Source organism: Delphinus delphis, chromosome 4 (genome assembly GCF_949987515.2).
Source record: "Delphinus delphis chromosome 4, mDelDel1.2, whole genome shotgun sequence".
NCBI lineage: Eukaryota > Metazoa > Chordata > Mammalia > Artiodactyla > Delphinidae > Delphinus > Delphinus delphis.
Genome location: NC_082686.1, coordinates 84,085,404 through 84,373,761, shown reverse-complemented (window position 1 = coordinate 84,373,761; position 288,358 = coordinate 84,085,404). Strand labels below are relative to the sequence as shown.

The following is a 288,358-nucleotide window of genomic DNA, read 5'->3' as shown; positions in this document are numbered from 1 at the left end:
TGGGCAGAAGACCTAAATAGACATTTCTCCAAAGAAGACATACAGATGGCCAAGAAGCACATGAAAAGCTGCTCAACACCACTAATTATTAGAGAAATGCAAATCAAAACTACAATGAGGGGGCTCCCCTGGTGGCGAGTGGTTGAAAGTCTGCCTGCCAGTGCAGGGAACATGGGTTCATGCCCCGGACCGGGAGGGTCCCACATGCCGTGGAGCGGCTAGGCCCATGAGCCATGACCACTGAGCCTGCGTGTCTGGAGCCTGTGCTCCACAACGGGAGAGGCCACAACAGTGAGAGGCCCATGTACCGTGCCAAAAAAAAAAAAAAAAAAACCTAAAAATAGAATTACCATATGACCCAGCAATCCCAGTACTGGGCATATACCCAGAGAAAACCATAATTCTAAAAGACGCATGCACCCCGATGTTCATTGCCAGGTCATGGAAGCACCCTAAATGCCCATCAACAGACTAATAGATAAAGAAGATGTGCTACGTATATTTAATGGAATATTACTCAGCCATAAAAAGGAATGAAATTCGGTCATTTGTAGAGACATGGGTGGATCTAGAGACTGTCATACAGAGTGAAGTAAGTCAGAAAGAGAAAAACGTATATCGTATATTAATGCATATATGTGGAACCTAGAAAAATGGTAAAGATGAACACGTTTTCAGGGCAGAGATAGAGACACAGATGTAGAGAACAAACGTATTGACACCAAGAGGGGAAAGCAGGGAAGGGGGTGGTGGGATGAATTGGGAGATTTGGATTGACATATATACACTAATATGTATAAAATAGGTAACTAATAAGAACCTGTGGTATAAAAAATAAATAAAGTTCAAAAATTCAGAAAACAAAGAAATATATGTCAATGGAACAGGATAGAAAGCCCAGAGACATACCCATGCACTTATGTTCACCTTATCTTTGATAAAGGAGGCAAGAATATACAATGGAGAAAAAATAGCCTCCTCAATAAGTGGTGCTGGGAAAACAGGACAGCTACATGTAAAAGAATAAAATAAGAACACTCCCTAACACCATACAGAAAAATAAACTCAAACCTGATTAAAGACCTAAATGTGAGGCCAGACACTGTAAAACTCTTAGAGGAAAACATTGGCAGAACACTCTATGGCATAAATTACAGCAAGATCCTTTTTGACCCACCTCCTAGAGAAATGGAAATAAAAACAAAAATAAACAAATGGGACCTAATGAAGCTTAAAAGCTTTTGCACAGCAAAGGAAACCATAAACAAGATGAAAAGACAACCCTCAGAATGGGAGAAAATATTTGCAAACGAAGCAACTAACAAAGGATTAATCTGCAAAATTTACAAGCAGCTCATGCAGCTCAATACCAAAAAAACAAACCAATTCAAAAATGGGCAGAGGACCTAAATAGACATTTCTCCAAAGAAGATATAGATTGCCAACAAACACAGGAAAGGATGCTCAACATCACTAATCATTAGAAAAATGCAAATCAAAACTACAATGAGGTATCACCTCACACCAGTCAGAATGGCCATCATCAAAAAATCCACAAACAATAAATGCTGGAGAAGGTGTGGAGAAAAGGGAACCCTCTTGCACTGTTGGTGGGAATGTAAATTGATTACAGCCACTGTGGAGAACAGTATAGAGGTTCCTTAAAAAACTACAAATAGAACTACCATACGACCCAGCAATCCCACTACTGGGCATATACCCTGAGAAAACCATAATTCAAAAAGAGTCATGTACCGCAATGTTCATTGCAGCACTATTTACAATAGCCAGGACATGGAAGCAACCTAAGTGTCCATCGACAAATGAATGGATAAAGAAGATGTAGCATATATATACAATGGAATATTACTCAGCCATAAAAAGAAATGAAATTGAATTTTTTGTAGTGAGGTGGATGGATCTAGAGACTGTCATACAGAGTGAAGTAAGTCAGAAAGAGAAAAACAAATACCATATGCTAACACATATATATGGAATCTAAAAAAAAAAAAAATGGTTCTGAAGAACCGTAGGGGCAGGTCAGGAATAAAGACACAGACATAGAGAATGGACTTGAGGACACTGGGATGGGGAAGTGTAAGCTGGGACGAAGTGAGAGAGTGGCATGGACGTATATACACTACCAAATGTAAAATAGATAGCTAGTGGGAAGCATCCACATAGCACAGGGAGATCAGCTTGGTGCTTTGTGTCCACCTAGAGGCATGGTATAGGGAGGGGGGGAGGGAGGGAGATGCTAGAGGGAGGAGATATGGAGATATATGTATATGTATAGCTGATTCAGTTTGTTATAAAGCAGAAACTAACCATCGTAAAGCAATTATACTCCAATAAAGATGTTAAAAATATGCATAAATGTCAAAACATTATGTTGTACAACTAAAATTAAAATAATGTTGAATGTCAATTATACCTTAGTTAAAAAATAAAATAGAGGGCTTCCCTGGTGGTGCAGTGGTTGAGAGTCCGCCTGCTGATGCAGGGGACATGGGTTCGTGCCCTGGTCCGGGAAGGTCCCACATGCCGCGGAGCGGCTGGGCCCGTGAGCCGTGGCCGCTGAGCCTGCGCATCTGGAGCCTGTGCTCTGCAACGGGAGGGGCCACAACAGTGAGAGGCCCACATACCGCAAAGAAAACAAAACAAATAAAATAGAAAAAAAGACAAACAGTAGTTTCACAAACACTAAATTAATAAAATAAAAGCAGGCAGAAAGAAAAGGCATTCTCTGCAAAGGAGCAACAGTAAGATGAACAACCATCTTCTTAACAGAAACTATAAAAGTCAGAAGATAATGTGCTAAAAGAGAATAACAATAACTTAGAGTTTTATATTCACCAAAAATATCCTTCAGAGATGAAAGCAAAATAAATTTAGATTCAGACATACCAAAATTGGGTGAATTCATCCCTAGCCGACCTGCATTAAAGGAAATGTCAATGGCAGTTCTTCAGGCAGAAAAGCAAATAGTCCCAGATGGATGCTTAAAGATGAGGGAAAAAAAATGAAGAACAACAGAGAGGATAATGTGTGGATAAATATAAATGAATATTTTCTATGTAAGCAAGAAGAACATTGCCTTATGGGTGTTAAATTGATACATTGCAGAAATAGTGCAGAAGTCGAGAAAAACAGAGTCAAAGTGTTCTAAAACCTTTGTATCTAAGACAGTGGTTCTCAAAGTGTACCTCTTAGGTCAGCATCATTAACATCTTAGTAAATTGTTAGAAATGCAGATTCTCAGGCCTCACCCCAGACCTGCTAAATCGGAAACCCAGGACCTAGCAATCTGTGTTTTAATAAATGCTCAAGGCAATTCTGAATCCATACTCTCAAGTTTGAATGCATGCATAAGTTTGAGAACTACTAAGTTACATAGAAATTTAATGTTTCAAGTAACTGTTATCTCTTGAGTAACCACCTAAGGTTGGTATTTATGCCACTTTTTCACACCATACATTGTTAATTTGTGTCTTCTCTCTGCTTTTCTCTGTCTAACTGGAGGTTTATCAATTTTACTGATCTCCTCAAATAACCAGTTTTGATTTAATTGATTTTTCTCTATTGTTTTCTGTTTCCTATTTCACTGATTTCTGCTATGTTTATTTTTTCCCCCTTATTCTCCTTACTTTGGGCTTGATTTTTGCCTCTTTTTCTGGTTTCTTAAGGAAGGAGCTGATAAAGGACATCCACAAAAAAACTTACATTTAATATCATCCATAGTGATAAAGGACTGAATGCTTTCCCCCAAGATCAGAAACGAGACAAGGATGTCCACTATCATTTCGCTATTCTACATCATAATGGAAATCCAATGGAATAAAGCAAGAAAAAGAAATAAAAGGCATACATATTGGAAATAAGCCTTCCCTTATTTGCAGAAGACATAATTTTCTGTGTAGTAAATTCTAAAGAATATACCAAAAAAAAAAAAAAGATGGAACTAGTGGGTTTTGTAAGATTGAAAGATATAAAATCAATCTAAAAAATGTCAATTGTAACTCTATATACTAGTAGAAAACAATTGGAAATTTAAATTTAAATGCAGAATTATTTACAATAGCATCAAAAACTTGAAATGTTTAGGAATAAATCTAGCAAAATAGTGCAAAAGCCGTAAACTCTGAAAAGTATAAAACAGTGCTAAGAAAAATTAAAGAAATGTACTGAGCTCACAGGCCAGAATATTCAGTATTATTATGATATCAATTCTTGCCAAATGGATCTATAGATTCAACACATTCCCAATCAATATCCCAGCAGGCTTTTTTGTAGAAATAGATTAGCTGATTCCAAATTTATATGGAAAAGAAAAGACCTAGAATAACCTATTTCCTCACCAGCCACCAGCAGAGTCCCTATATCCAAATTTCATACTATTTCATGGTTTAGAACTTTCCCCCAACTAAATCTATTTGTCCTATTTGTACTCATTGTTTAATCTATTGTACATTGAATGATTATACATTCTTTAAACCATATGCAGTCACAGTATATTAAGAGCAATGGTTAACATAAATACATTTTATTAAAATAACTTTCCCTTCTCAATTAGCTTGTTGGGAAGAATGAAGAAATTCATATACCAATATGTGAATTTACTGTATAATCATTTGTTAAGAAAATAAAAGTGTGAATCTGTATTTTCTCATTCATAAGCAGTGGAAGTAATGAGTCTATTCTTTTCCATATTTTTCACAGCAGCTTCTGTTACTAACATCTGCTGCTCTTTATATGATGTTCACATGAAAATATACACCAGTTATTATAAGCTTCATCAGGAAGATAGGTAGAACATGTTGAACAAAAACCTTAAAATATGACTAGCAAGACCTTTTTTTTTCTTTTCCATTATGGTTTTTACAGGATACTGAGTATATTTCTCTGAGCTATATAGTAGGACCTTGTTGTTTATGTATTTTATATGTAGTAGTTTGTATCTGCTAAACCCAATCTCCTAATTTATCCCTCCCCCTTCCCCTTTGGCAACCATAAGTTTGTTTTCTATGTCTGTGAGTCTGTTTCTGTTTTGTAAATAAGTTCATTTGTGTCATAGTTTAGATTCCACATATAAGTGATATCATATGGTATTTGTCTTTTTCTGACTTCACTTAGTATGATAATTTCTAGGTCCATCCATGTTGCTGTAAATGACGTTATTTATTTTTTTAGGGCTAATATTCCATTGTATATATGTACCACATCTTTTTTTTTGGCTGCATTGAGTCTTCATTGCTGTGTGCAGGCTTTCTCTAGTTGCAACAAGTGGGGGCTACTCTCCGTTACTGTGTGTGGGCTTCTCATTTGTGTTGGCTTCTCTTGTGAAGGACAGGCTCTAGGCGCACAGGCTTCAGTAGTTGCAGCATGTGGGCTCAGCAGTTGCAGCACGCGGGCCTTGTAGTTGTGGCTCATGGGCTGTACAGCATAGGCTCAGTAGTTGTGGCTCATGGGCTTAGTTGCTCTGCAGCATGTGGGATCTTCCTGGACCAGGGATGGAACCCATGTCCCCTGCATTGACAGGAGGATTCTTAACCACTGCGCCACCAGGGAAGTCCCTACCACAGTTTCTTTATCCATTCACCTGTCAGTGGACATTTAGGTTGCTTCCATGTGTTGACTATTGTAAATAGTGCTGCTATGAACATTGGGGTGCATGTATGTTTTTGAATTAGAGTTTTCTTTGTATATATGCCCAGGAGTGGGATTGCTAGATCATATGGCAACTCTATTTTTAGTTTTCTGAGGAGCCTCCATACTTTTTTCCATAGTAGCTGCACTAATTTACATTCCCACCAACGGGGTAGGCGGGTTCCATTTTTCTCTGTACCCTCTCCAGCATTTGTTGTTTGTAGACTTTTTAATGATTGTCATTCTGACCGGTGTGAGGTGATACCTCGTTGTAGTTTTGATTTGCATTTCTCTAATAATTAGCAATGTTGAGCATCTTTTCATATGCTTATTGGCCATGTGTATGGCAAGAGCTTATTTTTAAAGCACTACTTATGTCATTTTCTGTGATAACCAAATTGTGTTCTCCCAAAATTCATATGTTGAAACCCTCCCTGTGACTGTATTTGGAGATAGGTTCTTTAAAAAGGTAATTAAGGTTAAATGAGATAATAAGGGTGGGGCGCAAAGCCAATATGACCAGTGTCCTCATTAGAAGAGGAAGAGACACCAAGGGGTCTGGTGAGAAAAGTCCATGTGAGGACACAGCCAGAAGGCATCTGTCTGCAAGCCAGGGAGAGAGGTCTCAGGAGAAACCAAATCTGCTGATACCTTGATCTTGGACTTCCAGCCTCCAGAACTGTGACAAAATAAATTCCTGTTGTTTAAGCCGCCCAGTCTGTGCTATTTTGTTACGGCAGCTCTAGCAGACTAAGACTTAGTCCATCAAGCATTACCCTCTAATTTTTGCTTTACCTATTTCTGTGGATGTTTCTGTAAAAATGATTAACCAAAATTCATGCCTCACCCCATACATTCTGCCACCATTTGTTTGACCCAGTCATTTCTTCACCTCCCATGTATGGCGTGACTCCAAAGCCTCCCAGAAATTCAGGATTGGTTTCTGCTGCACCTATTTGATTAGCTCATTTTGCAAGTTTCAGGGTCGATGCAGACCATCACAAAGCCTGCTTGGCCAAGGGACAGAAATCAATAAGGAGGGAGACAGCAGGAGCAACAGAGGTTGGGTTCAGGAACCTTGCCACACAGTGTGCTAGCCTTGTTGAGCTTCATGGCATGGGCCCATGTTCTGTAAACTTTTCATCTGCACACAAATTGCATTTCACAGCATACTAAAAGGGTGGGTTACTGATGCTGCATGTGGGAGGTATGTGCACAAATCCTGTTATCAGTTAATAGGATTACTGTGCATACCTCCTGAGCATGCTTTGAAAGTTTATTCTAAACCTACGTATACAGCCACAGGCCAACCATTTTTTTGCACAACAAATAAAATTGCTGCCAAATCGTTTTTAAAACCACTATTATTTTCCTCATTATTTCTGTCATCGTTTCTGAGTTGAGCTGCAGCAATAGCCATATCCAGGTGAGCGTTTTCTTCTTCCCTCTCACATCCACAGCGTCACACCCACCCACCCACCCACCCAAGCGGCGCCAAATTGTTTCTTACTATTTGTTCTGAAGCCCCCAGGATATTATAGGCCTTGGGGAAACTAAGGAGAAAAATCAGTAAAAGAGAAAATGAAAAGAAAATGCCAGTTATTTTAGCAACATTGATGAGGTATCTTCTTCAAAACTTATAACCAAAAAGTTCTTTTAAATAGTTGTTTACCGGGAATTCCTTGGCGGTCCAGTGGTTAGGACTTGGCGCTTTCACTGCCGTGGCCCAGGTTCAATCCCTGGTCGGGGAAGTAAGATCCCGTAAGCCTTGTGGCCAAACTAAAGTCGTTTTCCATACATGTCGCCCTTGGCTTTGATTTAACCCTTTCATTAAGTCTCAGGTTGTGGACAGCACAGGTGCAGGTTCAAAAATTTCAAAAATTTCATGTGCATGACTTGTGCGCTCTTGTGGCTAGGAAGAGGTCATACAGGGCTCCGGTTTCACTGAAGCTGAGGAAATTGTTCCGCCTGAAGAGACCAAAGCCACGACCCTCAGGGCTGTGGTGATGGTTGATCAAAGTCCCTGAACCAACAATCAGAATGCCATGATCTGTCAAAGAGTTTTCTCTCAAGTGTGAATTTATTTACATGGAAATTATTCCAGGGATACAAATAAATGTCATTTATATGTACATTTAATGACTGTAAATTGTATGAAGAGAAATACAAAATAACTATACAATTCAGTGAGTGATATATCTGTTTCAGGTAACACATGAACACTTGGAATCCACGGTATCCTAAAATATCTAGGTTGTATGATTACTTCCTATGTAAGATGAGTCTGAGGAGAAATTATGAGATGCATAATGTTTTATCCAGTGCCATGGCTACACCATGGCTCCCTTTTTTGTGTCCCTTCGAGACCCTTATGTCATCCTTTGACTGGACAGAGCCTCTCCTTCAGCTGCCCTTTGCCTCCCAAGAGAGATCCTTTTCTGTTCCAGATTATTTCCACTCATCCTTCTTTCCCTACCTGCCCTGAATCTCATTGCCTCAGCGTTTTACTTTATGTTGCAAAAGAGAATTACATTCCATAACCCTTAGAGTTGTCACACTGTTGTAATCATCAATGTAGGTGTGGATGCAAATAAACTTTGTAGCTAGCTACCTTCTTGACCCTGGCCAAATCCGAGGAATGCCCTGACCCCATCACTTACCCCTTCCTTAACAACTCTCTTGAATTTTATAGTAATTATCCCCCTGCTTTACTTTATAGTTTTTCAATTTGGAGCTATTTCAATTAATCCTGCTCTAAATATTCTTGTACACGTATCCTTGTGAACATAGGCACACACTTTTTAGGGTTTATTACTTAGGAGAGGAATTTCTGTGTCAAGGGACATGTAAATCTATAACTTTATTGGATAAAGTCAGTTTTATGAAATGGTTGAAACAGTTTACCACCTGCTACCCGACTAACAGTATATGAAATTTCCTATTGTTCCACATCTTTGCCATCACTTCTTATGGTTAGAATTTAGATTTTACCCAATGTGATAGGTAGTTGTACCTCACTGTGGGTTTTTTTTTTTTTTTTTTTTTTTTTTTGTGGTACGCAGGCCTCTCACTGTTGTGGCCTCTCCCGTTGCGGAGCACAGGCTCCGGACGCGCAGGCTCAGTGGCCATGGCTCACGGGCCCAACCGCTCCGCGGCATGTGGGATCTTCCCGGACTGGGGCACAAACCCGAGTCCCCTGCATTGGCAGGCGGACTCTCAACCACTGCGCCACCAGGGAAGCCCTCTCACTGTGGTTTTAATTTGCGTGATCTTGATTGCCAATGAGTCTGGATGTCTTTAGATATGTTTATTGGCCATTTAGGCATCCTCTTTTGTGAATTGTCAATTCAAGTCTTTTCCATTTTTCTATTGAGCTATCTGGTTATTTGTCTTTTTCTTATTGAATTGTAGAATCTTTTTATATTTGCATGTGAGCCTCTTGTTAGATGTACTGCAAGTGTTTTTTCTCCTCTCCGTGACTTTCCTTTTCCTTCTCTTAATGTGTCTTAATGTGTCGTCTGACACATGTAGCAAAATTTAGCAATCATTATTTCCTATAGTTTATTTTAAAATATCTTTCTCTAGCCCATGAGCATAAGGATATTCTCCCAGATTATCTTCAAAAATCTTTATAGTTTTGTGTTTGACATTGAGATCTATTTTCTACCTAAAATTGACTTGTCATGTTGTTGATTATGGGTCCAATTTCTCTCCTTTTTTTCTTTCTTTTCCTTTCCTCCTCCTTTTTCTTTTTGTTGCTGTTGGGTCATCAGATCCATAAACATGGTACATTTAAGTTGCCTTTATTTCCTTTTTTTTTTTAATTATTTATTTATTTATTTGGCTGCACGGGGTCTTAGTTGCTGCACTCGAGATCTTCGTTGCAGCATGAGAACTCTTAGTTGCGGCATGTGGGATCTAGTTCCCTAACCAGGGGTGCAACCTGGGCCCCCTGCACTGGGTGTGCAGAGTCTTAGGCACTGGACCACCAGAGAAGTCCCTAAGTTGCCTTTATTTTCTTCCATTAAGTTTTACAGTTTTCTTCACAAAAGTCTTAACACATTTTTTTTTAATACCTTGGGACATGACTTTTTAAGCTACTTTGAATGGTTATCTTTTATTTCCTTTTCTAACTATTGGCTGCTGATATATAGAAATACAATTAATTTTTATATTGATTTTGTATCCACTGCTCCATTTGGTTATAAACTAATACTGTATTCACAGGTGATTTTGGATTTTGTCATAATCATGTCATCTTTAAACAGTGACAGTTTTGTGTCTTCCTTTCCAATCCTTATAATTCTTATTTCTTTTTCTTATCTAATGGCTCTGACTGGGTCTCAGCTAAAATTCTGAGTGAAAATAGTGATAATGGACATCCTTGTATTTTTCCTGATTGTCTGATTTGCAACTGTGGGATTTTAACTTATGGAGGTGACTAAGTGATGACACAAAGGTTAATGCCATTGAAATAAGAATTTATTGCTTACATCTCCTAGAGAAGAGGCCACATCACATCATACAGACCACATGAGGAGCAGCAAGTGTGGTCAGGGGGCAGAACAGGAGGGAGGGAAAAGCCTAAACCCAGAGCCCTTATTAGAGTTTCTGTGGGAAAGGCAGGGCAGAGTAAACAGTTTAGGATTAGCTAATTTGAATAACAAATGGTGGGCTTTGGGCTATGGAGTCCTCTCTAGCTACCTGGTTCTGGCCCTGGGATGACTTAGCCAGGGGAAATATTGACTTAGTATGTAAGCATTAGATAAAGGAGGTGATTGGCTTGCATGTGAGAGACATGCTCTCAAGTAAAGTATTTACTAATTTTAGGAATTGGTTAGCCCTGGGAAGCCAGCCTCTGCTCGACCATTAAGATTTTTAAGAGGTCAAAACATCATAAGATACAGAAAACATAAAACATGATTAATACACTGATCTCAAAGAGAAAGCTTCGAATGTTCCATTAGTTCCCTGTTTTGTTTTGTTTTTGTAGATGTCCTTTATCCTTAAAAATATCATCAATCCCTAGTTTGCCAACAGTACTTTTTCCTAGTTATAAACAGATGTTGAATTTTATCAGATGTTTTTCCTGAATCAATTGAGATGATTATATGACTTTCCTCATATAATCTGTCAATATGAATATTTACATTTATTGAACTTTTGATGTTAAGCTATATTTTTACTTCCCAGAATAAACCCAATTTGGTCATGATGTGTTCTTTTTTATGTATTATTGGATTTGGTTTATTAACATTTTGTTAGAATTTTTGCAACTATATTCGTAAATGAAATTTGTATTTTTCCTTGTGTGTGTGCAGTATCTATTATATTAGTACAAGATTATGCTAGCCTTCTGAAATTAACCGAAGAAAAAAAAGACCATAAAATTGTTGGCATTTCCCCCCTTGTTTTGTAGAACTCTCCAGTTGAGCCAATCAGACCATAAATTGTCTTTTCAGGATGCTTTTTTTTTTTTTTTTTAACTTATTTGGCTGTGCCAGTCTTAGTGGCAGCACGCGGGATCTTCGTCGTGGCACGTGGGCTGTTAGTTGCAGCCTGCGGGATCTAGCTCCCTGACCAGGGATCGAACCTGGGCCCTCTGCAATGGGAGCTCGGAGTCTTAACCACAGGACCACCAGGGAAGTCCCAAGATGCTCTTTAATAAGGGTCTTTATTTCCTTAATAGTTATAGAGTATTTAGGTTTTCTGTGTTTTCTTATGTCAGTTTTGGTAAGTTTGCTCTTTTTCTAGGAATCTAAATATTTCATCTAAATCTTCAGTTTGGGTACCTAAGGTTGTTCATATTATTCTCTTATAATCTTTTCATGTATTGATTATTTATTATTTGTTCCTTCTCTCTTTTTTTGATACGTTCACCAGAAGTTAATCAATTTCATTAGTCTTTTCAAATAACTGCATTTTGGTTTTTGTTAATCTTTTCTATTGAATGTTTGATTTCTATTTCATTAGTTCATGTTATCATTTGTTTTATTTCCTGCCTTCTAATTTATGTGGATTTACTTTTCTGTTTTTTCTAATTTTTTGGGGGGGTGCACCCCGTGGCTTGTGAGATCTTAGCTCTCCAACCAGGGATTGAACCCAGGCTGCCACAGTGAAAGCACAGAGTCCTAACCACTGGACCACCAGGGAAGTCCCTATTTCTTTTTCATTTATTTCTGATCTGATCTTTATGCTTTCTTTCCTTCTGCTAGCTTTGGGTTTTTTTGTTCTTCTTTCTCTAATTGCTTTGGGTATAAAATTAGGTTGTTTATTGGAGATTTTTCTTGTTTCTTGAGGTAGGATTGTATTGTTATAAACGTCCCTCTTAGAACTGCTTTTGCTGAATCCCATAGGTTTTGGGTCGTCGTGTTTTCATTGTCATTTGTTTCTATGTATTTTTTGATTTCCTCTGTGATTTCTTCAGTGATCTCTTGATTATTTAGTAGTGTATTGTTTAGTCTCCATTTGTTTGTGTCTTTTACAGATTTTTTCCTGTAATTGATATCTAGTCTCATAGCACTGTGGTTGGAAAAGGTACTTGATATGATTTCAGTTTTCTTAAATTTACCGAGGCTTGATTTGTGACCCAAGATACGATCTATTCTGGAGAATGTTCCATGAGCACTTGAGAAGAAAGTGTATTTTCTTGTTTTGGGATGGAGTGTCCTATAAATATCAATTAAATCCATCTTGTTTAATGTATCATTTACAGCTTGTGTTTCCTTATTTGTTTTCGTTTTGGATGATGTGTCCATTGGTGAAAGTGGGGTGTTAAAGTCCCCTACTATGATTGTGTTACTGTCGATTTCCCCTTTTATGGCTGTTAGCATTTGTCGTATGTATTGAGGTGCTCCTATGTTGGGTGCCTAAATATTTACAATTTTTATATCTTCTTCTTGGATTGATCCCTTGAGCATTGTAACCCTCTCTTAAGAGATGTAATTTGTAGCATTTTCACTGTTATACAGATAAAAATATTTTCTAATTTCCATTGTGATTTTTTTCTTAAACTTATGTGTTGTTTAGATGCATACTGATTAAATTGTAAACATATGGGGATTCTTTATTTATCTCTGTATTGCTTCCTAGCATAAATACACTCTGTTAGAGAACATAGTCTATATGATTTCTGTTCTTTAAACTTGTTAAGACTTTCTTTACAGCTCAGTATAGTGTATCATGTCTTCCCTATGTTGGTGAATTTGTTTTTCCTGTAGTTCTGCCTGAGTTTGCTCTATATGTGTTGCTGTTCTCATATTAAAAGCATGCAAATATAGAATTTCCGTATCTTCCTGGTGAGTTTAACCTTTCATCATTATGAAGTAAAGCCCTTTAACTCTAATAATGCTTCTTTCCTAAATTCTGTTTTATCTGATATTAACGTATCTGCTCCAATGTTAAAACAAATTGGACAGGAGGTTAATATTTTCCTTACTGTCTTTCTATATCTTTATCATCTTTCTCATTTAGGTATATTGCTTGAAAATAAATTTTTTAAAAAAAATAATATACATAGGGAATTCCCTGGCAGTCCGGTGGTTAGGACTCTGTGCTTCCATTGCCTAGGGCCTGGGGTTAAATCCCTGGTCAGGGAACTAAGATCCCCCAAGCCGCCTGGTGCAGCGAGATAGATAGATAGATAGATCTCCCATTATACATTATACACATACAGCTTTTTAACTGGGGCATTTAGTCCATTTCTGGTTAACGTAATACTGTTGTTTGGGGATTATATTTACCATCTTACCACATGCTTTCTATTTGTCTACCAACTCTTTCATTTTTCTCTCCTCTCTTGCCCTCTGTGTAGTGATTCTTGTTTGCATGTGCCATTTCCCTATTAGCTTGAAAGATATACACTCTTTTTAGGTGTTTATTTTGTTTGTTTGTTTGTTTGTTTTAGTGATTACCCTACAGTTTACAAAATGGATTAGACATAAAAATATGTGTAGAAATAATTGAAAACCAACTGTAGGACTTTAATCTTCCAGATGTCATTTTTATTTGCTTCATTCAGGCACCTGGAGGCAGTAGCAATCAGGATCACCTTGTTTGCGATTAGGCAGGCTTTCCATACAACTGGGAAGGTGTAGACTGTACAAGATCTGATTTACTTCCAGTTCCTTTTTATTGCCATGTTCCCAGTCCAAGGAGTAGGGGGTCGTGGAGGCTGGAGTCTATTCCCTACAAACAGGAAATGGGGGACAGAAAGAACTTGAGGTTTCAAGGGTTTGGCTTGTGGTAGTACATTTATCGGGATGAACACCCTTTGCATGCCTGGATTCCAATTCTGACACCCCCTAACTCAGTGAGAGCTCAGCTCAGCCTCATGGCTGCCTTCACTGAATCAGCAACAAAAGTGATCAAGTAATACTGAAACTGAGTCCCACTAAAACCAAGTTCCCTTACCAAGTTTATGATTAATCTCTCTATCCAAAACTTTATTCCCTTTCTTGTCCCCTGTGACCTCAATCCTGTGCTAATTGAGCACTACTCAACCAGAGTCAGATGACTACAATTGCTATTGTATATATCATCACCAACGTACAAACTCAGGTTGTTTCCCCAGGGCAAGACAGACTAACAGACCCCTGAGCCATGGACCACCAGGCCAGAGAATCATAAACCAGAGACATCCTGACGCCCAAAACTATGATTAAGAAATGTCACAAGATTAATTCCAGCCTCTTTGTTCTTCCCCTTAAAAAAAAAGTCCTAACTCAAAGACCAAGTTGGAATGACTCTGAGCCTTGTCTTCCTCTCTCTTGCTTAGCACCCAGCAATAAACACTGTACTTTCTTTCACTACAGGTCAGTGTCAGTAGATCAGCTTTGCTGATATATTTGGTCCTCGTGCCCATTTCTGGCGCAGAGCTCCTAAAACTCTTGGAATTTCCTAAGTGATGAGAGCAACAAAGGTGTCTTTTGTTAGGTTAATGAGGTGACTTTTGGAAAGAATGTAACCAACCAAGTGATTAGAGGGTCAGAACTTTCAGTCCCACCCTTGACCTCCCGGGAGGGGGCTGGAGGTTGAATCATTTGCCAACTGCCAACGATTAATTCAATCATGCCTATGGAATGAAGCCTCACAAAAACCCCAAAGGACGTGGCTCAGAGAGCTTCTGGGTTGGTGAGCATATGGAGGTGCTGTGAAAGTGGCCTTGGAGAGGGCATGGAAGCTCTGTACCCTAACCTTGCCATATGCATACCTTGCCCTATGCCTTTCTTGCCCTGTGCATCTCTTCCATCTGGCTCTTCCTGAGTTATATCCTTTTATAATAAGCCAATGATGCTGAAAACTCGGCCTCTGTACACCAGTGCCAAATCAAATCTCAGAGACAGAGTTTGTGGTTAAGTAGAAAAAAATAGCTTTATTGCTTTGCCAGGTAAAGGGGGACACAGCAGGCTCATGCCTTCAAAACTGTGTGTCCGTACCAGGGGGGATTTGGTGAGGATTTTTATAGCAATGGTTCAAGGGTGGGGTTACTGATAAGGATCAGGGAGTGTGCAGGGCCTGCATTCATTTAATCTGGCCTCAGGTGGTCTCCTGATGAGCTTCTGTGGTTCTCAAGGTTATCAAACTGTGACCTTCTCTCTGGAATGAAGAATGCTTCATCAAATCATTAACATCTTCCATTTGTTGGGGGTTTTAGTTCTCCAGAAGAGGTCAAAGATACTGTTCTGTGTATCCCTTGAGGAGGAAGGCTGCACTATTGTTTCCTGGCTGCTTCTCCCTTTTCTCTGCATGCCCTCCGTTCCCTGATTATCAACTGTTCAAATCTGCCCTTTGGGACTCAGGGAAGGTCGTGGAGACTGGAGTCTATTCCCTACAAACAGGAAATGGGGGACAGAAAGGCTTCTGTGCCCTGGAGCCCCACAGGGTCCTGCTCAGTTTCAGTAGTTGCTGAAAAGGTGGGAGCTGTAACTTCTAGCATCTTAATGTTGGAGACAATGTTCCCTAATGACTATGGACTCTGCAGCCAAAATGCATAAGTTCAGAGTTCAAATCTCGGCTTGGCTACTTACTTAACTGTGTGACCTTTGAGTAAGTTACTAAATTTCTGTGTGCCCCCATTTCTTGGTCTTTAAAATGGAGAGATAGTGATTGGACCTACCTCGTAGGGTTGTTGGGAAGGTTAAGTGAGTTAATACATAAAAAGTGCTTAGATCAGGGCCTGGCACCAAAAGCACCATATGCATGTTGACTGTCATTGTTGTTAATGACCGATCTTGCCATAATTATAAAGCACTTTCCTCCTTCAATTTAGCCATGACTCCTAGCTCTGTCCTCCCCTGGCAATCGTATCATATATGAAGTGACCTCAGGTACATCATCCCAAGCCAGTCTTAGGACATCTTTGTGACACAAGCAGAAGGAGAACCTGATACAAACATGTATAAATTCCACACAGATATTTGTCCAAACAGATGTTTAACTGAATCGTGAATCCTAGTATCAAGCAATTCAAGTATCACATCACATAAGAGTAAATTTGGAAAAAGGAAAGAAATTAACAGTGTATAGTTGCAAAAATAAGTTCCTTATCTCTCTAAGTTCCTTATCTCTCCAATTCATGGAGAGTCTAGCTACTGAAACTATACAGTGAAACCGGTCTAAATAGGTGCAATTCGTTCAATTTAGCATAAGGTGGCGCCAAAGGATGTTTTAATTTGTGGTTTTATGCACTGGACAAAATGCTCCAATCTAATCAGAAAGTCTGAGAATACAGCAAGAACTTCCAATTTAACTTGGGCATCCCAAGGAGCCCCAGCTATCAGCAGCTTCCTTCAACCTTCTATGCCCAGACTTCTGAAATTGTTTCATCTTGGGTAAGACCAGGAAAGTTCCCCTACAAAAGTATGCCTAAAAGTAGCCTTCCAATATACTGATATCAAACTGGGGCATACATGTTTGACACCTGCCAGGAAACTGTGCTGTTTTTCCTTTGTTTCTTTTGTTTCATTCGTGAAAAAAAAAAAGTAACAGCAACAACAAAAAGTAACACATGCACAGTGTAGGAAAACCATCAAATTTCAGATACTAAGAAGAAAATAATCATGTATAATACCACAACCCAGAGATAACCATTAACTCCTCCCCCAAATTTCAGCCTCCCAAATTTCCTATTTCTATCAAGTACCAATATTTTCCAGCTGGCTACCTTCACAATATTTGAGGTATTTTATCCTTCCCTAACAAAAACAATAATATCCACCTAGAATTTTATTGTTTTAGAAGTGTTTTAACTATTGATATGTTGCACAACAATGTGAATATACTTAGCACTACTGAACTATACACTTAAAAATAGCTAAGATGGTAAATTTTATGTTATGAGTTTTTTACTACAATTAAATTGTTTTTAATTTTTAAAAAGAAAAAATACAAACAAAAATATTTAACCATCAACATTTTGATGCATTTACTTCAAATTAATTTAAGAAGTCCTGTCTATAGTATAGAGAGGCAGTAGGAAATGGACCAATAATCAAGCTCATGCTAAGGAAATAAATTAGAAATGTGTGACTTTGGGACTCACTGAGCATGTGCTCCAAGGGACACAACATGCCTAGTGCTGTGAATAACAAGAGGGCAAGATAGATGGAGAAGGTAAGAGTAGAACTTTAACCTCAATCTCAACTTCTGCGACGACTTGGCCGCAGGGTCCAAACAGCCCTGAGCACTTCCTTAGGAAGTCAGATGGTGAGCAAAAAGTGGAAAATCCTAGGTCAGCCTTTGGCACCCACAAGAATTACTGGATGTCTAAGATGTGGGGAAAAAAAGTGAACTAGTTGCTTTTTGCCAGCTGGATTTCAGGCTGGGGTGGAGACGGAGTTTTTGTATGATGGGCTTTAACAGCTAGAAGTCATCCCAAAGTGAGATTATGGAATCTGCGAAGCTCCAGAGGTCGACTGCCTGGTTTCAAACCCTGACTCCAGCACTCACTGGGTGTGTGGCTAGCTTTGCAAATTACTTCATCTTTATGTACCCCCACTATCCCCCTTTGTAAAGTGAGAATGGTAATATAATAGTAGTGCTTACCCCACTGAATTGGTAACTAAATTAAATGAATTAGTATGTGTGAAGCTTTTAGTATGGTACTTGACATACAGGAAGCACCAGATAATGGTAGCTGTTAGATTTTGGAAGGCTTTGAAAATCAGTCTAAGTTTGAGTGGTAAGTAACAAGGAGATATACTTAGGAAGGTAGGACAAAGGCAAAAGCACAATAGAAGTTCAATGTGTTGGGGACTTCCCTGGTGGCTCAGTGGTTAACACCCCGAGCTCCCAATGCAGGGGGCCCAGGAACTAGATCCCACATGCATGCTGCAACTAAGAGTTCACATGCCACAACTAAGGAGCCTGCCGCCACAACTAAGGAGCCAGCGAGCCGCAACTAAGACCTGGCACAACCACATTAATTAATTAATTAATTAATTAATTTTAAAAAAAGAAGTTCAATGTGTTGATGTAGAGTGGGGGAAGGGGGACAGAATAAAGACTGTCAGTAAACTGAACTTGAGGTTTCAAGGGTTTGGCTTGTGGTAGTACAGTAGGGAATAATGTGTGTGAGATATTAATTCGTTATCATGAGAAATGAATGTCAGCAGGTTTAGAATTGGAAAGAGCACCTTAAAGAGCGGGGTGACTTGGGACTGGCTGTGACTCTGAAACCGTGCACCTCAAATTGGGACTTGAACCCATGCTGCTGGGACTCGAACCTGGCCAAAACCTGCAGTCTTCCAACTGAGATCACTTAGGACTTAATGAAGCTCAGGTTCTTGACGTCTCATTGCAGAAAGAATTCAGTGAGAGACAAAGTGATAGGTAAGAAGTGGATTTATTTAGAGAGAAACACACTCCACAGACAGAGTGTGGGCCATCTCAGAGGGTGAGAAAGGCAGCAGGGTATGGGGTTGTCAGTTTTTATAGGGGTATGTAATTTCATAGGCTAATAGTGGGAGGAATATTCCAGCTATTTCAGGAAGGAGCGGGGATTCCCAGAAATTGGGCTACCACCCAGTTTTTGATCCTTATGGTCGGTCTTGGAACTGTCATGGTGCCTGTGGGTGTGTCATTTAGCTTCTGATGTGTTACAGTGAGCACATACTGAGGCTCAAGGTCTAGTAGAAGTCAACTTGTCCGCCATCTTGGACCCATTTGGTTCTAATCAGTTTATGTCATGTCCTCGGGCTCTGTCATTCTTTCAAAGGTTGTGCCCTGCCCCCTTCCCTCCTGTTTCAACTCCACTAGCTGTGGGGACTTAGATGAGTCACTAAGTCACCCCTCCCAACCCCTGGTTATTCCTCTGTTGTCAATTTGGAAACTATCTTCACTGCCTCCCTTACAGGTTATTGGGAGAAGAAAATTGTATGGTATGCATGAAGATATTTTTAAAACAATAAATTTCCAGATGGATATTATTACTGTTTTTGTTAGGAAGGATCAAATGCCTCAAAGTTGAATTTAGCCAACTGGAAAATACTGACAAGCCCCCCAGGGAGGGCTTAAAGATAATTAACTCAAATTCGGGGTTATGGAATAAAAGCATTTAGAAGACTAAAGCTAAAGAACTGGATTTAAAACATTTGATAGTCATCTATTAAACAGAGCAGGATCCTGTGGGGCCCTCCCAGGTACAAATCCTTTCCATGTCCCTCATTTCTTGTTTGTAGGAAATGGACTTCATTCAACCTCCTTGACCTTCCATGAGTTCCAAAAGGCAGATTCAAACAGTTGCTAATCAGGGAAGGGAGGGAATGAAAAAACAGGGGAGGAATAGTCAAGAAACAATAGTACAGCCATGGGACAGGGTCCTGGTTCCTCCTCAAGGAATATACATAACAATATCTTCGAGTCTTCTGTAGGAACTAAAGCCCCCACCCAGGTGGAGGATGGTAACTTCAGGCAGAGCACAAGATTCCTGGAGCACTGCCTTGTTACCTCACCACCAGCCAACTAGAAGAAAGTCACACACTCTGCAGCCCTCACCCCAAATTTTGCCTAAAAAACTTCTCCCTGGAAACCATTGGACAGTTTGGGATTTTTTGAGCATGAGCCACCTGTTCTCCTTGCTTGACCTTGCAATAAACCTTTCTCTGCTCCAAACTTGGACGTTTCAGTTTGTTGGCCTCACTGTGCATTGGACACATGAATTTGTGTTCGGTAACATCTACATGGAATTAAGTGAAGACTTTAAAATGTGCTGTAGAAATGGCATAACCAAAAGGATTCAGTAGAAAACAATGTATAAATGTACCAATGAAAACATTAAAAGAACTAAACTGTTACTGAGTCCAAGCTCTAAACTGTTACTGAGTCCAAGCTCACTCTGCTCACTGTACAACAGGCCAATAAATTGGAAGAAAAGGTAACGAGGCGAGGAATAGCAACTTTATTTGGAAAGCTGGGCATCCGAGAAGATGGTGGACTAGTGTCCTAGAGTACCATCTTATCAGGGTCTGAATGCTAGTTTCTTTTACAGAACAGAAAGGGGGAGGAGATGAGGAAGTAAAGTAAAAAGGCCATAAGTCTTGCAAAATATCTCCTGGTTTTGGCCAGCCTCAGGAATGGGATGTGTTATTTTCTTCTTTCCTGCAGCCATTCACAGGTGGGCAGGGTCAGGATGTTTCCCTGTGAGCTGAATAAAGGCACTTTAGTTTAACATTCAGGCAGAGGGGCAGGGTTCCCCAAGGCAGGCCATTATGTATGCCTATAGCTATAGACAGAATAAAAGCAATGGAAAGCAAAGTCAAAGTAAAAGAAACAGATCCAACATGGAGTCAGATTTTGTTCTTCCCTGTTACAAAACTTGCCTTTTAAAATTAAAAGGATCACAGAAAGGATTTTTTTTTTTTTGGAAAAGATTTTTTAATTCCATCATTTGTTGCCCTGAAGAGACATGACTGAAAACAAATTGAACCACTCAATGTAAAGGCTGATTTCTAGTTAAACAAATAGACTGATCACATATCCTTTCCAATTCAAGTCCTCACCAAAACGTCCGTGAGAAAAAGGTATAATTCTATTATAACAAAGAGAATAGAAGAAGAGATATCAGTAAATGTAACAAAATTTTATGACACAAAAAGTAGATTGTCTTATTGTTACCAAACCAAACTTGGGTCTGCTTGCCTGAGACAGGAAGGGGGCAGGGCACAACCTTTAAAAGAATGACATAAACTGATTAGAACCAACTAGGTCCAAGATGGCGAAGAGTCAACTTCCACTAGAACTTGAGCCTCAGTATATGCTCATTGTAACACATCAGCAAGCTAAATGACACGTCTACAGGTGTCATGACAGTTCCAAGGCCAACCATAAAGGTCAAAAAGTGGGCGGTGGCCCAATTCCTGGAAATCCCCACCTCTTCCCCAAAATCACTGGAATATTCCTCCCATTCATTAGCCTGTGAAATTACCCACTCCTATAAAAACTGACAACCCCGTACCCTGGTGCTTCTCTTGCCTTCTGAGATGGCCCACACTCTGTCTATGGAGTGTGTATCTCCCTGAATAAACCTTCTTTCACTTTAGTATGGCTCACTCTTGCTTTCCTGCACAAAGCCAAGAACCCACACTTGGTGGCTGTCCCAAGGACTCACCTGAGACCTGGGACATGACCATCCTTTTGCACCCCACTTTCTTTCCTGCAACATACCCACCACACAGAAAAGCCAATTTACTGATACCAGTTGTGGTGAAGGAAAGTACAGCGCTTATTGCAGTGTCCAGCAAAGAGTGTGGGCGGCTCATGCTCAAAAGGCCTAAACTCCTTGATGGTTTTCAGGGAAGTGGCTTTAAAGACAACATTTGGGGCTTCACTGGTGGCACAGTGGTTGAGATTCTGCCTGCCGATGCAGGGGACACAGGGTCGTGCCCCGGTCTGGGAAGATCCCACGTGCCGCGGAGCGGCTGGGCCCGTGAGCCATGGCCACTAAGCCTGCACGTCCGGAGCCTGTGCTCCACAACGGGAGAGGCCACAACAGTGAGAGGCACGCGTACCACAAAAAAAGAAAAAAAGACAACATTTGGGTGCAGGGGCTGGAGGATTCATAACTTTTTTCTTCTGATGGGTCAGTGGTGAGGTAACGGTGATGTTTCAGGAATCTCAATCATTAACCTTCTGGTTCCATCCAGTATGGGTCTAGTGCTTATGTTCAGCAGTAGTCACCATCCTCTGCCTGAGTGAGGGTTTTATTTCCTGAAGAACAACTTCAAAGATATACATCAGATTGTTATGTGTATCCCTTGAGGAGGAACTAGGACTCTGCTTTATCACTGAAGTATTGTCGTTACTTTTGTTGTTTAACTGCTTTTTCTTTGTTTCTGAAGGAGTTTTCTTCACTTCCCTAATTAGTAACTGCCTGGGCCTGCTCTTTGGAACTTAGGGATGCCTAAAAGACTAAAGCCTTTTTCTACAAACAAGAAATGGGGGACACAGAGAGGCTTTTTTTTTTTTTTTTTTTTGCTTTACGCGGGCCTCTCACTGCTGAGGCATCTCCCATTGCGGAGCACAGGCTCCGGACGCGCAGGCTCAGCAGCCATGACTCACGGGCCCAGCCGCTCCGAGGCATGTGGGATCCTCCCAGACCGGGGCACGAACCCGTGTCCCCTGCATCGGCAGGCGGACTCTCAACCACTGCGCCACCAGGGAAGCGCTCAGAGAGGCTATTTTACCCTGGAGGGCCCCGGAGGGTCCTGCTTAGTTTCAATCCCCCATTTTCTTTGATACTCCTCAATCCTGAAGGGAACAGGTGCAGGACAAGAAAGGAAATAAAGTTTTGGATAGAGAGGTTGATCAGAAACTTGGCAGGGGAAGTCGGTTCTAGGGGATCTCGGTTTCATTAGAAAAGGGGAGAGAGCTATGAAAATTGTCCGTAGAAGGGGCTCCCGTGGAGAGCAAACCAGTGTGCCCTGCAGAACCATTGGGCAGCTAAGGATTTGGTGGTATCAGGAGCCACAGAAGGTGGGAGATGCTACGGAAGTCTGAAAACAGAATTGGTTGAAAGTCCACACATGGAGCATTGGACCCCTCCCCCGCCAATATTGTGGTGATTCAGAGTGTCTGTTGATGGCAGGGAGGAGGGGGAGGCAGGGCTACCTACCTGGGCCAGAAGCATTTATGTTCGTGTTGTTCCTAAAATACTCAGAAGGACCTCTGCATTGAGGGAGTGGATCAGGATTGAATGTCGACATTGCCAATCATGTCTTCCCAAAGGGAAGTGAGAGAGGAGGAAGAGCTCCCTTCTCCAAAACAGCTTCTTAGAGAGTACCCAGCCCTCTCTCCACTCAGACCCCAAAATTGAGGATTAAAACTTCTCAAACATTCAGAAGAAGGAGGAGGAGAAAAAAAAAAAAACAAGGTCTCACAAGCAGGGGCTTTAAAACACAATATCATACCATTGTTGGGCATTGGTTTAAATGGACCCTCGAGTGGCAAATAACCCTTGGCCTGATTCACTCTGTGCTCTGAAGTTTCCACCTAATGCTTACAAACTATCAGCAGCCCAGAGAAAGGAGTCACCCCTGATTTTGGTCTGTGACTCAAACACGAAAACTGAAACTTGGAGACAGAAAAAACTTGGAATCCACCACCCCACAACAACCTACAAGACTGAGGTGACTGATTTTCGGAAATAGAACAATTCGAGGAAAGGAAATTAGTTCCCATGTTCTCTCCTTACTCTCCTTACTCTGCATATGTTGGTTAAGACACTAGAAAATAATCAGTGACTTAACTTCTACCTGTAGCCCTGTTATTTGCTTATGTCATCAGGCAACTGCTAACTTCTTTGTTTCTCAACCCTAAAATACATAACAATATGCAAAAGTGCACGGTCGTTAACAGGACAGAATCTCTAACATGAGAAGAACTGGGTTCAAATCCCAATGCCCCCCTAATTATTAGCTCGATGAGCTTGGGCCATTCATTACTTAACCTCTCTGAACCTCAATTTCCCCATCTACAGAACTATGGCTATAAGCCATAGAATCATTGTAAGGATCCAATGAGATTATGTGTACAGAAAAGCTTCCAAAAAAACCCAAAACTTCATTGCATATAAGGTTCTGTATTAGTTTCCTTTGGCTGCTGTAACAAATTGCTACAAACTTTGAGGCTGCATTCCATTTCATGGCCCCTTCTTTCGTCCTCAAAGCCTACAGGTTGGCGTTTTGATTCAGTGTCCACTTGCCTTCTTCTTCTATGTCAGATCTCTCTCTGCCTCTTTTTCTTTTTTTTTTTTTTTAGATTTTATTGAAGTATAGTTGATTTACAATGTTGCGTTAATTTCTTCTGTCTAGCAAAGTGACTCATTTATTCTTTTTCATATTCTTTCCCATTATGGTTTGTTACAGGATATTGAATATAGTTCCCTGTGCTATACAGTAGTACCTTGTTGTTTCCTTTGCCTCTTTCTTAAAAAGACACCTATGAACCTTTAAAAATTGTAACTCACTATATTGTACACCTGTAACTTATATAATGTACATCAACTGTACTTCAATTTTAAAAACAGAGAGAGAGAGAGAGAGAGACACCTGTGATTGCATTCAGGGCTCACCTGGATAATCTCCTATCTCAAGATCTTTTATTCACACCTGCAAAGTCTTTCTTACCATATAAAATAACATTTGCACAGTCCAGAGATTAGGCTGTCTTTGGCACCATTGTTCAGTTTACCACAGGTTTTATCTACAAATTATGCTTTGGAGACGGAGGAGAGTCCAGTGACTTTTTTTTTTTTTTTAACATCTTTATTGGGGTATAATTGCTTTACAATGGTGTGTTAGTTTCTGCTTTATAACAAAGTGAATCAGTTATACATATACATATGTTCCCATATCTCTTCCCTCTTGCGTCTCCCTCCCTCCCACCCTCCAGTGACTTTTAAAATCATCAAGTCTATTGAAAATAAATTGTCCCTGACACCCAGGCTCTCCCATAGCCTATTTCACCCTGGGTTACAACCAACAGAATAGGAAGATAACCCTATCCTGGCTACTACAAGCCAAGAAGGGAAGCTTCGCCTGCCACCCTGCCATAGCTGTGGTCTTCATGAAGCCTGGGAAAGGCTGCTGATCCATCAGAATCTCTGCAAGTGTTGCTCTGTCACCTGTGCCTTGCCTGCCCAGGTGGGGCTCTTTGCAAATGCCAAGTGTGCAGGCAGGCAGTAGAACTCCAGCAGAGGCATGCGAGGTGTTTCTTTCCTCTGGAGTACAGACCTGGAGGCCCGCCAAGGCTAGCACCAAAGGTTGGGACTACACACTCTCTTCTCCCTTGGCTAGGGGTGGGATACCAGGCCTTCTGTGTAGATAAGGAGCTCCTGTTTAGATAGTACCATCTGGCATGGTGCCCTGTCATTAGTATTGGCAGGGTGGATTTTTTTCTTTAGTTTGGCAAGTCTATGTCATGTAATTCCCAGGCCATGTTGTTCACGTATTTCACTTGGCCCTACTTTATAGACTTGGCAATTCTCTCAGTATATGTGATTTGGTCTACAAGCAAGAGATTCGAGAAGCATGGGAACCAACATTTGTTGAGTGCTTATTATGTGCCAGGCACTCTGCTAGCTTATGTCATTTCATTTTGTTTTTATAACAAACACATCATGCAAGTGAGGAAATTGGGGCTCAACTAGTTTAAAGGTTAATTTACTTTCTCAAAATCATAAAGTTAATAAGAGGCAATGTTTAGAGTCATACTAGTCAGACAGGGGTGTGTTTGACGCCCAAACCATTGTTTTCCCACTGTACTCCTCCACCTAAGGGAAGGAGAGGAGGGGTACAGTGGGAAAACAATGGGAAACAGTACAGTGAGAAGCAGAGACTGACCATAGCCACGACTCAGTGGTTTGTTCTGGAGTTCCTTAATTACCAGCAGCAGATTATTCCCTAGTTACAATCCTAGCTACCAAATCAGTGGCTAAATGACAAGTAAGTAGCACACAACTGAGAAATTGCTCAGCAAACTAAAATCAAATATTATTCTGCTTTGTACACCTAACCGGTTGCCTGTGGGACAGTGATCTCCAATTTTTTTAACTCTTTTTTTTTTTTCTTTTTTTTTTGTGGTATGCGGGCCTCTCACTGTTGTGGCCTCTCCTGTTGCGGAGCACAGGCTCCGGATGCGCAGACTCAGCGGCCATGGCTCACGGGCCCAGCCGCTCTGCGGCATGTGGGATCCTCCCAGACCGGGGCACGAACCCGTGTCCCCTGCATCGGCAGGCGGACTCTCAACCACTGCGCCACCAGGGAAGCCCTCCAATTTTTTTGATTATGCATCCTAGTCAATAAAAAGTTATTGAGCACACACCTTCAATAAATGTATATTTATTTTTATAAACTGTATACAGGAACTATTCATAGAAAAAGCCCACAGGGAATTCCCCTGGTGGTCCAGTGGTTAGGACTCTGAGCTTTCACTACCGAGAGCCTAGGTTCAATCCCTGGTCGGAAAACTAAGACCCTACAAGCTGCGCAGGCGCGGAAGAACACACACACACACACACACACACACACACACACACACGTAAACATTTATAATGCAATATTTTACAGTTAGAAGCTCTAATATTTTCTTTCCATATTTGAATGAGTCAGCTTGCATCATTCCTGTATGAACAGTCCACCTGGAAGACCACTGTCATGTGCAGTTACTGTTACGATACAGACCCACTGGTGTATACCCAGACTCATTTATCAACATCTAAGAAAACGCCAGCAATGATTAGAATGGCCTATAATGAAAGATTACTGCGTCTGTAGACAAAATATTCAGGGGACTCTACAGCCTCTTCCACATGGCCAAACAGAATCCCACGTCCCTTCCTGCCCAGGTGGCACTCTGATCCCCGGGGAACATTTGCCTAGCTCTTCCCTAAATGTTCTGATTCCCATAGCTAGTGTGTTTAAAAGTGGTCCTGGGGCTTCCCTGGTGGCGCAGTGGTTGAGAGTCCGCCTGCCGATGCAGGGGACATGGGTTCGTGCCCCAGTCCGGGAAGATCCCACATGCCGCGGAGCAGCTGGGCCCGTGAGCCATGGCCGCTGAGCCTGCGCATCCGGAGCCTGTGCTCTGCAACGGGAGGGGTCACAACAGTGAGAGGCCCGCATACTGCAAAAAAAAAAAAAGTGCTGAATTGAAGAATATACCATAGGAACTCAGACTTTCGCTTAAACTTTAGCTTTAAAGAACTTGCGCTGAATTTGGGGAAGGGTGCCCTGAATTTATAGGAAATCATTCAGTCACAAAGTGCATCCAACCCTCTGCCTCATTAAGTCTAATTTATGTTTTCTTTCAGGAACAAGTACCTTTAGCTTTGTCTGTCCTGTAGAATGTCTAAAGCCTACCTCCCTGAGTGAGATGGCTCTCTATAATGTCTGTAAATTTCCCATTCTCTGTGGCTTGTCTGAGCCAAGGAGAGAGGCTGTCCTGGTAGCATGACCCCACTAACAGGGATTTCTTTCTCCTGGACCACAGATGGGTCAGAATGAACCCAACATACTGGGCAAAGCAGCCGGTGCTGTGTGTGTGGCCTTGAGGGTACGAGAATGGGGGGAGGAAAAGGGTGATTATCTAGAGAGGACTGTTCAAGGAGGTAATCAAACAAAGAAGAGGGTCTGCAGTAAATATCACAAGTCACAGTTCAAATCCAAGCTTAAAGAGCCTGTGAATTCCAGCAAAGCTGTAACTACCACCTGGGCAAATACCTGAGAGAGGAGGGCTGTTCCCTTCAGCTAGCTTTTACATGCTCACTGAGACATGGGGGCAAGAAGACCAACTCCAAGGTGAAATGCCCGGGCTGGCAAACTTTACTGGACCCAGGATCACATGGGAACCTTGTTAAAAATGAGAATCTAATTCAGTAGACTTTGGGGGAAAACAAGGGACAGAGACTATGAATCTGCATTTTAAACAAACACCCTAAAGGATTCTGATGCAGGTGGTCCATGGACCACATTTTAAGAAGCACTGAAATACGTTATAGCAGTGCTCAGGCTACTAGGCTACTACTGGAAACATAGTTTTCTGAGATTTAAATGATGTATATGTGCATAAATGATTTAAATGATCATATTAGTTAATGTATGCTATGTATTTTTCCCACTGAAAGAGTTATCTAAAAATCATCCCATGTTGAATTAAGTACTACCAATAAAAAGTTCAAAACTAGGAGGCAAGGAATATAACGGATGACCAAGCAATAGCAATTATGATTCTCTCCTATTGGTGGGGTGCAGCACCCTTTAGGAGTTACCTTAAAAAAGTATGTCATAGGTCCCCAAATTGATGGGTGTAGAGTTTATATTATTCCTGTAATAATTTCTATTTCACATTATACTTTTCTCTTTTTAAAAATAATTCATGACTCAAAAGCAATACAAACTTTTCTCTAACATTAGAGTCAGGCTTAATGTTTTAAGACTTAGAGAGAAAAGACCATAATAGTGTTGCCAGGTGCTATTCAGATCTTGCGACAACCAAGAAAATTACAAAAACTTGAAAACAAGGAGAGAAGCATTGGGTTGATAGTAAACACACTGTTACAGAGCAACAGATAATGGTGAAATCAGTCTAAAAATGTGGATTTACTGATTTGTTGAAGGACGTTGGCTTTACTTTTAGTGTAGTGACACCTAATGATGAAAAGACCCATCAGGATGCAGCAGTGGCAGAGGGTTTGGGTTTGATGTTTGGTGGGAATTAAAGGAGAAGGCTTCGTAGGTTCTGAAGATAAAAAGTAAACCTCTATGATGCCTTTTTGTCTTGTTTCTGCTCATTGTTAATGGGGATATCACATGATTTCTGTTGGAATTCAGTTTGTTTCTTTGTTGCTTTCTGTTTACTAATTTTCTGTGAATTACTTGATTTAACTGCCCACATAACTGTGATATTGACATACCTTCCAGTGCGATAATCTGCTCCTGTATTTTGTGCTAGTGTTTAGTGGAATGTTTGTTTAGCTACATGTGCTGCGACTCCCTGTATAGAAATTCATTCAGATTTATGTTGCTGCTTGCTTTGTGCCCATTTTTACTGATATATTTACTCTGTCCATATAGACTATGCAGAAATTTATTCTAATGTATTTCATGTTGTAACTCACTTATTGGTACCAACATTTAATAAAATACAGTCTCATTATTTGCTTTTACAGTATGATGTGTAGGGTAGGGGGCTTAATGTACCAGTCAGTTTGTGATGTTTTATTTTCTTCTAGTCACCAATATTCAGTGATAATCAATATATTTCTTTAGAACGATGTATTTTATATTTTTCCAAGGTTAGTGGGAAATTATCATATATTGTATATTGCATCATATGAACAAAACTATATTTTCCCCCGTCAACAAGCACTTTTTTTTAAATATATATATTTATTTATTTGGCTGCATCGGGTCTGGCACATGGGATCTGTCGTTGCAGCACGTAGGCTGTTCTCTAGTTGTGGCGTGTGGACTCCAGAGCACGCGGGCGCCGTAGTTGAGGCGTGCGGGCTTTCTAGTTGTGGTGCACGGGCTCTAGAGCACGTGGGCTCAGTAGGTGCGGCACGCGGGCTTAGTTGCCCCATGACATGTGGGATCCTAGTTCCCCGACCAAGGATTGAACCCACGTCCCCAGCATTGGAAGGTGGATTCCTGACCACTGGACCACCAGGGAAGTCCCCACAACAGGCACTTTTAAATCACTTTTAATACAAGTTTAGAAATAGATCTATTATTGTTTCCTGTGTTGCAGGCAGTTTTACATGGGTTGTTTTATTTAATTTTTATGGCAATCCTAAGAGGTACTATTATCATCCCTATTTTGTAGAGGATGGAACTAAGACTCAGTGAAAGGACGTGACTGCCCAAGTCACACAGCCAGTAATTGGGCTTTGGAGAAAGCACCAAGACTCCTCAGCCCCTGCCCCTATCTGTATGATCCTATCTGCCCTAAGGGGACCCTCCTGGCTTCAGTTGTGTACGTTGGCCAAGGAAGGGAACAGATGGAGATGTCCATGCCTTGTGCTATCAACAGTGAGTAGAGAGAGTCACAAACAGGAGTCAGTTCATTCAGGTTCCTCTTCCATCTCCAATTCCATTGCTAGTGGCCTAGGGCACCCAGGCCGGTCATCACCTTCTGACCCTGAGTTTCTTCAGAGTGCAAAATTATGGATGATTTTGGATCATCCAATGATTATCCACAGCTTGTCAGTTCTAAGTGCTAGAAATTAACTTCCCTTCTGTGTCTGTAGGTGGAAGAGAGTGGTGTTGGAAAGCTAAATTTCTGGTAAGCCTATTCAATCCCATCTTTATAACACTCTGACACCGTATTCTTTATTCTTTATCCTGCACTTACCATACACCAAACATCAGATATTCTCTCATTTAATAATCCCCCAGAGAACTTTAAAAGGTCAATGGTGTTATTCTCATTTTACAAGAAAGGAGATTGAGTCTCAGAAAAAGATAACTAACTTATGTAAAGACACAGCCAGTAAGTAGTAGAATTAAAAGTGGAACCCAGGTCTATCTCCCTCCGAGCCCCTGCAATGAACCACCACATTCTCCTGCTCATCCAGCTGTGCTATGCATGGGTTCACTAGAGAGATGGAGGAGGTAGGACCCCATCTCCTTCTCTATCTGTGGCTGCAATTTTATGAATAAGAATGTGTATGTAATATGACTTGTAATCTCTTCAAGTGCCCCACTTCCTTCCTCTTCCATCCTCTAAGATGGCTAAGATTAACTGCTTCTGAGCCATCAAATAGAGTACAGCATAGAGGACTTAGAAGACAAAATCACTTATGTGATTTTGGCAATACAGTTACTCTGTAAAATATGTTGGTAAAATAGGACTGAGAATGTTTTCTCTGTCTCGCAGGACCGTTACGAAAATCAAATTCATTCTTTCACCTATTCATTCATTGAACAAATATTTGTTTTTATTTTTTATTTAGGAGAGTGAGAGGCTAGCCTAGTTAGTTGGAGGGAGGTTTAAGCTTGCAGTTTTTCATGTTTGTCTTTTAACTTTTTATTTTATATTGGAGTATAGTTGATTAACAATGTTGTGATAGTTTCAGGCATACAGCAAAGTGATTCAGTATACACCTACATGTATCTCTTCTTTTTCAAATTCTTTTCCCATTTAGGTTGTCATTGAACAAATATTTGTTGTGTGCCTATTCTGTGAAAGGTGTTGTTCTGGATGCTGGTAATAAAATGGTGAACAAGGGGCTTCCCTGGTGGCGCAGTGGTTGAGAGTCCGCCTGCTGATGCAGGGGACACGGGTTCATGCCCCGGTCCGGGAAGATCCCACATGCCGCGGAGCGGCTGGGCCCGTGAGCCATGGCCGCTGAGCCTGCGCGTCCAGAGCCTGTGCTCCGCAACGGGAGAGGCCACAACAGTGAGAGGCCCACGTACCACAAAAAAAAAAAAAAAATGGTGAACAAAATAGGCAAAACCTTGTCCTCATGGAGCTTATATCCTAATAGAGGAAAACAAACAAACAATGAAAGTGTGAACAAATAAATGATTGATGATGATTTCAGATTGAGATAAATATTATAATTGCAGGAGGGAGGCAACTTTAGATGAGGATGGAGATGAGGGTAGGGGTCGGGGAGGACCAAGAAGGAATCTGGAAAAGGTGACATCTTTAGCTACTTGTAAAGCATAAGAAACAGCTAGCCATCTAAAGAGCATTCCAGGAAGAGGGAACAAGTGCAAAGTTCCCAAGGTGGCAACAAGCTGAGCACATTTGAGGAAGGTGAGGAAGGGAAGAAAGGCCAGTGTGGCTAGAGCACAGTGAGCAAGGGGCCAGAGGTTGAAACAAGGAAGGAAAGAGGCGTGTAAGAAGGTTGCTTTCAGTTTTAGCGCAAAGGAGGGTATTAACTTGTTTGAAGCTAAGGAGTGACATGATCTGAATAATGTTTAAAAGAGATCTTTATGGCTGGTGTGTGGGGAATGAATTGGGGGTGGAGGGAGGGGCTAGCAGGGATGCAGGAGACTGGGTTGAAGGCTACTGCTGGAATCCTGGGCAAGGCTGGATTGGGGCGGAGAGATGGGACAGACGAGGGAAAGGGGGGGAATCAAGGATGACACATGAGACAACATATGTGAAAAGGATTGCTCAGCTGTAGCAAGCTAAGGGATTATCATTAGATTATGGCTTCCTGGAGGGATGACAGAGAGGATTCCTGCTGAGAAAGAGAGAGAGGAACAAAAAGGTTGATGATCAGGGACCCTAAATACGAAGTTCTCCATGATTTCCCTAGGTCTGTCCCTCCTATGTGGAAATTCTGTTCCAAAGGTTTAAAATGAGGAGTCTGTCCAGTTCTCAAGCCATTTATATCTTTTTTAAATTTTATTATTTTGCTGATTATTCTAATGGAAAAAAAACACATAACATTAAATTTACCATCTTAACCTTTTTTTAAAATTGAAGTATAGCTGAATTACAATGTTGTGTTAGTTTCAAGTGTACAGAAAAGTGATATAGTTTTATATATACATATAATATATACATCTATATTATATATATATTCCTTTTTTTAAATTAATTAATTTATTTTTTGGCTGTGTTGAGTCTTCGTTTCTGTGCGAGGGTTTTCTCTAGTTGCGGCAAGCGGGGGCCACTCTTCATCACGGTGCGCGGGCCTCTCACTATCGCGGCCTCTCGTTGCGGAGCACAGGCTCCAGATGCGCAGGCTCGGTAGTTGTGGCTCATGGGCCTAGTTGCTCCGTGGCATGTGGGATCTTCCCAGACCAGGGCTTGAACCCGTGTCCCCTGCATTGGCAGGCAGATTCTCAACCACTGCGCCACCAAGGAAGACCTATATATTCCTTTTTAGGTTATTTTCCATTATAGTTTATTATAAGATATCGAATATAGTTCCCTGTTTCTTTTATATATAGTCGTGTGTGGCTATTAATCCCAAATTCCTAGTTCATCCCTCCCCCTCCGCTTTCCCCTTTAGTAACCATAGTTTGTTTTCTATGACTCTGGGTACCATCTTAACCGTTTCTAAGTGTACAGTGCTGCAGTGTTAAGTATATTCACATTGTTGTGCCAACAGATCTCTGGTTTATCATCTTGCAAAACTGACACTAACCATTAAACACTAATTCCCCATCTCCCTCTCCCATTTATACTGTATCTTGAACATAGATCCAAACAACTTTATTCATTCTCCACAAACTTAGGCTTCATCCCTTGGTATTTATCCTTTATATTTGAAAATGGCAGTGAAATTAATCAATGTCCAAAACATTCAACTTAATTGGATTTTGTTTTCAAAGAATTTGATTCATTAAATCAAAAGCTATACAGTCTAGTTCCACCAGGGAGCATTCTCTGGTACCTGTAACTTGGTGTTTTTCATCAGGGTGATGTCAGCATGTTCGGTGGGGCCATTCTTCCCTGTGCTGCGCTCTCTGGGCAGTCAGTGCAGGATGGTAAGCATCACTGTACCCCACCCCCACTAAACACCAGTCTCATCCTAATCATTGTGACAACCAGAAACACCCCCTCACATTTCCAAACACCCCTTGGGGAGCATTGACCCACCCTAGCAGAGATCCACGAATTGTGCGTTTATTAGGGCCCCTTGACTCAAGGGAATCTTGTCTATTACAGTCATATGGCCTAATGCAACTATGTCATCACAAGTCCATGATACTGACATGGTTCTAGCTACTTATTCTGCAAGAAATAATTATGTTTTCCCACACTCTTTTCCCCTACAAGCAACTGCTTGGACTTTTTGGCCAAGTCCCTTAGGCCCACACTTCTCTGAAGTAATTGTCATTAAGTAAGAAGGTCTTAATGAGAGAGTCCTGCCCTGTTTCGCTCACCTGCCCGCCCAGTTCTGCCACCACTTGTGCTTTTTATTTCCTTATATAGACCCAAGGAGGGGTGTGCCCAGGAGCACAGAGGGTGCCAGGAAGAGGCTGGGTTAGAGTGGCTTGCATGCCACAGGACTGGTTCAAAAAAGGAAGATCTGAGTAAGGGCCATCATCACCATCACACCATTGGCACACACTACCTTTTCAGGGCAAAAGCCATTGCCTTGAAGAATAGTCCAGTTTTGTCAGAGAGAGAGAGACGGACAGACAGAATGCAGCAAACTTTATCCAACAAGACACGATGACTCGCTCCTCCCCTGCAGGTTTCTCAGGTTCTTCTGGCACTGGGTACTTTGATCTGATAGTAAGAACCAAAGATAGACTACCTCATGGCTCTGCCTCTGATTCAGAGCAAGTTTTTCTTCTTCTTTTGATGAGTTTATTACTCACCACAATAAGTCACAGCCACCAAACTTGTTATTTGGCTTGTCTGGGATCCTCTCAGAGAAAGGAGTATATATTCCACAGCACAGTTATAAAATTTATGTCACCTCCAATTACATCTGTACTTTTACCTCGTATAACTGATGACAAGTTGTCTGTATTGTGTCATGATGAGGTTGCATTATCTACTTCTTGTCATGACAAGACAGACAATTACCCCATTTTCACTGGAAGCTACAAAGCTAAGATACAGACTCTGTATCCCTTTTTGTTTTTTTCCTAGCTCACACATCAGTTTACAGTAATATAATCTTCTGTGAAGTCTCCTGGGGAGAAAAGCAATTTGGACGTCCCCACTGTAACTTGATTCACAGACTCTGTTGAATGCAGCAGACACCTCATGTTACTGTCTTATCGATCCTGGACACACATGATAGATGCCTCGTCTTCTCTCCATTCTTCCTCCAAGCATCTCTCTTTACACTCTTTCTCTCAGCCTCCCCACCAGTCTCAGATGGGGGATGTATTGCTTCCTTTCCCATCTGCTCTTTCCACCACTGTCTGTCTTACCTCCTTCCCTGTTCAGTTGAATCCTCTCTCTCTATCTTCTTCACCCCCTACTAATCCACTGGCCCTTTCTTCTGTCTACCCTCTGAAACAAGCCTCCTCTGTCCTAGATATAAAACAAAGCAAACAAAAAGCCTTGGCTAAGCCACTTCATTAGTAAGCTACCCTGCCCCTCTCCTTCCTTTCTCTGCCAAACTCCTGGTCTCCACCCACCGTTTCCACTTTTATATTAACCACTCACTTTAATCTAGTTCCACCTCTAGAGCCCAGCGAATCTACAATCTCCTGTGATCTTCACCTCATCTCTCCACAGCTGACTATCCATTTTTTGAGAGGTTCTCTTTCTTTGAATTCCAAGAGAGTTTTCTAATCATCCTCCCATCTCTGTTTCTTTTGCTCTTCATCACTCTCTTCTCCACAACCACTCCTCCAGAAATCTCACCCACACTCACTCAATTCTCGCCTTGCAAGGCACTTTGAAGCAGCTGTGCCTACCCGAGTGGCATGTCCTCATTTTCACAGACTTTGCTCCCTGAATTGCAGCAGGTGGAGACTAGATGTCTGGCAGGGGAAAAGGGCCTGATTCATTCCTAGCCTTGTGTTTCTTGACATTCCTGTCCATCAACCCGTTTCTCAATCTACTATTACAGACTTCCCTCTCCCCTCAGATCATCACATTGTTCCATCTTGCCAACACATATACTTATTATATCTTGGATCCTGAGTTTTCTCCTGAGGTTTAATTCTACATTTTAACCAAGTGCTAAATATTTCCACTTGATTTCCCTGTCATCACCTCAAACTGAAAGCCGAAGGATAAATGTACTTACTCCTGAGGGTGTAGGGGGGAACATGGTTCCATCATTTCACTTAGTCTCCAAATTCCAGTCATTTTTGCTTCCTCTTCCTGTTCTAGTCAACAAGCCCTCTGAATTCTTCCTCTGTACTTTTCTCTCCTTCCTATTTCCACTACCAGCATCTTGATTTCTCTACCTTGTTTGCCATTCGATTAATCTTCATAAAACCCTGCTCACAAACTTCTATTGCCTGTAGTAATCAGAAGTCTTCCTGTTGCAGATAAAAGAACCCAGTTCCTACTGACAAATTAAAAAAGAAATGTATTGGTTCACACCTTACTGAAAAGGCCAAGGGTATCTGCCTTCAAGCATGGCTGCCCAGGTGTCTAGGTATCTAGACATCACTAGTGTCTAGACGTCACTGAGAGTCTCTCTCCCTTCATCTTGGCTATAGGTTGGCTTCACTCTCAGGCACACTCTTCCTAAGGATGACAAAACAGCTACCACTACCTGCAGACTTATACTGAAGAAATGTAGCATCATTAGCAGAAAGAGAGGACTCTTTCTCAATAGTCCAGCAGAAGTCCTAACACAGACTCTGATATGCAAGACCTGGGTCCTGGACCCATCCCTAGAGCCTGGGGTGATGTCAACCCATCCAACCTACATAGAGTAAGAGTGGGAAAAGCGTGGTTCCTTAGAAAATAAAGGTGCTATTCCATGATGAGGGGATAAGCTTATCTGTAAGCAGAGGCAACAGATGTCCAATACACTGTCCCTTGACTGTACAGTACAATTAAATTCCCTTAGTCTGACATTCTAGATCCTTCTACCTTAATGTAGCCTAAAACTTCCTTCCTTTTTGCTCACCCCTTATTCAACACAAGCCTTTCAGTTGAGCCAATCTTTTTTCCCCCAGCTTTACTGAGATATAATTGACAAATAACACTGCGTAGGTTTAAAATGCACAACATAGTGATTTTATATAAGCACGTATTGCAAAATGATTACCACAATAAGGTTAGTTAACATCTCCATCACCTCACAGAGTTACAAGTTTTTTGAGCTTAATCCTAACTATTTGTTATTCTCTGATCTTTCCATGGTCTTCCTATCTTTACATCTTTGCTAATGCCACTACCCCGCTCAACTCTTCAAATTCTATCCATCCTCCAAACCCAAGATTAGTCCACTCTCTTTCGGGTCCACCTAACCCTCCAGATTGCAATGATCTATGCTTTTATTCACTAGATTAACATTTATTGACTATGATCTGGGCCAAACAGAGTATCACTCAAAAATCGGAAGCAGGACACAGTATCTGTTGTCAGATTGTGGACATGTAACCAAAAGATCAGTAAAGACAGAAAAAGCTGGTATGGAAATAAATATTTATTTGGAATGAAAAAATAAATTACAAGCAATTACAAATTTTGAAAAGTTGATATGTCACAAAATCACAAGATCCAAAAAGCAACAGTATTTTTGTTGATTAACTGCCTGGCACCCCTCTATAATATTTACTTGTTTAGAACATTTTTGGCTGTATAGTCTTTCATCACATCTTCATTTGACAATTATTTTGTAAGATTTCCTATAAAGAAAATAAAAAGATAATTCAGTATTAGAAGCTTTTTGCTCTTACTATTGATATATTGCAAAACTTTTTTTTTTAACGTTTATTTATTTATTTGGCTGCACCGTGTCTCAGTTGCGGCATGCAGGATCTTCCTGGCCGCGTGCGAGATCTTCGTTGCGGCCTGTGGGATCTAGTTCCCTGACCAGGGATCGAAGCTGGGCCCCCTGCATTGGGAGTCTTGACCACTGGACCACCAGCGAAATCCCTGCAGAACTTATTTTAGCTTCACAACTCATATTTGATAATGTCATGTCAATATTTAGGATGTTGTCAAATTTGAGAAAAGCTCTATTATCAGATTTTTTTCTATTTATGATTTATCAGATTCAGAAAATTTTTTCATAGACTAGCTTCTGGCTCCTAATATTTTAAACCTTGTTTTTCCTCCACGACATGCTGCCACTGGTACTGGTCTCTGTGGAACATACACATCTCATGATAAGAATGTGATCACTTTTTTTTTTGTGGGCATGAGTTTGTAAGCTATTTAATATTCTGGAAACTCTGTCTTTTGGCGATGTCCCTCTTAAAGCCCTCAGTCCTTCTGATGTGTAATGACCCAGTTGGCCCTGCACTATTGGGTGGAGAATGACATGTGAGTCAGCACGGAGGTTGGTAGGAATGTTCTTTGAAGCCATTCCATTTCCTGCACTGGAATGGCTAGCAGCAACATTACCCATGGAAGTGACAGTGAACCATGTAAATATATTTTACTAAAACCTACACGGAATATATTTTCAGCTCTGCTTCTGGCCTTGACATTTTGTGAATAGGAGTGGCCTTGTGTGCTTTGGAAGGCAGCTTAACCCTCTCTGAGTCAGGCTGAAGTTATACATGGAAAAATAGAAAAGAAGGAGTTGGGGAGCTGATACAGTCATCTTCAGGGCAAGAACAGCTCCCAGTACCTCTTGAGATAGGGTGTAGCACACAGAAATAAAATCCCAGATCTCCTTCCCGCAGGCTTCTTCTCACGTTCCCTAATCGGACCGAGCACTCTATACGCCAGAGCACTTCCTTCCCCAAAGGGGGAGCATCCCAGATCAGCAGGCACAGCTGTCCCACTGCTGAGGCTTCTCTAACCACCTAGACTAGTTCCACAAGTCCTTCCCAGTTCAAAGAAGTGTGAGCCCAAGAGAACTGGCCAAAAATCCCAGCTGATGTGGAGGTCAGAAAGCAATGCTGAGCTAAAGTGCAGTACCCAACATGGCCAGTGGTAGAATTCTAATGCCCGTTCCCTAAGTGGTGTTCCCCAAACAGCACATGCCAACCGGTACCTGTTCCCGGGCTGGAGTGGCAGCTGACCCAGCCACCCCACCCCTGATCGCCACGGCCGTCTGCTCTTTCTCCTTCCCTGTAACTGAGCTGCGAAAAATGGCAGGGTTTTTTTCAAGATGAATTTTAATACATGGAAAGCACGCCAGAGCGATGTTTTTAGTTTTCTCCTGTTAGAGCTGAAACTCCACTTTCAGGTGCCATTCCCCCTGTGCAGGATAGTGTTTCTTCCACAGAAGAAACAGACCTCAGAGAACTGTGCAAGGAAGGCCTGGCCCAGAATAAACTGAAGTTTTTCAAAACTGCAGGCCTCCATCCTTGATCTTTTATCATTCTTTTGAGTGACTTTAAGGACCAAAATAAGTGGTTTAATACAAAGCCAGGAGAAATAGTAAACTAATAAAAGGAGCCAAAAGTTTTCCTCGGGTTAATTCTATCACGTTGAAATTTAAAAAAAAAAAAAAAAAAGGATAAATGTAGAATACCGTGATGGAGTTAAAAATTCTCCAGATGCTTGCAGAAGTACAAGAAGATATAAAAACAGTTAATTGAATGTTACTGTGTGTCAACCACTATTATAAGAGCTTTACTTGTGTTTACCATATCTTAGATGAGTTGATGGTAAAGGCTGTGTGAGTACTGGCTATCATTAATTCATCTAGCAAGGTTGTAAGGATTAGAAATGGTGTAGGTATCCTGCCTGGCACATAGTAGGTGCTCAATAAACATTGGCTAATACTAGTTTCTAAAGAAAGCTTGAAGGATCCTATACCCTTTAATATAGAGTGATTCTTCAATCTTAGTTGGAAGGATGTGAATAAAGATAATAATTGCCTCCAGTTAGTTGTAGGACAATAAGTCCGAGGACGGAGTGGATTTATTTTGTGTGGCCCTGTAGGAAGGATAAAAAACAATGAGTGGAAAGCGCTGGTGAAAAGGAAGAAAGGGAGGGAGGGAGAGGGAAAGGGAGAAGAGAAGAACAGAGGAAGGATTTAGGGACTGTCTTGAGTTCCCACATGTCTGTGGGGCTACTCTAGAAAGGGTAGGAACAGACCTCTGACAAGGACAATTATAATGAGAATGCAAACAGCATACAAGCTTGCAGATAAGGGATATTTTTACCGCTAATCTAATACCAAACCGCACTTCAAACTTTACCCAGATGACTTGAGATATGAAAGTAAGTGCCTTGGAGACTTTTCATCAGAGCTCAAGCTTCACAGGACAAAGTTTTCCACCAAATGGAGTTCTAATGAGTGAAGCAAAGGATAAGGTTGATTCCTGTATTAACTAATAGGTAACTTCCACATCACTATTTTTAAAAGCGTCTTCAAATTAACAAGAGAGTAAACGTTCCCCTATCAGACCAGCATTCCCGAGGCCAGTAACTCAGTGACTTTTTTTTTTTTTTTGCTGCTGCTGCTGCCAGAGAACAGTGGATAATATTTATAAAGCTTTAAGGAGTTCATTAGTCAAGTAAATGTGATAATGTAATTCTCAGAAAATGCTGGATCTTTTTTGCAAAGTAAAGAATTGCTCCTCCTGTAATAGCGAATTCAACACCTATAAACATTTAAAAAATAAAACATTAGACAAATGTAAGGTACCATTTTTATTATTTTCACAGTCTCAGTCAACATATTTGTTGTCAAAGTGAGCTTCATTATACCTGTTTTTTTTTCTTTAAAAAAGGGCTTTTTAAAAATTCACTTTAAAGAACCAACTTAGAGCTTAAAAAAACAAAATCTATGTTAACTGGATAAGGTATACTTCTATATAAAATATTTTACAAAAATGTTATAGGGGCTTCCCTTGTGGCGCAGTGGTTAAGAATCCGCCTGCCAATGCAGGGGACTTGGCTTCGAGCCCTGGTCCGGGAAGATCCCACATGCCGCGGAGCAACTAAGCCCATGCACCACAACTACTGAGCCTGCGCTCTAGAGCCCGTGAGCCACAACTACTGAAGCCCGTGTGCCTAGAGCCCATGCTCCGCAACAAGAGAAGCCACCGCAGTGAGAAGCTCACTGCAACGAAGAGTAGCCCTCACTCGCCACAACTAGAGAAAGCCCGCACGCAGCAATGAAGACCCAACGCAGCCAAAAATAAAAATAAAATAAGTAAATTTATTTTTTAAATGTTATAAAGTTCACTTTAACATAGTCTCAGAGTCACACTTCTAATTTTCACTTGATTTAAAATCAACCAATGGTGAATGCAAACCCCTGTCAGGCATTTTGTAGAACATTATACATTTAACACACTAATATATAACTTAGTGTATAGTATGGTACAATGGTTAAACTGAGTTGATGCTAGAGATTACTGGTCCAAATCTAGGCTCCACCATGCACTAGCTATTAACTTAGTCAAGCAATTCAAACTTCTGTGCCTTACCTATAAAATGGAAATAATGAGTATCCAGCTCATCAGGCTGTTCCAAGTTAATACAAAGAAAGCACAGGCATGTAGTAATTGGTCAATGAATGTTAGGTACCATTGTCATTAGTACAAATATTAAAGGAGGAAGAAAATATATCACATTTCAGAAAAACTGACTGATGCTGAGTTAAAATACAGTATCCTAAGTAACCAATTGTAAAAGTGTTAATACCTATCTATTAAATGATGTTCCCACAAACAATAAATACCTATATTGGCATGAAAAGTTAACAATTTATTTCAGAGACACACATTTCTTGTTTGTTCTTGCATGCAAACATTGAGGCAAGCAGTACCTTTTGCATGTATGTCACTGTGTAGGTGTTGTAAGGGGTGCATGTGTATCAGAGAGTCTCAGAGTCCCATGTGATTCCACGGTAACGTTTTTTCACTCTGATGATTGAGATCATACTCAGTAATTGTTCGAGACAATCACATTTGATAACACACAGTGAATTTTCTGAAGTTTCATTATTATAAGAAGCAAATATGTCATAGACATCATATGCAATACTTTTTAACAAAAGAATAAGTAACATCCATAAATAACTGGTGGGATGGATTACATACCATGATAGTTTACAGTGGTGCCTCATTCTACTGTTAAAATAGAAATAGTAGCTAGCATTTACTAAATATGTGTCAGGCATCGTTCTAAGTGATTTACATGTATTTTTTTCATTCTGTCCCTGCAACAACCCTGTGAAGTAGATATTATTATCCTCATTTTATGGAGAGTCTGAGAGGTTAAGTAATTTGTTCAACATCACACAAAAGTTGTGAAGGCAGGATTCAAAACCATAGAGTCCAATTTCTGAGCCTCTGTTATTCACCACCTCATCATGCTGAAAAGAGATAAATTATCGATCAGCTCTCCACTTTCAAAAAGGGTTTCCTAGAAGAATTTTATCAACATATCTTAATACTTTAAAAATATGACATAATTTATAAAATTGTGCATCACACATCTCAGGAGCACATCATTTGCATAAACTGGTTTTTATTAGTGAAGTAATAAGTTCACTCTGGGAAAACAGCATATTATTCTCCTTTTAAAATGATTTTCACCTTCAAGTTATCTAGTTAAATGCCTTAAAATCAATCTATACATGGATCTTTATTTAATATACCTGAAATACAAACTTAAGATACACAAACCTAAAAATATGATTATCTATTTGGAAATACATATATATATATAAAACATATATATATATGTGCTAGAGAATCCTGCAGGGCACAAATAAATTGCAAAAAACTATGATTAGTACCTTCAAAGAAAACAGATAAAATGTTAAATTCATGAATCAAAAACAGAATGATAATATTTATATTATCATACATGATGCATATGTAGAACAGGAGGAATGTTTAATGATATTACAGGGAAAATGGTTTGAGAATTTGTGTTCCCCTTAGACAGCTAGTAGAGAATGTCTCTTTCTAAAGTATGAAGTTTGAAATGCCCCCGTGAACCAAAGTAGGAGAGGAAATGCCACAAAGGAACACAGATCAGACCTAAACCTGGGCTACAAGTTCTTCCCAGTTCCAGGAGGCAGGCACTGGAAATTTATATAAGAATCATATATTTATCTTTAGTGTAGTTTATAGTAAAGCGTATAGAGTTTTCATCCCAAAGTAGATTTTTTTTTTTTTTTTTTTTTTTTTGGCTGCGCTGGGTCTTCGTTGCTGGGTGCAGTCTTTCTCTAGTTGCTGCGAGTGGGGGCTACTCTTCATTGCAGCGTGCGAGCTTCTCATTGCGGTGGCTTCTCTTGTTGTGGAGCACCGGCTCTAGGTGTGCGGGCTCAGTAGTTGTGGGACGCGGACTCTAGAGCGCAGGCTCAGTAGTTGTGGTGCACATGCTTAGTTGCCCTGAGGCATGTGGGGTCTTCCTGGACCAGGGACTGAACACATGTCCCCTGCATTAGCAGGCGGATTCTTAACCACGGGGTCACCAGGGAAGTCGCCAAAGTAGATTTTAATCAAACATAAATGCCTTTATTGTCTTCACAAATATCCCAAGATAAAAACGTCTTTGAGGGACTGGTATAGACCTGTGTCAGGATAATTTTTTTTAATTCTAATTTACCCAGTCTTCCTGTTTTTTCTCTTCTTTCAGTCTCAAGCAAGAAGGAAGGTCCTTTGTAATTTCTCACCTTAGGAATTTTGACAGAACTGAAAGCATGTACATATGAAATCAGAGGTTCTTCTGATCTTTTGAGAAACCTAAGTCCATAAATGACATAATCATGGGTGTCCAAGAGGGGAAGAGGAGAGAGGAAAGCATTTTTAAAATCAGAAAAGAGAGAGAGCCGAGATTCTGGGAGACTGGACAGGGGACAGAAGTCAGCGGATTCTCTGGAGCACCAGGGACCAGCTGCATCACTTAACAGCAGAGCCACAGGATGAGGCAGGGCCTCCGAGAGGAAGGCCTATAGTGCTCCTAAGGACAGACCCTGGCTCTCCCAGGATTCTCCTTTCCCAGGCATGGTCCAGAAGCAGCTAAGCCCTCAGGCCATGCTGATGAGACACAGGCCTGGCAGCAGAAGCCAGGGTGAGCCATTGATCAGTGACCAGAGTGGTCCGTATCTCCCCAGAATCTCAGCACAGTTCTGTGGCAAGAGCCAGTCCAGACAGTGAGTGAATTCTCTGCCTGTTCTGCAGGATGGGGGCTCAGAGTCAGATTTCAGTTGACTTAGGGAAAATGGAGAAATGTGATATTTCCTGCACAGCTGTTTGTGAACCGAAATTCATTCCCACAACAGATAGGTATCTGGAATGGATGACTACCACCACCTGACTCCCAAGTTTGGTGTCCGTAGGGGATGAATTCAGATAATCATCCCCTCTTACATAATGGTGTCTTAACAAGTTTACATGAGTAAGTGGGGTGGAGAGGTTTTAAATAATTACTTATTGGGAGCAGTTATCATCCCATTTCTGGCAGGTTATGGAATGTTGTCTAGTGAATTAAGCTTCAAAATATGGAAAAATAGGGCTTCCCTGGTGGCGCAGTGGTAGAGAGTCCGCCTGCCGATGCAGGGGACACGGGTTCGTGCCCCGGTCCGGGAGGATCCCACGTGCCGTGGAGCGGCTGGGCCCGTGAGCCATGGCCGCTGAGCCTGTGCGTCCAGAGCCTGTGCTCCGCAACGGGAGAGGCCACAACAGTGAGAGGCCCGCGTACCACAAAAAAAAAAAAAAAGTATGGAAAAATAGGTAACAAACAAGAAATTGGTAAATTGGAACAGTTTATTAACTTTGATAGTTACAATCGTAGAATCTAGTCAAGAGAAAAAATACCTCTGAAAAAAACTCATGAAGGAAGCAACACAATCACATGCTGGGTTGGGTGCCAAATCAGCTGATACTTCATTTCACTGAACAGGCTGAAAACTAAACAATCACTTCATGTTTGTGGAATATTTTATCACCGTTTACTAACTTCCAAAATGTATGTCAATATCAAATAAAGGTCAAGGAACCTGGAAAAGAATTGAGGACAGCTGGAATCAGGCATCAAGAAAGTGGTTCTTATATACAAAACAGAAACAGACTCACAGACTTAGAGAATGAGATTATGGTTACAAGAGGGGAAGGGGTTGGGGGGAGAGGGATAGATTGGTAGTTTGGGATTGACATGTACACACTGCTATATTTATTTATTTTTATTTATTTATTTTGGCTGCGTGTGTCTTCCTTGCGGTGTGCGGGCTTCTCTAGTTGTGGCCTGAATGCTCCAGAGCGCAGGCACCCAGGCTTATTTGCCCAATGGCATGTGGGATCTTAGTTCCCCAACCAGGGATCGAACCCACATCCCCTGCATTGGAAGGCGGATTCTTAACCACTGGACCACCAGGGAAGTCCCCCACACTGCTATGTTTAAAATAGGTAACCAACAAGGACCTACTGTATAGCACAGGAAACTCTGTTCAATATTCTGTAATAACCTTAATGGGAAAAGAATTTGAAAAAGAATTGATACATATATATGTATAACTGGATCACTTTGCTATACACCTGAAACTAACACAACATTGTTAATCAACTATACTCCAATATAAAATAAAAATTATATATATAATTTTTTTAAATAAGAGAAATATTGTATATATGGTAGGAAGGCCACATTTTCTTGAGAGATAAGTTTCTAAATCCTAAAATTCCTATAAGCTTCCAGCCTCCAACATGAGAACAAAATGCTCTAGATAGTATTTTCCTGGTAGCTTCAAGGCAGCCTCACCCCCTGTAAACTGGGGTCCAGAATAAGATATATGAAGTACAGTTGCCCTAGTTGATCTTCACACCTATAACCAGAATCAGAAGTATCCAGGGACACCACAGACAAGTGAGTTAATGCTTTATGCCACTGTTTTTTTTTTATAACGTTTGCTTTTTATTTATTTTTAAAATTTATTTATTTATTTATTATTTTTGGCTGCATTGGGTCTTTGTTGCTGTGTGTGGGCTTTCTCTAGTTGCGTTGAGCGGGGGCTACTCTTCGTTGCGGTGCGCGGGCTTCTCATTGTGGTGGCTTCTCGCTGTGGAGCACAGGCTCTAGGCATGCGGGCTTCAGTAGTTGTGGCACACAGGCCCTAGAGCGCAAACTCAGTAGTTGTGGCGCGGGGGCTTACTTGCTCCGCGGCATGTAGGATATTCCCAAAACAGGGCACGAACCCGTGTCCCCTGCATTGGCAGGCGGATTCTTAACTACTGCGCCACCAGGGAAGCCCCTATGCCACTAAGTTTATGAGTGATTTGTTATGTAGCATTATTGTAGCAATAGCTGTATTCAATTAATATAGAAGTTGAAGCTTAAAGTCTGAATGTAGGGTTTTATTATAAGACAACATAGAGAGGTCGTCAGATTTGAAGTCACAGAAGCTTCTGGCTGAACAGCAAAATGCAGCAAAAGTTTGAACAACAGGCAAGAAGTGGAGATGTTGTGAGGAAAGTAGATTGGAGTTGAGATGTGCTGTTACATACATTAAATTATTTAAACCTCACTGCCAATGGAAGAGAGGTCCTTTCAGTCTACCATAAGGTATACAAGATGAATTCATGGAAAATTTCTCCAACTGTAGTTGGAAAAATCTGTACCAAATCCATGACAGAATTCTGGACATTTCTTCTCAGTGGTTATCTCCTGAGCACAGAGAGCAATTAGGAAAAACAAACAATACTAACAAAATCACCATTGCCATTTCTATCCATACATTTATGTGATATGCAGACAGGGAAAAGAAGGAACCTGGCTGTAGGTAGCTTCAGCTCAACCCAGGTTTCCAGTTCTGAAGAGATAATGCAGTAGCAACTCACCCATAAGACAATAAGGTGGTTCATCTTGTATATGGAATGATTTAAGATGCAATGTTTTTGATTCATTATAATTAGGATAAAAATTTTACATGAATTACTAAGAAAATATGTAAAATTTTATTGGAAATTAATGCTTGCTGTATAACAGTGATTTTCAAATTTTTTCTCTTTCCCGTTCTGATAAATTTTTAAAAAACACAAAAATTGTGCATCTCTCTAACTTAAAATTGATATTAAAAATGTTTCTTATAAGTCTAAAAAAAAAAAAGTGGTTCTTTATTGATTTCATAGAAACTCAAGGTTAGTGCTTCCATGTCTCTCTTTTTGTCTTGTTCTGTTTTCGTTTTCTTTTTTTTCCCCCACTTTTGTCTCCTTCTCCAGCAGTAAAAGCCAGTAGACCCATGTAGTTTGGAAGTAGTGTAAAGTGTTCAGGCAAAAAGACTTGAGTTTGAGTTTCTACTGGCTCTTGGGCTGGGGCGTTAACTCCTTCATCTTCATTTCTTCACAGGTAAAGGGAAAGAGTGCCAACCTCACAGAGTGAGGAGGAGGGGAATGGCAGCAAAGAAACCAGCACCTGACACAGAGCAGGCACATAATCAGTGATGTTCATTATTCTTTCCCCTTTAGAAAAAGGATGGTGAGAGAAGGAGTCTCTGTCTTGCAGCAGTGCTTCTCAAGCTTTAACATGCATTTGAAGCGCCTGGAGATGTTGTTAAAATGCATACTGTCCAGGCTGGGTCTGAGATGTTGCTGGTCCTCAAACCACACTTTGAGTAGTAAAGTTTTAGAGGTATAAAGAACATGGAAATGGTCAAAGGAGAAAGATTAATATGTAGGGAAATATACCAACATTTATAGGATGCATACTGCATGCCTAGAAATGTATACATAAATACATCTTTTTTTAATCCTCAAAATAATTGTGAGAAGTAGGTTTTATTACCATTTCACAGAGCAGGAAATTGAGCATCAGGTGCACTAGCTCAGAGATCTTTGTCATTCCAAAGTTCACATTCACCCTATACCTTGAGAGAGGACACAGGGTCTGACAGATCAGTAGAAGGAGATAAGGACAAATGAGTCTAAGTGGGAGAGAAGGACCAAGTAGGTGTGGGCATCAGTGACCTGTAGAGGGAAAAATGAAGGGTCTCAGGGGATATGGGGGTGCATTTAACTGAGAGATAAGAGTTCAGGGACAGTAAGCCCTTCGCCCTCCCTCTTTCTCCCACACTCCTTCAAAAGCCAGAGTAGCTACTGCTAAAGGTCCAACCCTTCACCTTTTCTGTCAAATCGTCATTGGCAAAGCACTAGTGCAGCTGTCACCTTCCATGCAGTGAAGGCGTGGCTCTCTGCCAACTTCACCTCTCCAAGTTATTTCTATGGTTACCAAGATAAGAAAGAAAATGCACAGAGAAGGTCAAAAGGAGGACAGTCAGATACTGCACTTCTGAAGGGACTTTTTCAACCACTGAGTTTAGCAGAGAGTTCATATCTAATCTAAGTTTAATATTGCCTTAGGAAACAAGAGCTGGACCCAAAGGTATGAGTCCACGATTACAATGAGGTCTAACAGGTGACAATCATATGACAAGAAAAACATGGTGCCGTAAATGTCTTACTGTAAAGGCAGCAAATATTTCAGTGCTTAGGCTCCATAAACTGGACTTCATTTCAGGCAGACACCAAAAAATAACCTATTTTTAATACTAAACTCTAGCCTTCATTTTGTTTCAAGATGACACACTTAACTGTTTTTAAGGCATCCTTCAGGAGGATACCAGTTTGGACTCGAATCAGTAATTTCTTCAAAAGTTTTCATGAAACCTACAATGAATGGTTCAATGCTAATAATTCATTGAATGTGTTTTATTACTACCAACTCCCTTCCTTGAGGTAAGAGAAGAATTGCATTGTATGAGTCCCCTTCCTTGTCTTCATGGATAAGATCTAGTTAATATGATCTCCCAGGGTAATCTTGATCAAGAAGTCAAAATACTACCAGGAAAGTGGTCAAGGGAAAAGCAGAACCAGCTTTATGGCAAGGGAAACCAACATGTATTTAGTACTGTTTACATACGTTAACTTTATTTAATCTTCACAAACCTGTGGACTAGGTTCTGATATGCCCATTTTACAGATACTAGGACTGAGATTCAGATGAATTAATTAACTTGCTCTTGGTCATACTGTTGGCAAGTGGCACAGTCAGGATTTCTTTTTTTTAAGCCAGTGCTCTTACAGAGGATGTGAGGAATGTGGTAGAAAGTGGTAATTGCCTGCCTGTATCAATTCCCCTCTTCTTCCTTAGCAGAATCCCAGTTTTTATCTGAGCACACTGGCACCTGGCATAAAAGACTATATTCCCCAACCTTTCTTACAGCCAGTTGTGACCATGTGCCTAAATTCTAGACAATGAGATATATGTAAAGATGTTAATGGTACTTCAGGAAAAAATTTTTTTTAATTGTAATATAGTTGATTTACAATGTTGTGGGGTTTTGGGTTTTTTTTAAGATTTAATTTTATTTATTTTTGGCTCGTTGGGTCTTCGTTGCTGCGCGCAGGCTTTCTCTAGTTGTGGCGAGCGGGGGCTACTCTTCGTTGCGGCGCACGGGCTTCTCACCGTGGTGGCTTCTCTTGTTGCGGAGCACGGGCTCTAGGCACATGGGCTTCAGTAGTTGTGGCTTGCGGGCTCTAGAGCACAGGCTCAGTAGTTGTGACACAAGGGCTTAGTTGCTCCGCGGCATGTGGGATCTTCCCGGACCAGAGATTGAACCTGTGTCCCCTGCATTGGCAGGTGGACTCTCAACCACTGCGCCACCAGGGGAGTCCCTACAATGTTGTGTTAATTTCTGCTGTACAGCAAAGTGATTCAGTTATATGTATATATTCTTTTTAAATATTATTTTCCATTATGGTTTATCACAGGATATTGAATATAGGTCCCTGTGCTATACAGTAGGACCTTGTTGTTTATCCATTCTTTTTTTTTTTAATAGCTCGTATTTTGTGGGGTGATAGGGATTTAATGTATTTACTATTTGAAGTGCTTAACATAAATGAGGGTAATTATTATTTTTTTATAAATGTATTTATTTTTATTTATTTATTTTTTGCTGTACTGGGTCTTCGTTGCAGTGTGCAGACTTCTTATTGCAGTGGCTTCTCTTGCTGTGAAGCACGGGCTCTAGGCACTTCACTTGTTGTGGCTTCAGTTGTTGTGGCTTCAGCTGTGTGGCTCATGGGCTCTAGAGCACAGGCTCAGCAGTTGTGGTGCATGGGCTTAGTTGCTCTGTGGCACATGGGATCTTCCCGGATCAGGACTCAAACCCATGTCCCTTGCATTGGCAGGCAGATTCTTAACCACTGTGCCACGAGGGAAGCCCTATCCATTCTATATATAATGTTTGCATTTGCTAACCCCAAACTCCCACTCCAACCCTCCCCCACTCCCCCTCCCCCTTGATGACCACAAGTCTGTTCTCTATATCTGTGAGTCTGTTCCTGTTTTGTTGATAAGTTCATTTGTGTCATATTTTAGATTCCACATATAAGTGATACCATATGGTATTTGTCTTTCTCTTTCTGACTTACTTCACTTAGTATGATAATCTCTAGTTCCATCCATGTTGCTGCAAATGACATTATTTCATTCTTTTTTATGGCTGAGTAGTATTCCATTGTATGTACATACCACATCTTTATCCATTCATCTGTCAATGGGTACTTAGCTTTTCTCCATGTCTTGGCTATTGTGAATAGTGCTGCTATGAACATAGGGGTGTGGGAAGTATTAATAACTATCTCTCCTGTGTGTGGTCAGCCTGCGTCATTGGCCCCCCCTTCTGAGTCCCTGGTTCTAAGTTCTCAGGCCACTCCCAATAGGACCAGACTTCAAATGTGAACTCCATCATAACTGAAATTAAAATTTTACCCTTCCCAAGTCCCAGCTCCATTCCTACCTCCTCCTCCTCTGGAGAATGATGCTCGTCTGTTACTCTGAGCTCCCCATGATGAAAAGTGAATCCCAGATGCCACATGAGCACCAAGAGCCACTATTCCTTTCTAGCTTCACTAAGACTGACCAGGGTTCATAGCTGGTCCTTTGTGCCTGGTTGTGCCTCCCTCCTGAACCTCTGTGAGATTGGAGCTCAGCGCTGAACCCCAGCAAGCTGGCCCATGGTATGCCTCACCACATCATAAACACACCTCTTGCTCTACAATTTTAGGCCCCAGAACATCCAGAGCTAGTGCTACCTGCTCTGCCCCTTCAAATCAGATCCCTGTGGCCACTGACACCCGCATGAAACAAACTGAACTTTATCACATGCCACTCCACCACCCTCAACAAGATATTAGCAAGCTGTTACGCCTTCCAGTGAACAAAAAGCCACTGTACATCCCAGTCAGTAAATCCCTGGACAGCGAGCCACAAGTCTGCCTCTGCTCAAAATGTTTCCTCCTTTCTTAGTGTAATCGTTCAAAATGCCATTTTGTAAAGGAAGGAGGGAGTGCAAGGGGCAGAAACCCTTTGATAATAATGAAAGATACCTAACCTCTCTTGATGTAAAATATATATAAAATTAGGTCAGTTTTTTTGAGGGACACTCAGGTTACTTTCTGTTTTATTTTGTTCTGCTAATTTGTTTTAACCGCAGAAAAATATTTTTTTTTTAAATTAAGTTATTGGTAAGGATTAGGGTTTAGGGTATGGGTTAGGGTAGGGTTAGGGTTAGGGTAGAGGTTAGGATTAGGGTTCAGGTTAGGGTTAGCGTTAGGGTAAGGGTTAGGGTATGGCAACGGGTTGGGGTTAGGGTGTGGGTTAGGGTACAGGTTAGGGTTACGGTACGGCTTAGGGTTAGGGTACGGTTTAGGGCACGGATTTGGGTTAGGGTACGGGTTTAGGCCAGTTTTAAATCACAGAAGTATGCCTAAAATCTGACCATTATTTTCTACTCACTAGTCAACAGATGTGAAAATCTATTCTAATGTCAAGATTCTATTTAGATCAAGAAAGTTACTAGGAGACACAAGTTGACAAAGGGTCTAATTTGAGAGCATTGTCTAAGTCACAGCATGCAATGTAGTGATTAAATTTGGTTTTGATTGAGCAAATAGGCATAAAGGGGCTGCTTATAAGGTAACATTAGTCTCGTTAATGTCAAGGAAGATCAAGCTCTTAAAAATGAGTTCCCAGGGGCTTCCCTGGTGGCGCAGTGGTTGAGAGTCCGCGTGCCGATGTGGGGGACATGGGTTCGTGCCCCGGTCCAGGAGGATCCTGCATGCCACGGAGCGGCTGGGCCCGTGAGCCAGGGCCGCTGAGTCTGCACGTCTGGAGCCTGTGCTCCACAACGGGAGAGGCCACAACAGTGAGAGGCCCGCGTATCACCAAAAAAAAAAAAGAGTTCCCAGGGATGGTTCATAAGGAAAAATAATCTAAGGAAGGGAGAAAAGTAGGAGAGCTTATTGTTAATTATTTTAAACAATTTCAAATTCCTTAATTGCATTTGCGTGTGGAAAACCCATAGGGAAATGAATCATTCTCCATCTGTAGGTCTGGAGTCAGAGGCTGACATTGTTGATCTGGAGTTTATAAGAGATAAAGGGAAGTGACTGCATTTTGGACATGCGTAATTTCACTCAGCATAATGTTGCTCTGAAACCCATCTTCCAGGACTCTGTAAAAGACAGAAAGAAAAATGGAATTGCCTAGGAAAACATGAGTTCCTCCCAGGTATTAAGGTAGCTTTCCTAAGTATGGAAGGTCAATCAACAAGAAAAAAAAAATAGGACCAGGATTCCTTTTGTGTTGATGTAATGTGGAGCTTGCCTTAAGTGAAGGTCTGAAAGGAAAATCAGTCTGTGATGACCTACCACAATACATTTTTTAACTATTAAAACTATTATTCTGCACTCCCATTTACCATTGCAACAAAAAGAATAAAATACCTGGGAATAAACCTACCTAAGGAGACAAAAGACCTGTATGCAGAAAACTATAAGACATTGATGAAAGAAATTAAAGATGATACAGATGGAGAGATATACCATGTTCTTGGATTGGAAGAATCAATGTTGTGAAAATGACTATACTACCCAAAGCAATCTACAGATTCAATGCAATCCCTATCAAACTACCAATGCCATTTTTCATAGAACTAGAACCAAAAATTTCACAATTTGTATGCAAATACAAAAGACCCCGAATAGGCAAAGCAATCTTGAGAAAGAAAAACGGAGCTGGAAGAATCAGGCTCCCTGACTTCAGATTATACTACAAAGCTACAGTAATCAAGACAGTATGGTACTGGCACAAAAACAGAAAGATAGATAATGGAACAGGATAGAAAGCCCAGAGATAAACCCACGCACATATGGTCACCTTATCTTTCATAAAGGAGGCAAGAGTATACAATGGAGAAAAGACAGCCTCTTCAATAAGTGGTGCTGGGAAAACTAGATAGCTACATATAAAAGAATGAAATTAGAACACTCCCTAACACCATACACAAAAATAAACTCAAAATGGATTAGAGACCTAAATGTAAGACTGGACACTATAAAACTCTTAGAGGAAAACATAGGAAGAACACTCTTTGACATAAATCACAGCAAGATCCTTTTTGACCCACCTCCTAGAGGAATGGAAATAAAACAAAAATAAACAACTGGGACCTAATGAAGCTTAAAAGCAAAGGAAACCATAAACAAGACGAAAAGACAACCCTCAGAACGGGAGAAAATATTTGCAAATGAAGCGACTGACAAAGGATTAACCTCTAAAATTTACAAGAGCTCATGCAACTCAATATCAAAAAAACAAACAACCAAATCCAAAAATGGGCAGAAGACCTAATTAGACATTTCTCCAAAGATGATATACAGATTGCCAACAAACACATGAAAGAATGCTTAACATCACTAATCATTAGAGAAATGCAAATCAAAACTACAATGAGGTATCACCTCACACCAGTCAAAATGGCCATCATCAAAAAATCCACAAACAATAAATGCTGGAGAGGGTGTGGAGAAAAGAGAACCCTCTTGCACTGTTGATGGGAATGTAAATTGATACAGCCACTATGGAGAACAGTATGGAGGTTCCTTAAAATACTAAAAGTAGAACTACCATACAACCCAGCAATCCCACTACTGGGCATATACCCTGAGAAAACCGTAATTCAAAAAGAGTCCTGTACCACAATGTTCATTGCAGCTCTATTTACAATAACCAGGACGATGGACAACCTAAGTGTCCATCAACAGATGAATGGATGAAGAAGATGTGGCACATATATACAGTGGAATATTAGTCAGCCATAAAAAGAAAGGAAATTAAGTTATTTTTAGTGAGGTGGGTGGACCTAGAGTCTGTCATACAGAGTGAAGTAAGTCAGAAAGAGGAAAACAAACAATGTATGCTAACACATATATATGGAATCTAAAAAAAAAAAAAGTTTCTGAAGAACCTAGGGGCAGGACAGGAATAAAGACTCAGACGTAGAGAATGGACTTGAGGACACGGGGAGGGGGAAGGGTAAGCTGTGACAAAGTGAGAGAGTGGCATGGACATATATACACTACCAAATGTAAAATAGATGGCTAGTGGGAAGCAGCTGCATAGCACATGGAGATCAGCTCGGTTTTTTGCGACCACTTAGAGGGGTGGGATAAGGAGGGTGGGAGGGAGACATGAGCGTGGGGATATGGGGATATACATATGCATAGAGCTATTTCACTTTGTTATACAGCAGAAACTAACACAACATTGTAAAGCAATTATACTCCAATAAAGATGTAAAAAAAAAAAAAAAACTGTTATTCTGTATGTCTTCCTGACTCTCCTGGAGATTAGACACTACTTCTTTGTACCGATTGCAGTTGGGTCATGCCTCCAATACAGCAGGTATCATGATATTACAATGGCTTTAGCTTATCTGGCTGAAACTAAGATTGTCAGCTACTTAGAGTCAGGGACTATTTTTTCTGTGGTTTTTCAGTGCCTAGCATGGGGCCTGCCAATATGTATTGAATTCATTAATAATTTTATTCCATAAAGTAGTAGTATAATACCAATATAAGGTCAACATTTCTATCAGTAGAATGATTTAGAAATAGATTTAGTGATGACAACTAAAACTTGTTTCCTTTGGTCTTTTCTCTAAGATGGGATCAAATACAGCAGGTAGGATCATCTGTTTATGACTTTTAGAAGCACATTTTTTCAGGAATATGATTCATGGGAAAGAAAGGCCACTTTCATATAAAATTACTGTGTCACTGTGCAAAATTTAGTGGTAATTTAAACACTGCTTCTTTGAAATACATTTGCATTAGTGAGGCTTCTCCAGAGAAACAGAACTAAATATATACATAGAGAGAAAGAAAGATTTATTATAAGGAATTGGCTCATGTGATTATGGATACTGGCACGTCCAAGTCTACAGTGTGGGCCTACAGGCAGAGACCCAGGAGAGCTGACTGTGCAGATAAAATCCAAAGGCAGTCTGCTAGAGAAATACCTCTGATCTGGAGGAAGGTCAGTCTTTTTGCTCCATTCAGGCCTTCAACTGGTTGGATGAGGCCCACTCACATTATGGAGGGCAATCCGATTACCAATGAAAATGTTAATCTCATCCAAAAACACCTTTGCAAAAACACCCAGAACAATATTTGACCAGATATCTGGTCACCCTATGACCTAATCAAGTTAATATATAAAATTAACTATCATAACATTCATGTGGCAGATGGCAGTGTCTATATAGGCCTGTTCACTGTATATCTCTCTGCACAATGAAAGTTTGGAGTAAATCTCGATTCAGTAGACTACAGCTAGTTTTGTGTGACTGTGCTTGGTGTGGGCTTTTTTTTTTTTTGCGGTACGCGGGCCTGTCACTGCTGTGGCCTCTCCCGTTGCGGAGCACAGGCTCCGGACGCACAGGCTCAGCGGCCATGGCCCATGGGCCCAGCCGCTCCGCGGCATGTGAGATCTTCCCGGACCGGGGCACGAACCCGTGTCCCCTGCATCGGCAGGCGGACTCTCAACCACTGCGCCACCAGAGAAGCCCTTGGTGTGGGCTTTTGCTTCACAGAGACCTGGGTTCCAGGCCCTTCTACTACCCATATGATACTGAGCAAGTTATATAAAGTTTGCACATTTCAGTTTTTTAATTTGTATTTTAGGAATAATAATAATATCTACTTCATGGAGTCATTGTGAGGGTTAAAATTAAATGCATGTAAAGCACTTAGCTAGTACTGGGCACACAGTAAGAAGTCAATAAATGTTAATGATTGTTATAATTATTTCCACATGATTTTCTCCCCATTTAGCTGGTCAATTTCTCAAGACAAAGAATTTATTTTTAACCTGTCTCAATCACCCTCTATGCATAATCCATCATGTGCCTCTGATAAGTACTTGTGGGTTTAATTGGTCTCAGATTCTATGACTTTCCTTTTATGATGAGAATGCCAGGGGCAAGAATACATTTTAATAGCAGAATTTGGGGATTTCTCTGGTGGTCCAGTGGTTAAGAATCCATCTTGCAATGCAGGGACGCCGGTTCGATCCCTGGTTAGGGGAACTAAGATCCCGCATGCCACGGCGCAACTAAGCCCACGTGCCACAACTAGAGAGCCTGCGTGCCACAACTACAGAGCCCATGTGCTCTGGAGCCCATGCACCACAACTAGAGAGAAGCCTGCACACCACAATGAAAGATCCCACGTGCTGCAACTAAGACCCAACGCAGCCTAAAAAAAAAACTTAATAGCAGAATTTCTGTTTGTGTTTTTTTAAAGAACAAATGTGGCAAATAGTTCCTATGGTATTGAAGTAGTGGGAGAAGCTAGACAAAATCCGTGAAGCAGAAATAAGCTCTAAATAGGCTCTGGTGAAAAAAGATAAGTTCCTTCAAAGGAATAAATAAATTTGTAAATGGAAAGGTCTGGAGCACATGTGCAACATTCTGTGGGCTTCAGTTGCATAACAAAATTGATGTGAATTCTATCTGAAGAAACTCCAGATTGTTCTGAAGCAAATTCAAGATATCATATCATTCATTCTATATATAGTTCAATATTGCATCATTTTTTTAAGGACTTCCCTTTTTAAAAAGCTACAATACTATCCTCTCCAAAGTCAGGAAAAATTCCTTAATACTACTAATACCCAGTGTTCACATTTTCCTTACTGTAATTGTAAAAACTTTTTCTTAAAACAGTTTGTTCAAATCTAGGTACAAACAAGGTCCATATGTTGTTATTGATTGATATATATTTTGAGGGCTTTTTTCTTTAATCTATAAGTTTCCCCTGGATCTCTCTCTTTTTAAAAAGCTTGGAATTTTATTGTTGAAGAAAAAGGTTGTAGTCCTGCAGAAGTCCTCACTGTCTAGATTTTGCTGATTGAATATCCATGGACTCATTAAACATATTCTTCCAGCGGTGTATCTGAGACTTGATCATATTTAGCTTTTTTGTTTTTTGGTGGAGGACAAAACCACCTCATAGATGTTTATAAACTTCCATCAGAAGGTACATGTCTGGTTGTCTTCTTGGGATGCAAGTAGCCTTTGTTGAGCAATACCTATATAGTGATACTCTATGATTTCTTCCTAATTTATTGGCTATAATAGTATAAAAGAGAAACTTCCCTCATAACTATTAGGTTATTCTGAGGTACAGGTCATAATAGTATCCTTGACTACTGAAATTGTGCTTTCATTAAGATTTTAGTACTTATATTTTATGTTTGACATTATATTGCAGAATCAATCCTTTCTCACCACTGTCCGCTGCTGGACTGTGTCCGTAGTCTCTGTACTACACTTTTATATCATAAAATAGATGCTCATTTTTCAGTTATGATTGATGAAGGAATGTCGTACCTAGTTTGCAAAAATGATCAACCAAAATTTTAATTTATACCCCAATGTTGATTTTTTTACTCTGTACCAATGTCCTATTATTATGGATAAAGAGGTAATGAATGTATTCATGTACATACCTTTTTATTTCTTTTGAATTATTTGTGATAAATTCCTCATGGAACAAAGGACTCGATTATATTTACGTCTATTGTTCTTTGTTGCCATATTCCTTTCCAAAAGGATAGTATTAATTTACAGTGCCATCAAGAATGAGTACATAATTTCACTTCAACACTGACAATTGTTATAATAAAAAGATATACTTTGCTATTTCAGTAGATGTAAACTGTTACTTTAAAGTTGCTTTCACTTGCATTCTTTGGATGGATTACTATCAAGGATGAACATTTTTTTGCCCATGAATTTGTATACTAACTATGTTCCTTGGGTAGAAGAGAGATTTTTCTTGAACTATTAAAAGGCATGTCTGGACAACATAACTACATAATGGGAGCACAGAATTTCAGAATCTGGTGAAGTCTCAGTCTTCATAAATTGGCTTACTAGGAGTGGATATAAATGTTTCTGTTTTTAATTTCCTTTTCTGTGATTGGAGCAGAGGGTACTGTCTAGGAAGGAAGATTCCCAGAGGGTTTGAATATATGATAACATTTCCTCCCATTTTTTTTCTGTTGGAAAACCCAGTGGATTTAACAACCAGTCCTTTGGCCATCCAGTTACAAGTCAATGTACTGACTGCTCCGCTGGGAAGATGACTTTCCAAGCCAAACAGTGGCTCTGGCCTCATCCACAGAAGCAAGCAAGAAGAGGCCGCGGCGCAGGAGAAAGCATTTACAGAGTAGCTACCTAGACCTAGCTGTAGGCTAGACCAGGTGTACTAGTCAGGGTTCTCAGCGTCAAGCCACCAAATTGACTTGAGCTGATTTAAAACTGACAAGGATTTTTGCTTATCCATTTTGAACAGTGTACTGGCTTTGGCAATTTTCTTAACCCATAGAGACACAGACACAATGAGAGAATGCCCAGTTGACAATGATGTTGTATCTCCCATGGATTTTACTTCTAGGAAATTTTTTTAAATGTTTTTAACTGATTTTACTTCTACTTAATCTCCAAACAGTAGAATACACAATGACTTCTAGGAAATTTAATCAATTGTTTTCCTTAGTATACAATAGAGTTTTCTTTCTTTAATCGGCACCTTAGTGCCCAATTAAATAATAAGCCTGCTAATTAAAAAAGTAATAATAACATGGAATTAGCTTTCAAAAACTAGTGAACTTATCAAAAGATTAGGCATTAGGAAACCCTAACTTTAAACCTAGCTTGTGAATGATGCACTCTCCATGCTATTTCTTCCATTTCTGAAACTAACGTAAAACTGGAAATGAAGTCAAAATAATTAATAGCTAAAAGTTTAGTAATCACTCACAAGTAGTAGTACATGCCATAAGGAGAGACTCTTGAAGAATGAGAAATAAGATTGCCCTCTGGGTTTTAAAACAAAGATCAACACTGAGATGCACCTTAAAGAAACAAAATAGCCTGCTACCTAATTAATAGAGTAAAGGTAAGAATGGTAGTGAGACTTGGTTTGCCCCCAAAATATAGGAAAATGAGATTCACAGTGTAAACATTGACAGAGTCCAGTCAATTTGTGTCTTGAGGAAAGAAAACCCAGCCAGCTTCTACTTAGTATCTGGTCTGCCTGGTAGGTATTTTCTTAGAGCAGAAATGCATGCATTGGGCTGTCTGAACATAATGCCATTAAATATGTCTCTCATAAATACCTACTCTTCAAGGTATATTCTGATTGTTTGGTTTCTTATGGGGTTTCCATTCAGAGAATGAGAGGAAGAAAACTTAAACAATGGTCTCCCCAATCCCTGAAGGTTTTACTTCTCATTGTAAATTAATAAAGTACCTTTCTGATCTCATATATCAGTCTTTTGGGAGGTTTGCTAAATTGAACATCCCCAGTCTGATCAACTTCAAAATATTGATGAAATGTTTTCTAATCTGGAACTTTTGGAGAAGACTCTAGGAAACAGTTAAATTCTCCAAGTCTTCCCCAGATAATCTCCTCTGCATTTATAAATGTCAAACAAACCTTTTCTATTCTAAATTGTCTACACCCTTACTAGTGAGCACAGTGCACTCCAGGTCAGTTACAGAATATAAAGAGAATGGTGGATGCACAGGGATGACATCCAGAAGTTAACTTCCTTTTCTGTCTTCAGGTGAAACAGGCCTCACTTGCCCCACCTCCCTTGATCTGTGTGGTAGCAAATACAGCTCCTAGCACATAGTAGGCCCTCACTTAATATATGTTGAAATGATGGCTGCTCTTGTGCATGTTTGATGGTCTCTCACAAAGGACAAGGAGGCAACTCGCCATCTGGGAGTATTTTCGTGACTGTGTATGACTGGACAATTTAGTCTTAAGAGTATGGCCCTAAAGACAGCAGAACTTCCCACAACTTGGGTGACTTCTTTTTTTTTTTTTTTTTTAATAGATACTTCTCAGGTTCCCAGGGGGAAAAAACAATGCAAAGAAATGAGGATCATACAATCATCACCAGTTCTGGGCCTCTCTGGGGTACTTGCTAGTGATTCAGTCCTCCGCTTCCAAGTCCCTTCTGCCTTCCACCAGGGTCCCAGGGGATTCCCAGCCCACTTGCTCCAGGCCTCAGCAACCACAATAGCTCCTAATTTGGCTGCCCCCCCCACTAATTCTGATCTCCCTGCATGGAATGGTGAGGAAAGCTCCAGCTTCAGGTGTGTTCCTACTACTCTCTGAGCTCAGATCCTTGCCTGCAGCCACCTTGAACCTGTGAAAAGGTGACCATGGGGCAGGCTGCATCCCTTCCTAAATGCTAATGTAAGACCCAGGATTAATTATCACCAGAGAGCTGTGTGGCCACACACAGCCTTAGGGCCACAGGTGTTGCTCAGAACCCCGGAGAGAGAACAGGCAGGTATCTCTTCCCTGCTGCTGCTTTGGGATGAGGTTGCTTAGTGCTGCTGCAGGCTGACACCTCCACTGGTCCCACGGGGTTCAGATAGAGCCAAAAGTCCCACTGCAAACTTGAATGGACCAGGAAGCAGAAATGCATGCACATTTCTGCTGTCCCCAAAAAAGAGCCAGACTAGGACCTCAGCTAAGAAAATTTCCTGGCCCTGACCCAGATGCCACACATATATATCTTCCAAAGGTCTTCCTAATGCTACATATGGATAACATGTACTGCTTCTCTCACCACATCCAGGGAATTTCTGCTTTTCGCCTAATCAAATTTTCCTGCTTTGGCACAGGGGTGAGGGATATCCAATCCTGGGAGGCCTACTGCATTTTGTTAAATAAAAGTGAACTTTGTAGTTGGCAGATTTGTTGATTTACATGTGGGTGCTAAGCAACAGCCTTTAAAAGATACATAGCACTGTAATCATAGCATTTGCATTTCCTTTACTATTAAGGATGGTGTTGGGTAATGACCTAGACATTTAGGTTGCTAAATTGGAGGCTAGCTTTTTATCAGAAGTGGAGAGAAAGAAATAGTAGATGAGGCGCAAAAGTAGAGAAGCAAAATACAATGCCAAAAGTTTTCAACATTTGGTATTTGGATTTTGGGCATTAAAATTATATAAAAGTAAACACAGTTTAAAAGTATATAAAATGTTACTTTTGTAACTTAAGATTCTTGGTTGGGCTGAATACCAGAGTGTGTGAATTAAATTGGATGCAGTGGATTAAAAAATCAATCAGGGCCAAGCAAACAGTGTATAATCACAGCTTTTCTAGCTCCTAAATGATTACTGTACTCATGTTGTAGATTGTGGGAAATAACATGAAAACTAATGAACGATTTTAAGAAAAACAAAGAATAAATCCAAAGAAATATTTTATAATCTGGGAATACACCTAGTTTGTCAAATAGTGCAAAAGAAAATTAAATTTATAAATATAATTGTATCTGACAAATTCCTGACTGTAAATCCAGAGAAGGCACAATATTAAGGAAGTGATAAAATAATCGAATCAATTCTAGCATCCTTGAAGCAACCTGAATATTGATTAACTGTTATTGATAATTTAAAATCCAATGGTGTATTTTTTCATATCTGGGAGTTTATATTAAAGATAAATCATATTTTTGGATGAATTAGCAAGGAGGTAATGATCTTTCCTTAATGAAATACATCAGCTCACATCTTGAGTCTTCTGAAAGCTTTCTTAGACTACACAGTTTAACATTTCCTCAGACTGTGGTCATACAAAATGAAATAGCTATCTTAAAATCATCTGCTTATTTTTCCTGAAGTAGACATTCAAAACAGGATAATTTAGTGGATTCGAGGTTTGTGGGCTTTGAGCCTCAGCTGTGTCTTGGCATTCAACCTTAAACCAGTTAATTACCAAACTGTCATCTAATTTTACAACGACCTTAAAGTCTCCAGTGAACAGTTAGTGCTCTAGTGGTTTGGAATGTAGGTGAGATGAAGTGAAATTCTATTGAACTTACCTACATGTAAAATCAACATTATTTTCCTCTTAGCTTTGTTTCAGGTACAATAGTAAAAGTCAGCAGATTATTTTCTTTACCCCGTAAGGTAGCGGTCCTCACCATTGCTATGAGGGAAGTGTGTCCAAGGGCATCAACCACCTAAGGAAGCCCAGGGCCAGAACTGAGGGTCTTACTTTCAGTTTTGATTCACTTTTTCCCCCACATTTTGATGGTAAGTTCAAAGCTAATTTGCATTACCGCTGAATCAGTATTATACCATGAGTTCTGTTTTAGCCTTAAAGGGGTTTTTCCACTCAAGTAATCCTGAGAGAACAAAGGTTGCTATCACGTAAAATTCTTTTAAAATAGAAAACCGTTGAAAACTGTACTCACAGTAATCAGATTGTACACCATTATTAAATATACAGTGTGATACATGATTTTCTGGCTTCTGTTGATTCACTGGCTTTCAAAGACCTCACTCTCTGAATAAGGAAATAAAGGTAATTGCTTGCAGAGAGGGAAACTGAAACTAATTGGGGTTACAGAGAAGAAAGATAGGTGAGAGCAAGATGTTGAAGATCTTCTCTTATCCACAGAGATGATATTGTTGGAGAAAAAATATATACAAAGGAGTAACAGACTTTGAGCCCCTCGGCACTGTATATTCACAAAAGATGTCTTTTACTCCACAATTATTTTCTCTAAGCACCGTATTGAGGAGATGTCCCCATTTATTAATAATTAAATTTGTTATAAGAAAGCTTCTCTATTAGTTACAAGAATGTATAGTGTTAAATAGTGTGCTTATTGCATCACAGTTAAACTGCATCTTTCTATAAGTAGCCACATTTAATCTAATTAAGCATATTTAGAAATTCGAGACAGGTGAATAAAGAGGAATTAAAGAGCAGGCTGTATTTGCTCACTTCTCGTAATTATTATTAATTATCGATAATATTAAATAAATAGTAAACTATTTAAATAAATAGTAAAATTAATAAGCATCAAAGTTATATTAAAACTGGTGATCAATAGCAGCAAGTGCCCCACTTTGAAGAACACAAGTACTTTCTGTCATTCTCCCAAGTTGGATTCAGTGATGCATCTTTTTGGACTCTGACCCAAGGGGCAGGGAGAGGCCCAAAACTGGGATTCTGGGAAAGGGCAGACAGGGCAAGAGGAAGAAGGGAAATCCAGGAAAAAGAGACTCCTGTTAGACCTGCGCGGTCTCCTAGGAGTTTCGACTCGCCCAGGAAACAACAAGAGTCGGAAGTCGATGCAAAACGCAAGAGGTTTATTGAAGGCCGGTGCACCGAGGTTCCTTGGTCCTCACGCAGGAGGTCGAAGAAGGAACCCTTTTGGGCGCGAATATGTCAGTTTTATAGGTTCCCACTTCCCCGTATGTAAATTATAGATTTGGTTGTGTTCTCCTGCTGATTGGTCCCGGCTTAGGCTCGGACCAGAGAGGGAACTTGTCCCCAGCTGCCTGATTGGTCTTTGACAGACACCTTTTTTACATTTTGTTATCTCCCTCCTTCTCCCCAGCTTCCTGATTGGTCTTTGACAGACACCTTTTTTACATTTTGTTATCTCCCTCCTTCTTGGAAGGGGGCCGGACATCCTGGAAATTCACCCATTGTCTAAGAAGCCCCTATTGTCTGGAGAGTTCTTAATCATTAGCTGGAACAATGTCCCTCGAGTCCCACACTCCCAGGTTCCAACCGGAGACAAATGCCACCTGTATGTTCTACAAAGAGCCGCTATGAGAACTATTAAGACTCTGAGACATTCATGTGTCCATGATCCAGCCTCAAAGAAGAAGAGGTTCTTTCTGGTACTGGACCAGCACACCCACCCTGATGCTGAGGAACATGAGAGCATGTTTAGGGGTCAGTAGTGGAGTTTTCATTTTAGGGAAGATAATGGGGACAATATCGAAACTACAAATGAAGTACTGTATCAGAGTTTAAATAGCAACTTGATAAAACGCAACAGATGGAGCTAAAACCGATGGATGCAACCTAAAAACTGGTATCTCTCCCAATATACTATTTAATTAATTAACACAGGAGAAAAGTTGCATTTTCTTGTCTGGCATATCAAAACAATTCAGTAAAGTAAAAACAAGATGCCATTCAGAATTCTAATGCAACTTTGTGGAGCACTTATATTCTTTAAAGCTGTCATTAATTACTGAGTTGGACTAAGGCCTATTCATAAGAATTCACATGCAGTATTATATTATTCAAGGTTAAATTAGATTTACATCTTTCTGTAAAGATACATTAATAAAAACAACATATAATAATACAGAGGAAAACATACACATATGTGCGTGTTTGAAAAGTTGTTTACTTTCCTATTGAGATTGTGAGGGGATTTTTTTCCTCTTTTTTTCCACAGGACAGTGGAAAGCCACAGAGTGATGCATCTAACAGTAATCTCCCCTTTGTTTACAATGATAATATTGATCTGCCATTATATGACTGAATTGAATTTCTGGTCATGCTGGTGAATTCACTGAACTACCTGTTCTCTCCTGTCCTGTTTTGGGGCTGGAAATGCAAGCTATGGTCATGGGATAAAGTTTTCTTCTGTGTAAAGCTAACAACCACCTCTGAAGGTTGAGGCTATGACTTTACACTCATCAATAACTGGATAAAAATCGAATGAGCTAAGTAATAAAACATGTACCCATCACCTCCCCATCTCCTCCCCTCTTGGCACATAGATACACACATACATGCATAAATACACATACACACTGACAAACCTTATCAGCCCTGCCTTGTGTAGATGAGGTGCAGTCTCCTTTTCTGCAGACAGGATGTTTCTTCATGCAAGGTCACTGAATATGTATACGATGATTGGCAAGAAGCATTGCTCCATCTAAAAAAGTTACCACGTCCCAGTTGAAACTTTGAGGATCTGGTCAGTGAACAAGCAGGTCTGAAGTTGGAGGTGACAGAACTACGAAATTTTTAAATTTTATCTTCTTACAGACCTTCTTTACTCTATGTACCAGTAATTTCTGAATACTTTCACATATAATACTTTTATTATATTTAAGATGACAGACATAAAATTGTGTTACTTTAATAACTTCATTCTAAGATGGTGCCCAGGCCTTAAACTATGAACTCCCTGAGTGCAAGGTGTGTGGGAATGTTAGCCCAGGCACCTAGCACAATGACTAGCATTTGCTTAATGTTCAAAAAACATTTGTTAAATAACTGAATGGTGGCAGAAGAGGTGAGGGTGGAAGGAAAGAGGTAGAATGTAGCATCTGGGCCAGAATAGGAAAGTCCTTAGTAAGATTTTATGAATGGGTCTTATAAAACTATCAATGATATATTGACTGTAATGACAGATTTATGATGTATTTGACTAGGAATTATCTAGAGGAAATGAATTACCAGAATAGTAACATTAGTCTATAAAGTCTTTGAGGAAATCACTACTGTAGAAGACAATACCTCTTATTTCATTTGTCTTTCTCACCTAGTAAGTCATCATCTTCTTTTATCCCTTTTTGACTCATAAAAGTCCAATTCACCACTCTAGAAGATTCCCTGATTTCTTCATTAGTCACTTAAAAGTTGTTTACATTTTACAAAATAGCTGGTCAAACAAATACTTGAGCTCTTGAGCTACACAAACTGAGACCCTGACCTACAGAAGAATACAGTGTCATAGGGAAGACAGACATTAAAGAGATTTCTGCAAGCAATTACATGACTACCAGTGTGTACAGTACTTGGAGAGGTATGGGACACTGGGAATGCTTAATGGGGAGAGTGCAAAATTACCTGGACGGCTGACTCAGCACTTGTTTGGGGCACCAGCAGAGGCTCAAGAAAAAAAAAAAGAGAGAGAGAATAGGGCAGCATGTATGAGACAGAGACAGAGGGGGATAATTTGAATCAGAAGAAAATCTAAAAAGAAGTTATTCAGGATATGTATACATTTTGCTGTATGTTATTTCAAAAAAAATGGTAAATGTTTCACACTTTTTTGTGTGTGTTTGAATTCATATTTAGTTGGGGGCTGGCAGCCACTGAGATCTTTTAAGTGCGTAGGATTTATAAATGTCTTAACACAGCTCTACAAGGGGACCTGACCTTCTCTGAAGGGTAACTTTTAAGCTGAGACTTAAATGATGAAGAAGAATTGTAACAGGGAAGAGCCAAACCTGACTACATGTTGGATCTGTTTCTTTTACCTTAACCTTTGCTTTCCGCTGCTTTTGTTCACTAAAAGGATACTGTCTATACATAATGGCCTGCCTCGGGGAACCCTGCCCCTCTGCCTGAATGTTAAACCAAAGTGCCTTTGTTCAGTCAAACATCCGGACCCTCTCCAACTGTGGATGGCTACAAGAAAGAAGAAATGAACACATCCCCTCCCCGAGGCTGGCCATTCCAGGTGATATGTGCAAAACTTATGGCCTTTTTACTTTACTTCCTCATCTCCTCCCATTCTCTGTGCTATAAAAGAAACTGGCATCCAAACTCCGATAAGATGGTTATTTTGAGACTTTAGTCTGCCATCTTCTCGGTCTGCGGGCTTTCTGAATAAAGTCGTATTCCTTGCCTCAGCACCTCGTCTCTGATTCACTGGCAGCTTGGACTCGGTAACAGAATTAGTCAAGTAAGACGGTAGAGGATATCAGAAGAGATTTCCAAACAGAGGTACATGCTGCATGTGAAATGACCCACAAGCGGCTGAGACCACAGCCTCATTCACCTCTTTCCTCTCCTCTGTAGGGAGTCACTTCCGAAGGCCAACTCATCCAGATCTTGTCATATATGTACAACAAATGGCTGTCTTGCTGTGAGAGCCATGTCAGGATATTAACCACAGGCAAGTGGGCAATCACAGTAACATAGATACAGAGTTCATTTTGGTACAGCTTTATTTATGTAAGAGAAGAATTTCTGGGGCTTCCCTGGTGGTGCAGTGGTTAAGAATCCGCCTGCCAATGCAGGAGACACGGGTTTGAGCCCTGGTCCGGGAAGATCCCATGCCGCGGAGCAACTAAGCCCGTGCACCAAAACTACTGAGCCTGTGTTCTAGAGCCCGCGAGCCACAGCTACTGAGCCTGCATGCCACAACTACTGAAGCCCATGCGCCTAGAGCCCATGCTCTGCAACAGGAGAAGCCACCACAATGAGAAGCCCACACACCGCAACAAAGAGTAGCTCCCACTTGCTGCAACTGGAGAAAGCCCGCGCGCCGCAACGAAGACCCAATGCAGCCCCAAAATTTCTGAACACATACTGTGTGCCAGGCCCTAGGCTACCCAATGATTTCCTACTCTGGGTTCTTGTAGGGCCACTGCCAGATCTCAGATGTCTTCAGTTGAGATCTTTCTCTCACCTGACTCCCGGAGAAGTGTGGCTTCTCCTCCTGGCTGCATTCTGTTTCTGCCCCAGCATCCTATCTCCCCTGATCCCAAACCAACCCAGCCACTGTCTTCAGTCCATCCCAGAGAACTTCTTCTCAGCCTTCCTGAGCACTAAGCAGCAACAGGCTTTATACCTGTTATCCAGGATTATCCAGGATTCTGCCCCACTGCACCCTCACCTGCTCTCTGATATCCCCTGGCTGTTATTACTGTGAATCTCCCAGACTCTTCCTTAGTGGAAAGCTATTACCAAAAACCCCTCAAACAAGCAGCCACTTTCTTCCTGTTTCCCATACAGAAATCTCTTTGAATTAGTATTTCTCAATATTCAACTTCCAACCCATTCTACTTCTTGCAACCTTAACAAACAGCTCTCTCTTTGACTCAGCGTGTTTTCTTGCTCACAGTTTTTTTCCTCCTTTCACATACTGCCTAACCTGGCTTCAGCCTTTACTCGTTGTTTTGTTTCCTTCCAGTTTAATCTCGTACTCATACAAATTAACATCTATACTCATTGTAAAGTAGTGAAAAACATATGTCATTGTGGTAGTGGTAAAGAAATCACATAATCTTCCGATTAGATTATCTGGAGCTCATCGTTATTTTAAAACTAATCTTTATGACTTATAAAATGAATGATTGTCTTATGTTTTCCTTTATTCCTTCTATTCAGAAAAGATTGAAGGTGGCTTAAAAATATATACAAAGTATAATATATAAAGGAGGTGGAGTAACCAGCCAAAGGGAAACTAAAAGTAGACAAAATGAGAAGTCAGGGTAAGAGTAATTCACAAAGTGTACACTGTAGAGTCTGGGCATTTGCCATAAAAAAGGCTCTGAATTTTTTAAGTACCAACACAAGGACAGAAGGAAGCACATTCAATTACATAATGCTCACAAGCTTATGAAACAAACTAGTTGCTCAAGAGAAGCAGAGTCATTTGTGGTAATGAATTTCTGCAGGCTCTCGTCAAGAGAACACAGTGTGATGAGTGAGCGGTGTTCCCAGTTGCACCTCCACAGCAAAAGCAGTCGCGGGGTTCCTGAGGCTGCCTCTCCTACCGTCTCTAGACTTATGCTGTTCATATGATCCTAAACTGCAGTTCAGTAAAAGTAACCACAGCAGGAGCCAAAACAAGACTATCTAAAGACAGATTCCTGATCATTTTTCTTTAATCTAAAAATAAAATTGACATCACCAGAAGACAGTACACAGTCCTCAGGAAATCCTCCATTAATATTTCTCCTCCCAGTTGAGAATTTCTGATAAATCTGCAAATCAGAAAGGCGTGTTGGCAAGTTAGGGCATACTCACATCCATTAGGACTCAGCAGAAATGGGGATGGAGTTAACGTGGTTTCATAAAAGTTAAGGAAACAGATGGGAGCTAAGGAAATATTTGTGGGCTAAGTCAAGATTTTCCTCAGAAAAGAATTTTGGATCTATTCTAATATAGATAAAAGGGCAAATGCCAAGATTTTGCCATTGAACACAACTGTGATGGTTTAGCCTAGAAAAATCTATGAAGTAGCTGTTAACAAACGCCTCCCCATGCAGTCTTTCTTTCCCATTTTTTTTTTGTTGTGGTAAAATACACATATAAAATTTATCATCTTAACCATTTTTAGTGTACAGTTCAGAACATATAGATGCTTTACATACTTTGACTTTTTCAAGAAAAAGATCATTTTTATGGATCCTAACTCTCACGGTGGCTTTGAGTTTCGGTTCTGTATAAGCATAAGTAGCCAGAAATTAAAACTGTGTTCATATAACTTAGTCCACAACTGACATCTGTTTGAGAAATTTTCAAGAAAAGTTGGAAATATGTAATATGACATTGTTCCTGATGAATTTCTTTACGAGGTGATAAAATATATAATCCTGGTCAGCACTGGAAAAAGCTTGCCTGAAGTCTGTTTTTTCTTTGCCTAAAGTCTGGTCTGGAAATTCTGGAATGATAGTTAACCAGAAGGAAACTGCTTTTTAAGCATAATAATTTACAATATACTAGATTTATGATTTTGAGAAAGTAGAAAGCTGCCCTTTTAACAATGAGAGCAGATTCTAGGACCCACCTGATGGCTCCATCAGTGTAGAAATAATTAAGGCAACAGATTGGCAAGGCTTGCTGTCCTCCAATCAGACTGAACCTTGAAGAGTTCTGAGAGGCACACAACAGAGAGTGTCCTGAGTCTAAAGGATGGTGACCAGTGGTCTTATTGCATAGCTTAGGATCTACTGAAATCATTCAGTATACTTTGCTTTATATCACTTTGATATTCCAGAACTAAATATTTTTTCCCTAACTACTCAGTTATTGGAATTAATTTATTAATTCATTTAACAAACATCTGTTGAGTACCTTTTAGACATTGTGGGTTCCAAAATGAATGAGCCAGGAATCGTGACCTTAACAAGCTCACAGTCTGTGCTTCCTATTGATGGTCCAAGATGTTCTGATCAAGAAAAATATCCCTCTTTGTCTTTGTTATACCTAAGAATCTCTATTACAGCAAACCAGGAGATTTTTTACCCCCTGGGAACAAACACATCTCACAGGTATATTTAGCACAGAATTATATTAACAAGTTTACTCAAGAGAAAGAACCATACTTACCATTAAATCAGTGGCTGTTGTGTGATGCTGTTATTCTCTTGGAAGGTCTGTCACCTCACCTGAAATGGCTTAAGTTTCAGGTTTCCTTATGTGTCGCCAGAGCACAACTTCCTACAACGTGCTTTACTTCTGGCTCTTTGCCAGTCCAGCACTTTTGAGCTGGATGGTTCACTCTAGCAATAATTTCCTATCTGAGCTTTCTTCTCTCTTCACCCTATCACGTATAATGTCTATGGACTAAGACTCTGATTTCAACCTGTCATTTCATTGTTCAGAACATTCCAGTGATTGCCCAATTTCTGGTAAACTCCCGTGACTAACTGGAAACTCTCCTGATACTACGCCTCCCCTTATTCACCCAACCCCACCTCTTACTACTCCAAATTAGTTGTACCTCAAACATCTTTAGCTTTCTGCACTTCTTCCTGCTGGAAAGCCTTTCCCTCCCACCTTCATCCTCCCATTTCAAGTTCAGCTCAAATTCACCTCCTTTCTTCTGAACGCTCCTCAACTGCTATTGCCCACATCAGTTTTCTGAAATTAATGACTATTATTGGTATAGTTTAGAACTTAATCTCATACTGCCTTGGACTGTTATTTAACTGACTCCTCTCTGCAACTTCTCTTTCCAACAAGATTGTAAACTCTCCCCAGAGAGAAGGGCTCACCTTAAAAGTTGCACTTGTGTCTCCTCCTAATTTTAGGCAGTTGTTATGCATACATTTGGTGTTCAATACATTGAAGAAATAGCTGTGGAATGAATGAACTACCATTGACTGCAAATATATTTTCTTTCTTTCCTTTACAGCTGGTGCTTGCCTTAAGTCCTGATTTCAATGTTTTCAAACTTCTCCAACCACAACCAATAGGAAGACATTCTTTTTATATTGTGATCTGATGTGTGTGTGTGCACGCACACACACACACACATACACACCTGAAACAAGTTTCACAAAACAGTACATATTATTTACACTAAGCAATATATTCCGATGTTTTATGTTCTGTTTTTTAAAGATACTGATCATGACAGCTCATGACATACTAAATTGATTTAATCACCACTAAAGAGTTATAATCTACAGTATAAAAATACTCTATTTTATGCTTCTTAGATTAATATGAGGTGTAGAATATTGCTCCTGGAAAATGCTTAGACCAAAACACTGCCATGAGTACTCATTCTGTTACTGACGGTTTGAGCTACGATTATTATCTTTAAACAGCTATCTTGAGATAACGTCTTACCATATTCCACCATGGCGTTTAGAATCAACTCCTCCCACTTCCACCTTTTGAAAACTGGGACACAGTTAAATGACAATGCACAAAGTGTCCTCTAGATTTCTATTGCTTATCTTGTCTTGACAAACTTTAGTGGCATATAAATAAAACTTTGCTGGCCTAATTTTATTCAGACCACTTGCAGACGAATAAAAATAGGTATGTTCATATTTTTCTTTACAATAGCTTATTGTATTTCTTTACAATAGCTTATTTTTCTTTACAATAGCTTAAGGTTACTTAACCTGAGCACGTTACTTAACCTGCGCCTCCATGTCTGCATCCGCACAATGGGAATAATATTGTATCAACTTCAGTAGTATCAACTTCAAAGGATTGATGGGGTTAAATTAGACCATGCAAGTAAAGAGTTTATTACAGGGCCTGGGACACACAAGTGCTCCATGAATGGTAGTAATGTTTTATCCCTATTACAGATAAGTAAATGTATCTCAAACTTCCTTTTAGGGTCATAAAGCAAGGTTCAGTTAGAAGAACAAAAGTGAGATTACTTTTTCTCTTTCGATATCTAGTTAATTTTTATAGTTGGATTTATATATAATGTAAAATTCCACTTCTGGTTTTACAGACCATAAATACTCCTAAGGAAAGGCTCTATTTGTGGTGCTGGATAATCATTATATAATAAGGAATGTCTATTGAAACTAAAAGACTGTGTGTTTATATATGCAAAAAACCGTGCCTAGTTTTGCTAATCTCATTTAGATTTGTTTTCGCTTAATAAAAAAAATTCTTTAACTCTTGTGTGTCGAATGGTGAAATGTGCTTTAATTCAGCAAAATACTGCACACAATACACATACATAACACTCAAGATGTATACGGGCTTGCTTTTGAATAAACCGAGACCCGGCACTTCATTTCAGCCTTCCAAGTCGAAGTTTTATTCCAGTTGTTTTTATATTCCTTCTTACCTCTATTTTTCCACACCCTTCTCTTATCTACGTCTTGTTACTGATGAGGTGTTTTTGATTGCAGGAGTTCGGCAGTTAACAGTAAACAACTACCTTCCCACAGAAAGTATTTTTCCCCCAACCTGTTCAATTTAGCACTGCAAGACAGCGTATCTTTCTATTCTCCCGGAAACGCTAGTCCGCACCGGACCAGGCCCAGGGGAGTTGCATCCCCTTTCAAAATTACTGAAGTGATCAAGATTTCCCTAGCCCCAGCTCAGTCCCTTGCTAAAGAGAGCTGCGTTAAGTGTTGAGACAAAGGCTTTGGCAATTTCACTGAACCGAAACTGGAGACCTCCGGGAATTAACTTTCAATCACTACACTCCTGATCTTGCGTATGCGTGTCGGGCTGCTGGGGGAACCAAAGAAGGCAGAGAACCAGAAGCAGACCCGCAACAGGAGGTAGGAATAGAGGAGTCGGCCAGGAGCTGCAGACTCGGTAGACAGACACACCCACGCGACTAAATCCTACCCCAGATATGAGGGGAGGGGCAGAGCCCAGACGCCGCGTTCGGAAGCCCGGCCCCCTTCCACGCTCGCCGCCTACTCCACCCACGCGGCTGAGCCTGGGCCCTCGGTCCGCGCAGCCAATTTCGTCACGTCCGGAGGCGGGCCGGGGCGCCGGGGGCTGGCCCGGGTGGGGCCGGGGGTGGGGTTGTGGCGGTACTGCGGGTGACAACGGTCAATAATGAAGGTGGCTGCGGCGCGGCAGCGGACTCAGCTGCGCCGGGCGGGGGCGGCGCCGGGACCGCGCCTGTAGGACCTCGGGGCCGGCGCGGCGAGATGGGGCCCCGGCGCGGGGAGTGAGGCGAGCGCGACGGCGAGCGGAACTTCAGCCGGAGGGGCTCTCCTGCTTCCCCCTCTGGCTCTTCGGCCTCCACCTGCAGCCCCTCGGCCCCCGCGTCCCGCGGGACCGGGACGGCAACGGCGGGGGCATGTGGCGCTGGGTCCGGCAGCAGCTGGTAGGTGCCTCTGCCCCTCACCTCCCGGACGCTTGCTCCTGCGCGGTCTCTCGGGCCCAGGTGGTGAGGAAGGGCCGGCGGCGCGGAGCCGCGAGGCCGGGGCGCGGGCTCCGGGCTAGGCCGCAGCGGAGGCGGGCTAGGGCCCGGGAGCCGGCAGAGCCCCGAGCAGCTCCGGCACGCGTCTCGCCGCCGAGCCCGGGCCGCCGAGGTCGGTGGCCGCTTCCTGCCCGCGCTTCTCGGTTACTCCCTCCTCCTCGGCGCACCTGGGCGGCTGCGATCAGAAGCGAGTCCGGAGCGGGGTCGGCGTCCCTCCTGAGGAACTCGGGCGAGGGCACGGAAAGAGAGTAGGTCTTGGGGAGAGAAAAGAGGCTTGTGTTTCCTGCCTCTTAACAATTTGGGACTCGTTTGAGCGAAGGGGAGGGTGAGGACTTGTCTCCAGCTCCCTCTCCTCGCTGTTTTCGCGGTTGCGTTATCAAGGAGGAGGGTCACTTACCTAGTCTAACCGCTCTCAACGAAAGAAATTTTACCCAAGGCCTGGGTGAGGGAAAGAAAGAATATTCCAACACCCCGTCTAGTTTCGAAGGTAAGTACGGTAGTTATGGCGGACTTTTCCTTCTTACCTTGTCCTCGCCCTAACCCAAAGTGAAACTTTTCGAACGCGAACCTCCCTTTCTTTCCGCTCTCCCGAGGCAGTTTGAACGAGACCGGTTTGGAATCAATGGTTAACTTTTCAGTTTTACTGGAACACCTGGAGAAAAAAAAGGATCTTAGAAAAGGGTGATTTAAGGCATATAAAAAGCGCCACCTTTCTCAGAATTAATTCACAGAGAAAACTTTCTTGCCTGCTGGCAGCTGCAGCCCGCAAAATACACCACTAAGGCAACGTGACAGTTAGGACTGAAATTGCTCCTGGCTGAAGAAGCCTAACCTTACCTCCATGATGAGGTCTGTTACTGTTTGCGGCTTAATTTCTAAATCGCATTAGTAATTAAATGCTGTTACAACTTCGGTGTTTTCACTTACGAATTCAAAAGGCCGTGAAGCAAAAATCGTTTTTGTGGAACTGTAAAGATTTTGTGGGACCAAAACATTGATACCTCTTTTTCCCTGCTCTGGAAGAACATTTTTTTGTTGTTGTTATGACTAAGAAGTATGCTGTTTCAGAGCTAGCCTTCTGTTAATTCATTTGGCAGTGGGCATCATTCTCAAAAAAAAAAAAAAAATCTTATAAATAAAACTAGAACTGCCTGCCACTGCCTCAGACAAATGTTAGCTCTCTATTTTTAGGTAATTGGGCATTCATATAGCCCAGATATATGCCTTATTAGGAAACCAAGCTAATGATGTCATCATAATACCAGATTGTTGTAATACTTTGGCTTCGTTGCAGTAAGTGGCAGCTCGGTAACTTTAGAAGTTGATTATTTCAGGTCTGATCTCATGCCTTTGATTTGCCCATCTTCATGTATAGAAGTCTTGTTTACCTGATGGTGTTTTTGTGTGCTAGTGGTTCTCTTAAAGTTTTTTCTAGTAGATTTAAGACACCACTTCTCAGTGTTAGGTATTTTTGTTAACCTGAATAAAATCCTGATTGTATAACCATTCTCATCTTCAAGATAGGCAGTCTGGTGATGTTTATTTTAAATGGTTTCAGCTGAATGCAACTAAAAGGAAGGGCAGGGAGTTGTGTGGTTAATTTACAAGACAGCTGCCTTACAGGGTGGTTAACAAGTTGAACAAGTTCGCTGTACACAAAAAATGCTCTCTCTGACATTGGTTGCTCACTTCACTGGTTTTACTTTTAAGTTATCAGTATGGAAGTACGGAAGTATGTAATCAGACCTGTGCCCATGTAGGACTTTGTTTCTCTGATTACCTTTGTACAGTCACTTAAATTATACATTAAGGATAGTGGATTCACAGAGTAATGAAAGTGTATTTTACTATCCCAGTCATAAACAGCCATTCTGGTTACTACACCAAGAATTATTCAATTCAAAGTCTAGTTTAAATTATACTTCCAGTTGCTCAATGAATTGAGTCTTTTAGCAATAGGTTGGTTCACGTAAGAAAATTCAGATAACTAGGACAGATTTGGAGAAATTAATAAGCAGATCACAAAGACAGGTTTTTTTGAGCTATAAAAACACTTAATTCATTATATGCATCCCGATTTTCAACAAGTTAAATTGTCTTGCCAAAAAAAAAGTTCATTGTCATTTTGTACTGAAACAACTCATATGTTCTATTAATTCTCCTCTAATTTAAAAAAGTTTGACTCCTTATCTCTGCAGACTATTTTCACTTCTTGACACAATGAGAAAAATTAGGAGGTTGTCAGAAAGTTGATGTTTTCCTTTGGGGAAGTAGACTGAAAAGATTGGACTATCCTTTATTTTTTCTTTCTCTTTTGTTCTTTCTTTTTGGGCTCATAATGCTAAAGTTATTTTACACTAAGAAAATTTTCTTATGTCTTTCTGGTACAGTTGGTATTATTCTAGCATCACATGTGTGTTAACTCATTAGAGATGACAGCACCAAGATTATAATAGTGGAAATGCCATTAGCTACTCACTGTATTCTCATATTTAGATTTTTGTGGTAGCCATTAACCACCTTGGCTATTAAAATTCTAATTAATTAAAAATTCATGTGGCTATTAGCTACTATATTGGACAGTTCAGAGTAGGACATATTTATTAGCACAGAAAATCATTGTACAGCGCTACTTTAGACAAATGAAAGTCTTTGTCAGTTCATATTTTAGTTGACATGTAATATTTCTTTACAGGGCAATGTAGTGCTGTGTTTTTAAAGCACTTACTGTGTGCAGACATAATAAGCTAAATACTGGGGACACAAATGTAGGTCACTGAGGGCCTTATTCATCTCTGTATGCTCATTGTCTCACACAGTACTTGACATGAGTAGACACTGGGTACATGTTTGCTGAATAAATGAATAGGTGAGAAAATAAAGAATGAATCCATAGTATTGCTTCTGTGTTTAGAGATCAAGTGACAAAATTCAAAGATTGACCAGTCCATAAGAAAGCTAGAAAATTACTATAATTTTTAAAAACACAACTTAATGTTGTCATACTAGGATACAGTTTATTAAATTGTTCCATAAATGTAGTCCCTTCAGGTTTGTAGCCGCAGTGGTGGAAGGAGGCTAGTAAGATTGTCTTCTGATTCACTGAGAAAAATGGGAAGCTCTTAACCTAAACTCTCAACCCATTCGCATTCACCAGACTTGTTTATATCTTAATTCTAACCTTTCCACTTGTCACAGAGGAAGGTGCGACGGTCCTCTTTTCCAAACTAACCAGTTCACTCGTGCTCTTTCATCCTGCTCTCCGCACTCCATATCAATTTTCTATAGTATGTTTACTCTTTTTCTTTAAGCTGTGAACATGTTCAAGCCTCCCTCTACTAATTTACTTTGCCCTGTACCTGTGTCAAATTCTTTTCAGTTTTCTAAAAAATAGGTCTATTCTGCATAATTATGCTGTTCAAGACCCTTGAAATGTGGCTAGTTCAAGTTGAAATATGCTTAAGTATAAAATACACCTAGGATTTAAAAAATGGTATAAAAAAGAATGTAAAAATCTCAATTTTTATATTGTTACATGTTGAAATAATATTCTGGATTTATTCAGTAAAGTCAAATATTGCAATTAATTTTGCTTGTTTCTTTTTACCTTTTTAAAAATGGTTACTAGAAATTTTTAAATCACATATGTGGCTTGTATTTGTGGCTCATGTTATATTTCTGTTAGTGCTGCTGTATAACATTAAAAGTGAGCTTGTGTTTCTTTATGGCACATTATGTAAGTCTAGGTAGCTCACACACTAGACTGTAAATATCTTAGGATGGGCCATATTTTGTTCATCTTTATAGCCCTTGCACTCAAGACAGCAGCTGGCCCATATTGTAGGTACTCGCCCACCAAATGTTGGTTGACTAAGTGAATGAGTATCAGATTTATTTCAGCATCAATTTGGAAGTACCTGTGTTCTTTGCCTTTCTCTCAAGGAATGAATGAGGAGGAGTAGGTCAGGGAAGCACAGGCCTACGGTGGTATTTTTTTGGTGTGAACAAGTAAATTTTAACCTCAAAAATGTTTAAGATCCGAGAGCTTAGAGTATTTGCTTATTTTATCTCTATGTTCAGACTTATATTCTCAGATACCCAATTTTTCATTTGGTTAGAGAGGTCAAGCATTAGTGGAATCCCAATTATCCTAACAGCACTGAAGTAGGGACCTTGTCCAGATACCCCAAAGAACCTTGTGATTGCCACTATCATCATTAAATATCCCTTCTATCCCTGCAGTCTGTTTTCAACATAGCAGCCAGAGTGATCTTATTAAAACACAGGTTAGGTCATGTAATTCCTGTGTTTAAAACCTTCCTGAGGACTTGCCTTCTTGCTCAGAGTAAAAGCCAAAGTCTCTGCTAGATCTGTATCCACCCCGCTCCCCAAACCACTTCTCATCTCTCGTCATTCTTTTTTTTTTTTAATTTTTATATATTTATTTATTTATTTTTGGCTGCGTTGGGTCTTCGTTGCTGCACATGGGCTTCTCATTGCGGCAGCTTCTTGTTACAGAGCACGGGCTCTAGGCATGAGGGCTTCAGTAGTTGTGCCGTGCGGGCTCAGTAGTTGTGGCGCGCACATAGGCTTAGTTGGCTCCTTGGCATGTGGGATGGATCTTCCCCGGACCAGAGATTGAACTTGTGTTCCCTCTGTTGGCAGGCGGATTCTTAACCACTGCACCACCAGGGAAGTCCTCCCATCATTCTGCACTCACTTTTCTTTATCCACACAGATCTTGCTATTCATCAGAAGTGCCGGGCGTACTTCAGTCTTAGGATTTTTGCCTTGGCCGTTACCTCTGCCTGCAATGTTCTTCCCCTACGTATCTGCTGGCTCCTTCACTCCCTTCAAATCTTTATTCAGATGTTACCGTATCAGTGAGGCCTTTTCTGGCCATTCAGTATAAAATTGTAAATCCCCACCCCCATACTTCCCTATCCCCTTCACTGCTTTTTTAATTTCTCTTAGCACTTATCACTATTTAACATGCTCTGTACTCTACTTATTTGTCTCATTTATATCATGAAAGCAAGGATTTTTGTCTATTTTGTTTTAGTTCTCCATGTAATAAAAGCTGTTTCTCAACTCTGCATCTACTTATAGGTAACACTATTTCTTTCTCATTTATTTATTCATTCACCCAAAGATTTTCTGAACATATACCTGTGATAGCATATTGCTAGGCTCTGGAACTACCAAAATGCAGCAACCCCAGCCCTAGCCAGTCTTCGAGGACTAATGGATATTTGAATTGATGTCAGTTTTTTTCCTATTAAAAAAAAAGTTGCGGTGATCATTTTTGTTTATGTGTGTTTTTTTTAAATTGGAATACCTAGAAGTGGAATTGCTGGGTCATGGGGTGTGCACGTTATGACTGTTACTAGATATTGCCAGATTATTTTCTAAAACATGAGAGTTCCCCTTTTCCTACATCTTGGTCAACACTTTGTACTGTCAGACTTGAAAAACTTACCAATCTGATGAGTGTGAGAGGTATAGCATTTTGCCCTAATTTGCATTTTGCTGATTGCTAGTGAGATTCAGGTGTCCTGTGTTTCACTCATATGAATAGATTACCCACTTTTCTTTTTATTTTATTGGAGTATGATTGCTTTACAACGTTGTGTTAGCCTCCACTGATTACCCATTTTCCTCTTGGGTGGTGTGTCTTTCCCTTATTAGTTTCTTCTGTAGTCTGGATGCCAATTCTTTGTTGTATATGTTGTAAATATCTTCTTTTAGCCTGCCCCTTGTATTTAACTTTGTTGATGGTGTCTTTTTTGATGTTGTAAATTGATTTGTAGGTAAATTTATTAGGTGAATGATTTCTACTTTTTATTGCTTGTTTAGGAATTCCTTTTCTACACCAGGGTCATAAAGCTGTTTTTCTAGTGTTTTCTTCAAGTTGTCTAAAAATTTAGTTTTACAACATTTAGGTCTTTAATATACCTGGAATTTATTTTTGTGTATGGAATAAAGTAGGGAATTTGTTTTCTCCCACATAAGAAGTTATTTGTCTCAGTGCCGTTCATTGAATGAGCCATCTTTTCCCCACTAGCCAGTGTTGTTTGCCTTCTCTGTCATATACCATCATTCTCTTTGTTTTGTGTTCTGTTTCTAGGTTCTCTATTGTGTTTCGTTCATGTATTGATCTGTTGGTGCACCAGTAAGGCACTATCTTAGTTATAGTGTTTTATGAGAAGTCTTGATATCTGGCCAGACAGAACCCCCAATTCCTTTTTTTCCCCCAGAATTGCTTGGGATCTTTACTCTTCCATATGCTATTTTTTATAATCAGTTTGTCTAATTCTGTGGAAATCTTTCTAGGATTTTGATTTGCTTTGCATTGAATTCGTTAAGTTTCTATTCATACTTTTTCCCTTTGATCATGTAGAAGCTATGGATTGTATTTTTATCCTTTTTTTTCCCTAGCTGTGCCTATATATTGAGCATCTCTATCCACCTACAAATAATATAGGGATTTAGAAGATGTTGACCTCAGTATTCCCTCTCACCTTCCACATTACTGTTACATAATAGTTTAGCTCTATTTTTTTCTTTTACCAGCTTTCTTGAGATATAACTCACATACCGTACTGCGTAGAGTTGTGCAGCCACCTCCACACTGTGATGTTTGGACATTTTCATACGCCCTGAAGGAGACTCCCTGCCCACTAACTCTCATTCTCCATTCCCCCAAGCCGCTAGCCCCCAGCCGTAATCAATCACTAATCTACTTTCTGTGTCTGTAGACTTGCCTCCTCTAGACATTTCAGGTAAATGGCATCATACACTATGCGGTATTTTGTCACAGTCTTCTTTTCACCTAGTATAATGTTTTCAAGGTTCATTTGTGTTGTTGCATATATCAGTACTTCATTTCTTCTTAATATCAAATATTCCATTGTATAGATGTACCACATTTTGTGTATTCATTCATCAATTAATGGACATTTAGTTTGTTTCCACCTTTTGGCTATCAGAAATAATGATTCTTTGACCATTCATGTGCAGTTTGTGGATGTATATTTTCATTTCTCTTGGGTAAATGCCTAAGGAGTGGAAATTACTGGGTCATATGGTACCTCTCTTTTTTGAGGAATTGCCAAACTGTTTTCCAAAGTAACTGCACCGTTTTACATTTCCACCAGCAATTTATGAGGGTTCCAGTGTCTTCATATCCGTGCCAACACTTGTTTTTGCCTTTCTGATTGCAGTCATGGTTGTGAGTATAAATGGTAACTCATGGTTGTGATTTATATTTCCCTGATGACTTCAAACATCTTTTCATGTCCCTGTTAACCAGTTTTTTTGTTTGTATTTTATGGGTTTGTTTGTTTGTTTTTTGGTGAAATGCTTACTCAGATCTTTTTGCCCGTATTTAAGTTGTCTTTTTTTTTTTTTTGAATTGTAAGAGTTCTTTATGTGTTCTGGATACAAGACCCTTATCAGGTATGTGATTTGCAAATATTTTCTTCCATAATGTGTGTTGTAGTTCTACTTCTTTTTAAACTCAAAACGTTCTCGTAACTTTTTTTTTTTTTGCGGTACGCGGGCTTCTCACTGTTGTGGCCTCTCCCGTTGTGGAGCACAGGCTCCGGACGCGCAGGCTCAGCGGCCATGGCTCATGGGCCCAGCCGCTCCGCGGCATGTGGGATCTTCCTGGACCGGGGCACGAACCCGTGTCCCCTGCATCGGCAGGTGGACTCTCAACCACTGCGCCACCAGGGAAGCCCTCTCTTAACTTTTTAACTGTAACTCATTTTGATTGATTACAGTGATTTTTTTTAACTCACCATTATTTCTTGAATACCATCTCTTCCCTCTATTTACTTTTATTCTTGCTGAAATATACATCCTTTAGTTATTTTTAAGCAGGACTTCATGTGTGGTAAACTTTCTTAGTTTTTATGTCTTAAAATGTCTATTTCATAATTATTATTGAATACTAATTTAAGTAGATTCAGAATTCTAGATTAACAGTTACTTTCACTCAACATACTGAAGATACTACTTATTCTGTTGCTTTTGGACATTTATTGCTGGTGTAAAATATGCTTTTAATCTAATTGTCATTACTTTGCTGATACTCTCTTAAATGTTGTTTTTAAGATTGTCTCTTTGTCCTCGATATTTTGCAGTTTTTACTCTGCTGTATTCATCATGTTGTTTCATATGATTTTTGTTTTTCCTGCTCTACACTTGTGTGTATTTTAAATCTGAAAGCTGTCATTTCTACAGTTCAGAAAAATTTAGTCTTTTTTTCCCTTTAAATATTGCTTCTCAGGCTTTAATTTTCTCATTCTCAAACTCTTGCTTGATATGAATCTGTGCTCTGGCTCTTAACTTCTTGTTCATATTTCTCATCTATTTTCTCTGTGCTGCTTTCAGTGTGAATTCCTTAGTTCTAGCTTCTAGTCATCAGTTCTTTCCATATCTAATCTAGAGTTCATCCTTGTCTTCTGAATTTTTAATTTAAATGACTTTTTTTTCCAGAATTTATTATTGGACCTCTTGCGTTTCTGTCTGTTCTTGATGCATATTGGCCGATTTGTCTTGTAATATTTTGTTCTTTTTTTAAAAAAATATATTATTCTGTTACCTCTTTGGAGGTTTTAAACATGTTTAAAAGTACACAGCTTTTTTCACCCTCCTTTCAGTTGACCTGACTCTAGGACCCTGGTACAAAAGGGGATTGAACTTCAGGCTGCCTATTTCCAGACCCAGAGTCCCAAAGGCTCAGCCCCTGATTACCGAAATGATTATCTTGCTTTAAGCCTAGCTAAGTCGTCTTAATTAAAGAAAAAAACATTTTTTGTCTGTCTTTGCTTTTGTGAAGTAAAAGGAGGAGTTCAAAGTATGTACTTTTCCAAGGTCAGTAACTAATTAGTGCCAGAGGCAGGACTTAACCCAGAGAGTTTTTCCAGAGAATTTAGCAGTGTGGAAGAGAATTAGCAGTAGCAGCAGTTTTCCCTATATATCTCTTTCCTAATCCTGCCATTTTAAATCTATCCAAGAGTGAGGCAAGAAGAATGAGTTAGGGAAAGAAATTTAGGCAGCAGTGGTACTCTGGAGATGGGGGTGACAGGTTTGTAGAGGAAAAGGAGAGAAGTGATCAAGGGTTCCTGTAGTTAGTCAGCTATGGCCATTTTCAAGTTGACATAATATTTTAGGTACCAGAAGAAGCTAGGCCTTGCTTGTACCTTAATATATATCTCCTCCTGAATATGTTATCTAATATCAAATGCAATACATTTAAATTGATTTTGAACAGCATGGCAAATTTTTTGAAAGATTTTCCGTTTTAAATTTCTTTTTTCATCTTAAACTTTAGGAACCACAAACTATTTTGAAGTTTGAGAAGTTTGTGATGTTGAAATAGAAATTGGAAATGCTGAAGAGTTAAGATAGTTGTCTTTTTTTTTAATTTAATTTTTTTTTTAATTTTTTAATTTAAAGCAGGGGCTTTCTCTAGTTGCAGCGAGCAGGGGCTACTCTTTGTTGTGGTGCGCGGGCTTCTCATTGTGGTGGCTTCTCTCATTGCGGAGCACAGGCTCTAGGCGTGCAGGCTTCAGTAGTTGTGGCACGCGGACATTAGGGCACACAGGCTTCAGTAGTTGTGGTGTGCGGGCTGAGTAGTTGTGGCTCGCGGGCTCTAGAGCGCAGGCTCAGTAGTTGTGGTGCACGGGTTTAGCTGCTCTTGGACCAGGGCTCGAACCCGTGTCCCCTGCATTGGTGGGCAGATTCTCAACCACTGAGCCACCAGGGCAGTTCCTAGTTGTCCATTTTTATTAATAACTTTTATTACATCTGTAATGAAATTATGCCATACTTTATTTTTTATATTTAAAAATCGTTATTTAACTCTATTCAGAAGAATGTACTTGATAATTTTCTATAGAAAAAAAGTGAGTCATCTAATGACTTACTGCTATTTCAGTCAAAATTTTACTCATTTTACTTGATATTTGTTTCACTTTTTGTGCTTATTAAAAGGCTTTTTTTTTTAATGAAGTTTTATTCAGGCCCTTACTTCTCATTTTGGTATTTCCACAGTACCAAGCATATTACCTAGCACGTAGTCAATGTTCACAGTATTTGTAATGATTTTTAAAATCATACAAATCATAAATTGTAGGGTAATTTAACAATAGGGTAATTTAATAAATGAAATAGTAAGTGGCTTGATATTTCATAATGGTCGAATATTTTTACTTAAATTGGTGCAGTGCCTAGCATAGTATCAAGCACATGTTCCTCAGTAAATACTTGTGTTACATATTGGTCTTTTAAGATTTTGCTTTGAAGAGTCTTTTGCAATGAGTGCAATTGATAGATAAAGCTTGAGTAGTATATAAGTCAGTTCAAGTCTTAATCACATTTTACCTAGGAAATTGTTTCTTCACTACTGCATTTCATGAACTACAAAACGAATATAGATATCCTTCCTTACCTCACTTCTCCACTATGCTCTTTAATATATTAGTTCAGAAAACTAACAAAGATGTGAGGATGGGCTTGATTTTTTTTTTTTTTTTTTTTTTTTTTTTTTACTACTGAAAGGCAAGGAAGTAGTTCTTAACCTTGTCTTTTCCTATTGAAAGTTTCTTTTAATTTATTTTATTATTTATTTTTGGCTGTGTTGGGTCTTTGTTGCTGCACACAGGCTTTCTCTAGTTGCGGCGAGCGGGGGACACTCTTCGTTGAGGTGTGCAGGCTTCTCATTGAGGTGGCCTCTCGTTGCAGAGCACAGGCTCTAGGAGCATGGACTTCAGTAGTTGTGGCTCACAGGCTCAGTCTTTGTGGCTCGCGGGCTCTAGAGCTCAGGCTCAGTAGTTGTGGTGCACGGGCTTAGCTGCTCTGCTGCATGTGGTATCTTCCCGGACCAGGGCTGGAACCCCTGTCCCTTGCATTGGCAGGCAGACTCTCAATCACTGCGCCTCCAGGGAAGTCCCTCCTATTGAAATTTAAATACTGTGGAGGAACTGGCGTCTAACTTAGATGTGCAGACCTTCAGACTTTGTGTGTCCAACTCCTATGCAACATTAAAGGGAATTGATGCAGTGCTTACCTGTGAGTGTTGATCAACCTTTTTTCCATCGTATATTTGCAGAATTTTAAAAAAAGAAAGAAACTTAGGAATTTATTATGAGACAGGAAAAGTCAAAATTCTTAAATAATCAGAGATGCTTTTATCAATCTTTATATAGTCTCTTAGACCATGAGTTCCCTAATAAATGATGTTTCCTGTAGATGGAGATAAAGTTTTCAGTGGTCTATGGCAAAATGAAAAAAGCAAGGTCAGTGTAACACACACGTCTCTGTGTGTGTGTGTGTGTGTGTGTGTGTCTTTGTCTTTGCTTAAACTTATATATGTCCTTGTTTTTGAGGACTGTCATTTTAACTTTTAAAAAATTAACTTTTTATTTTAAAATAGTTTTAGATTTTCAGAAAGTTTGCAAAAATAATAGAGAATTCCTATACATTCTTCTCACCCACTTTCTCTTATTGTTAACATATTACTGTGCTACATTTGTTACACTAATAAACCAATATTAATACATTATTATTAAACCCTGTACTTTATTTCATATTTGTATATATTGCAAAATGATCACCACAGTAAGTCTTGTTAATATCCATCACCACCCAGTGTTACAGAATTTGTTTCCCTGTGATGAGAACTTTTTAAGATCTATACTCTTAGCAATTTTCACATATACAATACAGTATTATTAACTATAATTACCAGGCTGTACATTATATCCTATAACTTATTTATTTTATAACTAGAAGTTTGTACCTTTTGACTCCCTTCACCCAGTTCACCCACTCCCCAACCCCACCTCTGGCACCAGTCTGTTCTCCATTATTTCTGTATCTATGAGCTTGGAGTTTTTTTTAGATTCCACATATAAGTGAGATCATACAGTATTTGTCTTTTCTCTTTCTGACTTATTTCACTTAGCATAACGCCCTCAAAGCCCATCCATGCTGCAGCAGATGGCAAGATTTCATTCTTTTTGATGGATGAATAATATTTTATAATTTTATATATATATATATACACACACACCACATTTTCTTTATCCACTCATTTGTTGATAGACATTCAGTTTTTTCCCGTACCTTGGCTATTGTAAATAATGCCACAGTGAACATGGAGTGCATATATCTTTCAGATTAGTGTTTTTCATTTTCTTCAGATAAATACCCAGAAGTGGAATTACTGGATCATATGGTAGTTCTATTTTTAATTTTTTGAGGAACCTCTGTACTGTTTTCCATAGTGGTTGTACCAGTTTACATCCTCACCAACACTTGTTATTTCTTGTCTTTTTGATAATAGCCATTCTAACGGGTGTGAGGTAATATCTCATTGTGGTTTTCACTAGTATTCTTTTTCTGGTTCAAAATCTCATCTGGGATGGGGCTTCCCTGGTGGCGCAGTGGTTGAGAGTCCGCCTGCCGAGGCAGGGGACACGGGTTCGTGCCCCGGTCCGGGAAGATCCCACATGCCACGGAGCGGCTGGGCTCGTGAGCCATGGCCGCTGAGCTTGCGCGTCCGGAGCCTGTGCTCCACAACGGGAGAGGCCACAACAGTGAGAGGCCCGCATATTGCAAAAAAAAAAATCTCATCTGGGATAACACGTTACATTTAGTCTTCATGTGTTCTTAGGCTCCACTGGGCTGTGATAGTTTCTCAGACTTATGAGAAGAACTAAGTCTTAGGTTGTTTTCCTTACTTTCTTTTTTATTAATATTCTTGCTTAGAAGAATTAGAAGTTGGCAAATTTATGTTAGTTTTCCAGTTAAAATTTTTTTTACTGTTCTGTGAAATCCAAAACTCTGTGAACCGTTGCCTTTGGTTATCAGAAATCAGTGTGATGACCATTAATAATTAGTGTCTCCAAGTTTCCTAATTATGTTTTTTTGTTATAAAAGAAATATCTATTAGTAATTTTTTAAAAAAGCGAATGTGAAGTTTAGAGTTAATTGAATCTTATAGGGAAGAATTGGTGATCTGATTTGTGGCGGCAGTCAGTTTCCATTAGATGTGAGTGTAGACAAAAAGCCATAGGAAGATAGGAAGTCTGTAAACACTGAGTAACTGAACTTAGTTACTCAGTTGATGACTGTATCAACTCATCATAAAGGTATTTCTTAAAATTACCAAAATAGAAAATTTAATAGTATATGATTTCAGCTTTCTTCATTTTTCATGTTCAAATTTTTAAATTCCATTTCGAATTAGAGATCCTGTCCATTTCCACAGTTAATGCTTTATACCTTGGCTCTTGATTGTTTTCTCTTCTTTTTCCTTGATCCTTCAGTGATTTTTCCTTCCCATAACTTTTTCTTCCTCTTTACCAGATTCTTCATTTCAAACATAAAAATAAGCTTATGATTTGCTTTTACTAAAAATGTTTCGCTTGATCCAGCTTTTCAGTTGTTAACCGCTATCCCCACTTCCCCACCCTCCTCTCCATCCCCAGTCATTAATCCACTGTAGCCCTTTTAACTGTACTCAAACTGTGTTGGCAGAAGCCACTGATGATTTACGAATTGTTAAATTCAGTTGTCTTTTTTTCAGTTCTTATCTTCCTTTGCAGCATATGAAATAATTCCTTTTTGCAACTTCTTCCCAGGTTTCTGCCATACTACTCTTCTTGTTTTTCTTCTGCTCTGATGATCTTTTTTCCTTTTTGCTTATTCCTTTTCTGCCACATGTATCTTAAATGATAGCCCTCAGAATTCCATCTCCTACCCTTATTCTCTTCCTCTGTATTCTCTTAACAGGCAGTCTCATACATATCTTTGACGTTAACCACCATCATTATGCTTGCTGGCTTCCAATCTCAAGTCCGACCCTCTCCTAAACTCTACATAAAGTTGCTTAGTAGATATCCATGCTGGGTGTACCATATTCAAACCAGAAAATAATTCTAGTTTGATCTTAAATATGTGAGAGGAAATAGGAAATTAGGTGATATCTAAGAAATAAATTGTAGGGCCTAAAATACTAAGGTTTCATCAGCTCCAAGTGGGCAAGGACTAAGTCACGTATTCCTTTATATCATCAGTGGTCCTTAGTGCATTGAAAAGCACCTAGTTAAGTACTCAGTAAATACTCTTTGATTGGTTGTTAAATTTTTTTCATTACATGCCGGAAAATACCAAAGGGCAAGAATTTGCAGATCAGCAGTAGAATTTTAATAGTCATTATACAGGATAAATGAATTGTTTGCCAAAAGAACTGAAAATATACGAACATATTCTTTTGTGTTTTTTTAAAAATACATTTTCAGAATTATGTCAGTTTGACCCAGTGTTGCTGAATAATCATTTCCATGCTTAAAATTTATCAAATTTTCATAGCAATAGTTTAGGATTTGCTAAGTTCTTTTTTTTTTAATCTTATATAGACATGTTTTACTTTCTTCTGAAGCATGTTTCTCAGGTTCCCAGCATATAAAATTAGTAAAACAATTGTGTATCTTCCTTCCACCTTACTTTTTTCTACCTTTTGTTTTGGTTCTTTTCTTAACTAAATAGGATTCACTCATTGTCTCTATTCTCTGACTTCAATATATTTTTATGTTGTTATTGTTTAGAATTTTTCTCCGTAACACCTAAGCCTGTTTAAATAGGTACTTGGAAATATTTGTTGTAGTTTCCTAGTTTGAATACTGATATTCTGCTCATGGTATAAGCAGCAGCTTCTAACTTGAGGGGATTCTATTATAAACCCAAGATAGTACTTGTAATATTGGTTAGATTTTGGCCATAAAAGTACATAGTTTTCAATCCTGTTGGGCCCAGTGCCCCCTATTTCTAACAGATATTTCATAAATGTTCTTTCCATTTTTATCTTGAAATAAAATTTAAATATATAACCTGCTACATATATAACTTGATTTTTTAAAAAAAAATCAACATTATAACCCTAGTTATGGAGGAAACTAGTATGAAGGAAAATTAAATACATTTATATTAAATAATATCTGTTTCAGTATGTAAGTACTCAATCGTAACTACACTAAAGGTAGTGAATAATAAAATGCTGTAATCAGTGTGACTTCATGGCTACTAGTGCAGACTGCTGAAAGTGTAGTGTATTGGTGACTCATATACAAGTGACATTTCCATTGGTGATGCAGTTTTCTGAAACAGTGAACACTCTGGGAAGTTCTGACAAAATGTTATCTTCCTTCATTTTACATGGTAGTTGCATTGCTGAAAAATTCACAAATCCGTGCAAAGCATTTTGTGTTTGTTTTTAAAGAGGAGGTTCGCATTTTTCTAAAGAGATTTTTACGAATGTGAATATCAGGCAGGGCATTTGAAAGTTGTCTGGTTCACAGGACATTTCCTTGTTGTCAGGACTCTGATGTTCATTGAAGAATGTCTAATATCTCTGCCCCACCCATTCACCCGCCTACTAAATGCCACTAGACATCCCCACCCCTCAAATCATTGTGAAAATCAGTCCCAACCTCATTTCTGAAAATGGTTTCTAGAAGTCTTCCTTCCTTTCCTTAGGCTCATTCCCCAAAAGGAGTTTTAACTTTGAGGCGTGTAATCTCTTAGCTCTAATTGAGAACCATTACATATAATTTCTCTCAATGAGAATAGGGAAACACAATTAAGCAACTGATCAGAAAACATAGGTGAGTAGAAAAGCCTGTAAAGCAAACTATATGGTCATTCAGAAATAGTATTTCAGTGATAGTGTTATTTTGGTTGATTTGCTAAATATTAATGCTTGGTATTCAATTGTAGCTATCTGGTAACAGGAACAGCATACAATTTCATTCAACATAAGAACAAGAGTGTTACCAATTTTGAGAAACATTTAAAATGTTTATAATTATGGCAGGATGAAAGGTAGGATGTCTAGGTTGTGGGAAGTGAGACTGGTAGTAGGTACAAGATTGTTGGGTTTTGTTATTGCCGCTGCTGCTATTTATTTGGTTCCAGTTTGTTGGTTCAGGCATTCCTGAAAACAAGTTTCCTATATATAAAATTAACAGGACAATTGTGTATCTTCCTTCCACCCTACTTCTTTCTAACTTTTGTGTCAATTTTTGTCTCTATTCTTTGTCTTCAATATACTTTTCGCCAATTTATTAGTTTTTAAATTTTTATTTATTTTTAATTGAAGTATAGTTGATTTCAATATACTTTTTAATGTTATTGTTTAGAATTTTGTGGGTGTGTCTTTGTGATTGATATATATTTTAAAATATTACACTTTGAAGATATTTTGTAAGGGATGTGTTTTCTGTGTAAAGGATATTTGTCTCTGGCCTCAGAACTGTAACCCCATTGCTTCTGATATACTGAGGAGGACGTAGGAAGCCATCTTCGTTGCCGTTGTTGTTTATGATTGTGAGTGGAGAGGGAGAAGGCTTAAAAATGTTTGGGAAACCTTACTAGAAATTCCATTTTACTCTTCTGTCTCCAATCTGGATACCACAGGTAGAAGAGTTACTAGTTTCATTCCTTATCCAGCCGGTGTTCAACTGGCTAGGTAAACCAAAAAAATCAATTTAGGGTTCTTGGTTACAGAAACCTTAAATTCTCCCTTAGTGAAATCTGTGATTTTAAATTTGATCTAAACTAAGACTACCTCACACATTTATTTTTATCATAAATGTCTCTGTGATTTCAAATCACCAGTCTAGCAAATAAGAGACATTTACTGTCACAGTTGAATTATGGCCAGATAGGATTCTCGTAATCCAGAAAATCCATGGTAAAGTCCCAAATGGGTGAAATTGACATATTTTTAATTCTAGTAAGATATACTTAACATAAAATTTGCCATTTTAACCATTTCTAAATATACAGTTCAGTGGCATTAAGTACAGTCACACTGTTATGCAGCCATCAATCACCACCATGTGTCTCCTGAACTGTTTGATCTTTCCAGACTGAAACTTTATACCCATTAAACACTAATGCCCTGTTCCTCTCCCCTCCCCAGCCCCCCTTGAATAAATGCCTGGCAAAGTACGAATTTGTCAACTCTTACTCCTTATATAAGAGGAATAAATTTAAAATTTCGTCCTTTTGTCACAGGCTTAATTTCACTTAGCATAATGTCTTTAGTGTTCATCCATGTTATAGCATGTGTCAAAATCTCCTTCCTTTTTAAGGCTGAATAATATCCCATTGTACACACCGCATTTTGTTTATCCATTCATCTGTCAATGGACACTTGGGTTGCTTCCACCTTTTGGCTATTGTGAATAATGCTGCCATGCACATGGGTTTACAAATATCTGTTCAAGTCTCTGCTTTCATTTCTTTTGAGTTTATACACAGAAGTGGAATTGTTGGATCATACAGTTATTCTGTGTTTACTTTTTTGAGGGGTCACCATATTATTTCCACAGGGGCTGCTAGAGGTGTATGTTGGAGTGGGAAATCAAGTTTGGGAGGTAATATAAGAGATGAGCTTCCTATAAGAGATGAACTTCCTGTAGTAAAGTATTTGCAGATGATTTAAGATGTTTGGAGTCAAAGATCACTCTAAATTTTGAACCCTGTAACTAGAAAGCCAGTTCCTACCCACCTCTGCAGTAAGCCAGAGTTCTTGGAAGCCCAGACTGGTCTGATAGATGGCAAACTACCTTAAATCCTAAAATGAAAATTATGTAACATGATACAAAAAGTTAAAATTAAATTGTGTTTAGATCATGGACATTTTAAGTTATTCCCTCTCACCTTGCTTTGGTCTCTTAACAGTGTAAAATTATCTTGTTCTTATAATACCTTCGTATAGATGTATTTTATTCAAAGTCTATATCCAGGAAACAGTAATTCACAATTAAGTTTGTAGATTTGGTAAAATACGTGAAATCATTCTTCCCCAGAAGTACTGTGTACATTGGAACACGTAGCCAACAAAAATCACTTTGTGTCATAGAAAGTGTGTGACCGAAATAAAGCTTCTGTTCATTTATTTTAATAACAGTGCCATTGCAGTTTTGAATGCTTCTTTTTATGTTGTTTTTCATGGTTTTTGGTTTGTAGCTTCTTTCTTTCTATTATGGAGGAAGTAGATCACATAGGAATGATTAAATGTACAAATTTAATCACTGAACTCTAAAAATGTTTTCTTAGTTATGTTAAAGAAGTGTGGCAATATTTAATTATAGGACTGTAGTTTTAGTTTCTTCTTAGCTCTTATTTGTAATGCTCGTATTTTTCATAAAATCTTTGGGATTTTAAGAATAGTACAGAGGCTGATATATTTGGTATGAAAATACAAAATGTTATGAGTCATTTCTAAGTACTGCTTTGTGCCAGAGACCAACATCTAAAAATTATAAGCTGTTTTCTGGTTTGGCTTCCCTAGGTTTCATCAGTTTACTGTTACAAAAGGAGTCTTTTTCAAATCAGTCCCATGTGTTTTCAGTTCTTTCCTTGAATGCCATCATGGGAATTTTTTTCCACCTTAAATGCTCATCCACTTTTTTTTAAAAATTTCTTTTATTTATTTATTTTTGGCTGCATTGGGTCTTTGTTCCTGCGCTTGGGCTTTCTCTAGTTGCAGTGAGTGGGGGACCAATTCCCCACCATGGCGCGCAGTCCTCTCATTGCGGTGACTTCTCTTGCTGCGGGGCATGAGCTCCAGGCACGCGGGCTTCAGTAGTTGTGGCTCCTGGGCTCCAGAGCACACGCCCAGCAGCTGTCCTGCATGGGCCTAGTTGCTCCGCGGCATGTGAGATCCTCCCAGACCAGGGCGAACCCGTGTCCCCCGCATTGGCCAGCAGATTCCCAACCACTGCGCCACCAGGGAAGCCCAGATCCACTTTTTTTAAAAGTACCTGTGGTTTTTACATATGCTCATAAATCCAGACAGAAAAGAGGTTTTTAATTTCATACTTTTTTAGAGTTAATGAGAGTTGTTATTTTTAAATAGTTTAAATTTATGTGCTTCCAAAAGCCTATACAGTTGACCCTTGAACAACATGGGTTTGAACTGTGCAGGTCCCCCTATATGTGGATTTCTCAGTAGTAAATACAACAGTACTATAGGGCTGAATCTGAGGATGCAGAGGGCCAACTCTGAAGTTATACTCAGATTTTTGACTGTGTGGAGGGTCGACTCCTCTAACCCTGGAGTTGTTCAAGGGTCAGCTGTACTTTTTAGCAGGCATTAAAATAAAATCAGGATGGGGACTTCCCTGGTGGTCCAGTGGCTAAGACTCTGTGCTCCCAATGCAGGGGGTCCAGGTTTAATCTCAGTCAGAGAACTAGATCCCACATGCCGCAGCTAAGAGTTCGCATGCCGCAACTAAAGATCCTTGTGTGCTGTAGCTAAGACCTGGTACAGCCAAATAAATAAATGTTAAAAAATAAAAATAAAACCAGGGTGGCTAGAATAGCGTTAATGTATCTCAGTTCCTTTATCCAGGACAAGATGAAACCATAGAAGAAAGGAGCAAGCCATCCAGGGGTTCAGGGTGTGAATGGGTAGTCTGGGCTGAAAGTGTAATACATACCAGAGGTTTCTGAACCCTGATGTGTAGCCGTAGCCTAGTGATTAGGGAGTTCGGATTGTACAGTAGCATAGAATTGCTGATAATGCTTGTTAGAAATAGCATGAAACTATACTTGAACTTCACATTTATGGTATAATTATACAATTAATTTTGATAAACTCTGTTTGTTTTGATTCCTGTTAAACAAAGTAGAGGTGTTATTGAAGCAACAATTCTCTGTGTCATTTTTTTAAGTTCCTTTTTTTTTTTTTTCCAATTTAATTTTATTTTATTTTTTGGCCACACCACACGGCTTGTGGGATCTTAGTTCCCTAGCCAGGGATTGAACCCAGGCCCTTGGCAGTGAAAGCGCAGAGTCCTAACCACTGGACTGCCAGGGAATTCCCCTCTGTGTCATTTTTAAAATATGGAATATTGAGGTGGGGAACTGATTATAAAAGCAAGACCTTAGATAAGTGGTTCTAACTTTCTTTATGTCATCAGAATCTGAGGAAAACTATTCTGTCATCAGCAAAATGCATGTATGGGAGTTCCCTGGTGATCTAGTGGTTAGGATTTGGCCCTTTCACTGCTGTGACCCAGGTCCGGTCCCTGGTCAGGGAACTGAGATCCCACAAGCCGTGTGGCATGGCCAAAATTTTAAAAAAAAATTTTTAATGCACAGATATGCAAACTTGCATACAATTTCAGAGATTCACAGACCTGCCCTAAGTCACTTTTCTCATTTTTGGACAGTTTTGTTCTTTTTAGTTCATGGCTACTTGAATTTGTGGCAAAGAAGTTGATGCTAATGAATTGAAGTTATAGCTTTAATTTCCATGAGAGACGCTTAGCTGTACTTATACCGCAGTCACAAATATAAAATTTAACTATTTTGTGTGTGTAAAAAAATACCCACAGCCACATGTATATACATGCCATTGATTATAACATGATTGGATAAGGTCATTTTAATTAATCACTGGAAAAACAACTCAAAATACTTAAGTGGATGTTATAGCATCTTTGGGAATAAGGAAAAACATACTATCATTATTCTCCTTTTGGTATTGTCATCTTATTTTAAATTATGATTTCTTGGAATATGGCGATGCTGAATTTAAAATTCAATTTAATTTAAAACTGATTTTATTCTTGGAACATCTCAAAATATCTCCTTGAAATAATTGTAGAAATCTCAGGAGTTCCAAAACTTTAGTATGTGGTCACTGGTTCATCCAGGAGAGAGGGATGGAGAATGATGAGCATTTGCTTCCTGTAAAGTGCACGCATTTATGTATATAGTATATTAATTCTAGTAATGAATGAGAGGTTATAATGTAAACATCAGTATATTTTGGGAGAGGGCATTTGTTTTGTTTCTTTTTTTTTAGAGATTTATTATTTTATTTATTTTTGGCTGCGTTGGATCTTTCATTGTGGTGCACGGGCTCTTCGTTGCAGCGCGGGCTTCTCTTTAGTTGTGCCATGCAGGGTTTTTTCTTCTCTGGTTGTGGCGCACAGGCTCCAAGGTATGTGGGCTCTGTAGTTGTGGCATGCGGGTTCCAGCGCGCGTGGGCTCTGTAGTTTGCGGCACACAGGCTCTCTAGTTGAGGCACGCAAGCTCAGTAGTTGTGGCACATGGGCTTAGCTTCCCTGCGACATGAGGGATGTTAGTTCCCTGACCAGGGAGTGAACCCATGTCCCCTGGATTGTAAGGTGGATTCTTTACCTCTGGACTACCAGGGAAGTCCCTGTTTTTTGTTTCTTAACTTTAGATGTACATAGTAATAATCTTGGTGGGATTTAGCAAAAAATAAAATAAAATTTTATATCAGTGGTTCTCAGTCTCAGTTGTCTTGACATCTTCTTAAAGATTTGTATACTCTTTCAAACCCTCAAGTTTACTTTATTTTTCTTTGTCTCAGAAGTTTACATGCATGGGGTATGACTTAGTGTTATGTTAACATGGTTACAGAGTGGATACAGAATAAATATGCTTCATGGAGTCTAATGCTTCCGTTACCTGTGTGTCCCTTTTGTTATTTTATGAACATTACAGGCAAACTTCTGTGGACCATCTTTGAAAAACACATCCATAGACTACAGCAGTAGCATTCAAACTGTTTGTTCATTGATTTATTTATTGAGTTGGAGCATGTTATGATATGCTCGAGTATGTAACAAATCACATAATCCTTCATGGCTTAATATAGTGCTTAAACTCAGTAAATAGTTATTGATTGAATAAATGGTATATATCTTTTAAATGATGATGATATTCCAGATAGAGCAGTGAGTTCTGACTCTGATTTTGGAACCTGCCCTCTTTCTCCCATGAGTTGTGACAGGGCACAGTTGTGAAATGTTTAAGAGAAAATTTATGAGGAAAATAAACATGTGTGCCACATTTTATCCTTAAACTGATTTTGAAATCGGATACATAATAGCACATCAACAAAATGTGGTCATCACTTTAAGTAGCATAAACAAATAAAATAAAACTTCATTTTTTAATGGAGTATACAAATATATTTAATTTGCACAGTTCTGTACTAGCTGTTTCTAAGATCACAAAATAAATTGTTTAAAACCATGAATAACAGCAGTTGAAACCCATATATAGCACTTCTAATATTCTGATGTGCTAAACAAAACATCCCTCTAGGTAATATGGGAATTTCCACTATTTGTGTCTGTGCTTAGTGGAAATTTTACAGGGGTGCCGGTATCTATCAAAAGAGTCTTAAAGATTCACTTGCCCCTCTGGAAAAGAGTACAATGCTGTAGGAATAAAGTATCAGTATTCTTGTCACCGGGGCAAACTTTTCCACTAGAGATCATTCCTAAATGTACCTTAATTGAGGGTCTTCTAAATTTGAGGCCAGAATTATAGCATATATCCATATTTCAGGAAGTAGATTGATAATGTAACTAGCGCAAAGAAATGCTTGTATGGAATGGGCTATCCAATACATTTTATCTGGGCTATCCAATACATTTTATGTCCTCTGGGAACAAAGCCCTTTGAAACCGAGTTGATCTGGGTGTAAAATAAAATGTAAGCCTTTGTCCTTAGATATCCTTAGATGTCCTTAGGTGCTGACTAGGCCTTAGCTACACAGGACTTCCATATCACTGGCTAGGAATCTATCCTAAGAGAAAAGCAAGGAACCCCAGGAATGAAAGGGAAGGAAAGAAGCCTTGTCTTCAAGTGCTTCTGTAGGTCTTCTTGTGGTAGCATTTCTGACAGTATGGACTATTTTTCATTACCAGAGGTTATTACCTAGTTAGTTTATATCTGAAGAAAATGTACCTGTTTACTTTGAAAGAAAAAAATATATGGCTTAACTCTTCTGATAATTAAATAGATTGAGCCTATATGCAGGTCAAGGCCAGTAATAATATGTGTAATATGATCAGTTAAATAGAACCAGCAGTAAAGAATCATAACAACTAACCTTGTTGTCCATTATTTTTCTTTTGCTTGGCCTTAGGGTTTTGACCCACCACATCAAAGTGACACAAGAACTATTTACATAGCCAACAGGTTTCCTCAGTATGGCCTTTACACACCTCAGAAATTTATAGATAACCGAATCATTTCATCTAAGGTAAGAATTAACACTTTTATTACTAAAACTGTGGGTTATGTACTATTTTGTTTTAAAAGGTGATTTGTTTGTATTTATATCCTTAAAAATTCAAGGAAATGGTGGTTGGTAGATTTATCTTAACAAAAATTGTGAACTGTAAAATAAAAAGTTTCTGGTTGCTAATATCAGGTGGCCAGTACGCCCAAAATTACCCTTAGTTGCAATTAAACTAAGGAACTAATATTTATACCATGTGCCAGACACTGTATTAGGTACTTCTCATATTATTTAATTCTTAAAACAACTTTAAGATAGCTTTAACAAAGTGTTGTTATACTCATTTTATATCAGTTTTTTCAATTGAAGTGCAGGGAAGTAATTTACCCAGGGATGAGATCGGAGTTTGAACTCAGTTCTGTGTGACTTTAAAGCCTCACTTCCTCCAGTTTTATCATTCTTCTATAAACATTTTATAGTACCAAGGAACCACTTCACTTTTACATATTTTTCCTTGGTTCAGTTTTTCCTATGGCATTTTTAAGATGTCTTAGCATTATTCTATAATCTTCAATTTCAAAATAGACTATCTGACAGACTCTTCTCTCATGATGGAAATGTTTTCCATGCTGTCTAATATGATAGCCATTAGCCACATAGGGCTGTTTAGGCCTTGAAATGTGGTAATGTAACTGAGGGACTTAACTTTTAATTTAATTTTAATTTTTTTTTAATTGTCAGTAGCCACATGTGACTAGTGGCTACCTTATTGGACAGTGCAGTTATAGAGGATGTGAGTCAGAAACTGAGGGTAAGGTTCTCTCTGAGCATAGCTATTGCTTAATAGACCACCTTAAGAAGCATCTTTGTATTGCTCCTTCCCTCTCTTCCAGGGCGACTAATATTTTCTCTCTAATCCTGATCTCATTTTTCTTGAAGATGTTGTTTTAGGCCAATGGTTCCTTTTCCCTGTTCCTTTTTTCCAGGCTTTACATTATTTACATATGCAACACACACATTACTGACATCTCATTTTGGACAGTGGTTCTAAAGCAGAGGGCAGGAAGGGGAAATATCAGAATCTAGGGTAATATAGGAGCTTTAGATTAATGATACAGTTCTTAGTAAGTGATGCAAGAAATAAAAGTCCTTCTTGAAAAAAGTTTTTAAAACACTGGGTATAATTTATATACAATAAAATTCACTAATTTTAAGTGTATAATTTGATAAGTTTTGACAAATGTGTAACATGTGACCGCTGTCATCAAGATACAGAATATATTTGTCACTCCAGAAAGTTAGTAACCAGTCCCCCTCCTCCTCACCTTTAGCACTAGCAGCTGATCTGCTTTCTTTAACTATAGTTTTGTCTTTTCCAGAATGTCATATGAATACAATCATACAGTAGGAGTCTTTTGTGTCTGACTTCTTTTCACTTAACACAGTACTCTTGAGATTCATCCTTGTTGTTGCAAGTACCAGTTTCATTAGTTCATTTCCTTTTTAGTGCATAGTTTAGCTGTCAGCCTAGGTTTGGATAGTTTATGTCCTGAATTTGGGTAATTTTCCTTGCATGGTTTCGCGATCAGTATTTTCCCATCAATTTCCAGCCACTTTTCTAGCCCTGAACTCTAAATCTCTGTGATATTTTGTTGATAAGGGGGTAGTTTTCCCCCACTGTTTGGCTGCTCTAGCTGTGAGAGTTGGATATTATCTCCAGACTAAGAAGCCATAGTTTATCATTCATATTCCTTCCATTTGTAATTTTTTTGAAATTAAACTCTCTTCCAGTTTCTGTCTATATTTTGGACATGTTCCAGAATTTTAAATAGTTTGTTTTAATCTAGTTTTCATAATTCTTATCTGCTAGGAGTTCACAGTCTGCCAATACTGGAAGCTGAGTGTCCTGGAGAACTTCTGAGATTAACTATCTTTATGACTTTTCATATGCAGCAGTATGAAGTTTAATGTTTTTGACCACAGTTTCAAAAATGTAGATATTTAAATAAACATTGCCCTTTTTTCACACATTTGGAGACTTTCTCATTATTCCCTTATTACTTCCTTATTATTCCATTACCACTTTTTTAAACTTCCAAGCCAGATTACCTGCTATTCCATGAATTCATGTTGAACTTCCCTACCACTGTGCCTTTGCTATGATTTTGTATTGATAACTGCAGTTTTTTAAAAGTAGGTTATATGTTTTTGCAGAGAATGTATATTTCATGTTTTTGACCACAATTTCAAGAATGTAGATATTTATATAGACAGTGTCTTTTTTTTTTCCTGACTACAAATGAGGCTGGCTTCTCACTGTTCCCTTTTTACTACCTTTCTACTCCCCTATTATTTCCCTAAACTCCTTTCAGACTGTATATCTTCTATACCACAAAGCCACGATCAACTTCCCTCCTCGCTGCCTTTGTTCATTCTGTCTTTCCTTCCTGAAATGTTCTCCCTCTGTTTGCCCCCTATTTTCAGCCTGCTGAGTGTTCCTCTCTTAAAGCCTGTGTCAAATGTGACCTCCTTCATTAAATTTTTCTTTCTAATTGACTTCTTGAATTACCTTCCCATTGAATTCTTTGTCTATTCCTTCTTTTACTTTATCTTTGAATATAGCTATTGATATATTGTTCTTAATCTACTCTATTTAAATTAAACTTCTTCTCTTTGTTCCTCTTATAGTGTGTCTTACACATTGTAGATGCATGATATGTCTTTAATTTAATTTGCTATAGTAACTTCCTTATCTTAAATTTAAATTTCCTTGCAATATACCCTGAGAAAACCATAATTCAAAGAGTCTTGTACCACAGTGTTCATTGCAGCTCTGTTTACACTAGCCAGGACATGGAAGCAACCTAAGTGTCCACTGACAGATGAATGGGTAAAGAAGATGTGGCACATATATACAGTGGAATATTACTCAGCCATAAAAAGAAACGAAATTGAGTTATTTGTAGTGAGGTGGATGGACCTAGAGTCTGTCATACAGAGTGAAGTAAGTCAGAGAAAAACAAATACCGTATGCTAACACATATATACGGAATCTAAAAAAAAAATGTGGTTCTGAAGAACCTAGGGACAGGACAGGAATAAAGACGCAGACGTAGAGAATGGACTTGTGGACACGGGGAGGGGGAAGGGTAAGCTGGGACGAAGTGAGAGAGTGGCATGGACATATATACTCTACCAAATGTAAAATAGATAGCTAATGGGAAGGAGCCACATAGCACATGGAGATCAGCTCTATGCTTTGTGTCCATCTAGAGGGGTGGGATAGGGAGGGTGGGAGGGAGACACAAGAGGGAGGGGATATGGGGATACATGTATATGTATAGCTCATTCACTTTGTTATACAGCAGAAACTAACACACTATTGTAAAGCAATTATACTCCAGTAAAGACGTTAAAAAAAAATTTCCTTGCAGAAGGTTTAATTTTATAACCATGTTTTTGTTTTCTTACTAATGTCAGACCTTAGGAGGAAAAAAAGTCAATGATAAAGTTGTATACATAGCTATAGAGAAGGTATACTTCTAGTTCATTTTTCTTGACTTATTACATAATAATTAAAATAATTTTAAAGCATAATGAATTATTTTTCTTAGAAGTTTTTTCATGTGTCTTAATATTATTCTACTAGAGTGCCTCCTCTATGTGTGACAGGACAAATGCAGAATTTAGACTTATTCAATCTATTAATGTTTGTATTTCAGAAAACCCGAAAACAATAATTCCTAACATTTGTAAGCTAGCTTTCTTAAGAAATTTTTATGTATTCTCACTTTTTCCATTGTATTATTGAGCTAGCCAAAGAGAGCATCCTGAAACCAATTAATTTACTTTACTACCAACTTATATAGTTGCTCTTTTCAAGATTCTGAAAGATAAAATATATTGTCACTATTATATAGATTGATGTAAACATAGAACATCGTCAAGTTAATTCCTATAAAGTTTTATACATTTGATCTGGTGCTGAGGAAGTTGCATGGAAATACTATGACCCCTGTAGGGACAACTGCCTTTTTACCCCAGTGAAGATCAACTGGCAATGGTTTGACCCAGAATTACCACCTCATATGCACACATTGAGCACTGACTTCTTCTGGTTCCAGGAAGTCTCTACCTCTCTTCTCTCTAGAGCCTTGAACATAGTTCCCAATCCCAGATTCTAGAGCCACTGGTGCTACCACTACCACAGGTAAGTATGTTTCAGGTATCCCAGATTAGAACTGAAAATATAATTTCACCTAAGAAAGGAAGGTGTTAGGCATTGTACTATTCTTTATATACCCTTGGGTCAAATAGGCTTTTGTGGGCTCTTCTGGGAACCTAACCGTATTTATAAAATTGTTCATATGTGAAAGGATGTTTGAGGTCTTAAAAAACTGATTAAGGGAATTTCCTGGCGGTCCAGTAGTTAGGATTCCTCTCTTACTGCCAAGGGCGCAGGTTCAATCCTAGTCAGGGAACTAAGATCCTGCAAGCCACACAGCGCAGCCCAAAAAAAAAAAAAAAAAAAAACTGATTAAGAAGCAAATTTCTGACGTACCAAAATTCAGAAATTAGAACTGTCTTTCATTGCACCAGAGAAAATCTTGAATTGGTCAGTGGTTGAATTGACCAATGGTTATTGGTCAATAGTTGAATTGACCAATGGTAATTGGTCAATAGTTGAATTGACCAATAGTTATTGGTCAGTAGTTGAATTGACCAATGGTTATTGCCTGACATCAGGAGAATTATCTGGAAAAAAAATTCTTTTTCCAAGCATATTTATTTACTTATCTATTCTGCTAAAGTTTTGATCTCTAGCTGTGTGCTCTAGTGTAACTGCAATAGAGCAGTAAATAAAACAATGTCTCTAGGGATCTTAGATTCTACTGAGAGAATGGACATAGGGTAAAGTAACAGTGCTGTGAAGTGTTTCCCTGTTTCATGCATAAAGTTGTGTTGTGAATAGTGAGTGGCACAAGTAAAATTTGTACGATATTACCCTGCCCCCATAATATAGCATTATAGGCTTATAAACTGATGAATAAGACAACAACAGACACACAGCAGTTAATATGAGCCAGGGTCTGTTGTAAGTGCTTCATAAATATATTAGCTCATTTAATTTTTATAACAACCCTATACAGTATGATTGTTATTATTGTCCTCATTTTATAGAGGCACAAAGTGAAGTACAAAGAGATTAGGTCCAAGGTCACTAAATGACCTTGGATTAGGATTTAGGCCACAGCAGTTTAACCCTTTACCATCTATGTTCGTAACCATTATACTCTGCTGTCTTTAAAAATTGACACTGTGACAGACTTTCATATCCTTTATGAGATTTTCTTGATGGTTATACCAGTGATCACTTACCTAAAGTAATTTTTAATCTTTTTCACATTCTAGTTTATTTTTCCATATCCCATGCTTAATGGAATAACTGAATAATTATACCATTGCCTCTGTTTCTGAATAAATAAAATATAAAATAAATATAATATAAATTTAATAAAATTTAAAATAAATTGAATCCAGTGTTAGCATTTCTATCAACTCTTAATTCATCTTCAGCATTAGGTTCAGTCTTGTGTAACCAAAAACCAAAATCAGTTATTAAAATATTATTTTAGATCTGCCATCTCCAACTTCTAAAAAACTAAGAATTTAATAGCAAAATTGATGGGTTCCAGTTTATCTCATTTTTAAAAATTATACTAAAATTGCCAATAAATAGTAAAAGACAGAAAAAAAATAGAATAAAAGCCCTGAAACTCTAAAAACCAGATAGTTTTTGTAGCATTGAGAGTTACATGAATTTGTCTAAGGGCTTAGTAAATCTGATACTACTTTTCTTGTTATTATATGTGTATAGTATATATTATTTTAAAATATTAACTTATTGATCTTTTTTTTTCTTTTTTTTTTTCCTTTGTTTTTTTTTAGTATACTGTGTGGAATTTTGTTCCAAAAAATTTATTTGAACAATTCAGAAGAGTGGCAAACTTTTATTTTCTTATTATATTTTTGGTTCAGGTAAGCTTTATCACTTCATAAATTGTTAAGTTTGTAGACATGGGTTCTAAAAATATATCTTCAGGGAAAAGTTATATTGCATTCTAAATCATTTGACTGTGGGACCATTTTTTTTTTTTGCAGAGCTTCCCCATTGTATTCACTGAATACAATGATTTAAACCACATCAAGATGTCTGAAAAATAGCCAGTGAATTTTAAGATTAATTGTATTTTGTTTTATCACTGATTGCTATGGTGCTGATAATCATAATCAAAGCCAAGAAAATAACATCATCCTTTCAGATGTTCTGCCTCGGACATAAATATTTTGGCTTTTAATATATAGCACATGTTTTTGGCACATTTCTGCCTATGGAACCATCTTTGTACAAAGTAAATCTTTCTTTGGCTTTTCTTTTTTTTAATTTAAATTTTACTTTTATTTAAAAATTTTTTTAATTATAATTTTTAAGAATCCCCATGAATATTGATTTTTCTCCAGGAGACTGTTTTCTTAACCTAAATCTATGTTCATTATAAGCTATTTGACAGTTTCTTGATTTTCACATTGTGCTTTTTTTCCTAATGTCAAAATATCAAGAGAACAGCTTATGAAACTTGAGTATAAATCAGGATTTAAAATAAGTGTCATTTTCTTTTAAAGAGGTTATTCTTTTCTGATAATACCTTGGCAGTGTATTCCAGTGTGGCATTGAATTTTTGTATAAACTCTGAACTTTTCTCTCCATAGAACCTGGGCTTTCAAAAGAAAAAAACTTGTGAAGTAGTCACTGTAAAGCTTGAGGAAACTTTTTTTTTTAATTGCTTTGCTTCATGAACAGAAAAGGAACTTCTGATTTTTTTTCATCAATAGAACTTCAGCTTGGTTTAGTTGGAAAAATGAGAAATTTATACTTACTATGTCCATGTAACATGCATTTGTGAAATTACTAGCTAAGATAAGGAATTCAGCTTGTGTGTGGAGTAGAACAAATTTAATTGGCCTACCCAGAGTAAAGGAATATTAATAAATCGTTAGACCCATGTTCTAAATAACCAGATATAATTACTACAAATATTTCTTTTCCAGCAGTTTATTGACACCTCAGTTGTATGATTTAGATAATTGCAGCAGCATTTTCCAAGTTGTACCCTTCTGGCTCCGCTAGGTGTAACAAAATCACTTGTAGAAAGAAACCCTTTCCCTAGTCCCATTTCTTGTTTTCTCTCCCTAAGTGGTGAGTTTATGCTGGATCCCAGGGTAAAAACTGACAGACTTTACAGCGTTTCTCAGGATGGGCAAAGAAATGTGAACTGAGATTCTGAGCAGCTATAGCTCCCCTCCAAGGCAAATACCGAGGAAGACCTTAAGTACTCTGTGTTAAGAAAGCAGAGACTGAGTCCACCCTAGCAGTATTTGTGGGTATGCAATAGATTTAGGTATTCTGCTAACCCCATATAAAAGCCATCAAAGTGAACTTGTGAAACTGTGAACTAAACTACACTCACTGCGTAGTCTCTCTCTCATGTTATTTTTTCATCTGGACCATGATACATGTTTTGTATAATGTTTTCAGATTTCCCAATAATTATGAGGTTCTAGATGTTATTACAGTATACACAATATGTGTACAACATAAAATATACTCTGCCTTCTCTGTTTTTTAATCCAGCTTATGATTGATACACCTACCAGTCCAATTACCAGTGGACTCCCGTTATTCTTTGTGATAACAGTAACAGCCATAAAGCAGGTATGAAATACTTCATATTGTTATTTTTCTCCCAAGTCATTCAGAAGTTGCTTAATATTTCCACTCCAAAGTAAGATTTATTGTTGTGAAAATAATTTTCATAACAAGAAATTTATTTGATTCTGCCTATGGTAAAATTAAACTGAATTAAGCCATCGTTATCAGGTACGTGGTGACTGATGGGATGATTACAATTGTTAAAATATGTCATTCCTTTGATACACCTAGGGAGCATCCAAAAACAAGCATTTTATATGTACAAACTAATTCATATATGAAACAGATTAATTATTATAATCATCTTTGCAGAGTTTGGTCGTATTTAAAGGAAATACAGTTCAAAGGGGATATGTTTATAAGGAGCAGAACATGTACTTCTGGCACGAACATTTCTGAATAAGAATTGTACAGTGCTTTCCTACTTTTTACAACTTCCTCTGGTGAGGTCGATTTTTATGTAAAATAGTATTCTAGGGGAAATAGCTTCAACCAGATCTTGAATTGATATTAAAATGTAGGTATATTGGGCTTCCCTGGTGGCGCAGTGGTTGGGAGTCTGCCTGCCGATGCAGGGAACGCGGGTTCGTGCCCCGGTCTGGGAAGATCCCACGTGCCACGGAGCGGCTGGGCCTGTGAGCCATGGCCGCTAAGCCTGCGCGTCCGGAGCCTGTGCTCCGCAACGGGAGAGGGCACAACAGTGAGAGGCCCGCGTACCGCTAAAAAAAAAAAAAAAAAAGTAGGTATAGAAGAACAGTATTATTGGATAAACATGACAAGTAAGAAGTTTAAAAATTCCTAGAAATGACATGTTTATATACTACCACTTCTCAAAATATCTTTGAGAAGATACTGGGCCAGAGGCTCAATTATACAGAACTGAACCCTTCCTCCTGAAAGGGAGTTAATTTGAATTTTCTTGTGTCAGTATGATAAATACTCATTATATAAGATTTAGGGATAAGGTGGAAATTGACATGGAAACAAAATTGGAAAACATTTTATAATTCTGAGATGTAGTATATTTATTACTTACATGATATGGGTATGGGGAGTCTGTAGATTAACAGTTGCATTATTTATCTAGTGTGTCAGAATATCATGCTACCGTTCTAAGTTTGATTTCCCTATATTCAGTGTTCTGTTGGAGATGAGAATTCGTGTAAGTCAGTAAGCATCCATATCACTTAATGCATATTTACTTGGCTTTGTAGATGTCATTTATTTTATCAAAGTAACACACATTTGTCCCTTGGACCTCTTTTCTATATATAGTTTCCTTTTTGGTGATTTCTTCCAATCTAGTGGCTTAAGGTACCATTTATATGTTGATGGGTCTCAAATTTACATGTATCCTGAAACTATGCTCTGAACTCCAGACACACATATACAACTCTTTGTGCTTGGAAATACAACTGTTTCCACTTGGATATCTTAGGCTTTTCCTGACCTCTGTGTCACTCTCTTCTTTCCTGCTCTGGTCTTTTTGCTTCATATCATTTTTGCCTACCTATGGTTCTATTGAATAAATGCTTGTTTATTAGTTTGTCTGTCATCTTCATTTGAATGTTTCGTTCTATGAGGGCAGAGACTTTGTTTTATATTACTAGTTTATTACCAGTGACCAGAACAAGGCTGTGCACATATTTGGCCTTCAATAAATATTTGTTTGATAGGTGAATAAATGAATGAATGAATCTCTTGAATATTTTTAAGGCAATGTTAAATGTTGTAATACTTCTTGCCCTGGTTTATACTTTAATATGAATGAAGTTGTTAGATTTTTTTTTTTTAACTTCTTCCAGCTATATTTGCAAATTGTGTTCTCTTTAGTTGTGTAATGCAAGATATAGTGCTCTGGTAAATATCATAATCTTTGTCCTGTATGAGCTTAAAACGTATGAAGTAGAGAAGGTAAGACCAAATACAAAAATAATTATAGTTTAATAAGATCATAGAAAGAGCCAGTGAGCTGTAGGTATTTAGAGAAAGGGTGGAACACTTCATCTGGATAATCAAGGAAGGCTTCATGGAAGAAATATTAGAGATGAGACTTTGGAATATGGATAAAATGATAGTTGGTAAAGAAGGTGAGATAGAAACAAACAACTTGAGCAAAGGCTTAAATGGAAGAAAAGGCAAGACTTATTTTAGGGAATGACATATCTGACTAATGTTTGACCCTGTGTAGGAATGTACTAAAAGATAACATACTGGAAATGGATGTTGGTACTAAATTAAAGAGGCTGGAAGACTCTTTGAGAGTTGTCAGGAGGGGTTTGAACAGGATAGTGAATTAAAACGGTGTTTTGGAAAGCTTAATCTGGCAGTGACATGTAGGATGAATTATAGTTTGTGAACTTGTGTTTAAAAAGATTTTAACTGTATGCCTCCCCAACTGTTTAGAGTTGTTGCTGATATATATTTGGATTTTGGGAGAAAAGTGTATCTACACAAAAGAATAATAGTAAGCAAGATATGAAAGGTAATTAGGAATGTAAGAACAACAGAGTCTGAAGAATCAAGGGAAACAACATTTTCCAGGGTAGGAAACATCAAGAAATGGTCTCTAGAGTTTTCAATTGAAAAATCAGAAATTATGTTAGCACTTGAAATCCCTGCACTATAAAATCGCTGTGTAACTGCTAAAAACAAAGCAAAACAAAACAGATTTTTAAAAAATCAAAATAAAACCCTAAGTAAATCTGCTTATGACTGCTCTTGTGAAAAAGCAGTCTATTTTGTATCATAGATTGTATGTAATGATACTTTTTCATTTGTACTTGTAAGCCAAAGATTTCTAATACATTTTTGTTTTAGTTTAAATTTGTCAATGGAAGTAAATGGAATGATAACTTCAGAAAAAGATAATTTTAAAATTATTGCTTTATTGATGTCATCTGACTATAAAAGTATGCTTTTTGTTTCAGGAAAGGTATTTTGACTCTCAATTAAATTCCTCTAAAATTGACATACCGCATCTTAAATTGAGCCAGCATAATTTGTGTCTTAAAAATGCTTTCCCAAAAGGATTCTCCCTGAAAAACATAGACCTTCAGAGCAATCTTTAGTATTTGTTTTATATTTTATAATGTTGTAATAGTTTTAGGTAATAGATGCACATATTTTTTAAAAATGGAAACAGTATAAAATAACATATAGGGACTTCCCTGGTGGTCCAGCAGTTTAGACTGTGTGCACCCAATGCAGGGGGCCTGGGTTCAGTCCCTGGTCAGGGGACTAGATCCCACATGCCACAACTAAAGATCCTGCATGCTGCAACGAAGATCCCACATGCCGCAATTAAGACCCAGCACAGCCAAATAATTTTTTTTTTAACATCTGTATTGGAGTATAATTGCTTTACAATGGTGTGTTAGTTTCTGGTTTATAATGAAGTGAATCAGCTATACATATACATATATCCCCATATCTCCTCCTCCTTGTGTCTCCCTCCCTCCCACCCTCCCTATCCCACCCCTCTACTCTAGGTGGTCACAAAGCACCGAGCTGCTTTTTACTTTTGGTAGTGTATATATGTCCATGCCACTCTCTCACTTCATCCCAGCTTACCCTTCCCCCTCCCTGTGTCCTCAAGTCCATTCTCTATGTCTGCGTCTTTATTCCTGTCCTCCCCTTAGGTTCTTCAGAACCTTTTTTTTTTAATTTCTTTTTTTAGATTCCACATGTATGTAGCATACGGTATTTCTTTTTTTCTTCCTGACTTACTTCACTCTGTATGGCAGACTCTAGGTCCATCCACCTCACTACCAATAACTCAATTTCGTTTTTTTATGGTTGAGTACTATTCCATTGTATATATGTGCCACATCTTCTTTATCCATTCATCCGTCAATGGACAGTTAGGTTGCTTCCATGTCCTGGCTATTGTAAACCAAATAAATAAATTAATTAATTAAATAACATATAGTAAAAGTCTCTTATGCTCCTATCCCTTAGTCTCCTAGTTCTCCTCCCCTGAGGGAGCCATTATTTGTACATTAGTCCAGGTATCTATACAAAGTGTTCACATTAGTAAGCATATATTTTTCACAAATGATAGCATAGACTACAACACATTCTGTACCTTACTTTTATCACTTAATGTTACTTCTTAGATATCATTCCATTATCTATACTTGTGCTATACCTCTGAGTGCTTGAATTTTCTCTAAAATAGCATAAGTCTTTTCCAGTGGATAAGGCTCCACGCTCCCAATGCAGGGGCCCTGGTTTTGATCCCTGGTCAGGGAACTAGATACCACATGCATGCCACAACTAAGGAGCTAGTGAGCCACAACTAAGGAGCCCACAAGCCACAACTAAGGAGCCCTCCTGCCACACCTAAGACTCAGTGCAAGCAAATAAAAAATAAATATTTTTTAAAAATTACCACTCTTTAACATTTAATCAAAGGATTCTTTGTGAAATGCTTATGTTTCCCCTTTTTTATATATATTTATTTATTTATTTTTAGCTGCATTGGGTCTTTGTTGCTGTGCGCAGGCTTTCTCTAGTTGCGGTGAGCGGGGGCTACTCTTCGTTGCAGAGCGTGGGCTTCTCATTGAGGTGACTTCTCTTGTTGCAGAGCACAGGCTCTAGGTGCACAGGCTTCAGCAATTGTGGCTCGTGGGCTTAGTAGTTGTGGCTCGCGGGCTCTAGAGCGCAGGCTCAGTAGTTGTGGCACACGAGGTTAGTTGCTCCACGGCATGTGGGATCTTCCCAGACCAGGGCTTGAACCCGTGTCCCCTGCATTGGCAGGCAGATTCTTAACCACTGCACCACCAGGGAAGTCCCTAAATTTCAGAACTTTTTGAAGACACAGGGATAGAAGAAATCTGGTAATGAGAAAGTGAACGGTGCAAAAAAAGCCCATTAAGGTGACATAGAAGGAGCCTCCTGTAAGGAAACTGAGGAGTAATTAGAGAGATAGTATGAAAACCAGGAACATGTATGTGATGAAAACCAAGAGAAAAGAGTGTTTCTAGTAGTGATGAATGTCAAATACCTGAGTCAGGTAGCCTAACATAATTCTAATGAATGAAATGTTTGGGGGAAATTTTTATGTTTCTTTTTCTCATTTGATAAAAAGTATCTTCTAATACTAAGAAGGGCATTTTTTATTCTTTTGATGTTTACAGGGATATGAAGATTGGTTAAGACATAACTCAGATAATGAAGTAAATGGAGCTCCTGTTTATGTTGTTCGAAGTGGTGGCCTTGTAAAAACTAGATCAAAAAACATTCGGGTATGCACTTAGTAAATAATAGAAATCAATAATATTTTGAAATCACAAATTCTCTGATTGTTTTAGTTAAAAGTCTGCTTTCCTACATTAAAATATTATGATAGACCACTTGTTTAGAACTCAATAAAATTTAGTCTTTGCCTTTTAAAATCTGTATATCCACTTTTCCCCAAAATTCTTCATAGGTGGGTGATATTGTTCGAGTAGCCAAAGATGAAATTTTCCCTGCAGATTTGGTGCTTCTGTCCTCAGATCGACTTGATGGTTCTTGTCACGTTACAACTGCTAGCTTGGATGGAGAAACTAACCTGAAGGTTTGTACATGCTTATGTTTGAGTGTCGCTCTTGGTGAACAAAATGTCTTTGGATTATAGTAATACTTTCCTTTGGTTAAGGTAATAAAGTTTGACCTGATAAAGGAGAAATGTTTTAAATTACTGAAACTTTTTAAAAGTTAAGTTTTTTTTAAAGAAATAATGTTATTATACATTTACTTCAAGGGGAGCCTCACATAATTTAGTCAAGTTTAAGAAAAGCGAAAAGTGTTTTTAGGAAAAAAATAATCTTCTAATACATTGGTGCTTTTTTAGATACGGGACACATTTACATTTTTCTCAGTTTTCAAAGTATTAATACAATCAAGGATTTTATTTGATACACTTTTTTCCCCCTATTAAATTTTTTATAATAAACTTAGAGCAGTAATGATTGTTAACACAGACTTAAATTTCCTGGTATGCAAATGTCCTCTGTAGACAGGTAATCACAGTAGCTCCTTTTACTACTTGTTATTTTACATTCTTCTTTCTCTTCTGCCATCTAGCTAAGTGATCTCAGCTACAGAATGCTGTGATTTCATATGTAAAAGAGGTTTGAAATAAATGTTATCTAAAGTTCCATGTAGATCTCAAAACTGTGATTTAATTTTTCTTTTTTTCAGACCCATGTGGCAGTTCCAGAAACAGCAGTATTACAGACAGTTGCCAATTTGGACACTCTTATAGCTGTGATAGAATGTCAGCAACCAGAAGCAGACTTGTACAGGTATGGTGTGATAATCACCATGCTCATTTTAAGTTCTGTTTACAGATTTCATTTTTACAATGATAAACGTGCACTGAGATAGCTAATTGACATTATTGGGGGGAGCAAGGTGGGAGATCAGTTAAAGGGGAAAAAAGCTAAAAGCAGAATTTGCCAGAATTCTAAGCCAAAGTATTAATTCAAAAGCCATGCTTTTAGTCACATGTTCTTTCCTATTACCTTCTACTTTGGTATGAATTGGCTTTATAACAATAGCAATAAACTTTATAACTATAATAGTAGTTACAACAGAAATAAGATTATTTCCTTAGAAGAAAATAATCTAATGGTGTGCGTGTGTGAGTGCGTGTGTATATATGTGCTCCATGAAGGCAAGGGCCATGTCTTTATGTTCAATAGGAACTAACTACTTTTAACATTACAATTTACTAAATATTAATACAGTGTAAGTCATCTTTCAGTGAGTGCTGTGCTAATTATTGTGGTCTATGGAATGGAAACAACTTTTTATTATTAAAGACTTCCATGAGAAACTACTCATTTTTACTCAATAACTGGTGATAGAATATAAATTATAACCACATTGTAAAAATTACCCTCAGCTTCTTGTCATATTCTCCATCTCCATTTGTTGGTTGAAATGTTTTAAAATCTTATCACTAGTCATTGGATTTTTCAGATGTCTTACATATCTTTATTCTGGATCCATATATTTATAATGGAGTTTTCTCTATGTGATATTATAAAAATCTTGCATTTTCATCAAAGTCAAGTATGGATACAATATGGAGTTTTCCAATTAACTGTAAAAATTTGGACTTCTATGCTTTAAGAGCATTTAAATTATAAGATAGATTTAACTGTGAAGAATTTAGTACTTTAAGAGTTCTCTATTGCTGTTATTTCCAAGTCTCAGACAAGGGTGAATTATTAAAAGATTAGTATTAAAAACTAGAAAATGATGCAGCATTAAGAAAGCATAAGATTAATATGAGATCAAATGTAACTAATGCTTTCGTGGGTGGTTTTATGTTGTTTGGAAAATGGGGAGAAAGTTTAAAAATATTTTTGTTAAATAAGAAATAATTCACTGTTGAATATAAGGTATTCCTCTTTATTTTCTCTTTTCCTCTTCCTTACTGAAAGTATATGGGTTTTTTTAAAATACAAATGTAATTACTACAGAAGACTTTTGTAATAGAAAAATAACTCATAATTAATTATGCCACTACTTTAAAATTTTTATTGCTGTTTTTATTCATTCATTCAACAAATTATTGTTGAGCACCTTTGTGCTCATTATGATAAGTGATAAATAAGATTAATAAGCACAGTTTCCATCCTTGAGGAACTCACAGCTGTAAAGATATTTTATATATCTCTAACTGTATTTTTTCAGTTTACTGTACCATACTATATGCTATTTATAAGGGAAATATTGATGTTTAAAATTTTTAATGTCCAAGTAGGAGGAATGGTTAAATGGCTTTATGGTATAGATGTAAGATGAATTAGGTAGGTAATAAAAATGATGCTTTCAAAGAATTTAATGACATAGCAACATACTGAAATACAATGTTGAATAAAATGTTATAGAGCTGTAGTCTCATATCCCAATTATATAAAAAGAAATATGTATGTATGTGTATTTGATAGGTAGTTAGGTAGTTAGATAGAAAAAATAAATAGGTATAGAGAGAAAGAAAAACCTAGAGGAATTACATGTCAGAATGTTAGTACTTATTTCTTGGTGGTACGATTTCAGCTGCTTTTTAATCACCTTTTTTGTTCTCCATATTTTCTAATATTTCTTGAAAGAATATGGATTGCCGTTGTGGTTTTTTTAAAGTATTTTCCATCTTACTACACAGTATTCTTAATGATCTTTTTTAATGGCTGCATAATAGTCTAAGTAAACGCACTAGAACCTAACGGTTCCCCAGTCTTTCCATACTTAACTCTTCCATTGTTTTGCTATTAGAAGTATTGCATGACACCTTATTACATATAAGTTCACCAATTCAGAATCCAGTAGTTAGATAGTTCATCATTCCCTCCTCTTTGATACAACTTGTTCACTTGGCTTCCAAGACATCTCCCTCTCTTGATTTTCCTCTTACTTCAGTAGTCCCTCCTTCTCAATCTCTTTGGCTGATTTCTCCTCTTCTCTATGACTTCTTGATGTTAGAGTGCCCCAGGACTATCCTCAGTCCTCTTCCCTCCTCTACCTATACCTTTCATTATCTGAACTCACTCTTTGTGATCTCATCCTGGCTGATGGCTTTCAAAACCATCTATATGCTGATGACTCCAAATTTATATCTCAATCCCAGATTTCTTCCCTAGTCTTCAGATTCTTATATCCAACTTCCTGTTCCGCAATTCCACTTGGATATTTAGTAAAAAATATCAAATTAATCACGTTGAAAACTGAATTCCTGATCTTTCCTCCAGAAGTTTTTATGCTAACGGCCATTCCCATTTCAGCTGATGACAGTCCATCTTTTCAGTTGTTCCGGCCAGAAATCTTGGAGTCAGCCATGACTCCTTCATCCCCTCTCTGCTCACCTCTTCTCACCTTCTCTGCCACATCTCATCCCAATCCATCAGAATATCATATTGGTTTACTTTCAAAATACATCCAAAACCTGACCATCTTTCACCCCCTTCTCTGCTACTCAATTGATCCAAACCAGCATTATCTTCTGCTTGGATTACTGCTATCAAAGGCTTCCTTACTGGTTTTTCTGCTTTTACTCTTCTTTCCCTTGCAGTCTGTCTGTTCTCACAAAAGCAGCCAGAGTCATCCTTTTAAAATGTAAGTCAGATCATAGCATTCCTCTGCCCAAACCTTACAATGGCTTTTCTGTCTCACTCATATCTTTATAATGATCTAACTGATTGCCTCCATCCCCAACTGATCTCTGATCTAATTTTTGACCCTTCTCCCTCGTGCCTCACCCTCGAGCTACACTGGCCTCCTTATTTTCCCTTGAAAATGCCATATCCACTTCTACCTTTTCACTAGCTGTTCTTTATCTAACTCCTTTACCACCTTCTAGTCTTCGCTTAAAATCACCTCTTCAGTGAGGCCTACTTTGACTATTTAATACTGTGACTTAATCCTTCTTACCCTCTCCTGCTTTTTTTTAATAGCACATAATACCTTCTAGTATGCTATGTAATGTACTTATTTATTATGTTTGTTGCTTATTATCTCCTTCTCCAACTAAATTGTAAACTCAAGGACAGACATCTTTGTGTGTTTTGTTCACTGATGTATCCCAAGCACCTAGAACAGATCTGGCATATAGGAGGCCTTACTACATGTTTGTTGACAGTTGAAAAGAATAAATATCTTTATGGACTTAATTTTATGCACTTAAGTTTTTCCTTTTATTGAATTCTGTGATATATGCAACTAAGATTTGTGTGTGTTACAATTCACTTAACTATTGAATTGAAATACCTAGAACAGAATAGACACTCAATAAATATCTGTTGAATGAGTAAATGAATGATAAGAGTTCCACAGTATTACTTAATCAAAGGATTTGAGAACATTTTTATTGCCCATTTATTCATCATATATTGAGTGCCTCCAATAACTGAGGCATAGTGCTAGATACTGGGAATGCAGCAGTAAGGAAACAGTGATAGCTCCTGACTCCTAGAGTTAATAATCTAATACTAGATTATTCCCTAAGAACAGACAGAGCTGCAAAAGTGGAATTATTAGATTAAAACCCTAATCGAATTTGGCCTTTATTAAACCTACTGACACATTACTTTCCAAAAACATTGGATTAATTTTTATTGCTATGAGCTAAGTATAAGTTTATGAGGCTTATTATTGTTTCAAAATGTTACAAGTATTAAGTTTTGTTTTTCGTGCTTTTTAAAATTTATTTATTTATTTTTGGCTGTGTTGGGGCTTCGTTGCTGTGCGCGGGCTTTCTCTAGTTGCAGTGAGTGCGGGCTGCTCTTCGTTGCAGTGTGTGGGCTTCTCATTACGATGGCTTCTCTTGTTGCGAAGCACAGGCCCTAGGTGCACAGGCTTCAGTAGTTGTGGCGCACAGGCTTAGTTGCTCTGCAGCATGTGGGATCTTCCTGGACCAGGGCTCAAACCCGTGTCCCCTGCATTGGCAGGCAGATTCTTAACCACTGTGCCACCAGGGAAGTCCCTAGTATTAAGTATTATAGTTTTAAAATTTTTGCTGATTTTGTAGATAATAGTTTTATAGTTTTAAAACTAGTTTTAATTTATTGTTTTACTAAAAAGGCTGAGCAGGGAGTTCCCCGGCAGTCCAGCGGTTAGGACTCGGCGCTTTCACTCCCGGGGTCTGAGTTCAGTCGCTGGTTGGGGAACTAAGATCCTGCAAGCCATGCAGCACGGCCAAGAAAAAAAAGGAAGGAAAGAAAAAAAAGAAAAGCTGAACATTTTTCTGTGTTTATTAACTTTTCTCCTTTGGATATTGTCAGTTCCTTCCTAGTTACCTATTAGTTAACAGTGGTTACATTATTTCCCTTTTTATTTTTCTTTAAATAAATTTATTTACTTACTTAATTTTGGCTGTATTGGGTCTTTGTTGCTGCATACGGGCTTTTCTCTAGTTGCGGCGAGCGAGGGCTATTCTTCGTTGTGGTGCACGGGCTTCTCATTGTGGTGGCTTCTCTTGTTGCAGAGCACGGGCTCTAGGTGTACGGGCTTCAGTAGTTGTGGCTGGCGGGCTCTAGAGCACAGGCTCAGTAGTTGTGGCCCACAGGCTCTAGAGCGTAGGCTCAGTAGTTGTGGTGCACGGGCTAAGTTGCTCTGCCGCATGTGGAATCTTCCCGGACCAGGGCTCAAACCCTTGTCCCCTGCATTGGCAAGTAGATTCTTAACCACTGCGCCACCAGGGAAGTCCACATTATTTCCTTTTAGAAAACTTTAACAGCTTATTGAGGAGAGGCTAGAGTACGGTTAAGAAATTATCTCTGCCCAACCACTGGAAGAAATAAAAACTAGGAGAGTCTTCTGTTTAGGTACAGCCTCTAGCAGGTGCCTATTTCACAGTATTCTCCATAGTCTCTTTCCTTGGCTCCTTTGCTCTTTTTGTTCTTTTTTTTTTTAGTTCTTTCTATTCTCTTTATTTTTTGTAGACTCCAACTCATCAGTTCTACTTCTGGGAATTTTTCCTAACAAAATAATGATATTCTGCTTTTAGAAATATATCTTGGGCTTCCCTGGTTGCGCAATGGTTGAGAGTCTGCCTGCTGATGCAGGGAACACGGGTTCGTGCCCCAGTCTGGGAAGATCCCACATGCCGCGGAGCGGCTAGGCCCTTGAGCCATGGCCGCTGAGCCTGCATGTCCAGATCCTGTGCTCCGTAACGGGAGAGGCCACAACAGTGAGAGGCCCACATACTGCAAAAAAAAAAAAAAAAAAAAAAAAAAGATATCTTAATGCAAATGTGAAAAGATATGTACACTGGCTTGTTTGGGGCTGTATTGTTTAGACTATCCATAAGTTGGGAAAAAACCTAAGCGTCTGTCAGTAGTGAATTACTTAAATAAATTATGCAGTGACCCCAAAATACAATGCTATGTGTGGCCATTAAAAGTAATGATGTGGATCTGTTTTTTTGTGTTTTTTTTTTGTTTTTTTTTTTTGCGGTACACGGGCCTCTCACTGTTGTGGCCTCTCCCGTTGCGGAGCGCAGGCTCAGCGGCCATGGCTCACGGGCCTAACCGCTCCGCGGCATGTGGGGTCTTCCCGGACCGGGGCACGAACCCATGTCCCCTGCATCAGCAGGCGGACTCTCAACCACTGCGCCACCAGGGAAGCCCTGGATCTGTATTTTTCACAGGACATGTTAAGTGGGGAGAAAATATTACCAACAGTATTTATGATATGATCCCATTTTTGTTTTTAAGATACATACATATTTATATGTGCATGGAAAAAAAGCCTGGAAAACATACCTCAAAATATTAATAATGTTTTATTTGAGTAGTGGGGTTACTGATGATTGTTGTTTCCTTTTTGTCGTCTTTTTACATCGTCTGAATCATTTTATAAAGTATGTGTATTTGAGTGTATTCAGTCTTTATAATCAGTAAAGAATAATAAAGCTCTTTTCCATTTTGAAACAAATCATAGTGTGGCTTTGGAGAAAGGACTATGGAAAGTGCAGAATGAGTTAATCCAGCATGGTACTGGCATGAACAAATACAAGAAGTGCTTTTGAATCAAGGATAATGGGACAGATAAAATGAAGGAGAACAGGTCTCTTGTTGCCATTTGGCTCAGGAAAATCGAAAGACTGACCACGCATTATCTCTGAACAGGATCTAGGAATCACCAGCTGAATTGGCTCTTTGAATCTAAATCCAAAGTTTGAGGCTCAAACCAGAGCTACATAAAATTCCGTTAAGTAGAGATAATTAAAAATCAGTACTTCCCTGGCGGTCCAGTGGTTAAGACTCCATGCTTTCACTGCAGGGGGCATGGGTTCGATCCCTGGTTGGGGAACTAAGATCCCGCATGCCACGCAGCACAGCAAAAAAAAAAAGCAGGGCTTCCCTGGTGGCACAGTGCCAACGCAGGGGACACAGGTTCGTGCCCCGGTCTGGGAAGATCCCACATGCTGCGGAGCGGCTAGGTCCGTGAGCCATGGCCGCTGAGCCTGCGTGTCCGGAGCCTGTGCTCCGCAACGGGAGAGACCACAACAGTGAGAGGCCTGCGTACCGCAAAAAAAAAAAAAAAAAAAAAAAAAAAAAAGCAGTGCTTCTCCCTGATACAGGAGGCTGAAGGAAGAAGAAGTAAGAGATTAGCAAGAAATAATGAATCCAAAGTCTACAAGGGGTGAAGCATCTGTAACCTGGAAACAGGAGGGATAACAGGGGACATTTGGAAAGTCATGCTTAATACTTCTTTGCATAGTTAAATGATTAACGTGAGGCTCTGCCCAGAATTTGCTTCAACTCAGAATTTACCTCTCACTATTATAGAAAGTAATTTTTCACTTGAGTTGACTTTGTGCTATGGAGCTGTTTTGGTAGTGGAAATTGGAACTAAAAGGCCAGGCTATGAAAATTCATTATAACAACAGGCCACTCACTCTAAATTTCAGGAAACCAAAAGTTAAAGAAGCTCTGGAGGTCACTAATAGTTTTTTTACTTACTACTCTACCCTCCACACGTAATTCACACATAGTAGTTTGCTCAGTGAATATTTGTTGGATAAATGAGTGCATGAATAAGTATGTGAATGAGTGAATGAATGATTCTGGTTACCGGAGTCTTTATTTAGTAAACTGTGATAAAAATGTATGAGCATTCATTGTTGGCTAAATAATATATGCATCTCTGTGTAGCAATTATAAAGTCTCATCATGACCAAACTGATAATCATAATAATATATTACATTTGCATTGCCATTTTGAAAACATTTTTTCATTCATTAGTTTGCTTATAGCTGGAGTAGAGATGGCAAGAATTTTTTTTTTTTTTTTTAAAGACAATACTTTCTTGTCACCATTTGGAACACCTGGCGCCCCCAGCCTGCTCTTAATCATCAGAATACTTAATTTATAGTCAAATGTCAAGTCATCTTTGAGCCTGTGTCCTTATCCCCAGCCAGGAGCCTGTGTCCTCTATCCCCAGGCCCAACGTATTCCTTGAGTGTCAGAGTTGTGGGTAACTGCATAAAAGCTACAGTATCCCACCTTAGAAGGGCGCAGAGATGGGACGGAGAGGGCAGAGTGGCAAGTTGAAGAAAGCCATAGGCAAAGTCCAATCAGTAGTCATTAGAGGGCAAGAAAAGCCCAGGATGTCAGTAATCATAGGGGAAAGGAAATGTTGAGTACAAAATCTGAAGGAGAATGAAGGGTGGGAGAGGCCTGAGCCCAGAGGCAGTCTTGATCCAGAAGAGGTCAGCCTGAGTCAGGAACCCTGGAGGCTGTGAAGCGAAGGGCAGTGGATTAGGGGACTCAGACATCACAGAAGAGTTCGACAAGCTGGTACCCATTGGAGAAGGTGACAACACTGCCCATGACATGTAGCAGCAGCAGGAACAGAGTGAGGTTTCTCTAATGCATGGGCCCAAAGACTTTAAGTAGCAAGTTGACGAGGGTCATGTACAGAACGCTGCCAGCAGCCCCATGTAGACATAGTACAGGATCCCCAAGTCTAGATGCAGGCCAAGAATTAGGCAGAAGGCTTGGGTACCAAAAAGGTCGTGTTGCCAAAGTTGGCGAAATAGACCATGAGGAGAAGTAGTGTGAGGCAGCTGTGGGCAGCAGCAGCAGCTTATAGCGCCAGTGCAGATTCAGTACATCATCTACGAAGCCCAGGAAGATTATGCAGCAGATGGCAAGGAGCACACTTCATAGTGAGGGAAGGCTTTACACTGCTCCTCCACAAAACAGTTCAGGAAAGGGAAAGGGGTGAAGCAGAAGAGGATGGTAAGACAAACAGCACCCCTGATCGCTCCCTGGGACTCTAAGAATATTAATTTTTTAAAGCTTAATGACTGATTTACCTTTGTAATTTCTAACATGAATATTGGACGATTCATATATGCAAAAGGTTGGTTTTGTTTCGTATCTAAGAATAGTGCCAGAACTGTCTTAAAATTTTCCACCCATTGATGTCATAAGTAATGTATCATTCATTAGTTTTTTTGTAACATAGTGAATTCTTTGATAGATTCATGGGACGAATGATAATAACTCAACAAATGGAAGAAATTGTAAGGTAAGAATAAATTTGTATTATCCAATCGCTTATAAGTGAGAATTGTTTGGGGGAGGGACTAAAATCAAGTATATCCATATCAAGTATATCCATATCCCATATCATGGGAAAGGGTTAATTTAAAAACATTTAGCATTTCATCTTCTAGTAATTTCTAGCAGCAGCAGATGAGATGAGGATGAAGCAAATGCCAGGAAATGACATCAAAAACATTTAGTAAGATTATTTGTGTACTCATATTTCTTTGTCTGATATATTGGGTAGTAACATAAAGGAATCATAGTGGTCCCTATCCAGATCCTTACACATCTAAACGTACCACCACATAAGTCTCTAATACAAAAAATGTCTTATGTAATGTTTAACAAATAAAAATATTATGGTCTTCTTCACTTCAAGATCATTCCTTACAAACTAGAGTATTTATTGGCCAGTAACTTCTTATATACTCTTCTGATTGGTTATTTGGTTGGTTGGTTGTTTTGATTTGTTTTCCCTCAATATTCAGGTTAATTTCTGGTACCTACATGAAAGGCTTTGGCTCATTTCAAAGATTTTCTGATAGGGTGAGATTACATTGTTACTCATGACCACAAAGCTGAATTTAGAAAAAACCTTGGAATCAGCCCTTGAACTTCTAGTTAACTTAGCACTCCACCTCTTTTCTGGAGACGTTCAATTTCTACTGACTGCATGAAATAAGTCACTGACATAAAGAGTTGAGAATTTTTAAAAATGAAATCCTCAAGACAAGCTACCAAAAATATGCATCAGCATGGATTCACACTTTTAATAAAAGTCAACACAGGAGCACGTTCAATAAACTGTAACAAGGTCTTTTTAAGTGTAGGACCCCTGCTGAATAACAGTGACTGGGTTTTATTTTGATTTCTACAGTGACATATTGGGATGCATGTGTGGATACGTAGTATGGATTGCATTAAGATATTGTGGCTGGTAAAGGAAAAGATCAATTATGTTACCTTAGCAGGTAGAATGGTTTTAAAAAAAAAAAAGAGCCATGTTCTTTGCTAAAGCAACCAGAGTGAACTGATGAATTATCTTTTAATTTGAAGCTTTCTATCATTATATCCCAATTTTATATGCCAACATGAGCTCAAAGTTTTTCTATTCATTGCTGGAACCAAAACCAAGTAGAAAAGAGCTATAATATGGCTCCTGAATAATTGATTTTGGAATATCCATTCAGGGTGCTCCAGATACGACTATATAATAAAACCATACTTGTTAACCATAGCCCAAACACCTGGCCCCCCACCGACTGTGTTCATTGGATTATTTTTTTTTACAGTGTTTAGGTTTGCAGACCTCTTCAGAATTGGTTCAGATTCTGTTTGATTTGGATAACTGTGTATGTATATTTCAGAAAAGCCTTATGATAAGAATATCAACAAAATCAAGGCTTTTTTACTTATCCATACCAGAGTCTTATCATTTGCTATCACTAAGAAAATACAATTTTCCTTTCTAGTTATTTTTTCTCGTTTTATATCTCCTTTATGGAGAGAAATTCAAACAGCAAGAAGACCTGTGCTCCAAGAAGTATGCAATGCAAGTAGTCAAGTTGTAGTGTTGATCTTGCCTAGAAAAAGTACTAACTCACTTACTATGTTATCTTCTATAACCTAGTATAATTTTAATTGTGCAGAACTCATGCAGTTATATACAAATCATACTACAATTTATGTTTATTTTGCATTTTATTCTTCACAGAACCTGTTTACACTGCATTTTAATTCTGTATTTTCCCTTTGGAAAATGTTAATTGATTTTGCTCAGAATTTTATCTTGTGTAAAACATTTTAAAATCATTGCTTAATTTTTGGTTTTGTTGAGTTTTATGTTTAAACTTCTGAAACAAGTGGCTTTGTGATTTTATCTACAGGCATAGTCTTATTTCTGAGCCATTGATCTTAAAATGACTGAAATGCTAAGGCAGATATTTGTTGTTATGGTAACTAGCAGCATGATTGACCTCGACAGCTTTACAGTAGCAGAGATTTTGGTTTTATATGAAAGCATTGTTATAAGTATAGCTGAAGTACCTTCTGTCTGTTAAAGATGCCATTTTAAAATTTAATTGAAATTTTAATATATTCAATGATTTTGGTTATTTTTTCCCTAGACCTCTGGGGCCAGAGAGTCTCTTGCTTCGTGGAGCCAGATTAAAAAACACAAAAGAAATTTTTGGTTTGTATATATTGAAAATTTTAAATTATAGATTCGTTTTGATGCTTTATATGAAGTATTTTTAAAAGCACAGTATTTGTGGTCTTTTGGTTAGATAATGTATTGTCTATGATAATTTTCTTTCAAAGATTGTATTAATATAATTTTGTGTTATATTTTTTGTTAATTCCTATTTTTGAGTAATAGGTTAGAACCTTGCTCTTATATTTTCTTCGTGAATACTCCATGCTAAGATAATTCTGGCACTTCTGTTAATGGTGTTGAGAACTGTATACTCTGACACCTTGGTGCAGTAAACCACTTGTATAAAATTCCATTATGATTATTCTTAGATTGGATTGTTAAAACTGCTGACTCGTTTGTTCATCTGTTTATTCATTCAATGAATTCTTATTGATCTGTGACTATATAACAGATACTGCTGGAACATACACTGACTGGATCAAAAGGATGAATAAATAGTGCTCTTGCATTGTCGAGCTAAACTAATTCATTATGCTCTGAGTCAACTCTAGGTAAATTGTGAAGTCAGTGATAACCTGTAGCTGTCAACTGGCTCCTCGCCTTTCAGGAATGGCCCGTCATATTCTGGCCAGCTTGTGTTATTCACTGAATATTTACAGCTTTTGAGCTCTTCTTCCTCAGTCTCTTCTTTCCTGTTAACTGTACTGTATCTTATCTCTCAGTATTAGGCTCTCTGATAAAGAATTCCATATATTTTTAAAAAAGGAATATAACTAGTATGGCAAAAATGTGGAGAAACTGGAACCCTCATACATTGCTGGTGGGAGTGTAGAATGTTGCAGCTGCTGTGGAAAGTAGTTTGGCAATGCCTCAATAAGTTAAACATAGAATTACTGTATCACTCAGCAATTCTGCTTCTAGCTATATACCCTAAAGAATTGAAGAAGACAGGTGCTCAAACAAAGGCTTGTGTGAGAATGTTCATAGCAGCACTGTTCACAATAGCCAAAGGGTGGAAACTGCCCAAATGTCTACCAACTAATGAATGGATAAACAAAGTGTAGGATATCCAAGTAATGGAATATTATTCATCCATAAGAAATGAAGTACTGATATATGCTACAACATATATAAACTTTGAAAACATTATGCTTAGTGAATGAAGTCAAACACAAAAGGCCACATATTGTATGATTTCATTTATACTTAAAATACCCAAAACAGGCAAATTCATAGAGACAGAAAGTAGATTAGTGGTTCCCAGCATCTGGGGAGTGGAGGGGAATTGGGAATGATTGTTTAATGGGTACAGGATTTTTTTGGCGGGGGGGCGGGTGATGAAATATTCTCAACTTAGATAGGATGGTTGCACAACATTGTGAATGTAACTAAGTGCCACTGAATAGTATTAAAAAGGCAAACTGTATGTTATGTGTATTTTACCACAATTTTAAAAAGGGGACCATAGTAAAGTTTTAATGGCAGAAGCCAGAGAAAACCTCCAGGGCTTTTAGGCCCTCTCGTGTAATGCTGTATTTTAACACCTCTCTAGCAGTAACACCTTTCACACTCTTAAAATTTAGGAAACGTGTATTTGAATGCCTTTAAATGGGTCTGCTATTGTTTTCCTCAGCACCACCTCTCTGTGTTGTACCATTTTGTCTCATTTCTCACATTTCTATAATTTTGGTGCCCTTTATCATTTGAGTTGTAATCCCTGCCTTGGAAGGATAATTCCAATAGTGAAAATTCCAATTATTGATCGTCTTTCTGTTTCTAGGCATTTTGCTAATCTGCCACACAACTCTCATACCAGTTTTATTAGGTATTTTTCCCATTTAAAGATGGGGAAATTGAGACTCAGAAAGATTAGATAACTTACTCAAGGTCACAGAACTGATAAGTGGCAGAGCTAGCCTTCAAACCAAGCTCTAACTCCAAAGTTTTTAAATAAGACTGGTCCTACCCCAGTTTTAGTCCCCTTATTACTGTCATTCTCATCTCAGTCATTCACGTAGGCACATATTTTTAAAATAGCACTTTCCTTGTGTTTATTTCATTTACTCTGACATTCCATATTATCTTTCCAGTGCTTATGAGATTATGTCTAGACTCCAGATTCTGGCATTCAAGGTCTTTCAAACTGACGCCAATCCATTGTTACAGCCTAACAGAAAGCGCTTTTCTATTTGTCTTTGTTAACACTGTTTGCTCTGTCTGTAATGGCCTTCCCTCCCTTCTTTATCTTTCCGAATTCTTTCCTCCATCAATTCCAACTCAAATAATACCTCTTTCATTCAGATATCCCAGTTATAATTCAGGAACAGAACCCACATGCCTTCCTCATTCAACCGGTTGAATGACTGGAATTTCCCAAAATTGCACTTGGAAAGCCTTTTAAAAAAAACTCCAGAAAGACTTAAAGGAAAGCCAAATTCTGACAACTCTCAGATGATACAGTTTCTTAGATTTTCTTTCGTGCTAGTGAGTACATTTCTTTTGTGAAACATGGTAGAGGATTATCTTAAGACTGTTTGTTTTGCAGGTGTTGCTGTGTATACTGGAATGGAAACTAAGATGGCATTAAATTACAAGAGCAAATCACAGAAACGATCTGCAGTAGAAAAGTAAGAAAACTATTTTCATTTATTTACACATAAATAGGACTTTTAAAAAATTAATTTATTTTCTTGCACTGGGTCTTAGTTGAAGCAGGCAGGTCCTTAGTTGTCGCTTGAGGGCTCCTTAGTTGCAACATGTGAACTCTTAGTTGTGGCATGCATGTGGGATCTAGTTCCCTGACCAGGGATCAAACCCAGGCCCCCTGCATTGGGAGCGCAGAGTCTTAACCACTGAGCTACCATGGAAGTCCCAATATTACTATTGCTATGTATATTATTCTATATGTAGAAAATATGTATATAAAAATATATATTTCAAGTCAACAAACGATGGTATCCTTGAAGATAGGGATGGTTTCTCATTTTTATTTATTTAATTTTAATTTATTGAAATATAGTTGACGTAAAATATTATGTTAGTTCCAGGTGTAGTACATAGTGATTTGACATTTGCATACATTATGAAATGTTGACCACAGTAAGTCTAGTAATTGTCTGGCCCCATACAAAGTTATTGCAATAATATTGACCATATTCCTTATGCTGTATATTACATTCTCATGGCTTACTTATTTTATAACCCAAGGTTTATACCTCTTAATCCCTTTCACCTATTTTACCCATCCCCCCAATACCAGCAAGCAACCACCTATTTGTATCTATGAGTCTGTTTTCATTTTGTTTTGTTTTTTAATTTTTTATTTATTTATTTTTTTGATGTGGACCATTTTTGAAAGTCTTTATTGAATTCGTTACAATGTTGCTTCTGTTTTATGTTTTTGGATTTTTTAAGGCATGTGGGATCTTAGCGTCCCAACCAGGGACTGTGTGTGTGTTCTTAGCTCCCTGACCAGGGATCGAACCCACACCCCCTGCATTGGAAAGCAGAGTCTTAACCACTGGACCACCAGGGAAGTCCCTGTTTTGTTATTCTAGATTCCACATATAAGTGAGATCATACGGTATTTGTCTTTTTCTGTCTGACTTAGCATAATAACCTCTAGATTCATCCATGTTGTCACAGATGGCAAGATTTCAATTTTTTCCCCCCCAAAGAAAAGACTTTTGGGAGTCTCCCTGCCTAATGGGAGACTTAGGTAGGTTTATTGGCTGAGGGGAAGTACCAACATAGAGGGTGTACCAGTGAGCTACTGCCACCAAATTGCTGCATCATAAACTGTCCTACAACTCATTCACTTCCATTCATTGTCACAGATGAGTGGATTGGCTGAGGGTCAGCTGAGCTCTGCTGAGAGGAGCTGGGATGACTCAGCGTTGCCTCTCATGTCTCTCTTCTTCCTGGGACACGCTAATGCAGAAATGTGCTCTTCTTCTTTTTTTTTAAAACAAAATTATTTATTTATTTATTTTTGGCTGCATTGGGTCTTCGTTGCTGTGTGCAGGCTTTCTCTAGTTGTGGCTCGCGGGCTCTAGAGCGCAGGCTCAGTAGTTGTGGCACACGTGGGCTTAGTTGCTCCGCAGCATGAGGGATCTTCCCAGACCAGGGCTCAAACCCATGTCCCTGCGTTGGCAGGTGGATTCTTAACCACTGCACCACCAGAGAAGCCCACTATAAGCATTTTGAACAGTAGTTAACTATAGTAAATATGCTTGTAATCTTATGTATCTGTTCTTTTATTTCTAGTAAATGGATTGAATTGAATGGTCATTTCTTAAAAACATAGACTGTGTCCTTTAAATAGCTACCGTTATATCTTATATATTGATATTTAGTATCTTATTTAATACCAATGTTAATTTCCAAACAAATGAGTATAGTAACATATAATTGATACATTGTATATTCTCTTTCTTCATTTCAGGTCAATGAATACATTTTTGATAATTTATCTAATAATTCTTATTTCTGAAGCCATCATCAGTACTATCTTGAAATATACATGGCAAGCTGAAGAAAAATGGGATGAACCTTGGTATAACCAAAAAACAGAACATCAAAGAAATAGTAGTAAGGTACTTCATGGTGTTCTTGACTCTGTTACAAAGAAAATTTTATTCTTTGGAAATTTTATTTCTTTTAATGCTTTGGTAGTGACTTCTGATAGGAGTGACCACTGTCATCCCTAAAACTATCACTATTGAAGGGTGACAAAAGGTTATTGCACGTGAAGAGTAGCCAGCATGTTTGTACTGGTATGCTTTTTACATTTTACAGCATAAGCAGTTATATTCCCTATGGCATGACTTGAATAATTAAAAGAGATCACAGACATTTAAGTCATCTGTATTGGCATTCCACTTCAGTAATACAAATTGAAATTTTTATTCTACTTACTGTATGTAAATAGAATTTTCACTTCTATCAGAATAATTCAAGGAGTCTTACTGTCAATATATTGGTGGTATAAATACGAATTATGTCATAAAAAGTTTTAAACTGAGTAAATATGGACTACCAGGAGAAGTTAACGTGCAGTTTTGGTAAATTGTTCTCCAAATTTCACTTTAGATTAAAGTGCAAATATTGGAAGATAAGTTTGAATGTCAAGAGACCAAAAAGCAGATAATCACAGGAACATATTTTCAGTATCATTTACAATTAGGTATTTTATCTTTTACAGAACATATTTTAAAATGTGGAACTGCTATGCCATTGAAGTAGGCTATTCCTGTGTAATCTGTAATTGAGAGTTTTAATTTCTAGCAGTTCTAGCCTAGCAATTATTTTACATTTTTAAAATTACCGTCAGTTTTTAGTTATCTGTGATTTTGATGTGTAGAAATAGAATGGTAAGTATGCTACAGAGGTTCTAATTATAATTTTGTCATAAGTAATTTCAGTCACACCAGGCTTTTCTGGTAGCTTCTAAAAAGTAACAAATTAAGTAATTTGGTTCTAACCTTTCTTCTTTTAATTTGTTCAAGATTCTAATGAGCAATAAAATAACCAAAGGAAATCTGTTAAAAAGACAATTCAGTAAATGAATTTCATTTCATGAGACTTTTCTGCTTCAGAATATAGTTGATGGTCTGTTGAGATATGAAACTATCTGATAATTTCCTTCATATTTTTGTCTTATCAAGCAATCATTTTTTTCCCCTAGATTCTGAAATTTATTTCAGACTTCCTTGCTTTTTTGGTACTCTACAATTTCATCATTCCAATTTCATTATATGTGACAGTTGAAATGCAGAAATTTCTTGGATCATTTTTTATTGGCTGGGATCTTGATCTCTATCATGAAGAATCAGATCAGAAAGCTCAAGTCAATACTTCTGATCTGAATGAAGAACTTGGACAGGTAAAAATGATCTGTTTTTTTTCTAATTTGTTATTTTTATCAAAATAATAAGTGTACAAAGACTAATAAAACTAAATATTACAAGGCTTATACCAAAAAACAGCCACACTTTCTTTGCTCCACACCTAATTTCTTGTTTCCCATTTTGAAATCTTAAGCTGTTTTTTTCATTACTTAGCACTGTATTTCTATATAGTATTCTTTCTTGATTTTTAAATTTGAGACATTATTTACTATGGAATCTAAACATATAATACTACACTACTCCTTCCACACGCATACCCAGACATATACCAACTTTGCCTCCCCATGACACCCCAGTATTGTTAAATCACAATTTGGGATTTAATAAATATTCATTTACATTATTAGGACTGTTTTGGTATTATTTACTAATTCCTTGTTCTCTTTGTAATACTATACTTACATTTTTATTTCTTATGTATTTTGGTTTTGCTGGAGTTAATTGCTCTGTTTTTTATTTGCTTAATTTTCATTTACCACAAACAAATCTCTGACAAGTATATGAACCATCTCTCCACGTATTCAAACACACCAGGTAATCTCGCTGACTTTCTGTTTTGAAGCCTTTTATTTTTCTGCTTCAATTTGGACTTCTTTCTGGGCCTGCTTCTCTGCTGTCACCGTGGGCTTGCTTTTCCATCACCCTAGAACTTCCTTTGTCTCCCACCCGTTTTGGATTTCCTGTCTTCTGGATCCCATGTCTTCCCACCTGTTGATTATTCTCTTATTTTGGTGGAACACATCTAATAACTTCTTGAAAAAGGATGCATAACAGGGAAATACTTTGAAACTTCGCACGTCTGAAAATATCTTTATTCCCTTCTTACACTTGATTAGTAATTTAGCTGGGTAGGGACTTCACTGGTGGTCCAGTGGTAAGGGATCTGCCTTGCAGTGCAGGGGACACTGCTTTGATCCCTGGTCAGGGAACTAAGATCCCACATGCCGCAGGGCAACTAAGATCCCACGTGCAGCAACTACTGAGCTCGCACACTCCAGCGAGGAGACCGCGCACTCCAATGAGGAGCCCGCGCACCGTAATGAAAGATCCCGCATGCTTCTACGAGGATCCCATGTGCTGCAGATAAGACCCAACACAGCCCCCAAAAAAATAAAATATTAATAAAATAAATAAATAATAAACAAATCTTAAAAAAAAATAATTTATCTGGGTAACACATGCCAGGTTGGAAATTATTTTTCCTCAAAATTTCAAAAGCATTTCTTCATTTATTTATAGCTTCCAATGTTTTTTTTAGAAATCCAATGCCATTCTGATTCTCAGTTCTTTATGTGTGATCTGTTGTTTTATCTCTGGAAGTGTTTAGTGTTTTAGGATCTTCCCTTTATTCAATGAATCTGAAATTTTATGATATACCTTGGTGTGAGTCTTTTTTTTTTTCTTTCATTGGGCAATAAACTCTGTGAGCCCTTTGTGCCTGGAAACACAAGTCTTCAGTTCTAGGAATTTTTCTTATATTATTTCTTTGGTAAAGTGTCTTTTTATGTTTTATGGGATTTTCTTTTGAAATTTATTATTTTGGATGTCAGATCATTTATCTTGACTCTCTGATTTCTTTGACTTTCAATTTTAATTTCTCTGTTTTTATAATCTTTTTGGGAGAATTCATGAACTTTATCTTTCCACCTATCTTTTTTTTTGCATTGTTTTTTATACTGCAGATTCTTATTAGTCATCAATTTTATACACATCAGTGTATACATGTCAATCCCAATCGCCCAATTCAGCACACCACCATCCCCACCATCCCCCATGGCGGTTTTCCTCACTTGGTGTCCATATGTCTGTTCTCTACATCTGTGTCTCAACTTCTGCCCTGCAAACTGGCTCATCTGTACCATTTTTCTAGGTTCCACATACATGCATTAATAAACGATCTTTGTTTTTCTCTTTCTGACTTACTTCACTCTGTATGACACTCTCTAGATCCGTCCACGTCTCAACAAATGACTCAATTTCGTTCCTTCTTATGGCTCAGTAATATTCCATTGTATATATGTACCACATCTTCTTTATTCATTCATCTGTCGATGGGCGTTTAGGTTGCTTCCATGACCTGGCTGTTGTAAATAGTGCTGCAGTGAACATTGGGGTGCATGTGTCTTTTTGAATTATGGTTTTCTCTGGGTATATACCCAGTAGTGGGATTGCTGGATCATATGGTAAATCTATTTTTACTTTTTTAAGGAACCTCCATATTGTTCTCCATAGTGGCTGTATCAATTTACATTCCCACCAACAGTGCAAGAGGGTTCCCTTTTCTCCACACCCTCTCCAGCATTTGTTGTTTGTAGATTTTCTGATGATGCCCATTCTAACTGGTGTGAGGTGATGCCTCATTGTAGTTTTGATTTGCATTTCTCTAATAATTAGTGATGTTGAACAGCTTTTCATGTGCTTCTTGGCCATCTGCATGTCTTCTTTGGAGAAATGTCTATTTAGGTCTTCTGCCCATTTTTGGATTGGGTTGTTTGTTTCTTTAACATTGAGCTGCATGAGCTGTTTATATATTTTGGGGATTAATCCTTTGTCTGTTGATTCGTTTGCAAATATTTTCTCCCATTCTGAGGGTTGTCTTTTCGTATTTATGGTTTCCTTTGCTGTGCAAAAGCTTTGAAGTTTCATTAGGTCCCATTTGTTTATTTTTGTTTTTATTTCCATTACTCTAGGAGGTGGATCAAAAAAGATCTTGCTGTGATTTATGTGAAAGAGTGTTCTTCCTATGTCTTCCTCTAAGAGTTTTATAGTGTCGGGTCTTACATTTACGTCTCGAATCCATTTTGAGTCTATTTTTGTGTGTGGTGTTAGGAAGTGTTCTAATTTCATTCTTTTACATGTAGCTGTCCAGTTTTCCCAGCACCACTTACTGAAGAGACTGTCTTTTCTCCATCATATATCTTTGCCTCCTTTGTCATAGATTAGTTGACCATAGTTGCGTGGGTTTATCTCTGGGCTTTCTATCGTGTTCCACTGATCTGTATTTCTGTTTTTGTGCCAGTACCATATTGTCTTGATTACTGTAGTTTTGTGGTATAGTCTGAGGTCAGGGAGTCTGATTCCTCCAGCTCCGTTTTTTTCCCCTCAAGACTGCTTTGGCTATTTGGGGTCTTTTGTGTCTCCATACAAATTTTAAGATGATTTGTTCTAGTTCCGTAAAAAGTGCCATTGGTAATTTGATAGGGATTGCATTGAATCTGTAGATTGCTTTGGGTAGTATAGTCATTTTCACTATTGATTCTTCCAGTCCAAGAACATGCTATATCTCTCCATCTGTTGGTATCATCTTTAATTTCTTTCATCAGTGTCTTATAGTTTTCTGTATACAGGTCTTTTGTCTCCCTAGGTAGGTTTATTCCTAGATATTTTATTCTTTTTGTTGCAGTGGTAAATGGGGGTGTTTCCATAATTTCTCTTTCAGATTTTTCATCATTAGTGTATACGAATGCAAGAGATTTCTGTGCATTAATTTGTATCCTGCAACTTTACCAAATTTATTGATGAGCTTTAGTATTTTTCTGGTAGCATTTTTAGGATTCTGTATTTATAGTATCATGTCATCTGCAGACAGTGACAGTTTTACTTCTTCTTTTCCAATTTGTATTCCTTTTATTTCTTTTTCTTCTCTGATTGCCATGGTTAGGACTTCCAAAACTATGTTGAATAATAGTGGTGAGAGTGGACATCCTTGTCTCGTTCTTGATCTTAGAGGAAATGCTTTCAGTTTTTCACCATTGAGAATGATATTTGCTGTGCTTTGTCATATATGGCCTTTATTATGTTGAGGTAGGTTCCCTCTATGCCCACTTTTGGGAGAGTTTTTATCATAAATGGGTGTTGAATTTTGTCAAAAGCTTTTTCTGCATCTACTGAGATGATCATGGTTTTTGTTCTTCAGTTTGTTAATATGGTGTATCCCATTGATTGATTTGCATATATTGAAGAATCCTTGCATCCCTGGGATAAATCCCACGTGATCGTGGTGTATGATCCTTTTAATGTGTTGTTGGATTCTGTTTGCTGGTATTTTGTTAGGATTTTTGCATCTATATTTATCAGTGATATTGGTCTGTAATTTTCTTTTTTTGTGGTATCTTTGTCTGGTTTTCGTATCAGGGTGATGGTGGCCTCGTAGAATGAGTTTGGGAGTGCTCCTTCCTCTGCAGTTTTTTGGAAAAGTATGAGAAGGATGGATGTTAACTCTTCTCTAAACGTTTGATAGAATTCACCTGTGAAGCCGTCTGGTCCTGGACTTTGGTTTGTTGGAAGATTTTTTTTTTTTTCGGTACGTGGGCCTCTCACTGTTGTGGCCTCTCCCATTGCAGAGCACAGGCTCCAAACGCGCAGGCTCAGCGGCCATAGCTCACGGTCCCAGCCGCTCTGTGGCATGGGATCTTCCGGGACCGGGGCACGAACCCTTAGCCCCGGCATCAGCAGGCGGACTCTCAACCACTGTGCCATCAGGGAAGCCCATGTTGGAAGATTTTTAATCACAGTTTCAATTTCATTACTTGTGATTGGTCTGTGCATATTTTCTGTTTCTTCCTGGTTCAGTCTTGGAAGGTTATACCTTTCTAAGAATTTGTCCATTTCTTCCAGGTTGTCCATTTTATTGGCATAGAGTTGCTTGTAGTAGTCTCTTAGGATGCTTTGTATTTCCGTGGTGTCTGTTGTAACTTCTCCTTTTTCATTTCTAATTTTATTGATTTGAGTCCTCTCCCTCTTTTTCTTGATGAGTCTGGCTAATGGTTTATCGATTTTGTTTATCTTCTCAAAGAACCAGCTTTTAGTTTTATTGGATCTTTGCTATTGTTTTCTTTGTTTCTATTTCATTTATTTCTGCTCTGATTTTTATGATTTCTTTCCTTCTGCTAACTCTGGGTTTTGTTTGTTCTTCTTTCTCTAGTTCCTTTGGGTGTAAGGTTAGATTGTTTACTTGAGATTTTTCTTGTTTCTTGAGGTTGGCTTTTATAGCTATAAACTTCCTTCTTAGAACTGCTTTTGCTGCATCCCATAGGTTTTGGATCATCGTGTTTTCATTGTCATTTGTAGGTATTTTTTGATTTCCTCTTTGATTTCTTCAGTAATCTCTTGGTTATTTAGTAACGTATTGTTTAGCCTCAATGTGTTTGTGTTTTTTACGTTTTTTTCCCCTGTAATTCATTTCTAATCTCATAGTGTTGTGGTCAGAAAAGATGCTTGATATGATTTCAATTTTCTTAAATTTACTGAGGCTTGATTTGTGACCCAATATGTGATCTATCCTGGAGAATGTTCATGCGCACTTGAGAAGAAAGTGTAATCTGCTATTTTTGGATGGAATGTCCTATAAATATCAATTATGCTATCTGGTCTTTTGTGTCATTTAAAGCTTCTGTTTCCTTATTTATTTTCATTTTGGATCATCTGCCCATTGGTGTAAGTGAGGTGTTAAAGTCCCGCACTATTATTGTGTTGCTGTCGATTTTCTCTTTTATAGCTGTTAGCAGTTGCCTTATGTATTGAGGTGCTCCTATGTTGGATGCATATATATTTGTAATGTTATATCTTCTTCTTGGATCGATACCTTGATCATTATGTAGTGTCCTTCCTTGTCTCTTGTAACATTATTTTAAAGTCTATTTATCTGATATGAGTATTGATATACCAGCTTTCTTTTGGTTTCCATTTGCATGGAATATCTTTTTACATCCCCTCACTTTCAGTCTGTATGTGTCCCTAGGTCTGAAGTGCGTCTTTTGTAGACAGGCATATATACGGGTCTTGTTTTTGTATCCATTCAGCAAGCCTGTGTCTTTTGGTTGGAGCATTGAATCCATTCACGTTTAAGGTAATTATCAATATGTATGTTCCTCTGACCATTTTCTGAATTGTTTTGGGTTTGTTTTTGTAGGTCCTTTTCTTCTCTTTTGTTTCCCGCTTAGAGAAGTTCCTTTAGCATTTGTTGTAAAGCTGGTTTGGTGGTGCTGAATTGTCTTAGCTTTTGCTTATTTGTAAAGCTTTTGATTTCTCCATCGAATCTGAATGAGATCCTTGTTGGGTAGAGTAATCTTGGCTGTAGGTTCTTCCCTTTCATCACTTTAAGCAGATCATGCCACTCCCTTCTGGCTTATAGAGTTTCTGCTGAGAAATCAGCTGTTAACCTTATGGTAGTTCCCTTGTATGTTATTTGTCGTTTTTCCCTTGCTGCTTTTGATAATTTTTCTTTGTCTTTAATTTTTGCCAATTTGATTACTATGTGCCTCGGCGTGTTTCTCCTTGGGTTTATCCTGTGTGGGACTCGCTGCGCTTCCTGGACTCGGGTGGCTATTTCCTTTCCCATGTTAGGGAAGTTTTTGACTATAATCTCTTCAGATATTTTCTCTGGTTCTTTCTCTCTCTCTTCTTCTGCGACCCTTATGATGCGAATGTTGTTGCGTTTAATGTTGTCCCAGAGGTCTCTTAGGCTGTCTTCATTTCTTTTCAGTCTTTTTTCTTTAGTTCTGTTCCACAGCAGTGAATTCCACCATTCTGTCTTCCAGGTCACTTATCTGTTCTTCTGCCTCAGTTATTCTGCTATTGATTCCTTCTAGTGTAGTTTTCATTGTCATTTATTGTATTGTTCATCTCTGTTTGTTTGTTCTTTAATTCTTCTAGGTCTTTTTTAAACATTTCTTGCATCTTCTCGATCTTTGCCTCCATTCTTTTTCTAAGGTCCTGGATCATCTTCACTATCATTATTCTGAAATTTATTTTTGGAAGGTTGCCTATCTCCACTTCATTTAGTTGTTTTTCTGGGTTTTTATCTTGTTCCTTCATCTGGTACATAGCCCTCCGCCTTTTCATCTTGTCTTTCTGTGAATGTGGTTTTTTTACACAGGCTGCAGGATTGTAGTTCTTCTTGCTTCTGCCGTCTGCCCTCTGGTTCCACCTATCTTTTGATTTCTTTTATTTGTATTGTAATGTTTTTAATTTCTAATATCCTAGTATATCTGAATGGTCTTTTTTTTTTTTTTGGCCACACAGCTTGCGGGATCTCAGTTCCCCTACTAGGGATCGAACCCATGTCCCCGCAGTGGAAACGCAGAGTCCTAACCACTGCACAGCCAGGGAATTCCCAGAATGGTCGTCTTTTAATTACATCTTATTCTTGTTTCTTGAATATAATCTGTTCTTTCACCTCTCTGAGGATATTAATGACAGTTTCTTTAAAGCCTTCTGCTAGTTGCATTTTCTCAGTTTTTTCCTAGTTCCTTTCTCAGTACATCAGTTCCGCTGTAATGTGACATATGCATTCCTAAAATCACTGTGCTATGCAAAATTACTTAGTAAAAACCACAGGGCTGGGCTTCCCTGGTGGTGCAGTGGTTGGGAGTCCGCCTGCCGATGTAGGGGACACGGGTTCATGCCCCGGTCCGGGAAGATCCCACATGCCGCAGAGTGGCTGGGCCCGTGAGCCATGGCCGCTGAGCCTGCGCATCCGTAAGCCTGTGCTCCGCAACGGGAGAAGGCCACAACGGTGAGAGGCCCGTGTACCGCAAAAAAAAAAAAACAAAACACACAGGGCTTATGGGAAAATGGAATTGGGATACAACAAAAACTTTGTCAGTAACACATTTAAAATAAAAAAATAAGGGCCTCCCTGGTGGCGCAGTGGTTGGGGGGTCTGCCTGCCGATGCAGGGGCGCGGATTCGTGCCCCGGTCCGGAAGGATCCCACATGCTGCAGAGTGGCTGGGCCCGTGAGCCATGGCCGCTGAGCCTGCGCGTCTGGAGCCTGTGTTCCGTAACGGGAGAGGCCACAGTGGTGAGAGAGGCCTGCTTACCGCAAAAAACAACAAAAAAGATAAGAACCTAATGACAACAGGACTTGCTAGATTATTAAGAAATACATAAATACTACAATAAATATGGCACTTTATCTTGAAAATGACCTGAAGTTTTCTTGTGAAAGTGGCCATCAGAAGTATTGCAATTTGTGTGTTATTGTGAAGTATTGGAAGGAAGGTTGTCTGAAAACAGAAGGAAAGTATGATACCAGATGTGAATGGTTATGGCTGATAACACACATGGTGACCTGAAGTAGCTGCTAGCTGTTTGAGGTTTGTATATTTCATGTATGCTGGATGCAGTTTTCTGTGTTCACCTAGTGTTTCTCACAGATGAAACTGTTCATAATCAAACGCAAAGTTCATATTATGCTCAAATTGTTCCCTTATATATCAGTCTCATTGTAATAAGTTCTTGTGTTTTCAAGACAGTGTTATCGTGGAACTGCCTGTCATTTGTTTTAGACTCTCTTTGCCTTTTCATGTAAGGGGATATCCTCAAATGAATGCTAATCTTTGGTTTTCTTTACAAGTCCAAAAGTTTTCCCTAGAAAAGCCTGGCAGCCCAGCTGTTTTTGGGGGTTATCCCCAAATATCAGTATTGACTTTTCCTCAGTTTACCCAGAGAGAATAACTGCAGTTCGTATTTCTCCTGCTTGTTCAGCAGAAATTATCAGTCAACTCTACAGATGAACATGAACCTAAAGATGCCACAGACTTCAAAGAGTATATAGATTTTAAATATTTTGTATTACCCTGTTTTGTTTCTGTGGCATCTTTAATTATTTGCTTGTGCTCAGATTATAAGTAAGACTTTTAACATGAGTATATCAATGTTAATAGGTAAACAACTTCAGGAGCCAGAGTACAAAGTTTTTTTGTTTAACATAATGCCCTGAACATAAAGGTTTGTTTTCTTTTGTTTTCTATTTCTAGGTCGAGTATGTGTTTACAGACAAAACTGGTACACTGACCGAAAACGAGATGCAGTTTCGGGAATGTTCAATTAATGGTATAAAATACCAAGAAATCAATGGTAGACTTGTATCTGAAGGACCAACACCAGACTCTTCAGATGGAAACTTATCTTATCTTAGTAGTTTATCCCATCTTAACAACTTATCCCATCTTGCAACCAGTTCCTCTTTTAGAACCAGTCCTGAAAATGAAACTGAACTAGTAAGCAATTTTTAAGTTAATAAATAGGAGTTTCATTTGAAATAGTAATTCTTTGTTAGTTGGTGGGTTGTAGGAGAAAAAGTTTAAGTGTTAGTGGGGCAAGGAATATACATTTGAAATGTTTAGCCTTTGATTCAGCACTGAAAATTTTTAGTCATAAGCCAGTTTGTCACTTAATATGCATCTACGTTAGGGAGGGAGGCTCAAGAGGAAGGGGATATGGGGACATGTGTATACGTATGGCTGATTCGCTTTGTTGTGCAACAGAAAGTAACACAGTATTGTGAAGCAATTATACTCCAATAAAGATCTATTAAAAATAAATAAATAAATAAAATGTTCCACTAAAAAAATATATATAGGGCTTCCCTGGTGGCGCAGTGGTTGAGAGTCCGCCTGCCGATGCAGGGGATGTGGGTTTGTGCCCTGGTCCGGGAAGATCCCACATACCGCGGAGCGGCTGGGTCCGTGAGCCATGGCCGCTGAGCCTGCGCGTCTGGAGCCTATGCTCCGCAGCGGGAGAGGCCACAACAGTGAGAGGCCCACGTACCGCAAAAAAAATAAAAATAAAAATGTGTGTGTGTGTGTGTGTGTGTGTGTGTGTGTGTGTGTGTGTGTGTGTGTGTGTGTATGCATCTACTTTAGTTCTCTGGTATTTAAACGGGACTAAGTTAAAGAAAGCCCTTTCTGCCTTGAAATAAAGAGGACTTTGTTAAGGAATAGAGCTTAATAGAGTTTTTGAGATCTCAGTTCTTCCACAAAAGAGTTTTCACCTTTACTTGCAATTTGTTTATGCCTCCTAAAAATATACTCAGATGTTGAAGGGTCATAAGCAAATGTGACATTTTACTCTTGGGATTCAGAAGCAACCAACTGTTATTTATGCAATTCAGAATTGTAGCACTCTGGTTCTACGTCTTAGTTTATCAAATTATGAGCTGTATTGGCTTTTTTTAGAATTTTGTTTCTGGTTTCCTACATGTTCCTACATGTTTTTTGGTATTGGTATATTTTATTATGAATATTAATTATGTTTCTACAGATTAAAGAACATGATCTCTTCTTTAAAGCAGTCAGTCTCTGTCACACTGTGCAGATTAGCAGTGTTCAGACTGATGGAATTGGTGATGGTCCCTGGCAAACCAACCTTGCACCCTCCCAGTTGGAGTACTATGCATCTTCACCAGATGAAAAGGCTCTCGTGGAAGCTGCTGCAAGGTAGTTTAAGTTTAATTTTCAAATCTTCAGAAAAATACCTTTTAAATGAAAATGTGAAAATGCAAGAACATAATTTTAAATTCTCAGACAAAATTGAGAAACATAAAGGTATTTTATTTTATTTTTACACTTTTTTTACACATAAAGGTATTTTATTTATATGTATATTTACACATAAAAGTATTTTAAATGAGAATTTGAAATGTCATTAATTTTGTTGTCAGGCTTGCATTAAGTCATATTTTGAAGAGATCTCTTTAAAAGTCTGGTTACTGTGAAATATGAACAATATAATTTGTGAGAAATACTTGTGTATGTATTGTTTTGGATCTACTGTCATCCTTCAAGTTCTTAAAAATAATCCTATACTCAAAGGAAATAACTTTAAAATACATCTTAAACTTATATTTTAAATGATTTTATTCAAGTTAGTTATATTGTGAATTATAAAATATCATCCTTTAAATCTTATATTTCTTTCTCCTTTTATTCCCTAGATTTGGCATTGTGTTTATTGGCAATTCTGGAGAAACTATGGAAGTTAAAACACTTGGAAAACTGGAACGGTAATTTTTTTCTATATTGTAATTTTCTATATATTAAGTGTTTAGTATAGAACAGGAATTGTTAAACTATGACCCAGAAACCAGATCTGGCCTACAGCCTGCAAACTAAATTACATTTTTTTTTTTTTTTTTTTTTTTTTTTTTTGCGGTATGCGGGCCTCTCACTGTTGTGGCCTCTCCCGTTGCGGAGCACAGGCTCCGGACACGCAGGCTCAGTGGCCATGGCTCAGGAGCCCAGCCGCTCCGCGGTATGTGGGATCTTCCCGGACAAGGGCACGAACCCGCGTCCCCTGCATCAGCAGGCGGACTCTCAACCACTGCACCACCAGGGAAGCCCCCTAAATTACATTTTTAAAGTGTTTTCCAAAGCAAAAAAATATGCAGCAGAGATCATATATGGTCTTCAAAGCCTAAAGTATTTACTGTCTGGCCCCTTACAGGAAAAGTTTACTGACACCTGCTCTAGAATGATGTCAGTATTACATTGTATCTCATCATGGTAGTAACAGTATAATACTCTGAAACTTTCATCTGTATTTTAGCTTAATGGTTCTTGAATTTACTTATGTGTTTATTTTTACACATTCTTAGGATAATGAGTTTTGTAAATTTCTACTCACTAAATAAAAACTTCCTTATCTTTCCTATGATTTTTATCTTTCAAACATTAAGGAACTGTTGTATTATTTCCAGTATTTCCTCTGTTTGATAAATTAGTCCATTCTTATCACATTCATATCTTTCGTGGTTTTATCATTTCTGATCATATCTCAGCTCCACTTGTGCTTTTCCAGACTATGCTTTTCTGAACTAAATAGTGCCCAGTCTTTGGCTACTTTTATCTGGGAGCCTGTCTAGCTCATTTTATCAACTTATAAACCATTCTACTCAGTGTTTTTCTTTGAGATGTGCCAAAACATTCCATATGTACATCATTGTATAAATTCATCTAGAAGACTTTTCAATCCACACCTGACCCATCCACACAAATTCTTTTACAGCTCCCTAGAGAGGCCTTTGTGTCCCCCAACTGCACACACATGCCCTGTCGTAGGTTCAGAATCACTGCTGTAATGAGCCTCTGTTACTAATGTGAGTGTTCGTATTTCTCAGGTGTGTTTAGGCAGAAAAAAGAGTTGAGAATCAGTCACCTTTTTTAGTGAGGAAAAACATGAAGCTGGGCAGATATGTATTCCATTCCTTGCTGTGCCATTCACATGCTTATTTGACTTAAGGTAAATGAGTGTATCTTTCTGAGTTTAATAGTCCTCACCTGTAAAATGAGATAAGACCTACCTCCTTTGGTTCTCATGGGTATTAAATGATATAAGGTATGTAAAGTACGTGGCATTTGGTAAGTACTTAATAAATGTCAGTTCCTTCTTTTTCTGTCTTGTGTTATTAATGACTCATAATCCATCATCTTGAAAAATGTAACTGAGATTAATTTCTTGTTCTAAATTAACCATTTTATCTTTTATAGGGATTCTTTCCAAATATTCACTTAATATTCAAAAAAGTACAGATTTTGTCTTTCTTATTTTTTCTTCCTTAGGTACAAACTGCTTCATATTCTGGAATTTAATTCAGATCGTAGAAGAATGAGTGTAATTGTTCAGGCACCTTCAGGTAACCAATTTAAATGTTCATGAATTTTTAGTTATGTAATACTAAGAACTTAATAACTCATTTTTCTTTTTAGGTGAGAAACTTTTATTTGTTAAAGGAGCCGAATCATCAGTTCTCCCAGAATGTATAGGTGGAGAAATAGAAAAAACAAGAATTCATGTAGATGAATTTGCTTTGGTAAGTGCAAATTTCTCTAATTTAAAAACTGCTAAAAATATATATATATATGAAAGATTTGGGGTTTCATTTTTGCATTAGTATTTTATCAAAAATTATAGAAATTCTGCAGTTCTGTTACATTATATGTTGGCTCCTCATTCGTTGGTTAAAATTTGACCTTTTTTAACCTGCTAAAATATGTCTTCTCTTTGCACCTAGTACAGCCAGAGCACTTATGGCTACAAGGACCACTCAGATTGCTATACTAAAAAGGGAGGGACTTCCCTGGCAGTCCAGTGGTTAAGACTCCGTGCTTCCATTGTAGGGGGCATGGGTTCCATCCCTGGTCGGGGGATTAAGATCCTGCATGCTGTGCAGCATGACCCCCCCACCAAAAAAAAAAAGAGACGTACAAAAATCCCAAGTATGTGTAGAAACTGGAACCCTGATAACATTGCTGATGGGAATATAAATGATATGGCCACTTCCAAAAATAGTTTTACAATTCCTCATAGAACATAGAGTAATATAGAGTTACTATATACTTGGTAATTTCACTCCTAGGTATACATCCAAGAGAATTGAAAACATACATCTACACAGAAACTTGTACTTAGCAGCTTTATTCCTAATAGCCAAAAAAATGGAAACACCCAAATGTCCATCAACTGATGTGTCATATCCATATATGATATGTGTCATATCCATATAACAAAATGTTATTTGGCCATTAAAAGGAATGAAATACTGATATATGCTACATCATGGATGAACTTTGAAAAGATTGCTAAGTGAAAGAAGCCAGTCACAAAAGGCCACATGTTCCATTTATATGAAATACCCAGAAAAGACAGATTCATAGAGCCAGAAAGCATATTAGTGGTTGCCAGGAGCTGGAGAAAGGGGGGAAAGGGAAGTGTCTGCTAATGAATATGGAATTCCTTTTGGGGGTGACACAAATGTTCTGGAATTAGATAGTAATAACAGTTGCACGACTTTGTGAGTACACTAAAGACCACTGAATTGTACTTTTTAAAGTGGATTATGGTACATGAATTATGTCCCTCTTAATAAAAGAATAGGAAAATCTTACAAAAACAAAGTGCCACAATTCATGTGAAGAGGAAACTTATTAAGCAGCTCCGTCTCAGTCTTAGAGCCTCATGAGCTCTCATTTCTGCATTTCTATAAATGCTGCCCACCTGCCTCCTTTACTTACTTATGGTTTCTTTTCTCCCATTACTTTCTATTTGTTTATGGTCTAGTTCATCTACCACGCTGTAATATCCATAAGAACAAAGGCATTGTTCTACTTTTTTGCGGGGGGGCCGGGGACTGCGGTGGGTCCTCGTTGCTGCCTGTGGGCTTTCTCTAGTTGTGGCGAGTGGGGGGCGCTACTCTTCATTGCGGTGCATGGGCTTCTCATTGCAGTGGCTTCTCTTGTTGCGGAGCACCGGCTCTAGGCTTGCAGGCTTCAGTAGTTGCAACATGTGGTCTCAGTAGTTGCGGAGTGTGAGATCAGTAGTTGTGGTGCACGGGCTTAGTTGCTCCATGGCAAGCAACATCCTAGGAAGATGTGGGATCTTCCTGGATCAGGGATCGAACCCGTGTCCTCTGCATTGGCAGGCAGATTCTTAACCACTGCACCATCAGGGAAGTCCTATTCTACTTTTCTGTCATTTTAATCCAGAAAAATGCTGGCATGTAGTTGGCACTCAATAAATGTTTGTTGTGGAATTAATTAATTTAGTAACTCTCACAGTCTCTTAACTGTTATTTAAGAGAAGCAGGTGTTTATAGGTGTAGGTCATTTGTAAATCAAGGAATGACAACATTTAGAAATCTGCTAAGTAGTGTCGTATAGTATTTTAAAACTTTTCCTTTCTGAGTCCTGCTATTAGAACATTTATTTTGGGTTTTTCTGAGGAAAATGTGTTGCAAGAAAAAGAACTTTTGTAAGCTTTCAGATTTAGATACCAACTTCCAAATATTAACACCATAAGAAAAGTTTACACCTGGTAGAATCAGATAATCAAATATATATTCCTAAGTTTTGTGAAATTCCAATTCACCAGTAAAGGTATAATGATACAATTTAAAATCATTCATTCAGTGGCTCTAGAAAGTATTGGTTGGTTGATAATGACCACTTTACAGGCTTCTTTATTTGAAATGTGAATTTGTCATATCATGAACCCTCAGGAAATTATAGTCCCCTTTGCTTAAAAAAAAGTTCTTTTAAAGTAGATAAAAGTGGGGACTTCCCTGCCAGTCCAGTGGTTAAGACTTCACCTTCCAATGCAGGTTCAATCCCTGCTCGGGAAGATCCCACATGCCTTGCGGCCAAAAAACAAAAAAAAACACATAAAACAGAAGCCGTATTGTAACAAATTCGATAAAGACTTTTAAAAAAATTGTCTAAAAAAAATAAATAGATAAAAGTGGAGTTGTAGTGGTTAAAACAGGAGAGAAGAACCTGGGGCTGCCTCTCTCTTGACAATCCTAAAGGTACCATTATAGAACTTTTTGGCTTTCCTGGTAAAACATATTTAAAATCACAGGTAGATCGTCTTTATGATCCTGTCTAGGCTCTAATGTTCTACAATTCAATGACCTTAATTTTTTTGAGCAACTGTTTAGGAACTCATCAAAAATTGCAAGAGCTATGATAATATGTGTCCCATAACTCAGACTAGGGTTTTGTGACAGTTTATTTATTTCCTATCACTAGATGATAGTACTTTTTAAATTATTTATAGTTGAATTTTGGTAATGGGGTCCTCAGTTTATTTCAGTGACTTCTTAATTCCCCATTAGTTATCTTTGTTCAATTTTTGTCTTTAATTTTCCTATTTTAGAAAGGGCTAAGAACTCTGTGTATGGCCTATAGAGAGTTTACACCTAAGGAGTATGAGGAAATAGATAGACATTTATTTGAAGCCAGGACTGCCTTGCAGCAACGGGAAGAGAAATTGGCAGATGTCTTCCAGTTCATAGAGAAAGACCTGATACTACTGGGAGCTACAGCAGTAGAAGACAAGTAAGTATCAGACAAATAGGCAATATCATTTTTCTCTCATAAGAATTTTTCTAGCCAAGTGTTTCTAATTTATGACAAATTCTATTTTTTAACATTTTATACTTAATATATTTAAAATGAAAATAGAGAATTAAAGCCTTAATTTTTCCCAGTCCATATATATAATTTTTGTTCTAGCCAGCTATCTGAAATAGTTGAAAGAATACAGCCATGTATAGTTTTGCCTGTAGTCTGGAGTTTTTAGACTATTCCTCAGTGTTCCATACAAAGATTTTAAGTTCCTGCTTAATTCTCCAGCCTCACCTCTTACCACTGCCCCCTTCCACTTTACATTTCAACAGTACCAAACTGTCTAGTTCTCTGAACGACAGCTATAGTTAAAAGTGTTCTATTTTGTGCCTTTTTTCGTTGCCAAGGCTGTGCTTTCTGCCTGGATCATACTTCCCTTATCCATCTGTGAATACCTATTCATAAACCATAGTTCATATATCACCCCCACTCCAGGAAGACCTTTCCTAACCCCTAATAGTATTAAAAATTCTCTCGTTTGGAAAGCCTCCATGTTTTGTAGGTAGTTCTGTTGTAGTAGTTTTGTAGGCAGTATATTATTTGTTGAAGACTTTCTCCTCTGTTAGCCTGTGAATTCCTTGAGGTCTACTTATTCTTTGCCTTTGTTCCCAGCATCTCTCTCCATGTGTGTTTCACAGTTTCTTGAATTAAATTGAATTCTACAAATTAAGCCTATTGTTACGTTTTTCTCTACCCGCTAGATCTAAAGGTGCTTGCATTTTTTAAAATCTAGGGTTTCATTTACTTTTCAGTTGTCCTCATGAGATTTATGAGACTCCCTGAGGTTATATGTAGACCATTATTGTCCACAGTCTGAATTTTGAACTAATGAGGTAAGAGATTTTCTTGCCGAAAAAGGAGAAAATCTTCTAATTTGAAATTTAAGACTTTCTAAGAAAATGAGTTTATGAAGACTATATAGTTAGTTGGTTCTATAAAAATCAGCTTTGAAGATACACTCTTAAAATATGAAGTTGTAGATTTTACATTTAAGTTTACATAGTGCTCCAACATATCAATACCCTGTGAGCTTCAAAAAAACCAAATACATTTACAGTAGTATTATCAGTAACCAAAATGAAGGGAAGGAAACTTTACAATTGTGAGAATGCACAAATGTTCTCATTAAGGCAGTATTGACCCAAGCGATCATTTAGTATCTGTCACCTAAAATGCCTCACAACTCTGGAATTCCCATTGTGACAAACGTGTTAGCACACAGTTGTAGATTTTATATTAGCCAGGTGGTCACTAATTTGGTTATTCCTATTTTTTCCCTAATGGAAAAAAATTCAATTATATTACTATACTATAACATCCCTAGGTTAAGGAGTTCGGAATTACCTTACTTTACTTTGTGGTTCATACTTTAAATACAGTCAAAAAAATGTTCTCTACTACTAATTTTGTTTCTTTTATTTTCAGACTACAAGATAAAGTTCGAGAAACTATTGAAGCATTGAGAATGGCTGGTATCAAAGTATGGGTACTTACTGGAGATAAACATGAAACAGCTGTTAGTGTGAGTTTGTCATGTGGACATTTTCACAGAACCATGAACATCCTTGAACTTATAAACCAGACGTCAGACAGTGAATGTGCTGAAAAGTTGAGGCAGCTTGCCAGAAGGTAAGAATATAATTACCTGTATCATGGAGTTCAGGGGCCAGCAAGCTATGGCCCATGGGCCCAAATATGGCCCACTGCCTTTTTTACAGCCCATGAGCTCAAAATAATTTTTACATTTTTTAATGGATGAAAAAGAAGTCAAAGAAGAGTAATATTTCATGGTGTGAAAATTACATGAAATTAAAAGTTCGGTGTCTGTAAATAAAGTTTTATTGGAACAGAGCCACATTTGTTCATTTACACATCATCAGTGAAGGCTTTTGCACTATAACAGCACAGTTGAGTAATTGGGACAGAGACCTTATAAAGCACCTTTCTCATTTCTCACTGCTGCTTGATATATACTACAAATCACAGCGACACAATTATAACTTGTTAATGTTTTCCGTGCCACACATTTTGCCCTATGACATTTTAGTATATTTTTATTATCTGTATTTAACCATCATGTCCAAACATGAAAAGAAAAATGGAATTTTAATATCACACTCTTAAAGCATAGTGGAGTGTTGATTATTATCAAATTAGGTGGCAAAGAATTGTGTTTATTATTCAGTGATAATATGCTTTAATATACTGCCTGTTTGAAAAGACATAATCAAAAATGAAATACAAAATCTCATTACAGATGGTTCTTTTGCAATAAAATGTAAAATTTCATTACAGATCAGCATTAACACATGGACATGTGCAATTGATTTTGATGATAGGAAACATGAACTTTGAACCCCAATTAATCAAAATTAATTGGAGTTCTTCCCCCTGCAAAATAAAAAGGTTTCTGTTCTCCTCATTAGTAGACTTCTATTACTTTAAAAATTGTACTTAATTTTTTTTTTTTTTTCGCGAAAAGGAAAGATTTATTACTTGCAGCAAGTAAGGAGAACACTGGGGATCTTTCCTAAAATAGTGTCTCCCCCAAACAGCAAACTTGGGGAAGTTTTAAGTTAAGGGTACATGCATATTCATGAAGGAGCTTGAGCAGAGGAGAATTCAGCATAGAATTGGGGCCACGATTGATAGAGTCCAAGCTTTAGTTGATTGAAGTCATGTGGGTCAACATCATCATTCCATCCTCCACCTGGGTGCGGGCCTTAGTTCCCGTAGAACTCAAAAGACTGGCCTCAGGACTTAATGAAGCTCGGGTTCTTGATGTCTCATCACAGAAAGAATTCAGTGAATGAAGCTCGGGTTCTTGATGTCTCATCACAGAAAGAATTCAGTGAAAGACAAAGTGATAGATAAGAAGTGGATTTATTTAGGGAGAAACACTCCACAGACAGTGTGGACCCTCTCAGAAGGCGAGAGAGTCCCTTAATTATTACATTTTTTACTTAAAATTATTTTTGTCAAAATTTGTTTCCTCTTTTGTAGCATAAGTACCTACATAATATCCTCAATTTAGCCTCATGGCCCACAAAACTTAAAATCAAAATGTTTACTTCTAACGCTTTACAGAAAACATTTGCCAACCACTGATGAGGTTCACATGACCAAACAGGGAAATTAATCTGCATTTTACTGTTCAAAGATAATTTCATAGGTATTTATTTTCTTAATGCGTTCTCTTTTTCTCTAAATCTGCTTTTTTCGGTAAATCAACTTTATTTAGGAGCCCCCATTTAACACAGTCAGTTGTTTTTACAATAAATTAGGAGTGCTTCAGTGTAAGCATCAGGGTTGCTTGTATGTAGCCATCTAAGATATTCTACAGGTACCTGTCTTTGCAGTCTTGTAATATTAATGCAGAAAAACAAATGCGAAAAGACAATGCCACAGTTGTCAATGTACATTCAGTGCTTGATTTACATTTGTTATGCAGAGATGGATGTGATACTAAACTCTGGATTTCATCAGAGAAAAACTTACTTAAGGAATGTTTTAAAGAGACAGTACAGCTCTCAGAAGGGTCTTTGCTTGAGCTCAAAAAGGTGATTAATTTAGGTAATTATACTACAGTTTTGGAGCAGTGCCAACACTATTGTGATTGCTTAAACATTTAAGTATCATAATGTCAAGAACTCCCTAAAACATACAGACTATTTGCTCAGAATCATTTACTTCTTAAATATTACTCCTGATTTTAAAAATACTAAATGTTCATTTAAAAAATACTGAAAATGGTAAAGAAGATATGGTTAATAATATAATACAGCCATCTAAAGATAATTATTACTTGTATTTTAGAATTTTTTTAAGTCTTCTATATATGTGCTTTTAGTGAGTCTGTTAAGATCATGGGTATTGTTCATTTCCCTTTTTGTACAAAAGCTGTATTATAAAGTGAAGGTTATACCTTAAAATGAATTTTAGGCTTGCTGTGTGAAACTTATGTTTTAGAGATACCATCTTTTTGGTGGAGTACGTTTTCTTTTCTTTTTTTCCTTTGGCCATGCCATGAGGCTTGTGGGATGTTAGCTCCCCGACCAGAGATTGAACCTGGGCCCTCAGCAGTGGGAGCACAGACTCTTAACCACTGGACTGCCAGGGAGTTCCTGGAGTGCATTTTCTGAGTTAACCGTGTAAGTCAATAGGATTTTGATTTACAGACTTTCAGGAAGTATCTATTCTAAAAATTTTGGGTATAGCAAAAGAATTCCATACCTTTGAAAGCTTTAGTGTATATATCCAGTCCTTCACAAACATATAATGATTGTCTCTTATCTGGGCATTTGGAACAGAGTCACATAAGGTGTATTTATTCCCAGAATACTTACAATGTGTAGGAAAAACAGAAATAAATATATTGTCATAGACCTATCACAACTGAATTGTAACTGAGGCAAAAACAGAGAGCTGTGGGTAGACAGAAGAGGGAAGCTTAGCCTGAGCTTAGCGTAGGCTAAGTTCTTGCTCTACATTAGAACTCACGACTGTGTTGTTTCCAGCGATGAAATGTAAACTGGTCAGAGAGTAACACCAAGAAGCAAAGCGGGCAATGTATGCAAATTCCCAGAGCTGAGAGATTCATTCAAGGAATTGATAGTAGTTAAATATGGCCAGAGAATGGAATAGATGGGAGATGATGTGGGAAGTATTGAGACATGAGACTACAGAAATAAGCAGATGCTACCTTACTGTGTACCAGAACTGTGAGCTGGTTTTCCGTACTGCATAAATGTCACCCCATGGATTGTGAGATAGTATGCTGATTTATGACACCTGTCCAGAGGAAAACCTAAGTTAGTATGCTGTGGGAAGGTTGCCAAGGAAAACTGATCTGATCTATCCTACTCTTGGCTGCTACTTCTTCTTATGAGGCCATGTGCTCAGGCAGTGCTCACGCTGAATGTATTGGAGGCAGCAGAGGCTGCTAAATAAGTTCAGCCAACAGGGAGGAAGAATAGTTTAGGTGCTGATTTTGGATATTGGAGAATTATTAAAAGAAATATACATTTTTTAAATTTTATGTTGTGAATGTTGTTTACCACTTATTAGTTGTAGTGCAACACAGTAGTTGTTAGGCATACTATGAAAGACATAATTTTAACTTACAGAAAAGAATTAAGTATTATAAGACAAAAAATTACAGTATTTATTTAGTTTTTATAGCTTGTTGCTCATTTAATAGTCTTCTCACTTGTCATTTAAAATTTGAGGGTACAACCACTATGGAAAACAGTATGGAAAAAATTTTAAATAGAACTACCATATGATCCAGCAATTCCACTCCTGGGTATTTATCCAAAGGAAATGAAATTACTATCTCAGAGATATCCACACTCCCATGTTCATTGCAGCATTATTCACAGTAGCCAAGAATGGAAAGAACCTAAATGTCCATTGTTGTGTGTATGGATAAAGAAAATGTGATGTGTGTGTGTGTATACACACACACAAAGGAATATTATTCAACCATAAAAAAGAAGGAAATCTTGCTTTTTGTGATAACATGGATGGACTTTGAGGCTTTATGCTGAGTAAAGTAAGTCAGAGAGAAACAAATACTTATATGTGGAATTTTAAAAAGCTAGTGGTAGAAGGGTGGTTGCCAAGAGCTGGGGTGTGGGGGAAATGGGGAGATGATAGTCACAGGGTACAAACTTATATATAAATTTATATATAAGATGAATAAGTTCTGGGGATCTAATGTACAGCATGGTGACTGTAATTAACAGTACTATATTATATATTTGAAAGTTGTAAAGAAAGTAGATCTTAAATGTTATCACCACACACAAAAAAATATGTGAAAGGATGGAGGTATTAACTAACCTTGTTGTGGTAGTCATTTTTGCAGTATATATGTGTATCAAACCATCATGTTGCACACCTTAAACTTATATATGTTATATGTTAATAATATCTCAATAAAGCTGAAAAAAAATTGAAAATGTATGGATGTTTCTCAGTAGCAGTCTTGCTATACTGTGAACCCAGTGGTGAACTGTAGTATTTTCCTTTTGGTGGATTTAGTGCAATGCTACTTTGAGTGCTGGCCTTTAGCAGCATAAGAAGCTTGCTCCAGAATGTAAATCTGTATATACATATACTGCTTCTTTCAGCGAGAAACTCTTATTACCAAAGGAGGAGCAGGGTAAAGCAGTTGAACAAAATAGTGTGCTCAGTAATACAGTTGATTTACATACTGATGCAAGCTTCTTATCTTTCTTTTTTTCTTCTTCTTACCTCTTTCTTGTCACAAGTAGTTTGCCCAGTTGCCAGTAATTAGGTCATGCTTTGGAGTAGTCCTCGGTATAGTGTATGCCCACAAGAGGGGTGTTATCCATGTTCCACCGTCGTAATACCTGGCATTACAGTCCATTGTAGGGTTAAATATCAAGAGACAGTTATGATTCCTTCATTCCTTTCCTTCCTATGGTGAATCTAGCTTGTAAATTTTCCCGAACATTCTTGATGTCATTTAATTTTTTAAAATTAGAATTTGCTAAATGTGTAACTAGTAACTTTTTTTATTTTTGTAAGACTTTCCATAGTCACAGTTTGGGAGAATATCCTCAGATTATGTATTACAGTTCACATTTTAGAAAATATGGTTACTGCATGTATATACCAATTCATTGTAAAAATGAACATCGTCTGTTTTACTCATCATATCAGTCACTCTCAGTTCTGCTTAATCTTAACTTTCAAGTGATAGAACTCAGTTTGTTCCTTGACATGCCAGTTTTGTAACAGTGAAGTCTGAGTAAATGATCCATCTTTCAGTAAGAAGCTTTTGTTTACTAGATGAGTCTGAATAATATGGCTTTAAAGTATCTTACAGAGAATATAATTATTTTCTTTTTTAGAATTACAGAGGACCATGTGATTCAGCATGGTCTGGTGGTGGATGGGACCAGTCTGTCTCTTGCACTCAGGGAACATGAAAAACTATTTATGGAAGTTTGTAAAAATTGTTCAGCTGTAATGTGCTGTCGTATGGCACCACTGCAGAAAGCAAAGGTATGTTTATGTCATAACAAGTCCCATAAATATATTTAGATTTAAAAGTATTCTTCGGACTTCCCTGGTGGCGCAGTGGTTAAGAATCCGCCTGCCAATGCAGGGAACACGGGTTCGAGCCCTGGTCCAGGAAGATCCCACATGCCGTGGAGCAACTAAGCCCGTGCACCACAACTACTGAGCCTGTACTCTAGAGCCCGCAAGCCACAACTACTGAGCCCATGTGCCACAACTAATGAAGCCCGCATGCTTAGAGCCCATGCTCCGCAACAAGAGAAGCCACCGCAATGAGAAGCCCGCGCACTACGAGGAAGAGTAGCCCCCACTCGCCGCAACTAGAGAAAGCCTGCATGCAACAAAGACCCAAAGCAGCCAAAAGTAAAATTAATTAAAAAAAAAAAAAGTATTCTTTAACGTTAATGCCTCATATAGTTCCATTTGGTGGTATGCAGTATATGTGTCTTACTAGGGGTCAGTCACTTCTCATAATATGAATTTTAACCACGTACATTAGGCCTTTGGAAATTTCACAGTGAATATTGAAGTTTCAACTATTCATAATGACCTAGAAATAGATCATTGTGACCTAGAAATGACCACGTGGTAGGTAGCAGTTTGTGATTTTCCTGAGACATAAATTTGAACTGTGATAACTGAAGTCTCACAAGTTAGTTACTTAACTGGTGAGGGAGCCTATAAGACTTCAGTTCATCTGCACCTCCAGGTGGTTCTGTTGATCTGTGCTTATTCTTGCATTCTTACGAAGTGATAATTCTCTTTGTTAAAGATAGCTGTTGAGTGATAAATAGAACTTTAGTAAAAAGTTGAAAAGCCAATTAATTCTGATATGAAGCTATATACAGGAATTATTTAAAGTTCAGCTAACTATGATTCAAGTGATAGCCTATACAAATATTTTTTGCAACTGTAATCTTCACAAGGATACCCTTTGAAATGCACATCTGAACACATTTTTTTACATATAGGTCTAAAAAATTTTACATCCAGTTTTTTTGGCTTCGTGGATTTTTTTTTACAGTGCCTATTTTATTACTATTATAACCCATGTATTTCCCCCAGTCTATGGAGACTAAAACCTGAGACCAAACAGAGCTAATGCCTAGATTCTTTTTTTTTCTTGGTTGCGGCGGGTGGGCCCCTTGATTGCAGCCAGCAGGCTCCTTAGCTGTTGCATGCTAACTCTTAGTTGCAGCACGCATGTGGGATCTAGTTCCTGACCAGGATCGAACCTGCATCCCCTGCATTGGAAGGCGGATTCTTAACCACTGTGCCACCAGGGAAGTCCTCCTAGATTCTTTATAAAAGTATATTCAAGTATTCCAAAGAAACCTTTCTTTTGATTTTATTGAATTTAATTTTGATTGCTTTATAAAATTTTAAAAATTTTATTACAAGAGAAAATAATTATCTTTCCCCTGTATCAAATGAAAAGAATAATTTCTTGAGAAGGAAAAAAAATTGCCTGACAAAGTGCAATTAATTGTAATTATTTTTTACACAATTATTATTAAGCTTTTTACAAATTTAAACTGTTTAAAAGATTCTTACATACCATCATAAAATCCAAAGATAGTACTCTGTTTTTCTGTGTCATTTCTGAAAAACATTCCTAACATCTTAATGGAGACATCCCTCAAAAAGTGAACCTCAGTGCCTACTATCGTCTAATATAAACATTTTTTTCATTGCTCTACCTTTCTTACAACAGATCGTTTCAGATAAATGACTTTATATAAATACATGAAGATTTAAATTTTATCTAAAACTAATTAGTTGTATGTCTTTCAGGTAATAAGACTGATAAAAATCTCACCTGAGAAGCCTATAACATTGGCTGTTGGCGATGGTGCTAATGATGTAAGCATGATACAAGAAGCACATGTTGGCATAGGTGACTGATTTTTTCTTGAATTTTTAAAAAGTTGGTTTAATCAATTGGTGATTTTGAATTTTCCTTTTGTAGACTAAAGCACAATATCAAATATATGAATGAACACTAAATGCAGCAGGGTAATATATCACAGTGTATTTCCATCAGAAAGCTATTATAACTAAGCCCAATATTTAGGATATTTTACTTCCAAATTTTCAAGGAAATAAATACCACATTAGTGAATTTTATCTTTGCCAATTCTCCTTCCCAATAAAGTAACTTTACTTTTACTTGCCATTTTGTACCTTTTAAAGTACTTTTACACATTATTTTATCATTTTAACACTCTAAATTTGTGACTTACATAGTTACCCTCATGGTTTTAAATTCTCATTTTAGAATGTTATTATTATTTACTTTATTCATCAAAGATTCTGCAACTTATTTTAAAGATAATTTTAGAGACAGGAAATTACACGAAACTATGATATAATTGTAAAATTTCAAATACTTTCTAATTTAATAACCTTCATTCTTATTTCTTTTCTATTTTTGCCTAAAATTTTTATTAGATTCAGAATACTAAAATCACTTTATTATGTTTAAATTATCAGTCATTTCCTATTTAAACCATATTCTGACCTGACCTCCTCGATAATTTTATTGAGGAAGGAAAAGAGAAGAGTATGGGTTTTTTGTTGAAGGATAAAATTTTAGAGTTAGAAAAGAGGATACTCCTCACTCTGGAATTGCCTATGTGATGAGTAGTTATTGGGTCTAATATTTCCAGTGTATCTCTCAAATCAACTCCTTCCTCTTTGGGATTATTAACTCTTCATTTTGAAAATTTCATTTTCTTTCTAGTGTGTATACTGTTGGTCCCCAGAAATCTTCATAGTAATTTGATGATAACTTCCTATACCATATGTTAGAGCATAAAAACTACAGTATTTATAACAGTTTGATTCTAATATGGTAACAGCCAGACCAGTGAACAGAATCAGTTCAAACATCTGGAAATTTAGTATATAACAAAGGAGATGTTTCAGATAAGTAGGGAAGCAAATTATTTGATTAAAATATGCTGATATAACTAGTTAATTATTTGGAAAAAAAAAGTGGGTTCCTTTCCATTGCTTATAGCAAAACAAATTCCAGGTGGATTAAGGATTTAAATAATTTTTGCTTATAGCAAAACAAATTCCAGGTGGATTAAGGATTTAAATAATTTTTGAAGGCCATAAAAAATAATAGGAAACTTTAATGAATAATCCTGTTATTTGAGGTGTGGAAGGATCTTTTAGGTACAAAACCAAACAAAACAACTAAAAAGGAAAAAGATCAATATGTGTGGCAGAAGTAAATACTTCCCATAAACAAATTTTAAAGACAAACTGGTAAGGAATATTTGCAAAATAGATGACAGTCTTAATCTTCCTAATATGTGAGGTCTTAACAAATTAAGGAGAATAAGGAAAACATTCTAGTAGAAATATGTTGAAAGGTGTGAGCCATCAGTTGTCACAAAAGGAGAAATCTAAACAGAATACTAAATGCACGAAAAAAATGTTGTCTTTCTAATAATTAAAAGAATATAAATTAAAATTGCTTATCAGATTGGCAAAAATTACAAAGATTGATAAAACCTGGAATTGACAAAGGTATAGATTAACAGATGCCCTTATACGATGTTAGTGGGAATGTAAATTGGTACACCTGCATTATTATGTATAACAATTTTAAATGTGTGCCTGTTGACCTAGCAATTTTGCATCCAGGAATTTCTTTTAAGAAAATAAATGAATATGTTAACAAACACATATGTTATAAACAATGTCCATAATGTAGTAAGTGACAAAAGCTGATTACAAAACAAATAATCCCATCTTTATGCACTCGTTTTTATATATTTTAAATACACATACATGAAATACACATAAGGAAAAATTCTAAAAGTATATAGACCAAAAATAGTGGTTTTCTCTAGGAGTTGTGAATATAGGTGATTGTCTTTACCTATACATTTTGGAACACTTTTATGACAAAATTAAAAAGTTTTAATTTTGAAAAATAATTTTTTCAAAGCTGCTTCCATATTGAATAAACAAATTTGGCAATAACTTTTGAAACCTAAAGAATTATAGTAACCTAAAAAAAAGTTCTCATATTTATCAGATAAAATTATGTACTGATTTCAAGTAATAGTGTACATTTTCCTTTTAAAAAGCACACTGTGTTTGACTTACGCATGAAAGTTTTAAGACCATTAAACGTGATCATATTTGCTTGGTTCAAATTACTCAATTTGCATATTTTTCATGTTAATTGGAAATAGTGAAGTCAAAGCTGTTTTATAGCATTCTCTTCATTAGAATTTTTTTTTAATGTTCTTAGATCCTGAACTTTTAATATTATTTTTATATTAATTTTATTCTGATTCTTTGAAAATTGATATTACATGCCTGGTATAAGTTACAGCTTTGTGTTAATTACATATTTGATTTAAGGGGAGCAACCTTTTGGGAATCTATTGTCTACTATATTTTAGGGTATAGTGATCCTAAGTCCAGGTTCAGCTGCTACAGTTAATTAAGGTATTTGCAGATATATCATAAATATTACACTTATCAGTTATCAATGAACTTACCTTTTTGTCCCCTTATTACAGGAATCATGGGTAAAGAAGGAAGACAAGCTGCAAGGAACAGTGACTATGCAATAGCTAGATTTAAATTTCTCTCCAAATTGCTTTTTGTTCATGGTCATTTTTATTATATTAGAATAGCTACCCTTGTACAGTATTTTTTTTATAAGGTAAGTTTCATGGATATATTTTAGAATCAATTTCTAACAGAGTATTTGAGGTTTCAGTTTAAGGAATGCTATTACCATACAAATTATTCTTAAAATTTTTTTCTCTGTAAGTAAAACTAACAGTTTATGGAATATCCTTTTATTATTTTATTATAATAAATCTAATGTGTACTCACAGAAAGCAAATCAGTGGTTGCCTGAGGCCAAGGGTGCAGGTGATAGAATTGACTAGAAAGGAATATGAGAGAACTTTGCATGACAGAAAAGTTCAACTTGATTATGGTGGTGGTTACACAGCTGTGTGAATTTGTCAGAATACATCAAAATTCACACTTAATATGTTATTCTATGCAAATTAGAACACAATTAGTTTGATTTCTTTATTGTTATGTTGTCCTGAACCAGTAATAAATTTTAATTTTAACTCCAATATGATGATTTCAAGCAGAGGTTCTTAATCTTTTTTGAGATTACAAATTATAGAGATTTTAGATGCATAAAATAAAATATATAGGATTACAAGGAAACCAATTATGTTGAAACACTGTCCTAATCTCTTGACCCTTATGGGCAAAGATGGGGTTCTGTGGAATCCATATTAAGAGCCTCTGAGTACCAAGACATTTAATACATCAGAATGTCCTATATTGCGTATATTTCTATAATTAATTAATAGCTGCAACCCAGTGAAAGAACACAGGTAGATTGCATAATGCTAACAGATGATGGTGGCAGTTTTTTCCTAGCTTGTTATTATAACTTTTGCTGTGACATAAGGCTATTGAAATGGAAAGATGTTTTGATCGTTCCATTTGTTGTATTTTAAATATTTCTGCATTTTAAAGCAATTTTAGCTCTAAAGTTTAAGTAAACTTTTCTTATTGTACTATAAATGAAAAGTATTGAATAATAGTTGGTAGGTTATAAATTCAAAATTACGGTATTGCTTGGCAATGATAGGAGTCAAAGGTGTTTTCTTTCTGACATTTGTAATGCTGCCTAGACTACTTTTAGACATTTTTTAATAAAATGGGAATCCTATTTCCCCATTTTATACGGACAAGTTCTTATGGGCAGATCTACTTACCATATCAACTGATACTATATTTTTGGACTCTTAATAGCCATTTTTAGAAATTGTTTCTCTTTTAGACCTAAATATTTCAATTATTTCCATTTAATCTTGTTTTTCAGAATGTGTGCTTTATCACACCCCAGTTTTTATATCAGTTCTACTGTTTGTTTTCTCAACAGGTAAGTAAATAGAATCTTTTGTTTTATCCTTTTAAAGTAAAGTGTGTGTGTTCAGTTTTTTGTAGATACTTGGAGGGACTTTTTCCATTTTTCCTAGTCCTACAGATAACTAGACAAAACTTTTCTAATAGTGTATTTAATTAGCATAACATCCATAATATTTCTTTATTCTGATTTTCAGTTTGAAGCAAGTGTTAATACCAAAATATATTTTAACTCTGGATGCTTTTTAAAAAACTAGGTATTAACTCTTAATAGCTTATGAGAGAATTTTGTGAACTTTTTTCAACTTACGTGTAGTGTTTCTGCAAAATCCATATCAAGCCAGGCCAGATAATTATTGGAAGTTTACCTCATTATTTATTTTTTGAGTCATAGAATTTTTTTAGATTTGGAAGAAACATTAGTGATTGAGTCCAGGGATGACATACAGATTTCATCTCAGAAGGTAAATAATTAATAGAGGTTCCAGGAGTGCTGTATTGAAAAGGGTTCTGAAGCTATAGACTCAGAGGGAAAACTCTGTAATAGGTTAGCAGTAGCTATAATAAGCACATGGTGGGTCTTCTGTTGTATACATGTCACATAGAAAAGGAAATTGAAATCCGTAGAGATTAAGTAACTTGCCCAAGATCCCATAGCTAAACCATACTTGGACCTACCGCTTCTGACTGACTACCTGAGCACCCTTTTCACATACCACACTCCACATCTCTAATTGATCAAGACATTTATTCTAGTTTATTGAAATGACAAGTGTATTATTCTTAGGTTTTTTTAATGAGTTGTTTCTACCCTTAATCACTGTTTTCTCCTCTGTTTACAACCTATAACTCTAAATTTCAGATACCTGCTTGGACATTGATTGCCAGTAACAATGTTTGCTTACTTGGATGAAATAAAGAATGCTGTAAGAGCATGTGACAAGGAGACTTAACCTATTTTGATTAGGTTTTGGGGGAGTTTATAGTATAATTCGAGAGACAGTATCAATATTAAGAAAAGCAATATTCAAAGAATAGGCAAAGTGCTAAGCAATTAGTACCAACTAATTACCAACAGTAGCACATAGGACTTTAGAAGAAGCAGCTATCATCAGGAATTTGAGCCAGTGTTTTTAAGTTTCATGGATCATGGATTAAAGGAAGTGTAGGACTTAGATGGGAAGACAAAGCCATGAAAGCAAAACTATATGTGTAGCATATCAAGGGAATAATAACAAGCCCAGGATACATGTAGGAGAATTGTCTAAAATTACGTCACAGCGACCAAATTTGAGTATCTTGAAATATAGATCCAATTCACTATAATAGCAGAATCACTTGACATAACAAAATGTTCCAGATTCCACAAAGATTATAAATCTAGGAACATTATGTCTATATAAGAAACAAGTTGGAATTAATACAATGAATTTTGTGTAAATTAGAAAATATGTAATGTAATTTTTATATTTATTTTTAATATGCTTCTTTGTAATTACATGCATAAGTATAATAGTAATACATAGCTTAGGGTCTCAAAATTCCTACAAATTTCTCTTTCTAGACATTGTATGACAGCGTGTACCTGACTTTATACAATATTTGTTTTACATCCCTGCCTATTCTGATATATAGTCTGTTGGAACAGCATATAGACCCTCATGTGTTACAGAACAAGCCCGCTCTCTATCGGTAAGTGTTTTCCAGTATTAAATGTCCATACACTTCTTACTGCAAATAGTACATTACATAGTTATCAATTTTTGAAAGTATCTTAAAAATAAGCAGATATATCAAGCACTGTCTTGGTGCTTAATGCTTTACTGAGGAAGTACTTCAGTTGTCATATGGTTTATAATTGTTGAACATTAAAGAGAAGATTTGAATGATTTTTTTCCAATGTTTTTAGGAATGAGTAGTTTCATCCTAGGAATGCATTGAGCAGCTGTGTAATTTACACTTACTGCTGTAAACCAGTAATACTCTGTTTCATGGACACAAAAGAAGTTATTCAGTAATTAGTTGTCTCTGGAGTTCCTAAGAAATTAGTTCATGTTCTGGCACTGCCAAATTTATGAGTAGTAATTGATGCAAAATGCAGAGTTGAGGACATTAAATCTTCCCAGCTCCCCTGGGTTATTCCTTTCTCAGAACCAAGTAATCATAGATATGTGGAGTCAGCTCAGGACCAGCTTATGGTTCCCACATTAACTTGACCTCTACACTTACAGAGATATTCAGTTATCCAGAAATGGCAGTAACTTACCTTGATTTCCCAGGTTAACTAGGACTGGTCTTGACCCAAGATTGGCACAGATGGTTCTTCTCATAATAGCTATTGATAGACAGGAACTCATTCAGGAGCCTCAGTGCTGAACCTAACTCAGATGACTCCACTAAAAAGAAACAATCATGGCAAAATGACTGAATGTTTACAACAGAATATAATAAAGAGGAATTCCCTGGTGGTCCAGTGGTTAGGATTCCAGGCTTTCACTGCTCTGGGGCCCAGGTTCGATCCCTGGTTGGAGAACTAAGATCCCACAAGCCATGAGGCGCAGCCAAAAAAAAAAAAAGAATATAACAAAGAAAAATCAACTTTTCACAATTAAACTGAAGTATTATGCCTATATCATATTTCTTTATTAAATGAGAAAATGTATTTGAATATGTTATGAGAATTATAAGCTGTTACACAGATGTATAGTGGTTTGTAAATTAGGTTCTATTCTTTCTGCTAAAATTTTTAAGCAATTTTAAATTAAAAATCCATCTTGTTTTTTAATTATCAAACTGTAATAATTATTTAGTAGGTATAATAAGTCCTAATACATTTCTTTTTTTCTTCCTTTTTCTTAAATTTGCAGAGACATTAGTAAAAACCGTCAACTAAGCATGAAAACATTTCTTTATTGGACCATCTTGGGTTTCAGTCATGCCTTTATTTTCTTTTTTGGATCCTATTTTCTGATAGGGAAAGATACATCTCTGCTTGGAAATGGCCAGGTAAAATACATAGTTTTTTAAAGAACATTTTTAATAATTTAGTTTGGCTTTTGATAACTTTCTGTCATACAAAATAAAGTAAAATTCCATTTAAGTTATAAAATTGCAGGAATTAAATTAAAATGCAATTATAAAAAGGTTTTTAACTTTTTTTTACTTAATAAAATTTCATACAAATGAGAATTAAAACAGAAAGGCAATGCAGTGTAATTTTAATATGAAACTCAAGTTACCTAAGCAGTTTTGCTGTTCAAAACTTAATTCACACATGAGGATATGTTCATGCCCCTCTGCATGATGTTCACTTCAGGATTGTGTTTTAACAATGGCTACTGTTTATTTCGTACTTAACTATTGTGTTCAATGCTTTCCATGCCCCATTTCCATTAATCCTCACAATACTCCCATTGGAGAGATATTATGATTCAGCTTTTTTAGATGAGAAATAAGGACTTAATGTTTAGGTTTTTCCTTTTAATTGCAGGAATTTTTTTTCTTTTTGGGGGGTCGCGGTGGTATGCTTAGGAAGTGCTACTGTACTTTTCAGTGCACTCCAGCAATTCCAAGGATGTCAAGTTACTGCTTAGAGTGGCCATTTTTCTGAAATGTGAAATTGGAAAGGAGTACCACACAGTATGTTGTTTCTGTGTCCTGATTGGAGTGCTCGTGTTGAGAGACTCTGCAAAACTAGGCCTCTCTTTCTAAGCTTAGCTAGATGGGTCAGAGGAAAATAAATGACAGCTGTGGTACTATGGTGGACTGGAAATGCTTGTCACCTTTAGTTTCTCTTTTCCACTGGCAATACTTAAGTATTCCAAAATATTCAATATATTTGCAGAAACAGAGATACAAGGTTTGCAGTTGGGAGAATATGAAGTTTTATCTGTTCAACAAACATTTATTGAGGACCAACCATTACCATGTACTATACCAGTGTCTGGATTTATGAGAGGAACTAACACACTCAGTTATGGAGCTTAAGAGTCTTGTGAGGGAAACAGAAAATAAACAAGTAAAATAACAAAATATTCAAGTGCAGTGAAGGAAATGGGTTTCAATTTTAGAGAGGCTTTAACCATGCAGATCCCTTTAGGATGTAGAAATGGAACGTATTATTGCCACTCTACTTTTGAGGACGTATTTAGCCTGGTTTGGACAAATATATGAATCTAGTTTGTATAACATGAAGGTTACAGCACTTCCCCCAAGTAATAACTACCTTTTATTGAATTTTTTTCTCTCTGCCAGGTATATTCCATGTATTAGCTTACTAAATTGTAATAACCCTGTATGAGGAAAATATTTTTTCATATTAGAAAATTAACCTCAGGTTAAGAAACTTGCCTCAGGTCACATAGTGAATAAATTACAAGAGTATAATTCAAACTCAGATCTGTATAACTTCAAAACCTATGTGCTTAGCCAAGATCCTAAATTCCTTTGAGAAACAAGTATTAGCCTGGTACCCTTCTGTGCAGTATTGCCACTTGTGCAAAGACCATCAAACATATAGATATATGAGTGAGCATGCCCATTTCCACCTGAAATACTGGGCTAAAACTGGACAGAGTGAAGAGGGGAAAAGAGTTAAGAAAGAAGGAAGATGTCATTGGATGAAAAGGAAGTTAAAAGAGATCTCTCTTGTTGCTAGTTACTACTTTTTTTCTGATTTTAAAAGTAACATGTGGGGGCTTCCCTGGTGGCTCAGTGGTTGAGAGTCCGCCTGCCGATGCAGGGGACATGGGTTCGTGCCCCGGTCCAGGAAGATCCCACATGCTGTGGAGCGGCTAGGCCTGTGAGCCATGGCTGCTGAGCCTGCGCGTCTGGAGCCTGTGCTCCGCAACGGGAGAGGCCACGACAGTGAGAGGTTCAAGTAACATGCCCATTATGGTAAATTTGAAATACTCTATAGGAAAAATATACAAAGAAAATAAACCGCCTGTTCTTCTTCTACCCAGGTGTAATTATTTCTGTCATTTTTACATATTTTCTTCCATTTTTTAAAATTTTTTACTATTTTTCATTAACGTCATAACTTATCCCCTTATTTCTCAATGATAGGCTTATTATAATTATCCCCTTACTACAGTCTAAGTGATTTTTCATGTTATTAAAAATGCTTCAAAAATATTTTTTCACAGCTACATAATATTCATTACATGGCATAACTTATTTAAGAATACTTATAATTTAGGTTTGTTTCTAGTTTTTAGTGACTTTTAAAATTAAATCTTTAGAGACTTCCCTGGTGGTCCAGTGGCTGAGACTCCGTGCTCCCAATGCATGGGGCCCGGGTTCAATCCCTGGTCAGGGAACTAGATCTCACGTGCCACAACTAAGAGGTCACATGCCACAACTCAAGATCCCGCACGCAGCAGCAAAGATCCTGCATGCCACAACTAAAACCCAGCACAGCCAAACAAACAAATAAATAAATAATTTTTTTAAATTAAATCTTGAGCATGCTTTATACAAAAGAAAAGAATCTTAATGAAGTGTAAATTGTTGTTGGCCCTTTAGTACAAAAGTTTTTCTTCTTTTTACCACCTGTTATTGTTTTTTTTAACTCAAATTGTACATCATTAACTTCCCCTTTTAGCCTACCGGTTCTACCACTCATATATACCACTAGAAATTAATCTACCACTCCCTGTAGAAACAGTGGAAAAGAAGCATACATTGCAATTGGTCAAATTGGATTTACATCCTGGCACCTGAAGTTCCTATTTGAGTGATTTGGGAATAGTTCTTTAACTTCTGTAAGGCTCAGTTTCCTCGCTGCAAAATTAGAAACATGATTACTACCTTATAGGTTTGCTGTGAGGAATAAACAACATATTACATGTAGGGCATTAGGCATAGTGGCTAGCATATAGAAGTACTCAATAAATCTTAGCAGTATTACTTGTTATTATTACTATCAAATCATTATATTGAAGACCCTGTCCTACCCAGTCCCCCTCTAATCTACCTCTCCCAGAAACTCTCCTCTTTAATGGTGTAAGTTAAACTGTCCTTGCTGGCTCTCTCAGAACATGCAGTGCTCATTTCTAGTTCCAAGCCATTACTATGTTTTCTCTCTAGAATGCTCTTGCCTCTTTTTCCCAAAGTCAGTCTTATGACTGTCTGTTCTTCAAGATTGAGCCCACAGGTCCCTGTCCTTTCACTGTAGCTCCCTCTTACGCCTCCCTATACTGAAAGTCTTTTTCGATATGGGTTGAATGCTCTGTTTTCCAGTAATTATTCTTGTATGCCCAAGAAATCTGCAAACAATGGAGGACCTAGAGTAGAAAATATTAGGGGGAAGTACTGGGAAGAGAAGTGGCTAGAGGTGAAGATGAAGTCAGTGCAAACAAATGATCCTGAGAAAGGAGGAGGAGAAGGAGTTGCAGTAGTTTGGGATCCACGCAGGGCAAGACTTCAGGGGAAGTTAAGATTCTACCCCCATCTTTTGTGATGGGCCTAGCAGTATCATGAATATTGTAGGTATTAATTAATTTTCAACAATTTTTTTTTTTGGCCATGCCATGTGGCTTGCAGGATCTCAGTTTCCTGACCAGGGATTGAACCTGGGCCACAGCAGTGAAAGTGCCGAATCCTAACTACTAGACCACCAGGGAACTCCCTTAACAAATATTTTTGAAGTATCCATTCATTCATTCTTAACTTCTCTTTTACTTAGGAAAGAACTATTTATTTTTCATATATTCCCCTCAGATCTTTTTAATAGGTCTTTTCTCTTAGCAAAATATAAGAATCCTGATAAGTTTTCTCTGAAATTTGGAAAGACTAGAAGAATGTATATGACATGTCTGAGTACCTGTTTGTGTGTGTCTATAAACTGCTTTCCTATGGACAGATCTTTACCTTCCAAGCACCATAAAAAAGATATTCCTTTACTGCCACTCCTTGATTGCCTGCAGAGAACAAAAAATATACTAAGAGGACTGAACTACTGACTTTTTTTTTTTTTTTTTTTTTTTTTTTGCGGTATGCGGGCCTCTCACTGTTGTGGCCTCTCCCGTTGTGGAGCACAGGCCCCGGACGCGCAGGCTCAGCGGCCATGGCTCACGGGTCCAGCCGCTCCGCAGCATGTGGGATCCTCCCGGACCAGGGCACGAACCCGTGTCCCCTGCATCAGCAGGCGGACTCTCAACCACTGCGCCACCAGGGAAGCCCCTAACTAATTTTTAATTATTTTTCTTCTAAATATTAGAAGAGTTAAACTCAAATAAAATTTGTCTAGCCTTATGCAGGCTTAAAATACTCAAAGTATTTGGAATATAAGTATTAGTTAAAAACTGGGGCTTGTCTTCCAATACCTCAGTATCATCTTTTCACAAACATTTGTCAAAAAGTCAGATTTGAAATTTGGTGAATATTTGTTTGGGTAATTTTTTTTTCTTTTTTTTTATAAATTAATTTATTATTTATTTATTTATGGCTGTGTTGGGTCATTGTTGCTGTGCTTGGGCTTTCTCTAGTTGTGGTGAGCGGGGGTACTCTTCGTTGCGATGTGCGGGCTTCTCATTGCAGTGGCTTCTCGTTGTGGAGCACAGGCTCCAGGTGCGCAGGCTTCAGTAGTTGTGGCACACAGGCTCAGTAGTTGTGGCTCGCAGGCTCTAGAGCACAGGCTCAGTAATTGTGGCACATGGGCTTAATTACTCTGCAGCATGTGGGATCTTCCCGGACCAGGGCTCGAACCCATATCCCCTGCATTGGCAGGCGGATTCTTAACCACTGCGCCACCAGGGAAGTCCCTTAATTTTTTTTTTTTCCAGAGCTGAAAATGAGCTTAGCATAAAACTTCATATTATTTCTGTAATCCAACAAGATCAACTTTGTTTGAGTTGGTGTTTTTTAACAGGCTTTGTAGAAGAGAACAGAACAATCATTTCTTTTTTATTAATTGAATTTTGACAAAGGTAAAATTGTTATAATGTATTTTGTTAGAGATCTTAATTTAACTTTTAAAAAATGTTAACTCCTCCAAGAATAATAGAAAAAACTGACTTCCATGATACTGGTTTTTAAAAAACAGCTTAATTGAGGTATAGTTGGTATACAGTAAGCTGCATATATTTAAAATTTTATAATTTGATACTTTTTTACCATCTTAACATTTTTTTTTTTTTTTTTTTTTTTTTGTGATACGCCGGCCTCTCACTGTTGTGGTCTCTCCCGTTGTGGAGCACAGGCTCCGGATGCGCAGGCCCAGCAGCCGTGGCTCACGGGCCCAGCCGCTCTGCGGCATGTGGGATCTTCCCGGACCGGGGCATGAACCCGTGTACCCTGCATCGGCAGGTGGAGTCTCAACCACTGCGCCACCAGGGAAGCCCATCTTAACATTTTTAAGAGTACAGTTCAGTAGTGTTAAGTAAATTCACATTGTTATGCAACAGATCTCCAGAACTTTTTCATCTTGCAAAGCTGAAACTCTGTGCCTATTAAAGAACTACCCATTTCCCTTCTTACCAGCTCCTGGAATTTACTGTTCTTTCTGCTTCTATGAATTTGACCACCTATGAAATCATTTTTTTTAAGAAGCTAAATAATTGGGAAGTGAACACCAATGAAGAATGTTTATTAAGGTTACTATAAATTACAGAGGTACTAAAAGCAAATGACTATGTTTTTTAAAAAAGAAAAATTTATCTCCTTTTTTTATCTCTACAGAGTAAGTGTTCTCATATTGGGACACTGCTTGTTCTAACAGTGTTGCTGTTGTCCAGGATACTTTTGGAAATAGCTTATGTTGTCTTTCTGTGATCTCACGAAGAAACTTTTCTCAGGGAAGAATATTTATAAAGTCATAGACAAGGGAAGATGTTACTTAAGATTACAGATAAGGAAAGTATGAGAGGAACAATTTAGATTACAGGAGTTCACCTCCAGTTAAAGCAAACTTCCATAGAATGCAATGGCAAAGGCATCGTGGCTTGGGTAAGTGTATATTAGAAGAATTAAAAAAAAATTTATAGTGAAGGAAACAGAACAGAGGGAATTTTAGTCATGTGGTAAGAGTGGAAAACTAAGATGATGTAGGGAGAAAAATATTGGGAGAACAGTTTCAGAGGTAGCTGAGTTCCCATCCCAACATTCCATGACATTCTGCTTGTCTAGTGGTTTCAACCGAAGACTTCAGAAGAAAAAGAGAATAAAGAAAAAATCCTTTGTTAACTCAGGAACTTAAACACTAATACCTATTCCACTCATTCTCAGTGGTCTGATATGAAAATTACAATCTAGATAACTACTGTTTAAAATGAGATCCCACCCAAATAAGGGTTTTTAAAATTTGTTTTGGTTTTGTTTTACTGAAGTATACAGAAACTCAAAGAAAAATGTCAACCATTAATTTCTTTTTTTCTCTCTGTATGGAATTATACCCAGTTTGGAAAACTAAAATAATTGAAATTCAAAAAAATATGGGATCAGAGAAAAAGGGAAAAACTATTAAGAGTATTCTAATTCCAGTTGGACTTCTCTAGTAGGGAAGCTGGAATTATCAGACCCTCGGCACCATTCTAAACTATATATTCACTGTTCCACCACATTAAAAATCAAATGACAAAGGAACGAATGAGGATGAAAAAGTAATTCTTCACCTCTTATTCAAGCCTTCTAGGTCTGGACTGTTTGCCAGACTAGTTGGGGGAAAACAATCAGCAACACAGAATGGAAGAGTTGAAATTTCAGGTTGTAATTTTGAGAGAAAGAGAAAAATAAACCTTTTTGTAGTTTTTACTACTATTTTTTTTAATGTTAATGATTTCTCCCCTTAACTTCCTATCTTTAATTAGTTTCTCTTTCACACTATACATGTCATCAGCTGTTGAAACCTAGCCATCAAATGATAAGAGCTCTGTGTTAAGATAGAAATATACTATTTTATATTTGTATTCCACTGAGAATTCAGTATCCTTTACTTTCATTCAAATGATTTAACCACCATAATTACCAATCAGGTCATTCAAGAACACATATGCAATTTAATTCCTGCCAGTAGATACAGATTTCTTTTAATTAAAGCTTGTATGATTAAAATATCTTTGATTATCTAGTTCATTACAGAATTTCCCTGTTTGTTCATTTATTCATGAGACAAATATTTAAAGCACTAATAATATTCCAAGCAATTAATAGAAAATTACATCATATACAGAGAACAGAAGAATATACCTTGCTTCTTATGGTATCACCCAACAATTGGTCAGTGTTTAAAACCAATAATAAAGAGATAGTTTGTACTGGAGAACTGAACAACTGATTAACTCTATAGAAGATAATTCTTTTATAGATCAATGTGTAGTTAAGTTAGACCTGTTACAAAATTTGAAGAAGTTATATTTTTTTTACTATTTCTACTTTCTGGCCTCCTCTTCTCCCTTGAATGTTCTCCTGTGGGGCTTTCACCCCCAGCACTCCCATCAAAACCATGTTCTTTATGGTCACCAGCCACCACTTCATTGCTAAATCTATGAGCGTGCCTCAGCCCTTTTGAACTCAACCATTGGGTATAATTTTTGAAGCCTTCCTGCCTGCCGCATTATCTTCTCTCAGCCTCTGTAAGTTACTTTGGCTTCCTTACCAACTGTTTCTTTTCAGTCTTCACCTCCTACCCTCAGAATCAGGGCTTCTCAACCTCTGCACCAGTGGCATTTTGAGCCAGATAATTTTTTGCTGTGGAGGTTCACCCTATGAATTGTAGGATGTTTAGCAGCATGCCTGCCCACTAGATACCAGTAGCACACAGGCATACACCCCTAACCCCGCCCCCCAGTTATGACAACCAAAAATGTCTTCAGATCCAGCCAGCTGTCCACCATGAGGCAAAATGCCCCCACCTTGAGAACCGCTGTTCTACGTGGAGCAGTGGCCTAGGACTCAGTGCTGTGCCATCTTTTCTTTATCTGTACACAGGGTGAATTCATCCTTCTCATGGTTGAAACATTGCTTATATGCTGAACTCCCAATTTTACATCTCTGCCAGTTGCTTATTAGATTCAAATAACTAACTACGTTCTCTACCTGTAAGTCTTATAAGAATCCCAAAGTTAATATTGCTAAACAGAATTTTTTTATGTCTTCTGTAAACCCATTTCCCTTCCAGTTCTTCTTATATTTATTAATAAATGGAGCTACCTTTTACCCATCTGCTCAGGCAGAAATCTAGGAATCATCCTTCATTTCACTTCTTCTCTCAAAACCCATATGAAATCGCATTGGTTCTGATGTCACACATATCCCGGATGTTTCTACTTCTCTCCTCCTCCACACCAATCAGATCATCACCATCTCTTCGGAGACCATAGTAACTGCCTTCTTCCTCCTCCTGCTTCTGTTCTTCCCCTTCCTACTATCTATTCTCCACACAGTAGCCCAAGTGATCTTTTAAAAATGAAAAGATCTTGGACTACCTCTTGGACTGTATTTCCTTCCACCTTCCCTTTTATTCACTCTACTCCAGCCACAGTGGTTTTCTTGCTCTTTCAGACCAGTTAGTTCCTGCCTTAGGACTTCTGCACTTGCTCTTTCTCTGCCTGGATGCTCTTCTCTCACGTGGTCATTTGACTATCTCCCTTATTCATTCAGGTCTCCTGAAATGTCACTGGCTTGAGTAGGCCTTTCTAGCCCACTCCAGTAAAATCCCATCTCCCTCACCTTCCATCACTTCCCGACCCCTTACTCTACATTTCTTTTCTTTTATTTATTTGTTTGTTTATTTATTTTTGGCTGCATCGGGTCTTCGTTGCTGCGCACGGGCTTTCTCTAGATGCAGCGAGCAGGGGCTACTCTTTGTTACAGTGTGCGGGCTTCTCTGTGGTGGCTTCTCTTGTTGCAGAGCACGGGCTCTTTACCTCAAAGTATATATATTTAGGTTTATTTATTTTTTGCCTCCTCCACTATGTGTAAGCTCCTTGAGGTCAGGAGCTTACACATAGTGTAAGAGGTCTGTCTATTCTGAGCAGGGGCAGATCCAGGTTTAGTAGAGTAATCTAAGCCTTACTCGTTTTGGCAGGCCCTCTTTAAGGGAAAGAACTGTAAGTACAAACACAAGTATATGTGGAAGTGATTATGAGTGACATAAATAGGTCCCACTTAACCCAAGCCAATGTAATAAGCCCAACTCAACTTCTCTTTAGCCAGATCCCCAATATCCCCTCTGCCACTCACTTCATCACCACCTAAACTAATTCAAGGGGAAAACAGAATGGAAAGAGTCTTAACTGACTGATGCAATTGAAATACATAACTTGTGCTAATTTTATCCAAAAAGGAGAGAGAATGTGAATGTGTTTTCTACAGCTCCCTCTAAGGCCTTGAATACTAGAAGGAGCCCTAAATCTTCCTCTGCTTCTAAGGAAGATACCATGTAACTAGCCCCAGTCTGGGCCCAGTAAAACCATATACTGAGGGATAGACATGTGTGGCTGTTACCACTCCCAGACCCAGGTTCCCTGACTACATCAATTACCTATCTCCATATCCCTGAAAGAGGAGCTGGCTCTCTTAAGAGCTGAGTTAAGTGAGATCCAATGATTTTTCAGTATTTCCAGGTCATTTCTAGAGATGATAAAAGTAGGAAAAGTCAATATGACTTTTCCATTTTTTTCCTCTTGACAAATAAACTCCCCAAAATACTCTCAAATGAAGGAATATTAATGTTTCATTGTTGATTATAATAACCATTATTTATTGATTTTTTTTTGCCTTTTAAGCTATTTATTTTTTTAACTGAAGTATAGTGAATTCACAGTGTTGTTAGTTTCAAGTGTACAGCATAGTGATTCAGTTATATATATATATATAAATATTCTTTTTCAGATTCTCTTCCATTATATGTTATTACAAGATAGTGAGTATAGTCCCCTGTGCTATTAGGTCTTTGTTGTTTACCTATTTTATATTTAGTAGTGTGTATATTTTAATCCCAAACTTCTAATTTATCTTCTCCCACCCCCCACCGCCACCCGCTATCCCCTTTGGTAACCATAAGTTTGTTTTCTATGTCTGTGAATCTATTTCTCTTTTGTAAATAAGTTCATTTGTATCATTTTTAAGATTCCACATTTAAGCAATATCTTATTTTATTTGTCTTTCTCTGACTTCACTTAATATGTTAAACTCTGGGTCCATCCATGTTGCTGTAAATGGCATGATTTCATTCTTTTTTATGGCTGACTGATACTCCATTGTGTATATGTACCACATCTTCTTTGTCCATTCACCTGTCAGTGGACATTTAGGTTGCTTCCATGTCTTGGCTATTGTAAATAGTGCTGCTGTGAACACTGGGGTCTATGTATCTTTTCAAATTAGAGTTTCCTCCAGATATATGCCCAGGATTGGGATTGCAGGATCATATGGTAACTCTTTCTAGCTTTTTAAGGAACCTCCATACTATTCTCCTAAATGGCTGCACTAATTTACATTCCCACCAACAGTGTAAGAGGGTTCCTTTTTTGCCACACCCTCTCCAGCATTTACTATTTGTAGACTTTTTAATAATGGCCATTCTGACCAGTGTGAGGGGATACCTCATTGTAGTTTCGATTTGCATTTCTCCTATAATTAGTTATATTGAGCATCTTTTCGTATGCCTGTTGGCCATCTGTATGTTTTCTTTAGAGAAATGTCTTTTTATGTCTTCTGCCCATTTTTTGATTGGGTCGTTTGTTTTTTTTGATAATTAAGCTGCATGAACTGTATACTTGGAAATTAATACCATATCAGTAGCATCATTTGCAAATATTTTCTCCCAGTCCATAAGTTGTCTTGTCATTTTGTGGATAGTTTCCTTTGCTGTGCAAAAGCTTTTAAGCTTAGTTAGGTCCCATATGTTTATTTTTGATTTTATTTCCATTGCTCTAGGAGACAGATCTAAAAAAATATTCCTGCATTTTATGTCAAAGAGTGATCTGCCCGTGTTTTCCTCTAGAAGTTTTACATTTAGGTCTTTAATCCATTTTGAGTTTATTTTTGTATATGATATTAGAGAATGTTCTAATTTTATTCTTTTATGTGTAGCTGTCCAATTTTCCCAGCACCACTTATTGAAGAGACTGTCTTTTCTCCATTGTATATTATTGCCTCCTTTGTCATAGATTAATTGACCATAGGTGCATGGGTTTATTTCTGGACTTTGTATCCTGTTGCATTGATCTATATGTTTGTTTTTGTGTCGGTACCATACTGTTTTGATTGCATTAGCTTTATAGCGTAGTCTGGAGTCAGGGAGTTTGATTCCTCCAGCTCCATTATCCTTTCTCAAGATTGTTTTGGCTATTCGGGGTCTTTTGTGTTTCCATACAAATTTTTAAAAATTTTGTTGAGTATTTTATTTATACCAGGCAATATACTAAGTATTTTTAAATAAATAATAATTTTATAAGCACTGAGGTTGTGGTTTATCTTTAATTACTTAGATGAGTTTTATTGCCATTGGAACCCATATTTTTTTTTCTTTCTTTTTAAACAACCAATCTTTTAAATAATTTTTTAAACCAATAGTAAAGATTATGACTACTTTGTAAACTAAATTAACATAAATTTCTGGTGCTTTTATTTGTGGAAATTAAATCCTGACATTCTTTGGGGATTCTGCATTTTTAATAGGCCTTAGTAAGTTTTGGCTATAAAGCCCAGGGCAAAACTATCTAACTGGCATTAACTGCATTTTTGCGTGAAATCCCTTGAATAGGTCCACTGGCCATTATCTTTCCTTTCAGGTGTTGGTTTTGTGTATAAGTTTCTTTTTACCTGCTCTTTCTATAGTGTGTCCAGAAATACAGTGGCAGGTGATCTGCTGTGACATCTGGTTGGAATGATTTCAGAAAATAATTGTGATTGAACAGGGTTTTATTTGATTTTTACTTTGTGATAGGAGTAAAGCAGTCACTAACAGCTGTATCATTATCACTAAAAACTGTGCCACATAATTCCAAACCTATCTTTGAGTTTCCAGTCTGATAATGTTATCCAAAGAATCATTTTACATAATAATAAACATGATAATACTTTATGGTGTTTCTTCTCATTCTCCTTTAACTTTACTAATCTAGTCACAGATTTCAAATGTAACTGGCGTAAATGATGCAAATGATTTTTAGTAAAGAATGTACACTAGTTACTCTTTGCATCACTTCTGATTTAGCATCATTTTAACCCATAATGCAATACTGGTTTATTCATTCTGTTTTAGATGTTTGGAAATTGGACATTTGGTACCTTGGTCTTCACAGTCATGGTTATTACAGTCACAGCAAAGGTATGGTACAGAAATTAGAAGCACGGATACATTTTGTGTCTGCATAATTCTTAGTTAATTTTCCTCATTTCTTTGTTGATAGATTTTCCTTTTTCAGTCATGAATAATTTCATGGATGCCTAGTTTAATAATTCATTTTAATTTTTGTCAAAAGATTCTTTATGAATCATTTTTAAAATTCATTATTTTGTAAAGCCTCAGCTGATTTTTATGGTCAGATAAAGGTTAACCCCTCAGTACTCATCTCCGAAATTCTGCTTCTCTCTATGTAATGCAAGACAACACAAGCTGGTTTAGGCCATGGAGTTCTGAACAAAGTACTCATGAAATTTTAATACTGCTTCCTCACAGAAGAAAAATACTATAAACTTGAAATTGTTGAATTTCATACTAAGATCTTTTCATTAATATTTATCTTCTGAGGGACTTTGCCATAGCAACCTTAGTCACTTATAATTAATACATTTTATTCTTGAGTTTTAGCTGAGAAGTTAAAGATTTATTAATTTACATTAAGGATTTTTTTATTTATTTTTTTAGATGGCTTTGGAAACTCATTTTTGGACCTGGATCAATCATCTTGTTACCTGGGGATCTATTTTATTCTATTTTGTATTTTCTTTGTTTTATGGAGGGATTCTCTGGTGAGTGACTATATTTTAGTTATATTGATTCAACTCTAATAAATAGTTATTATGATAGATTTTACTATGAACAAATTCTACTCAGAATAGTTTTGAGACCCTATCCTGATAAGAAATTTAGTTTTTTCAGTTGATCTTACTGATATGGAAGAAAAAAGAAACTAACAAATACTGAATACCTACTATATTCTAGTGTTTTACCTAAGATATTACATTGATTCATCATGATAATCTTGTTACCCCATTTTTTTCTATTTGGAAACTGAGCTCCAAGATCACAATGGTTAAAAGTAGCAAAGCTAGGATTTACTTGAAAATTAATGTTCTTTACACTAATCGTATTACCTTTAAATTATTATTAATGTATATAATTTAAAAAGTCACGTAGAATCATTAAATTTTCATGAATGAGTTAACTTCTCTCTCAAAAGTAATGTGCTGCATATTCATTGGTAAAATCAGATATTCAGCTATTCTGATAGATTAAAAATTAATGCTTTTCCTAAGATTGTTTGGTAAGTGATGGACAGCTGAAATCCCTCAATTGGAGAATGTATATTACATTGCCTACTGTGCCTGTGATCCCTGTATCAGGCAAAATTACAAAAGGCAGGGAAAAAACTTGTATTGGCTAAACATTAACTTTCATTTAGGATTATAAAAAGATACTCTAATGAATATCATTTGTTTGTTTTCAATCCTCTTTATTTCTGCATTTCTTCCGGTATTTCCCCTCATTCTTTTGAAGTGATATATACACAAACCCAAAAAGAGTATCTTGACAATACCTACTACTATGTAGAACTAATATTTGTGAGTACATTTATTTTAAAATCCATGTGTAGAGAAGATCCTCTAAGTAGAGCTTTTCAACCTAAAATTTGGGTAATCAAGCTTGTAGTTGCTTAGTAGAAAATATTTTATTACATACTTTTTCTTGCTTTTTTGGTCTCTTAAGTCTGTATTATTCACTACATAATTCTTTTGAATTATCCTAACACTTAAGGTAGGATAAGTCAATTACTTGCCACTTTCCTAATTATAAAAACCATGGTTGTCATTCAAATGAATTAAATTGGATTTTATTTTTAACAATTAAAATCTACCATGTTTTATTAGTTAGTTGATTAATTAAATTACACTGATTCCACATTTTGAATATTTTCCTGGAGTATTCTTAAAATTGTAACCTTCATGTATAGTGGGTTTACTTAATGTCTTGATTTAAGAATCTGTCTTGTTGGTTTCTTCTTTTATTATAAGCCCACTTTCTTTCTTTGCAGGCCATTTTTGAGCTCCCAGAATATGTACTTTGTATTTATTCAGCTCTTGTCAAGTGGTTCTGCTTGGTTTGCCATAATTCTCATGGTTGTTACATGCCTATTTCTTGATATTGTGAAGAAAGTATTTGACCGACAGTTTCATCCTACAAATATTGAAAAGGCACAGGTAACCACTTTTTATATACAATACCTTTTTAATTAGGAGTCTTGATGAATAGCTGTCATTATAATTTGCTTATATTAGAAAATAGGAAATTATCTATTCCTGTATCAAGTATTTTGCAATATAAATATTGTTACATGTGATATTTTTAAAGTTGTTATTGTTGCTATGAATTTTATGACTCCTGAAAAATTATAATTTTTAAAAATTACCTTGTGTTATTAATAGAACTAGGTTTTAAGTATAAAACTATCAAGTTATGTCCAAATAATAGTATAAATATGTCTTAAATACTATTATCACAGCCTTCTATCAAATATATATAATTGGGATATATATCCATTTCTTCAGAACCATTAGAATTTCAGTAGTGCTTCTTCAGGTCATATTGTTTTCAACAAAAGTATGAAATAAGTTCTTTAACCTAAATAACTTCTACAGAATGGATTTTTATAAAATATATTCTCTCACTAAACACTTACTAATAATATTATACTACAGCAGATATTAATAGTATGTTACATAGTGTTTAAGAATATGGTCTTTAGGGCCTGATAGTTGTGGGTTCAAAACCCACATTCTACCACTGAGTAGCTCTGTAACTTTAAGTCTCCATTTCTTCATGGGTAAAATTATGACAAATGTCTATCTCATTACATTTGTAATAAGGATTAAATGGAATAATGTTCAAACACAGAGTATATCCTCAAGAAATGATAGCTATTTAGTATATTTGACTTTTTTGTGTATTTGACTTGTACATAAGCTAGAAATATTGGTTTGTCTTATTAACCGTATCATGACATTGAACATATGTCCTCAAGAGTACATTCTAATCAACTTTTATGGCCTTGTAAACACAGAGTTTATTAATCATTTAGTTCTGCCTAGGTTGAGGGTTTTGAGGGGGGTTTTGTTTTTTTTTTTGTTTTTTGCATATTTGCTGTATGCCAAGCAAATTTTGGAAATTTAGTTGTGTGTTCATGCTACAAATAGAATAAGTGCTTCTTAAGTATTTAGTGATTTGAGTTAGGCTTCTTAAACAGTGTATTGGTTTTAATTTCAGTTGATCATATTAACATTTCTTTAGCACTTGTTTGCTTTGGTCACTCAGTCCTAGCCAATATACATTTTAACACCACTGAAGCAGCATAGGCCTCTGAAGCCTGACAAACTTAATTCAGATACTGTTTTAACCACTTATAAAATGTATGTCTTTAATCAAGTCACTTCCCTAAGCCTCAGTTTCTTCCTCTGTAGAATCAGAATAATAACTGCCTTACTTGCTGGTTAGAGATCATTAATATAAAGTGCCTAACCCTGGGTCTGTATGTAGTAAGTCCTCAGTAAGAACATAACTATAAGAAAGATGAGGATGTTGCTCTGATACTGATCTTCAGATGGGGCTGAAAAACTTTGCATAATCTGATTACTGTGTCTGCCTATACATATATTTATATCAGTATGGGCAGACTTTTCCACCTTGCAATATATTACTTAAATATATGTCAGAAAGGTTTGCCTTTTTTCTAATCTTCAGAGATATTCATGATAATAGAATACTACTTTTAATACATTGTCTATTATACTTTTTCTAGACCTTTATGGAGAACATATTTGTCTTGCCCTCTTGGCTATATAAAGTTATATTTCACCAAAATATGTTAATGACATCACTTAAAAACTTATTCTTTATAAAAGTAAATAATGATTTATTTACATTTATCCTTAGAAATTTTCTTTAGGCAGAGCATTATATCTTAGAGATTTCTTAATGATAATAAAAGGTGATAATATTAGTCCTTATTACCATTTTTGTAGAACTCTTTTTAAAGGATTACACAGGAAATATTTGATACTTTGAGGCGGACCCTTAGACAAGAAAAAGTTAAAAGTACTTTATATATATTTTAGTTATTTTACCATAGGCTAAATTGATTAAAAATGGAGTTGATTTTAAAAATCAATCATTTTTCTATGTATGAAAGCCAGTATAATCTCCCTTTCTACCCTACTAAATTCCTTTTAAATGATTTGACTGGATGTTCAACTGTGATCTAATCTAAAGAGAAAAAGAATGTGATATATATTTTTAAAATTGAGTCACTTTGCTGTACAGCAGAGATTGGCCCAACATTGTAAATCAACTATACGTCAATAAAAAATAAACATGGAAATAAAAATAATCTAAAGAGGAAATCTCTACTTCCACTCAGGGATTTTCTAGCCTACTGGGGATTTTTTTGTTTTTGTCGAGACAGTATATGGTCATTCATATCCCGTGTGTGACATTATTCTTTCGCTATAGTCAGTAATCTTTATTATTTCAGCCTTGTACTTTCAACTCTGATTTCAAATGTTGAGAAAGTTGTTAGAAAGTTGTCAGCTACTTACTTCATTGCTTACCAAAAGTAGCAAGAAAAATCATATCAAAAGAAGAGTTGTCAGCATTTATTTTGAGCTTTGTTTTTCTGCAGAATAACAATGTGGTATTAAGAATAAATTCTTTTGATAGCAAAGCCAATGGCCCTACAAATGTGTACCATGTATGATATATCCTATTCTTGTAGGGACAAATGTCTTTACAAAGCTTGTCCTGTGTCTGTCTCTTAGGTGATAAATACAGCTCACTGACTTGTTGTATGTCCCATCCCTTTTCTGTCCACTTATAGATGTACTCCAACACAGTCGCTTTCAGTGACGAGTTCATCGCACTGCAGCCATTGTCGAGGGCAAGGAATCAGCTGAGCAAACTTAGGTAGAGTAGGAGGAGTAGAACCTCATTAACTCTTCTGCATGCTAAAGGTCAATTTAAAAATATTCAAAAGATGGGCAGAGGCATGAATTAAGAGTGGGGCATTTTTGTTAGCACAGCTCTGTCTCTAATTTGACCTTTATCAATATGCATGTTAAAACCTAAAAAATACATCCATTTCTTTGAGACAAAAATTCAGTATAACAGGACAGAGATCTGTACCTTATTATATATTTTATACCTTAACTACCTTTTCTAGCACAATTCTAATGCTTCTGCTTGTCGTACTGGTACGTAAGAATGCTCCTGCATGTTGAGTAATTTAAGCTACAGAAATTGAAAGTTTTAAGTTTCAGTTACTTGGAAGTGAGAATTGCCCATTTTTTATCTTGCCTTAATCTGTGTTGCAAATACATGTGTATATTTGTCTTTGTACACTGTAATGGCTGCTGAAACATTTCATATCCTTGCTGCTGTTTAGTGCATCTATAAATTGAACAAATACTTTTTTCTTTTACTTTTTAATTATTTTATTGGTATAAATAATTCAGCCCTGAAAAAAAATCACTCTAGATTTCAAGCAGGTTTATTGACTACAAATTATTTTAAAATAATGCAAAAGTGTGTCCTAATTTTTTTTCCTTTTTTTTTTTTGCTTAAACAATAGGTAAGATTTTAACAATACATTTTGTATCTCATATGTATACCTTTATCTCCACAGACAGATCCATTCTGTCAGTTTCCACAAAAAATAATCAGTAATCCGAAGATGTCTTGATGGAAGAGAATGAAAGTTTAAATCCTAGAACTTTTCATATTAAGATACCAAAGCTATATATTAATTTTAACTCCAGTCTGGTTTGAAAAGGAAAAGTAATATAACTGATTGTTTTGTTTTGGCACCCTTCAACTTCTCACCCTGGATTTTTAGTCATATTTTTTTTTAATTCTTTTTTATTCTCAAGGTTTCTAATCCATCTATGTTCACTTGATCAAACAAATGACTTTGACAGAGCACTGCTTAAATAACTTCTTATGTAGTCCTATGAGTTCATAATTTTGAGCTGTTTGAAAATTTTACCAAACCTTTCGATTTTATTATTCCTATTAGCATCAGGATTTTTGAAATATTCTACTTTGAATTACAAAGGTATAATAATTGTAAATGAGTATACAAATGGGTGGTTAAGTGGTAGTCAACTAAATTTCATGTATAAAACAAGAACTAAAATCAAAACAAGCTTGGAAGATTTGCCTTCACCTTTGGTTGAGCCAAATATGTGCATCACATTTTATCTATATGTGCCTTCTGAAAACAGTGTGTATTTATCACATTTTCAAACATCTAATTATTTAGCTCCAAGGCAATAGGAGAGCTCATTATTTAAAAGAACACTCCGGCAAGCACTTCTGTGAGGATTAAGTTTTACATTGTGAATAATCTTAATGTTTTTATTAAATCATATTTTCTCATATCATGGTGGCTCAAATCAAGCAACATTTTTTGAGCAATGATAGACTAAAAAAGAATGATACACGGAGATCATAAATTAAAGAGATCCCACTCTCCTTAATAGTGTAATAAAGTAGTAAGCTTAACATTCATCTATGAAGGAACACAATGAGAGCAGGGTACATGAGTCAGGTAGTGTTTCCCGTAAGCACTGTCCAATCAGGTGGTGTAACAAAGGGAGAAGAGCCCTGTTGGGGAGATGGTGGGCCTGAATGCTAGCACAGCATGCCCTTGGCCCTGCACCCTGTATATCCTAATGAAATTAGTTCACCTTTCTGAGCCTCTAGGTTCTTCACCTATCAAGTGACTATTTTACATACTGTGGTCTATATGCTTACTATCAGCATCAGAGAAAAACAAAAAGAAATACTGTGCTCAACCAAAGGCCAGGCAGAAATAACAATTGCTTACATGAGTGGTGAATGATCACTGGATGGGCATTTGCTCATAGCTTCATGAAGAACAAGTGTCCACAAACATCTGTCTGTTGATGCATGCTGTGGATTTTGAATACATCTTGTTTTTGAACTACGTTGAACGATATTCCTGGGTGTGATCCATGGTAGCTTAATTGTTTACTGTTGTGACAGAGAGGAAGATTGTGCATATATCGAATATCTTTAAGAGCTTTCAAATCTTTAATCAGGTTAGTACTTCTTAAGGACCATTAACACAAAACTATCAATAATTTTCTTTTGAATAAAAGAAAACTCATTTTGAGTATTTTACACTCCTTTATGTTATAGGCAAAACTATAATAATAATCTACCTTTACATAAACTTACTGTACTCTTGAAACCAAGGAATTCTACTACTTTATTTTTTATGTATGTAAGAAATTTACTATAGCATTTTTTATAGAAATAATTATTGATTAGTCCTAAGACTGAGAAAACACATAGAAATGAGGGGGGAAATTGTTTTTTATTTATTGAGGACATTTTTTAATAATTTAAGAAAGGTTAAAATTAGCTTGGCTCTGGGCACATACTCCTTAGAAGGTTTCTAATACTTAAAATATAGAGGGAATTCCCTGGTGGGCCAGTGGTTAGGACTTTGCGCTTTCACTGCCGAGGGCCTGGGTTCAATCCCTGGTTGGGGAACTAAGATCCCACAAGACACAGCCAAAAAAAAAAAATAGGAAAAGCAGAAGAGTAGAAATTTATATAAGTTAACACTCACTTAAAAAATATATTTCAAATTAAGGATTAAATTAATTTTGTTTACTACATCAAGTCAAGCTCCCCCCTACTCTTATGTCTAACATTTGAAAGGCCATATGATTGACCCTTCCACTCTGCTGAAGTCCAGTTAAAGTAGAGAAGTCTTCTGAGAGGGAGCATCAGAGATGCGAAATGGGACATACCTTTGCAATAAGAACCCTAACTCTTAGTGGCAAGGAATTTGTTTAATAGAAGAAATTTAATTTTATTCATGGAAACCTGGTTTTAATTTAACTTTGTGCACCAGAAAATCATGGCTTTTTTTTTGTATGCTCTGTTGTATGCTCCTTAAGAAGCTACTATTTGCTCTCTTTTGTGACAGTAAATGAATGTGGTGTTGTGTGAACTTTAATTTGTGCCTCACAGATTGTGGACCCCAACTTGCTATTTTGATTCTAAACTTATATACAGTGAGAGTATTGTTCTGTAATATGAGACTTGTTGCTTTTCTGTCCTTCCAGATGGAAGAAGATAAGGGTTCAGTCAGCTCAGCATATGAATTTGCTGAAAGCAAGCACAGAGGGGAGGACAGTAGGCACCTGCTAGCTGAGGCTTGCAGCCAGCAGGACAGTTCTTACGTGCACTAGGTAGTACTGCGCTGGACCTTCCTGGGGACATATCTGCTAAGTTCTCAAGCTTGGGGCATGCTATGGGAGAACTGGCCTGACATTTCAGTTTTTACTTTACTAATTCCTTCACCATTTCTCATATATTGTTTTTGTTTACCTGTTTTCCTTTTTTATGATCTTTACATTTTTTATATGTCTGTATCTGAATATTTCATTAATCTTCCTTTGGATTTATAGTGTTAAATCTTACTTTACTTCAAATTCTAACCTATTGTCTTATACTCAAGAATTTATTCCTTTTCACTTCTTTTGAAAATATGTCATGCTATTTCTGTTATTTCCCAAATCACTTTTCCCACTTGTAGTTATGTGTCATTTTATACATGTTAACATAGTTAGACACTGAATTACTTATCTAAGTCTACCTCTTGAGTTGAATGGTCAAATGAGTGAGTGCTTAGACTTGGTACTGAATAATTTTCTGTTGACTGGTATTCACCAAACTCTCAGTTCTTACTTTTCATAAACTTTCATAATTACATCTTTGTAATAAAAATGTATGAATTAATGAGGACTTGATTCACTCCCTCTTGAGAATTAAACCCTAACAACCACTTCTAGACCTAATTGGGATATGCAAAATATTTTAATTGGTAGTAACCATGGAAGATAAAAATTCTTACCACTAGTAATTATATTTTTACTTGGGCTGTTTGCCACTTTGTACATTCTAATTACTGGTCAAGAAGGTGCTGTTGTCTTATCTGAGATAACCCTCATAAATGGTGAAACTTTAAAACAAAGCTACTTGAAGATTATAAATCAGACAGTGGAACAGGTACAATAATTTGAAAAAATGTGAATTATTCTGGAAGACATATGTTAAAAATTAGATTCCTTTAGTGAATTGCTGAAAATGGAAAATGTTGAAGATTAATCAACTCCCAGTCATTATTATTATTAGTTGAAAAGAAATTCAAAACAATTCTGAATTTTTATTTTGTTTTGGGATATTCCATATGATTACCTTCATAATATATTTATCTTGTATTTTGCTTTGATAAATATAGAACGATTTTTAGTTTTTAGAACATGCCCTCATTGGTTACAAGGAAAACTCAGCTGAAGAACTCATTGATTAAAGAGGGGAAGCTAGCTGGGATTTATAAGATGTCCTGGTTAATTCCCAGAGCACATAATCCATTTGGGAACTGACTGTGCTAATACTGTGAAATTATGTCCTCTGCGATAAAAGTTCCCCAAAGATTCAAGCTCAAGTGGATATTTCAAAAGACATGGATATGGTGCTGCTTTACTTTAATATGTCTATTAAAATGTATAGAACAGTTGAGAATTGGGTTCTTAGAATACCCCTGTTCAATAATAGGGGCCTTGTTATGGTTACTTTTACAAAGGAATGATAAGTGAATTCTTTTATCATCCTGTGACATATGGTCTCTCTTCCTATAAACAAGAAAGTAGAAAAGCCCTCAAACCATCGATATGATTTTAGTAAAATTGCTGGAGGTGCTTACCCTGATCTGCAGTTTTTTTCTGCTTATCACTGAATTTTAATTAGTTGAATGAAATATATCTTGAGTATTTCTCGTCTCATATATTTCTGTCTTGGGCATATATTTTGAGATAAAAATCACTTTTTAAAAAGTAAGTATTAAATAATCTCTCTCTCCTATATTTTCTGTCTTGAAACGGCAGTTGTTTCTCTAATCAAAATTTGGTCAGCCTTGCCAAATCTGGCAGAATTATGCTGAGCCCTAAATATTGCCATGGGCTAGACTCTCCTAGTCATCTCCCTCTATGTCACCCTGCCTCTTAGGCCTTCATTGTTCTGTCACATTTTTGTCTCTGGATTCCTGGCCCTACTCTGGATGCCCTCTTTCCAGCTTGCACCTAGCTACCATAGAGATATCAGCAGGATGCTACGGCTACTGACCTTTCTCATTGTGAACCAGGACGCTTAAGCCCCAGACCTGAAACCTGCCACCACCAACAACAAAAAACATTTTAAGCAGTTTCAACCAACTACAAGTCACCTTCCTCTTCTTGTGTGACAAAGATACATACAGCTATTGCTTCACTTAACAAAGCAGTGAACTACAAAAGGAACAGAAAACCTTAATGGCCTGTATTTAGTTATTGGCCACTAAAAGCTACACTTTTCTGAATGAGTAAAATTTTGTAAACAAATACAATCGAACATTTAAAAGACTAATAATAGTAAGGCAGGACCTAGATGCATATCTGATAAGTGTGACAGTTTACAAAACTAATGTTATTTTCAAATCTGTCCTGACTTATTGAATAGCTTTTTCATCTGGAGGTCAAAATGAAGAAAAATATTAGTATTGATATTATTTCTACCAAATGGTAATGAGATATGCTGTGAATGATTGATACTTAGAAAACTGATTTCTTAACATCAGCTGTGCTGATTAGTTAATTGTTGCTATTCTGATTTACCCTCTCCATTAAATTAAAATCGGAGATTTTATCATTTTTCACAGATAATTCATACTCTTGTTCACCTAAACTACAAATTCCTAGTCAGATACTGTTATTTGGCAATCACATCATTAAAATAAAGGGGCCTCAGTCTTTTTGAAACAAGGAATAAGCCAAGTTTATTAAAATAAGCTTACCTGGGCTTCCCTGGTGGCGCAGTGTTTGAGAGTCTGCCTGCCGATGCAGGGGACACGGGTTTGTGCCCCAGTCCGGGAAGATCCCACATGCCACGGAGTGGCTGGGCTCGTGAGCCATGGCCGCTGAGCCTGCACGTCCAGAGCCTGTGCTCCGCAGCGGGAGGGGCCACAGCAGTGAGAGGCCTGCGTACCACAAAAAAAAAAGAACAAGCTTACCTAATAAATAGAATTCATATTGTATGCTTATTTTCACACTTAAATTAAGGCAACACATATGGAAATCTCCTTCATTCTGGAGATCCCTAAAAGTCAGTATAGAGGTATTTTATTTATACTTATAATTGGCTTTCAAAATTGTTTATTTTACTTGGTGAAAAAGAAAGGGAAGGGAGTCCAGAGGAGTAAATGTGAGCTTACAGCATGTTTTGGAGAAAGAGGCCTTGAGTAAGCGAAGCAGTTATTTAAATACCATCATTAAACAGGTACCTCTTCCAATTCTGAATAAGAACTTGAAGCTATTAACTTGTTGTAGGGGTTTTATTATTCTTAGCCAAATATGGAAATTGGTAACATTTGATGACTTTTGATCTCACATTTAAAAGAAAATCATTTCCTTAAATGCCTTTTCTTCCCTCCATAATTATAGTTTAAGGCTTCTTTCCAAATATCTCCTTTAAGGCTAAACAAGGTGTTCTTTGATTATGAAGTATATAAAACAGTTTTACAGGCAAAAGAACAAATGTGGTCAATAGTTAAATAATTTCTATCTAAACTTAAAGAACTTTATTTGATTTGATAGGGTAAAATGTCATAGGCGTGACTAAAAAACTTAGAAACGTATGACAGTTTTCCAACACTTAGAAAATTTAAGGAAGATTTTTATAGAAGTAACAGGAGAAACTTCTAAATGTTTACCATCATTGATGTGAAAATAATGGAAATAAGAGCAGTGAGCCAGAATTTATTTCAAAAGGGAAGTTCTATAAAGATGAAAATTTTTATTAGCCATACATACCCATGTTGGATCTCCATAGTTGTTTTGCTTGGCAGCCCTTTTAGCTCTAAGTTATGTGGTTGTTTCTGGGACGTAAATGTGGTGGAGAGTGAGTCTTACCAATAAATCAAAATTTCTGTTAAGTTAAAAGTTACTGTTTAGTGCCACCAGGTAGGGTCTCACTCCTGTTACTTGTTTTCTTTTCTAGTATTTATTAATAGTCTCTTTTTTAAAAAGGTAATGATTCCCTCTCCTTACTTTGAATGAAATGAGATCTAAATGCTCCACCCCCGGTTATACTGGAAGCTATGATATGAGATCAAATATGTATATATGGAAAATGATGGAGCTTGGAGGTTTGCTAGAGAACACTATAGTGTTTTCTATAGATAGCTTTACAGTAACACAGTTAACCAGCATTTTCAAAACAGTTGGGTTTTTTCTTTCTCCTTAGGGAATAAAAAGGAAATATATTTTGCTTAGTTCAGAAGGTGATCTGAAAAAGTCATTTTTTTTTTTTTTTTTTTTTTTTTTTTTTTTTTTTTTTGCGGTACGCGGGCCTCTCGTCGCCGCAGCCTCTCCCGCTGCGGAGCACAGGCTCTGGACGCGCAGGCTCAGCGGCCATGGCTCACGGGCCTAGCTGCTCCGCAGCATGTGGGCTCCTCCCGGACCGGGGCACAAACCCATGTCCCCGGCATCGGCAGGCGGACTCCCAACCACTGCGCCACCAGGGAAGCCCGTATAATATTTTTGACATATTAAGATGTTTACTCTCTGTGTTGAGTTGCCCTTAGTTTAATACTTGTCCTTAGGTTTTAAAGTAAAAGGTGATGAATGCAAAGCAGATCCAAACCTAAGCAGTGTTCTGCATGTATGTGGACACTCAAATGCTGCTGACCTTATGGATGTTATCTTTAGTGAATCCCTGTCAGTTGGTTGAGCACCAGCAGTAGTAAAGCACATGTTGTTAAGCTAAGAAGAACCAAACCCCTTGCTCTTTCAAGTTTCTGGTCTAGTTCAGTGCTCCCCAGATAAATGTTGTGAATGACCAGTTTGTTTTCTTGTTTGTTTTGTTGTTGTTCATTTCCAGTTCATCACGGACCAATACTTTTGTAAAATACAATAAAAATGAATTACTAGGAAATGAAATTTGAAAGATATATAAAATAAGCCCCATTTTTTAAATTAGATTCAACAGTTACAAAAGTATTCTGTCAAATTGCCATAAAATTGTCTAATCTCTTACTCTCACGGGCCAGACGCACTTGTCTCTCATGAGCTAGTAACAGTGTTTTCAGACCAACAGTGATCCATAGATCACACTTAGAGTCACACTGGTGTTTTTGCAAGGGGGTAGGAGTAACAACTACTCTCTCTACACTTAGGCTAAACATGCACTAAATGCACATCATACTTCTCTGCCCACGCAGTTACTCATTCTCTCTGCTTAGCCTGGAATGCTGTTACTCTCCCATCTCCAGCTATTGAAATCCCATCCAGTCTTCATATGCCATCTTTTTCATCAAATCTCTCATGCTCTCCCAGTAATACCAACAACAACAGCTGGGTTTGAGCTTTCCTTTCTCTTTTTCAATATTGTACTCTGCTTCATACCATAATTATAAGAAGGCAGTATAACAGCATGGTAAAGAGGTTTGGGCCCTGGAATCAAACCAAGACTCAAGCCCCAGCTGGGTGAGCATGAACATATTTTTAACTTCTCTGTTTCCTCATCTGTAAAATGTGTATGAGCCTGGTGCCTGTCCAAAAAGGTGGTTATAAATGAGATAATCCATGAGAAGCATCTTATATACTAACTGGCACGTAAGCATTCCATTAATATAACTGCCATTATTACTTGTTCTGGCTTATCTCCCACCCTTTTCTTTATCCTTTACTCAACAGATTGAAGGCAGGGTTGCTGTCCCCTTTAGGAACCAGCACAGTGCCTTGCTCAGTGAAGTATAAGTTGAAGTTCAGTGCTTCTGTCGTTTAAATGATTCAAACAAGAATTGGAGTAGAATCTAGAGAGAAAGAGGTAGTACTGATAGTTGGAGAGGTGGAGGAGGTTTCATAGAGATGATGGTATTTAAACTGAACTTGGTGTTAGGGGTCAGCAGTCTGCCCCCCAATTGGTGACAGGCCCTGACACCCACAGGCAGGGAGCACTGCCTGGTTGGCTGTGTAGAGACTGTACAGGAGCATTTAGAAGTAGAGCAGCAAAGGCAGCCTGATATCAGGTTATAAAGGGCCCTACAGGCCTCTTTGAGGTGTAGTACTTTATCCTTGAGCATGTGGGAGCTCTAAAGTCCTGCTTCCTACAGAGGTTGGCTTTGAGATGGAGGAAGCTGGAGCCCAGTGACCCGAGGAGGAAACTGGGAAACTGGTGAAATCCTGTTACCTAAACCAGCATTTCCTAAAATCTTCCACTGAATATTAATGTTCCTCCTGGTGTTGATTAATGTTCCATTTGGGGAGGGGAGGAAGGGGAGTTTACTGAAAAAAACAAATTTGAGAATTGCACCATGTCTAGCTCTCTCCCTGGAGACTGACCGCACAACCTGACTTACTGACAGTCCTTTACTCACCAAGTCTGTTTAGACATTCCTTGAACTAGTGTTTCTCAAACTTAATTGGCCACAGAACTTTTTTTCGTGCAATGTCTGTAAATATCTCATAATACACAGTTTAAGAAATAGTATCGTAAACAGTCCTAAACCCAAGGGTATTATAATGAAGGAATAAGTAAAATTTGGCTATTTCTCAGTGCTTAGCAGATCCTAGGACATTGATGCAATCAGTTCATTGCCTAACAGGAACCAAGTTGTCTCGCACTGCTTGGTATTTGGCGCATTATTCTGAGCAGGGATTTTGCAGGACCTCACCAGTTGCTTAGGTTCGGAATGCCAGGTTATTTACGTTTCATCATGTTTGTGTCCTCTGTCCATTGTGAGTGTCTCCACAAGTGTCCCCTGTTGCCATGCCTACACTCGACACTTGGTGATTCCCAACCTTTGTGAATTGCAGCACTCTAATGAATCTATTTTTGTTGTTTTCCTTCCTCTATGCTTTTGAAAGATTTGTTATGCAATATGTTATATATGTAAAGGAAAATGAGTGAAAATAAGTTCAAAATGATAACCCTTGAGAAATTTAGGTGTACCCTTGACTGTCAAAACCAGGGTTGGGAGTCATTGGGCTATGTGGTCATACCATTTTTTACCCCTTATTTTAACAGGATTGAAGTTATTAGTACTGTGGCTTTAAGTTTTTCTTGCCAGGTTTTTTTATCCCTCAATCAATATAAACCTTGCAAGCTTACAGAAATTAATTCAGTTTTAAATCTAAATAGTACTACTTAGTTACTTCTTTATTTTAATAATGTATCATCAGTTAATTTTTAAAAAGCAAGATGAACTTATTATGGGCATTAGCACTTAATAGTTGCTTAGCAATTTAAGGCAGATGATGCTTTTTTCAAGAATTATTTATGATGTGCATATATATATCTATATGGTGTTTAGAACCTGGCACTACATAAGGTGTTTGCTACTATTGTTGTTGTTATTGTTGAAGATTGGGATTTGGTCCTGCCTGGTTATTTCCCAGTCTTCAAAATAATTTAAACTCTACTTTTCTCAGTTACTAGATATTTTTAATTGAAGTTGCAGGAGCATTTCACCTAAACAAAAGCTCAAAGAAGAATGAGAATTCATTAAGTCTCTGAGTGGTTGATGTAAATAAATCATTTTAATCATAATATATTAAGATATTAAAATGCAAAATCTTTGCAGATTTATATAGTATCCAGGTACTTGTTTTATATAATGATTTTACTCAGCCTCTAATTTAGGACACAGTGCCTTTTAAATATTTTTGTATGATTACTCTTAATTAAAGCCTTCCATACATTTCCATATTATAGAAAACATGTATATATTACTTTTGGTTTTAAAGTGCTTGTTGCAGTTTTTTTAATGCTTTTTGGAATTTCAAATCTATAAATAACTAATATTTTTCTCCTTCAACTCCTTCAGCTTACTGAAACAAATTCAAGTATCAAGTGCTTGGACTCCATGTGCTGTTTCTCAGAAGGAGAAACAGCGTGCGCATCTGTTGGAAGAATGCTGGAACGAGTAATAGGAAGATGTAGTCCGTCCCATGTCAGCAGGTGTGAAATTTCTCTAAGTAGCCTTTGCTGCAGATGAGTATCCTATAAACTGGAACAGGATGAACCTGCATCTCTAGATACCTAATAAATCAGCCCCTGGTTTTACCAACTGAAGCAGGAAGTGTGCTGTTTATTAGCACTCTTTGATGGTATTTCACTTTGTGGCTTTAGGGTGTAGGGGTTTCTTTCACTAACAAAGGAACAGAAAGCACCTTTGAAGAGACTTTTCATGTAATGAACAAAATATCTTGCTTTACAGTCTTTCTCAAATGTGGTGAATAGGAGTGTGTATCTGGTACTCGTTTTATTTTTATAACTTTATTTTTTTGATTATACCTAAATTGTTTTATTTCCTGTATTTGTTTTGCTTGTATGTTTGCTTTTTGTATTTACAAAATAAGCTACACATAATAGTAAAGTCAAAAGATTTTGCCTTTCTTATTCTTCATGTATATTGTCTAGTCACTCATTTGAGACTTTGAGGTATTTATAAACATCAAAGGCTGAAATTCTGCTCTCCTACACCTTTTTATGTGTATAATGAGGTTTTAAAATAAGTTGTGATTTTTAAGTTTTTACTCGGTATTTATGGTCTAATTAAAAGTCTATAGGTTAGAACAGGCTCTTTAAATTACGGTTTAGAAGAATTTTAGTGTTTTTGTCTTCTCCTAAATGTGTTTCTTGAATTAGATTTGCTCTTTTGGATCATAACAAAAATACCATTTTTTGGTATATACCACTTAAATTATTTAAAAGTGAAATTGATTCAATTCTTTATACATTTCCCCAAGAGACATGTTATTATTTAGGGAATATTAAGGAATAGAAATAATTTTTTTCACACTTTGGTATTCTTTAGGTGAATGATAACAAAGTCTCAAAGTCAGAGCAGCAGTGCACTCGTGTTCATGAAGGGTTACGGATGGGCAAGAATGGATGGTCATTTCCATTGTCCACAGCGTGCCACATGAATAGTATCACTTTCTACATGTGCCACGCCTGGGAAAAGGTTGGAAAGACCCCAGGAGCAGGGAATAAAGGGCAGAGGAGGCACTACTCTTATCTGTTGATAAGAATTTTTAATATTTGGTTGACTTTATGTTTTAAAAATAATGAGTATGACATCATTCTTGTATCATAGAATTCAGGTAACTTTTACTGGTGAACTTGTTAGTTCCCACTTTGCCTTTAGTTGTGGCCATTTCTTTATGGTACAGTTGCATTTATAAAGAGCATTCTTATGTTAATAACATAATGTCTGTGGTTTCAGACCCCATTTGTTGATTATAATGTGATCAAAAATATTTCCATAATGCTGTGATATTATTTTGTAGGCATTTTTTTCCACATGTAAGAATTACTATGAGCACCTAAATTTATTGGGACTTGTATGTTATGACTTACACAACTGTATTATGAAATGCATTATAAGAAAGTAGTTCTGTCATGTACCCAGGCCAACAAGTGTCCCAAAGGAAGTTCCAGAAAGACCTAATGTATAATATAAGACAGCTTTACTGCACAGAACTAAGGTGGGAATTAGACTAAGAGACTACTGTAGAACTTGTATAGAATTTTTAGAACATCTTTTTCAACACAAAATTCTCTTTAATGACAATATACGTCTTCACTAACTACTAAAAAAAGACTAGAATTAATTTTAAATGATCCCAGAATATTTTTCTGCTTTATATATATTCCCATTTTCTGGATATCAACTATTTAGGTGATGCACCCCATTATTCTTTACATAACCATTTTTATGCTGCATTATCCCTTTTGAACCTGCCCAAGGAATTATGGGATTTATTTCTGCATGTTCTGTTGAAGGTGTCTCTTCTCATCTGTACTTCTTTCCCCTTAAAATTGTATCTCACTTTTTTTCTTTTTTAAGAGTTTTTTTTTTCTAATAAAATGTTTAACAGTAATGAATATCTTATTTGACAGACTATAAATACCTTTCCAATTTTGTCCAGCATCTCAGGTTATGCTGTTGGTTACTACTGTCATTATCTCCCTGTTTTCTTCAAATGAATAATCTAAAAAGTCTTTTGAGATTTGTTCCATTTTTTTTTTAGTGGATAAAATTATACAATATTCAAAACCACTTGGTGCTTTTCTAAGGGCTATATGAATATTGCCATGGATCCATTAACATTATATTTAAACTTTGAAAAGTCATTTGTTTTTGTTTTTTACTTGTAATTGTTTTAGCGAAATATATTTGGCATTCTGTTTTGCTTTTGGAATAGCGTCTATTCTACATTTCTCTCATGTCTAATTTAAAAGGTAGGGCAAGACTGATACCTCTGTTTACAAGATGTAGAATCCTTTGGATATTTGTTCCATTAACATTAATTAAACATAAGAGGTAATGGTCATCTCCTGAGAAATACAATTAGTGCTTTCATATGACAGATTTCTTTACTAATAAAGTTTTACCATCCAGGCACAAAAATTCTACTTACATTTTACTAATTGATGTTGTCAAAGGAATATGCCATATTGCAAACTCTGTTTCAAAGATAGCATCATGGTGCTACATAAAGGATATGCCATGTTGTACTCTAAAGGGCTGTACTTCAGCAATAAATGCTTTTCTGTGTGTAATTTACCAACAGTTACTTTATCCTAATCAAAACTGTCTTTTAAGTAGAAAGGAGTTAATAGTTAATATGTAGTTCAGGTGTTTAATGTTCTGTCAAATATGATATTTAACAATATGAATGCACATGTGTGCTTTGAAAAGATCAAAAATGAAGGAAACCTTACCTAATAAGATTCTTCTATGTAAGCAATGGTTGGGAAAGAGGAAAAACTAAAATATTGGCAGTTTGGGAGTATTGTTTATAGTTATGTTTTGTCATGTGTGTCTGAGCATACTTTTTCTTGCATAAATACTTACTCTAAGAAATGTTCGTAATCTTACTCCATTCATTTATTTTACAAATACTGAGTACCTACTATAGCACAGTTCTAGGTGCTAGAGAGACCGTAGTGAGCAAGCCCTTCTTAAACGAAGGTAGATACTGTTTAAGTTTTCTGGAAACTAGTAAAATTAGAGAACCTGTAAACCACTGGTATTGTTGTTGCTTGTTTGTCTTCCTCTTTGCCAACTTTGTAAAGTTTCTAGGTTCCAGTCTTCATTGTGACTGTGCTCACTTAATCGGTTTATAATTGAACTACATACAAACTTTAGTCTCTAGGAAACAGCAGATTTTTTATAAAAGTGAATTTGGGCCATTTTAAGTGCTAATCTCTTTCTCTAACTTCTCTATTTAAGGAAAGTGGGAACCCTGGAAAAAGTTACATAAAATGTATTTATTAAGTGCTTTTAGTCTTCTAAGAAAGGCCACCTTTAACTTGGTAATCCTAATACTGTCCTTGAAATAGGTTAGGCCATTTTAAGCATGGCAGGCTATTTTTAGTCTTAAGTTATTTTAGCTGAAATTGGTACAGCTGCAAATAAAGTATTATATAATGAATTGCTTATGGCCTTATCATTCAGACAGACAGTAGTTAACATTTTCCAGACCAACAGAGGATCATTTGTTCTCAGTTAAGTGAAAACCCTAGTGACTTCTAGCTGTCTTTGATACCTATTGAGTCAAAACATTTACTTCGTTCAAGGTGTCTTTGATACCTATTGAATTAAAACATTTACTTTGTTCAAGCTAATTAATGCTAAAACCTTTAGAATAGAATTTATACCTGAAAAGAAATAATAATATAATATGAACATACTACTGTTTCATTCCAAAGCTTTTGGTAAGTGGGATTTTTGTTTGTTTGCTTTCGTGATGTCAAAATACACCCTAGTTGCTTTTCAGTAAAACCAAATGTGCATACCTCTTAGTAACAAACTTGTTTCTTATTGAATTAAGATTTTAAGAGTGTCTCATGCTTTGCTACCTATAGAAATTGTTTTAATGCTAATGAATTTTGGCTAATATTTTTATATGATGACTAGAGCATTATTTTTCCCAAGTTTTTGTATAATATAATGTTTGGTCCTTCAGTGCTAGTAAGAAGAACTTATCTTTAGCATTTAAAATGCATCAATCAGTGCTTATTTTAATACTCAAATCGCATTTTGGTCCTAAGTTTTAGAGTAAAATTTTTTCTCAATTGAAACATAGGTCCTGGTGAGCCAAACTTTTCTCTTATTGTTACTTTAGATCATGGAGTGCATCGGATCCTTTCTATACCAACGACAGGAGCATCTTGACTCTCTCCACAATGGACTCGTCTACTTGTTAAAGGGGCAGTAGTACTTTGTGGGAGCCATTTCAACTCCTTTCCTAAAATTCAGTGTGATCATCCTGGTAATGGCCACACTACCTCTGCGGAATTACTTTCTGAAATCTCTGGAGTAGTTCATGCCCACTCAGAGTTATAATGGCAAACAAACAAAAAGCATTACCATGCACCCCTGTCAGCTGCCCTCTTAATTTAAATCTGAACATGTTAAAATTTATGAATAAAGAGACATTTTTCATCTCTTTATCTGGGTTGTCCCCGTGTGCTTATGGGACTCCCAATGGCATTTCAGCCTTTTGCTAAGGCCACTAAATATTTTAACATCAAGGTAGAAAAGGGAGCTAATTCCTAGTTAACTGTATTTTTTAGTATGGCTTGGTTATTGAGTCTTCTGTTTAAATCTGCCTCTATAAATTATGCTGAAAAGTTTGCCTTGAAAACTCTATTTTTTTATTAGAGTTATATTTGAAACTTTTCATGGGAAAAGTTAATGTGAATAGTAAGGAATTTGGTCCCTCAGTGACCCATGTTTGTTCATTCATTAGTGCTTTCTAAGTTCACAGAGCAAATTAGGAGAATGCATTTCCAACCATTATTTGCTGCAGTATGGGTAGTAAATATATACCAGTACCAAAACTTCTCTAAATGTACTGTAACACAACCAGTTAAGTTAACCATATACATGCAAAGGGTATATCATATCTTACCTATAAATCAGGAATCAAGTCCATTCACCAAATTTCAAATTGATGTTTACTATTTTTGTGACAATGTAAAGAACCTATAGTGGGTAAATTAGACACCATTAGCATATTATTATTTAATGTGTTTATCATTGGATCTTTCGCATGCTTTAATCTGGTTAATATATTTAAATTTGCTTTTTTTGTCTATCTGAAGGCTCTGTGTATAGTATTTTACGACACTGTTGTAAATTCAACTATAATCAATAAAAAATCAGTTTGAAAACTATTTAAATATTGCAAATACTTTTAATTATACAAATCAAAATATTAGGATAATTAAATCAATAAAATGAGAAGAGCCTCTTTCTGTAACTAGCTCAGAATTGCTCTTGCTTTTCAGTAAGCTAGCTTTTAGAATAAAGAATTTCAGATGAGAATCCTGTTATTTTTAGGTTAGTATACGTTATCTAACTTACAGCAGACTACTACAGTGAAGTGAAATCTGCCCAGTGTCCCATTATAAGGTGTGGCTATAGAATGTAAATGAAGCAAAGTCTAAAATGCTAAATTATATGGGGTAATGGCTGCAGTAAATTTAAATGCTAAAAATAATTAATCAGGTATGTATTACTGCTGTTAACTCACTGCAGTTCAGTACTTGATTTTCATCCTGAGTTTATCATGTAGATCCAGTGTTGTCATTTGTTTTGATAAAAAGTAATGTTTTAAAACTTGGAAATGATTATTAAAGAACTGTTACTCATCTCTAAGCATATTATTGTGTACATATACATTCAAAATTGTATGGAAATGGTTAAGTAAGGTGTTGCCAAAATTTTCCCTGGAGAATATGATAATTCCTTTCTGTAGGTTTATTGCACAACCCTCCACCCCTTTCCCATTTCATGAATATAAGACTTCTGGAATTGGGCTGGTAGGGGAAGAATGGTAGAATTAAGACTTTACCTTTGTTCACTGGTAAACTGTTTTCTTGCTAATATAACATTTGTCTCTTTCAATAATGTAAGGATATTAGGTTATGAATTTCAGCCTAAATATTAATTTTCATAAATAGCCCTTCTTTAACTTAGATTGAGTTTAGGAAGATACTGTTATCCTGCAAATACAGTAAAGGGATAATGTACAGTGTGTACCCTTACCAGCTCATGTTCCAGAAGAGGAAATATTGCAGAAAATATTCAGTAGAGTATTAGTGGAGAATAATACAGAATTTGCTTTTTCTTAGACTGTCTTATAAAATGTTCATATAACAAAATGACGTTCAGTAGCCCTGCATTACATCTACCTTACAGTGTTTATTTGCCATCAGTTTGACTACTAACACTAGGGAAGGACTGCAAAGCCATCAAGCAGTCTCTGACCAACTACAGCAAGGCATGAGGTCAGCTAGCCTATATGGTGCTCAAGGTGTGATTGATGCAATTTTCTGCGTTCAGTATTTGAAGTTATGTAGGAATTTTATATCTGAAAAAAGTTAATAGCATCCGCTGACATGCTTCTCCTAGTCTGTTGTTCAAAACCTACTCCATTTAAAGGAAGATTAGCTTGTAAGAAAGGGGTTTTCTTCTGTTTATTTAAGAAAGCAACTCTTGTCTACAAACTTGCGGTAGTTTTCTAGTGCTAAATATTCATATTGTAAAACTATTACTGCATAATCAGAAATTTTCTCCCTTGCATATTTCTTTAAAATTCTTTGGAAAGTATGATGTTGATAATTAACTTTTATCTGCCAAAACCAGGGTACGATGCTACATGTGTTACTGCTAGTTAGTGGTCCCAAATCTATTTGCCTCACTTGCTTGCTTTTGCCTAGCCTGAAGCCTGTAGCCCTGAAGATAGCAGCAAGCACCAAGTCAGTTTCCAAAATTGCCTATCAGCTGCTTTAGGTGACTCAGCACCCTGCCTTAGCTTTAGCAAGCATTAGGCTCACCCCAGAAGGAGTAGAATGTGGGCCAGGAGAACTATAGCTACCCAGCCTTTCTGTGGGGTTGAGAAGAAAAAAGGGGAGAATTTAGTTTGAATTTCTCTTAACTAGCCTCCTCCTTGGGTCTTAATCTCCCTGAGGTCCAAAGGCTTCCCAGACCTGATCCAAACTCTGGCACTGTCCTGAGTAGGAGGTTAAACAGAGGCAAATCATCCAGTTAGGGAATACCTTACTCAGACCAGGGTCGTTTCTACCGCGTTAAGATTGTGAAATTGGGCTCCTGTGGTAAGCTTCAGGCTCCTATCTGATAGGCAGGAGTCACGGCCACTAAAAAATTTATAATTAATACCAAAACTTTTTAACATATGCTGCTCTGAAAAGTTATTGGGGACTGGGGAGAAAGGGAAAATCATCCATGTTTGTGTTTTTCCTGTAAATATCAATTTGGAGTATGATACAAGCAGGCATTAATAAGACTAACACACCAAAGAGTTATGTAAAACGTGTTTTATTAATTTTGGTCCCCCTTTAGAGACATTTTTATTTCTATCCTGATGAGTCATCTATTTTCATAAAAATAGAACATTATTAAAGTGCTGTTTATGTGAGATAACCTGAATGATATTCCTGCAAAAAATAGATCATAACTAATGATATGTTTGTAATAATGGTGACTTAGATTTTTATGAATAATTAGTAGTTGGAAATACTGTCACAACACTCAATTTAAAATCTTGGACCTCAGACACTGTGGCTGTCTAATATCTAAATTATCTGCATTGTCAGTAAATGTAGTATACCTATTGTACAGCTCTCAGTAATTTTTTAAAGTTTATGAAATTATATTTATCAAATAAAAATTTTCCTATGTAAGTAAAAGTCTTTTTCCATTATTTGAATGCATTTTAAGCCTCTCTCTGCTCATCACAACCAGCACTGCCAAGTTTTTTTGGGTTTTTTTAGCTAAATTTTTACTACATTTTCCCTCCATTAGAGTACAGAAATTCCATTATGCCTTTCACTAACTGCAGTTTTCAAAAATCCAGAAGTTCTTTTGTTACCCAAGTTTTATAGCTTATCGGTACAGTTCCTGAAAAGCTGTCTGAGTCAAATGCACCAACTGTAAAGGCCAACACACTTCAACTAGAAAGTGTATCATTCATGAAAAACCAGCCAGTGTAAATTTGGAAATGCCTTAGTTTAATAGAAAATATGTGCTTTCTGGGACTTCCTTGGCGGTCCAGTGGTTAAGACTCCATGCTTCCAATTCAGGGTTCAATCCCTGATCGGGGAACTAAGATCCCACATGTTGCATGGCACGGCCAAAAAAATTAAAGTTTTTAAAAATGTGCTTTAAAATATAACATTTAAAAAATATATATAACATTTATTTCTAAAATATTCTAACCTAATGATCAGTCATCGTTTCTAATGCTTCTTCAGTTGCCACGTAATTATTTCATCTACGTTTATTAAAAAGGTAAGCTGTTGTTTTTGTGTGTTAGTATTTGCAAAGGGTGACAATGTATATAATATATGTATTTTTATTTCTGAAATGAAACAAGAACATGATCCTGGACAAGTCAGTTTACCTCGGCATCTGTTTTTATTTTAAAAGGAGTTGAGGGTTTGGACTATCTTTAGGGTACTTCGGTCTTTAACTTTTATTGTACAACATAATGAATCATGTTCCTTTTTTATATATAAATTTATCTTTGGCTGTGTTGGGTCTTCGTTGCTGCGCACAGGCTTTCTCTAGTTGCGGCGAGCAGGGACTACTCTTCGTTGCGGTGCGCGGGCTTCTAATTGCGGTGGCTTCTCTTTGTTGTGGAGCACAGGCTCTAGGCACACAGGCTTCAGTAGTTGTGGCACGCGGGCTCAGAGTTGTGGCTCGCAGGCTCTAGAGTGCAGGCTCAGTAGTTGTGGCTCATGGGCTTAGTTGCTCTGCAGCATGTGGGATCTTCCCGGACCAGGGCTGAAACCCGGGTCCCTGCGTTGGCAGGCAGATTCTTAACCACTGCGCCACCAGGGAAGTCCCTGGATCATGTTCTCAATGAATAGGAAATTTAGGGCAAGAAAGTAAAATTTTATGAGCAGCATTTCACTAGAAAATTTAGTGAATTCGAAAACAATTCAAGTTTTATTTTGAAGAGTAACTGACTCAAAGAACAAAGCTGTTGTAAATTGAGGTGAGTTCACATGTCTGTGTGAACAACTGTCTTTGGAAGTGGCAGATCTGATAAAAATCTGATGTCAGATTGTTTTGTGTGTGTGTGGCTGTGTTAGGTCTTCATTGCTGCATGCAGGCTTTCTCCAGTTGCAGCCAGCAGGGGCTACTCTTCGTTGCGGTGCACAGGCTTCTCATTGCAGTGGCTTCTCATTGCAGAGCACGGGCTCTAGGCATGCAGGTTCAGTAGTTGTGGCATGCAGACTCAGTAGTTGTGGCTCGCGGGCTCTAGAGCACGGGCTCAGTAGTTGTGGCACACGGGCTTAGTTGCTCTGCGGCATGTGGGATCTTCCTGGACCAGGGATTGAACCCGTGTCCCCAGCCCTGGCAGGCAGATTCTTAACCACTGCACCACGAGAGAAGCCCCGATGTCAGATTTTTAATACTAATTTTTAAGGTAAAACGGTCTGTATTCAAGTAAAATCTGTAGACAGTGAAGTGCAGAGATTTTAGGATTACGTTCTATTTCTTTTGACATTGTATACATCTGTGTGATCCTAATCCAAGTCCAGATAGAGAACTTTTCTATCATCTCAGAAGGTGTCCAGGAAATGTATTTCTCTCCCTTTCTGCCCTTGGCAACCATTTTTTTCTGTTATCTATTGTCATAGATCAGTTTCACCTGTTCTTGAATTTCATATAAATGGAATTATACATGTTCACTTTTGCATCTGACTTTGTTCACAATGTCTGTGAGGTTCATACATGTTGTTGCATATATCCATAGTTTGGAGGGTTTTTTCCTACTCTGTAGTGTTTCTTTTCATGAACATCCCACAATTTATCCTTTCTCTGGTTGATGGACATTTGAGTTATTTACAGTTTGGGGTGATTACAAATAAAGTTATTATGAACATTCTTCGTGGACGTGTTTTCATTTCTCTTATTAAATAATGAGTAGAATTTCTGGGTCATAAGGTAGGTTTATGTTTAATTTTATGAGAAACTGCCAAAAGTTTTCCCAAGTGACTGTAGGTGCCATTTTATGTGCCTTTGTGTACAATGAGAGTTCCAGTTGTTTTATTATATCTCATGATTTTAATTTGCATAACAAATGATGTTTAACTCCTTTTTATATGCTTACTGACAATTTATCTTTTTTTTCTGAAATGTGTATTGAAGGCTCTGGCCATTTTTTTTTTTTTTTTCATTAGGTTGCTTGTCTCATTACAGAATGGTTGGAATCCTTTTTATAAGGATGTTAGTAAGTTCTTTGTCAGATGTATGTATTACTAGCATTTTCCCCCAGCCTGTGCTCTGCCTGTATATTTTCTTACTGGTGACTTTGGGGAGCAGGAGTGTTTTATTTTGATGAAGTCCATTTTTTTTCCTTTATGGTTATGTGTTTTTTTGTGTCTTATCTAAAATATTCTTGTCAACCCCAAGTTCATGAAGATAATTTCCTATGTTTTCTTCTGAAAGCAGCCTCTTACATTTAAGTCCATGATCCATCTCAAATTTACTTATGTGTAAGATGTGAGGCAAGGATTGAGGATCTTCCTTCCTCCCAACCCCCATAAGAGTATCTATTTGGTTTAGCTCCATTTGTTGAAAATGTTCTCTATCTCCATTGAATTCATTTGGTGAATTCGTTAATTCATCAAATTAGCTGACTGGGGAATTCCCTGGCAGTCCAGTGGTCAGGGCTCCGTGCTCCCACTGCAGGGGGCATGGGTTTGATCCCTGGTTGGGGAACTAAGATCCCACAAGCCACGCAGTGTGGCCAAAAAATTTATAAAATAAAGTTAACTGTATAAATGTGGGTCTATTTCTGGACTCTCCAATTCTGTTCATTTATCCTTACACTGGTAGCACACTGTCTTAATTACTATAGCTTTATGCCTAGCTTTGAGATAAGGTAGTTTAAGCCCTTCAACTCTGTTGTCAAGATTGTTTTGTCTATCCTAGGTTCTTTGCATTTCCATATAAATTTTGGAATCAGCTGATCAATTTATTTAAAAAAAATCCTGATATGATTTTGATTTGGATTGCTCTGAATTTATATGTCAATTTTAAAAGCACTGGCATCTTAATATTGACTCTTCTAATCCATGAACACGATATATCTCTCCATTTATCTTAGGTCTTTTCTAAAGAAGGTTTTGTAGTCTTCAGTATAGACATCTGGCAAATCTTTGTTAAACTCTTAAAATTTTTAAGGTTTTTGGTGCTGTGGTAAATAGAATTGTTTCTTAATTTATCTTCCAGTTACTCATTACTGTTATACATAAATGCAATTAATCTTTGTGCTTTTTACTTTGTAACTTAAACCTTGCTAAATTCATTCAATTTTTCTATTTTTTTTAACTTTTGTGTAGAATGCTTTTGATTTTGATGTAAACAGTTGTCATCTGAGAATTCAGTTTTTTCAATTTTCATGCCTTTTGTCTCTTGTTATTGCATTATTGTACTGGCTAGAGCTTCCTGTACAATGTTAAATAGACATGGTGAGAACCATGAGGTGTTGAGTTTTGAAAATGTTTTTCCTCCATTTTTCAAGATGAGCATACGGTTTTGTATGTTTTAGCTTGGTACTATGGTGAACTATTTTGGTTGATTTTCAAATGTTAAACCAACTTTATATCCCTGAAATAAATTTCACTGGGGTATGATGTGTTATCCATTTATATATTGCTGTTTGATATGCTAATATTGTGTTAGAGGCTTTTGTATCCATGCTTATGAAGGATATAGATCCGTGATTTCATTTTCTTATACCATCTCTGTCAGGTTTTGGTATTAGGGTTATGCTGGCCTCACAAAACAATTTGGGAAGTGTTCCCTCCTCCCCTTTTTTGGAAGAGTTTATGAGGTTATTATTTTTTCTTTTAATGTTTTGAAGAATTCATGTCATCTGGACCACTTAGAGGGGCTTGGGGGGTGTTTTTTTTGCAGGGGGGGGAATATTGTGGATCACAAATTCAATTTCTGAAACAGACACAGGATTATTCACATTTTCTGTTTCTTTTATGAAATTTGGTAAGTTGTATCTTTTAAGGAATTTGTCCGTTTCATGTAATTTCCAATATTTTTGACATAAAGTCCAGAATATTCTTTGATTATCCTTATAGTGACTATAGGATATGTATTGTTTTTGCTTATTGGTAGCTTTTTTCCTAGACTTTTTACCTGACCAATCTTGCTAGGGGTTTGATCAAGTCTATTAATTTTTTCAAAGAATCAACTTTAGGCTTTGTTAATTTTACCCATTTATTTTTATTGCCCTAATGCTCTCATCTGTATTATTCCTTTCTATTTTGATTTTGTTTTCTAACATTTATTCATTTATTTATTTGGCTGCACTGGGCCTTAGTTGCAGCACACAGGCTCTTTGCAGCGTGTGGGATCTTTAGTTGCAGCATGCGGGATCTAACCCGGGATCGAACCCATGCTCCCTGTATTGGGAGCAAGGATTCTTAACTGCTGGACCACCAGGGAAGTCCCTCTATTTTGGTTTTAATTTGCTCTTCTTTTATGGCTTTTTTGAAGCTTAGATAAATTGATTTTTAACCCTTTTTAATAAAGACATTAAAACTACACATTTCCCTCCATGTACTGCTTTAGGTGATTCCCACAGATTTTATCCTTTCATTGTTATTCAAATCAGAATATTTTATTTCCTTTATGATTTCTTTTTTGATCCCTGGATTATTTAGAGGTGTTTTGACTTCTAAATATTTGGGGGATATACTTTTTTTCCCTTCCTAATCTTGTTTCTTATCTTAAAGGGAATGCATCTAAGGTTTACCCATTTAGTGTGATATGTACTGTAGAGTTTGAGTATACATAGCTTTTCCCTCATTAAGAATATTTCCTTCTATTCCTAGTTTACTAACAATTATAGATAGGTGTTGAACTTTGCAAAATGATTGGTTCAACTAAAGTTATCATGAAATGTTTTACTCCATTATTTTATTAATATAGAGAAGTATATTGATGGATTTTTCTGATATTGAACAATCCTTGCATTACTGGCAGAAATCCTGCTTGTTCATGATATGTTATTTTTAGTGCTCTGTTGGATTCATTTAACTATTGCTTTATGTAGGATTTTGAATCTGCATACATAAACAAAATGGGCCTATAATTTTCCTTTTTATTCTCTTGGTTTGGGTTTTTTGTTTCTGGTTTTTGAGTCAGTATTACACTAATCTCAAGGAATGAGCTGGGAAGACCTCCCACTTCCCCTGTTTTCTGGTTTCTGGAACAACTTGCATAAAATAGAATTAGCTATTTTGAAAGTTTGGTAGAGTTTCATAGAATAAAAACATTTGGACGTGAGGTTTTTTCAGAGGACAGGTCCTTGACTGCTATCTCTAATATACTTTTTACAGTTATGAATCTATTCAAGTTATTCCTGTATATTTTATATGTTTCTAGGAGTTTATCCATTTTATTTAAATATTTAAATTTAGTTCATAAGACTTTTATCTCCATACGTCTGAAATAATTTCTCCTCTCTTTCCACACTTTTGTTTTTTTAATCAAGGTATAATTGACAGATAACATTACTTTCAGGTATACAACATAATGATATTTGTATATATTGTGAAATGGTTAATAGGCCTAGTTAACATCCCTCACCGTAGTTACAAAATTTTTTCTTGTGATGAGAACTTTTAAGATCTCTCAGCACTTTCAAATTTGCAGTACAGTATTAACTGTAGTCACCATACTGTACATTACATCCTCATGACTTATTCTGTAACTGGAAGTTTGTACCTTTGACCCCCTTCACCCATTTCACCCAACCCTAAGCCCCCACCTCTAGCAGCCACCAATCTGTTCTCTCTCTAATTCATGAGCTCAGTTTTCTTGTTTTTGTTTTTTAGATTCTGCATATAAGTTGGCTCATACGGTATTTGTCTTTCTCTATCAGATTTATTTTACTTAGCATAATGCCCTCAAAGTCCATCCATATTGTCCCAAATGGCAGGATTTCCTTCTTTTTTATGGCTGAATATTCCTTCATGTATGTATGTACATTTTCTTTATCCATTTCTTTATTGTTGGACACTTAGGTTGTTTCCATATCTTAGGTATTATAAATAATGCTTCAGTGAACATGGGTGTGCACATATCTTTTCGAGTTAATGTTTTTTCTTTTCTTTGGATAAATCCCCAGAAGTAGAATCACTGGGTCATAGGTAGAATTTCTATACCGTTTTCCATAGTAGCTACACCAATTTACATTCCTGCCAACAGGGTAGAAGGGTTCCTTTTCTCCACATCCTCAGCAATACTTATTTCTTTTTTTGATAGTAGCCTTTCTAACAGGTGTGATGTGACATTGTGGTTTTGATTTGCGTTTCCCTGATGAGTGATGTTGAGCACCTTTTCATGTACCATTTGTATGGCTTCTTTGGGAAAATGTCTATTCAGATCCTCTGCCCATTTCTTAATTGGATAGTTTATTTTCTTGCTATTGAATTGTATGAGTTCCTTGTACATTTTGGATATTAACCCTTTGTCAGATATATGATTTGCAAGTGTTTTCTCCCATTCAGTAGGTTGCCTTTTCATTTTGTTGATGGCTTCCTTTGCTGTGCAGAAGTTTTTTAGTTTGATATAGTCCCACTTTTTTATTTTTGACTTTGTTGCCTTTACTTTTGATATTGAATCCAAAAAATCAATGCCAACACTGATGTCAAGGAGTTTACCACCTATTTTTTTCTAGGACTTTTATGGTTTCAGGTCTTACATTTAAATCTTTAACCCATTTTGAGCTTTTTTGTGTGTGTGTGCGATACGAGGGCCTCTCACTGTTGTGGCCTCTCCCGTTGTGGAGCACAGGCTCCGGACGCGCAGGCTCAGCGGCCATGGCTCACAGGCCCAGCCGCTCCGCAGCATGTGGGATCTTCCCGGACCGGGACACAAACCCACATCCCCTGCATCAGCAGGCGGACCCTCAACCACTGCGCCACCAGGGAAGCCCCCCATTTTGAGCGTGCGTGTGTGTGTGTGTGTGTGTGTGTGTGTGTGTGTGTGTGTATGGTGGAAGATAGTGGTCCAGTTTTCCCAACACCATTTATTAAGAGACTCCTTTCCCTGTTGTAGGTTTTTGGCCCCTTTGTTGTAAATTAATTGACCATACGTGTATGGGTTTTTTTCTGGTTTCTCTATTCTGTTCCATTGATCTATATATGTTTTTATGCCAATACCATACTGTTCTATTAGAGTTCTGTGATATATTTGGAAGTCAGGAAGCATGATACCTCCAGCTTTGTTCTTTTTTCTCAAGGTGGCTTTGGCTGTTCAAGGTCTCTTGTGGTTCTATACAAATGTTAGGATTGTTCTATTTCTGTGAAAAATGCCATTGGAATTTTGATGAGGATTGCACTGGATCTGTAATTTGCTTTGGAGAGTATGGACATTTTAGCAATAATCTTCTAAGCCATGAGCATGGACTAGTTTTCCATTTATTTGTGTCTTCTTCAGTTTCTTCAGTGTCATATAGTTTTCAGTGTACAGGTCTTTTGCTACCTTGGTTAAATTTATTCCCCAGTATTTTATTCTTTTTGATGCAATTGTACATGGGATTGTTTTCTTAATTTTCCTTTTTAACAGTTTGTTATTTGTGTATAGAAACACCACAGATTTCTGTATATTGATTTTGTATCCTGCAACTTTACCGAATTTGTTTATTAGTTTTAATAGTTTTTGGTGGAGTTTTTAGGGTTTTCTATATATAATATCATGTCATCTGTATATAGTTTTACTTATTTCTGATTTGGATGCCTTTTATTTCTCTTTCTTGCCTAATTAATTGCTCTGCTTAGGACTTCCAATACTATGTTGAATAAAAGTGGCAAAAGGGGACATTCTTGTCTTGTTCCTGATGTTAAAGGAAAAGCTTTTAGCTTTTTAGCATTGAGCATGTTATCTGTGGGCTTGTCAAATGGCCTTTATGTTGATGTGTATCTTCTCTATACCCACTTTGTTGAGAATTTTTATCATAAATGAGGGTTGAATTTTGTCAAAAGCTTTTTCTCCATCTATTGAGACTGACAAAATAAAGGATAAAAATCATATGACAAGGTAGTATATTACATTTATTTATTTGCAGATGTTGAACCATCCTTGGATCCCTGGAATAAATCCTACTTGATCATGGTGTCTGATCCCTTTAATGTATTCTTGAATTCAGTTTGCTAATATTTCATTGAGGGTTTTTGTATCTCTGTTCATCAGGGATATTGTCCTGTAACTTTTCTTCTTGCGGTGTCCTTGTCTGATTTTGGAACCAGGGTAATGCTGACCTCGTAAAATGACATTGGAAGGTTTCCTTCTTTTTCTGTTTTTTTAGAAGAGTCTGAGAAAGTTTGGTATTAATTCTTTAAATTTTGGTAGAATTCACCAGTGAAGCCATATGGTCCTGGAGTTTTTGTTTGTTGGGAGGTTTTGGATTACTGATTCAATCTCCCTACTAGTAATTGATCTACTCAGATTTTCTGTATGTTTCTAGGAATTTATCCATTTCTTCTAGGCTATTCAGTTTGTTAGCATATAATCGTTCATAATAGTTTCATGATCCTTTGAATTTTTGTGGTATCACTTGTAACATCTCTTTCATTTATTTGAGTCCTCTCTTTTTCTTGATGGGTCTAGATAAAGGTTTGTCAATTTTGTTTACTTTTCAAACATCCAGCTCTTAGTTTTATTGATCTTTTTCTATTGTCTTTTTAATCTGTTTCTAGTCTGATCTTTGTTATTTCCTTCCTTTTACTAATTAGGGCTGTTTATTCTTCTTTTTCTAGTTCCTTAAGGTGTAAAGTTAGGTTATTTGAGATTTTTCTTGTTTCTTTCTAGGCACTTATCTTCCCTCTAAGAATTGTATTCCCATAAGTTTTCATATGTTGTATTTCCGTTTTCATTTGTCTCAAGGTATTTTTTATTTCTCTTGATTTCTTCTTTGACCCTTTGGTTGCCCAGTAGCATGTTGTTTAATCTACATATTTGTGAATTTTCCAGTTTTTTGTTTGTTTCTTTGTAATTGATTTGTAGTTTCATACCATGTGCTCAAAAAAAGAAGCTTGATATGATTTCAATCTTCTTAAATTTATTAAGACTTGATTTGTGGCCTAAAATCTGTCCTGGAGAATGTTCCTGTGCAGTTGAGAAGAATGTGTATTTTGTTGCTTTAGGATGAAATTTTCTGTATATTCTGTTAAGTCCATCTGGTTTAGCATATCATTTAAAGCCAATGTTTTCTTAATTGATTTTCCGTCTGGATGATCTATTTATTGACAGTGGAGTATTAAAGTCCCCTACTATTACTGTATTGCTATCTATTTCTCCCTTAAAGTCTGTTAATATTTGCTTTATATATTTAAGTGCTCCTGTGTTGGGCTCCTAAATGTTTACAAATATTATATCCTTTTGTTGGATTGACCCCTTTATCATTACGTAATGCCCTTGTCATTTATTACAGTCTTTCTTTGTTTTAAAGTCTATTTTGTCTAATATAAATGTAGCCACTGCAACTTTCATTTGGTTTCTATTTACATGGATTGTCTTTTTTAGTCCCTTCACTTTCGGTCAGTGTGTGTCCTTATATCTGAAGTGAGTTACTTGTAGACAGCTAGATTGGTCTTGGGTTGGTTGGTTGGTTTTTTATCCATTCACCTAGTCTATCTTTGAGTAATGTAGTCCATTTACTTTTAAAGTAATTATTGATAGGTATATACTCATGGCCATTTGTGCCTTGTTTTCTGGCTGTATTATAGTTTCTCTGTCCCTTTCTTCTCTTGCTCTCTTCCTGTGTGATTTGATGATTTTCTTTTGTGGTATGCTTAGATTCCTTTCTCTATCTTTGTGCATCTATTATAGGTTTTCCTTTGTGGTTACCGTGAGGTTTACATATAACAAAACAGTCCTTGAAGTTGATAACAACTTAAGTAAGTATGAACACATTCTAAAGCTCTATATTTTCACTCTCTCCCACTTACGTTTCAGGGTTTTGATGTCACACTTTTCATATTTTTGTATTGTGTATCACTTAACTATTATAGTTATTTTTACTACTTTTGTCTTTTAACCTTTGTACTAGTTTTATAAGTGATTAATCTTTATAAGAATTAAGCTTTATTTAATCTAAGTTTTTTAAGTGTTTAATGATTTTAATTAAAAATTTTAAGTAAGTTTCTATTTAATTTCCAAGTATTTGGGGGGATACACTATTTTTAATTATTTATAATTCTGTTATAGTCAGAAAACATAAGCTGAATGATTCCAGACCTCGGGAATATATTAAAACCCAGCATTTGATATATCTTGGTGAATGTTCCAAGTGCACATCAAGACTTTGTTTCTGGTTCTGCATTTAAAGAGCTGGAAGTCACCACTCCATCCTAGCAGCAAGTAAGAAGTTGAACAGGTATTTTAAAACTTCTTGAATTTATAACAGACTGGAGGACAGAGGGCAAACTGCTGCCCCATATTGGAAAGGCAGGCAAATACAAAGACTGGAAAAAAAAAAAACCAATATATTATGCAAGTACTTTGGTACAATTACAAACGGTATAACATATGTACAATGGTAATATCAATAAAAGAAATAAAGGAAAAGATGAAATATTTCAAACAACAACAGATTTCCCCCAAGTTAATGTCAGACACCAAACCACAGATCCAGGAAACTCAGAGATCACCAAGCTAATCTGAAGGAAGCCAGAGGTAAGAAACATTTTATCTACAGAAGAACAAAGATAAGTATCACATCTAACTTCTCAGAAGCCATGTGAGCAAGAAAAAAATGGAGTGAACTATTTAAATTTTTGAGAAAAAAATATCACCAACATAGATATCTGTACTCTGCAAAACTGTTCTTTCAAAACTAAAGAAATAAACACTTTCTCAAACAAAAACTGATGGAATTTGTTGCCAGTACACTCACCATACAAGAAATGTTAAAAGTTCTTTAAAGAGAATGAATGTAATATAGGTCAAAAACGCAGATCTATATAAAATAAGGAAGAGCAATGAAGAAGGAATAACTGAAGGTAAAATAAAAGCTTTTATTTTTAGTTGATCTAACAGATAACAGTTTCTTCCAAATGCCAACAATGTATTCGATTATGTATGCTTAGGTATTTGTGTTATGAATATGTATGCTAATGTATATGCTTATATATAAGTGAAATGAATAACAGCAGTGATACAAAGAATGGGAAGAAGGATTTAGGATTATTTTATTACTATAAGGTACACTACCTGTGATGTGTTATTTGACAGAATTGGATTAGCTATAATTGTATATACAAATTCTAGGGCACCCACTAAAAACAAGGTGGGAAATAAAGTATAACTAATATGCTAAGAAAGGAGAGAAATGGAATCATAGAAAATGCTATTAAAACTACAAAAGCCAGAAAAAGAATCAAAGACAAAAATAGAACAAGGGCAACAAATAGAAACAGTAATGCATATCATAGATAGTAATAGAAATGTATCAGTAATGTTATTTAATCAGTATGTTATTTAAATGTACCTATTTAAAAATAGAGATCATTAGAGTGGATCTAAAAACATGACCAAATAAACAATATGTTATCTACAAGAAACCCATTTTAAATATAAAGACATATAGATTAAATGTAAATGGATGGAGGGACTTCCCAGTGGTCCAGCGGTTAAGACTTTGCCTTCCAATGCAGGGGGTGCAGGTTTGATCCCTGGTCATGGAGCTAAGATCCCATATGCCTCAGGGCCAAAAAAACAAAACATAAAAGCAATATTGTAACAAATCAATAAAGATTTTAAAAATGGTCCTGGTCCACACCGAAAAATCTTTAAAAAAAAAAATAAATGGATAGGGAGAAATACACCACACTAATGCTAATCGAAAGAAAGCAAGAGCAGCTATATAATTTTCAAGAAGAGCAGATTTCAAAGCAAGGAACATTTTCAGTAATAAGGGCACTAGATAATGACAAAGGGAAGATACAACAACTTTATGAAGATATAAAAGAAGATATAACAAATTTAATGTGCATGTGCCTCAAAACAGCATCAAACTATGTGAAGCAAAAACTAATAGAAATACATAAATTCACTGTCAGACTTGGAGATTTCAACAACCCTGATCAGAAGTGGACAGATCCAAGCCAAAACTCAGGATATAGTTGGACTAAACAACATCATCAATCAACTGGATAAAATGGACATCTATAGACTGCTTTATCCAACAACAGAATACAAAGTCTTCTCAAGCTCACATTAAACATTCACCAAGATAGACCACATCTGGGACATAAAACACACCTTTAAAAGAATAGAAATTATGCAATATCTGCTCTCAGACCACAGTACAATTAAACTAGAAATAAGTAACAAGAAGGTAACTGGAAAATTCTAAAATACATGGAGATTAAGCAATACTTCTAAAAAACACAAGGGTCAAAGAAGAAATCTCCTCAAAGAGAAATTTTTAAAATATTTTGAACTAAATGAAAACACAACTTACCAAAATTTGTGAGATGCAGCAAAAGCAGTGTTTAGAAGGAAATTTATAACATTAAATGTATATATTAGAAAAGATACAAAATTAATAACTAAATATCCACTTTAGGAAACTAGAAAGAGAAGGGCAAATTATATCCAAAGTCAGCAGAAGAAAAGACATAGTAAGAACTACAGCAGAAATTAATGAAATTGAAAACAGGATATCAATAGAGAAAATGAGTGAAACCAAAATCTGGTTCTTCTTTGAAGGAAGCAATAAAATTGATAAATCTCTAGCCAGGCTGAGGAAAAAAGGAAGGGAAACAAATACTAATATCAGAACTGAAAGAGGAGACATCACTACAGATCCCAAAGACATTAAAAGGATAATAAAGGAAGATTCTGAACAACTCTATGGCCACAAATGTGATTACCTAGAATAAACAGACCAATTCCTTTAAATACACAATTGTCAGGGAACCTACAAGATGGCAGAGGAGTAAGACATGGAGATCACCTTCCTCCCCACAAATACATCAAAAATACATCTACATGTGAAACAACTACAGAACACCTACTGAACGCTGGCAGAAGACCTCAGACTTCCCAAAAGGCAAGAAAATCCCCACGTACCTGGCCATGTGGCTGACAGGGTCTTAGTGCTCCAGCCTGGTGCCAGGCCTGAGCCTCTGAGGTGGGAGAGCGGCGTTCAGGACATTGGACCACCAGAGACCTCCCGGCCCCACGTAATATCAATCGTTGAGAGCTCTCCCAGAGATCTCCATCTCGGCAGTAAGACCCAGCTCCACCCAATGACCAGCGAGCTCCAGTGCTGGATACCCCATGCCAAACAATTAGAAAGAGGAACACAACCCCACCCATTATCAGAGAGGCTGCCTAAAATCATACTAAGTTCACAGACCTGCCCTGCCCACCAGAAAGACAAGATCCAGCCCCACCCACCAGAACACAGGCACCAGTCCCCTCCACCAGGAAGCCTACACAAGCCACTGAACCAACCACATCCACTGGGGGCAGACAGCAAAAACAAGGGAACTATGAACCAGCAGCCTGCGAAAAGGCGACCCCAAACAGTAAGTTAAACAAAATGAGAAGAAAGAAATATGCAGCAGATGAAGGAGCAAGGTAAAATCACACCAGACCAAACAAATGAAGAAGAAATAGGCAGTGTACCTGAAAAAGAATTCAGCATAATGATAGTAAATATGATCCAAAATCTTGGAAATAGAGTGGAGAAAATACAAGAAACGTTTAACAAGGACCTAGAAGAACAAAAGAGCAAAAAAAAACCAATGATGAACAACACAATAAATGAAATTAAAAATTCTCTAGAAGGAATCAATAGCAGAAGAACGGATAAGTGACCTGGAAGATAAAATAGTGGAAATGACTACCACAGAACTGAATAAAGAAAAAAGAATGAAAAGAATTGAAGACAGTCTCAGAGACCTCTGGGACAACATTAAACGCACCAACATTCAAATTATGGGGGTCCCAGAAGAAGAAGAAGAAAAGAAAGTGTCTGAGAAAATATTTGGAGAGATTATAGTTGAAAACTTCCCTAATATGGAAAGAAAATAGTCAATCAAGTCCAGGAAGCACAGAGAGTCCCATACAGGATGAACCCAAAGAGAAACACACCAAGACACATATTCATCAAATTATCAAAAATTAAATACAAAGAAAAAATATTAAAAGCAGCAGGAAAAAGCAACAAATAACATACAAGGGAATCCCCATAAGGTTAACAGCCGATCTTCCAGCAAACACTCTGCAAGCCAGAAGGGAGCAACAGGACATATTTAAAGAGATGAAAGGAAAACACTTGCAACCAATATTACTCTACCCAGCAAGGATCTAATTCAGATTCAATGGAGAAATTAAAACCTTTACAGACAAGCAAAAGTTACGAGAATTCAGCACCACCAAACCAGCTTTACAACAAATGCTAAAGGAACTTCTCTAGGCAGGAAGCACAAGAGAAGGAAAAGACCTACAATAACAAACCCAAAACAATTAAGAAAGTGACAATAGGAACATACATACTGATAATTACCTTAAATGTAAATGGATTAAATGCTCCAACCAAAAGACATAGACTGGCTGAATGGATACAGAAACAAGACCTGTATATATGCTGTCTACAAGAGACCCACTTCAGACCTAGGGACACATACGGACTGAAAGTAAGGGGATAGAAAAACATATTCCATGCAAATGGAAATCAAAAGAAAGCTGGAGTAGCAATTCTCATATTAGAAATAATAGACTTTAAAATAAAGACTATTACAAGAGACAAAGAAGGATACTACATAATGATCAAAATATAACAACTGTAAATATTTATGCACCCAACATAGGAGCACCTCAATACATAAGACAAATGCTAACAGCCATTAAAGGGGAAATCGACAGTAACACAGTTATAGTAAGGGACTTTAACACCCCACTTTCACCAATGGACAGATCATCCAAAATGAAAATAAATAAGGAAACACAAGCTTTAAATGACACATTAGACAAGATGGACTTAATGGATATTTATAGGACATTTCCATCCAAAAACAACAGAATACACTTTCTTCTCAAGTGCTCATGGAACATTCTCCAAAATAGATCATATCTCGTGTCACAAATCAAGCCTCAGTAAATTTAAGAAAATTGAAATCGTATCAAGTATCTTTTCCGACCAAAACGCTATGAGACTAGATATCCATTACAGGAAAAAAAAACTGTAAAATATACAAACACATGGAGGCTAAACAGTACACTACTAAATAACCAAGAGATCACACTAAAGAAACCAAAGAGGAAATCAAAAAATACCTAGAAAAAGATGACAATGAAAACACAATGACCCCAAATCGATGGAATGCAGCAAAAGCAGTTCTAAGAGGGAAGTTTATAGCAATACAATCCTACCTCAGTAAACAAGAAAAATCTCAAGCAACCTAAATTTACAGCTAAAGCAATTAGAACAACAAAAACAACAACAAAAAGTTAGCAGAAGGAGGGCTTCCTTGGCAGCGCAGTGGTTGAGAGTCTGCCTGCCGATGCAGGGGACACGGGCTCGTGCCCCGGTCCGGGAAGATCCCACATGCTGTGCAGCAGCTGAGCCCGTGAGCCACGGCCGCTAAGCCTGTGCGTCTGGAGCCTGTGCTCCACAACGGGAGAGGCCACAGCAGTGAGAGGCCTGTGTACCGCACAAAAAAGACACAAAAAACAGAAGGAAAGAAATAAAGATCAGATCAGAAATAAATGGAAAAGAAATGAAGAAAACGATAGCAAAGATCAAAAAACTAAAACCTGGTTCTTTGAGAAGATAAACAAAATTGATAAACAATTAGCCAAACTCATCAGGAAAAACAGGTAGAAGACTCAAATCAACAGAATTAGAAATGTAAAAGGAGAAATAACAACTGACACTGCAGAAATACAAAGGACCATGAGCGATTACTACAAGCAACTATATGCCAGTAAAATGGACAACCTGGAAGAAACAAATTCTTAGAAAAGCACAATCTTCTGAGACTGAACCAGGAAGAAATAGAAAATATGAACAGACCAATCACAAGCACTGAATTTGAAACTGTGATTAAAAATCTTCCAACAAACAAAAGCCCAGGACCAGATGGATTCACAGGCGAATTCTACCAAACATTTAGAGAAGAGCTAACACCTATCATTCCCAAACTCTTCCAAAATGTAGCAGAGGAACACTCCCAAACTTGTTCTACGAGGCCACCATCACCCTGATACCAAAACCAGACAAAGATGTCACAAAAAAAGGAAACTAAAGGCCAATATCACTGATGAACATAGATGCAAAAATACTCAACAAAATACTACCAAACAGAATCCAACAGCAAATTAACAGGATCATACACCATGATCAAGTGGGATTTATTCCAGGGATGCAAGAATTGTTCAATATACACAAATCGATCAATATGATACTCCATATTAACAAATTGAAGGATAAAAACTATATGATAATGTCAATCAATGCAGAAAAAGCTTTTGACAAAATTCAACACCCATTTATGATAAAAACTCTCCAGAAAGTAGGCACAGAGGGAACCTATCTCAACATAATAAAGGCCATATATGACAAACCCACAGCCAACATCGTTCTCAGTGGTGAAAAAAATGAAATCATTTCCACTAAGATCAGGAACAGGACAAGTTTGCCCACTCTCACCACTATTATTCAACATAGTTTTGGACGTTTTAGCCACAGCAATCAGAGACAAAAAAGAAATAAAAGGAATCCAAATTGGAAAAGAAGTAAAACTGTCACTGTTTGCAGATGACATGATACTATACATAGAGAATCCTAAAGATGCTACCAGAAAACTACTAGAGCTAATCAATGAATTTGGTAAAGTAGCAGGATACAAAATTAATGCACAGAAATCTCTTGCATTCCTATACACTAACAACGAAAAATCTGAAAGAGAAATTAAGGAAACAATCTCATTCACCATTGCAACAAAAAGAATAAAATACATAGCAATAAACCTTCCTAAGGAGTCAAAAGACTTGTATGCAGAAAACTATAAGACACTGATGAAAGAAATTAAAGATGAGAGAAACAGATGGAGAGATATACCATGTTCTTGGATTGGAAGAATCAATGTTGTGAAAATGATTTTACTACCCAAAGCAATCTAGAGATTCAGTGCAATCCCTATCAAACTACCAATGGCATTTTTCACAGAACTAGAACAAAAACTTGCACAATTTGTATGGAAACACAAAAGACCCCGAATAGCCAAAGCAATCTTGAGAAACAAAAACGGAGCTGGAGGAATTAGGCAACCTGACTTCAGACTATACTACAAAGCTACAGTAATCAAGACAGTATGGTACTGGCACAAAAACAGAAACAGAGATCAATGGAACAGGATAGAAAGCACAGAGATAAACCCACACACATATGGTCACCTTATCGTTGATAAAGGAGACAAGAATATACAATGGAGAAAAACAGCCTCTTCAATAAGTGGTGCTGGGGAAACTAGACAGCTACATGTAAAAGTATGAAATTAGAACACTCCCTAACACCATACACAAAAATAAATTCAAAATTTATTTAGGATTAAAGACCTAAACGTAAGGCCAGACACTATAAAACTCTTAGAGGAAAGCATAGGCAGAACACTCTATGACATAAATCACAGCAAGATCCTTTTTGACCCACCTCTTAGAGAAATGGAAATAAAAATAAACAAATGGGACCTAATGACACTTAAAAGCTTTTGCACAGCAAAGGAAACTATAAATGAGATGAAAAGACAACCCTCAGAATGGGAGAAAATATTTGTAAATGAAGCAACTGACAAAGGATTAGTCACCAAAATATACAAGCAGCTCATGCGGCTCAATATCAAAAAAACCAAACAACCCAATCCGAAAATGGGCAGAAGACCTAAATAGACATTTCTCCAAAGAAGATATACAGATTACCAACAAACACTTGAAAGGGTGCTCAACACCACTAGTCATTAGAGAAATGCAAATCAAAACTACAGTGAAGTATCAATCACCTCACACTGGTCAGAATGGCCATCATCAAAACATCTACAAACAATAAATGCTGGAGAGGTTATGGAGAAAAGGGAACCCTCTTGCACTGTTAGTGGAAATGTAAATTGATACAGCCACTATGGAGAACAGTATGGAGGTTAAAAACTAAAAATAGAACTACCATATGACCCAGCAATCCCACTACTGGGCATATACCCTGTTAAAACCATAATTCAAAAAGAGACAATGTTCATTGCAGCTCTATTTACAATAGCCGTGACATGGAAGCAACCTAAGTGTCCACTGACAGATGAATGGATATAGAAGATGTGACACGTATATACAATGGAATATTACTCAGCCAGAAAAAGAAACCAAATTGAGTTATTTGTAATGAGGTGGATAGACCTAGTGTCTGTCATACAGAGTGAAGTAAGTCAGAAAGAGGAAAACAAATACTGTATGCTAACACATATATATGGAATCTTTAAAAAAAATGGTTCTGATGAACCTAGGGGCAGGACAGGAATAAAGACGCAGACATAGAGAACGGATTTGAGGTCACGGGTGAGGGGGGGAAGCTGGGATGAAGTGAGAGTGTAGCATTGACATATATACACTACCAAATGTAAAATAGATAGCTAATGGGATGCAGCTTCATAGCGCAGGGAGATCAGCTTGGTGCTTTGTGACCACCTGGAAGGGTGGTAAAGGGAGGGTGGGAGGGAGACGCAGAGGGAGGGGATATGGGGATATTTGTATACATATAGCTGATTCACTTTGTTATACAGCAGCAACTAACAACATTTTAAAGCAATTATACTCCAATGAAGATGTTAAAAGAAAAAAAAAGACACAGTTGCCCAATACTCACATAAGAAGAGATAAACAATCTGAATAGGCCCATATCTACTAAAGAAAGTGAATCAAACATTAATAAGCTTCTAAAACAGCAGCAAGGTTAGACGGTTTCACCTGTAAATTCTACCAAACATTTAAGGAGGAAATTACACCAATTCTCTGCAATCTACTTTAGAAAATAGAAGCAGGGGAAATACGTCCTAACACATTCTTTGAGCCCACCATTACCCTAATACCAATGCCAGATAAAGACATTATACACATTATAGAAAAAAGAAAACTACAGACCAATATCTCTCATGAACATAGATGTAAAGTCCTCAATAAAGTTTTAGCAAATCAGGAGGGGTGATGTCAGCCTCATGGCAGCATCTCCTCTCCCCTTTGATTTACATCTAACTGGACATCCATAATCCAGAAAAAGTACCTCTACACAGCACACCAGGCTACCTGAGAGATCCATCCACCTTGTACCCGAATGTGGGTGGACTGGAACCTCAGAGGAAGCTGAGGACCCAGTACATTGGTGGCAGCAGGAGCAGCAGTGGGCCAGCATGCCATTTGGGCAATGGAGATGGAGGGTAAAAGTAGTGAGTGGGGGTCTCACTGGCCATGCATGCTGGAGCTGGAAGGACCCATTGCTCTCTCTGAGGAGAGGTTGCAGTGACAGAGAGGACAGAAAGGAAAAAGAAGGCGGCAAAGAGAACCTAAATGCCCAGCTACAGAGGAATGGATAATATACAATGGGATATTACTCAGCCATAAAATAATAATAATAATAATGCCATTTGCAGCAACATGGATGGACCTAGAGATTATCATACTAAGTGAAGTAAGTCAGACAAAGACAAATATCATATGATATCACTCATATGTAGAATCTAATTTTAAAATGATATAAATGAACTTATTTACAAAATAGAAACAGACTCACAGATTTCAAAAACAAACTTATGGTTACCAAAGGGGAAATGGCGGGGGGAGGGATAAATCAGGAGCTTGGGATGAATATACACACACTACTATATATAAGATAGATAACAATGAGGACCTACCATATAGCACAGGGAACTCTAGTCAATATTCTGTGATAACCCATATGAGAAAAGAATCTGAAAAAGAACGAACATATGTGTAACTGAATCACTTTGCTATACACCTGAAAGTAACACAACATTGTAAATCAACTATACTCCAATAAAATTAAAATAATAAAAAGACAGCAAAGAGAACTGAAAGGATGCATTTCCTGCTGTCTGCCCAGGATTCTGGCAAGAGGACTGCCCACAAACCTGAGACACCCCCCACGCACATTCAAGGATCCCCGTACCAGGCTGTAGGCACCCCAAAGCCCCAGGTGCCAAGCATATACCTCCCCCAGCTCTGCCATTGCCATTTTCCACCCTTTTATTTCTGCCAGTGTTTTTTTGTTTTGTTTTGTTTTTTGTTTTTTTAATGTGCACATTCCCAACCTCCTTAGTGGTGAGTCAGTTTTGGGAAGAGAAATCAAAAACTTGTGCTATAGTGCCACATTCTGAAAAAAAACAAAAGGAAGTTTCCTAATTACCAACCTGTTGAACTGTTAGAATCAAAGTAAACAAAGTTTTGATAAGAAAGGTGTTCTCTACTTCAGATGCAGTGGCAAAGGCACTTTTCATCAAATACTATTGAAAAAATCATGGTATTACAGTAGCACAAAAAGAAAATGACAGTTTTACAGGAACTGAACCCAAATATGTGGAATATTGTGATCTAACTGATAAAGAATTCAAAATAGTTGTTATGAAGAAATTCAACAAGCTACAAGATAACTCAGAAAGGTAATACAATGATCTACCAAAGGGACTGAAATTCTAAAAAAGAACAAAACAAATTCTGGGGCTCAAGAACTCAATAAATGAGATGAAGAATGCATTAAAAAGCATTGGAAATAGAGCAGGTCAGATGGAAGAAAGAATAAGTGAGCTCAAGGATAGCAATATAGAAGTTTCAGGTGGAAAAGGAGAGAGAACTAAGATTTTTTAAAAGTGAAGAAACCCCATGAGAATTTTCAGACTCCATTAGAAGAGCCAACATAAGATTTATGGGTATACCATAAGGAGAAGAGAGAGAGAAAGGAGCTGAGAGCATATTTAAGGAAATAATAGCTGAGACCTTCCTAACCTGGGGAAGGAACTGGATATACAGGTCCACGAAGCTAATAGAACACTTTATCTCAATGAAAAAGACCTTCTCCAAGACACATTAAAACTGTCAAAAGTCAGTGATATAGAATTTTAAAAGCAGCCAGTGAAAAGGATAGCAACCTACAAAGGAACTCCTATTATGCAATCAGCAGATTTCTCAACAGGAATTCTACACACCAGGAGAGAGTGGGATGATATATTCAAAGTATTGAAAGATAAAAATTGTCAGTCAAGAATACCCTACCCAGATTGACACATACACACTACTATATATAAAATAGATGACTAATAAGGACCTACTGTATAGCACAGGGAACTCTACTTAATTCTCTGTAATGACCTATATGGGAAAAGAATCTAAAAAAGAGTGGATATATGTATAACTGATTCACTTTGCTGTATAGCAGAAACTATCACAACATTGTAAATCAACTATACTTCAATAAAAAAAAAATACCCTATCCAGCAAAGTTATCCTTCAGATAGAAAGGATAAATAAGAGCTTTCCCAGACAAACAAAACCTGAGGGAGTTTACCACCACTATACCTGCCTTAAAAGAAACGTTGATCAGAGCTCTTCAAGGTAAAATGAAAAGACAAAAGTACACAAAAGTGATTAAGGTGATAGTCAGAATTGGAAAACTGTAAATTTTTTAGAATAGTATATTAAAGGTTAAAAGCATAAAGGTTAAAAGAGGAAGAACATTTAAAATAACTATAGCTACTAAAACTCGGTAACAAAAATCACAGCATAAAAAGAGATAATTTGTGAAATCAAAAATACAAAAGGGGAAGAGTAAAAGGATGGAACATATTTAGACAAATGGAAATAAAGTGCTATCAGCAGGAAAAGGGCTATTGTATCTATGAGATGTTTTATGTAAACCTCATGGTAACCACAAAGCAAAAAGCTAGAGCAGAGACACAAACATATAAAAGAGTGAGCAAATCACCATGGAAAATTGCCAACTTACAAAAGTAGAAACAGAAGGAAAAAGAAACAATGAAGAGACAAAATAACCAGAAGGCAAAAGATAAAATGGCAGTAGTACATCCTTACATATCAATAATCTCCCTAAGTGTAAATGGATTTGAATTCACCAATCATGAGGCACAGACTGTATGGATTGAAAAAAAAGACTCAACTGTATACTGCTTACAGGAGACTTATTTCAGCTCTAAAGACACTCATAGCCTTAAGGTAAAAGGATGGAAAAATATATTCTAAGCAAATGGAAACCAAAAGGTGTTGAAACTATACTTATATGAAACAAAATAGACTTCAAGCCAAATGTGGTATCAAAAGTCAAAGAAGGTTATTATATACTGATAAAAGAGTCCATACGTCAAGAATATATAGCAATCATAAATATATATGCTCCCAACACCCAAGTAACCAAACATATTAAGCAAATACTAACACTTTAAGGGAGAAGTAGACAACAATACAATAATAGTAGGGAAGGTCAATATCCCACTCTCAGCAATGAATAAATTGTCCAGGCAGAAAATCAATAAGAAAATGTTGGAATTGAACCACACATTAGAATAAATTGACTTAACAGTCATATACATAACACTCTATGCAGCAGCAGCAGAATACACATTCTTTTCAGGTGCATGTGGAACATTCTCCAGAATAGATCATATAATAGAACACAAATCTTAGCAAATTTAAGAAAATTGAAATCATACCAGCTACCTTTTCTGACCAAAAGGGTATGAAACTAAAAATCAACAAAAAGAAAGAAAGAAGACCTACAAATATGTGGAAATTAAACAGCACAATGGGTCAAAGAAGAAATCAAAAGGGAAATGTAAAATTATCTCTGGGAATTCCCTGGTGGTCCAGTGGTTAGAACTTCGCACTTTCACTGCCAAGGGTGCAGGTTCAATCCCTGGTGGGGGAACTAAGATCCCACAAAACATGTGGGAGTGGAGCAGCCAAAAAAAACAAAAAACAAAAAACTCAAAACAAATGAAAATGGAAAATACAACCTATCAAATATGGTGGGATACAGCAAAAACAGAGAGGAAATTTTATAGCAATAAATACATATTAAGAAATTAGAGGGCTTCCCTGGTGGCACAGTGGTTAAGAACCCACCTGCCAACGCAGGGCACATGGTTTAGAGCCCTGGTCCAGGAAGATCCCACATGCCGCGGAGCAACTAAGCCCGTGTGCCACAACTACTGAGCCTGTGCTCTAGAGCCTGTGAGCCACAACTACTGAGCCCACACGCCACACCTACTGAAGCCCATGTGCCTAGAGCCCATGCACTGCAACAAGAGAAGCCACTGCAATGAGAAGCCTGTGCACCACAATGAAGAGTAGCCCCCGCTCGCCACAACTAGAGAAAGCCTGCACACAGCAACGAAGACCCAACACAGCCAAAAATTTTAAAACTAAAATAATAAATTTATGTTAAAAAAAAAAGAAATTAGAGAGATCTCAAATAAATAACCTAACTTAAACGTACCAGAAAAAGAACAAATCAAGCCCAAAGTTAGCAGAAGGAAATAATACAGATTAGAGTGAAAGAAAACAAAATAGAGACCAGAAAAACAATAGAAAGAATAAGTAAAACTAAGGGCTGGTTCTCTGAAAAGATAACAAAAATTAACAAACCTTTAGCTAGACTAAGAAAAAAAAGACAAATAAAATTAGAAATGAAAGGAGATGTGACAGCTGATATTGCAGAGATACAGAGGATCACAAGACACTATTATGAACAATTATGTGCTACAAATTACATAATCTAGACAAAATAGATATATTTCTAGAAACACAAACCTACCAAGACTGAAGCAGGAAGAAACAGAAAATCTGAACAGACCAATAGTAAGTAAAGAGATTGAATCAGTAATCAACAAACTCCTAACACAGAAAACTCCAGGACCAAATGGCTTCTGGAGATTGCTACCAAACATTTAAAGAAGAATTAACACCAATCTTCCTCAAAATTTGAAAATATCAAGGAATAGAAACACTTCCAAACTCATTCTACAAAATCAGCATAACCTTGATAGCAAAACCAGATAAGGATAACAAAAGAAAAGATCAATAATTCTGATTGAAAAGAAAAAAAGCCCTTAACAGATTGAGTATAGAAGGAACTTAATTAAGGCCATATATGACAAACCCACAGCTAATATTATTATACCCAATGGAGAAAAATTGAAAACGTTTCCTCTAAGATCAGGAACAAGACAAGGATGCCCATTCTCACCACTTCTATTCAATATCATAATGGAATTACTATACTAGCTAGAGCAATTAAGCAAAACAAAGTAATGGGGCTTCCCTGGTGGTGCAGTGGTTGGGAGTCCCACCTGCTGATGCAGGGGACATGGGTTCGTGCCCCGGTCCAGGAGGATCCCACATGCCATGGAGCAGCTAGGCCCGTAAGCCATGGCCACTAAGCCTGCGCGTCTGGAGCCTGTGCTCCGCAACGGGAGAGGCCACAACAGTGAGAGGACTGCGTACCGAAAAAAAAAAAAAGTAATGAAAGGCAGCCAAATCAGAAAGGAAGAAGTAAAATTGTCATCATTTGCTGATGATATGAGTTTACATATAGAAAATCCCAAAGAGTCAGTCAAAAAGTTGTTGATATTAACAATTTCAGTAAAGTGACAATACAAAATCAACATACAAAAATCAGTTGGATTCCTTTGCACTTATGATGAAACATCTAAAAAAGAAAGAAAACTATCTCATTTACAATAACATTGAAAAAAATAAAACACTTAGGAATAAAGTTAACCAAGGAAGATCTGTACAATGAAAAACTACAAGACTTTGCAAAAAGAAACAAATAGAAAGACATCCCATGTTCATGGATTGGAAGAATATTGTTAAAATGGCCATAACACCCAAATACATCTACAGATTTAATGCAATCCCCATCAAAATATCAACGATATTCTTTACAGAAATAGAAGAAATCATCCTAGAATTTATGTAAGACCACAAAAGACCCTAAATAGCCAAGCAATAATGAAAAAAAAAGAAAAAAGCCAGAGGTATCATGCTTCCAGGTTTCAAACTATATTACAAAGCCATAGTAATAAAAGCAGTATGCTATATATATACTGGCACAAAAAAAGACACATCAGGGCTTCCCTGGTGGCGCAGTGGTTGAGAGTCCGCCTGCCGATGCAGGGGACGCGGGTTCGTGCCCCGGTCCGGGACGATCCCACATGCCGCGGAGCGGCTGGGCCCGTGAGCCATGGCCGCTGAGCCTGCGCGTTCGGAGCCTGTGCTCCAAAACGGGAGAGGCCACAACAGTGAGAGGCCCGCGTACCGCAAAAAAAAAAAAAAAAAAAAAGACACATCAACCAATGGAACAGAATAGAGAGCCCAGAATTAAACCTCAGCATATATGGTCAAGTAGTATTCCACAAAGGAGCCAAGAACATCAAATGTGGAAAGGACAGTCTTTTCAACAAATGGTGCTGAGAAAACTAGAGAAACACATGTAGAGCAATGAAATTAGTCCCCTATCTCACATCACTCAAAAACAAACAAACAAATTTGAGGGACTTCCCTGGCAGTCGAATGGTTAAGACTTCGCACTTCTGGGACTTCCCTGGTGGTCCAGTGTGTAAGACTTCATGCTCCCAATGCAGGGGGCCTGGGTTTTTCCCCTGGTCAGGGAGCTAGATCCCAAATGCATGCTGCAACTAAGAGTCCACATGCCACAACTATGAAGTCTGCATGCTGCAACTAAAAGATCCCACATACTGCAACTAAACATCCCACGTGGCGCAACGAAGATCCCACGTGCCACAGCTAAGACCCAGAACAGCCTAAATAAATATTAAAAAAAAAAAAAAAAAAGACTCCGTGCTTCCACTGCAGGTGGCACGTGTTTGATCCCTGGTCAGGGAACTAAGAACCCACATGCCATGTGGGCAAAATAATAATAATAATAAACTCGAAATGGATCAAAGACTTAAACATCAGACTTGATACCATAAAACTCCTAGAAGAAAATGTAGAGAAGATGTTCATCAATATTTGTCTTGGCAATAATTTTCGGGATATGACAGCAAAAGCACAAACAATAAAAGCAAAAATCAACACATGGGACTACATCTAACTCAAAATCTTCTGCACAGCAAAAAGAACAAAATGAAAAAATAACCTACAGAATGGGAGAAAAAAATTGCAAACCATATATCAGATAAGGGGTTAATATCCAAAATATATAAAGGGATCATACAACTTAACAACAATAACAAAAATCACATATATATACAATGGAATATTACTCAGCCATAAAAAGAAACGAAATTGAGTTATTTGTAGTGAGGTGGATGGACCTAGAGTCTGTCATACAGAGTGAAGTAAGTCAGAAAGAGAAAAACATATACCATATGCTAACACATATATATGGAATCTAAAAAAAAAAAAAAAGTTCTGAAGAACCTAGGGGCAGGACAGGAATAAAGACACAAACATAGAGAATGGGGGCTTCCCTGGTGGTGCAGTGGTTGAGAGTCCGCCTGCCGATGCAGGGGACACGGGTTCATGCCCTGGTCCAGGAAGATCCCACATGCTGCAGAGCAGCTAGGCCCGTGAGCCATGGCCACTGAGTCTACACGTCCGGAGCCTGTGCTCCGCAACAGGAGAAGGCCACAACAGTGAGAGGCCTGTGTACCGCAAAAAAAAAAAAAAAAAAAAAACACATAGAGAATGGACTTGAGGACACGGGGAGGGGGAAGGGTAAGCTGGGACAAAGTGAGAGAGTAACATTGACATATATACACTACCAAATGTAAAACAGATAGCTAGTGGAAAGCAATTGCATTGTATGGGGAGATCAGCTTGGTGCTTTCTGACCACCTAGAAGGGTGGGATAGGGAGGGTGGAACAGGGAGGGTGGGAGATGCAAGAGGGAGGGGATATGGGGATATATGTATACATATAGCTGATTCACTTTGTTATACAGCAGAAACTAACACAATATTGTAAAGCAATTATACTCCAATAAAGATGTTAAAAAAGTAACAAAAATCTAATTAACAAATGGGCAGAATTAAATACACATTTTTCCAAATAGGACATCAAAATAGTCAACAAGCACATGAAAATATGTTTAACGTCACTAGTCATCAGGGAAATGGAAATCAAAACCACAGTAAGATATCATGTCACACGTCAGAATAGCTATCATCAAGTAGACAAGAGAAAGGTGCTAGTGAGGGTGTGGTAAAAAGGAAACCCTAATACATTGTTGATGGGGATGTAAATAGGTCCAACCACTATGGAAAACAGTATGGAGTTTCCTTAAAAAATTAAAAATAGATCTAACATTTGATCCAGCAATTCCACTTCTTGGTATATACCCAAAGGAAATGAAAACAGGATTCTGACAAGAAAAATGCACTTCCTTGTTAAATGCAGCATCATTCACAATAGCAAAGATATGGAAACAACCCAAATGTCCATCAATGGATGAATGGATAAAAAAAGATATGGTACATATACACAATGGAATATTATTCAGCCATGAGAAAGGATATCCTGCCACTTGCAACAACTTCAACGGATCTTGAGCTTATTGTGCTAAGTGAGATAAGTCAGACAGAGGAAGACAAGTATTATACAATATCACTTATACATAGAATCTAAAAAAGTCAAACCTGTTTTTTAAGAAAGAGTAAAATGGTAGTTATTAGGGGATTGGGGGACAGCGGGATAAGATTGATGGTGTTTAAGGATACAAGCTTGTAGCACGTAGTCATAAGCCAAAGAGATCTAACGCACAGTATAATGAACATAGATAATAATATTGTACTAAAATTATGTAATGTGATAAACCACTATAACAATTATATTACAATATATAAATATATCAAAGTAACACTGTGCACCTTAAATTTACACGTTATATGTCAAATTTGTTCAAATAAGTTTATAAAAATGGTAAAACAAATATGTATGTGTGTACGTGTGTGTATATATATATATAATCAGTAAATCAAATCCAATTTACCCCAGGTATGCAAGGCTCATTCAACATTTGAAAATCAATTAATGAAGTCAAAGGCCATTATGCTGTACACCTTCAACTTATATAGTGTTCTATGTAAATTATATCTTAATAAAACTGAAAGAAAATACCAATTAATGTCACATCAACAGGCTAGGGAATTCCCTGGCAGTTCAGTAGTTAGGACTCGTGCTTCCACTGCAGGGGGCACGGATCTGATCCCTGGTCAGGGAACTAAGATCCTGAAAGCTGTGCCTCACACCCAAAAAAATAAAAAACAAACAAAAAAGGCTAAAGAAGAAAAATTACATGATCCTATCAACAGATGCAGAAAAAGCACTTGACAAAATCCAACACCCAGTAAACTAGGAATAGAGAGGAATTTCCTCAGCTTGATAAAGAATATCTACAAAAACCTACAGCTAACATACTTAACAGTGCAAAATCAAAGCTTTCCTACTAAGATCAGGTACAAGACAAAGATATCTCCTCCCACTACTCCTTTCAACATTACACTGGAAGTTCCAGGTAATGCAACAAGACAAGAAAAAAATAAGACTGCCTTTGTTCACAGACGACATGATCATCTATGAAGAAAATCCAAAAGAATTGACAAAAAAAAAAAAAAAAAAAAACCAACTCCTGGAACTAATAATTGATTATAACAACTTTGTAGGTTGAAGGTTAACATACAAAAGTCAACCACTTTTTTATTTACCAGCAATGAGCAAGTGAGACTTGAAATTAAAAACACAATACCATTTACATTAGGACCTCAAAAATAATATTAGGTGTAAATCTAACAAAATATGCATACAATCTGTATGAGGATCTAACGAATGATATCAAAGATCTAAATAGAGTTATTCTATGTTCATGGATAGGAACACTCAATATTGTCAAGATTTCAGTTCTTCCTAAATTGATCTATACATTCAATGTAATCCCAGTCGAAATTCCACCAAGTGCACTATAGAATGTGTAGCATGTAACAGCTATAGAATTAGTATTCTACAGTTGCTGAATATGTTCTATAAACATCAATTAGTTGTGATTTTCAAATCTATATTCATACGTGTGTGTGTGTGTATACGTGTGTGTGTGTGTGTGGCTTTTGATCAAGTCTATCAATTACTAAATGAGTAGTAAAATCTCCAACAGTAATTGTGGATTTTCCCATTTCTGTCATTTTTTGCTTCATACATTTTGAAGGTACATTAGGTACATACACATTTAGGATTACATTTTGATGAAATTCATCCTTTTATCAATGTGAAATGTCCTTTTTTTATACCTTATATTAACACAGCCACACTACTTTTCTTATGCTTGTTTACATAGTACATCTTTTTCTATCCTTTTACTTCTAGCCCATCTGTGTCTTTATATTTAAAGCATGACTCTTGTATAAAGCCTCTACTTGGGCCTTACTTTTTATCTGTTCCAACAGCCTCTTTTAATTGGAATGTTTAAGCCCATTGATGTTCAATATGATTACTGATATATTTGTATTTAAACTTTCCATCTTGCTCTTTCTTCTCTATTCCATCTCTTCTTGTGCCTTTCTTATTCCTTTTCTGCCTTCATTTGGATTACTTTTTAGCATTCAATCTCCTATTTTGGCTTTTTGCTTATACCTGTTTTCAGTGGTAACTCCTATGATTTATAATATGTCATCCTTACATTGAACCAGTCTGTATTTATTATACCACTTCATTTATAAGAATCTTCCAACAGTAAAATTCCATTTATTCCTCATCCAATCCTTTGTACTATTGTCATGTATTTTACTTTTACATCTTATAAGCCCAACTAAACACTTTTTGCTTTAAACATTATTAAAGAAATAAAAAATTTTAAGCATTTTATATTTATCTAATTTTACCATTTCCAACATGCTTCATTATTTCCAGGTCTGTACCTTCTCAAAGACTAACAAGTATCACTAGATTGTGATTTTTATATGGTACATTTTCCAATATTTTAAATTTCTTGTTAGTAAAAATGTAAAATTAATTGTGGATTCACAGTGGTGGCATAAGAAGGATAATTAAGAATGAGAATAATAGAATGAACTGGCCTGCACAAAGTAGAGTGGACTAAGGTGCCAGTTCATAAAGCAAAATCTTTTGTAAGAACTTTAATATAAAAAATTTTAACAGAATTTACAGTATAAGTTGTATTTTTTAGTGTCCATCGCCTGAGAAAAGACACATGTAAGGATGTAAAGACCCCTTGCACGAGCAAAGGTACACCAGAGGTACAACCTGTAGTAGAACTACCCTACCTGGCATTTAAAAATATGTGTGCAATTTAGACCATCACATGGTGGGGGGGCAGTTTTTTATTTCCTGTGGTAAAATGTACAGCTCTGATGCAGAATTGTCCTACCCAAAAATGCTCATAGCACCCAGATTGGAGGCACTAAAACTATCTGGCTATACTTTGGGGCATCACTTATTTTTACTTGTTTGAGAGAATAAGAAACATTCATGTCTAACAACAGAATACTTGATCCCCCCCCCCATTTCTAATCTAACTGTTTCCCATTATGATAAATGACACCATCATCCACATAATTGTTCCAACTAGACATATTTCCTTCCCTCCCCCCAACATACAATCCATCATTAAATTATTTGATGCCACTTTTAAAATATATCCCTAGTCTGCCAACCTCTCTTCTATCACTGTCACACTAGTTCAAAGGAACATCACCTCTAGTCTAGACAGCAACCTCCTAACTCCCTGGAAACCATTCTCCACACAGCAGCCAGTCATGTTTTAAAAGCAAAACTCAAAAATTTTTTCTTCCCTGTTTTAAAATCTCCAAAGGTGTCTCATTGCACTTAGGAAGTCAGACTCCTTGTGTTAGTTCACAAAATCATACGTGATGTGCCTCCTGCCTGCCTCTTCTCATCTCATGGCACTCTGCTCCTCAGCCACTGTGCCACCTCACTGCCTTACCTTCCATTCCTCAAACTTGCCAAGTTCATTCGTGACTCAGGGACTTTGAACTACTGTTCTCTGCTAGATCTAAATCACATGGGTGGCTCCTTTTCTTTTGGAGCTCTGGCCCTGCTGAACCAATTCAGAATCTCCAGAAGTAGGACTAAGGTGGTTACCTTAAAAATAAGTAAACTAAAAAACTTAGATACACTAAAGTTTGTGAACCAGTGAGCTAAATTTTCTCTTCCTCATGTCTCTAAGCAAGTTACAGATTTGTTAATGAGCCTGGAAGTAAAAAGTACCTGAGGATCCAATTCAATAATTTTTCTTGTTTCCCTTCGAAAACTTTCACATTCAGTGCATGTAGTAGTTAGATACGGCCATACTGCTGCAACAGACACCCAACAATAATAAAGAGACTTAAAGAGGTATAACATTTAGTGATTACATTCTGTGGAGAGTTCCAGTAGGAATTATACAACATGACAAAGTGGGAGTTATTCCTGGAATGCAAGGACGGTTCAACACATGAAAATCAATCATTCTAATATACCACATTAACAGAGTGAAGGACAAAAACCACATTATCATATTAATTGATGCAGAAAAGCATTTGATAAGACTCAACACCCTTTCCTGACACCCCCCCCCACCCCCGCAAGAAAAAATCAACGAATCAGGAATAGAAGGAAACTACCTTAGCATAATAAACACCATATAGGAAAATCCCACTGCTAACATTATACTGCAATGGTAAAAGAGGCAAAACTTTTCCTCTAAGATCAGGAACAAGACAAGGATGCCCACTCTTGCCACTTCTATTCTACATGTTTTTTGAAGTCCTAGTCAGAGCAATTAGGAAAGAAAAAGAATTAAAAATCATTGAAATTGGAAAGAAGAAAAATTATGTTTGCAGATATTATCTTTCATGTTGAAAATCCAAGATTCCATACACATACACACAAACCCTTATTTTGTTTTAATATAAAGCAAAATAAAAGAAGAAATCTAAAGCGAGAAATAGACAGCAATATAATAATAGTAGGGGACTTCAATATCCCATTTTCATCAATCATCCAGACAGAAATCATCCAGACAGAAAATCAATATAGACACATTGGACTTAATAACATAAGGCCAAATGCTTAATATCTAGAATATCAAAAGAACTCCTACAACTCAACACCAAAAAAATCAAATAACCCAATTCAAAAATGGGCAAAAGACTTGAATAGTCATCTTTCCAAAGATGATATACAAATGACCAACAAGCATGTGAAAAGATGCTCAAAATCACTAACCAGAGAAATGCAATTCAAAACCACAATGAGATATTACCTCATATCCATTAGGATGTCTAGTATAAAAAAAAAAAAAAAGGAAGGAAGGGAGGGAGGGAGGGAGGAAATAAGTAATGATGAAGATGTGGAGAAACTGGAACCCTTGTGCACTGTTGGTAGGATTGTAAAATGGTGTGACTGCTGTGGAAAACAGTATAGAAGTTCCACAAAAAATTTAAACTAGAACTGCCATAGGATCCAGCAATAGCACTTCTGGGTATGTAACCTAAAGAACTGAAAGGATCTCAAAGAGATACTTGCACATGTATGTTCACAGCAGCACTGTTCACAATAGCCAAATGTCCACTGGCAGATAAATGGATAAGCAAAATAAAATGTGATATATACTTACAATGGAATATTATTCAGCCTTTAAAAGGAATGAATTCCTGTCACATTCTGCAACAAGGGTGAAGCTTGAGGACTTTATGCTAAGTGAAACAAGCCAATCACAAAAAAGATAAATACTGTGTGATTTCATTTACATGAAGTACCTAAAATAATCAAATTCATAGACACACAAAGTAAGATAGTGGTTACCAGGGGCTGGAATATGAATATGTTTTCAAGTCTGTTTGTAGGAGTGGAATTGCTGAGTCATATGTTAACTCTATGTTTAACTTTTTGAGGAACAGCCAAACTGTGTTCCACAGCTGCTGCACCATGTTACATTCCCACCAATGTACAAGGGTTCCTATTCATCTACATGCTCTTCAACACTTGTCCATTTTTATTAAAGTAATCCTTGAAGGTGTGAAGTGATAACTCACTGTGGTTTTGATTTTCATTTCCCTAATGACTAATGAGGTTGAGCATTTTTTCATGTGCTCATTAGCCATTTGTATATACGTTTTGGAGAAAGGTCTATTCAAATACTTTGCTCATTTGTAAATTGTGTTGTCTTTCTATTCTTAAGTTGTAAGAGTTCTTTATATATTCTGGATACAAGTCCCGTTATATTTTAAAGTTAAGGGAATGTCTGTTGATACAATTATTGTGGCTTTCTAGACCACACTTCATTAACTTCCAAAATATTTTCAAGTTAACAGTATTTTTTGATTAAGTACATCAAATGTCACCTTAAATATAATTGCATAGAAGTTTAAAAATTTAAAGCAACCACTGCATTTTCAAACAAATGAATTCCGAGCTGAGGAGAGGCAGGTACGGGGATCCATAAGTTAAAAGAAATTCAGAGATATATGCAACATATGGACCTTATTTGAAACCTGACTTGAACTGGAAAATTAATTATGAGATAATTTTAAATGCTAACTGAATAATTACTAATAAATTGTTAACATTTAAGTGTGATAACAGTATTGTGGTTATCTTAAAGAGCTTTTTCTTTCAGACATACATAACTGAAATATTTACAAATGAAACTATTTGCTACCTGGGATTTGCTTCAAAATAAATCAGGGTTGGGAAGATGGGTGGCATACAGATAAATCAAGATCGGCCATGAATTGATTACGTGGAAGTAAGTTCATCATACTATTTTGTATATTCTGAAATTTAGCATTAAAAATAAAATAAACACTACACCAATGTCCACTACGTATTAAGAGCACAGGTGGCTGGCAGCAACTAAACAGAATCAACTAAAGTTTTACAAACTTAAGAAATTAATTTCTCAAAGCAAAAGAGCTCTGAGAAAATTAATAATGAGACTGACATATCTGTACAAATTACGTATACAACGTTTTAAGTATTACCACCAGTCACAGGCTAACTGGGTAGTTATATCAATCACCGTACACACAATAGCACAAAGCAACAGCCATCAGCATCACTCTTTACCTACACAGTTTATCTCCTCACCAGAGTTCACTAAGGGACTGGAACTCCCACTGGAAGGGTGTAACAACTACCCTCACTGGTTACAGAAAATACTGCCTTCAAGTAAGTGTAAGTACATTTCAAGTAATTTTACAGCAATCTCTCAGACCACCTTATGTTGGGTTGGCCAAAACATTCATTGGGGATTTTCCATTACATCGTATGGGAAACCTAAACGAACGTTTTGGCCAACCCAATACTTACCCAAATTGCACATCCTACAGACATGTCAATTAGGATAGCTAGATATATATATATAACTTGCACACTTAAGATACATATCCACCAGAATGACAATAATAATAGTAATAATAATAAACATTCACAAGGATTTACAGAAGCTGCAACCCTTATGCATTGTGATAGGAATATTTTTAAATGGTACAGCCACTTTGGAAAACAGTTTGGCAGTTTAGAAAGTCAAACAAAATTTGCAAACAACGCGACAATTACACTCCTAGGAATCTACCTAAAAGAAATTAAAATATATGTCCACACAATGACAAATAACGGGGAATGCTCACAGAGTTACTATTCATAACCAAAAATGTAAACAATCCAAATGTCCGACTGGTGAATGAATAAACAAAATGTAGTATATCCATACAATGCAATACTATATAGCAACTGAAAGAACTAAAGTACAGGTATACGCTATGACACGGACGAACCTCAGAAACATTATGCCAAGGGAAAGAAGCCAGATACAAAAGTCTTCAAATTGTATGGTTCTATTCACAGGTAATTTCTAGACAGGGAAAATTTATAGAAACAGATTAGTGTGGCTGCCTGGGGCTTGGGGTAGGAACAGGAACTAACTGCAAAGGACCAGGAGGGCAACTTTTATGGGCTGATGGAAATTTTCTAAAACTGGATTGTGATGATGGTTTTGCAACTCCATGAATTTACTAAAACCACTGAATTATACACTTACAATGGGTGGATTTTACGGTGTGTAAATTATAGCTCAATAAAGTTGTTGTTGAGTACCATCACAATAAAGTCTTAAGAATGACTATTTTAAAGCTCTGGCTTTCATTTCATATAATTTCAATATATTTAATTCTAACATACTCTCACAGGATTAAGAATATTGAAAACTAAACTAGCTATTTTCAAAGGATTCCAAGTACACACATCTCTAAACCTTACTGATCAAATATTGCTCTTTAAGCTCTGTGTCATGTAACTATGTGATAAAAATCACTGTCTAGAGCTTTCCTTAGTATTTCCCCTTAGCCATTTTGTTTTCCCCTAAACTTATGCCCTACAGTGTTCGTTTCCGTAAAAATCTCATTTGGCACCGCTCAAGTTTTCCGTTAGATCCAATGTTTTCTTAAAATATTTCATAACCTGAAATAAAAATTTAAGTAGTTATATTAAACATCTACCTAAATACATATATACATTCTAAATATAAAATGAATATTATCCTTTTCTTCTTTGCTTTGTTCATTAAGTTACTCACATGCTGCCGTCTGTTAAGTTTCCAAACTTTGAAACAATGAAGTTTCAAATCAAGCTTTGTTTTCACTATTTTGGTTAAAAATTGTTTGTTTTAAACTTATTTGATGGATTCCGACTCCATCTCTTCCCATTCCACTGAAAAATCTGCCAAAGAGGTTATGTTCCCTATAAGCCAGTCATTAAAACAAACATTGTTTTAACCAAACATTTTTTCCCCAAACCAAATCTCATATGAAACGCCAATAACCTACAAGAGATAAAATAGAAAGCTTCCAACCTCATAAATACAGCAGCCTCAAGGTATGGCTTGAAAACAAATGCTTTAAGTTACAAGCTACACTGACTTCTGCATAGCACAAATACAGAAAAGGTAAGCTGAAAATACATAAGCAATACTTTTAAGAAAAACTTGGATATACTTGATTAAAAATATATTAGGAACTCAATTTTTAAAATGGATTAATTATAAAACGATTCCCCAAATAATCTGTCTTTAAAACTCCATAAATGAAGACATTACTTTTTGGGAATTCCATCTACTACAAAGGCTGTGCACATTTTATCATAATTTCCTTATTATGACAGATTAAAAAAAGACCAACAGAAGAGAAGTCAAAAGCCACATTAACACAAAACACTGAGCCTAGTGGAAAAGTGTCAAATAAATGAGTTTGTCAGTAAGAAATGCCAGTTACCCAACAGGCAGTAAAGAAAATAGATGGCAAGAATGCTCTGGTAAAACCATTTATGTAACTGTATTATGAATTAAGGAAAAAAAAAAAAAAAAAACAGGACTATCTGCCTCCAGAATCAGGTACAAATCAAGCAAATATTCAACCAAAATAGGGACAAATAGGGTAAACCTGGAAAAGGGGATTTGTACTATTAGGAATTTTCAAATTTATCAACTACAAAATATAAACCCCTTCCCCTTCAGAAATCAAAGGTAAAGGTATCATGATATATAACTTCACCACATTTTTATAAAATAAAAATAGAAATTATTGCTATATGATTGTAAAAATGGAGGCAAGTAAAGAGTTCAGAAATATACTCGTTTATAATCAATTAAATGATGAGCCATAATTTGAACCCTAATTATCACATTATGTAGAAATCACAATTCAGGTATTGCGTCCTCAGATATTAAGTTATATGTTAAATAGTTCACATTTTAAAAACATTTTATCATTACATTATCAAATTTGATAAAATCTTATCAAAACATCTATGTATGCAATATAAATCATATTGTTAAAAGTATAAAGTAACATTTAAAGAAAACTGCTGAGGTGTCAAGTAAGTATTTTCTATTAAATATACACAATTTAACATTTAGAACTCCATAAATTAATTCCTTCTAAAAGTTGATTCAGGTTTACAAAGGCATACTTCGTGAACTATAATAAATTTCCCCAGCACCACTTTCCTTTTTTTATTCCAAAATTCTTTCATTAGGTTTAACTTTCTTCTGTCATTCATACGTAAAAGTTACAGAAGGTTTACAATACGTAGTCTTCATTGTAACATGTTTTTAAAAATCTAAGCAAAGTGCACATTAAACTGGCTACAACTACTCAAACCTCTTGATTATCGTCAAATAAAAAATAGATGAATACTTCATTCACTTAAATCTTTCTGAGGAAAAAAAATAGTATACCTTGCTTAAATAAGAATTCCCCAGTAAGCATATTATATAAAAGATTTCCCATGTTATTTTATTAAGTTTTCTTTCTCTCATTAAAACTTTTTAAAAGTCTAATGAAGAACACATACTTACAAAGCCGTATTACACAACTACAGTACTGTTAATTAAATAAAGCAGCCCAGTATAGTTGTAAACATTTTAAATGTAGTAAACAAGACTTGGCATGTCTTTTCTCCCCAAAACTTGCCATTATAATGCTCTTTCCATAAATAATTATCCTTTCTGGAAAAGTTTTCTGGTATATTTTAGTCTTTAAAAGTATTACACTGAAATAATATGTGAAAAGATTTAGTCATGGCAATTTCACTGAAGCTTTTATTGCCTCTGTTGGTAATATGACAGGGATGTAAGAAACACAATTGAACTTACAGAGATATGCAGATGATAGTCACTAAAGATAATCTTGATCTCAAGTATTTTTATATGTGGGCACTTCTAATTTTATACACTTTACTATTTAAAAAGCATTACATTGTAAAATGTGTACCTGTTTTGACATTTGGCAAAAAGGAAACTGTACCTGTGGTTCAGTTTAAAACAAAGAATCAGCATGGGGAGTTTACCAGAATGAAGACTGAAACACTAATGAATTAAAGCAATTCAAGTTGTGTGTGTGTGTGTGTGCGTGTGTGTGTGTGAGCATGTGTGTCTCTTTCAACCTGTCAATCTCTCTCTTTCACACACACGCACACGCACACGGCCATTATGTGTAAGCATTTTTTAGTACAAAATATTCCCTGTAACCAGACATGTATCCTCAGAATAACCACACCACATTAAATCAGTCTTCTCTTTTCAGCCCTAGTAATAGTATTGTTTAATTCTAAGATGCCATCATAGAGTTAACAACCTTAACTTTTATGCTACATGATTATATTCAAAGCTTTATGTATTTTTCTGTTTATAATTACATAGTAATTATAAATGTTTAGTACCAAACTGATGACAAACACTATTTTGTTGAAAAGGTCTTGCATTTAAAAGGAAAAGTCTGTAAAACCCAAGGCACTAGGCCACGAATCAATATCAGACTTTTATGAAAAACAATTTATATTGGGGAAAAAAAGCTAATCGGATCTCATTTCAAAACACAGCATACCGGAATTAATTAATCAATTCAAAAACAATACCATAACTCAAAATCTTCAAGACAGGAAACAAAATAGTACATTTATATATATATATCTTTTAAAAATTTTTCATAATTGAAGTTCCTCTTAGTATTTACAAATATGAAATCAGGAAATACTGAAAGCAGCAGGATTCTTCTTTTTTCTTTTCTTTTTTTAATAACCAATTCCAGTAACCTGAATAGAAATTTTCAAAATTTTCTTTTGATAGAATCATATTCTTGAATTAAAGTTATGATTAGAATATTAATATATATGGGGAAAGCTTTCTAGTCAATTTCAAAATCGTAAATAAAAAGTAGTTTTAATATATCATTGTTTCTTAAAATCATTTCCGCATATACCTTATAATGTACTGCTATTCTGAAGTACATACCTTTGATAATTTCAACATTAGAACTTAGAGTGCCTGGATACACCAAGCAAAATCTACTCCTGCTAAAAACCAGTCATCCAATATCAGAAATTTTACATTTTTTAACCTGCCTTATAGAAATGTTTAAGAAAGCAATAAACCCTTCTTCACAGGTCAAGAAGTGAACAAAGAAATGAGCATTTTCAGCATGAAAGCAGTTCATGGGTCTTGTAATGAAGGGAAAAAAAAGAAACATACAAGACAGAGTGCTGCTTTGATGTGAAAACTGAGCTAATCTGAGTGAAACAAAGAACAGTAAAAATTAAATAATTTACGAAAATAGAAGCCAGATTGGTACTTTGCATCAAGTGCATGCCTGCTTGAAAATCTTTGCTCCTGAAATATTTGGCAACCACAGTGATTAGCAGTTAAAGCAACTTCAACAAAATAAGAAGTCATCAAAAATGGACTATTTGTCTGAAAGAGCAGTACCTATAAGAATTGAACTTTATGGCTCATTACAACCATTTTCAAAATTTAATTCCTACTATCTTCTTATAAATTAAGAGAATTTCATTTGTGTTCCATAGTGCGCTGACCAAAAAAACCCCAAAAAACAAAAATAAACCCTCATGCCTAAATTTAGAATATTGTATTATGTAGCAATCTAAAACATTCAAAACAAATTAAATAGTTTAACTTACTCGACAGGCATATCAGCGTTTCAAAATCATAATGAAATCCAATTATGGAGTGCATAATGTAGACAGGAGTAGAATCTAACATTATGCAGATGTTTTTCTAAATAAAACCCCCTGTAAGACAACTATATATAAACATGGGTAAGATAAGTGCAGACTAGATCTGTGGAACCTTCTGAAATCGAGGGTCTAAAACACAGTAAAATTTTGGGTAGGCACACCAAGTTATCCTAAAAATTTTTCACGTTGGTTATTTTGACTTTTTTTTCAACAGATACTCTACTCACGTTAACAATACATGTGATTTGCCAGGAAAAAAAAAAATCCCCCCATACCAAAACAACATTCCAGATCTGGTACACTTAAATATATCACTCTCACTGGAAGTGCTATCAGCATAGTCTTTGCAACTAGCCCAAAGCATATATTTAAGAAGTTTTTATAAATTGTGATGTTCACATGTTTAATTCTTATGCCAAACTGTTTTCTGATGAAGACAGCATTGTGCTTTATGCAAGAATGGAAACTTCAAAATAATCACCATAAAGCTTCTAAGACTTATGGGAGAATAAACTAGGATGGTCCACAGATATAAGATGAAATCCACAATGTTGGAATAATAAATGTTTAGAGCGGCCCAGACTAGAAGACAAGCCCAAACCACCATTAGAAGAATGAAATACGATATGGTCCAAGATGTATCCTTAAAGTTTTGTCTCAACCCTCAGTCTGAATTGTGAGGATTGATCTTCAGTTCAGTCCAGCCAGCAGAAATTGACTGTGCAATTTTCCATTGTATTTATTGTACAGACTATGTACATTCTAGAAGGTTCCTTTAGTGCTACACTGTTGTACTTTTTGTCCCAGCAATTTGAGGGCGTGCAAATTCCACAAAGTCATCAATAAGAACAGGCCATGCTCCTGTGGGGGGGGGGAGGGGGGCGGGGATGGGAGAAAGGAAAGAAAGAAAAGCAGAAATAAGGCTAACATTTTAATAGAATCCTTTATTTTTTTAAAATATCTTCCCCATAATTGTTAAAGTATGTCATTATAAGTATTCCCACTGATAGGACTTCCAAATTTCTAGCTCTTTAGAGTTTCTACCTAGAGTATTCCTTTCTCTCTTCTCTATTATTCCAATACTTGATAATTCCTTGAATGATAAAAAAATAACCCTTCTGGTAACTAATAATATTATGGTTTTCTGAAGGCCACTGAAGCCAGGCCACTGAAGTAATTTGGTCAAATCTGACCTTGATATGATGACATGCTGCCAGTGCTGCTGAAAGCACAGTAGGTTGGAGTTAATCTTTTTTTGCACTTTGTGGCAATCTTACAAAGGAAATTAACAGCAAGGATCAAACTCTAACCTATTTCATGATAATAAATTACTAAAGGATTTTAAATTACATATGCGCATGCCTCTATACATGCCTCTTCTCTATGCCAACCTCCAAATAGGAAGTTCTTCACTTTTGTGTAAGGTCTAACAGAAAGCACAATTATCAATTATCAGTCATTTCTCACTTCTTAAAGAAGACAATACATGACAATGAAAACAAAGATAAGGAAATAACATTATCTTTGGTTACATTAAGTAGTTCCAGGACACTTTTAAGGAGACCAAGGTTACTAGAGATTTTTCAAAAAATACCTCTGCCTATTCAACAATATCAAAAAAAAAAAAAATCCTGCTAATTCGCAAGGGGAACTAGGTAAGTATGCGTGAAGAAACAAATGTAAATCACTGCCAGTTCCAGAAAAACAAAAGCACATGTCCTGATAGTGGATGGCAAAATCATCCTTATACATACATGAAGAAACAGCAGAAAAGCATTCAATCAGTGAATATTTACTGAATGCCAAGAGTACTACAGTAGGAAACTAAAGTCCGTTTCCATTTGGACAAGGTCACTAAACTTAAGGAGTTTACAATCAAGTTCACAGACAAAACAAACAGACAACAACAAAAAATACATATACAAGTACTATAAAAGTACATTAAGAAAAGAATAGGTTCTTAAAGTAAACTGAAAATCTAAAACATGGATGAAAAGTACTCATGCCTTTCTGGAAGACATGAATACACAGAATTGGTATTTAAGGAAACAATGCAGATTGGTAAAGAGGATGAAGGCATTTCATACATTCAGAAGAGCACAAATAAAAGCTCAGAAGAAGGAAATTAACTCTAAGAAAAACAGAAGTAGACAAGAAGTTCAAGACTGTGTGATAAAAGAAGACAAATTTTTCAAAAAACTGATAGAGCAAAATGTTCATTACCTTCTTCATCATAATTAGACATGTCATCTGCAATCATTGTACTGAAGTCTAAAAGAAGATTCCAAGTATCTTTTGGTATTGATCGTTTATGATGTTCCTATTAAAAAAAAAAAGAAGCATCCAAATCACTAAAAAGAGTTTCAAAAAAACAGTCCAGATGATACCAAATACAAGAATGCAAAACAACCTATGTAATAAAATTCTGGAAATCAAATTTTTCATTCTATGTCCATTACATGCTCTGAAATGAGTTAGTTATGCTTTAAAATGTTAATTTATCTTCAAACAAAGCAAAAGTTTAGAGAAAACACCGAACTGCAGAAAATATGAACTTACCAACAAAAATTTATTCCATAAGTCTAAGAATTTAAATCTTCCATTAAGCACTAAATTCCAGTAGGCAATGGCCATTTCTAGATCTGTAATATTAAAAATAAATTATATACTTCAAATGTCAGGAATATTTGTCCCTGAAAAAAAAAAAACACCAGGTAAGACAAAAGATAGCCTTTAAAAAAAAAAAAAAAAAGGCTCGTGTCCTGAATACTTACATAATAAAAATTTCCTATAGAGTTAAGTCCAAGCTTTGTATCCTGCTTCCATCACAAATGAATGGTGCCTTCAGGGCAAGAAGGATATCACTTACCTCATAAGGGGTTTCTGAAGTTTAAATAAGATAACGTAAGTAAGCATGTTTGACTAGCTCATAAGTATTCAAATATTAATGTACACCAGTATTTCCTGACCTCAGCACTTTTGACATTTTGGGGCAGATAATTTTTTGTTGTGGGAAGCTGTCCTGTGCATTACAGCACTAGCAGCATCCCTGGCCTCTATCCACTAGATGCCAGTAGCAGTTCTGCCCCATCCCCAGTGGTGACAACCAAAAGTATCTCCACATATTGACAAAGGTCCCCTGGGAGGCAAAACTGCCCCCAGCTGTAAATCACTGAGGTACACCTATAAGCTGTAATGCAAAGAATTACTACCCACAATCCTAACCAATCTTACGCTCCAAGTTGTTGGCTGACTGATCCTCAAGGAGACCATTAAGAATATTAAAAATTTAAAATTAATAATAAACTAAGATTTGTCTTTTTAAAAGTCTGATGAAGAGGATATAAATGACTATTTAACTGGTTTTGGAGCCGATAAGGATAAAGAAGCAATATTACCACATGACAAAAAACTATATCTGTCATAACAACAGAGAGAAAGAACTATGATCTCTTTCAAAGAACTAAAGTAGTTAGGTCAAGCTTTTATGAGTAAATTTACATTTCCAGGTCAGGAAAAATTACATCCCAAGTAACTTAAAAGTCCTTTTAGATATGATCTCCAAACTACTCTGGATAATCTGAGGAATCATGAAAGACTAGGAAAGACTCCAAAAAGACTCACATCCTACCTGAAAAAAAACATATAGGACATAAGGCAAAAAATCCCCCATCTTCACTAGACCCTAACCTCTTCAAGGATAGGGACTACATATCCCCAAACTAGCAGAATGAAACACACAGTAGGCATTCAGAAACTGCTGAATGAACAAGTTTCCTTGGAAAAGGTGCCTCTTCTCCCATCCAAGGTTAAGCCCCTAACACCATTATTATGGATCCAATATGCCATCCTGCCTTTTCAAGGAATCTGGTCTACTGATTAATTTTCTTCTCTCCCTGTATCTTCAACTTTGCCCTGTCTTCCAGCTTTCCCCTCCACAAAGGAACACGCTCAAGTTATCACCTATCTTTAATAAATCTTTCTTGTATCTCTCCATTCCCTTACAAGCTACCCTCTTTCTCCTTCCCTTCACAGATCATCTTGAGAGAGTACATGAGTCTTCTACTTTTATTTTTAATGTGCTCATGAAAACATGTCTGAAAGTCCAGTTCAGATCCCCATGTTTTAAGAGAACTAGAAATATGACAACAACCCCTAACTAATCACAATTCCTTTTTAATCTTTGCAGTCTTTAAAGCTCTATACCAAATATTCCTTCCAGGTTCTTTAATTTTATTCTTTTCTTTACCAACCAAACATATAATTGTCTAGCTTAAGTGCAGTAAGATCGCTCTTATTAGCATGTATAGTAGGATTTGCTGTTATTAGCATGCTTAATGATATCCTTCTTCACTTCAAATGCATTAAATTTATGAGAACTAAGCTTATTACTAGTGTTAGCATTTTTTTCCCTTTTCAATTAATTTTTAGAAAATAAGGATGAGAAACAATGAAATATTCAAATAACTGTAAACCATGAGACACCTATAAAGGCCCATTTCTCAGCTGATATACTAACCTAAGAATCTTACAAGAATAGGAGTGTACATATATGATGTTTGAAAGTTCAGGTAGTTAAAAGAACTTTTTGTAATCTACATTCATTGTCCAATTTCCTCACCTACCACACATTTTAATTCTATAAACTAGTGTCCACCTCCGTCACTCACCCCACTGAAAGTAATCTCTGAAGGGTCACCAAGCCCTTCTGGTTGCCAAATAAACCTTTAAGTCCTTAATTTACTTGGCTCTCTGCCGTATTTGACAAAACTGAGTACACCTCCTGGATGGAACTGTCGCTTCTCTCAGCTTTAATGGTATCACTCTATTGATTTTCCTCTGTCCTCTCTGGCCTTATTTTCTTTTACTGCTCCTCTTCCTCCATTTCTCCATTAAATGTTGATGTTCTATAACACTGTACGTCAGCAATAACCACCTCTACTTCTCTCAGTAGATTTTTCAAACCTTTACCTTTTTTCAAGTTATATGCTCAAACCATCTCTAACAAGTCCTAAATCTGAAACTGCTCTTTCTATATTCTAGATTCTTACATCTAATTGCCTAAGGACATCTTCAACTGGATATCCACAAACAACTCAAATTCAACAGGGCTCAAACTGAACTACAGACCTACCATTTTCTTTTCTCTCAATGAATGTCATCACCCTACAGTGTTTCTCAATGAAACACAATTTTTCATTGTAAGGAAATGAAGTCCTATGCACTGCAGGTCATTTAGCAGACCCCTAATCCCAGTAGAAGCCCTCAGTCGTTACAACAATACCAAAAATACCCCCCCCCACATTTCCAAATATCCCCAAATGGGGGTTAAGACTAACTTCCTCATCACACTTCCAATCAAAGCTTTCTCATTTTGGCTTCTAAGCACCTTTTAAATCTCTCTCTTTTCTCCATCCCTTGCTAGGGCCTACGCTAGGGGCCTCTTCATGTCTAGCTAAATCACTGCAACAGCTTCATAACCAATTTCTCTTCCTCTAGTTCTGCCTCCACACCTTTTAAAGGACCACACTGCTTTCAGATGGACCTTTCAGGCATATAAATTTGGTTTCACTTCCATGTTAAAATTCTTCAATGATTAAAACAACAATGAGATACCACTACACACCTTTTGGAAGGGCCAAAATCCAAAACACTGACAACACCAAATGCTGGCGAGGATGTGAAGCAACAGGAGCTCTCATTCATTGCTGGTGGGAATGCAAAATAGTACAGCCACTTTGGAACAGTTTGGCAGTTTCTTACAAAACTAAACATACGCTTACCATGTGATCCAGCAATCACACTCCTGGGTATTTTCCCAAATGAACTGAAAACTTATATCCACACAAAAACCTGCACATGGATGTTTACAGAAGTCATAACTGCCAAAACTTGGAAGCAACCAAGATGTCCTTTAGTAGGTAGACAGATATATAAACTGTGGTACATCCAGATGAAGAAAAATTATTCAGTGCCAAAATGAAATGAGCTTTCAAGCCATGAAAAGATACGGAGGAAAACAAATGCATAATAATATTATTAAGTGAAGAAGTCAATCTGCAAAGGCTACATACTGCATGATTCCAACTATATGACATTCTGGAAAAGGCAAAGCTATGGAGAGAGTAAAAAGATCAGTGGTTGCCAGGGGTTAGGAGGGAGGAAAGGATGAACAGGCAGAGCACAGAGGTTTATTAGGGAGAGTGAAACTTCTCTGTATGAAGATATTATGGTGGATACATGTCATTATACATTTGTCCAAACTCATAGAATGTACAACATTAACAGTGAACCCTAGGGGAGGGATAAATTAGGAGTATGGGATTAAGATATACACACTACTATATATGGAGTAGAGAACCAACAAGGACCTACTGTATAGCACAGGGAACTATACTCAATATCTTGTAATAACCTATAATGGAAAAGAATCTTATATGTATCCCGTATATATATAACTGTATTACTTTGCTATACACCAGAAACTAACACTACATTGTACATCAACTATATTTCAATAAAATTAAAAAAAGAAAAAAAGAGTGAACCCTACCGTGAAGTTGAACTTTGGATGATAATGATGTGTCAATGTAGGTACAACTGTAACAAATGTACCATTCTGGTGGGGATTTGATAATGGGAGAAGCTATGCAGTGTGGGGGAAGGGAGTAGTTGGGAAATCTCTGTACCTTCTGCTCAATTTTGCTGTAAATCTAAAGCAGTTCAAAAAATAAAGTCTATTAACTTCTTTAAAATCTGCAATATTTCCTACTGCCTTCAGATAAAAATCTACATTTCTAGTCAAATGAACTTACTTGCAGTTTCTCAAAGGTGCTATGTCTCTCACCTCTAAGCAACTGAACTTGCTAATCTCTCCACATTAGAGATGTCTTCTTTTTCTTTTGGCTTTGAAAACATATATTCATTCTTCAAGGCTCAAAAATTATAATCTTTCTGAAGACTTTGCAAACTCACCCAGACAGACTTAAGATGTTCCTAACTCTATGCTCTCAGAGTAACCAGCCAATAAATGTTTTTGGATGAAACAGGAATATTCAAAAAGATTAATGTTATTATTAGGAGCTGAAACACATAAGATTAAGTTGTACAGGGATAAAATGTCAATTGCCACAAGCATATGAAAAACTGCCCTTTAGGGAATTCCCTGGTGGTCCAGTGGTTAGGATTCAGCACTCTCACTGCCAGGGCCCCAGGTTCAATCCCTGGTCAGGGAACTAAAATCCCATAAGCCGCACGGTACGGCCACACACACACACACACACACACACACACACACACACACACACACACGGAAAGGAGGGGAGGGGGGAGGGGAGGGGGGAGGGGAGGGGAGGGGAGGGGAGGGGAGGGGAGGGGAGGGGGGGAAAGGAAGGAAAGCTGCCCTTTAGTTAGAAATGTCTGAGTGACAAAGGAATAGCCCAGCTAGAGAGAAGTGGTTTAATATAGTAGTTTAGCTTCTTAAATCTCAACTCCACCACTAATTAAGTAGCCTCCGGCAACTAAGTTCACCTCTTGGTAATTCAGTTTAAAAAAAAGATAACAGTATCTACCCTCACAGGGTTGTTGTAATAATTAAACGAGTGAATACACCTAAAACATTGGAACAGTGCCTGGTAAATAACGTGTCCTTACTATTACTATTGTTTATTTTTAATAATTTTTAAAATTATTATTATAGATTCTGAAGCAGTATTGGAAAGAGAACAAAGTCAATAATAATGTAACAAGAAGCAACAACAGCAGTTAGAATAAACAGAAGGATAACACAGAGAAAAAGATACAAGCAAGTCTTAATAATAGTATTACCTAAAATTGAGATACTTGCAGAATGAATCCTTAAGCCCTTATAATAAAATTAAAAATGCAAACAGAGATAATCCCAGTGTCATTCTTTCAGACTGAATCAACAAGGGCAATGTGTTTCATAAAAGATGATCAATTGAGTGACATATGAATATGGAAATGAATTGAGACTGGATCCAAAAACCATCCCTAAGGGGAACAAAATGTTGCCAACTCACTAGGGAGGATGAATGGGGATTTAAAATCCTATTCACAAAGTCTTAATTTACCTAAAGATATCTATAGTTAGCACAGCATAATATAATAAAAAGAATATAAAATGTGGAATCAGAAGATCTGAGGCTGAGTCCCAATTCTACCAACTCTAAAGTTATGTGACCTTAATAAGTCAGGCTCTCTGACCATGAGTTTCCTCATTTTTATGACAAAGAGGTTTTTTACTTAGCTCCAAGGGCTGTTATGAGAAACAAATGGGATTACGTAAATGAAAATACACATTAAAAACACTCTATAAAATTATTTCTGAATATTAAATGAATGTTTAACAAGTAATGTTAAAAATGTTTAAATCAACTGCACAGGTAATAACATTCTAGCTGAACCACAACAGTTCATAAGAAAATAACCTACAGACTTTAAGAAAGTTCAGGACGGTCCTAAAAATACCATGGCTGTAAAAAACAAATGTAATTTTTGAACAAATTAATAGAATGAACAGTCTCGCAAAAAATAACGGATCCATAGTATTCTACATTAAATAGCCTCCTTCTGGAGTATTATGTTCAGCTTTACGAACTCTATTTTGAGAGAAACTGAGAAATTGGGAATGTTATCTAGGGGTGACAGCAACGGAATAACAAAGGTCTTCTCAAATGAAGAACAGTTAAAATTTGGAATGCTGACCTGAAAAAAAGGAGAAGGGATAAATGAGAAAAAAAATGGTTAGACTTCCTTTGTGCTGCAGCAAAGGTCAAATAAGAACAATGGTAAAAGTTATAAAGACAAAGGAAGAGTATTCTGTGATAAGAATGGACCACTTTCTAAAACAATGTGTGTTCAATCCCCGCCCTGTATATTCAAACATAAAAGCCATATGAGCATCAGGTACAGGTGCTACTTTGCATAGGTTAGATTTAACACAGGACTTATGAAATTCCTTTCAAATTTAAGATTCAGAAGACCATCAGAAATGGCAGGTGACTGAAGCAGATGGTGACAGAGGAAGTACCCTATCCTGGTGTCACAAGAAATAAGGTTATAGAAAATGAGAAAATATGGAAAACACCAGCTCTCATTAGAATTAGCACAGCTATTTATAAATAAACCGCAGTGCTGTCACTGTCGCTCTTTGCCAATTTGTTTGGGCCTCACCTCCTCTCCTACGATCTCCTAATTCCTTTCTGCCAAATTTTATAATTTAAGAGCCCTGTGAACCCTTAGAAAGGCTGTCAAGAAAACTGTTTTCTTTTTAATTAAGTTCTTCAACTAAGCAAGTCATTACATTTCCTGACACCCAATACCAATGCAAAACAAAAAGAGAAATTATGATTTGTCTTTTATTACATTTTTTTCTTTTTTTTAAATTAAGACTTTTTTAGTTTTAGGTTTATGGAAAAACTGAGCAGAAAGTACAGAGTTCCCATATACCTTTACCCCATCTTCCCCCCATTTCCACTATTTTTAAGATACTGTTTTAGTGTGGTATGTTTCTTATAACTGATAAGCCAATATTATTAACTAAAGTCCAGTATTTTACATCAGGGCTCACTCTGTGCTGTATATTCTATGGTTCAGGGCTTTTTTTAAAACAACTTCTAAATTGTGGTTAAATACACATAAAATGTATCATCTTAACCATTTTTCAGTGTACAGTTCAGTAGTGTTAGTTACATTCACGGTGTTGTACAATGAATCTCCAGAACTCTTCGTCTTACAAAACAGAAACTCTATACCCATTAAACAATGTTACATTTTTCTTAAGCTCAATACTTACTACATAATAGAATAAAACGTAATTTTAAAATCGAATCCTTCAGCACAATATTTTTCTCAACTTTTCCTGTAATCTAAAATTCCAATTTACCATCATATTGATATATCAAACAGCTATAAAAATGTTAATTTTGCTTTATCTTCACCAAATATAATAAAAACTAAGATTCAATATCAAGACTACATAGTCACCCAAAAACATCATTTATTTTGTGCTCTAGTAAGGGGTAGGGTTATAACTAAGGAATAGGTTCAGCCCCTTTAAATCAACACTTGAGATTCAAAACATTTTCTCTAATGGTATCAAAACATTGTGCTACATTTCTAAACACAAAGAAATAATTCTTTTAGTATATACATGTAAGTTCAAAGACGTTAATTGTTTTTTTGTGTGTTTTTTGCGGTACGCGGGCCTCTCACTGTTGTGGCCTCTCCCGTTGCGGAGCACAGGCTCCAGACACGCAGGCTCAGCGGCCATGGCTCACGGGCCCAGCCGCTCCGTGGCATGTGGGATCCTCCTGGACCGGGGCATGAACCCGTGTCCCCTGCATCGGCAGGCGGACTCTCAACCACTGCGCCACCAGGGAAGCCCCCGTTAATTGGTTTTTATTTGTGGGAAGAAAAGAGGAGACTAGAAAAACTAGCCCAGTTAACTTGCGGCCACAGATACAAGATAGAGAAACTAACACTAGGTATCCCAGCTTATTTTGCAAAATGAAGAATTTTCCTGTAAGAATAAGATGCAACCTAAATTAATTGGAAAGGAGACTTCATTATTTCGAATACTGCTTAATAGGTATTTTAGAAATCTTAATTCAGTCACATTTAGTCACTCTTTAGGCCAATTCTCAAATACAAATGTTGTATATTCATCCCTTCTACTAGCTTTCAGTCACTTCCTCCAGTCTAATTCCTAGTCACATAATCCTTTTCTCAAAGCTTTTTTTCTAATCTAAAATATAAAGAATGATTGGTACAGGGGCTTCCCTGGTGGCGCAGTGGTTGAGAATCTGCCTGCCAATGCAGGGGACACGGGTTCGAGCCCTGGTCTGGGAGGATCCCACATGCCCTGGAGCGACTAGGCCCGTGAGCCACAATTACTCAGCCTGCGCGTCTGGAGACTGTGCTCCACAACAAGAGAGGCCGCCAGAGTGAAAGTCCCGCGCACCGCAATGAAGAGTGGCCCCCATTTGCCGCAACTGGAGAGAGCCCTCGCACAGAAACGAAGACCCAACACGGCCAAAAATAAATAAATAAACAAAATGACGGAGGAATTATGTTTTAAAAAAGAATGATTAGTACAAGAGGCCCCTATTAGCCTCTCCAACTACTGTATCTTCAAAATCAAAAACTCACTTCCATCATTGGGTAAGTTATTTAACTTGCTGTGCCTCAGTTTCCTCATCTGCCAAATAAGGATAAAAAATGTCTAGCACTCTATGACTGGCACATGGCAGCTGGTGAATTACTGAATGAAAGAATGAATAACTCATAAAGTTGTTAAACACTAAATGAGGCAGTGTATGTAAAGTATTTAGCACACTGCCAGGCACACCAAAACCCCACATTAAATGGCTGTTACTGCCACCATCATCTTCGGTGCATCCCCATTGCCCATAAATTCCAATTTAAGCCTTTCTGTCCTGTTTTTAAAAGAAGGCTTATCTCACCAATTTAAGCTCCAAACAAACATTCCCACTAAAATCAAATCATTTTCTCTCTTCCACAAAGAAGCCAAGCTTATTTCTGAAGTCTTAGACCTTCGTTAATAACTATCCTCTCCCTGGAACATTTTTCATCATCCCTTGCGCAAATATCAAATCCTTTAGTTCTCATCACTCCTTGCCCAGGAAGCATTTCCCAACCATTCCTGCTTTTACTCATTTCTCCTTTTATCTAAAACCCTCACACTCATATTTATTATTTTGCATTATGTGCTACTGTCTACTTTTTCTGAATAATCTGCAAATTACACTGTAGCTTTTACCTCCACTTCCCTTAGCCATCCCCAAAGCAAATGTGTGGTTGTTTCTACAGTATAAACTGACTGATCTAAACTGTTAACGGTGGCTATTTCTGGATAAGATTATGAATGACAATCATTTTTTTATTCTTTCTTATAGTTTCCAAATAATTCACACCAAAAAAGAATACATTTATCTGGCATTCTGTGACTCAGAAATCTTACAATGCTATTTCAACAGATACATAGTGAAAAACTTATGAGCCTAAGATCCTATAATATCTTCTGAAAAATAAACGATCAAACATACATACCTATGTCAGTGGAATTTTAACAACTATTTTCTGTACTGTAGTTCTTAAAAAAAAAAAAAAAATCAGTGGTTCACATATAGTATCCAGGGTAACACTGTTATTGAATAGGCAGGGTATTTTCTGATTAACTAGAAGTTCACTGTTTCTCAGTATTTTTCAGTAACTGATAATGACTTTATGCTCAAAACACAGAACTTTCTATTACAAACGTGATGCTGTCAATGTATTTGAATATATCTGAAACACCAAATATAATTTTTAAAAATTCTTACCTAATCCTTTTTGTCCTGGATTCTTTGCAAAATTAAAAGTAAACTGGTAAAAATCCTTAAATCGTCCTGGTTCTTTCAATTCTTGTTCCATCTTGGGTATCTGGGCCTTTAGTTTTTCTATGCTGTCACATCTATAGTGTAAAATTAAGTTTATAAAAGATAAACTTTTTCACTATATATTAAGAACATTTATTCCTACAACAGTTTATATTTCATAGAACTTCTTAAAAAATCCATTAAATTTTCATCTTTTTACATTACATAAACAAGTATGGGGTTACATGGAGGAAGAAAAGATCTGGGGTGATTCAATGTTAGAAATAACTACTATTTTTAAAAGAAATGGGCTATTACTTTTAATTATGTAGTTCACTGGACTGTCAACACATCCAAATTGTAGAAGTCAGCTGTAGTGAACAGATGAGAATGTATAGTAATCAGCTTTACAATCATCAGTTCAAACTGTGGCAGATATTCCTTACATGGTAACAAATCACATGTCTAGCTTCCAAACAAATTGAAAGCATAGTGTCTTGACTAGGTGAGGAAACAAGCATTCCTCTTGAAAACTTCTTGATATATACAAAGTATCATAATAAACATCATCTCCAACCATCTCCAACTGAAGTTACCTCAAATCAATATTAAACTTTGTATGTGCAAAGCATTCAATTTCCAAGGAGCTGAAAGGGTCCAAGTACCAAATCCTACTTTCCACATAACAGCCATAAGGTAGAAATCTTCGATCTGTTATAGATTCCACAAACCAAGCATTCCACTTTTTTTCCTTCAAATCATTTTTGCTTTTATGTTCCTTCCATGCTCTTTATAACATCTCCCAGATTAGTTTGTAAATTAAAATTTTGATTTGGAAGTTCATTACATTTTACATGAACTCACTTTTAAATGGAAAAAAAAAAAAGAGTTCTAATGAAACCTGTCCTGGCATAGAACATTTCAGCAAGTTCAGGATAAGGCTGGCTTTGGCTGTAGAACATAGTGGCTAGGCCAGTTATTAATTTATCGTCTCTCGGCTTTAAACTCACCCTTCTTTGCCCTACTTTGTGACTATCTGCAATGGACTACAAATTGTGAAACTTCATTTTTCTTGCCAGCTGGTTCACTATTAGGTTCTACCAAGAGAGGGCGATGAAAGGCTGGAAGAGGACGAAGGAACTTTTCTTATCCCAGTCTGTTTTCTGCAGAGAGCAAGGGTTTCAGCGTGTTGGGAGGTCCCTGCAGTGTTCACCAATGGAGGCAACTTGCATGGCTCTGCAGCAAGTGGCCCCTAGTGAGCTTCTTCTCCACCAGAGAAGCAGGCAAGGCAAGCAGCGTGCTCCTACAGCAGCTACGCACTGTTTTCTGCGGTCGGAATCTCAGCCTTGTGGGGATCCTCTGAAGTGTCTAGGCTCCTTCCTTGTTTCCTTCCCTCCGTTCCAGGGGTGATGGCAGCTTCTTGCAACTGCCACCTTTGTTATGCTTAGAGTTTTCTTTTACCCCATTTACACAATAAAACAATTTTTTAAATTTACCCTGCTCAAATTACTGGTATGGTTTGTGTGTCTTGCCTTGACCCTGACTGATTACAATGTCCCTCAGGCCCAAGAATCAGAACGCCTGAGCCCAAATCCTGGCTTTAATACTACCTCTCTAGTTTCTCTGTACCTCCATTTCCTCATCTCTAAAATGCGGATATAAACACCACTTCTCTCACAAAGTTGTTGTGAAGTGGTAGGTGCAGTACTTATTTAGCATAGTTCCTGAAAGAAAATAAACGTTCAAAAAGTGTTTAGCTATTATCATTCAAAAGCACCCACTAAAAACAGAAAGGGCAGCCTGTTACCGATCCACAAATTGAATACTTTTGGAGCTTCATCAAATACAGACAACTAAAGGCCACAGGTAAAACCGCTACCTGTGACTTTTCAATCTATTTATACCAAGACATTTAGCTAATCAGTTGTCCAGGTCTATGCAGAACAAAAAGTGATTAGTAACTTCCAAGATTTTAAATTCTAGGAGTTTGTTTATAAATTCAGAGTTCACAGCCTCACATTAGGAAATAACTTAAAACTTGCTCATTTCACTTACCCATATAAAATATTAAAGCATAGTAATTTTAACATTAGTCAATCTCCCTTAGAAACAAATGATAAAAGCATAATACAAATAGAGTAGGTTGTACTAACTACACAAATAACTTGACATGGGAAGGAACTAGCATATTAGCCCATTTCTATCTATAGCAATGTTTGGGGGCACGAATGTCAGTTCCACAGTAATTCTCACAGTAACGTACCTAATTTCCTATGGTAATTATACACTCACCCTAATTCTGTCATGCCGTCCATGAACTCCTGTTTGGAGAACTCGCACTGTGTTGCTGCTCTGAACTTCCACGCGATGATCAACACACTAATGCTGGCCGGATCCAGTGCCAGGTCATCACAGAACTGCTGTATACCATCTATTCCAATTTTATTTTCATCTTGAGGATCTTCAAAAACAACAATGCAATATGAAATCAGTGCCATACTTTACTGTGCTACTACTGAAACTGAGAAAGGTATTGCTTTATATTCCATTTTTTTAAATGATCACGATAGACCAAAAATATGAAGCAATACTGCTCTATGAGATATTTTCCCCCTGTAATATTTAAAGCCACTTTGCCCCTAAAACAGCATTCTTACAATTAACAGCAAGATATATATCCAGATAGGCACCTGATTTTTAAGTCTCATTTATTCATATGAAAAAAGTTCCATACTTCACACACATTCAGAAAATCAGACATTCCTATATAGGGATAAAGGATTTTTACTGAACATAGCCACATTTTACAGAGGCATTCTAAACAGTATTATACACAGAAATTCTTTTTTTCTTAAAGTTCATTTCACTACAGAAATCACTTCTTAAAGAATATCGAAAAAAACATAAACTCTGCAATTCAATTTTAGTCACAATACAAACATCTGTTGTTCAAATTAAAGAAGAAAATCCCCAACTATCAATATTTACTTTTCAGACAGCAAAAATTTAAATTTAAATTACTTTTCAGACAGCAAAAATTTACTTTCAGACAGCAAAAATAAAATAAAAAAAAAAAAAAAAAAAGAAGAAAGAGGCACTCATACACTGTTGTCAAATGTGATTTGCTAACATCTCTAGGAATAAAAAATTTGCACAGCCTTTGATTTTTGGGGCATGAGCTATGCATAAAATATAATCCCACTTTTGGAAAAATTTTGAAATTTTTTTTTGCATACATATTTCTGCATAAACATAAAAGACACAGAAAGTTGGACACCAGGCTATTAAATATTGGTTCCCTCAGGAGAATAAATAAGCAAAAGATGGAGAAACTATTAACATTTTCTTTATTCAATCTATTCTGCATTAACTTTTTAAGTGTATATTACTTTATAATTATTTAAAGGTTATTAAAATTATTAGGCAGGTTTTCTTAAAATCCACTCAGCTGAGTTTTATAAGAAAATGAGGGAAAAAACCTAGTCCCCCAGCCCCCATTCTCAAATTGGATCACAAAGGAGGAAAGGCGGGGGGGTGGGGGGGGGGCGGATAAAGGGGGAGGAAATAAAGACACTAAGAAGAAATTTTAGTGAAAAGAAGAAAATAATTTTTCAGATTTCTTAAAGTAATTCTAAGATCTAAAGAGCTCTGTATCCACCCAATTAATGGTCTCTGTATCATTTGATTTTTCACAAGAAGCATGTAAATTTGGAAAACCTCGTTCAAAATATTTAAAGTCACAAGCAAACACTCACCTTTGTATCTATTGTATAGTTGTTCTAACTTCTTCCTGTCCAATGATCCTTTTACACTCTCTCGTATATAAAGTTCAGGATTTTGGAAAAAATTGTCTGTTGCAACATCTAACTTCCAGTCATTTTGAGACAGACAACTTACTGCTGTTTTTTCACTAGATTGTGTGAAGATCATAAACTGACGAACTTTATCCTTCTGCGATGATTTCAACTTGTTCTATTGAAACCAGAAAATCAACTGAAACTCTGTGTAACATCACAAAAGACTAAGTATTTCTATACTGCTGACTAAATCATTTTTAGCAGTACTTTTTCCTCATAAAATATTAAAACGTTTAGTTCAAGACTTATTTTCGATCTATTAATCAGAAAGACAAATTTTTAAAAAATCTAAAACACAAAATTGGTATCATTTGGGGAAAGAAACTAGGACAGAGGCAACAGAAGTTCACCCACCCTGCATTTCTCCTAAAATTGGGTCCTGTGAGCATGTACAAAGGCTCTCGAAGGGAAGGAGAGCTACTCTCAAAACCTTAACCAAGCAACAAAGCTCTAAGGGATGCTTAAGGAGTGGTGAGGAAGACCACCACTAACGTCACTAATGGTGACATTATTTAGCCAGTCAGAACAGTCAAGTGACCCTGAGGAACAACGAGATTAACAGGTATTTGTTGCAGTCCTAAAACCCATTATAAAGAATATGGGGTGCAATTCTCCCCAACCTCACCCCTACCCTACCCCCTTGTTTTCTTGCTATTTTTACCAATGTGAGAAAGCAACAGAATGTGAGAACTCTGCATTTCTCCTCGCATGTCCAGGAACCAAGATAATTATCCATAGAATTTCCTCATATTTTCAGTCAAATCAGAAGCAGTGAAATATGAACAAGCACCCCCCGCATCCTTCCAACAAAGGTAATTTTTAACAGAATTCTCTTTTTCACCCTGAAAGAATCATCTCTTTCCCTTAGCCTGAATCTAGTAGATGTTCTCTCTAACCCTCAGGCCTACTGTAATAACCTTCTCTCACTGGCCTTGTGTTGACACATATTCATTTCTCATCTAAGCCCTAAGCAAAATGAAGCAAGGCAATTAGGCCCTCCACTCTCTCCCAGTATCAAGGGCCATGTTCATTTTCTCCTCTCACCCAAGCTAGTCTCCTGTGAAATTTCAGCCTCCCCAGTATTACTCTTCCCTCTCGCAAGTCCTAATACCATCTCTCAGCAAAATACTTGGGTTCTTCCTGAGCTATTATTGCAAATGAAGGAGAAAAAAGCATGTGAGGAGGACACACATTAATAGATACAGTGTTCTGTGGTTTAAGCAACACATCTGAAAACCCCAGCATTTTTGATCTGGCCCAAACTGACAGATCACAAACCTCAACCACCTGATTGTACAGATGAGAGAACAGACCCCAAAGGTTAAGGAATTTATTTTAAAAAATCACCCAGGTTATTATTAGTAGAAATGGAACAAGAACAGAAAGCTCTCATGAATCTGGGTCTTAGTAATCTTTCCATAAATCACACTGCTTGCTGTACATATTTATAAACCTTTTTAGGTTTTCAGGAAAAAGGCTACCAAAGATATAAATATTTCTACCTACCACAGAGTAAAAATAAGACTATGCAAAATCAAATATGAAAACCAACCCTATCTTTTATACCCTGGAGTCTAATCTGTCAGCCATGCTCTCCTCTCTCTGTAAATATGTTATTGCTTAGGATTACAGATTAAAATCTCAATCTCTGTTCTCCATTAAAATTGAGAAACTATAAATTCACTAACCTCCCGTTATTTCACAAATAACTTTACCACTTCTGGACACCCGATAACTCATATCTTATTATGGGACACATCTCTCAAATGTCTAGGAGTCTTCCCTCTTGAAAAGTCTCTCCTCAAGATGTTATTCAATTGCAACAAACCCACAATGAAATCAAATGCCAAGGAAGATACCTGTCTTATTTTAATATACTGTTTAACTGAAAGGAAACCACTTTGATTTCAACTTTTGTTACTGAGAGCCATTTTTAAAATTAGTATACTTTTCTAAGAGATATAGTATACATAAGAGATACAGTATCTAAGAGATATAGTATACTGACATATGTTTTAGTCCTTTGAAGAACAGGGAAGTACCTAAGGGTCACTATAATCATCACTGACCACTGTACAATGCTGTACAAAGTACTAGAGATTAACCTAGAAGTATAACAACTACAGGCCACAACCTGGAAATTACTTTATAATTAAACCTGACATAACTTTTCTGTATAACCTTTTTCCATTCTCCTAAAAGTTAAAGGCAGCAAAACAATCAGGATTATTGGGGGTTTTACCATACAGTATTAAATCCAGTGTTCTCCCCTGAAGCTTGAATCAGTTTTGTTGAAGAGAGGGAGGAAAAACACAGCTTAAGTCACTTGTGCAAGCCTAAAAGAGTTGTTCACTCTACTAAAGACTTCCTGTTGGAAAGCAAAATATTAGAAAATTGGGGGGACCAAGTTAAAAAACAGTCTTATCCATAAAAACTAATAACAGAATTATGTAAGTGAATTCTTTAACTCCATTTCGTATCTTATTTGAAATAAAAGTATATGTAATCAATAATGTCTATGTATATGCAAATAGAAACTATTTTAACTGGTTTAAATTTCCAGTACATGGGGCAATATCAATATTTTTTAAGAAAAAGGGTTGCAGCTACCCATTTCCAACACCACAGAGGCTAATGAGTGATACCTCGCAGAGAACTGATAGTCTGAGTTCCTGCTAGGCCAAGTAGTAATAAGCAATTCCATTTCTGCAAAGTCTGATAAGTACCCTCCCCTTTCTTGTACTTAAAATGTACTCTGACCATTTCTCTGTCATCTCTCTGTGCCTAGAATAAATCTTAACACTTGTTCTCCCACTACGGAGGATGTACTCAATTCTGTAGTCCCAAAGGCTGTCCTAGAGGAAAGTTGGAGTGGGCTACACAGACCTGCCCTTTCCCCAAGCCTATTTAGGAGAGCTACAACACTCCCACCCCCTTTTCCCAGGCCACAAGAGGGCACCAGGCAAGGTGTTCTGATTTTCTGAGTACAGCTCAAAGGTTTAAATTTCTATCAACTTAAGGAAGAGAAAAAGGGTATCTAGCCAAAAAAGAATTATTTTATAGGGGATGAGAGGGTGGATAGAAAACTGAGGTGGAAGAAATAACAGATGGGTTGTCTTTGTTTCTACTACAAACCCAGTGGGTATCTTCCTAAGAGCAAAAACATATGACAACTACAATGATTCAGCACTCAAATGTAGTACATACTATTTAAGACTTATTTAAAAGGAACTAGAGTGGTCATTAAATAAGATTAGGCAATACAATCTTCAGGACTCAAATGTGAAAACTATCTGGAGATTATCAAACTTTCATGGAAATTCAATATTGGTTAAGTATGTAAAATGTATAAAATACAGAATATACCCTGATTATTTATAATTCTAGCAAAAACGGGGGGAAGGAGAAAGGAAGAAGGGAGGAAAGAGGAGGAAGGAGATAAAGGAATGCTGTCTCTTGTAATAGAAAACTAATAACTGCATCAAAGATTACCAAAGTTAGAAATACTATTATTACTATAATCTAACCAGTAAAAAGCACCTACTTACTCATCTTTCCAAAATAAAAGAAAATTTGGTTATCAATATACATTGTTTAATACTTAAATCTAGCATGTTTGCAATTGTTTTCCACTCAAGAAATTTAAGAGTTACATTTAAAATAACAGTTTATCTGGGGAAAAAAAAATCAAATACTTTGGATGTAGCCAAGTATCATATAGTCAAGTGTATGACCACTGAACTTACAAAGTCTACTGTGATAGAAGAATAGGGATTCAGAAAAACTATAATAAAAAAATAATGCTGCGCGCCCCGGGGAGCGGCCACGAGGAGGGCCGGGGGAGGGGACGTCACCCCTGCCCACCTCCCACTGCCCCGCCTCCCACCCGCAGGCTCCCGAGCAGCAGTCTCTCCCAGCATACCGCTGCCCGGGAACCTCCCACCGGGCTCAACTTAGGCTCGGAACTGCAGGTGAACATCTTCACTGCCCGGGAATCATTGAGTGTGTGGACAGGACAGCCTCCTTGGAAGGCCGGCTATACCAGAGTCCCGCCTCAACATGGGCCTTGCCATCGAGGCAGCTTCTCAGTCTGTGCCTGTCTGAGGATGCTGCCCATCATGGCATGGGGGCAGCCATCTCCCAGGGGGCCCTCACTGCCATCATCTGCAACGGCCTCCTAGGCTTCTTGCTGCTGCTGCTCTGGGTCATTCTCTGCTGGGCCTGCCACTCCAACTCTGCCAACATCGACTCCCTCTCCAAATCCAGTCCCAACTCCAGCCCTGGCCCCTGTCCCAAGAAGGCACCCCCGGCCCAGCTCAGCCGAAAAGGCAGCTACCTGCTGCATCCCTGAAGACCCCAGGCCTAGCCCGGAGTCTGGGACTTAAGTCCACCCCACTTGGAACCTGGAATCGGGATCCCAGGGTCCAGCCAGCCTAGGGTCCAGAACTCAGAGTCCAGCCTGTCTGGAGCTGGACCCAGCAACCCAGAGTCTGGTCGGCCTGGCTCCAGGAGGGGCTCTGCTGGCCCTCGGTAGACAGGCCTGGGGTCGGGGTTCATGAGTTGGTGCTAGGGCCAGGGCCATCTGGACTCTGCTCCATCCCAGCAGTCGGGGCTGGGTCCACCCGCCCCCTAGGCCAAGCGCCTCTAGGCCCTCGAGGTTGGGGAAGCAATCCATGGCAATAATGGGAGGGTGTCGAGGCTGGGCCCCTCCTCTGGTCCTCCTACTGTTTGCTGGATAATAAATGGAACTACGGCTTAAAAAAAAAAAAAAAGCTCATAAAGTTATAAAATTCCTCTTTTAAGTATTTCCATCAAGAAAAACAATAAACATGGAAAATTATTTTCTAGTTAAATAAAAATAATTTTAACAGGTAACATTTTTAAAAGCAAAAAATTAAAATTCATTATTTCTATTATTCTGAATAGAATCTCACCCTTAAGTTTCAATCTCTCACCCTTAAGTTTCAAATTCAGTCTAAACTCCAGAAAAAAAGACACCAAGGCCTTTTTATATATATATATATATATATATATATATATATATATATATATATTTTTTTTTTTTTTTTTTTTTTTTTTTTTGTGGTATGCGGGCCTCTCACTGTTGTGGCCTGTGCCGTTGCGGAGCACAGGCTCCGGATGCACAGGCTCAGCGGCCATGGCTCACGGGCCCAGCCGCTCTGCGGCATGTGGGATCTTCCCGGACTCTCAACCACTGCGCCACCAGGGAAGCCCCAAGGCCTTTATATTTTTAAAGGAATTAATTTCCTAACTCAATTCTAGTTATCTCAGGATTTGATGAATCTAGCTCACAAAAAAAAATGTTTAAAAAATCAAACACTGTAATGATCACCCATAATTTTCATTAAAAGCTCTGTATGTTGTTCTCATGTGTTTACCATACGACTAACAGTTTAACTTCATCTGAAATTTAGAAGAGCTGGTTTAAGTCCAGAAAATCATACTTTCCACATATGATACATAGTATGCAGCAGATATAGCCAGATGTTACCAATATCCCAAACCACTCATCTATAAAAGGCCTTCTCACAGATTATAGGTCTGAAGTCAAAAGTACAAGAAGGGCTTCCCTGGTGGCGCAGTGGTTGAGAGTCCGCCTGCCGATGCAGGGGACGCGGGTTCGCGCCCCGGTCCAGGAAGATCCCACATGCCGTGGAGCAGCTAGGCCCGTGAGCCATGGCCGCTGAGCCTGCGCGTCCAGAGCCTGTGCTCCGCAATGGGAGAGGCCACAACAGTGAGAGGCCCACGTACCGCAAAAAAAAAAAAAAAAAAAAAAGTACAAGAAAAATCAATTCAACTAACCAGACTACCTACTCCTAGAGAAGACTTTCACCTAGGGGTAAAGTTCTACCAGAAAGCCAGGCTAAGAATCTAGGTAGGAGTAGCTAGAAACTCTCTTCCCTTCCACCTGCAGCAGAGAGGTGACGAGTGCAGACTCTCAAATCAAACTGGCAGGATTTTAATTCCACCTGTGCCCCCTAATTGCTGTGTGACTTCGGGAAAATTACTTAATCTCTGTGTGCTTCAATTTCTTCATTTGTAAATAGGGTGTGAAGTTATCTGAACTAATTCAAGTTAAGCTCTTAGAACTGTAACTAGCACACAGTAAGGACTCCTTACAAGTTCACAAAGAATATATTCCAGAGAAAAAAGTAATTTTATGTAAATAAGAAGAAAGAATAACAACCACCATAATCAGAACACTGGTAGCTAACGTTTATTTGAGCTCCTACTGTGTGCCAACTCCGTGCTAGGTATTTAATTATTAACAATTCTGCAAGGTGGTTATCACTGATTCTGTTTTACCAATGAGGAGACCAAGCCTCAGAGCTCATTTTATCTAAACAGACTTATCCAAAAAGTAGCAGAGCCAGAAATGAAACCCTGGTGCCTGGCTTCAAGGCATGCAGTTTTCCATTTCTTCTACATTGTTGTCAAGTAAGAGAGAAAACAAAAAGGGCAAAAATGCAACCACTGAGTAATTATTGTGTGCACTGGGGAGAGAGGGGAATTGTGAACAATATTTCTTCACCTATTTTTATGGAAAAGTTAAATAAGTAATCAACTGACCTTTTCCCTTTCAAATGTAAACAATTTGTATTCTGACTAAAAATTGCAAATTAAGCATTCCCTTACTAACTAAAAGACTAATTTAAGGACAGAACTTCCTTTCAGGGTTTTTTGGGAAGGGGGGAGGGGAGAAGAGGTGGATTGGTTATTTTTAAGACAAGTAATTCATCAGGAAGGAAAAATGTGTTTATAGTCCTGTCATAGTCTATTTTTAAAAAGATGGCCAAAATCTATAGCTTTAACTATACAGAGGTGGAAAATTAGGGGCACTGAAAGTCAGGGTTTCCTTTTCCAATGAGAAGGCTTGAAACCCAGAGGGGCAAAAAAAAAACATGTACAGGTTATAGCCAGATAATATAAGCAAATGTATACAATTTCAAATATTAAGCAAAACAAAAACAAAAACCCAAACCCTCAGTATTCATGTAAATTATAATCTGCAGTTTAGAATAGTTACTCATGGTAGGCCTGTGGGTCTTATCATTCATCCCTACACTTCCTGCGCTTTGAATGACAGTTACAATGAACTCTTCTTTGAGAGGAGCTGCATTACTTCTAAGTCAAAAGTGGAATAATATACTATACTGTGTAATCGTTGTACCCAATTATGTTTTATATTGATATAATGGCAATTCACCTGAAAAAATATTTCAGAAGTATATCTGTAAGATTCAAACTGGTTTTGTACGCTTTTAAATAATTTTCCTCAAAGTTTTTTAAAAAATATTCCATTAATGAAAATTTAAAGGATTTTCTCCTCCCCATCCTCAGAATTATTTTTCAAAAGATGACTACCACTGTAAATGGAATAAATGTTTTGATTCTGGTTTACAGAAGACTGTTTTGACTATTAAAAAGTTATTTTTGCTAATTCCTGATTATCTTTGATAATGGGATAGAAATAACTTCCTTAAAATACTTGTGTTAGCCATCGTCTTTCAACTGATTCTCCCAAACTTATTGCTTGAACATTTAACAAGTAGTCAAGGTAGCTAATTTAAATTTGCTCCTCCTCTCCATAAACATCTTTTCTAAAGAAATCTTGAATTAACTAAAAGATTACTGAGGTGAAAACAAAACAACAACAAAAAAGAATTAAATGAGATTTTTAAAGTTCCACAGTTAAAGAACTTACAATAATGACTAGCATTCTACAGTCATGGATATTTGTTTCATAAAGAGAATAAATGATCCTCGAAAAATGAAATTTCCTAATTCTAAGATTTGGTATCTACTCAAGCCCTAAATCTAGAAATAGTAAAATCCTATGTATAATAAGTGCTTTAAATGTTTACTGAAACAAAAATATCCTAATATAACAAAGGAATGGGCCACGTACTTCAACTTAATCTCTGTTGCTGAACACTATTCAGTGTTGAGGGATTCGAAAGTATAATGCAATAGAATTCTTCAGCAAAGAACTGTTGAAAAGTAAATCTCTCTTACAATTTTACAATGCAAATAAGCAGTTTAATCACTCTAAATGATTAGGTACTAATCATATAAAATGGATTCAACAAAGTGATGAAAGACATTTCAGTGGCATTTTCCCCTTCTGCTTTTGCTTTTTCTTAGGTGGGGGGTATACACCTAAAGTGACTAGGTAAACTAGATAGTCAGCAGGTTATTCAAGAGCTTGTTTGTGTCCACAAAGCAACTGAATCCTATTTGGAACTATCTCTCTTCATCAAATGTCATGGCTAATACTATCACAACTTGAACAACAACACACTCAAATTTAAAAGGGGGCTTTCTCACAGATTTTCATTATGCTTGACCCAACCTACAAAGCCAAAATCAAAAGAGCCACTTGACTCACATGAGCTCAGCTCTTTTAAAACTTAAAAAACAAAACAAAAAAACCACAAGTTAATTTTACTTTCAACTTTTTTTTTACCATATGTACCAAAAAAGTTCTAATTTTTCAATTAAATGTTTACATCAGATCATCTGATTTGATATGGAAACAACTAGGTCACTATTCAATATAAGGAAGAAACCAGAGTGAAACCAATCAAAAATTCCACACCTATACGGAAGGGGTGCTTGCTGGGTTTTTTAAAAAAAAAAGAAGAGGAGTAAATAAACTGTGGAATCAGAGACCAGGCTGCTAATCCCTGCTCTGTCATATACTAGCTCTTTACCTTGGCCATCTCTTCAGAAACACTAAACCTCCTTTTTCAGGTATGTTAAAAGAAGGTAGCAATACCTATCTCACAAACAGGGGTGGAGATAAAATAAGAGTTGTGAATTGCCTGACTAGCAGACGTTATGTTCTCAGTAAAGATTAAGGTACTTCTTCCTTTCCAAAGGCCCAGTTTTCTGCATACGGTCATTAACATGCAAACAACAAGAACATACTCAAAAGCAATCTACAAAAGAGATTGTGTTGTGTTTTTATTAACCAGCATGGCTAGGTAAACTTGATGTTCAACTAGTTTTTATTGAATATTGGACAGTCATCTTAATCAGAATTCAAAACTCTGCACACAGAAACTGCATAAGTTGTCTTTAAAAACTGCTTTGAAGATAATTATGTATACTATAATTTTAATAGGACACTATGAGAGAGTAGAAACAAGGTCTATCATACTACTCAGAATCCTTCACTGGCTTCCCATTTCTCTTGGAGTAAAAAAACACAATATCCTTACAATAGCCACCCATGCCCATCTCCACTCCTTACCACTCAGACCTCATCTGCTCCAACGCCCAACATGCCCCCCTCCCCGCACCACATTACCCCAGCCACACTGGACTCAGTGCTCCTCAAACTCTCTCTGACCACATCTGTGCATGGTTTACTCCTTCATCTCCTAGTCAGCTCAAAACCCACTTCATCAGTGGTGCAAACACCATTTTGCAACCCCAAATCCACTGTGCCCCAACACTCCCAATTCTTCTCCCTGACACTGCTTTTTCCCATAGCCCTTAACACCTTCTAACATAGTAAGGAAGAAAAATATATGCTATGTTTATTATTTGTCTCTCCCTACTAAAATGTAACCCTCACCAGGGCAGGGATTTTTATTTTTTCAGTGGGGGGATATACACACACACACACACACACACACACACACACACACACACATGTATTTATTTATATAAAAATACATGTGTGTATATCTATATCCTCAGTGCCTAGAACAGTGCCTGGCACATGGTAGGCATTTAAGAAATAATTATTAAAATTAATTAAGGCCCTCCCTTAATTTACTTATGTATATGCAAAACAATGTGAAACGAGTTCTACAGAGACAACCTTCAACAGGCCTACATTAATCTGGACTTACAAACTCTGATATTTGTTGAAAATATAATCTTAAATTTCAAAGTCCATACATTTTTTTAAAAAAAACATTAAAAACACAGTAAATTAACACCATTAATTTGAATTTTGTTATTTAACATTTTCATTAATAACACTTGGGTTTCCCTCTGTTTAAATGAGTAAATTAATTTCAAATCCAATTTTCAACCATTTCTTTAGATTTCATGTGAGTTAAAAGATTACCTGTACCACAAATACTGGGGGAAATAGTAAAACCAGGAAAAGTTAGTTTCAGTTCTGCAACTAACAATTTTGCAAACTTGAACCTCAAAACCTCCTTGATCTTCAATTTCTTCTTCTGTAAAAGGGAAGAGGAGTAAATCAGATGATCTCTGAAGCCATTTCAGGTCTAAAAATTCTATGATGCTGTGAGTCTATAAAAATCTAGTAGGTTACACAGTCTACAAACTTCTCACACATCTAAGAAAAATAATTAAAATCAAAATTTTTAGCTGAATGTAACTTTGGAAATCCTCAAATCCTGTCCTCTTACAAATAAGAAAACAAGCCAAAAATCAAACACTTTTTAAAAAGATTTTCAGGGGTAACAGAATATTGTCTAGTTTTGGAGTTATTTTTGGTCTTTCTACGTGGGTGTCAGGTAGGTTAAATGAACAATTTTTTTTTCTTACACAACATGTTCAGATATCCTGTCATTTAAATTTGCCCCAGAATTGACAATATAACATGTGCTCTAGAAATGGGCTGCATTACACACACTGAAAAACATTAGCCCCAAAATTGTATCAAGAAATAATTATAAGTAAAATAAATTTACAATGAAAAACTTAACTAGAAAATTCTTATGGCCTAACTTCTATTAGGGTCCATGATAATTTAGTTTCCAAACTAACAAGAGCATACCAAGACAATTCTAGTGACATGATCTGAGTTCAGCCACAAAAAAGTGTTTTTAATTAGTGATATCTTGTCTTTAGTAGTGTAATTAAATAGTTATGGCTAAGTTCCAAAACTAGCTAATTTAATAGTAGTAAAAGGACAGAAGCTTACAAGCTCCAATACAAGCTGAACTCTCATATGAACCACATGACTCCTGAATTCGTAACAAGTAACGAGCATTATCAACACTTTGGATTCCAGAGGATGATGCTGATTGGAGACTATTATGAGCGGAACACATTTCAATGCTCTCACAGAGTGTTTACCAGGGAATTACATTTCATTACTTCAAGCATACTCTTACAAGCCAAGAGTCTGGAAACTTCAGGAGTAATGTCTATGACCGTCAAAATGCTTAAGAAATTGGAAACTGTTTAGCCGCCCTGGTGGATCTTTAAACACTGTAACATCAATCTAAACAATCACCCGTACTTTATGGCAAAGTTTTCTTACAAATACAAATGGTAAACTTTCATGGAACTTACCACAGAACCTAAGTTCTTGAGTATATGGCAAACTAAACCACATATCCATACGCGCGACACCAGAATTCTGCCAAGTTGGAGGCTGAGACTAGGTAAGTGTCATTCAGCAGAAATAAGACCAGCTAAAAACAAGACACCGGGGCATTCCCTTAACAGACACACACATACACCCTCCTCAAAGAGGCCTTTATGCTCCCCATGAGCAAAAAGAGAAGAACATCATTTTTACTGTCTATTCATACAGTAACCTGCATGGAATTCAACTCATGCTCAGATTATAATACTAAACATAGCTTCTGAAAAACAGAATGTCCAAGAGTCAGGTACATAATTACCAAAATGTAAACAGATAACTTGAATACCACGTCTTCAAGCTTGTAAGACATTTTCCAAACAAAAAAGGAAGAGGGGACTAACTTGAAAAACTGTTTTTTAAACATCACGAATGGTTTTTAACTGGCATAATAAGCAATTACTCCTCCCACCCCAAGGAAATAAAATATGTGCCCAAAAGGTAGCAAGTCTGTTTCTCCTAATTTTATGAAATGAGAACAGGTTGCACTTCCGTACTCCCCCCTCCCCCCACGTCCCCCAAGCTCAGCGGTCTCCCATGTTCTCAGTAGAGAGGTAAATATAACCTCCACCAACTGGCCAGTGAAACTCCCATTTTCCAGGACTACGGGGCGCATCGAGAGGTGATGGAGAAAGGAACAGGGCTGTTACCCCGCCCCAAGCAAAACTGCCTGGAGACTTGAGGGGTGTTGGAGCCGGAGCGGAGGAGGGAGGGGAGAGCCGGGAAAGTCTTTCCTTCTCCCCGGCGGAGCGGAGGGGGAAGCCCCGGCTCCGGGCGGGGGGAGGCTCCTCACCCGGAACCCCGGACCCCGGTCCCCGGCCAGACACAATGGAGCAGGCGTGGGGGCCGGGCAGAGACGGAGCCGTTGCCCCATCCCCTCCCCCGCCCCAACGCCTCCCCTAACCACGCCGGGCCCAGCAAGGGGCACCCGGGGCCGCTCCCCGCGCCCCAAACTACCCGGGGCTCCCGACTAGGCCCGGCTCCGCTCCGCCTCCTCGGCTCTCGCGTAGCAGCGGCGCCCGGGCGGGAAGGGGCGAAGGAGGAAGGGAGAGGCGGGGAGGAGAGCCCCGCCGGGGAGCTGGACGGAGGCCGCGGGCCGAAGCTCGGGGCGGCAGGGTCGCCGCGGGGCGGAGGACGGCCGGGGCGGGGGTGCGCGGCTGCGCCGGCCCCCAGCCGGCGGGGCGGGCGGCCGCAGTGCCTCACCATGTTGGTGTCCTCCAGGCCTCTCCCCTCCTCCTCCGGCTCCGCAGCGAATGGACGGCGGCGGCGGCGGCGGCTCCTCTCACGGGCTCGCCGGGCTCCCGCTCATGCGCAGTGCGGGGCGGCCCCAGCGCGGCCCGAAGAGGCAGCCCCAGGCCTCCGGGAGGCGGAGGGACTGGGGCGGGCGGCGGGCGCCCCGCGCGGGGCTTCCCCTGGGCGCGAGGGTCCCCCCGGGCGGGGGGCGCGGGGGGGGGGGCCAGGGGGCGACGCACACGCTGCGCGCGCCGACATCCTCCCGCCGCGCCCGGCGGGTGGGGGGCCGGGCGACACCACCTCCGCTTCCTACGCGCTCCTTCCGCCGTCCTATGGCCAGGGTCGTGTCTACACTGTCTCGAGGAGGGGAAGAGCTGTGGCTGATAACTTATGCAGCTGGGGGCGACTGGAAGGGCTAGGACTGCGGCGCTAGATCCGTCCCAAACCACCCCTCCCCATAAATATCCAAAAAAAAAAACGGAAGAAAACAGTAAAAACACCTGCACCCCCAAGTGTTTTCTTCTCCCAGTCCAGTGTCTGGACTGCGTCGGGTCCCCCACGTGAACATGCCAGAGGAGACCTTAGTCTAGCCATGTGGGAGCTGGAATGCCCTTTGGAATGGCCCAGACTCTAACCAGACCTGTGTCCACAGGAAGACTGGTGGGATGGCCCTAGGGTTCCAGGCGAGGAAGGCTGAGGATTCAGGGCCCCATTCATGCCACACTGGTGGCAGATATCAGCGCCTACCACTTTCTCTAAATATCCACTTAGTTCAACCTTCCTAGGGTAAAGTTTTGGGAAGTAACGAACATCTTTTTTTACCGAGGGTTGATGTCAGGCTTGTCCTAATTTTGGTTCTAAGTCTGCTAAGGCTGAGGGTACCAGAATTCTCTGCTGGGGGGTCAAGTGGACAAGTATGTGCTGCAGGAAGTAGAAAAGACTCTTTGGAGTGGTCCCTGCCCTTAAGAAATCGACTATCCAATTGAAGAGATGAGACACTTTCACACACAAAGGAAGGAAATAAGAAAAACAGGTAATAAAGCAAACATCAGAAAATCACATCTAAGACTGAGCTAAAAAATCTGTGTTTCAGAACAGAACCAACCTGAGTGGAAGCGTTATCACCCTCACCTGTTATCACTGTACTCAGCAACATCCTTTTCCCCCCAACCCTGGCATAATCTGCCAGATCAACTCTATAACTTATGGCTTTGAAATTCTTATCAAAGCAGCAGAACTTCTTTGGCAACTCCTGGGGGCCTCCTAACACTTCCTGGAGCAGCCATGTATCAGGAGCTCCAGGGACTCTACCAAAACAGATCCTGGGCCACCAGTAAGCATACATCCATTCTTCTCAACAACTTTCAGTGTATACATATTAATGTGCCAGTCTCCTTGCTAGGCTCTGGGAAAACAGCTTGGTCAGAACAGGCCAGATCTGCCTTGTGGAGCGAGCCTGAAGCTGGACCACATCCATGGATGTTCTCCAGGAATCCACCTAGCATTTGACCTGAAATATCAACTAACATCTAGGGTCTTAATGAAGAGGATTCACTGTATCTCTTTCCCCATACTGTTATACTTCACTGAGGTAATACCTCATGGGTTTTAAGCTCTTTTTCCTAATTGCCAACTCCAGCGAACAGCACTTAGTTCTCATTCTACTTGACCCATCTCCTGCATTAGAACACTTCTTCCTTAAATTCCCTCTCCATCATTTTCCATGATCCACTTTCTTCTGTGTTTCCTCCTTCCTCTGTGACCACTCTCCCTGGCTGGCTCAGCTCTCTTTGGCTCTTAAATCGTGGGCTTTCCAGAACTATCCCTGAATCTCTTCCTGTATATGAGCTGTGTCATGCTCTCACTCACATTCCCACAATGTCAACTACTACCTGTGTCTTGAGGAGTCCTAAATCTTGACTTCTAAGGTCCTGAGTGGCAGGCCTACACACTAATTTTGGTTACTCCACGGGCCTGTCAATCTTGACAAATCCAAAACCTTATCCCCAAACCTGCTTTTCCTCCTGTCTTTTTACCAGATCATCCAAGCCAGAAATCTAAGAGTCATTCACAACTCGTCCTACTTCATCCACCGTAATCTAATTGCTCACCAAACCTCACCAGTTTTACCACCTAAATAACTTTGCATTTGCATTCTATTCTCTATCCCTCAGCCAAGCCTATATTATCTCTCTTCTCATCAACAGCCTCTTAACCAATGTTCTGGCCTCTACTCTTTCCCCACCGCTCCAGAGTTCTCTTTCTATAACACAAATCTGAATTTCATCCTTAAAACTCTCCTTGGGCTCCATAAACGTGAGCCTCTTTGGTGTGGCATACAAGGCTCTCTCCCCATAATCTGTCCACTCACCTTGCTGTTTTCCACCACCTCCCACACAAATACACCTCATATTTCAGTTTTAACAATCCAAGCCTGCCATTTCTCATTCTGCTATCCCTGGAGGACTGGCTAACACTGACTGAGGGCTTTCCATGTACCAGGCACTGTTTTAAACCCATGACACATTCTAACTCACATAATCCTCACTTCAACCTATGAACTATGACCAATGATTATGCCCATTCTACCAAGGGAGAAACTGAAGAATGGAGAGGTTAAATAACATGCCAAATGTTCCTCAGCTGATATGTAGTAGAGCTGGTACTTAAACCCAGATAGTCTGGCTACAGACTCTATTCTCTTAACCACCACAATGTATTTGCTACCAAGACCTCACACTCAACTCAAAGACCATCTTCTCTGTGATTATCTGCTGACCTCATCACCTGGATTCCAGCTGGTAGGTATGTTTCTCCTTCTGTACTTCTGTGACCGCCTGTATACACTTCTATTACACTTATGACCTATGATAATTATTAGCTGCCATGACTTCCCCTGCCAGGTTGTGCACTGCTCCAGGCCAGAGACCCAGTTGCACACATCTTTGAGTTTTCAGTGTCAAAATGAGTGCCGAGGGACTTCCCTCGTGGTCCAGTGGTTAAGAATCCGCTTTCCGATGCAGGGGATGCGGGTTTGATCCCTGGTCAGGAACTAAGATCCCACATGCCACGGGGGCAACTAAGCCCACGTGCTGCAACTACTGAGCACGAGGGCCACAACTAGAGAGCCCACATGCCGCAACAAAGCTCCTGTGTGCCACAACTAAGACCCGATGCAGCCAAAGTAAAAAAATAAATAAATAAATATTTTAAAAAATGAGTGCCGAGCATCATATAGGATATATATATATATATATATGCTACGTGGTAATACTTGGATAAATTAAAAGAAAGAAGTTATCTAATTGATGTCTTACCTGCCTTAAGACTGTGCCTATATTTTTTGTTATTGTAATGGAATGTCTTTCCTCCTTGGCAGATGTATGTTATACCATATGGTCAGATGGTAAATGTAGTAGCAACGGTACCCATTACTGCATTTCCAAGCTACAGTACTGAATGTGAAGTAGAGAATTATTACTCAATCGTTATTGAGTTAGAGAAACATACTTGTTAAAATTGTCCTGATTTCTTTTTTTTTTTTTTTTTTTTTGCGGTACGCTGGCCTCTCACTGTTGTGGCCTCCCCCGTTGCGGAGCACAGGCTCCGGACGCGCAGGCTCAGCGGCCATGGCTCACGGGCCCAGCCGCTCTGCGGCATGTGGGATCTTCCCGGACCGGGGCACGACCCCACGTCCCCTGCATCGGCAGGCGGACGCTCAAACACTGCGCCACCAGGGAAGCCCCCTGATTACTTTTTAAATGGAAAAATCCTGAAGATAAAGCATAAATTACAAGATTTAATTAACTAAAGAGTATTCATTAACATGTTCATATCACTTTTTATGTTATGAGGTTTCAAGTATTTGTTAAGAAGCTGAGGTGTCTTTTTTTTGTTTTTTTTTGCGGTACGCGGGCCTCTCACTGTTGTGGCCTCTCCCGTTGCGGAGCACAGGTTCCGGACGCGCAGGCTCAGCGGCCATAGCTCACGGGCGCAGCCGCTCCGTGGCATGTGGGATTTTCCCGGACCGGGACACGAACCCGTGTCCCCTGCATCGGCAGGCAGACTCTCAACCACTGCGCCACCAGGGAAGCCCTGAGGTTTCTTAAGTAGAGAATTTGTAAAGATTTTCTGCAGTGACAATCTCAATATAACAAGAAAAATAAGATGGAAACATCTAGCTGAAATCCACTATCATTCTCCCTTTCCCCCACAAGATAGATATCTGTATCTATACATAGATATGGAAAAAGATATCGATATATAGATACACATATGTATATATACACACACACATATGTGTGTGTGTGTATATATAGAGAGAGAAAACGCATACACACATAGTCACTGTATACTTATAGATACATAGACAAATATACAGTATTTGTACATAGTATAATTTTTCTAGGTAAAACATGCAACTATTTGAAAATAATTGTTGCCTCAGATATTTAAAATTCATGTTAAGATATATTTGCTGATAAAATTGTTACAAGTCTGTTTAAAGAAACATGTAAAACCAAGGATTCCATACTTTTAAAATCTATCTTTCAGCAAAAAGAAAGAGCATAAGTAATCTGAAAAGACAGATTGCTAACATTTCTGGTAGTTCATCTAGCTAAAATTAAGCTTGCAGGGTAACTATGTAGACATAGTTACAGTTCAAAGGCACTAGTCTGGGACACACAGCCACCACCCTCCCACACTTAATTTGGGTGGACTCAGTTTTGCCCAACATTTACATAAACGTGCTTATTGAATTCAAGCTTGCCTATTTATAAATATGTAAGAGTAAATGAGACTGACCAATGCAACCTATTTTAGTTAGAGCAAAACATGACATTTAGATTTTATCAGTCCAGAATTATAACTTTTTAAAGGTACAGCAGACAGGATTAGGCCTCAAGGACAGGGATGTCTAATGTGAGAACCATGGTCCCAAATTCACACCAAACTCACCGGAGTAGGGGAAGAGGTGGAAGGCTTTGGGCGCTCCTGTCCCTGATAAGTGTTACCAGTGAAGCCAAAGAAATGACTGCCTGAGACTCTTTCCCCAACATTTGGAACCATTTGTAAAGGAATCCTTAATCAGGACAAGGGAATAAACTTCAAGGAGTGTCCCTAGGAAACTGGACACCATTGTCCTCTTCACACAAAAGAGCCAATAAAAGCAGTATTCCAGTGGGTCACCTTCTAAATAGGAAAATGGGAATATTCACCTCAAGGTACATGTGAATCTGTTGATTTTAGCTGCTCCACACTCATGGTAGAGGAACGGAATTTGCAGTAACAGCTGAGACTGGAGGGCCAGCAACGAGAAACCGTCTGAGACCATCACTGATGATGTCACAATGCCCTACTGTCCCAGGAGGTCCATCTTGGACCTCCCTGCCTGGCTCAGCTTGGTCCTTCCTACATGATGCTGTGGCTCAGCCCAGGTATCTGTCTAGAACAATTCTGCTCAGTTGCAAGGAGTAAATTCATTGAAATCATAATGACTGAAACAGTTCTACAGGTAGCAAGCTAGATGATCAACTAGAATCCCAGGCGTTTGTTCCTAGGTACTTTTGCTGTCCTCATCATTTTCCACTGTTGATGACACAGGAAAAGCTGGTACTGAATCAAAACCTTGCTTTTCTGTCTTTATTCAGTGGATAGCTAATAAGGCATGCAGATTTCTCTGGGACTCGGTATTCTCAAAATGAAGAGACTGGGCTGAACTGTAATAAGTTTCTATCAACCCCTAAGTTTGTTTGATTCCTTTCTGGTAGACTATTATGAGCTGTCCTCGAATATCAGGAAAGCAGAGCTTGTCTCATTTATTCACTCATTCATTCATTGTGCAGAGTATGAAGCGCCTAAGCTAGCACCGCACGGACAAATACGACGCAAGCCACAAACGTGAGGCACATATGACATTTAAGTTTTTCTAGTATTGAAATTTTTTAAAAGTAAAAAGAAACAGGCTTCACCTGTTTTGTTTTTAGTATTTTTATTTAATCCAAGATAGCCAAGATATCAGCATTTCAACATGTACTCAATATAAAATATTATTGAGATATTTTACTTTTTTTTTCATAGGTAAGTCTTTGAAATCTGATGTGTATGTTACACTTAAAGTCATCTTAATTTGGACTAGTTACATTTCAAGTGCTCAACTGCACATATGGTGAACGGCTACTATATTGGTCAGCACTGGCTTAGGCAGTGGCTGGCCTGCAGTGGATGCCCAACAAATGGGAGTAATAAGTACTCTTACTTCTGGGAAATAGATGAAAACCAAAGTAAACCTGGAATATCAATATATAACCAATAGTAGCACAAAAATATTTAGCATTTGGGAAGCTAACACAGTTCAATTGGAGGAAAACAATTAGCAGGAAGGCAATAAGAATTATTATTATTATTTTTTGGCCATGCCACGCGGCATGCAGGATCTTAGTTCCCAGACCAGAGATCAAACCCACACCCCCTGCATTGGAAGCACAGAGTCTTAACCACTGGACCGCCAGGGAAGTCCCAAGAATTATTCTTTAAATATGCATCTATATCTGGGATAAATGTTTTCAGTGTGTATAGCAAACTAGGAAAATCACCTATACGCATTAATAAATGTCTACCAAGCACCAATAATCTGCCTGACCCTGAACATGTCATCCTATTAAATGTAATTTCTGCATTTTTCAATCAAAAGTAGACATTAAACACTGAAATGCACTTCACAAGCACTTTAGAGTTCTGAGGTGTTTTCCTCAGGGCTACACACTAAGTAAATGCCATTTTTTTCTATTTCTTTCAAGATATGTCACTCTTTTCAAAGAAATTATTTGGGATTGGAGACAAGAGAAGGGTTTGGTGAAAGAGAGAGTTTCTGTGCAAATATTGTAAAACTAAAAAAGTTAATATTAAGGTCAGTTTAGCCCTACAGCACTGTGAAAGAGAAAAAACAATTAAAAAATGTTAATGTGAGATTATCATTTTGAAAATAAATATACAGAAAGAGGAAGTCAGTGAAGGAATCTAAAGACGAAACCCAAATGGGTTAATCTGTTGTGGGAGACCTGGAAACACCCTTCAGAACATTTGGGAAAGGAGATGACAGGGCAAAGTTCTTTTAGATGAAATGTGACCTGGCCACCCTTAATTGACCACAAGTGAAAGAAAGGAAAATGTGGCTACAGATCACCACTTTGAAACAAAATAATGAATTTTAGAGAACTTGAAGAGGTCCCTTGATTTTGTTGGTAGTCTGACCTGGAAGAAGGGTGTGGGGATTAACGGTTGAGTGGAGGGGAAGCAAGCATGAAGGTCTAGGGTCAGGCCTGACGGGTGAGCTCTAGGGAGGTGTTGGTGGCAGCATAATTTGCAGATCAGGTCTGGCTGGAAAGAACAGCCAGAGGGAGGGTTAGGAGAGAGGAAGGGATTATTTTCATTCCTGATCGATAGGATACAGTGCTACAGAGTAACAACATAGCTGTGAGATGTGTAAGAGAACACCTGGCTCAGGCTGGGCGGATGTGACAGGGCCACATACCTTGGGTGAAGTGTATGGCTCAGAGCCCAGGCTCTTTAGTCCACTTCCCCCAGAGCCAGATGTTTCATGTGTTTGGTTGATCTTGTGGCTGAGAAGTGCCTAAGATTTGATTCCAGTCTTTCAGATGGATGATTTCTCAAAAGAAATAATGAATAATATTGTCAGATATGAAGGTACTGCAGTTGGAATATTTTCTTTACATTATATGAAGTTCAGATCCCTTTTTTTTTACATTTGTATTTCTCTTATTTAACTTACAAACTGAGGAGCGGCATCAACTTTAAACATTTGAAATAGGCCTGTTTCATGAAAATTTCAAGGGGTTACATGAAAAAGTCACAGACTAAGACAACGGTGTTCTAGTCTATCTCCATATGACTGGGCAAATTATACCTGTCTCCTCGGAGCCACAATTCCTCAGAATGGCAAATTTGGATTAGATAAATTATTGGTTCCCTTCCAACTTCAAATCTGAGCTTTGCTCAAAATTCTAGGAAGTATAATTGTTCCCATTCAGTCATTTATTTCAACATTCATTGAACACCTACGTGTCAGCCACAGTGTGAAATACTAGGAATATAAAGAAAGAACCAAACAGACCCGGCATCACTGCCCACCCACCCCAGGAACTTAGGATCAGGCAATGTGGAAGCTATGAGAGTTGAAGAAAGGGTCTTTGGGAAGGTTCTACAAGTCCTGCATCTAGGAAACCCAACAGGACTATGGGCACAAGGCTGTGTGTAGCAGGAGAGCGTGGGCTTCGAGTTACTAGGATCTTCGCTTGAACAAGAGTCTACTGCTTATTTTGGTGGTGATGTTGGCATATATCTTAATATGATCCCCAGTTCCTTTATCTCCAAAATACCTACCTCAGAGTATTGTGTGAAAAGACAATTAGACAAGAAAAGACCACAAATAAATGTTGGTGAGGATGTGGAAAAAAGGGAACACTTCTACACTGTTGATGGGACTATAAATTGGTACAGCCATGGTAGAAAACAGTATGGAGGTTCCTCAAAAAACTAAACATAAAACTACCACATGATACAGCAATTCCACTCCTGGGTATATAGCGAAAGAAAAAAAGCACATTAATTCCAAAAGATACATGCACCCCAATGTTCACAGCAGTGTTATTTACAATAGCCAAGATATGGAAGCAACCTAAGTGTCCATCAGCAGATGAATGGATAAAGAAGATGCAAGAGTCTGTATATACACACACACGCACATGCACACGATGGAATACTACTCAGCCATAACAAAGAATGAAATTTTGCATTTGCAACGACATGGGTAGACCTGGAGGGTATTATGCTTAGTGAAATAAGTCAGACAGAGAAAGACAAATACTGTATGTTATCACTTATATGTGGAATCTAAAAAATAAAACAAATAGGGCTTCCCTGGTGGCGCAGTGGTTGGGAGTCTGCCTGCCGATGCAGGGGACACGGGTTCGTGCCCCGGTCCGGGAAGATCCCACATGCTGCAGAGCGGCTGGGCGCGTGAGCCATGGCCGCTGGGCCTGCGCGTCCGGAGTCTGTGCTCCGCGGCGGGAGAGGCCGCAGCAGTGAGAGGCCTGCATACCGCACAAAAAACCAAAAACAAAAACAAACAGAAAATATAAAACAAATGAATGAATATAACAAAATAGAAACAGACTCACAGATACAGAGAACAAACTAGTGGTTACCAGTGGGGAGAGGGAAGAGGGGGAGGGGCAATATAGGGGCAGGGGATTAAGAGGTACAAACTACTATGTATAAAATAAATAAGCTACAAGGATATAGCACAGGGAATATAGCCAATATAGCCAATATTATATAATAATTTAAATGGAGTATAATCTATAAAAACTTTGAATCACTATGTTGTACACCTGAGACTAATATAATATTATAAATCAACTATACCTCAACTATGGCAAGAACATGAAGGGCTTCAATATAAACCACTTGTTTCACCACTTGCCTGCCTGGCAGGCACATGTCCACTTGTAAGCTTTGGGATGCCTCTTCTCTCTGGCAACAGCCAGGGACATTGGTCTTATAGCAAGAGAACACAGAAAAGAAAGAATGGGAGAAAGGATACTAGTAAAAAATCATTTACTAGCTCATGCAATTTTATGTGTAATAATGCTTATCAATGAGAAGGAGAAAAATCATCTGCAAGAATATACATTATTTTTTTGCTACCAAGTTTCTTTTATAGGAGCCTTGAATGATATAATTTTATTAATTAGAGCTATTACCCCAACTACTGTTTGGAAAGGTAGCAATAAGGATCACAGACCATTTTCAATATGTAAAGAAGTCTAACAGAAATGGTTTAGCTAAAGAAAAGCTTTCTACTGCTAAAAAGATTGAAATTCTTTCCTTTTAGCTGGGACTGTTTTAGTTCGGTGTAGTAATACATGTTACTCCAAGCTCATTATGAACTGCATGTGTTCTTTCATTACTTAAAAAAAAGTGGAGGGACTTCCCTGGAGGCCCAGTGGTTAAGACGCTGTGCTCCCAATGCTGGGGGCCCGGGTTCGATCCCTAGACGGGAACTCGATCCCATATGCATGCTGCAACTAAGAGTTCGCATGTCACGACTAAGGAGCTAGCAAGCTACAATTAAGGAGTCGGTGAGCTGCAACTAAGGAGTCAGTGAGCCTCAACTAAGGAGACCACCTGCTGCAACTAAGGAGCCCATGAGCTGCAACTAAGGAACCAGCGAGCCACAACTAAGGAGCCCACATGCTGCAACTAAGGAGCCCACCTGCTGCAACTAAGACCCGACGCAACCAAATAATAAATAAATAAATAATTTTTTTTAAGTGGAGAAATTAGTTGATAATTTCTTAACAAATACATGTGGTTATTTGTTTAGGAGAAAATTGTTTTAATACCAAAAGTCCTTGTTGATAGAAATAATTAAGGAGAATCTAAAAGGGTAAAGAGCTTGGGAACCACTAAACTAGATAGTAATCGATATTAGAATAGATATTGTAAACTGACCTTTCAAAATATTAAAAATTTACTCCCTTCTCATTGATGGGATCATTGTGTATAGTATGAATCTAAAATCAAATAATAGTGGCATCAGATTTTCTATTTAGTAACAGTGACTTGAATGATTACAGTGATGTAATTCAATGAATTAAGGGGAACAATGGCAACAAAGAGGGAATACAAGAAAAGGAATGTCAGTAGTTTCTGAGGGTGTACGAGGTTTATACTACCAATTTCAATTTTAATTCAAAACAATTCAAATCAAAAGAAAAATGAATCATTTTCTCCTTACTTGAAAAACTGCAGAAAATTAAGATTTTATTTTGAAATTTTACATTTGTTTTGCTGGAAGATTTTTGATTTGGACTTTTTGTGTGTGTTAGTTGTATACTCTATTGATTAATTCAACCCAATGCCAAGGAAGGCAGGAATTGAAGTGCTGGCAGATGTTACTGCTTCTAATAGACATAGTATATAAGAGAAGAGCCAACCGGTTTCCATGTTGTGGTTTCAATTAGAGCTCAGAATGAATAAACTCACCCGAGAGAATTCAGGATTTCACTGGCCCTGAGGAAACTCATAAGATGAATCATTTCTGTTTTATTCCCAAATAAACATAGATTTTAAAGTTCAGGCAGGAGTCAAGTTTCTCACTAACCAAGCTGCTTTGTCAACATCTCCCTTCCAGGTAGATGCCTCTACTGAGACCCAACCATAGGGGTCTGGTAGAGGTCCAGGAGGAAAGTGCAAGCAGGCTGTCCAGGGGTAAAGGTGGAGAGGGTTCCAAATGGTGTGATGGATCATTGAGGCTCCAGTCATATTCAGTGTTTTGATATCACAATAGAAGGAAGACTAAATAAGGTGTAATAATTTTTCACTCTAAATGTTCTCAAATATATACAAAGTACACCAAACGGTATAATTAACTCCCATATACCCATCACCCAACTTCTACAATTTCATCTCAAGGGCAGCCTTCTCTCATCCATACCCAACTCATTCCCATGGCCTGCATCATTTTGATGCAAATCTCAGATGTTATTAAAACATTTCATTCGTATTTCAGTATCTCTTCTTTAGGGAAAAAAAAAAACCCACAATACCAGTAACTCATCTAAAAAATTAACAATAATTCCTTAATATCTTCAAGTATCCGTTTTGTGTCTACATTTCCCTGGAGAGTCTACACATTTCTTAAGAGCATAAACTTTACTTAGAAAGTTAATTAACTCAGGTTTATGTTCTTGATTTCCTAGTAAATTATAAACTCCTTGAGCAGAGGGCCTGTGTTTTGTTTATGCCTGCTTCTGAGCGCTTTGCTGATACTTATGCCCAGATTTCAAAGTAAAGGTAATTAATTAAATGCATAATAAAAGAGCTTTTTATGACTTTCCATGTAACTACATTCACAAATCAGAAAAAAATCCTCACAGTACCTGTTCGGATTTTTGGTACAGGAAGTAGGGACAATATAGATCCTCAATTTCTTGAATTAAATTGAAATGAAAATGTCATATATAACATGGGCAGTCGCAAACCTGAAACATCTGGCTACTAAAAATCTCTTGATAGCTATCACAATATCTGACAACCTGAGAAAGTGAATCTCCAGAGAGAATCTGTCAGTTTTTGCATACTGTCCACGGTTACCAAATAAAAATAAGAGAATATACCTGATAGGAGAAAGATGCATTCTATGAATTTTAATACAAAAATGGAAGGTTTGTCTTGGATTAAATCAAGGTAAATAGTTTTGAATATCTATGCATGAGGGATTTTCCTTTTTGTATCATCTCCCCACCTGTTTCCCTCTCTCACTTCCACCACAATACTAGTTCTTTTTTAGAGTGGACAAATAAACTATAGGGGTTTATAGGAAAAAGAAAAATGAGGGATGTATATCCTTAAGCATATGATCCTAATAGGAAAAAAGAAAGCTTTGTAAATCAAAGTAAGTGCTGCTTCATTTTATAATAGCAAAAACTTAAAATAATCTGAATGTCTAAGATTAGGAAAATGGATATATAAATTATATTCTGTTCAATTACCAGGAATAACTAAGAAAATTATGATGTTTTTAAAATTAGGATTATAGGGCTTCCTGGTGGCGCAGTGGTTGAGAGTCCGCCTGCCGATGCAGGGGACGCGGGTTTGTGCCCCGGTCCGGGAAGATCCCACATGCCGCAGAGCGTCTGGGCCCATGAGCCGTGGCTGCTGAGCCTGCGCGTCTGGAGCCTGTGCTCCGCAACAGGAGAGGCCACAACAGTGAGAGACCCGTGTACCGCAAAAATAATAATAATAATAATAAAATAAAATAAAATTAGGATTATGAAGACCATGTAGCAACATGGAAAATGCTTATGACGTGTTAGGTAAAAACAATCAGGATTGAAATTTTATGAACATTATGATTTTAACTATGTAAAAAGTGTACCTGTAACTAGAAGACTGAAAGGAAATACAATAAAGTAATAATAGTGGTTATGTAAGTGTGGTGGAATTATGCATGATTTTAAAAATATTATATGTCTGGCCTTTAGAATATGCTAAATAAATAACAATTTCTTTTGTTTTTCTGTTCCCTCCACCTAACGTTTTAAAAAATTGTATGATTGTAAATTAAAAAATTGTAAAGCTAAAAATGGTATTAAATTTAAATATATTTTCTTTGTTTTAAAGTGTGTATCCAGCTTAGGGACTTCCCTGGTAGTCCAGTGGGTAAGACTTCTCACTCCCAATGCAGGGGGCCTGGGTTCAATCCCTGGTTGGGGAACTAGATCCCGCATGTGGGCCGCGACTAAAGAGTTCACATGCTACCACTAAGAGTCCACATGTCACAGCTAAGAAGCCCGTATGCCGCAACTAAAGATCCCACATGCTGCAGCGAAGATCCCGGGTGCTGCAACTAAGACCTGGTGTAGCCAAAATAAATAAATAAATAGATAAGTAAATAAATATTAAAAAATTAAAAAAGTGTGTATCCGGCTTATATATATAATATTTTATATTTTTAGTTATTTATATATAAAATAGTGAAAGAATCAGATTAACTTTTTAAAAATGGTGAAATAAAACATAATTATTTTATTTCTTTTATTAAATTTTACTTTTTACTTAAATATTAAATACTATAAAGTATTTAATAACACAATACCTAGCAGGGATCCTTACACATTTAGGCCCTTGACATATATTGGCTGAACAGATTTGAAAACACTCACTCATTGTTCATTCATTCAACAAATATTTGTTGATGATCTACTTCCCAATGAAATGAGGTTTTTTTTTTTGTTTTTTTTTTTTGGCCAATGCGGGATCTTAGTTCCTGACCAGGGATAGAACCCATGTCCCTTGCAGTGGAAGCTAGGAGTCCTAACCACTGGACCGCCAGGGAAGTCCCTGAAATTAGTATTTTTGCTGACTTAGAAAAGGGTCAAATTATTTTTTAAATTATGAAATATGCATGAGTGCAAAAAACATAAGTGCACAGCTTAATAAATTATTGTAAAATGAATCCCCACCAAGGTTAAGAAACAGAACATCAGCAGAACACCTGCAGACCTGATCCCAACCCCTACCTGCACACCAGTGGTCACCAGGACAGAGGGGGATGTGCCAGGACACTTGGGAAGCTCCAGGGCCTGGACATTTGCTTTCTGTAAAATTTGCAAAAGTAAACATTTTCCCACCTTTGGTTAAGACCTCTGTGTACTTTCATAGCTAATTTTGTATTCATAATTTCACATTTTTTTTCTTAGAGTCGCCCCAAATGGTATAATCTTCAGGACCCACAAAATCTGAATCTGCCCCTAGAACCACTATCCTGACTATTAGGTATTGTTTGCTTCCAGATGGATTACACAATGTAAAACTGTCCGTTTCCCAATTTAGAATGTTCCAAATAGTTCCATGAGCTCTAGCCCTTGGCTGCTCAGAGCTACTTAAAGGGAAGAATTGACTGGCCTTGCACAGGATAATGGTACATGGTTTCAGCTGGGGTTTCACAGCTGTGGACCCCCAGAGCTGGGGATAGACCTCGGCTTGGCTCTCTCTTCTTTCTGAGACAGACATAAGTCTCAGTGATGCACAGAGAGGGAGAAGGCCAGCCTATCACCTCCCGGACTAGGACTAGTTTCTCCAAGGTAGAGTTACTAACAGAAGCCTAGCTTGTTAGGCACACAGAATATTTACAAACCTGAATAGTTTGCCACCATTTAAAAATCAAGAGATTTCACGTGAAAAGTTGGCTTTCTGACTTCTTTTAAGCGGCTGGAAGATGTACCCACTCTGAACCCACATTCCCGCACAGCCTGGCACTGACTGGGTGGAGCTGAGAAGCAGCTGTTTTCTGAGGCCAAAGCTCCTCCCTGAACCCATCACTTCACTTACAGGTGTCATCTGGCTATTTGGTCCCTTTGGGCATTTGTATTGGCATCTTACCCATTACCTTGTATTAATACAAAATGCTTTCTTCAGTGATCTTTAAAAATTAAATGTAAAGATAACAAGGAACAGGGACTTCCCTGGCAGTCCGGTGATTAAGACTGTCCACACTTCCAATGCAGGGGGCACAGATTCGATCCCTGGTCGGGGAACTAAGATCCCACATGATGAACGGTGCAGACAAAAAAAAAAAAAAAGATAAAAAGGAACAAGTTCCCCCAAAATACTCCATGATGACTTTCTTGCTAATGTTTCCTGAACCCTTTACAATGGTGCTAGCAAGATACCACCCCAAATGGAGTTAAACTGTCTAAATGTACACAAGACGAATAAAATTAGAAACATGCAAAGGTTCATCTCAAATGAAATAATTTCCTCATCAGAAACAGTTAAGAAGCAGCTAAGCATAACTTTAGATCTGTAGTTGTTGAATTCTAGGATGTATCAAAATCTTACCTGGAGACCTTGTTAAAACAGATTGCTGGGTTGCATCCCCAGAGTTTCTGATTCAGTAGGTGTAGGGTGGGGCTGAGACTGCATTTCTAAGAGGTTCTCAGCTATTGCTCATCCTGCTAGCCCTGGAGCACTTTCTGAGAGCCACAGAGGCATGCTACTCAGTGTGGTCCCCAGCCTAGATGCCTGGGAGCTTGTTAGGAAGGAGAATCTCGGGCCCTCTCTTGACCAATGGAATCAGGATATGCAGGTGGCTTGTAGGAACTTTACATTTTGAGTTGCAGTGAACTAACTTGTCATTTCCAAACCTTCCTGGGGCCTTTGTTAACTATGCAGAATGCCAGGCCTTTCCCTTAGAAATTTATTTAGAAATCTTTTTTCTTTTTTTTTTTTTTGGCTTCACAGCAGCATGTGGGAACACAGTTCCCTGACCAGGGGTCAAAACTATGCCCCCTGCATTGGAAGCGCAGAGACTTAACTGTTGGACCTCCAGGGAAGTCCCTCAGAAACCTATTTTTGTCAAGCGTTCCAAGTGATTCTTATTATCAGGAAGGCTTAGGGAGAATAGGCTAATGGTGGTATTAATAAAACTAAAGAAAGAATATATTTTTAAAAACAAGGATCAGCAAATGAAAATTTTAAAAATAGAAATTCCAGGGGAGAAAATTGGCAGCTTGTCTTCAACCATTTGGGGCTCTGTAGCCCCAAACGGTATGCGTTCTTTTTGTGGAGAGAGATGAATCAAATTGTCAGATCTTTTACCGCACACCAAACTGCTTTTATCTGGGTCCCTGCTCATCAAGAAGTCTCATTATTATAAGTTGGCTTCCAAGTTTTTTTGTTTTTTTTTTAAATCACAAGGGACAGAAGTTGTTGTGACTCACATGGTCCATATGAGTGTCGCCCAACAGAACTTTCCATTACTGTGGAAATGCTCTATTTCCTTTTTCCTAAAATTAATTAATTAACTAATTAATTAATTTTTGACTGCATTGGGTCTTCGCTGCTGTGTGTGGGCTTTCTCTAGTTGCAGCGAGTGGAGGCTACTCTTCGTTGCGGTGCGTGGGCTTCTCATTGCTGGCTTCTCTTGTTGGGAAGCATGGGCTCTAGGCATGTGGGTTTCAGTAGTTGTGACATATGGGTTCAGTAGTTGTGGCTCACGGGCTCTAGAGCACAGGCTCAGTAGTTGTGGCGCATGGGCTTAGTTGCTCCGCAGCATGTGGGATCTTCTTGGATCAGGGCTCAAACCCATGTCCCCTGCATTGGCAGGTGGATTCTTAACCACTGCACCACCAGGGAAGTCCCCCAAGTGTTTTTCACACCAGGAGAAACACGCCAGTCAAATCAATATAAGTATTCTGATTTGTGACAGGTACATTTCTCACTGTGAATCAAGAAATCATCATTAAGGCATTGATATATTTTTCTGTGGGTTCTATTAGTGTCTCTAAGATCAAACCACTTTTGTTTTAATAACAAAATCAAATTTCTGTGCACATGTATATGATGTTCTGTTGGAGGAAGGAGCAAATGCTTTTGCCCATAAAATTTTCTTACATGTGGATCCCACTGTGTAGTTTTAATGTTTTTCATACATCTCTTTAAGCAGGTCAGATTTTTTTTTGAAAGGAGAATTACATTAGCAAATAATAAAAGTGTACAAAATATACAAGAATAAACATCTAAAAAAGCAAAGAGTTGATAAGGAAATTGTCTTTTTAATTCTTTCAGTGTTTATAAATGAAATACTGGCCTTCGTGAGTCCTATCTTTTCCCTTAATCTGTCTTCACAATTCTCCAGGAGGAGGGTAAAATTTTACACTTCTGCTTAGAAGAACTAAACTATCACTGAATCTACCTATGAAGTACATTTTCCCAAATATCAGATGTTTCCAAAGTCCTTTCAAGGAATATAAATCTCTGAGAATTGTGGACCTCATCACCTCCATCTATCATCCAATTTCTGGGAAGTTAACACATTCCCAGGGATTTTCATCTGGGAAATTAACAAATTCCTTGTCGATGTTGAAACACGGTATTTCTATTGAGGTTTCAGTGGATAATCTTATTCTAGAAATCAGGCCATCAGAGGATCGGTTTGTTTGGAGGATAGTTTAATGTTAACCCCCATTCTGAATAGAACAGTTTTTATTTCCAAGGTTCCAGTTACACCTTAAGTTGCACTGAGTTTTTAAAGGCGACTGATCTGGCCAGTAGCATGATTGTGATCCTCTGGTCAAGCCAGTGTTGGGGCCCTGGTACCATTAAGTTCTCTGGGTGGAGATCTGAAAGAGTGAGAGGATACTCAGCCAAGGAGGGAAGGCTTTCAGAAAATGGGTAAGAGTGTAACTGAGCAGGACCCTATGGGGCCTTCCCAGGACAGACCCCTCCCCCATATTCTCTGCTTTAGCTCCTCTCTGGAGTAAGTAGATAATTGTATCTGATGCACATTTCCCGAGTTATTTTACAGATGTGAAAGTCCCCACCAAATGGAACATGTTAAGTACTTGATGATCATGAGCACATGGTCCCCAGGCCTACTGGAGCCTGAGGATTGATAATGTCAACCCCTGTGGCACCACCCTGTTGCCTCACCATCAGCCAATCAGAGAACTGTGCACGAGCTGATCACTTGCCCTGAGACACACCCCCCACCCCCCCCCCCCCCACTCCTTTAAAAACGCTTTGCTGAAAACTTTCAGGGAGTTTGGGGCCTTAGAGCATGAGCCACCCATTCTCCTTATATTGGCAACTTTACAATAAATGCTGCGCTTTCCTTCAACTCAACCTGGTATCAGTAGATTGGCTTTACTACAAATGGGCAAGCAGACCCCAGTTTGGTGTGGTAACAAGAGGAGAACATAAATTGTGGATGAATAAAATTGCCTCTTTCACACCCCCCCCATCCCCCTACCCCTGCCCCGGCCTGGCTACTTCAGGAGACAGCATTATATAGTTAGAAAGCAGAGAATTTTGGAATGAAAAGTCTTGGTTTCAGTTTTGGTGCCAATTACTATGCAAAGTATGATCGTTTTGAAGTTTCTTATAATTTCAGTTCCTTCAAATTTCTATGAGGATAGCAGTGTTGATACCTCTCTTGGTGATAAAATGTCAGTACACCCTAAAATGCTTTATAAATGTGAGTTGTTACTGTGGGCACAGTAACAATACCTTCAAATACTGGTGGTTTTAGCTTAATTTTTTTCAGTTTTAACTTATTTTCATCACTTGTTCTTTATGATCCAGATATTTTAAAATGCAATGAAAATTAACTTTCCATGATATGTCAGGGACTGGAAGTAAAAAAATTTTCAAACTGCAAATGAGTTACACAAATGAAAATATCAAATGGAGATCCAGTTATCAAAATGAAAGCACTCAACATATTAAAAGTTCACAATTATTTGTTTAGAGCACATAAAAAAGTCAGCTTGCTAACCAACGGTTGTGATTTTTAGAGAACTACTGCAGAGGTTTGAAGAAAATAGATTTATTAGTTAACTTATAAAGAGATTAAAGAGCTTGAAACAAGTATTGAAAAGAAATTTGTGGGCTTCCCTGATGGCATAGTGGTTAAGAATCTGCCTGCCAAGGCAGGGGACACGGGCTCGAGCCCTGGTCCGGGAAGATCCCACATGCTGCAGAGCAACTAAGCCCGTGAGCCACAACTACTGAGCCTGCGCTCTGGAGCCCGCGAACCACAACTACTGAAGCCCGCATGCCTAGAGTCCGTGCTCTGCAACAAGAGAAGTCACCGCAATGAGAAGCCTGCGCACCGCAACGAAGAGTAGCCCCCACTCGCCACAACTAGAGAGAGCACGTGCACAGCAACGAAGACCCAACTCAGCCAAAAATAAATAAATTAATAAGTTAATAAAAAAATAAATTAGAATGGTGTTAGGCTTTAAATATACCAATTTGGGTAATCAAATTATTCATTTTTTAATAAGAAATGACACGGCAGAAATGCTGGTCCAACAGTCTTGTCTTTACTGTTCCTTGTCTTTACTGTTCCTTTAAAGAGAGAAACAGAATGCAAGGAATCAGAAAGCACTAGCAGGCATCAATTAATCCAAGATACTAGCTTCTTAGTTCCAAAAGCACTTGCAAAGAAAACCATTGGGGGGCACAGGGTATGGAAGCACTTCATAATAACTGGAATCCCATGAGTGTGTGTGTAAGCCAAGTCTCATAGGCTATTTTTTGTATTTGTCTTTTACTTGGTCACTTTTTTTCCCTCAAATACTAGTTTTTCTTTGACGTTTTTTCCTCAGAGTATAAAAAGTATGAAATATAAACAAGCTCTTGCATTGCACACTTCAGAGTGTACAATTCAAGCATTATAGAGCTATCTACATACCAATAAATCCCATCAAATCTTGGATAATTCAATAATATACAAAATACCAGGGCACAGAAAGAACTAAAACACACTTCTTTTTGTTACACATAAGATTCAAATATTCAATCTAAAGAAAATCACTTAATCATTTTGGCTCTCCTCTACATTCACATGTTGATATACTTATTAAAATATTCTGTATTATTATGTTTGGTCTTATTATTTCAAGTCAGGTTTACAACCTCAAAACCAGCCATCCAGACAAAACAGGTAATCAGAAAGATTATTTCTTCCCCACCTCCCTAATCCCAGTAACTATGAAACCAATTTTATGACATGACTCCAAACACTGGATTGTGACAAAAAAATGCTAGGTCCAATTTCTTCATAATCCTTTTTGGTGTGGCATACTTGGTAGAACTCAGGTGTGGAAGCCAGCATGGATCCTCCAAACCAAACTGCATATCACTGCATGTGATATGTAATGACTTGTACATCAGTAGGCTTTGGCTTCAATCTACCACCACTCAATTCTCACTTAATTTCAGCCTGGCATCTACAGTTCTTTTCCAATCTCTTTGCAAGCGACGTCTAAAGTCCCTGAACATGGTTGAACCTCCAGAGAGGACAATATTCTTGTAGAGAGGACGTCTGACATCAATAGGACAATTCTGAATTACTTCTTCTACAACTTCTGAGATAGGCTGAGTAAAGTCTGGATTAGCAAACTCTGGATGAAAAAAAATTTCAGGTCCCAAGAATCTCTCATATCCAACATCAATGGAAAATTCTTTCTTTGAGATAGCATTGATTCCAGTATACTGTTTAATCCACTTTGATCCATCTGTATCATACTTGTTAATCTGGGCAGACATAACTATAGCTCTCCTTTACTGCCTTAGCAGTTTCCAAGGATTGCTCTGGAGGAATTCCTACTTCTCGGTCTCTCAGCAATTGCTGAATAAAATATGTTATATCTCGTCCTGCGATTGGAATGTGCTTAATACAGCCACAGGGATGACACGAGTGACACCATCTCCACTGTCTATTGCTGTACCGGTCAGCGTCCGTTCTCCTACTTGTCTGGTGGTCCAGGTTGCAGCTAAGGCAAGAACAGCCTGTACAGCAATGTACAAGCCTGGAACATTGAAGGACTCAAACATTATTTCAGCAGTATATTCCCTGTTTTCTGGAGTATTCAGTGGAGGTTCAGTCAAAAGAAAATAATGGTCTTCAGGTTCCGCCCTTAAATAGTTAAAGATCACTTGCCCCATAAACCTTTCCATCAAGTCCCGGTCTTCAACTATACCACGGCGGATTGGCCACTTTGTTGCATATGTAGATTTTTCTATTGCTTCATCATCAGTGAAGGAGTCTAGGTCATCAATACCTTTCATCACCCTCCTTTGTGCTTGATCACCCACTTCCGCTGACTCCTTAATAGCAATACAGGAAGGTATGATAAACCGTGGTTCCGTATTTCCAGCATATCCTAGTTTTGTATACCCTGTGCCACAGTCCCCCACACAGGCCGGCAGCCGTTCCGCCATCTTCCTCTTCGCCTGCTGCTGCCATCTGCTCTGTGCTGGTTGGGGCCAGGGGTGGGTGGCGAGAGCTAGAAGCTATCTGACCATCTACGGCCGGACCGCCCTCTCCATCCGGGGGGTGGGGGGTGGGGAGCCGGGAAGCCAAAGCAGTAGCGAGAGAGCAGCAGGCTCGGTCAGCGGCTTAATTTTTCAATACTTTATAATTGGTCTTTGACCCAGCAATTCACTTCTATGAATTTATCCTAACAGATATAACTGAGTATGTGCAAAATAAGGTATTGTCAAGTTATTCACTGCAGCATTTTTTATAATACCAAAATGTTAAAAACAGTCTAGATATCTACCGATAATGGTCTGATTGAGTAAATTATATCCATTTGGTGGAACAAATGGAATACCATGCAGCTGTGAAACAGAATAAGGAAACTCCCTATATATTGTTATGGAAGGATCTCTAACACACATTATTAAATAAAAAAGCAAAGTGCGGAGCTTGACTTTTACTGTAGAAGGGAGAAACAAAGGAAAAGCAGTTCAGAAACAATAGTCAACAGAGTGCTCTTCAAGGGATATACCTAACAATCTAATACATATCTGAGTTGTCTGCAGGAACTCAGATCCCCACACCGGTGTTAACTACAAGCTAAGATCCCAGACTGGTCAGAATTTGGGGAATGATGATGTTGACCTTTTCTGACCCTCTGTGACTTCAATCAACTAAAGCTTGGACTCTGCCAACCTTTGCTCCACTTCTACACTGAATTCTCCTCGGCTCCAGCCCCTTCACGAACATGCATTCACCACCCAAGCCCCTGTATGAATATGCACGTACCCTTAGCTTAAAAGGTCCCCAGTTTTGCTGTTTGGGGAGACACTGCTTTGGGAAAGATCTCAGTGTTCTCCTTACCTGCTGTGAGTAATAAACCCTTCCTTCTCCCAATCTTTGGCTTGGTTGTGTCTTTTGGCCCACCGAGGCGAGCTCAGTTTTCGGGTAACAGAAAGATACACAACAAACAATTGTGGTCAAATAGAGAATTCCCTGGTGGTCCAATGGTTAGAACTCCACGCTTTCACTGCCGAGGGCGCGGGTAAGGTCCTGTGAGCCGTGCAGTGCGGCCAAAAAAAATAGTGGTTAACTACTGGCAGAGGTGAGGGGGCTGTGTGGGTGGGAGGGAGATTTTCACTGTGTATCTTTTAATATACATTTTTGGATTTTGAATCATGGGAATATATTACCTATTCCAAAATTAAGTTAATACTTATTTGAGAAGAGACTAATATTTACGTGGCTAAGGAACTAAATAAAGATCTATGGCTTATCTTGCGTGTAAGAGCTCTTCAATAATTATTTGATGTGTTGAATTCGGGTGGAATGACTCCAGCATTAAGGTGTGTGATGGGTCGGGCCTGTGAGAGGAGCAGGGAAGATCGAGGGCAATTGAGGATACGTCTGTTTAGACGGGCATATCAAAAAGCGAAGCTCTGCATGGGGCCAGATGGGTAACAGGGGAACAAACTTAGGCGGGTGCCGGTCTGCATCATAATTAACATGAAGCATGCTTTCAGGAATGGAGAAAACCATGTGCTTTTTTTTCTTTCTTTTTTTTTTTTTTTGCGGTACGCGGGCCTCTCATTGCTGTGGCCTCTCCCGTTGCGGAGCACAGGCTCCGGACGCGCAGGCTCAGCGGCCATGGCTCACGGGGCCTAGCTGCTCCGCGGCATGTGGGATCTTACCGGAGCCGGGGCACGAACCCGTGTCCCCCGCATCGGCAGGCGGACTCTCAACCACTGCCCCACCAGGGAAGCTCAACCATGTGATTTTATAATATAGGTGGTAATGAGAAAGGAGTAAGAATAATTGGGAACACAGAGAAGTAACAAGTTACCTTTCTTTGTTGTTGTTAGCGTTTTTTAAAATCTTCTTCTGGGGTGGGAGTGGTGTATTTGGAATGAGAGTTATTTCAAATCTCATCAAAGCGTTTAGCAAAATACTAACCAGCGGTGGTGTGAACAGAGAATGTTAGCCATCTTAGGAGGGAGGGAGTTACATCCAGGTTGTGCTTGGAGGTTTAAGGGGAGGGCAACTCACTGCGGGAATCTGAGCCAGTTAGAGGCACAAAGACTTTCTGATTCCTAGGATCCAGCAGATGGGAGACAAATGTCAGGGTGACAGGGTCATCACTGGTATCAGGGCTATGATCTGCCAGCGGCCCAGGCACTGCCAGCGGCCCAGGCACAGCGGCCCAGGTCCAGAAGAAATGGTGTCCCCAGGGTAGCTCACAGGGAGTGGGGGTGGGTAGGCAAGACTGCTCCTACCCAGCTGGAGACTTCGAGAGAGCCCGGGCAGGTCGCTGGAGAACTGCTAACCCCACAGCTGCAACTCCCTGGGACCAGCCCTCAGGGAGCAGTGTGTCATTAGCAGGAAGGGACTAATGACCCAAGACTCCGTGCTCTGGGCTTGGAGCAAAGCATTTGGGGACATCCATCTCCTCCCCTCTCACCACACAGTTTAAAATCACATTTTCCTCTTCCTGGGTATTTTGAAGCTTAGTGTGAATATCTAGGAGTGCTTTTTGAGATCCTCTGATGAAAGGTGCAACAGAAGTGCAAAGTATTATCATCAACACTGTAAATATTTTAACGACAACAGAAGTGCCACGTGTAGGCAGAACACAGACGCACATTCCAACGTCCAATATTCCTAAGAGAACTACTGGAGAGTTCAGAATGGCACATGTGCAAGAGAAGCCAGTCACAGAAGAAAAAAAGAGATAGTTGAGCTAAGTAAGAGACTTCCCTACAATGCTGCCCAGCGGAACGGTAATGTCCACTCAAACAGGCTTCAGCCGGATACCAAGGTCTCCCCTCCAAGTACCAGCTACACACGTGTGTGACAACCGATGTGGAAGATGGAGCAAGCGCAGGCCCAGCCTTTGTGCAAGAGGCGAGCTGCTGCTGGGAGTGCTTCTGTCCCATTAGCAGGCAGGTTCTGGAACATGCCAGCCTGGCAGCTGACTGTGGCTGACGGTGGGGGGTGCGGGGGTGTGGGGCTGACGGAGGCTTCCCCTGGCAGCACCACAGTCTGCCTGTGGTGGACAGGTGCCTGGCTGGCCCTGGAGCAGGCTAGAGCTGAGGGAGGGAGTGAAGAGGGGACAGGGTGATGCATGACCAGGCAGGATTTTTCACCACCATGGGACCTGGGAATTTGGCTGGCAAGGATGATCAGCTGGGCTTAATTTAGAGCAGTTTCTCAATTGCTCTCAAGCAATAGCTGAAGTTAAGAAATTAATAACTACCAGGTGAGTATAAATGATGTTTCAAGCACAGTGCTAAAGTCAGCCTCTGTATTTTCTCATTTAATCTTCACAACAACTCTGTGAGGTAGTGCTACTACCCTTGCTCACAGATAGAGCTCAGAGGAAGTAAAGGACGTGCCCAAGACACTACAGTAAGTGGCAAGGCTCAGATCTGCATGCAAGAATTGTAATTCCAAAGCTGTTTTGTCTACAATGCTATGTGGCTTCCTCAGTGACTAAAAAGCAACTATCAGGGCTCTTAGATTTTGTTTTCTTGGTTATTACAGACCTAAACACACTGTATCCAGAATGCTATTGTCAAAGATAAGGTAACAAATGACTTTCTTCCAACAATATGGTTCAGGTTTTGATCCATGCCTATAAATGGATCTTATCCAAAAGAAGAGCTACTTTTAAGTCAAGGAGATGTACACCGAGGCCTGTCTTCTGGACCTGGACCACCCAGGCCAGGCTTCCATATTTGGTGCCTCTTTTGGACACACTGTCTCCAGTCTCCCTCCACTTTCCAATCTGTATTCCAGACTGTGCACAGAAATAACTT

At 37.7% G+C, this 288,358-nt stretch overlaps 3 protein-coding genes and 1 pseudogene across 10 annotated transcripts; 2 read left to right on the top strand and 2 right to left on the bottom strand.

Annotated features, from left to right (window-relative positions):
• The first annotated feature begins 72,321 nt into the window (after positions 1-72,321).
• ATP11B (ATPase phospholipid transporting 11B (putative)) lies at positions 72,322-205,067 on the top strand. Of its 7 annotated transcripts, XM_060011062.1 has the most exons (32): positions 72,322-72,609; positions 95,705-95,821; positions 99,951-100,010; positions 101,750-101,839; positions 103,494-103,574; positions 108,713-108,820; positions 109,006-109,134; positions 109,761-109,864; positions 118,558-118,605; positions 120,752-120,816; positions 123,326-123,407; positions 125,225-125,375; positions 126,467-126,664; positions 135,451-135,693; positions 136,736-136,911; positions 137,409-137,477; positions 139,033-139,106; positions 139,180-139,283; positions 142,124-142,305; positions 143,800-144,003; positions 149,256-149,409; positions 151,219-151,321; positions 153,972-154,117; positions 155,312-155,371; positions 156,920-157,047; positions 158,223-158,361; positions 170,567-170,632; positions 171,173-171,276; positions 172,560-172,725; positions 186,474-186,607; positions 204,555-204,622; positions 204,933-205,067. In XM_060011062.1, the coding sequence occupies exons 1-32, from the start codon at positions 72,583-72,585 to the stop codon at positions 205,049-205,051; spliced, it is 3,699 nt and encodes a 1,232-aa protein (XP_059867045.1). In that variant the 5' UTR covers positions 72,322-72,582; the 3' UTR covers positions 205,052-205,067. The 7 variants fall into 7 exon arrangements, with proteins under 7 accessions (XP_059867045.1, XP_059867047.1, XP_059867046.1 ...); XM_060011064.1 differs by lacking the exons at positions 204,555-204,622; positions 204,933-205,067 and adding an exon at positions 190,786-197,331; XM_060011066.1 differs by lacking the exon at positions 204,933-205,067 and having other exon boundaries at positions 72,348-72,609; positions 204,555-204,825.
• A 27,302-nt stretch (positions 205,068-232,369) lies between these two features.
• Positions 232,370-263,302, bottom strand: DCUN1D1 (defective in cullin neddylation 1 domain containing 1). 2 transcript variants are annotated; one of them, XM_060011068.1, is made up of 7 exons: positions 263,156-263,301; positions 250,471-250,687; positions 249,008-249,176; positions 246,680-246,810; positions 236,874-236,956; positions 236,538-236,634; positions 232,370-235,175 (listed from the first exon to the last, which is right to left on the bottom strand). In XM_060011068.1, exons 1-7 carry the CDS (start codon positions 263,156-263,158, stop codon positions 235,096-235,098), a joined length of 780 nt encoding a protein of 259 aa, XP_059867051.1. In that variant the 5' UTR covers positions 263,159-263,301; the 3' UTR covers positions 232,370-235,095. The 2 variants fall into 2 exon arrangements, with proteins under 2 accessions (XP_059867051.1, XP_059867052.1); XM_060011069.1 differs by lacking the exons at positions 232,370-235,175; positions 236,538-236,634; positions 236,874-236,956 and adding an exon at positions 236,965-240,022 and having other exon boundaries at positions 263,156-263,302.
• LOC132424176 (adropin-like) lies at positions 254,536-255,069 on the top strand. The gene has a single exon (XM_060009978.1). The coding sequence runs from the start codon at positions 254,696-254,698 to the stop codon at positions 254,921-254,923; it is 228 nt and encodes a 75-aa protein (XP_059865961.1). The 5' UTR covers positions 254,536-254,695; the 3' UTR covers positions 254,924-255,069.
• A 19,980-nt stretch (positions 263,303-283,282) lies between the features above and the next one.
• Positions 283,283-284,503, bottom strand: LOC132424174 (actin-related protein 3 pseudogene; annotated as a pseudogene).
• Between the last annotated feature and the right edge of the window lie 3,855 nt (positions 284,504-288,358).

Bases quoted from the DNA above. Each gene is read 5' to 3' on its own strand.
- DCUN1D1 (XM_060011068.1), bottom strand. The intron at 246,811-249,007 runs GTGAGTGTATAA...TTTACACTATAG, and splicing joins GACGGCATGACAGAATTAGG to ATGTGACAGCATAGAAAAAC. The intron at 236,957-246,679 runs GTAAGAATTTTT...TTAATATTACAG, and splicing joins TCCAGGACAAAAAGGATTAG to ATCTAGAAATGGCCATTGCC.
- LOC132424176 (XM_060009978.1), top strand. From the start codon at position 254,696: ATGGGGGCAGCCATCTCCCAGGGGGCCCTCACTGCCATCATCTGCAAC.
- ATP11B (XM_060011066.1), top strand. From the start codon at position 72,583: ATGTGGCGCTGGGTCCGGCAGCAGCTG. The intron at 95,822-99,950 runs GTAAGAATTAAC...TCTTCTCTCTAG, and splicing joins ACCGAATCATTTCATCTAAG to AGCCTTGAACATAGTTCCCA. The intron at 142,306-143,799 runs GTAAGTATCAGA...TTTTATTTTCAG, and splicing joins GCTACAGCAGTAGAAGACAA to ACTACAAGATAAAGTTCGAG.